The 288,358-nt window shown below is 47.5% G+C and overlaps 1 protein-coding gene across 1 annotated transcript; it reads left to right on the plus strand.

Annotated features, from left to right (window-relative positions):
• The first annotated feature begins 58,393 nt into the window (after nt 1-58,393).
• On the plus strand, nt 58,394-237,521 carry SSU72 (SSU72 homolog, RNA polymerase II CTD phosphatase). The gene is made up of 5 exons (XM_063943011.1): nt 58,394-58,713; nt 167,251-167,394; nt 226,681-226,820; nt 227,983-228,101; nt 236,939-237,521. Exons 1-5 carry the CDS (start codon nt 58,634-58,636, stop codon nt 237,038-237,040), a joined length of 585 nt encoding a protein of 194 aa, XP_063799081.1. The 5' UTR covers nt 58,394-58,633; the 3' UTR covers nt 237,041-237,521.
• The last annotated feature ends 50,837 nt before the right edge of the window (nt 237,522-288,358 follow it).

Consider the following 288,358-nt stretch of genomic DNA (forward strand, 5'->3'; position numbering starts at 1 on the left):
GCCTCTAAGTCTGACCCGTGCGCCGCAGCCGCGCTGTGCAGGGAGGAGAGCTACAGGCTAGCGCCGGGCAGCTGAGAAGGAGGAGGAGGGAGGGGGACTGGAGCCGCAGCAGCGCTATTTCATTGGTAGTAAGCGCCGCTGCAGCATCCCCCTCTCCTTCCGTATAGGCTGCCTGGCGCTGCTGTGGATGCTGGGATGCGGTTCCTCCATTACATAGCGCTGCTGCGGCTCCAGTCCCCCTCCCTCCTCCTTTTTCTCACCTGCCTGCACCGAGCGGGAGATGCCAGCGCGAGGAGCCTGTCAGCGGGGAGAAGGTAAGTATGTATCTCTCTCTCTTTCTTTCTTTCTCTCTCTCTCTCTCTCTCTCTCTGGGGGACACCGTCTGCCATAATGTGTAAAAAGGGGTCCTGGCTGCCACAATGTGTAAAAAGGGGGACTGGCTGCCGCAATGTGTAAAAAGGGGGACTGGCTGCCGCAATGTGTAAAAAGGGGGCCTGGCTGCCGCAATGTGTAAAAAGGGGGACTGGCTGCTGCAATGTGTAAAAAGGGGGCCTGGCTGCCGCAATGTGTAAAAAGGGGGCCTGGCTGCCGCAATGTGTAAAAAGGGGGCCTGGCTGCCGCAATGTGTAAAAAGGGGGCCTGGCTGCCGCAATGTGTAAAAAGGGGGCCTGGCTGCCGCAATGTGTAAAAAGGGGTCCTGGCTGCCGCAATGTGTAAAAAGGGGTCCTGGCTGCCGCAATGTGTAAAAAAAGGGGGACTGGCTGCCGCAATGTGTAAAAAGGGGGCCTGGCTGCCGCAATGTGTAAAAAGGGGGCCTGGCTGCCGCAATGTGTAAAAAGGGGGCCTGGCTGCCGCAATGTGTAAAAAGGGGGCCTGGCTGCCGCAATGTGTAAAAAGGGGGCCTGGCTGCCGCAATGTGTAAAAAGGGGGCCTGGCTTCCGCAATGTGTAAAAAGGGGGCCTGGCTTCCGTAATGTGTAAAAAGGGGGCCTGGCTGCCGCAATGTATAAAAAGGGGGCCTGGCTGCCGCAATGTGTAAAAAGGGGGCCTGGCTGCCGCAATGTGTAAAAAGGGGGCCTGGCTGCTGCAATGTGTAAAAAGGGGACTGGCTGCCGCAATGTGTAAAAAGGGGGCCTGGCTGCCGCAATGTGTAAAAAGGGGGCCTGGCTGCCGCAATGTGTAAAAAGGGGGCCTGGCTGCCGCAATGTGTAAAAAGGGGGCCTGGCTGCCGCAATGTGTAAAACAGGTGGACTGGCTCCTGCAATGTGTAAAAAGGGGGATGCTGTCTGCTGTAATGTGTAAAAAGGGGGACGCTGTCTGCTGTAATGTATAAAAGGGGCTCTACCTGGTGTAGTGGCGCTACTGTGCAGCGTAATTTGAATAATGGAGACTACTGTGCACCGTAGTATGAATTGCTATTATTTTGTGGCCACGCCCCTTCCCCATGAAGCCACGCCCCTATATATTTTTGGCGCGCCTACGGCGCGCACTGACACTATCTTGCATGGGGAGGGGAATGTAATTTCTTGCACACAGCGCTAAAATGCCTAGTTACGGCACTGCCTCCCTCTATGCCCCTCCTCCAGACCTCAGTTAGAGAAACTGTGCCCAGAGGAGACGGACAGTACGAAGAAAGGATTTTGTAAATCCAAGGGCAAAATTCATACCAGCCACACCTATCACACCGTAAAACATGGGAGATACGAACCAGTCAACAGTATGAAACAAAACCAGTATCAGTCCAAAACTGATCCAACTGAAAAATATAACCCTTATGTAAGCAACAACTATGTACAAGTCTTGCAGGATGTTGTCCGCACTGGGACGGGCGCCCAGCATCCTCTACGGACTACGAGAAAAAGATTTACCGATAGGTTTAAAATCTTATTTTCTCTTACGTCCTAGAGGATGCTGGGGACTCCGTAAGGACCATGGGGATTATACCAAAGCTCCCAAATGGGTGGGAGAGTGCGGATGACTCTGCAGCACCGAATGAACAAACATTAGGTCCTCATCAGCCAGGGTATCAAACTTGTAGAATTTTGCAAAAGTGTTTGAACCCGACCAAGTTGCTGCTCGGCAAAGTTGTAACGCCGAGACGCACTGGGCAGTCGCCCAAGAAGAGCCCACCTTCCTAGTGGAATGGGCCTTAACCGAATTCGGTAACGGCAATCCAGCCGTAGAATGAGCCTGCTGAATCGTGTTACAGATCCAGCGAGCAATAGTCTGCTTAGACGCAGGAGCGCCAACCTTGTTGGCTGCATACAGGATAAACAGAGCCTCTGTTTTCCTAACCCGAGCCGTTCTGGTTACATAAATTTTCAATGCCCTGACCACATCCAGGGACTCGGAATCCTCCACGTCCCTTGTATCCACAGGCACCACAATAGGTTGGTTCATATGAAAAGAAGAAACCACCTTAGACAAAAATTGAGGACGAGTCCGCAACTCGGCTCTATCCACATGGAAAAACAGATAAGGGCTTTTGTGAGACAAAGCAGTCAACTCCGACACTCGCCGCGCCGAAGCCAAGGCCAATAACATGACCACGTTCCAAGTGAGATACTTCAACTCAACTGTTTGAAGCGGTTCAAACCAGTGAGACTTAAGAAACCGTAACACCACGTTAAGGTCCCATGGTGCCACCGGAGGCACAAAAGGAGGCTGGATATGCAGCACCCCCTTCACAAAAGTCTGGACTTCTGGAAGAGAAGCCAATTCTTTTTGAAAGAAAATGGATATGGCCGAAATCTGAACCTTAATGGAGCCTAACTTTAGGCCCAAATTCACTCCAGTTTGCAGGAAGTGGAGAAAATGGCCCAGATGGAATTCTTCCGGAGGAGCAGTCTTGGCTTCACACCAAGACACATACTTCCTCCAGATACGGTGATAATGTTTCGATGTCACCTCCTTCCTAGCCTTAATCAGAGTAGGAATGACCTCCTCTGGAATGCCCTTCTCCGCTAGGATTCTGCGTTCAACCGCCATGCCGTCAAACGCAGTCGCGGTAAGTCCTGGAACAAACAGGGCCCTTGTTGTAACAGGTCTTCCCTGAGAGGAAGAGGCCACGGATCTTCTGTGAGCATTTCCTGCAGGGTCGGATACCAGGCCCTTCGAGGCCAATCTTGAACAATGAGAATTGCCTGAACCCCTCTTCGTCTTATGATTCTCAGTATTTTTGAGATGAGAGGAAGAGGAGGGAACACATAGACCGACTGAAACACCCACGGCGTCACCAGTGCGTCCACTGCGACCGCCTGAGGGTCCCTTGACCTGGCGCAATATCTCGGAAGTTTCTTGTTGAGACTTGAAGCCATCATGTCTATTTGAGGCAGTCCCCACTGACTTGCAATCTCTGCGAAGACTTCCTGATGAAGTCCCCACTCCCCTGGATGCAGATCGTGTCTGCTGAGGAAGTCTGCTTCCCAGTTGTCCACTCCCGGAATGAAGACTGCTGTCAGAGCGCTTACATGACTCTCAGCCCATCGAAGAATCTTTGAGGCTTCTGCCATTGCCCCCCTGCTGCTTGTGCCGCCTTGGCGGTTTACATGAGCCACTGCTGTGATGTTGTCTGACTGAATCAGAACCGGTAGACCTTGAAGTAAGGTCTGCGTCTGACGAAGGCCGTTGTATATGGCCCTTAATTCCAGAATGTTGATGTGTAGACAAGCCTCCTGGCTTGACCAGACCTTGGAAGTTTCTTCCCTGTGTGACGGCTCCCCATCCTCGGAGGCTCGCGTCCGTGGTCACCAGAACCCAGTCCTGGATGCCGAACCTGCGACCCTCTAGAAGGTGAGTACTCTGCAGCCACCACAGGAGAGACACCCTGGCCCTGGGGGACAGGCGGATCATCTGATGAATCTGTAGATGTGACCCGGACCACTTGTCCAGAAGGTCCCACTGAAAAGTCCTGGCATGGAACCTGCCGAATGGAATGGCCTCGTAAGACGCCACCATTTTTCCCAGCACTCGAGTGCAGTGATGTACCGACACCCTGTCTGGCTTCAACAGGTACCTTGACCAAGCTCTGAAGTTCCTGGGCCCTTTCTTTTGGAAGAAAAACCCTCTTTTGTTCCGTGTCCAGAATCATGCCTAAGAAAGGCAATCGGGTCGTTGGAACTAACTGTGACTTTGGTAGGTTTAGGATTCAACCGTGTTGTTGCAACACCCTCAGGGAGAGTGATACGCTGTCCATCAATCGTTCTCTCAATCTCGCTTTTATCAGGAGATCATCCAAGTATGGGATAATTGTGACACCCTGCTTGCGCAGGAGCACCATCATCTCTGCCATTAATTTGGTAAAAATCCTCGGGCCGTGGAAAGGCCAAACGGCAACGTCTGAAATTGGTAATGACAATCCTGCACCACAAATCTCAGGAACGCCTGATGAGCTTGATAAATGGGGACATGAAGGTATGCATCCTTTATGTCCAGGGACACCATATAATCTCCCCCTTCCAGACTTGCGATGACCACTCTGAGCGATTCCATCTTGAACTTGAACCTCTTCAAGTATAGGTTTAAGGATTTTAAATTCAGAATGGGTCTGACCGAACCGTCCGGTTTCGGGACCACAAACAGGGTTGAGTAATAGCCCATCCCCTGCTGAAGCTGAGGAACTTTGACCACCACTTGTTGAAGGCACAACTTTTGAATTGCTGCCAGAACTACCTCCCTTTCTGGGGAAGAAGTCGGCAGTGCCGATTTGAAAAACCGGCGAGGAGGCACCTCTTCGAATTCCAGCTTGTACCCCTGGGAAACAATGTCTATTTCCCAGGGATCCAACTGAGAGTGAACCCAGACTTGGCTGAAAAGACGAAGACGTGCCCCCACAGGAGCGGACTCTTCCCGCGGAGCCCCAGTGTCATGCGGTGGATTTAGTAGAAGCCGGGGAGAACCTTTGTTCCTGGGAACTGGCTGTAGGTGGCAGCTTTTTCCCTTTGCCCTTACCTCTGGCAAGAAAGGAAGATCCCCGAGCTCTCTTGGATTTATGCGACCGAAAGGACTGCATCTGATAATGTGGCACTTTCTTAGGCTGTGAGGAAACATAAGGTAAAAAAGTTGATTTACCTGCAGTAGCAGTGGAAACCAGGTCTGCGAGACCTTCCCCAAACAATTCCTCACCCTTGTAAGGTAAAACCTCCATATGCCGGTTTGAATCGGCATCACCCATCCACTGTCGGGTCCACAGTGCTCGCCTGGCAGAAATCGCCATAGCATTCGCTCTGGACCCCAGTATGCCTACATCCCTCTGATCCTCTCTCACATAAAGGACCGCATCCTTAATATGGCCCAGGGTCAATAAAATAAGAATTTACTTACCGATAATTCTATTTCTCATAGTCCGTAGTGGATGCTGGGGACTCCGTAAGGACCATGGGGAATAGCGGCTCCGCAGGAGACTGGGCACATCTAAAGAAAGCTTTAGGACTAACTGGTGTGCACTGGCTCCTCCCCCTATGACCCTCCTCCAAGCCTCAGTTAGGATACTGTGCCCGGACGAGCGTACACAATAAGGAAGGATTTTGAATCCCGGGTAAGACTCATACCAGCCACACCAATCACACCGTATAACTTGTGATCTGAACCAAGTTAACAGTATGATAACAGAGGAGCCTCTGAAAAGATGGCTCCCAACAATAATAACCCGATTTTTGTAACAATAACTATGTACAAGTATTGCAGACAATCCGCACTTGGGATGGGCGCCCAGCATCCACTACGGACTATGAGAAATAGAATTATCGGTAAGTAAATTCTTATTTTCTCTAACGTCCTAAGTGGATGCTGGGGACTCCGTAAGGACCATGGGGATTATACCAAAGCTCCCAAACGGGCGGGAGAGTGCGGATGACTCTGCAGCACCGAATGAGAGAACTCCAGGTCCTCCTCAGCCAGGGTATCAAATTTGTAGAATTTAGCAAACGTGTTTGCCCCTGACCAAGTAGCTGCCCGGCAAAGTTGTAAAGCCGAGACCCCTCGGGCAGCCGCCCAAGATGAGCCCACTTTCCTTGTGGAACGGGCTTTTACAGATTTTAGCTGTGGCAGGCCTGCCACAGAATGTGCAAGCTGAATTGTACTACAAATCCAACGAGCAATAGTCTGCTTAGAAGCAGGAGCACCCAGCTTGTTGGGTGCATACAGGATAAACAGCGAGTCAGATTTCCTGACTCCAGCCGTCCTGGAAATATTTTCAGGGCCCTGACAACATCCAGCAACTTGGATTCCTCCAAGTCCCTAGTAGCCGCAGGCACCACAATAGGTTGGTTCAGGTGAAAACGCTGGAACCACCTTAGGGAGAAACTGAGGACGAGTCCTCAATTCCGCCCTGTCCGAATGGAAAATCAGATAAGGGCTTTTACAGGATAAAGCCGCCAATTCTGACATGCGCCTGGCCCAGGCCAGGGCCAACAGCATGACCACTTTCCATGTGAGATATTTTAACTCCACAGGTTTAAGTGGTTCAAACCAATGTGACTTTTGGAACCCAAACTACATTGAGATCCCAAATTGCCACTGGAGGCACAAAAGGAGGCTGTATATGCAGTACCCCTTTTACAAACGTCTAAACTTCAGGGACTGAAGCTAGTTCTTTTTTGGAAGAAAATTGACAGGGCCGAAATCTGAACCTTAATGGACCCCAATTTCAGGCCCATAGACACTCCTGTTTGCAGGAAATGTAGGAATCGACCCAGTTGAATTTCCTCCGTCGGGCCTTACTGGCCTCGCACTACGCAACATATTTTCGCCAATTGCGGTGATAATGTTTTTGCGGTTACATCCTTCCTGGCTTTAGATCAGGATATGGATGACTCCATCCGGAATGCCTTTTTTCCTTCAGGATCCGGTGTTCAACCGGCATGCCGTCAAACGCAGCCGCGGTAAGTCTTGGAACAGACAGGGTCCTTGCTGGAGCAGGTCCCTTCTTAGAGGTAGAGGCCACGGATCCTCCGTGAGCATCTCTTGAAGTTCCGGTTACCAAGTCCTTCTTGGCCAATCCGGAGCCACGAATATAGTGCTTTCTCCTCTCCATCTTATCAATCTCAGTACCTTGGGTATGAGAGGCAGAGGAGGGAACACATACACTGACTGGTACACCCACGGTGTTACCAGAGCGTCTACAACTATTGCCTGAGGGTCTCTTGACCTGGCGCAATACCTGTCGAGTTTTTTAATCATGTGGACGACTTCTGGGTGAAGTCCCCACTCTCCCGGGTGGAGGTCGTGCTGAGGAAGTCTGCTTCCCAGTTGTCCACTCCCGGAATGAATACTGTTGACAGTGCTATCACATGATTTTCCGCCCAGCGAAGAATCTCTGCAGCTTCTGACATTGCCCTCCTGCTTCTTGTGCCACCCTGTCTGTTTACGTGGGTGACTGCCATGATGTTGTCCGACTGGATCAACACCGGCTGACCTTGAAGCAGAGGTCTTGCTAAGCTTAGAGCATTGTAAATGGCCCTTAGCTTCAGGATATTTATGTGAAGTGATGTATCCAGGCTTGACCCTAAGCCCTGGATATTCCTTCCCTGTGTGACTGCTCCCCAGCCTCGCAGGCTGGCATCCGTGGTCACCAGGACCCAGTCCTGAATGCCTAATCTGCGGCCCTCTAGAAGATGAGCACTCTGCAACCACCACAGGATGGATACCCTTGTCCTTGGTGACAGGGTTATCCGCTGATGCATCTGAAAATGCGACCCGGACCATTTGTCCAGTAGGTTCCACTGGAAAGTTCTTGCGTGGAATCTAACGAATGGGATTGCTTCGTAGGAAGCCACCATTTTTACCCAGAACCCTTGTGCATTGATGCACTGAGACTTGGTTCGGTTTTAGGAGGTTCCTGACTAGCTCGGATAACTCCCTGGCTTTCTCTTCCGGGAGAAACACCTTTTTTCTGGACTGTGTCCAGGAACATCCCTAGGAAACAGAAGACAAGTCGTCGGAACCAGCTGCGATTTTGGAATATTGAGAATCCAATCGTGCTGCCGCAACACTACCTGAGATAGTGCTACACCGACTTCCAACTGTTCCCTGGATCTTACCCTTATCAGGGAATCGTCCAAGTAAGGGATAACTAAAATTCCCTTCCTTCGAAGGGATATCATTTCGGCCATTACCTTGGTAAAGACCCGGGGTGCCGTGGACCATCCCTACGGCAGCGTCTGAACTGATAGTGACAGTTCTGTACCATAACCTGAGGTACCCTTGGTGAGAAGGGTAAATTTTGACATGAAGGTAAGCATCCTTGATGTCCCGAGACATCATGTAGTCCCCTTCTTCCAGGTTCGCAATCACTGCTCTGAGTGACTCAATCTTGAATTTGAACCTCTGTATGTAAGTGTTCAAAGATTTTAGATTTTAGATTTAGATTTAGAATCGGTCTCACCGAGCCGTCTGGCTTCGGTACCACAATAGTGTGGAATAATACCCCGTTCCCTGTTGCAGGAGGGGTACCTTGATTATCACCTGCTGGGAATACAGCTTGTGAATGGCTTCCAAAACTGCCTCCCTGTCAGAGGGAGACGTCGGTAAAGCCGACTTTTGGAAACGGCGAGGGGGAGACGTCTCGAATTCCAATATGTACCCTTGAGATATTACCTGAAGGATCCAGGGGTCTACTTGCGAGTGAGCCCACTGCGCACTGAAATTCATTGAGAACGGGCCCCCACCGTGCCTGAGCTTGTAAGGCCCTAGCGTCATACTGAGGGCTTGGCAGAGGCGGGAAAGGGTTTCTGTTCCTGGGAACTGGCTAATCTCTTCAGCCTTTTACCTCTCCCTCTGTCACGAGCAGAAAAGAGGAACCTTTTGTCCGCTTGCCAACAAAGGACTGCGCCTGATAATACGGCGTCTTATTTTGAGAGGCGACCTGGGGTACAAACGTGGATTTCCCAGTTGTTGCCGTGGCCACCAGGTCTAAAAGACCGACCCCAAATGTCCCTTTTCAAAGGCAATACTTCCAAATGCCGTTTGGAATCCGCATCACCTGACCATTTTACTGGTAGAATTGGACAACGCACTTATACTTGATGCCAGTCGGCAAATATTCCGCTGTGCATCATGCATATATAGAAATGCATCTTTTAAATGCTCTATAGGCAATAATATACTATCCTTATCTAGAATATCAATATTTCCAGTCAGGGAATCCGACCATGCCAACCCAGCACTGCACCTCCAGGCTGAGGCGATTGCTGGTCGCAGTATAACACCAGTATGTGTGTGAATACATTTTTGGATACCCTCCTGCTTTCTATCAGCAGGATCCTTAAGGGCGGCCATCTCATGAGAGGGTAGAGCCCTTGTTCTTACAAGCGTGTGAGCGCCTTATCCCCCCTGGGGGTGTTTCCCAACGCACCCTAACCTCTGGCGGGAAAGGGTATACACCAATACTTTTTAAGAAATTATCAATTGTTATCGGGGGGAAACCCACGCATCATCACACACCTCATTTTTATTTCTCAGATTCAGGAAAACTACAGGTAGTTTTTCCCTCACCGAACATAATACCCCTTTTTGGTGGTACTCGTATTATCAGAAATGTATAAAACATTTTCCATTGTCTCAATCATGTAACGTGTGGCCCTACTGGAAATCACGGTTGTCTCTTCACCGTCGACACAGGAGTCAGTATCCGTGTCGGCGTCTGTATCTGCCATCTGAGGTAACGGGCGCTTTAGAGCCCCTGACGGCCTATGAGACGTCTGGACAGGCACAAGCTGAGTAGCCGGCTGTCTCATGTCAACCACTGTTTTTTTATACAGAGCTGACACTGTCACGTAATTTTCAACAGTACATCCACTCAGGTGTCGACCCCCTAGGTGGTGACATCACTGTTACAGACACTCTGCTCCTTCTCCACATCATTTTTCTCCTCATACATGTCGACACAAACGTACCGACACACAGCACACACACAGGGAATGCTCTGATAGAGGACAGGACCCCACTAGCCCTTTGGGGAGACAGAGGGAGAGTATGCCAGCACACACCAGAGCGCTATATATATATACAGGGATAACCTTATATAAGTGTTTTTCCCCTTATAGCTGCTGTATGTTTTAATACTGCGCCTAATTAGTGCCCCCCTCTCTTTTTTTAACCCTTTCTGTAGTGTAGTGACTGCAGGGAAGAGCCAGGGAGCTTCCCTCCAACTGAGCTGTGAGGGAAAATGGCGCCAGTGTGCTGAGGAGATAGGCTCCGCCCCCTTTTCGGCGGCCTTATCTCCCGTTTTTCTGTATATTCTGGCAGGGGTTAAATGCATCCATATAGCCCAGGAGCTATATGTGATGTATTTTTTGCCATGTAAGGTATTTTTATCATGTTTTATTGCGTCTCAGGGCGCCCCCCCCAGCGCCCTGCACCCTCAGTGACCGGAGTATGAAGTGTGCTGAGAGCAATGGCGCACAGCTGCAGTGCTGTGCGCTACCTTATTGAAGACAGGAACGTCTTCTGCCGCCGATTTTTCCGGACCTCTTCGCTCTTCTGGCTCTGTAAGGGGGCCGGCGGCGCGGCTCCGGGACCCATCCAGGCTGGGCCTGTGATCGTCCCTCTGGAGCTAATGTCCAGTAGCCAAGAAGCCCAATCCACTCTGCACGCAGGTGAGTTCGCTTCTTCTCCCCTTAGTCCCTCGATGCAGTGAGCCTGTTGCCAGCAGGTCTCACTGAAAATAACAAACCTAAACTAAAACTTTCACTAAGAAGCTCAGGAGAGCCCCTAGTGTGCACCCTTCTCGTCGGGCACAGAAATCTAACTGAGGCTTGGAGGAGGGTCATAGGGGGAGGAGCCAGTGCACACCAGTTAGTCCTAAAGCTTTCTTTAGATGTGCCCAGTCTCCTGCGGAGCCGCTATTCCCCATGGTCCTTACGGAGTCCCCAGCATCCACTTAGGACGATAGAGAAAATAGCTTCCTTATCCATTGTATCCATATCAGTAGATAAGGTATCGGTCCACGCTATAACAGCGCTGCAAACCCAGGCCGACGCTATTGCCGGTCTGAGTAAGGTACCGGTATGGGTGTAAATTTACTTCAAGGTAGTTTCCTGCTTGCGATCCGCAGGATCCCTGAGGGCAGCGGTATCCTGAGATGGCAGCGCCACGTTTTTGGAAAGGCGCATCAATGCCTTGTGCACCCTTGGGGAGGATTCCCACCGTATCCTGTCCTTGATCGGGAAAGGATACGCCATAAGAATCCTTTTGGGAATCTGCAGTTTCTTGTCTGGAGTTTCCCAAGCACTTTCAAATAACTCATTTAATTCAAAAGAAGGTGGAAAAGTAACCTCAGGCTTCTTTTCTTTAAACAGGTGGATTTTTGGATTAGGCACCGCGGGGTCATCTATAATATGCAGCACATCCTTTATAGCAATAATCATATAATGAATACTCTTTGCCAATCTTGGCTGCAACTTCACATCATCATAATCGATACTGGATTCAGAATCTGTGTCGATATCAGTGTCAACTACCGGAGAAAGTGGTCATTTTTGAGACCCCGAAGGCCCCTGTGACATAGGGAAAGGCAGGGTATGACCCTCTGTACTGTCCCCGGCAGAGCCGGCCCTAACCAATATGATGCCCTAGGCAAGATTTTGGCTGGTGCCCCCTAGCACCACCGCTGGTTCCGCCTCTGACCTTGCACCTCTTTCCTAGCACCATCACCCCTCACCCATAGCAGTCCTTATTTTGGTGTTTGTACCCCCTATATTTTAAATAGGAACAGTTCGCACATTTGGCGCACAGCCCAAAAAGGGGTGTGTTTTTGCTGGCAAGGGGCATGGCCACACAATAGTGACCCCAATTCCAATTATGCCACACAGTACTGCAACTTTATTCACATATGATCATGCGATAGTGTCCATAATTCATATTACATCCCACAGTAGTATCACTTTACCTTATAAACGTTACTCCTCACAGTAGAGCCCCTTATTCACATTACATCACACTGAATTGCTCTTTATTCACATTATACCACACCCTACTGCTCTTTATTCACACTAGACGACACAGTAGTGCCCTTTCTATACGCGACGCCACATAGTAGAGCACCTTATACACATAATGCCACACATTAGTAATGCATTTCTACACAATTCCACACAGTAATGCCCCATACACATATGAGGCACATTATTAATGTCCTTATAAACATAATGCGCCTTACACATTATGACAACCTTTATTAATGCCCTTTTACACATAATGTCCCTTACACATATGCCACACATTATTAATGCCCTTATACACATAATGACACACACAGTCCCCCTTTACACATATGTTGCACATTATTAATGCATTTTTACATGACACACATAATGCTCCTTACACATATTCTGAACACTACTGCACAACCAACCCACTCACATGCACACAGCACTCACACTGCCACTAACACTGTGACCTCTGCCTCAGGTTGGATACAGATGTGTCCTCAAAAATCTTTCCTCAATGCTAACGTCAGGCACCTTTTTTTTATGAAAATGCATCTTATTTGCATTGCTATGTGGCTAGGATGCACAAGCAGCTTCTCCTGATTAAACTGATATGCAGCATCCCTATATACTGTGTGAGACTGTGGCTGTATCTGTATATGAAATTCTACACACAGAATATAGGCATGCCGCATATCATTTTAATCAGGAGAAGCTGCTGATGCCCCTAGGCATATCAAATGCCCTAGGCAATTGCCTAGTTTGCCTATGCCTATGGCCGGCTCTGGTCCCTGGACTCTGCTTTGTCCAAACGTTTGTGCAATAAATTCACATTTGCATTTAAAATATTCCACATTTCCATCCAGTCATGTGTCGACGTTGCCGACGGAGACACCACACTCATGCGCTCCACCTCATCCCTTGGAGAGCCTTCCGCTTCAGACATGCCGACACGCACGTACTGACACACCACACACTCAGGGAAGACTCTATCTGGAGACCGTTTCCCCACAAGGCCCTTTGGAGAGACAGAGAGAGAGTATGCCAGCACACACCCAGCCCCAATAACCCTGGACAAAAAAATTACCCAGATACAGCGCTATTTGTATATTCACTGTGCCAAATTATGTGCCCCCCCCTTCTTTAAAACCTTCTGTCACCGGTGATTAGCAGGGGAGAGTCCGGGGAGCCAGCTTCTCAGAGTGTGCTTGTGCAGAAAATGGCGCTGGTGAGTGCTGAGGGAGAAGCCCCGCCCCTCAGTGGCGGGCTTCGGTCCCGCTCTTTGAACAAACTGGCGGGGATACCAAAACACACAAATAAGTGTATATTTACTTACAGCCAGTCCTAGAGGAATACATTGCTGCCCAGGGCGCCCCCCCGCGCCCTGCACCCAACAGTGCGCGCTGTGTGTGTTCTGTGTGGGAGCAATGGCGCGCAGCGTTACCTCAGTGAAGATCTGAAGTCTTCTGCCGCCTCTGACGTCTTCTGCCTTCCTATACTCACCCGGCTTCTATCTTCCGGCTCTGCGAGGAGGACGGCGGCGCGGCTCCGGGACGAACTGCTAGGGGAGACCTGCGTTCTGACTCCCTCTGGAGCTAATGGTGTCCAGTAGCCTAAGAAGCAGAGCCTAGCATTTAAGTAGGTCTGCTTCTCTCTCCTCAGTCCCACGATGCAGGGAGCCTGTTGCCAGCAGGTCTCCCTGAAAATAAAAAACCTAACAAAATACTTTCTTTTCAGGAAGCTCAGGAGAGCTCCCTGTAGTACACCCAGTCTCCTCTGGGCACAGTATTAAACTGAGGTCTGGAGGAGGGGCATAGAGGGAGGAGCCAGTGCACACCCATACCTAAAGTTCTTTTTAGTGCCCATGTCTCCTGTGGAGCCCGTCTATTCCCCATGGTTCTTACGGAGTCCCCAGCATCCTCTAGGACGTAAGAGAAATATATATATATATATATATAATCAGTGCCTCCCCAGCCTATGACCTCACCGCACGTCACTGATACACACTGGGTGATTTTGAGCTCAAAATAGCTCACTTTTGGCATTTTGAGCTGCTTGAGCTTTAAGAGGGGCATAAATAGGACCCCAGAGACTGCATCCCTATCTCCTGATGAAGCCTTTTGAAGGCGAAACGCGTTGAGAGACCTACCTGATGACTAAATTTACTTTATACTCAATATTGAGCTAAGCCTATTCTTATTCTTTATTTTTATTTTTGTATTAATCAATAAATGTTTCTGTATATATTTTTTAAATATTGAGAGGAATTTTTGCCTAAACTAAGCCTTCAGACGCCTGGGTAAAAGATCAATATTGATATGCATGACTAAAGTATATTTGTGAGTGACCAGAACTAAAAGAGGAAGAGTTTGATATGCCTTATAGCAAGTAATTATCCGGTACATAATTTCCTGTTTTTGCGCATGACATACGTTGTGAAGAAATACTACACCATAGGCGCTTGTTCTTCCTGTTGTTGTTTTTATTTTTATATATATATATATATAATATAAAATCAGTGCCTCCCCAGCCTATGACCTCACCGCATGTCACTGGTACACACTGGGCAATTTTGAGCTCAAAATAGCTCACTTCTGGCATTTTGAGCTGCTTTGAGCTCAAACTCAGCCAGTGAGTATGGCCGGGCGATGAGCGGTGAGTGCTGATGCGTGCTCCCGCATCATCGCTGGATGCCGCCGTCTATCAGACTGTTTCAATAGCTGAGTAAAGCACTTTCCGCAGTCTCCTACTGAATGATGAATGAAAATTGAAAAACCAAAAGTCATCTACACAAAATTTCAAGTTAATTTATATTATTTACTAGGAAATACTGAAGTAGAATCAGTAACATAAAATAAATACATAAATGCTGTCAGAGGGTCTACCTGTGGTTTGTTGTGCTAGTACTCATGTAAATATGAAGTCAAAGGATGACATGTGAGCACCACATGCATGGTGGGCTAGTTTTAAATGCTGACTCCAGGGCCCAGGCCTTTTTGTAAAGATGATGCTTTCAACTCCATTATTGTAACAGTAGAAAACCCACATCAAAAGATCCCTGCAGTTCATTGATCATAGTTCCCACCAAAGCTTTTGTGTTTTAAAGCAGTAAAATAGCAGACTTCACACAGATGTCCCCACAGAGGGCAGATAATTGATGTGACTCATAGGTGTGCGCAGGGGGGGTGCCTGGTGCGCACAGGAACCCCCTAATGTCCGGCACCCCGATCTCACATGCCTGATGTAGCGATCGCCGAGCAGGCTAATTACTGTCCCCTCTGTGCTGCACCCTGTCAGGACTGCATTACTGACCGGATGCCTGGGTTAATCAAGGGTACCACTGCCACCGGCTTTCAAACTCCTGGCTCCATCTCCATGTACAAAAACAGCGTGATGTGACGTGATTACGTGATGCTGCTCGCACGCCCACCCGTCACACCCGCCACACGCCCACCTCTCTCCTTGGATGCTATGCCAACGCCAGCCACTGATGAGGATCAGCATGCAGCCAGCGTTCCTCTTAGGAAGACAAATTCAATACTGGCAGGCGGTCGGCAGCAACATTGACACGTCACTCGTTTTTCCAGCAGCAGGAGTACTAGTCTGCGACTGTCAGTGTCAGTGAGTGACTGACTTGTACTGTAAGTAAGCTGCTGCAGCTTGCAGGAGAAATAGAAGGGGGGGAGGGGCAGACCAGGCTGAGGAGGAGCAGTGTAATTGCAGTGAGTGCCATCAGAAGTGTTTGTTTGGAGCACACCACAACATCTGACAATGTATCTGCTTTATTAGGATTGGTACAAGGGTGGATATTTTATATTGCGTTGACCATCAACAGATGGTGCTAGACACGCCCCTCCGACAGTGCACCCCCTAATAAAATGTGCTGCGCACACCATTGATGTGACTATTGGTTATGTCATGTACATTCCACTAATAAAGAGAATATATGGGCAGCGTCAGCATCAGTGGCCTCCTTGCTACAAGCAGCCTGCTGTTCCCAGACACTGCACACATGATTCACATTTTATATACTGAGGGGCTACTTTGTAGAGTAGAATTGGTTGGGTCATAAACACAATAAGTTCTTAAAAGTGTGGTTGACCCAGGTTTATTCCATGTCCGTTCAACCTGGTGTGTCCACCACCCTCTCAGATTTTTATGATTTTTTTTTTAGTTAAGAGATGATGTCAAAAACACTATTTCTGCCAAATATCTCGACTGTCTGACGATTCGTTTACTATATATTGATTTTTCAATAGATTAAATTCTTTACTAATTGCGGCTTCTTTAAGCAGTTTATTTGAAGTATGATGGTGTTTATTAAGGAATCGCCGCAAAATTTGCACCCCTAAGAAAACTCTTCCTCTCAAATACAAAAATCCAAACCAAAACACTTTACCTGCCTTATATTTCGAGTTACGGCAAAAAAAACCCTAAAAAAACGTTTTTTAAAAAATACTTATAAACACTAGGTTCAATCAACATTAGATATACAACTTTTTTATGTTAGGATATGCATGAGCCAAGTTCGGGATTGACAGAGATTCACTAGGTTAATTTACCTGGAGTATAGCAACTGGCAAGGCAAGGGTTAATTGTCGACAGACTGGATGCAAGATGACTTGGCAAGGCTGGGGTTAATTGTACACTTTGGCTAGGTGATACTGGCAAGGCGTTGCAAGTGAAGACAGCAAAACTTGGATTAAATCAGATAGCAAAGCATGGGTTTATTGAAGGTTAGCTTAACAGGATACGGAAATGGTTACTGCAGACAGGCTTGACAAGGTATGATAACTGGAAGCCACAGGATTGAATATGCACTGGTAACTGAACAATGGGAATTGAATGAATGAGATGATAACTGCTGGGAGTAACCATGTGAATGTGTGTGTGAGTTGATTAAAAGCAAAGTTCTGTCAGCTTGAGCAGAGAGACTTGCTTGGTGAATAGTGACTAGACTGTAATAACACACAGAGGCAGAGATGTAGCTTGAATACTGATACAGATGTCCAGGAAATGTTGCAGGCTTGTTAATGCAGGTACGGCTGGAGTGAATATACCTTGCTGCAGTAGGTGGTCACAGACACATAGGCTGGATGTGCACAGAAACAGGACTAGGGCGGTCATTCTGACCTGATCGCACGCTAGCTATTTCTTGCAGTACTGCGATCAGGTCAAAACTTGGCAAAGCTGCGCATGTACCGCAATGCGCAGGCACGACATATGGGTACAAAGTGGATCGGTGCTGGGTGATGGATTTAACAAAGAATCCATTTGCACAGCCGATCGCAAGAAGATTGACAGGAAGAAGGCGTTTATGGGTGTCAACTGACCATTTTCAGGGAGTGGTTGGAAAAACGCAGGCGTGTCCAAGCGTTTGCAGGGCGGGTGTCTGACATCAATTGCGGGACTGGACAGGCTGAAGTGATCACAGTGGCTGAGTAAGTTCAGACCTACTCAGAAACTGCACAAAACTTTTTTGTACCGCTCAGCTGCACAATCGTTCGCACACTTGCAAAGCAAAAATACACTCCCACATAGGCGGTGACTATCTGATCACAGCGCTGCAAAAAATAGCTAGCGAGCTATCAACTCGGAATGACCCCCTAGGTGTGACTTGAACTGGCAAGGTGATTCCACAGGAACTCGCTGTAACTGGACACAAACTGAAGGTGACACAGAAGGTAAGCTGGAGGGTCTTGGCAAGGATAGGACACAGAGCTGGAATAAATGAAGAGCACATGTACAGGGCAGAATCCAACAGGACACCGGAGCAGGAATGGCAGGAACAGCACACTGAGGCAGGGGATCAGGACCATGCATGAATAACTTCAGGGCTATGGCTGGATGGTGACACGGAGCAGGAACAAACACAGGATGGCAGGTACTGGGCAGGATCTAACAGGTCACGGGTCATAGAACTGGCAATGACCGAGGACTCAGGAACAGATGTGGGGTTCAGACAGAAAGCGCAGGGTTACAGGAACAGAGAACTGCACAGTATGCAGCGACCGCGTGACAGACTCACTAGGTGCAGAAACTAGTAATATCACCGGCTCCAGGAACAGGGCAGAATCCCTAATGAAAGGGAAAGAGAAAAATTACAGGAGGAGTCAGGTAGCAAAAGCATTTCAAACAGGTGTGCTACATTCATAGCAGCCGGCTTACAGGTTGGTAGGAGAAAGTCAGAACACAGTCACAGCAGTGGCTCGTAACATTTTAAGTGCTTATCAAAGGTATGCATTATTACCACGTAAAAAAATCAGCATGGTACTCTTTCATAGTGGAGAAAACAAAGTTGATGTTCATTTACTGTATCGCAAGAAACTATGAAATTTAAAAACTTAAACATAACTTGAGTCCATAACTAAGGTGCCCATAACTTTATTGTGATTACATAAACCTTTCTTAAGCTAGCTTATCACTAAAATAAAATGACACACACACTGAAATAAAGACACGGACACGGTAGCTGGAGTTAAAGGTCAGAAGATGTTTATTGATCGCTGACCAACTCTTTAAACTATAATTGTAATTGAATTGGAATTAATTTAGATTGTAAAGTTAAATTTAGATTGGAGGATGGCAAAGGAAAAGTCGCTACCAGACACCAGCTCCAGTCACCTAAATGAAAACCACCAAACCAAGGAGGGGAGTACCCAAACCCCGCCTCCTTCCTGCATAACCCGCATTGTGCTGGCCTCACCACTCTTTTCTCTGGCAAACATTCGGTTCCCGCAGGTGAACGTCTAAATGTCCAACCGCAAGAGAAGGACACACCTGCCGTCCTTCTAAAGAGGGTGCCCCACAATGACCACTTATGCCTGTTTGACCGCTGGTTGGTAGCGACTTCCCGCCAATCTGGCTGTCAATAGCCCACCGAAGAGAAACAAACAAATCAAATTCAATCAGGGAGGGCGGGAGGGCATACAATAAATGGCAAGAGGAAGTATGAGGCACATGACCCTGCCCTATATACTATCCTGAGACCAACCCCTTAAAGCTTGACGGACAACCCTCTGATCCTATAGGAAAAAATCACCGGAAATATGATCTGCCTAGCAACTGCTTAGTCATAAAACAACCAATCACCAAAAGTTGGGCTCTTATATGGCCTCAGGCTTATGCAGCCTTCAGCTAATCTAAGGCACCCATAACTTTATTGTGATTACATAAACCTTTCTTAATCTAGCTTATCACTACAATAAAATGACACACACTAAAATAAAGACACGGACACGGTAGCTGGAGTTAAAGGTCAGACGATGTTTATTGATCGCTGGCCAACTCTTTAAACTATAATTGTAATTGAATTGGAATTAATTTAGATTGTAAAGTTAAATTTAGATTGGAGGATGGCAAAGGAAAAGTCGCTACCAGACACCAGCTCCAGTCACCTAGATGAAAATCACCAAACCAAGGAGGGGAGTACCCAAACCCCGCCTCCTTCCTGCATAACCCGCATTGTGCTGGCCTCACCACTCTTTTCTCTGGCAAACGTTCGGTTCCCGCAGGGGAACGTCTAAATGTCCAACCGCAAGAGAAGGACACACCTGCCATCCTTCTAAAGAGGGTGCCCCACAATGACCACTTATGCCTGTTTGACCGCTGGTTGGTAGCGACTTCCCGCCACCAAAGGTGTACAAAACCGCCACCGCCATCCAAACAAACAAATAAGAACAAACTAAAGAACCCTAACAAAAGGACCAAAAACATCTTCCAGGAAAACCTGCACTCCGTCCGGAGAAAGATGAACCCCATCCTCCTTGTAGAACTGCCGGTAACGCAGCACAAGTAAAGGATGCCTGACAGTACTCCCCCTATGGCCCTAACAAACAGAGACACCGCCGAATTCACCTTCTTGCGAGCTTTGTCCAGAGCTGAGAAACGCACCGCACCCCGCCAATGAAAATGTGGAACTATCTCCGACCACACAATACAGACTCCTGGCCAGCGACAACGAATCGCAACCAAATCCGCCTTAATGGACAAAATTAAATCTATGCCCTTAACTCGGCCCAAATCATTGCCACCTAAATGCAGGACGATACAACTGGGGCGACCCCAGCGGCGCTCGCGGTGAAAAAGGAGCCGCAACAAATCACCCCAAAGCATGCCCCTGACACCTATCCAATGCAACTCCCTAGATCCAAAAACATCAGCCGCCCTAAGTGCCATGGGATGCCTCGCCGCCCAAAAAATATAAGAATGGCCAACCAGCCACACATGCTCCCCAAAATCAACGACAGCTGAAAAAGAAAAACACCCTAACATCAGAAATTTGAACACAAAACATAGATAATGCAATAAACGAAGTAACCCAAGTGAAGGAGAAAACTCAAAAAACCTCCCGTGGACCTTAAGAGAACAGCCAATTGAAATTAGGCCCCCTCAGAGGAAAATGTAAAAATTCACTTCACACCCTTGATTCCTGAACGGTAAGCGTTCAAAAACCGACGAGTAAACAAGTTTTTGGGTTAGCGCAACAGGCGCACCTACATCTTATCAAAACGGACATAAGACTTATAGGAGGCAGACTTCCAACGGGCCAGCTCCCGAATAGCTGCCGGGGATGAGCCCGTAGGCGCTGCATGGGTAGCCGCCCCAATCCGAAAGGAATGGGTACCGAAGTCCGCCCCGCGCAAGCCTAACGCCTCCAAACATTTCCTAAACACTGCAGCAAATTGAAACTTCGTCAGCGGGCCAGCGTGCGCATGCACCAGCAACTGGTCGCCCCCTGAAGGCCTCAACCGGAGATACTCCTGCGTCAACCGCAGTGGGCAAACACTCGCTTCCTCCTGGGCCTCCAAGGACACCCAGCGACCCCGACCTGTTTGATCTGTCTTGGACCACACAATCCTACAGAGCAACAGGCCATCCTGCAGGCGCACATTCCCGTAAAGCATACCGGATTCACGAGATGCCTTACTGCACGCCACTAACTCGCTCACTCGGAAAGCCCCAAAGAAAGCTAGGGCAAAAGCACATCTAAATAGAGACACCTCGAACTCCGAGATCGCAATTTGAGGCAGCACACGCAGCAACTCCGTTAGAAGCTGCAATGTCATGGGTCTACGGGAGTCCGCGGGCGCCGGTCGCATCCTAGCCCATCCTTTAAGCGCTCTGGAAAGGACAAAGGACTCGGTGGGATCCGTCATCCCGCGGAGACGAGAGTGAAAAGCAATGCCCGCAAGGGCAGAAGACATGGCTGCTTTTGACCTACCCCTTTGATAATGTTCCCAAACAAAGGCCAGCAAAACGTCAGCCGGGGACTCACCTGCCACACCGTACCTACTTTGAAAGGCCGACCAATCACGCCAGGCCGCATCATACGCCCTGAGCGTGGAAGGAGCCAACGCACAACTGGCCAGAGCAGCTAAACCGACTCAACAATCTGCCAGACAAAAGGCGGGCACGGTAAACCCTCCGCCACCGCTCCCGGAACCAACGCACGGAATTTATCAAACTGAAACTGAGACAACGCATCCGCAACTCCGTTGACGATTCCGGCAACGTGACTGGCCCTGAAAGTAATATTGCGCCGCAAGCAAACTAACACCAGATGACGCAAAAGCCGCAAAGCCTGAAGAGAGGAAGAACGCTGGTTATTGATAGCGTGCACCACTCCCAAGTTGTCGCAACGGAACGAGATGTCCCGATTCGAGAACTGGCAGGCCCACAACTCAAGGGCAACTATGTTCGGGAACAACTCCAGCAGCAGGAGGTTCTTGGTGAAACCCCGTGCCACCCAAGAGGACGGCCAAGCAGCAGCGCACCGTGCCCCGGCAAAAAATGCACCAAAGCCCTGACTGCCCGAAGCATCAGTGAACAACTGGAGCCAACTGTTGGAACAACAAGGGGGAGGCCACAAAACCTCCCTGTTGAAGGATACCAGAAACGAAACCCAAATCCGCAAATCATCCCTGATCTCGCGGGAAAGGTAAACGGTGTGATGCTGCCGGACCGTCCCCGCCGTGGCTCGTTTAAGTTTGCAACAGAAAATCCGACCCATGGGGATAATCCGACACGCAAAGTTGAAAAAGCCCAGCAACGACTGTACCTGCTTAAGCCGAACCCTGCGCTTGCCTAAACAATCGTGAATTAAACCCAACAGCTTCCGCACCTTATCTTCGGGGAGGCGACAGCAACCCACCACCGTGTCTATTTCAATTCCCAAATAGCTAAGACAACTGCAGGGGCCCTCACACTTGTCCTGTGCGACGGGAACTCCCATACTTTTGAACAAGGACCTAGCCACCGACAGAATATCGCCACAGACCAAACTTCCCCCTGGGCCCATAAAGAGAAAATCGTCCAGGTAATGGGCCACCCCCGGTTGCCCGGAGGCGGCTTGGACGCACCAGTGCAAAAACGTGCTAAATCTCTCAAAATAGGCGCAGGAGACCGAACAGCCCATGGGAAGACACCGATCCACGTAAAATTCGTCCCCCAATTTGAAACCCAGGAACCGCAGGGAATCTGGGTGGAGGGGAAGGAGCCGAAAAGCCGATTCCACGTCTAACTTTGCCAACAGGCCCCCCGGACCACAGTCCCGCACCAAGCGCAGAGCATCATCAAAAGACTGATAACGCACCCTGCACACGGCCTCGGGAATGGAGTCATTAACCGAAACGCCAGGAGGATGCGACAAGTGCTGTATCAGGCAGAACTTACCCGGGGCCTTCTTGGGCACCACCCCCACGGGGGAGATGCACAAGGAGGGCATAGAGGGAAAGGCGTAGGGCCCACACATGCGCCCCAAGCCGATCTCCGCGTCCACCTTCCGCCGGACCTCATGTGGGAATTCGCGAGCCGACTTCAAATTCTGGCGCGCCACCACGTGCACCGAATCCGAAATGGGCAGGCGAAAACCATGCCGAAAACCCTCCAAAAGGAACAACGCCGCCGACCTGTCGGGGTATAAAAGAAGCCAGCGCCGCAATTCGGGAATTCGAATAGGGGAGGGGGCCTTACTTACCAACTCCTCCGGCCTTGGCTGGAGCGGAGGGCTTACCGCTCGCCGCCGAGGTGCAGTCTTTGGCCGGGTGACCGGCCCCGCACAACTTACAGGAGTGGCGAAAACGACAATTTACGCCCCTAGTGCATTTACCTTCGTTGTAGGCAAAACACTTGCCTTTCCCCGATGACCGAGAACCCGAAACCCCGGCCGCCGCGGGCTTCTTGACCGCGGCGTCCGTAGCGGGTTTGACCTGTTGTGTGACCTCCAACCACACCTCGACATCCTTAAAACCCGCGGGCAGAATGGGGTTGCCATCCTGATTACGACGGAATTTCTCGTCGTAGTCCCGCCAAGCGGGACCCTTGGATTTTAAGTACATGTCATGCACCAAAAACAGATATTTGACCAAATTGGGATACTCTGCGGGTCACGATTCGGTGTAGCAAGCCGTGAAAACCAAGAAACCCCGCAGCCACTGGTGAAAATTACGGAAAGCACTCTCGCCCATGCCCCCCGGCTTCTTAGCCGCCTCAAAAACTGCCGCATCTCATCCGTAAGGGTGACGATGTCAACGTACTTTCCCTTCCTGATTTTTTCCCGCATCTGCTTGCGAACCCCCCGCGTAACGGCTGTATTGGCACAATGAACCATCTCCATATAACGGGGGGGGGGGTCAGGGGGAACTGCCGACGCCGGCGCTGCCGCTTTCCGCGATTCCTTAGCCACACGCCGCGCAATAAGCCTAGCTAGTTTACGCGGGTGCCGCGGAGGACCTGAAGAAACGCTGCTAGAAGAGGTGGAAGAAGTGCTAGAGGAACAATGGGAAGTAATAGCGAGCTCACCCGCGCCTGAAGGACCTGGAACAGCGTTGTCTGTTGCACCCGCCTCCAGCGGCGGTGGAACATCTTCCGTCGGTGCCGCGGCCGCCGCCCTCTCCAACCTCCGGCCCCTCCGCGACGAAGAACCGTAACTTGCCAGCAGCTGAGAGGATGAAACAGAGGGGACAACAGGCACAGGAGAAAACAGCGCATCAACAGAAATGGGGGGAACAGGCGGAAGGGGGGGCAAAGCACCGTCGCTCGACGGAGGGAGGCCAGCGGGTAGCGGCGGGAGAGGACCCCCCGCGGAGGGGGACGAAACGGCGTGGGGGAAGGCGGACCCGACCCCCGTATCGCCACCCACGGCGTAGGCAGGAGGCCACACAGGAGGTGGAGGGTGCCCGGCCGACACAGGAAATGCCGATGAGACCGGTTGTAACGGCGAAGGAGCGAGGGGCGGCTGCCAAAATTGGGCCAAAGGGTTCGTCCCAGCCGGGGAGGACCCGGCATACGAGCCCGCAAAGGCAGGGGGAGGGATCGCAAACCGGGGGCCACCGGCCGACCACGTGGGTAGGACGCCCGCGGCCGAACTGGCACCATATGGGTAAAAGTGCGGTGAGGACCCAACCGGGAGGCCCGTGAAAGGCGCTCCGGAAGACGCGGGTAACGCCTGCGCAACTGGCCAGGGCAGGCCATCCAGAAAAACCCGTGAGGCGCGGAAAACGCCAGAGGAGGGCCAGGCAGGTGGAACGCAGCCGCAATGGATGACTGCGTCGCCACCAGCTGTACCGCCCCCACCGAGCCGGGGGGAGAGCCTGGAGCCCGACGCCCGGGGAGCCGACGCGCCAATATACCCAGCGGGTGACCGGGAGCCAAAAGGAAACGCCCCCGCTGCAAGAACCCCCGCCAGGGACCCCAACACCGAAACTGCACGGGGGCCCCGGCCGCGGCAATCCGCGAAAACTCCACCCCCCTCAATGTACTGGGGCCCGTCCTAACAACCCCAACCATATATGCAGGGGGAAACGCCCCCCACTGCCGCAGCAGCCCATGGAATTGATGGCGCAGGATTTCCCAGCAACCCCCCAAAATCTGTACCCCCGGCAGTGAGTGCTCCCCCCCACCCCCCGCAGCCCGCCTGCGGACGCCAGGCACCACGTGGGCGCCCGCGCCGCTGGCCGGAGCCGCCGGCGGGAGAGGAAGGGAAGACACGCCGCAGCTTGACGCGCTGGGCGAGGGAGCCGCCCAGAGCACGGAGGCCTCCTGGGATGCCAACGGCCGGAGCCCGGCCGTGACGTCCTCCGCCGTAGCACGGCCCGAGCGGCCGCCGGCCACACCACCACCGCTGGCTTGGCGCGGGCCGCAGCGGCCCGACCCCGCCGCGGTCCAACCGCTGCCTGGACCAACCGCGGGCGAGGGGTGCCCGCGGCTTCCACGAGGCGGCGGGAGGGGGGGTCGGATCGGCGGGGACGCGGCATTGTAAGGGAACCGGACCAAAGCACAGTACAGGGGAAGGATTTACAGGGATGGCTTGACAAGGGAAGCAGTATAAATTTACCACAAATAAAACAAATGGGAACAAATAAAGAGCAAAGCACAATGTATGAGAGGAAAATATACTCAGCTGTCCTGGGTCATACAATAAATGGCAAAAGGAAGTCTGAGACACATGACCCTGCCCTATATACTATCCTGAGACCAACCCCTTAAAGCTTGACGGACAACCCTATAGGTCAGAAGTTCTCAAACTCGGTCCTCGGGGGCCCACACAGTGCATGTTTTGCAGGTAACCCAGCAGGTGCACAGGTGTATTAATTACTCACTGACACATTTTAAAAGGTCCACAGGTGGAGCTAATTATTTCACTTACGATTCTGTGAGGAGACCTGCAAAACATGCACTGTGTGGGCCCCCGAGGAACGAGTTTGAGAACCTCTGCTATAGGTTGTCCTATATATAATCCTTGTATATGTATATATATATATATATATATATATATGTATATTATAGGTTGTATATATATATAATCCTACAGGAAAAAACCACCGGAAATATGATCTGCCTAGCAACTGCTTAGTCATAAAACAACCAATCACCAAAAGTTGGGCTCTTATATGGCCTCAGGCTTATGCAGCCTTCAGCTAATCTTAAATTGAGTCAACAATCACATTATCTTTCCCTTGTTTGTGTCAGATCTGTGGTTATGTCTGTCCCCGGAGGGGGCACTAGTGGGTCAGTGGTGGTGCGATGGAGAAACCGAGAAGGCTGTAAGAGATTCCTGCGCATGTGCGCAATGATGTTTATTATATGCTCATGAATATATACAGTAATTGAAGCAAATGATAACTTGGGATGGATGGTACATGGAATGCTGACAATGATGAATAAACAGTAACAGGTATTTAGCTGGTCTGGAAACCAGTGTAGTAATTAGGCAATGGAATACAGGCAATGAACTAGTCTGGAAACTACAGTGGCGCCTGATGAGCTAAACTTTTCATTTCTGAGACGGAGACAGCAGTGTCTCCGCCTCTGTAAAAGCCGCGACCGTGATTGCGACCGCGGAGCTGCTACAGCAGCAGAGAGCAGTGTAGCTCTCTGCAAGGAGCGGGTCTGGGGGGAGATGCTGTCCGCACATGCTCAGCCACAGCAGCTCCCTCTGTCCTCACACTGCCCCAGCATGTATCACTCCGCTCACCAGCAGCCACCACCAGTGGCGTAACTAGAAATTTTTCTCCCCCAAGCCAAAAAATTCTTTGGTGCCCCCCCCCCCATAATTGGCACTAGTAAAGGGACAAACATGCGCGCGCCAAAGGCGCGCAGTGCCAAAAAGGGGGTGTGGCTTTGTTTAAATGGGCGTGGCTTCGCATACAGGGCGTGGTATTGCAGGAAAGGACTACCTTATACCCCAGTTTTGCAACCTGCACGCCCAGACGTTGGCCACCACAGGAAAGGAAAATAATCCTGATTCATGCCTCTTACATTATTTGTCATTTTTCCTCCTTATAGTAATGCCCAGTATACATTATGCCACATACTGCAAAGGCCCTCAGACATTATGCCACACACAATAATGCACATGACACAATATGCACACACTGTAATGCCCCCGACACATTATGCCAGACACCGTAATGCCTGTGACACATTATGACAGGAATCGCAATGCCCGTTATACATTATGCTACACACTGCAATGCCCCTGATACATTATAGCACATACAATGTCTGTGACACAGTATGACACACACCGCAATGATCCTGAGACATTATACCACATACCACAATGCCCATGATATAGTATACAACACACCGTAATGCCTGACACATTATGACACACACTGCAATGTCCGTGATACATTATGCCACACACCGTAATGCCCATTACACATTAAGTTCTACAGTAAGGCTTCTAATTACTTTTAAATTACCTGCTCGTTGCCAGGGGTTTCATGCTCTTGGTTCCATGCACGGTGCCAGGGATTTTCATGCTCAGGGTGTCATGCTCGTTGCCAGGGGTTTCATGCACTGGGTGTCATGCTCGTTGCTAGGGGGTAGTGCTTGTTGCTAGGGCCGTGCTCCCAGTGCCACATATGCCCCCAGTGCCAGATATTCCCCCACAGTGCCAGGTACATGCCCCCAGTGCCAAATATACCCCCCCCCCCAGTGCCACATATGCCCCCCAGTGCCAGATATTCCCCCACAGTGTCAGGTATATGCTCCCAGTGCCAGATATTCCCCCACAGTGCCAGGTACATGCCCCCAGTGCCAAATATACCCCCCAGTGCCACATATTCCGGTACATGCCCCCAGTGCCAAATATACCCCCCCAGTGCCACATATGCCCCCAGTGCCAGATATTTCCCCACAGTGCCAGGTACATGCCCCCAGTGCCAGGTACATGCCCCCAGTGCCACATATGCCCCCAGTGCCAGATATTCCCCCACAGTGCCAGGTATATGCCCCCAGTGCCAGATATTCCCCCACAGTGCCACATATGCCCCCTCAGTGCCTGCTCCCCCCAGTACCAGATATTCCCCCACAGTGCCAGGTATATGCCCCCAGTGCCAGATATTCCCCCACAGTGCTACATATGCCCCCTCAGTGCCTGCTCCCCTCAGTGCCAGATATTCCCCCACAGTGCCAGGTATATGCCCCCAGTGCCAGATATTCCCCCACAGTGCCACATATGCCCCCTCAGTGCCTGCTCACCCCAGTGCCAGATATTCCCCCACAGTGCCAGGTATATGCCCCCAGTGCCAGATATTCCTCCACAGTGCCACATATGCCCCCTCAGTGCCTGCTCCCCCCCCCCCCCCGCTCCTTTGTGTTGGAGGGACACGGAGGGCACAACGTGCACCTCTCCCATGTCCCTCCTGGCTCTCCAGCGGGTCTAATAAAGGAAGTGCCGGTTCGTGAGCCAATCAGAGCTCACAAACGGCACTTCCTTTATTAGACCGGCCGGAGAGCCAGGAGGGACACGGGAGAGGCGTGCGCTGTGCCCTCCGTGTCCCTCCAACACAGCAGCGGAGGGAAGGAGACCGCAGATTGACATGCGGACGCTCGTCCGCATGTCAATCTGTGCTAAGTCAGTGGCGCCCCCGCAGCCCCTCGCCCCCAAGCCACCGCGAGGACTGCGGGGGCAGTAGTTACGCCACTGGCCACCACACACTTACAGTAAGTAAGTACTGTTTGCACAACTTGCTCACCAGGATCTGTCAAATAGAGGGTTGTATTTGCAAGTCTTTGTGTATATACATACATATATATAGTGTGTGTATATATATATATATAATATATGTATATATATATATATATATATATATATACAGTAAATGGTAGAAACGCTTTAGTGGGAGTGCCGGGCATTCCTGCATTATATATATATATATATATATATATATAGATATATATATATATATATATACATACACACACACACACACACACACACACACACACACACACACACACACACACACACAATGTAAAACCTGGCACTTCACCTTGCAAGTAATTAAGTAATTGGTCTTGGTGCCCTCATATTTAGAAATGCAGACAATCAATGGTGCGGCACTCACAGACTCTTAATAAAGAAATCACAGACACCAGCGGTATAGTGAACTTCAACTTGTTCCTGACGAAAATCCATACCGGATTGAAACGTTGAAGTTCACTATACCGCTGGTGTCTGTGATTTCTTTATTAAGAGTCTGTGAGTGCCGCACCATTGATTGTCTATATATATATATATATATATATATATATATATACATATTATATATATATATATATATATATATAGTCCTATCCATTTGATAGATAGACAGTGTCTAGTTAGACAGTCAATAGATAGACACCATATATTAGACAGACATTAGGTTGACAGGGTCAAAAGGTCGACAGGGTCAAAAGGTCGACATGGAAAAGGTCGACAGGTCAAAAGGTCGACATGGTCAAAAGGTCGTCATGAAAATGGTCGACATAAAAAAGATAGACAAGTGTTTTTTTTAAATGTAACATGTTTTTGGATTATTTCATACTTTCTCTATCCATGTCGGCATAGAGTTGGTTATAAACCTTGTGGCGAGCGCAGCGAGCCACCATGCCCGAAGCGTGGCGAGCGAAGCGAGCCCCGCGAGGGTATGCCTTTCTACAATTGGGGGTCCCAGATGACAAAACTATCCACACAAACCACAAAAATGCAAAAAACATGGTGTCTACCTTTTTCATGTCGACCATTTTCATGTCGACCTTTTGACCCTGTCGACCTTTTGACCCCGTCGACCTTTTGACCCTGTCGACCTAATGTCCATCTAACATATGGTGTCTATCTATTGACTGTCTAACTAGACACTATCTATCTTTCATACCGGAACCTATCCTGCTGCATGACATATTGATGCAAGATTTATGAGGACACATCTGTATCCAAGAAGAGGCAGAGGTCACAGTGTTAGCGGCCATGTGAGTGCTGTGTGCAGGTGGGTTGGTTGTGCAACAGTGTTTGGCATATGTGTAAGTGTCATTATGTGTATAAGGGCATAAATAATGTGCGGCATATGTGTATTGACATTATGTGTGTAAGGGCATTAATAAAGGTTGGCATAATGTGTAAGGCACATTATGTTTATAAGGACATTAATAAAGTGTGTCATGTGTAAGGGGTATTACTGTGTGGTTTTATGTGTATAAATTAATTGTGGCATTATGTGTATAAGGTGCTCTACTGTGTGGTGTAACGTATAGAAAGGGCACTACTGTGTGGTCTAATGTGAATAAGGAGCAATTTAGTGTAATGTGAATAAGGGGGGTAATTCAGACCTGACCGTAGCAGCAAATTTATTAGCAGTTGGGCAAAACCATGTGCACTGCAGGGGTGGCAGATATAGCATTTGCAGAGAGAGTTAGATCTGGGTGGGGTGTGTTCAAACTGAAATCTAAATTGCAGTGTAAAAAGAAAGCAGGAGGTATTTACTCTGCACAGAGACAAAATAACCCACCCAAATCTAACTCTATCTGCAAATGCTATATCTGCCACACCTGCAGTGCACATGGTTTTGCCCAACTGCTAACAAATTTGAGGCTACGATCAGGTCTGAATTATCCCCAAGGAGCACTATTGTGAGGAGTAACGTTTATAGGGTAAAGTGGTACTACTGTGTGATGTAACGTGAATTAGGGACATTATCGCATGATATAATGTGAATAAAGTTGCACTATTGTGTGGCATAATTTGAATTGGGGTTACTATTGTGTGGCCATGCCCCTTGCCAGCAAAAACACATACCTTTTTGGACTGTGCACCAAATGTGCGCACTGTTCCTATTTAAAATATAGGGGGTAGGAAAAACAAAATAAGGACTGGTATGGGTGAGGGGTGATAGTGCTGGGAAGGGGGTGCAGGTCAGAGGTGGAACTAGCGGTGGTGCTAGGGGGCACTAGCCAAAATCTTGCCTAGGGCATCATATTGGTTAGGGCTGGCTCTGGCCGGAAGTATAATGGCGGACCCGTGGGGGCGCCGTGATAGAGGAGAATGCCGGTGGGGAGATCCATGGGGGTAAGTTAAGGCATTTATTTGTCACCAAAACGTTAACCTCACACTACACATTTGTGTTTGGATACAAGTCTCCCAGTGCCGCCTCTTTTGTTTGAAAAAAAAAAAAAAAAAATATATATATATATATATATATATATATATACATACATACACACACACACACACACACCCTCCCCCCCCCCCTCCCCATGGAAACCCCCCTGAGTAAATCCTGCGTTTGCCCCTGAACTAGTATAGCAATCAGATGGTGATCACTCCCACAGTTGGTTTGGAAACCAGCAACGACACTCCACACAGTCAATTTGTAATGCAAAGTCCACAACCAAGCAAGGTTAAGCAGAAGACAACTTGAAACACATATGAAATAGTTTTATTAAGTGTCAGATGGCATAGCGCAATGCTGAATGCAAGTTAACCATACACAGGTGAGGATAATGAATAGCACCTGAAGAAAGTCTCTTACTGCAAAAGGTGGAGGCTGACTGTAGCAGAAGTAGGAGCTGAAGTAAATGCTGGGACCTGTAGTTCCACAGGAATACTGGAACTGGGAGATCACTTGGAGATGCCAGAAATAGGATATCGCTGGAAACAGGAAATTGAAGACTGGAGACTGGAACTGGAAACTGGAGATTGGAAACTAGAGATTGGACACTGGAACCAGGAGACGCTATGCAGCAATGCGTCACATTGTCCAAGGTGATGAGACTGAGCCGATGCTCTGGACTTATACCACCTGGTCGGCAGTCATTGGATACTTGGATCATGTGAGCAATCACAGCGCAGGATTGGGTGCTCTCTGGTCAGCTGATCGCAAGTGTCATGGCGGCGCCCATGCTGTACAGATGGCCGGTACACAGAAGGGCACCCGCAGAATGGAAGCAAATGGAAACCAACTGCGCTGATGCAAATAATCACAATAATATATTTACTCAAAAATTAATTAATATCTGAATGTTTAATAAATTTCTTCTAAAAACATTAATGGTCATATAGGTGCACATATACACTTGAAATCAAAACCTGTATAGGCCAGTCTCTGACCAGTATTAAAAAACATATACTTAAAATCAAGCCATATAAGCCAATCTCTGACTGTAGTTAGTCTCTCTTAGGGCAGTCTCTGTGCAGAAGCTTCTAATATGCAATCAATGCCGATTGTGATGGAATTAGGTCCTGCAGGACAAATAATATATGGATTTTTGTGACATCCAATTCGGAGATCAATAATTACCAAGTCCCTTGTGGTCTTTCTGCTGGGTATTCCACCTAGCGGGTGTCCGGAGTGTCCCTCCTTGCTCCAACGCAGTAATGTGGTGGTTCTCGCTTTGTTAATGTCCACAGAAAGGGTTTTGGAGTCTCCCAAGATGTATAATAAGCAGAGTCCTGCAGAGTTTTCAGCAATGCCCTGGTCAGAGATACGGCTTTCTAACGCATTTCGATGTCAATTGGCAGCTTTATCAAAGGTAATAATACAGTGGCTTTCATCCCCTTATATAGGGGCTACAATAAACACACTCAGATTAACACAGGAAACACCTGTGAAGATTTAATACAGATACATTTATCAAAACAATGTCATTATCCTAAGGTAGCAGCAGGAGAACAGACTTTTTCCATTACTAGTTTTAAAACGATATTTTTAAAACATAGAATAAGTATGAAATGTTTCATTCTTTCTATTTACCCCGGTCACCCGCAGAATGGACTTCAGGGGTTCACCACAACAGTGGGTACTGCGCTCCGCAAACAGGATGCTCATACAGCCATAGACTGGGGCCGTGACCTCCGGAGGCCTGCACACCAGCGCGCCGGTGAGACATCACTGAATGCTGATTCCTGACAGTTTGGAAGCTGTTGTAATGGTCTACAATTTTCCTTAAAGTGTCAGCAGACAGTGCCTTCCAGTCTTTCCTTGGATAGTGGGCACTTCCGTTACACAGGGGATGTGAATAAATGGAACAAAACACTGAAGGCCAGGACAACATATTTGTTGATTGGTTTTGTTTCATGAAGTGTACCAGCACATCTTGTTCCTCATTACATTCAATAATGGGGGTCATTCTGACCCGATCGCACGCTGCAGTTTATCGCAGCAGTGCGATCGGGTCAGTACTGCACATGCGCCGGCGCCGCAGTATGTTTGCACATGCCAGACGGCCGAAGGCCGTCATTGCCTAGTGATCGCCTCTGTCTGATTGACAGGCAGAGGCGGTCGCTGGGCGGGAGGGGGCTGGACAGCGGCATTAAGCTGCTGTTTTGGGGTCACGGTCCGGCCAATGCATGCGTGGCCAGACCATTGGGGGGGCGCGGCGGCTGCGTGACCTCACACACAGTCGCTGCGACCCGGCAGCGACGAGGTTCTCCCAGCCAGCCGCAGGAGCTGCGCTGGCCGGGAGTTACTCAAATGCTTTTGCATTTGTGTGTGTGTGTGTGGGGGGGGGGGAGCGGCACTGACATGCGAAGCGGACTAGCTCTGTGCTGGGCGTCCCCCCGCCTGTCTGAGTGCCTGATCGCAGCTGTGCTGAATTTAGCACAGCTACGATCAACTCGGAATGACCCCCATTATACCCACTGTACCAGGTGTTATTACACTACTGCTATATATGTTCCAGGTTGCAGAACACTTTTGCCTACATTTTTTATGACTGTGGTCATAGTGATACTAAAGAGGTTATGCAATTAGCCACATTAAATTAACACGGCTAATTGTCCCGCCGGGGGCTATCCAATTAGCCCTGTAAAACCGCGGCTATGCAGCTTGGTTTTGCAGTCTTGTATTTCATTTTGTGACCCATAGAAAAACTTTATGCCATGTATCTGTTCAACCCAGCTATACAGGTCCAAAGGTGTACTAGCATTATCACTAAAGTAGTGAACATACTACAATTTTAGTAATAGTTCTGCTAAGTGTTTCATAGCTACCGTAATGAAGGCATGCACAGTTATGGTTACATGGTCGTGTATCACTTATAACACACAGACTCACACAGTTTACAGTGTCACACAATTACTGTATCTTGCCTAAAAAACAGTTGTAGCCACACTGATCGTTGCTTCACGGCAAGTGTGCCCACAAATGCACACCCGTGCAAGCCTATGGAGCAAACGCCGGCTGTGATCAGACGTAGCACAGCACATTTGCACTATGCCGCTATGTGTATGCCGTGCACATGCATCGCTGCATAGATGAGCAAGGCTCTATCTGTATACAGCAAATGGGTGGAGTGTTGCTTGTGAAGTGTCCCAGTGGAATCCTTGAATTGCATCCTGACACACAAAGTATACATTTTCTGCAAAATCTAGTAACACATAGCTTCTTTTGCTGGTCGAATGGTTTCCTTCAACTGGCGTAGGTATTCAGCCTGCAATTTTGCTACAAATAAATGCACTACAAATAACTTCATGGAATTGTTCCACAGTACTAGTGATTGTAACCAATTTACTGTGGACCCACTGCTTATAAACAATTGTGTCCTCATCATCCATGTCGCTATCATGAAAAAGTTTTTCAACTATTTTCTGTGCTTCCAGACCTGGGCATTTATCACATCGATGAAGCATACAAGTTTTTGAGACTGAAGAACAAACAAGGATTTCAGTTAGGTCTTTGTAGTCCATCTTTAGTGGTGTTAATGTCAATTATTATCTTTAAACATAAAGCTATACACTATTACCGTGGAGCCGCTATGGCCGCTAGACCACGTGCACGTGCTACGCACTTTGTACGCTATTTGCGTACAGAGTCCCGCACGTGGTACGCACTTGGCGTACCCACGCTGCGCTGAGTGATACGGATTACACACAGCGGGCGCACACACAGTTGATAACCTTTAAACCTTGCTAATAAAACACAGTAAGAATATACTTATACTCTAAACCTTAATAACCAAGTACTGTAATGATGTAACGTTTAAAAACCTTAACAATGTGTATGCTGTTTGAGCGATTGAGACGCTAAGAAAAGCCCTTTGCGTAAACAGTGAAAATACAAGACCTGGTTTGGATTTAAAAACCACAGCAGCTCTAACACCGCCGTGGATGGTTTAGAGAAAAAGGGAAACACAATACAAGTTATACACTACAAACTAACATGGAAATGTAAACAGAATAACAGAGAATAATACATACAATAGCGAACAATCGCAAACAAGAGCGAACAGAATAAGAATATAAATGGCGAACAATTGCAAACAAGAGCGGACAAAATGAGAACATAAATGGCGAACAAAATGGCAAACAAAATGGCAAACAAAATGGCTACAGAGAATAATACATACGTGGGGATGATTCGCATGCGCGACCTGGATCCAGTCCTCAGCATTCAAGGAGAAAGCTTTCAGAGAGAGTGAGGCTGGCCAGGCAATGGTGGTCTTTATATAGCACAACATACATTCACAACACAATGGTACCTTGTAATCTCATTGTTCATTGGACACAGGAATGTGTCTCCACATTATAGCAAAGGTCATAGGTGGATTTGAACAGGTGGGCTGTGTCTTTCCCCAACTGCTCTGGTGGGAGGTATCCTCAGGATTCCCGCCGCATGTGTAATTTACAGCAAATACAGTTAATGTTCATAAATTACATTTGTACATAACTATACGCAGGAGCGAGCGATCCTTTCCTAACTAGCATCGGAATGTTACCCTTAAAATACCCTACAGCTGGATACTAGACACCACCTTTCAACCTTTGTCTGACCCTTCCTATCATGTAAAGAGGAATCCCTCTGTCCAGGAACAGTTTAAACTAAACATACTCGCTGACATTGTCTAGGGGAATATTAAATACAAAACACACTATATGGGTTAAATATGTTACGATCGAGTCGCACGCTAGACGCTCACAAACTCTACCGTAAATGTGCATACCACGCGCGTGATCGCCGGAGCGATCTTTACGCAAATTGCGGATATGTGCACGCACGGCAGAGTGTGTGCACGCGCAGCGGGCATGTGCATGAGGGGTTAGTACAAGGCATATGCATCATGATATTTTTCGACTTTGACAGTCAACCCTTTGGCAGTCAACAATAACTGCCACTATCTAAACAATTTAAGCAGAAAAATATATAATACCGTGAAATACCTATATATGATTGGGTGTAGGGAGGAGAGGAGAAGGTGGGAAATATATGTGTTAGTGGGATAGTAAAAGCATGTATGTATGAAATTCATGTCTGAGGGGTCATGTATCATCGTGCCGTACAAGCTTCGAGGTATTGCGAAGTATACATTGAATCCTTCTTATCCCGTATTAAGGGTCTGTAAGTGGGCTAACAAACTCTACCGAGCTCTTTTCGGCTTTTAGTTCCAACAAATGGGGTGCACATTAGTTGATGATACATGAAGGGGGAAAATATGTGAGTGCTAATATATGTACCTATATTACCTGTCAACTATGTGTGTCACTACCTGAAGATCGTAGAGATGAAGATAAGAAACATGCGTTATAAATGCATTCTTATGATAATGTATGTGATTGTCCTTGGATGTGTTGAAGTCTTGTTGATGTCTTGTCCGGATTGCTGTATCTTTGCTGTAAGTGGCAAGCAAAGTTTTTCAAGTGTCCATAGAAAGTTAAAGTCTCTAAAAATTCATCAAATGTCTGTGAAAAAGTTCATCAATGGTCTTGTAGAAATGTTCATCAACGGTCTGTAGGAATGTGCATCAAAATCTTCTTCCGAGTGGATGTCTTTTTACCTTGGAGAAAAACAAAGGAGAAACGGGTGAAAAAAATGGACCGTGGAATCACATCTTATCACAACATTGTCTCGATTGATGGGTCATAAATTAAACGCTTCAACCCAATTTGAAAACACATCAATACAAACCAATACATACTTTAAATTTCTACAAGGTGGCAATTGTATGAAATCAATTTGTATTACCTGAAAAGGGCCGTCCGTTGGCGGGATATGGGATGGTTCAGTTGGTATTGCCTTTCCAATATTCTTCCTCAAGCAGGTGAGGCATGTCATTGCTCTCTTACCTGCATGGGAAGAAAATCCTGGTGCGCACCAGTAGGCTCTTACCAACTTGCACATACCTTCTTTGCCTAGATGAGTCAGACCATGTGCCGCCTCAGCTAAACTTGGAAGGTATGCTCTGGGTACCACTGGCTTACCCTGTCCATCTGTCCAGAGTCCTGAGGACTCCTGGCCATATCCTTTTGACCTCCAGACTGCCTTTTCCTGTGGGGAACACACATTTTGCATTTCACTCAATTTCTGTGTGTTGACGGTATTGAATACCATCAGTTGTGTGATGTCTGTCTGTATGGGGGTGCTGGCTGCTGATTTAGCAGCTTCGTCTGCCTGGCTGTTACCAAGTGACACTGGGTCTTGGCTGTATGTGTGGGCTTTACACTTGATAACAGCCACTCTGTCAGGTTCCTGTATCGCTGCTAGAAGTCTTTTGATGTGGGTCGCATGCGCCACGGATGTGCCAGCTGTCGTCATGAAATTTCTGAGGCGCCATAGGGCCCCGAAATCATGCACTACTCCAAAGGCATACCTAGAATCCGTGTAGATATTGGCTGACTTACCCTTACCCAATTCACACGCTCTGGTTAGGGCGACCAGCTCAGCAACTTGTGCTGAGTGAGGTGGGCCCAGGGGTTCCGCTTCTATGGTACCTTTGTCATCTATGACTGCATATCCAGTACACAAGTCTCCCGAATCCGTCTGTCTGTGGCAACTACCGTCAGTGTAAAAAGTAAAATCTACACCTTCCAGTGGGTTGTCACTGATGTCAGGCCTTGCAGTGAAATTTTGGGTCAAATATTCCATACAATCATGTGTGTCAGTGTCTGTACTAAATCCTCCTTCACCATCACTCTCATCCCCCACCCTTTGTGCCTGTCCAGGCACACCTGGGAGATACGTTGCAGGATTTAGTGCGCTGCATCTCCTTATGGTGATGTTTACAGGGGCCATTAGTGCTAATTCCCACCTTGTAAACCGTGCAGATGAGACGTGTCTGGTTTGGGCAGAATTCAGTAAGGCTGACACTGCATAAGGTGTATGGATGGTCAGGTTGTGTCCTAGCACTACATCTTCTCTTTTACTCACTAGCAATGCTATCGCTGCAACACTTCGCAAGCATGTGGGGAGAGATCGTGCTACGGTGTCTAGCTGAGCGCTGTAGTAGGCTACCGGCCTGCTGGCATCACCATGTTTCTGGGTTAAAACACCTGCCGCACACCCAGCACTTTCCGTTCCGTACAGTTCAAAGGGTTTCCCATAATCTGGCATACCTAATGCTGGTGCCTGCGATAGGCACTGTTTGAGTCTCTCAAATGCCAGTTCGGACTCATCTATGTGCGAAATCCGATCTGGTTTGTTTGATGAGACCATTTCTTGTAAAGGTAAGGCCAGTATGGAAAACCCTGGGATCCAGTTGCGGCAGTACCCACACATTCCTAGGAAAGTGCGAATCTGTTGCTGGGTTTGTGGCAGAGTCATGTCGCGAATCACCTGTATTCTATCAGCGGTGAGGTGTCTCAGTCCTTGTGTCAAGCAATGTCCCAAATATTTTACCTTGGTCTGGCATAACTGCAACTTATCCTTTGAAACTGTGTGTCCCGTATTAGAAAGATGAAACAAAAGCTGTTTCGTGTCTCTCAAGGACGCTTCGAGTGAATCAGAACACAGTAGTAAGTCATCTACATACTGTATTAATACTGATCCACTCTCAGGTTGAAAGGATTGTAAACAATCATGCAAAGCCTGTGAGAAAATACTTGGGCTGTCAATGAAACCTTGTGGTGAACGAGTCCAGGTGTACTGTACTCCTCTGTATGTAAATGCAAACAAATATTGGCTATCAGGGTGCAGAGGAACCGAAAAGAAAGCGGAGCAGAGGTCAATCACAGTGAAAAATTTCGCAGTGGGAGGGATTTGCATAAGGATGACAGCTGGATTTGGCACTACAGGGAATTGGCTCTCAACTAATTTGTTGATCCCCCTTAGATCCTGCACTAGCCTGTAACCCCTCCCCCCACTCTTTTTCACAGGGAAGATGGGACTATTGGCAGTGCTGGACGTCCTAACCAGAATGCCCTGTTGTAGCAAGCGCTCTATTACTGGGTAAACTCCTAACTCTACCTCTGGCTTCAGAGGATACTGTGGGATTTTTGGAGCTATCCTACCATCTTTTACTTGAACTACTACAGGAGCTACATTTTCCATCAATCCAGTGTCTTGTCCATCCTTGGTCCAAAGTGACTCCAGTATTTGGGAGATCATTTCCTCTACCTTGGATGGACACCTGTCTGTAACAGCAGTGTGTGACATTAACCTTTGAGGGGAGTCTAACATATCCTGCACTTCCTGAGCGTGATTCTCGGGTATATCTAAGAATACACTTCCAGGAGTACAATATATGACACACCCCATCTTACACAGTAAATCTCTCCCAAGTAGATTAGTCGTAGCCGATGCAGCTAGCAAAAAGGAATGCTTGGTCTGCAAAGGCCCTATCGTAATCTCTGCTGGTTTACTCAAAGGGTAGTGTTGTACTACTCCTGTTACTCCCATGGCTGGAATTGTTTTACCAGTGGTCTTCATACCCACTGTTGAATTTAACACTGACTTGGCCGCCCCCGTATCTACAAGGAAAGGTAGTGATCTACCAGCTACATCAATTGTGACCTCGGGTTCACTTCCAAGGCTCGCAATTAATTTCACTGGCTGCAGACTACAGGTGTGGCCTGACCCCTATTGTAAGTTGTGGTCCTCCCGCAGCGTGTTGGCAGCTACAATATGTGAGGGGGGTAACAGAGAATTTTCAGAGACCTGCCAGTCTCTCCTTGGTGGGTACCTTTTTGTTTCCCCTGCATGTGGCTCATAACTCCTCTGCGGTCCCTGATCCCATTTGCGTGCGTCATACTGTGTGTCATGTTCCGGTCTAGGGGGGTCGATATACCTTATGTGGGTTTCTATAGGTGCAATTTCGTGCAAAATGTCCTTCCTTCTGACAGTTATAACATTTTACCACATACGACTTACCGTCAGGGGTCTGGGGCTTAGGCTGAGGTGGCCTTGTTGTAAGGGCCTGTATACTTACTGCCATCAGCTTATCGCCCTGTGACTCCCTGTGTCTAATGATGTTCCGATCCTGCCCGACAGCGGTCTCTCTCAAAGCAGCCACCGACATACCTCTCCAGTTAGGTTGAGTGGTTTGTACCCTAGTTCTCAACACTTCCTTTAACTCATCCATTAATACAGAAACCGCTACTTCCCTATGGTGCACATTTTCCTCAATGTCTACAACTCCAGTGTATCTAGATATTTCCTCTAATGCCCTATGAAAATAGTCAGAAGCAGTTTCACCTTCTTTTTGTCTAATGGAGAAAATTTTGTTCCACTTGACAACAGTTGGGAAATATACTCCTAACTGCAGATTGATCTGATTAACATTTTCCTGATTGTATGCATCAGTGAGAGGTTTCTCTTCATCTAACTTACAATCAGAAATTAATTTCAAAGGTTCAATAGTAGAGGGCAAACATGCCCGCACTACTGTCCGCCAATATTTGTTAGTGGGTTCGGCGGCGTTACCTAGTTCTTTAATGAACCTTCGGCATGCGGCTAGATCTTTCCTGGGATCAGGAAATTCAGACATAATTGTCCTTAATTCTGTCCGGGACCAGGGGCAATGCATCGCAATGTTCCTGACGGGAGTGACTCCCTGAGCGTCAGTCTTTCCATTTGGGACTGCGATCACCCTGACAGGATTAAGTTCAATTACATCACTCTGTGTTTCTTCTACAATGTGAGGTGTAATTGTTTCCGCATAATGTACAGTTCCGTACTTACCCGTGGACACGACCTCACCTATCCCTCCACTAGGGGCCTTCGCTACTCCTCTTACTGGTTGGGCCGTGCCCACTGTAGTCTCTTGTATGGTGGCTGCTAAAGAGAGTGCCGATATCGTTGTGGGCTCATCTTCCTGGTCGCAGTCCTGAGGGAAGTTTAAGATGGGATACAACTTGCACGGGTTAGCATTAGCATCAATACACTTATCTACTTTACTCTTATCATTAATACATTTATTAAGTGCACTTTTATCATATACCAGTATGCCATTCTCTGTAGCCATTTTCCCTCCTGTCATGTATGGTGGTGGTGGTGCTGTTGCTATCAGTTTCCTGCTAGGGTTGGAACCAGCTGCTTGAGCTAATCCCTGTTGTATCTCACCTTCCTGTTGCCATAACTGTAAATAATCATAATGTCTAATCCGTTGCTTTCCGGATTTTATCAGACATATCCTTCTCCTTAAATTTTGCACAACCTCAGGATTAAAACTGCCTACCCTAGGGAACTGTTCCCCATCGTTCACAGTCATACGTTCCCACTCATTGCACAAGACCTCTGCGTGTGATCCATATTTCTCACATTATGTACCTCGCCGACCCTTTGAGCCGACAAATATCAACGTGAACCCTTGTTGATCGTCCCCTACTTGAGCAACTGGTCCCCATTCTTTGCCGATATTGCCTTCTCAGCGAACCCTTACAAAAACCAACTTACTCAGTGGTAAGGCGACGGTGAAAGTTCTCCGAGCGCTTTCACCCACTCACGCCCCTATTGGCCTATACACCAAGCCCTGTGTCCAGTGCCGGTAGTACCCAACCACGGGATCTTTTGTAACCTCTATTTACTGAGAGCGTGTGGGAGTATGCTACCCCTCCCAGTAAATATCAGTTGTTGGAGATTTCCTGAGTGAACAGTGAAACTCCCTTAAAATAAAAAAAACCTACACAAATCACGTTTACCTGTACAATTAGCATCTATGATCCCGCAGCAATTTAAGTGGGTATCAAGGTGAACTAACTAATGTACACAGTAGCGTGCGGTCCAGTCGCACTGCGTAAAAGTAACTATTACTTATTCGCCGAACGACCAGCGGAATCAATTGTTTAGGCTGCGAAACCTCAGCCGGAGCGTATTCTCAAAACGGGCCTATATGGGTACTACGCAAACCCCCGGGGCTGCGCTCACTACCTCTGACCTTTCTCAAGTCAGGGTTTTCAGAACTTCACTAGTTACCTTAAACGGATTTCTGACTTCGCCGACCTTTTGGTCTGCTGTAATACTAATTGCTCCTTTATACCTTATACAATGTTAACGTGAGAAAGCCACTCCCACACCACCAAGTGTCCACTCACCTGATGTGGTCTCCGACGGGATCCCGAATTATGAGTTCACAAAACCTTTATTTTCACACTCACTCCTGCTCACTCATATACACTTTGATTTTTCTGTACAGAAAATTACTTTCATGCAGGTGAAAACAGGCTAATCCCAGAGGTGATGCAATAAGAGAAGGATCTTTTAAACTAAAATTTTGGAAACTGAACAAATTTGTGCTATTATCGTGTGGCTTCCGTCTCTACTAGACTAAAACAATGCTATAGTGTGATTTGTATTTAGTGGGCGTATCCGTACGCACGTTGCGTAATATACGCCACGTGTGTAGGCCTTGCGTTGCGTACGCAGTCTCGCACGCGGTCAGAGACACGTGTACACAGGCCGGATACGTCCGCAGTAACACAAATAACACGCTTCTATAAAATGTAAACGATATTTAACTATAATCGCTTACCAAGCACCGCACAGTATCTCCTGTATAAACCTTTATAACTGTGACAGGCTGCGTGTGTGCTTTACAATTACTCCCTTAAGTATTACCCTTTACTTTTAACTAAATAGCAACAAATTTCTCAGCACGTGATCAATGCTAATGGCAAACAAGAGGGTAGATATACGAAAATACACAAATGAAAATACAGGTGTGTGCGTGTGTTACGTGTGCAGTTTGCACCAAACAGAAATTTAACAGATTTAAAAGACAATAGCTTAACGTTCTTACCTTTCGGATCCGGATCCCACCAGCATCCCTACAAACCAAGCAGAGCAGACGCTTATCTAATCAGCACTACTGTATCCCCGACCACCAAACGGCTAACAGGGGATACTACCTTCCCGCTCTTTGCTGATAGATAGAAGTCTGCCTTGTCCTGCTAGGCTGCGGATATGAGGAGGACCGGACGAGCCCTCAATTGATAATGTCAATTATTATCTTTAAACATAAAGCTATACACTATTACCGTGGAGCCGCTATGGCCGCTAGACCACGTGCTACGCACTTTGTACGCTATTTACGTAGAGAGTATCGCACGTGGTACGCACTTGGCGTACCCACGCTGCGCTGAGTGTACGGATTACACACAGCGGGCGCACACACAGTTGATAACCTTTAAACCTTGCTAATAAAACACAGTAAGAATATACTTATACTCTAAACCTTAATAACCAAGTACTGTAATGATGTAACGTTTAAAAACCTTAACAATGTGTATGCTGTTTGAGCGATTGAGACGCTAAGAAAAGCCCTTTGCGTAAACAGTGAAAACACAAGACCTGGTTTGGATTTAAAAACCACAGCAGCTCTAACACCGCCGTGGATGGTTTAGAGAAAAAGGGAAACATAGATGTTCATCTCCATCTCCATCTATGACCACCAGCCTCTAGTAGTACGATGATCACTCCCTCAATACTTACATCTTAGCTGTACTATGTCTTGAGAATGTGTGGTGCTCTGTTACCTGTACTCTATGTCTGTTATTTATTTATTGTAATGCAATGTTTTGTCCCCTGTACTGTCCTTTGTACGGCGCTGCGAAACACATGTGGCGCCTTATAAATAAAATGTAATAATAATAATAATAATAATACAAGTTATACACTACAAACTAACATGGAAATCTAAACAGAATAACAGAGAATAATACATACAATAGCGAACAATCGCAAACAAGAGCGAACAGAATAGGAATATAAATGGCGAACAATTGCAAACAAGAGCGAACAAAATGAGAACATAAATGGCGAACAAAATGGCAAACAAAATGGCTACAGAGAATAATACATACGTGGGGATGATTCGCATGCGCGACCTGGATCCAGTCCTCAGCATTCAAGGAGAAAGCTTTCAGAGAGAGTGAGGCTGGCCAGGCAATGGTGGTCTTTATATAGCACAACATACATTCACAACACAATGGTACCTTGTAATCTCATTGTTCATTGGACACAGGAATGTGTCTCCACATTATAGCAAAGGTCATAGGTGGATTTGAACAGGTGGGCTGTGTCTTTCCCCAACTGCTCTGGTGGGAGGTATCCTCAGGATTCCCGCCGCATGTGTAATTTACAGCAAATACAGTTAATGTTCATAAACTACATTTGTACATAACTATACGCAGGAGCGAGCGATCCTTTCCTAACTAGCATCGGAATGTTACCCTTAAAATACCCTACAGCTGGATACTAGACACCACCTTTCAACCTTTGTCTGACCCTTCCCATCATGTAAAGAGGAATCCCTCTGTCCAGGAACAGTTTAAACTAAACATACTCACTGACATTGTCTAGGGGAATATTAAATACAAAACACACTATATGGGTTAAATATGCTACGATCGAGTCGCACGCTAGACGCTCACAAACTCTACCATAAATGCGCATACCACGCGCGTGATCGCCGGAGCGATCTTTACGCAAATTGCGGATATGTGCACGCACGGCAGAGTGTGTGCACGCGCAGCGGGCATGTGCATGAGGGGTTAGTACAAGGCATATGCATCATGATAATTTTCGACTTTGACAGTGGTAGAGCAGCAACCAATAATTTTATACGTTTTGGTGAGTTTTGCAAACACACACAGAATACATAACTCTTGCAGCAATGCTAACTAACACACCATGTAGGTCGTAAGGAACAAACCTTAGACAATACAACCTGAATGTCTGTAAAACGGTATTTGAAAGCAAGATAAAGCGCTTTCAAGTTTACTAGGAGTAGCCTTTTCTGTTTGAATCCTTTTTTCTCCTGGAACTTTTACAGAAACAAACTTTCTTTCCAGGGCACATGCAAGAATGTTCATCATCTTTCTAAAAATGCTGTACATGATGAACGATTTATACAGGAAAGGCTTTCCCTATATTTTTCAGGTTCTGCTAGTATGCCATGGGTTTCTTTAAGTTTTCTTGATTGTTTTATCATGTATTCTGTGACATTAAATAAGTTAGGAATTCAAGTTATGTTTAAGTTTTAAAATTTCATGATATCTTGTGTTAGTTATGTATGAGGTATTGTACAACAGTAATTGAACATCAACTTCATGATTTTTTTTCTCCACTATAAAACAGAGTACCATGCTAATTTTATGGATGCCAGTAATGTATACCTTTGTTAAGCACATAAAAAATTGGGATATCTAATGTTGATTGAACCTAGCATTTATAAGTCTTATTGAAAAACATGCGTTTTTACCGTAACTCAAAACGTAAAGCAGATGAAGTAATTTGGTTTATATTTTTGGATTCTGGAGGAAGAGTTACCTTAGGGTCCAAATTTCATGGTGATTCCTTAATAAAACCTGTGATACTTCAAATAAACTGGATAAAGAAGCCGCGATTAGTAAATAATTTAATAAATTGAAAAATCAACATTTAATAAACAAATTGTCAGACAGTCGAGATATTTGGCAGAAATAGTTGTTTTGACATCCTCTTTTAACTAAAAAAATCGTAAAAATCTGAGATGGATGGTGGACATTTCATTTTTTGGGGTGATTTGATGTGGAACGACCCCCCAATATATGTGCCATAGTTCATTCTGTCTCATCCTACACGTTGCTTAATTGGATTGGGATCAGATGATTATGTTTCTGGAAGCATTAAAGGACATTTCTATCCTTGTACCATGTAGCATTAACCTGTTGAAAAAATGGATTTGCAAATAATCAAACAACTGCCATGAGTGCACTGATTGGCCACCAACCTGTGCCATTTATATATTACCTTTACTTATAGCAATGGACAAACGGCTACCATGAAAACAATTCTATCACTAAAATAAACAATTGTTGACAAACGGCTGGATGGATCTACAATTTTTTTCCTGTGTGCATATTCCATTGTGGAACAGAAATTACTATGATTCATGAGATGGGGCCATTTTGCCAAAGCTCCAGTGTCCCTTAACGAACTGCAACTACACCTTTTAAAAAGGAGATTTATGGTAGATTTACCATAGTTAAATCTCTTTCTGCAAGGTACACTGGGTTTCACAGGGAAACATCGGGGTGTAGAGTTGGATCTTGACCCAGAGGCACCAACAAGCTAAAGCTTTGACTGTTCCCAGGTTGCATTGCATGGCCTCCTCTATAACCCCGCCTCCGGACACTGGAGCTCAGTTTTGTTAACCAGTCCAATGCAGTAGCAGGTAAAAGAGAAGGCAGATGTTAGTTACATAGAACCACATTCTCACAACAGGAGAAGGGACCAGCAGCTAATGCCATACAAACCCAAAAAAGCTAAATGCATCAGGGTGGGCACCCTGTGGAACCCAGTGTACCTCGCAGAAAGATTTAACCATGGTAAGTCTACCATAAATCTCCTTTACTGCAGCGGGGTACACTGTGTTCCACAGGTAAACATTAGGGATGTCCTAAAGCAGTTCCTCATGGAAGGGGATGCACCCAGCATCCAAAGGAAGCATCCTAGGAGGCAGAAGAATCAAAGGCATAGGACCTAATGAATGTGTTCACTGAGGACCACGTAGCCACCTTGCACAATTGTTCAGCGGATGAGCCATGGCGGGCCGCCCAAGAAGGTCCAACAGACCGAGTAGAATGGGCTTTGATAGCAGCAGGAGCTGGAAGACCAGCCTGTGCATAAGCTTGTGCAATCACCATTCTAATCCATCTGGCCAAGGTTTGCTTATTCGCATGCCAGCTACGTTTGTGAAAAACAAAAAGTACAAAAAGGGTATCAGACCTCTTGAGAGAGGCAGTTCTCTCCACGTAAATACGGAGAGCACATACCACATCCAAAGACCGCTCTTTGGAGGACAAACCAGAAGAGATAAAAGCCATAACCATGATCTCTTGGTTAAGGTGAAAAGATGACACCACTTTAGGCAAATAAACTGGTCGAAGATCTGCCTGGTCACAGGGAAAAATCAGAAAGGGCGGATGACAGGACAGAGCTTCTAAGTTCGACACCTGCCTAGCAGAGGCAATAGCCAGCAGAAACACAACCTTAAGCGTAGGATATTTAAGGTCCACAGAGTCAAGAGGTTCAAATGGAGACTCTTGTAGGGCATTCAAGACAACAGACAGATCCCATGGAGCCACAGGAGGAACATAAGGAGGCTGAATCCGTAAAACGCCTTGAGCGAAAGTATGAACGTCTGGAACAGACACAATCTTCCTCTGAAACCACACCGACAAGGCAAAAATATGAACCTTGAGGGAGGCCAGACGAAGGCCTAAGTCCAAGCCTTGTTGCAGAAAAGCCAAAAGTCTTGAAGTTCTGAAATTGTATACATCGTAATTCTTAGCAGCACACCAGGTAAAGTAAGAGTTCCAGACCCTGTAATAAATCCATGCAGAAGCCGGTTTGCGGGCCTTCAACATAGTTTGTATAACTGCCTCGGAGAATCCTTTGGCCTTCAGGAGTGAAGCTTCGAGAGCCACGCAGTCAAAGCCAGTCTGGCCAGTTCCGGGTAGACACAAGGGTCCTGAACGATGAGGTCTGGGTGTTGAGGAAGTAGAAGAGGCTGCTCGATCGATAGGCCCTGCAGGTCTGAGAACCAATGCCGCCTGAGCCACGCTAGAGCGACTAGAAGTAGGATTACTCCTTCTTGCTTGAACTTCCGTAGTACCCTGAGCAGGAGTGACACTGGAGGGAACACATATGGCAGCTTGAAAGTTCCATGGAATTGCCAGTGCATCCATGAATGCTGCTTGAGGAGCCCTTGTCAATGATCCGAAGACCTTGTGATTGTGTCGAGACGCCTGAGGTCTACATCTGGAAGGTCCCACTTTCCACTAGGAGTTGAAAGACTTCCGGATGAAGACTCCACTCTCCGGCGTGTATGTCCTGACAACTGAGGAAATCCACTTCCCAGTTGAGGACTCCGGGAATGAACACTGCCGATATTGGCCCTCATTCCGAGTTGTACGCTCGTTGCCGATTTTCTCTATATTGCGATTAGTCGCTTACTGCGCATGCGCATGGTTCGCAGAGCGCATGCGCTTAGTTATTTTACTCAAAAGTTAGGTATTTTACTCACGGCATTACGAGGATTTTTCTTCGTTCTGGTGATCGGAGTGTGATTGACAGGAAGTGGGTGTTTCTGGGCGGAAACTGGCTGTTTTATGGGTGTGTGTGAAAAAACGCTGCCGTTTCTGGGAAAAACGCGGGAGTGGCTGGAGAAACGGGGGAGTGCCTGGGCGAACGCTGGGTGTGTTTGTGACGTCAAACCAGGAACGAAACTGACTGAACTGATCGCAGTGGCAGAGTAAGTGTCAAGCTACTCAGAAACTGCTAAGAAATTTCTATTCGCAATTTTGCGAATCTTTCGTTCGCAATTCTGCTAAGCTAAGATACACTCCCAGAGGGCGGCGGCTTAGCGTGTGCAATGCTGCTAAAATCAGCTAGCGAGCGAACAACTCGGAATGAGGGCCATTGCTGGCAGATGGCGTTCTGCCCAACAAAGGATTTTTGACACTTACATCATTGCCATGCGGCTATGAGTGCTGCCTTGATGATTTATGTATGCCATTGTGGTGGCATTGTCTGATTGTACTTGAACAGGCCTGTTCCGTATCAGAGGCAGGGCAAGAGTCAAAGCATTGAATACTGCCCGCAATTCCAGAATGTTTATCGGGAGGAGAGATTCCTCCTTGGTCCACCGACCCTGAAGAGAGTGTTGCCCTAGCACCACGCCCCAAGCCCATAGACTGGCGTCTGTAGTCAGTAGGACCCAGTCTGGAATCCAGAAGGGGCGGCCCCTGCTCAACTGTTGGTCCTGTAGTCACCAGCATAGTGACAGACGAACATCCGAACTCAAGGAGATCATTTGAGATCTGATCAGGTGAGGCAGGCCGTCCCACTTGGAAAGGATTAACCTCTGAAGAGGGCAGGAATGAAATTGAGCATACTCTACCATGTCGAATGCTGACACCATGAGGCCTAGTACTTGCATCGCCGAGTGTATCGACACTCTTTGGTGAGAGAGGAAGTATCTGATCCTGTCCTGAAGTTTCAGGACTTTCTCTGGAGACAGAAACAATCTTTGGTTGTGTGTGTCCAACACCAGGTGCACCATGCTCCGAGCAGGGACCAGCGAGGACTTTTTCCAGTTGATGAGCCACCCGTGGGCTTGTAGGAATTGGACCGTCAGTTCCAGATGACAGAGGAGAACATCGTGGGAGTTCGCCAGGATCAGCAAGTCGTCCAGATACGGCAGGATCCTGATTCCCAGATGGCAGAGAATGGCCGTCATCACAGCCATGACCTTGGTGAAGATCCGAAGGCTAATCCAAATGGCAGAGCCCGGAATTGATAATGTAGAATGCCAATAGCAAACCGCAGATATTGTTGATGCGATATGGCAATAGGTATATGCAGGTAAGCATCCTGTATGTCCAGGGATACCATAAAATCTCCGGGTTACATGGCCAGTACAGTGTTTCCATACAGAACTTGGACACTGATGAATTTGTTCAGTGATTTGAGGTTGAGTATAGGCCGGAAGGACCCATTGGGTTTTGGGACTAGAAACAGTGTTGAATAGTATCTCCTGCCTCTCTGGGACAGAGGTACAGTACCAGCACTACCACTCCTGTGTCCAGGAGGGATGGCACAACCATGTGTAGAGTTTGCACTATCAACAGATCCAAAGGGATAACCGTCGTGCAGAACTGGCGAGGGGGACGTCTCTTGAAAGAAACTGCGTACCCGTGAGAGACAACTTCCCACACCCAGGCATCTGAAGTGGTCTTTAGCCAGGCCTGGGTGAACTGCAGAAGTCGGCCTCCCACCCTGGGATCCCCCAGGGGGAGGTCCACCCCATCATGCAGCAGACTTGTCTTGTTTGGAAGCAGGCTGACGGGCGGCCAAGGATTATTTAGGTTTGGGCTTAGTGGTTTTGGAAGCACAGGCCTGTCTCGGGTACGCCTGCACTTTTGCTTTCCCTGGAGGTCGAAAGGAACGAAAAGTGGTACTTTTAGCCTTTGGAGTAGAAGGATTAGTACCTGGGAGAAACGCAGTCTTAGCAGTCACAAAGTCAGTCACAATCTTGTTTCCCTTAAAAGGTAGCACCTCCAAGGTGTTTTTGGAGTCCAGGTCCACCTTCCAGGACCTCAACCACAGAATTCGGCGAGCCAATATAGACATAGTAGACGCCTTGGCCGCCATTACACCTGCCTCAGAGGATGCCTCCTGAATATAGTGGGAGACGGTGGTAATATGAGACAGATATTGTCTGGCCGTGTCAGAAATATCCTGAGGCAGCTCGTTCTCTAATGCCTGTACCCATGCTTCAATTCCTTTTGCAGCCCAGGAGGCTGCTGTAGTGGGTCTATGTACAGCACCGGTAAGGGAGTAAATAGACTTCAGGCATCCCTCCACACGCTTATCTGTCAGTTCGTTCAGTGAGGTGACAGTGGTCACAGGCAGAGTAGATGACACCACAAAACGGGCAACATGAGAGTCCACCGGCGGTGGATTTTCCCACTTGTTACTCAACTCCGCCAGGATAGGATAACGAGCTAGCATCTTTTTAGACAGGGAGAATTTCTTTCCTGGAGAAGACCAGGATTCCTGACATACAGTATGTCAATTAAATGGTCAGAATGTGGTAAGACTACTTTAGTAACCTTCTGACGTTTGAACTAATCAGGTTTCTTAGACGCAGTAGTGGGATCTACCTCATCATCAATTTGTAGAATCAGCTTAACAGCCTCCACTAGGTAAGGAACATCAACCTGAGTTGTAGGTTCCTCGTCAGAAGCAACTGTATCAGTGTCTGATGGATCAGTATATTCCCCTTCCTCATCAGAATTATCTGAAATATTTGTGGATTGTGAGGAGGAAGCTGCCCGCTTAGATGACCCCTTGACTCCAGAGGGACATGAGGTAGACTTTTGTCTCACCAAAGATTGATTTAATTATTGTATTTGGGTAGACAGAGTGTCCACCCAGGGCGGATTAACTACAGGGACAATATGTGGCTGCAATGGCACAGGAGGCCCCACAGGGGGTGTAAGACGTGTCACAAGCATATATACAGCATACTTGAAAAAGCTGCCCAAGGTGGCTCCTGATTGGCTACAGGAGCTGCGGGTTGACTGGGAGATGTATGGCACCCAGTACACAAACCATCAGGTACAACTTCCCCCTCAGGTAAATCCGTGGTGCAAGCACTGCATGATGCAGAAACGTCCATGGATTTCTCGCCGTGTGGCAGACATTACAGTGAATGTAGCCGTAGAGTGTAACAGTACAAGAAAGCCAGACAAATACAATACCTGCAAATAACCCCCTGATGGCGCCTAAATCTCAGCCAGGGAGTGCGGAAGAGAGAAATGCAGCTCCAGGGCTTGAACACCAGCAGTAGATGGGGCCCGGAACTGGGGGAGGGGCTACAGGTCAGCGCCTTATCCCCTATGCTGGTCCTCACCACCGGGTACTGTGGAGCCTATGTAAAACGGATTTTTTTTATATCCGACCTGTGCTCCCTGCCCTGGTGGATATAGTGGGGTCCCTGTGCAGCAGTGTCCACGCCAGTGGCGTGGTCTGTCTTCTGAGACCACGATCGGAAAGCAATTTACTGGTGGGTCCCGCCAGGGGGACCCTCTTACCTCCTCCCTGATGTGCAGCCACGCGATCCTGGAGAGCGTCAACGGTGGTGTGCCTGTGGACCAGTGCACCTCCGCTGCAAGTACCCGGGAATCGGCCGCAGGAGTAAGCAGCACTGCTGGGGAGGAGATGGAGTCGCAGCACAGCATGTCATAATGATATAGAATGTGTTGCGGTCCTTGAAGTCCTCTAAAAAGCTCTTTTCAGGACTGCCTAGCGCAGTCCCCCCCCCCCCTTCTTCCCCACTCCCCCCTGTTAAGTGACCTGCTATGGCACCAACTTACAAACTGAGCTGCAGTGTCCTGAGGCGGGGTTATAGAGAAGGCCATGCAATGCATCCTGAGAACAGTCAAAGCTTTAGCCTGTTGGTGCCTCTGGATCAAGATCCAACTCTATACCCCGATGTTTCTCTGTGGAACACAGTGTACCCCGCTGCAGAAATGTATTATTTGGGTCATAGGTTGCTGTGCTACAGCAACAATATTACTATATGTCTCTCTCAACATTAGTTATGCATCGGGAGGAATGTTGGCTTATGCTGCAGCACCTTCTTGGGATCACTCCTGAAGTGACATTCAGCTTAATGTTGTGTAAAATTGCAGTTCAATACAAAGCTTTTTGGGCCTCATTCAGACCTGATAGCAGCAGCAAATATGTTCTCTGATGAGCAAAACCATGTGCACTGCATGTACAGAGAGAGTTGCATTTGGGTGGGTTATATTGTTTCTGTGCAGGGTAAAATAGGATTTTAATTACCTACCTGTAAATTCTTTTCTCACGGTCCTCAGGGGATACTGGGAATCCATTTAGTACCATTGAGTATAGATGGGTCCACTAGGAGCCATAGGTACTATAGAAATTTGATTGTGTGTGTGCTGGGTCCTCCCTCTATGCCCCTCCTACCAGACTCAGTCAAGGAAACTGTGCCCGAAGAGACGACATACTTTGAGAGGATATAGAAAAGGAAAGTGGTGAGAATTCGAACCAGCCCAACCAGAACAAGAGGAAAGCCATGCTAACCAAACTTGCAAACAGGGACCGCAATGGCTGAACCAAACGACATTACTTAACCAAGTAACAGAGCAGGAAGAACGAAGCACTGGGCGGGCGCCCAGTATCCCCTATGGACTACGAGAAAAGGATTTACAAGTTTGATACTTTGGCCTCTGAGGACCTTCAGTTTGGTCAATCAGTTCTGCAGGAACCTCAGCACTCTCCCAACCGGTTTGAGAACTTTGGTACTTCCCCATGGTACTAAATGGATTCCCAGTATCCCCTAGGACGTAAGAAAAAATAGGATTTTAATTACCTACCGGTAAATCCTTTTCTTGTAGTCCATAGGGGAAACTGGGAATCCATTTATTACCATGGGGTAGAGAGGGGTCCACTAGGAGCCATGGGCACTATAGAAGTTTGATAGTGTGTGTGTGTGTGTGCTGGCCCCTCCCTCTATGCCCTTCCTACCAGACTCAGTCTAGGAAACTGTGCCCGAGGAGACTGACTTACTTTAAGAGAAGGATAAAGAAAAGGAAAGTGGTAAGCATTCGAACCAGCACAACCAGAGCAAGAGGAAAGCCATGCTAACCAAACTTGCAAACAGGGACAGCAACGGCTGAACCAAACAACATTACTTAACCAAGTAACAGAGCAGGAAGAATGATGCATCGGGCGGGCGCCCAGTATCCCCTACGGACTACAAGAAAAGGATTTAGTGGTAGGTAATTAAAATCCTATTTTCTGTTACGTCCTAGGAGATACTGGGAATCCATTTAGTACCATGGGGAAGTACCAAAGCTCCCAAACAGGTTGGGGGAGTGCTGAGGTTCCTGCAGAACTGATTGACCAAACTGAAGGTCCTCAGAGGTCTGCTCAGCAGAGCTGTAAAGACAAGACACCCCGGGCAGCCGCCCAAGAGAACCCACCGACCTAGTAGAGTGGGCTTGAACAGATTTCAGAATCTGCAAACCTGCCATGGAATAAGCATGCTGAATAATGAGCCTGATCCAGCGTGCAATAGACTGCTTCGAAGCAGGGCACCCAATTTTATTGGGATCATCAAGAACGAACAGCGAGTCCGATTTTCTGTGACGAGATATTCTCTTCATATAGACCTTCAAAGCTCTTACGGCATCCAAAGATTTTGAAGTAGCAGAGGCGTCCATAACAGCCAGAGCCACAATAGTTTGGTTGATGTGAAATGCGGACACCACCTTAGGAAGAAATTGATGACGAGTCCTGAGTTCAGCTCTGTCCTCATGGAAAATCAAGTAGGGGCTCTTGTAAGACAACGCCCCCAGTTCCGACACATGTCTTGTTGAAGCCAATGCCAACAGTGTGACGGTCTTCCACGTAAGGTACTTTACGTCCACTTCCTGTAACGGTTCCAACCAGTCCGATTGGAGGAACTGCAGCACCAAATTGAGATCCCAAGGTGCTGTAGGAGGCACAAAGGGAGGTTGGATGTGAAGAACACCTTTCAAGAATGTCTGGACCTCAGGGAGAGAAACCAATTGTTTCTGGAAGAAAAGAGACAAGGCCGAAATCTGAACTTTAATGGAGCCTAGGCGTAGGCCCACATCAACTCCCGACTGCAGAAAAAGCAGGAAACATCCCAGATGAAATTCCACCGCAGAATATTGTCTGCTCCCACACCAAGAGACATATTTCTTCCATGTACAATGCTAGTGTTTAGACATAACCCCCTTTCTGGCTTGGATCATAGTCAGGATGACCTTGTCAGGAATCCCTCTCCTGGCTAGAATCAGCCGTTCAACTTCCATGCTGTTAAACGTAGCCATGGTAAGTCTTGATAGATGAATGGGCTCTGTTGCAGAAGATCCTCTCGAAGAGGCAGAGGCCACAGATCTTCAATTAGCATCTCTAGAAGATCTGCATACCAGGCCCTTCGCGGCCAGTCCAGAGCAATGCTTGAACCTTTCCCCTATTTATTCTTTTTAGAATTCTTGGGATTAGAAGAATGGGGGGAAACAAATACAATAGCTGGTAGACCCACGGAGTTGTCAGGGCGTCTTCCGCTACTGCCTGTGGGTTCCTTGACCTGGAACAATACTGCTTGAGCTTCTTGTTGAGTCGAGAGGCCATCATGTCGATTTGTAGATACCCCCCACCGACGTGTTAACCACTGGAACACCTCCGGGTGGAGGCCCCCCACCCGGGGGGGGGGGTGCAGATCATGTCTGCTGAGGAAGCCCAGTTGTCTAACCCCGGAATGAAGATCGCCGACAACGCCACTGCGTGTCTTTCTGCCCAGAGGAGAATTCTTGACACCTCTGACATTGCGGCTCTGCTTTTCGTTCCGCCCTGTCAGTTTATGTATGTTACCACCTTAACGTTGTCCGGATAGACCTGAATGACCTGGTTCTGAAGAAGATATGAGGCCTGCAGAAGGGCGTTGTAGATAGCCTTTAGTTCCAGGATGTTGATTGGAAGGACGACTTCCTGACTTGACCATCTTCCCTGAAACTGCGCCCCCTGGGTGACTGCTACTCAACCTCTGAGGCTTGCGTCTGTGGTTAGCAGAATCCAATTCTGAATCACGAACCTCCGACCTCGACTAGGTGAGAAGTCTGTAGCCACTACTGACTTTTGGTGACAGACGAATCCTCTGGTGCATGTGAAGATGCGATTCAGACCATTTGTCCAACAGATCCAGCTGGAAGGGTCTCGCATGAAACCTTCCATACTGAATTGCTTCGTAAGAAGCCACCATTTTCCCCAGAAGGCGTATGCAGAGATGTACTGAGATTCAGGTCGACTTCAAGACGGCTCGAACCATCGACTGGATTATCATTGCCTTTTCCAAGGGAAGGAATACTTTCTGAGACTCTGTGTCCAGTATCATTCCCAGGAACTGAAGCCTCTGCGTTGGTTCTAGGTGAGATTTTGGCAGGTTCAGAATCCACCCATGATCCAGGAGTAGTCTGGTTGAGAGGACAATGTTCTCCAACAGCTGTTCCCTGGATGGTGCCTTTATCAGAAGATCATCCAAGTACAGAACTATGTTCACTCCCTGTCTGCGAAGTAACATCATCATCTCCGCCATCACTTTGGTGAACACCCTCTGTGCCATGGAGAGACCAACTGGCAGGGCCTGAAACTGGTAGTGGCAGTCCTGCAGTGCAATCTGTAGATAAGCCTGATGATGTGGCCAGATCAGAATGTGAAAGTACGCATCCTTGATATCCAGAGACGCTAGGAATTCCCCCTCCTCCAGACCTGAGATTACCGCACTCAACGACTCCATCTTGAATTTGAACACGCGTAAGTACGGGTTCAATGACTTTAGGATCAGAATCGGTCTTACCAAACCATCCGGTTTCGGTACTACAAACAAGCTGGAATAGTAACCCTTGTTGTGTAGATGAGGTGGAACTGGAATAATGACCTGGGTCTGTAACAGTTTTTGAATGGCGCCTTGTAAGTTTACACTCACCTCTTGTGAAACTGGTGAGCCTTATTTGAAGAAGCTGTGAGGTGGGAGATCCTGGAACTCCAGTCTGTAGCCCTGAGATATAAGGTCTATGACCCAGGGATCCTGGCACGATCCTGTCCAGATGTGACTGAAGACTTTTAGCCGGCATCCCACCATCATGTCTTCCAGGTATCGCGGTCCACCGTCATGAGGAAGGTTTTTCTGAGCCCTGTTCCTGTGAACCAGCAGTCGCTGGTTTACGTGGTTTACTTCTAGCACCTCTGGCGGCGGTAGAAGAACCTCTGCCCTTGCCCCGAAACTTGGCAGTCTGAAAGGACTGTAGATTAGGTCCTGAGTATGCCTTCCTAGCTGGCGGAGCTGCATAAGGTAGGTATGTGGACTTACCCATAGTAGCTCTGGAGATCCATTTGTCGAGTTCATCTCCAAATAAGGCTTCTCCAGTGAAAGGTAGGCCTTTCACTCTTTTCCTGGAGTCCGCATCAGACGTCTACTGACGCAGCTATAATCCTCTGCATACCGACACTGCCATAACTGTAGTGCGTGCATTAAGCAAACCTATTTCTGTTATGGCTTCCACCATAAAGTTTGCAGTGTCTTGTATATATTGCAGGAGCAGTTAGGAAGCTGATTGGCTGGTCATTTATCTGTTCTTATGGGTGGAATTCAATTGTTTGAAAAGTTGAAATATACAATGTTAAGATGGTGCACTAGAACAACCCTCCTATGCCGCCTGGGTCAAAACACTCAGGTCTCCCCAAGACCAAAAGGAACGTATTCTGGAATGTGGTGAGTATAATGCACTGGGCGCTGGAGCGTTTATAAATTAAAAACTAATTTTAATACATATAGAAATGACAATAAAACATGAGCGAGATTCTTTTGGGAGGAAAGAGCAATTGATGCTGATATGACCTCCTTTTTAGTCTCTAATACCATTGGATGTCTTTATAGTGTGGTAGTTGCGTATGATCAAATAAAAACACATAAAAACAAGAGAGGAACCAGAGTCCTTACCCGGTTTGTGGGTGTGGAGCCGCAGGTGGTAATGCAGTGTGTAGACCGGAATGTACACAATGCTTGGCTCCAAAGCTTTTGACCGGGCAGTCGCTGGTACTTGCTGGTAATCCTGAGCAGTCTGATGCCGACGCATCTCAGAACTCCACTCAGCCTTGAGGAGCGACCCACAGAGGTCCGAAACGTGTCGGAATCACCTGCGGCTCCACATCCAGTGGCATTAGAGACTAAAAAGGAGGACATAGCAACAATTGCTCTTTCTTCCCAAAGGAATCTTGCTCATATTTTATAGTCATTTCTATATGTTTGAAAAGTTGGTTGGGTGTCTGTTTTTTCCTGTCTATTAAATAGGAAAAAACAGACACCCATTGACTTTTCAAACAATTGAATACCACCTATACATCTCAGATTTTCTTTCTTGTTAAGGCTTAATACAGTTGGGCCATAATGCTCTGCTCCTGGACTTCCCTATTAATTTATGATTGCAATTACCTATGCTGACACACGTTTCTTAACCATTAGCCTGTTCAAAACAGATGACGGCAATCATAAATTAAGAGTTAAGTCCAGAAGCAGAGCATTGTGTCCCTCCTGGAGAGGGTCATGTTGGGAGGTAAGTGTAATGCAGTGGTTCCCATACTTGGTCCTCATGGACCCCCACAGGTTATGGGTTACAGCTCACCATGTGAATGCACAGGTGTAATCATTATCCACTGACACATTTTAAGAGATCCACTGGTGGATAATTTACTTTACTAGTGATTCTGTGAAGAGACTCTGACAACGAGAACTGGCGAGGGTTTTTCGGGACAGCGTTTGGGAACCTGGTATACGGAATAAAATACGCCACCCATACCCTCCAACCGTACCTTTTTGCCAGGTACAGTACCTTTTTTTATGGTCTGTAACGATTTTTGGCTCTCCAAACTTCCGTTGAAAGTATTTTTCGAATTTGTACAGATTTTCATGAGTACATTTTTGTGGGTATGCATACCTCCCAACATGACCCTCTCCAGGGGGGAATAGAATGCTCTGCTCCTGGACTTCCCACTTAATTTATGATTGCCATCACCTGCGCTGAAATGCCTTTCTTATCCATTCACCTGTTCAAAACAGGTGCCAGCAATCATAAATTAAGAGAAATGTCCGGAAGCAGAGTACTGTGTCCCTCCTAGAGAGCGTCATGTTGGGAGGTATGGGCATACTTGCCTACGCAAGTATGGGTATGGGTCACCATCATCCATCCCTGTTACAATACAGCCAGTCCGGGTTTTCTCACTGCCCTGTCCTTCCCCCTCTCTGCATTCCCTGCACATTACAACACACGCAAGCGTGATGAGTCACGCGGCGCCCGCCCATCCTTGTGCTAGTACGATACAGCCAGTCCGGCCTTTCCCGTTGGTCTTCCGCCTTAACCACTACATTCTTCGCACATTACGTAATGCGTAAGACGTGGTGAGTCGCCAACGCCATTTTCAGACAGACGTCAGCTCTTCTCCTGCGTCACTTCCCAACCAGCCTCTCCCAGACGCCATTTTAGTTCCTGTTGTCGACGAGAGAAGGCGGAAGCGCCGCCATCAGCTAGTGGAGGTTTGCGGTGTAACTTGTAAGACGTCCCCTCGACGCCTTGGGCTGTGTGGTTGAGCTCGGAGGAGCAGTAGTGTTCCCCCTATACCTGTAGACATGCCGTCCTCCCCGCTCCGAGTCGCTGTGGTGTGTTCCAGCAACCAGAACCGCAGCATGGAAGCGCACAATATCCTCAGGTAACTGCGGCCGGCCTGTCACCGGGCACCCCCAAACCCCCACCGTCCGCTTTCTGTCTCCATGTAGGCCTGTGATGCCTCCCCGTTCCATAGTGTAGGCAACCTGCGTCTCTCCAGCTGCTGTGGCATCATAAGTCCCAGCTTGCTGAGCGCCATTGTACACAGCTGTAGGGAATGTAGCGACGGCCTACTTCTGGGTGATGCCTTTCAGCATCCAGCGCAGGCCTCCATGAGGGGTGCCTGCATGCTGCTATTGCAGAATGTCCAGACATGACAACCGCAGGTACAGTGCATCAAGCCCCCTCTGTAATACAGATCTCCTTTCATGGTTACAGAGTGCTTCAGGGAAAAATAGGATCTGCACTGTGGCGTTAACAGTTGAGACACTGGCACATCCACACCTGGCTGTGTGTATACACAACCCAAAAGCTTTATATACTGGACTTAAAATATATATTCTGATATCAGAGCCTGACCAAGTTAGGTAATCACATTTGTGGCATGGTACACCTAACATATGCTGCGTTCACTAGTTATGATGTGTATTGTACCTGCAGTGACCGGAAAAATAGAATTGGGCACAGAGGTAAGTATGAAGGGTGGAGGCAGAGCTGCCGAAGTGGATCAGTTTCTATGTGAATATAATCCAGAAAATATATATTTGATACAAGTAATACAGACTTCACCAAGACTGGAAATTGTAACAAAAAGATGGAATTATATTCATCCTAAATTGCTTTCAGCTCTTATAGGCTAATGGGTCCTACACATTTAATGATTCGCCGCCGAGCTGCCCGATGGCGGATACGGACAACGGGCGAGCTGGTGGCGGGGAGATGGAGTGAAGTTTCTTCACTCCCCCCCCCCCCCCCCCCCCCCATCACACGGCTCCATAGAAGTGCAGGCAAATATGGACGAGATCGTCCATATTGGCTGCATGCACAGGCGACGGGGCACCAGCGATGAATGAGTGATGGTGCCTCCACACTCAAAGATATGAACAGTATCTCGTTCATTAATGAACGAGATCGTTCATATCTCTGAGAATTATCGCCCAGTGTGTAGGGCAGTGATTTTCAACCTTTTTTTACTCGCGGCACACCAAATAATAATTTTAAAATTGTCAAGGCACACCATCAGGTCCCCACAGAAAAAAAGCAAAACGCACATTGGCCCTCACAGTAAAAAAAAAATCCACACAGAAAAAACAATCACATTGCACCACACATAAATCAATCACATTTCTCCCCACATGAATTATTCACATTGTTCCCCCCGTAAGTCCATAAATTCTTATTCTCCCCACATAAATCCTATTGAAATCCTATTGGTCCCCACAGGAGAAATAAAATAACAAATATTATCAGCTGTCCTCCTCCCTGTCCCTCAGTGGCGGGGGTTGTTCATAGTGGATTGCTGCGAATACTGAGCAGCAGGCGGTCGGGCAGGTGTGTATGTGGGTGGGCAAGGAAAGCTGTGGATGCAGGCAGGAACTGAAAGATGTGTATGCAGGCGGGTGGGCTGGCTGGGTGGTGAGACGCGGCGGCTGTGACCTATATCACATAATTTCCAAGGCATAGGTCATGGGCAGAGCATGACTGATCCTCTAAGAAGAACCCAGGCCAACAGTTCACTCTGAAGGTGCAGGAAGCTGCTCTGGCTCCGCGGCACACCTTGCAACTGGTCGCGGCACACTAGTGTGCCACGGCACACTGGTTGAAAAAGCCTGGTGTAGGGCCTATAAAGCTTAGGATAAAGTTCAAATGACTATTATAAACTAAAGGGGCCTACACACTGGATGTTTTTGACCAATGATATTATCGATGGTCGATTTTTACTACACACTGGACAATATCGATGGTCGATTTGGACTATATGAGAGTACATACAGCTATATCATCCAAATTGACTGGCGTGTATCAACAATGATTGTTCAATGATGAATGATTGTGGGCAGGCACATCGTTGATGCATCCACACTGAAAGATATATGAACGATATCGTTCATATATTTCAAGATATTGCCCAGTGTGTAGATCTCTTAAGAGTTATAATACTAAACATTGGTGTGCCATTCTTATATTCAAAACACTACTGCAGGGGAGGCATTTGATATGCCGGCTGATGTGATCCTGGCGCTCAGCATACCGGCACTGGGATCCCGACAGCTGGTATACCAACAGTTATTGTCCCACTCGAGGTGTCCACGACACCCCTGGAGGGAGAATAAATAGTGTGAGGCGCGTCACTGCGTCTGCAGCATGGTGAGTGCAGTGAGCCCGCAAGGGGCTCTGTTGTGCTCACCCTGCTGTCTGCATGCTGTCCGTCGGGATCCCAAGCGCCGGCGTAACATAGTAGACCCCTACTGCAGAACCCTTGCTTGAAATGTCCCGTCGGCCATCGCTACTGCACAATAATCAAAGTAGCAGTGAAATTGGCTGTATGCCCCAATTATTGTATAGTGTGTACCCAGATGAACAATTTATGCTACAATCTGGATTGCTCACAATCCATTCCATCTTTTTGTCTCAAATGACCAAATTGAAGTCTGCATTCTTTTATTTGTTTATACAGGTTGAGTATCCCATATCCAAATATTCCGAAATACGGACTTTTTTGAGTGAGATAGTGAAACCTTTGTTTTTTGATGGCTCAATGTACACAAACTTTGTTTAATACAGAGTTATTAAAAATATTGTATTAAATGACCTTCAGGCTGTGTATAAGGTGTATATGTAACATAAATGCATTCTGTGCTTAGATTTAGGTCCCATCACCATGATATCTGATTATGGTATGCAGTTATTCCAAAATACGGAAAAATCCCATATCCAAATTACCTCTGGTCCCAAGCATTTTGGATAAGGGAGACTCAACCTGTATTCATTATATAGGGCAGACATGTCCAAACTGCGGCCCTCCAGCTGTTGAGAGTACATATCCCAGCATGCCCTGACACAGTTTTGCTGTCAGAATGCTAAAGCTGTGTCAGGGCATGCTGGGATGTGTAGTTTCTCAACAGCTGGAGGGCCGCAGTTTGGACACTCCTGATATAGGGTTTTGAGGTATGTGTAGTAGTTCAGTTGTCCTGTTAGGTTTGCATAGAGCGGGAGGACACTTTTCAGGTCGCAGCCTCCTGAGGTGCAAGCTGAACTGTGCAATAAGTAAGTACTTTGGACACCCAAACGGTAGTGTGGTCATCACTATCTGTTGTTCAGCCACTTTGCACGGCTAAACCCAGTGTTAATGTGCCCACACACGAAGCATGAGTGGGGGAGCAATTGAATCGCTCCAGTGGACACCATTTCTTTTGGATGCCCACAAAACTATTAAATCCTAACAACCCCCCCAATATATCCTTAAGGCTTTTTTTTTTTTTAACGTGTCCAGTATATGTTGATTACTGTGTTTATATACATCCAGTTAGATGTGTCTGAGTTTCTCCACTTAACTCCTCAGGGTTATTAGTGCAGGTGTTTTTTTTCTGTTGTTCCTATGTATTCAAGCGGGGTTTCTATCACACAACCATACTGTTGCTATTTTGTATGGTATCACTCACTAGGGTTGTACATACAGTCTGAATACTTTACATAATAGTGGCGGCTACAGAGCTGACCACACGTAGCATGGGTATGCCAGTTAACACACATTAACATACCTTTAATGTATGTAGTATATGTGCTTGTTTGCTTGACCCTGGGGATCAGCAGCGCTGTTTCACAGCTTCCGCTGTTGCAAAGGATTCGGGATGCAGCAGTAAGCTTGTTCTTTCTGTATAAGCATGCCACCAGAGTCCTGTGAAGCTAGCCAATGGGTGTCTGGGGGATGGACTTATACCGGGAGGACATAAGTGCTGCATCCCTAGTGCTGTGACTGTGAAACACAGTGCTGCTGATCAGCAGGGTCAGACATTACAGGTATGTTTATATTTGTTAACCAGCCCCTCCATGCTGTGTGGTCTGCACTGCAACCCATGGGCAGTAGCCACCACTGCATATTAGTCTGTATGAAATAATTATTAGTTCCCAAATTATCTCTTGTTTTAGAGTTTTGCTTTAACCTTTTGGTCGCAACTGGAGCAATTTTATTTACACTGAAAGTTTTACAGACTCTCTATATTTTAAAAGAAAAATAGTTTTACCATAATCTGTAAATAGACAGACGCTGTAACTGGGCTGGTTCTCAAAGCTGCTGTTGAAAGAGGTGATAGTTGGTCACCCCAATCACAAAATATGAACAAACGAGAGAAAAAACAACTGCGCTTACATAAAAATTCATAATTTTTATATTTGTTAAAACCAGCAATGGCAGTGGTGGTTCTCCCTTTATTAATCTCCACAAGTGAGTGACTGGAATCTCCTGATGTGCAAATAGCCTGTGCACCGCCCTGCAGAATTTCTCAGCAATTCCCCGGTCAGAGATATGGCTCCCTAACGCGTTTTGCTGTGACTTGGCAGCTTTATCAAAGGTCTGCCATTGCGTTGGCTAGAGAGAATACTCTGGAACCTCGCTAGGTGGAATACCCGGCCGAAACACCACCGGGGACTTGGTAACTATACATCTTCAGCCTGGGCGTTACTAAAATACATGCATAGGTATGCTCTGCAGGATTTTTTCATATACCAGCAATAGTTGCTTTTGCCTGCATTTGCACAAAGACTGCCCTGAGAGTGACTAATTGCGATTCAGAGATTGGCTTATAAAGGATGTCTTTAGTATGTTCTTCTTTCTTGCATGATCATTGCCATTAATTTCATTTCTCTGACGTCCTAGTGGATGCTGGGAACTCCGTAAGGACCATGGGGAATAGCGGCTCCGCAGGAGACTGGGCACAAAAAGAAAGCTTTAGGACTACCTGGTGTGCACTGGCTCCTCCCCCTATGACCCTCCTCCAAGCCTCAGTTAGATTTCTCTGACGTCCTAAGTGGATGCTGGGGACTCCGTCAGGACCATGGGGAATAGCGGCTCCGCAGGAGACAGGGCACAAAAGTAAAAGCTTTAGGATCAGGTGGTGTGCACTGGCTCCTCCCCTATGACCCTCCTCCAAGCCTCAGTTAGGTTTTTGTGCCCGGCCGAGAAGGGTGCAATCTAGGTGGCTCTCCTAAAGAGCTGCTTAGAGTAAAAGTTTTGTTAGGTTTTTTATTTTCAGTGAGTCCTGCTGGCAACAGGCTCACTGCAACGAGGGACTTAGGGGAGAAGAAGTGAACTCACCTGCGCGCAGGATGGATTGGCTTCTTAGGCTACTGGACACTAGCTCCAGAGGGACGATCACAGGTACAGCCTGGATGGGTCACCGGAGCCGCGCCGCCGACCCCCTTGCAGATGCTGAAGAGAGAAGAGGTCCAGAAATCGGCGGCTGAAGACTTCTCAGTCTTCATGAGGTAGCGCACAGCACTGCAGCTGTGCGCCATTGCTCTCAGCACACTTCACACCAACGGTCACTGAGGGTGCAGGGCGCCCTGGGCAGCAATGAAAGTAACTATGCTGGCTAAAAATACATCACATATAGCCCCTGGGGCTATATGGATGTATTTAACCCCTGCCAGGTGGTCAGAAAAACGGGAGAAGAAGCCCGCCGAAAAGGGGGCGGGGCCTATTCTCCTCAGCACACAGCGCCATTTTCCTACACAGCTCCGCTGCTAGGAAGGCTCCCAGGCTCTCCCCTGCACTGCACTACAGAAACAGGGTTAAAACAGAGAGGGGGGGCACTTATTTGGCGATATTATTATATATTAAGATGCTATAAGGGAAAACACTTATATAAGGTTGTCCCTGTATAATATAGCGTTTTGGTGTGTGCTGGCAAACTCTCCCTCTGTCTCCCCAAAGGGCTAGTGGGGTCCTGTCCTCTATCAGAGCATTCCCTGTGTGTGTGCTGTGTGTCGGTACGTGTGTGTCGACATGTATGAGGACGATGTTGGTGAGGAGGCGGAGCAATTGCCTGTAATGGTGATGTCACTCTCTAGGGAGTCGACACCGGAATGGATGGCTTATTTAGGGAATTACGTGATAATGTCAACACGCTGCAAGGTCGGTTGACAACATGAGACGGCCGGCAAACCAATTAGTACCTGTCCAGGCGTCTCAAACACCGTCAGGGGCTTTAAAACGCCCATTTACCTCAGTCGGTCGACACAGACACGGACACTGACTCCAGTGTCGACGGTGAAGAAACAAACGTATTTTCCATTTGGGCCACACGTTACATGCTAAGGGCAATGAAGTAGGTGTTACATATTTCTGATACTACAAGTACCACAAAAGAGGGTATTATGTGGGGTGTGAAAAAACTACCTGTAGTTTTTCCTGAATCAGATAAAGTAAATGAAGTGTGTGATGATGCGTGGGTTTCCCCCGATAGAAAATTATTGGCGTTATACCCTTTCCCGCCAGAAGTTAGGGCGCGTTGGGAAACACCCCTTAGGGTGGATAAGGCGCTCACACGCTTATCAAAAAGGCGTTACCGTCTCCAGATACGGCCGCCCTCAAGGAGCCAGCTGATAGGAGGCTGGAAAATATCCTAAAAAGTATATACACACGTACTGGTGTTATACTGCGACCAGCGATCGCCTCAGCCTGGATGTGCAGCGCTGGGATGGCTTGGTCGGATTCCCTGACTGAAAATATTGATACCCTTGACAGGGACAGTATTTTATTGACTATAGAGCATTTAAAGGATGCATTTCTATATATGCGAGATGCACAGAGGGATATTTGCACTCTGGCATCAAGAGTAAGTGCGATGTCCATATCTGCCAGAAGATGTTTATGGACACGACAGTGGTCAGGTGATGCAGATTCCAAACGGCACATGGAAGTATTGCCGTATAAAGGGGAGGAGTTATTTGGGGTCGGTCCATCGGACCTGGTGGCCACGGCAACAGCTGGAAAATCCACCTTTTTTACCCCAAGTCACATCTCAGCAGAAAAAGACACCGTCTTTTCAGCCTCAGTCCTTTCGTCCCCATAAGGGCAAGCAGGCAAAAGGCCAGTCATATCTGCCCAGGGATAGAGGAAAGGGAAGAAGACTGCAGCAGGCAGCCCATTCCCAGGAACAGAAGCCCTCCACCGCTTTTGCCAAGTCCTCAGCATGACGCTGGGGCCGTACAAGCGGACTCAGGTGCGGTGGGGGGTCGTCTCAAGAGTTTCAGCGCGCAGTGGGCTCACTCGCAAGTGGACCCCTGGATCCTACAAGTAGTATCCCAGGGGTACAGATTGGAAATTCGAGACGTCTCCCCCTCGCAGGCTCCTGATGTCTGCTTTACCAACGTCTCCCTCCGACAGGGAGGCAGTATTGGAAACAATTCACAAGCTGTATTCCCAGCAGGTGATAATCAAAGTACCCCTCCTACAACAAGGAAAGGGGTATTATTCCACACTATATTGTGGTACTGAAGCCAGACGGCTCGGTGAGACCTATTCTAAATCTGAAATATTTGAACACTTACATACAAAGGTTCAAATCAAGATGGAGTCACTCAGAGCAGTGATAGCGAACCAGGAAGAAGGGGACTATATGGTGTCCCTGGACATCAAGGATGCTTACCTCCATGTCCCAATTTGCCCTTCTCACCAAGGGTACCTCAGGTTCGTGGTACAAAACTGTCACTATCAGTTTCAGACGCTGCCGTTTGGATTGTCCACGGCACCCCGGGTCTTTACCAAGGTAATGGCCGAAATGATGATACTTCTTCAAAGAAAAGGCGTCTTAATTATCCCTTACTTGGACGATCTCCTGATAAGGGCAAAGTCCAGAGAACAGTTGGAGGTCGGAGTAGCACTATCTCAAGTAGTTCTACGACAGCACGGGTGGATTCTAAATATTCCAAAATCGCAGCTGTCTCCGACGACACGTCTGCTGTTCCTAGGGATGATTCTGGACACAGTCCAGAAAAAGGTGTTTCTCCCGGAGGAGAAAGCCAGGGAGTTATCCGAGCTAGTCAGGAACCTCCTAAAACCAGGAAAAGTGTCAGTGCATCATTGCACAAGGGTCCTGGGAAAAATGGTGGCTTCTTACGAAGCGATTCCATTCGGCAGATTTCACGCAAGAACTTTTCAGTGGGATCTGCTGGAAAAATGGTCCGGATCGCATCTTCAGATGCATCAGCGGATAACCCTGTCTCCAACAAGGGTGTCTCTTCTGTGGTGGCTGCAGAGTGCTCATCTACTAAAGGGCCACAGATTCGGCATTCAGGACTGGGTCCTGGTGACCACGGATGCCAGCCTGAAAGGCTGGGGAGCAGTCACACAAGGGAAAAATTTCCAGGGAGTGTGATCAAGTCTGGAGACTTCTCTCCACATAAATATACTGGAGCTAAGAGCAATTTACAATGCTCTAAGCTTAGCAAGACCTCTGCTTCAAGGTCAGCCGGTATTGATCCAGTGGGACAACATCACGGCAGTCGCCCACGTAAACAGACAGGGCGGCACAAGAAGCAGGAGGGCAATGGCAGAAACTGCAAGGATTCTTCGCTGGGCGGAAAATCATGTGATAGCACTGTCAGCAGTGTTCATTCCGGGAGTGGACAACTGGGAAGCAGACTTCCTCAGCATGACCTCCACCCGGGAGAGTGGGGACTTCATCGGGAAGTCTTCCACATGATTGTGAACCGTTGGGAAAGACCAAAGGTGGACATGATGGCGTCCCGCCTGAACAAAAAACTGGACAGGTATTGCGCCAGGTCAAGAGACCCTCAGGCAATAGCTGTGGATGTTCTGGTAACACCGTGGGTGTACCAGTCGGTGTATGTGTTCCCTCCTCTGCTTCTCATACCTAAGGTACTGAGAATTATAAGACGTAGAGGAGTAAGAACTATACTCGTGGCTCCGGATTGGCCAAGAAGGACTTGGTACCCGGAACTTCAAGAGATGCTCACAGAGGACTCATGGCCTCTGCCGCTAAGAAGGGACTTGCTTCAGCAAGTACCATGTCTGTTCCAAGACTTACCGCGGCTGCGTTTGACGGCATGGCGGTTGAACGCCGGATCCTAAGGGAAAAAGGCATTCCGGAAGAGGTCATTCCTACCCTGGTCAAAGCCAGGAAGGAGGTGACCGCACAACATTATCACCACATGTGGCGAAAATATGTTGCGTGGTGTGAGGCCAGGAAGGCCCCACGAAGAAATTTCAACTCTGTCGATTCCTGCATTTCCTGCAAACAGGAGTGTCTATGGGCCTCAAATTGGGGTCCATTAAGGTTCAAATTTCGGCCCTGTCGATTTTCTTCCAGAAAGAATTGGCTTCAGTTCCTGAAGTCCAGAAGTTTGTCAAGGGAGTACTGCATATACAACCCCCTTTTGTGCCTCCAGTGGCACTGTGGGATCTCAACGTAGTTCTGGGATTCCTCAAATCACATTGGTTTAAACCGCTCAAATCTGTGGATTTGAAATATCTCACATGGAAAGTGACCATGATGTTGGCCCTGGCCTCGGCCAGGCGAGTGTCAGAATTGGCGGCTTTGTCTCACAAAAGCCCATATCTGATTGTCCATTCGGACAGGGCAGAGCTGCGGACTCGTCCCCAGTTTCTCCCTAAGGTGGTGTCAGCGTTTCACCTGAACCAGCTTATTGTGGTACCTGCGGCTACTAGGGACTTGGAGGACTCCAAGTTGCTAGATGTTGTCAGGGCCCTGAAAATATAGGTTTCCAGGACGGCTGGAGTCAGGAAAACTGACTTGCTGTTATCCTGTATGCACCCAACAAACTGGGTGCTCTTGCTTCTAAGCAGACGATTGCTAGTTGGATGTGTAGTACAATTCAGATTGCACATTCTGTGGCAGGCCTGCCACAGCCAAAATATGTAAATGCCCATTCCACAAGGAAGGTGGGCTCATCTTGGGCGGCTGCCCGAAGGGTCTCGGCTTTACAACTTTGCCGAGCTGCTACTTGGTCAGGGGCACACCCTGGCTGAGGAGGACCTGGAGTTCTCTCACTCGGTGCTGCAGAGTCATCCGCACTCTCCCGCCCGTTTGGGAGCTTTGGTATAATCCCCATGGTCCTGACGGAGTCCCCAGCATCCACTTAGGACGTCAGAGAAAATAAGAATTTACTTACCGATAATTCTATTTCTCGTAGTCCGTAGTGGATGCTGGGCGCCCATCCCAAGTGCGGATTGTCTGCAATACTTGTACATAGTTATTGTTACAAAAATCGGGTTATTATTGTTGTGAGCCATCTTTTCAGAGGCTCCGCCGTTATCATGCTGTTAACTGGGTTCAGATCACAGGTTGTACAGTGTGATTGGTGTGGCTGGTATGAGTCTTACCCGGGATTCAAAATCCTTCCTTATTGTGTACGCTCGTCCGGGCACAGTATCCTAACTGAAGCTTGGAGGAGGGTCATAGGGGGAGGAGCCAGTGCACACCACCTGATCCTAAAGCTTTTACTTTTGTGCCCTGTCTCCTGCGGAGCCGCTATTCCCCATGGTCCTGACGGAGTCCCCAGCATCCACTACGGACTACGAGAAATAGAATTATCGGTAAGTAAATTCTTATTTTTTGTGCCCGACCGAGCAGGGTGCAATCTAGGGGGCTCTCCTGAGCTTCTTAGAAAAAAGTTAGTTTTAGGTTTTTTATTTTCAGTGAGACCTGCTGGCAACAGGCTCACTGCATCGAGGGACTAAGGGGAGAAGAAGCGAACCTGCCTGCTTGCAGCCAGCTTGGGCTTCTTAGGCTACTGGACACCATTAGCTCCAGAGGGATCGAACACAGGCCCAGCCTCGGAGTCCGGTCCCAGAGCCGCGCCGCCGGCCCCCTTACAGAGCCAGAAGCAAGAAGAGTCCGGAAAATCGGCGGCAGAAGACATCGGTCTTCATCGAGGTAGCGCACAGCACTGCAGCTGTGCGCCATTGCTCCTCATGCACACCTCACACTGCGGTCACTGATGGGTGCAGGGCGCTGGGGGGGGGGGGGGGGCGCCCTGAGCAGCAATATTAACACCTTGGCTGGCAAAAATACATCACATATAGCCCCCAGGGCTATATGGATGTACATTAACCCCTGCCAGATTTTACAAAAAAGCGTGAGAAAAGTCAGCCGAAAAGGGGGCGGAGCTATCTCTCTCAGCACACTGGCGACATTTTCCCTCACAGCTCCGCTGGAAGGACGTCTCCCTGACTCTCCCCTGCAGTCCTGCACTACAGAAAAGGGTAACAAAGAGAGGGGGGGCACTAATTAGGCGCAGTATTACAGATAGCAGCTATAAGGGAAAACACTCTATATAGTGATAACCCTGTGTATATATAGCGCTCTGGTGTGTGCTGGCATACTCTCCCTCTGTCTCCCCAAAGGGCTAGTGGGGTCCTGTCCTCAGAGCATTCCCGGTGTGTGTGCTGTGTGTCGGTACAGCTGTGTCGACATGTATGAAGAGGAAAATGATGTGGAGGCAGAGCAATTGCCTGTAGTGGAGATGTCACCCCCTAGGGGGTCGACACCTGAGTGGATGGGCTTATGGAAGGAATTACGTGAAAGTGTCAACTCTTTACATAAGTTTGATGACATGGGACAGCCGGCTTCTCAGTTTGTGCCTGCCCAGGCGTCTCAAAGGCCATCAGGGGCTCTAAAACGCCCGCTACCTCAGATGGCAGATACAGACGTCGACACGGATACTGACTCCAGTGTCGATGACGAGGAGACAAATGTAACTTCCAGTAGGGCCACACGTTACATGATTGAGGCAATGAAAAATGTTTTACACATTTCTGATAATACCACAGGTACCACTAAAAAGGGTATTATGTTTGGTGAGAAAAACTACCTGTAGTTTTTCCTGCATCTGAGGAATTAAATGAAGTGTGTGATGAAGCGTGGGTTTCTCCTGATAAAAAACAAATAATTCCTAGGAAGTTATTGGCAATGTACCCTTTCCCGCCAGAGGATAGGGCGCGTTGGGAAACTCCCCCTAGGGTTGATAAAGCGCTCACACGCTTGTCCAAACAGGTGGCACTACCGTCTCCGGATACGGCCGCCCTTAAGGATCCTGCTGACAGAAAGCAGGAGACTATCCTGAAGTGTATATATATACACACACACACTGGTGTTATACTGCGACCAGCAATCGCCTCAGCCTGGATGTGCAGTGCTGGGGTGGCTTGGTCAGACTCCCTGACAGACAATATTGATACCCTGGATAAGGACAGTATATTACTGACTGTAGAGCATTTAAAAGATGCATTTTTATACATGCGTGATGCACAGAGGGATATTTGCCGACTGGCATCACGAGTAAGTGCTAGGTCCATTTCCGCCAGAAGGGGGTTATGGACTCGGCAGTGGTCAGGTGATGCCGATTCTAAAAGGCATATGGAAACAGCCAGTTCCCAGGAACAGAAGTCCTCCCCCGCTTCCGCCAAGTCCTCAGCATGACGCTGGGGCTCTACAGGCGGACTCGGGTACGGTGGGGGCCTGTCTCAAGAATTTCAGCGCACAGTGGGCTCGCTCACAAGTAGATCCCTGGATCCTTCAGGTAGTATCTCAGGGGTACAAATTGGAATTCGAGAAGTCTCCCCCTCGCCGTTTCCTAAAGTCTGCCTTACCGACGACTCCTTCCAACAGGGAGGCGGTATTAGAAGCTATCCACAAGCTGTATTCCCAGCAGGTGATAATCAAGGTACCCCTCCTGCAACAAGGAAAGGGGTATTATTCCACAATGTTTGTGGTACCGAAGCCGGACGGCTCGGTGAGACGCATTTTAAATATAAAGTCAAAAGAAGTTCAAATTCAAGATGGAGTCACTCAGAGCGGTTATCTCGAGCCTGGAGGAAGGGGATTATATGGTGTCTCTGGACATCAAGGATGCTTACCTGCATGTCCCAATTTACCCTTCTCACCAAGGGTACCTCAGGTTTGTGGTACAGAACTGCCACTATCTGTTCCAAACGCTACCGTTTGGATTGTCCACGGCACCGCGGGTCTTTACCAAGGTAATGGCCAAAATGATGATACTCCTTCGAAGGAAGGGAGTTTTAATTATCTCGTACTTGGACGATCTCCTGATAAGGGCGAGATCCAGGGAACAGTTGGTAGTCGGGGTAGCACTATCTCAAGAAGTTACGACAGCACGGTTGGATTCTCAATATTCCAAAATCGCAGCTGATCCCGACGACACGTCTTCTGTTCCTAGGGATGATTCTGGACACAGTCCAGAAAAAGGTATTTCTCCCGGAGGAGAAAGCCAGGGAGTTATCCGATCTAGTCAGAAACCTCCTAAAACCAGGTCAAGTATCGGTGCATCAATGCACAAGGGTCCTGGGAAAAATGGTGGCTTCTTACGAAGCAATTCCATTCTGCAGATTCCACGCAAGAACTTTCCAGTGGGACCTGCTGGACAAATGGTCCGGATCGCATCTTCAGATGCATCAGAGGATAACCCTGTCACCAAGGACAAGGGTGTCTCTCCTGTGGTGGTTGCAGGGTGCCCATCTTTTAGAGGGCCGCAGATTCGGCATTCAGGACTGGGTCCTGGTGACCATGGATGCCAGCCTTCGAGGCTGGGGAGCAGTCACACAGGGAAGAAATTTCCAGGGAGTGTGGTCAAACCTGGAGACCTCACTTCACATAAATATCCTGGAGCTAAGGGCCATTTACAATGCCCTAAGCCAAGCGAGACCTCTGCTTCAGGACCAGCCGGTGTTGATCCAGTCGGACAACATCACGGCGGTCGCCCACGTAAACAGACAGGGCGGCACAAGAAGCAGGAGGGCAATGGCAGAAGCTGCAAGGATTCTCCGATGGGCGGAAAATCCTGTGATAGCACTGTCAGCAGTGTTTATTCCGGGAGTGGACAACTGGGAAGCAGACTTCCTCAGCAGACACGACCTCCACCCGGGAGAGTGGGGACTTCACCAGGAGGTTTTCCACATGATTGTAAGCCGTTGGGAAAAACCAAAGGTGGACATGATGGCGTCCCGCCTCAACAAAAAACTAAAAAGTTATTGCGCCAGGTCAAGGGACCCTCAGGCGATAGCTGTGGACGCCCTGGTAACGCCGTGGGTGTACCAGTCGGTTTATGTGTTCCCTCCTCTGCCGCTCATACCCAAGGTACTGAGAATTATAAGACGGAGAGGAGTAAGAACTATACTTGTGTCTCCGGATTGGCCAAGAAGGACTTGGTACCTGGAACTTCAAGAGATGCTCACAGAGGACCCGTGGCCTCTACCTCTAAGAAGGGACCTGCTCCAGCAGGGACCCTGTCTGTTCCAAGACTTACCGCGGCTGCGTTTGACGGCATGGCGGTTGAACGCCGGATCCTGAAGGAAAAAGGCATTCCAGAAGGAGTCATCCCTACTTTGAAAAAAGCCAGAAAGGATGTAACCGCAAAGCATTATCACCGCATTTGGCGAAAATATGTTGCGTGGTGCGAGGCCAGGAAGGCCCCGACGGAGGAATTTCAACTGGGTCGATTCCTGCATTTCCTGCAAACAGGAGTGTCTATGGGCATCAAATTGGGATCCATTAAGGTTCAGATTTCGGCCCTGTCGATTTTCTTCCAGAAAGAACTTGCTTCAGTTCCTGAAGTTCAGACGTTTGTCAAGGGGGTGCTGCATATACAGCCTCCTTTTGTGCCTCCAGTGGCACCTTGGGATCTCAATGTAGTTTTGGGGTTCCAAAAATCACATTGGTTTGAACCACTTAAATCTGTGGATTTAAAATATCTCACGTGGAAAGTGGTCATGCTGTTGGCCCTGGCTTCGGCCAGGCGCGTGTCGGAATTGGCGGCTTTATCCTGTAAAAGCCCTTATCTGATTTTCCATTCGGACAGGGCGGAATTGAGGACTCGTCCCCAGTTTCTCCCTAAGGTGGTGTCAACGTTTCACCTGAACCAGCCTATTGTGGTGCCTGCGGCTACTAGGGACTTGGAGGACTCCAAGTTGCTAGACGTTGTCAGGGCCCTGAAAATATATATTTCCAGGACGGCTGGAGTCAGAAAATCTGACTCGCTGTTTATCCTGTACGCACCCAACAAGCTGGGTGCTCCTGCTTCTAAGCAGACTATTGCTCGTTGGATTTGTAATACAATTCAGCTTGCGCATTCTGTGGCAGGCCTGCCACAGCCAAAATCTGTAAAAGCCCACTCCACAAGGAAGGTGGGCTCATCCTGGGCGGCTGCCCGAGGGGTCTCGGCTTTACAACTTTGCCGAGCTGCTACTTGGTTAGGGTCAAATACCTTTGTAAAATTTTACAAATTTGACACTCTGGCTGAGGAGGACCTTGAGTTCTCTCATTCGGTGCTGCAGAGTCATCCGCACTCTCCCGCCCGTTTGGGAGCTTTGGTATAATCCCCATGGTCCTTACGGAGTTCCCAGCATCCACTAGGACGTCAGAGAAAATAAGAATTTACTTACCGATAATTCTATTTCTCGTAGTCCGTAGTGGATGCTGGGCGCCCATCCCAAGTGCGGATTGTCTGCAATACTTGTACATAGTTATTGTTAACTAATCGTGTTCTTGTTGTGAGCCATCTATTCAGAGGCTCCTCTGTTATCATGCTGTTAACTGGGTTTTGTATCACAAGTTGTACGGTGTGATTGGTGTGGCTGGTATGAGTCTTACCCGGGATTCAAAAATCCTTCCTTATTGTGTACGCTCGTCCGGGCACAGTATCCTAACTGAGGCTTGGAGGAGGGTCATAGGGGGAGGAGCCAGTGCACACCAGGTAGTCCTAAAGCTTTCTTTTTGTGCCCAGTCTCCTGCGGAGCCGCTATTCCCCATGGTCCTTACGGAGTTCCCAGCATCCACTACGGACTACGAGAAATAGAATTATCGGTAAGTAAATTCTTATTTTTTATATCTATATTTGTCTGTATACTGGTTTTAACAAATATAAAATTGTGAATATTTATGTAAGCGCAGTTGTTGTTTTTTTTTTTTTTTTTGTTTGTTTGTTTTTTTTCTTCTATATTTTAAGCCTGATAAATGGCTAGAACAGGCACCCCATTTAAATTAGTATGTTCAAACTTATGTAGTGTCCTGCTGCTTGGTGACTTACACAATGCCCTTTGTGTTGAGGATCAGATTGTATTGGGACATGGGTCTTTTGGGTGTAAAATGTTGCAAACTATACTTTCTGCTGCGGGGTACACTGGGCTCCACAAGGAATGACATCGGGGGTTTAGAGTAGGATCTTGATCCGAGTCACCAACAGGCTCAAAGCTTTGACTGTTCCCAGAATGCATAGTGCTGCCTCCTCTATAACCCCGCCTCCGTGCACAGCTGCTCACTTTTGTAGTTGGTGCCATGCAGTAAGCAGGCATATAACAGGGGGGCTGCTCCTGCAGCCCTGAGAAGAATCTTTTAAAAGAAAAATGAAGACTTCAAGGGCTGCAGCAGAGGCACTGTAAGTGTTAGATGTCAGTCAGACATCTCCTGCTGCTGCTCCATCACCTCTTCCAGCGGCGCTGTACACTCCCGCGCCCTGGTTGCCGGGTACCTACAGCGGAGTCTCCGGTTTTCTTCCAGTTAGTCACACACACGACCTCTGTTCTCCTGGATCGCGTGGCCGAACTCGGGGAGGAGGTAACTGGGTCCCCCCAGCGGGACCCGCTGTAAATCGCGTGGCCGGTGGGGACACTGTGGTAGTACAGGGACCCCACTAGACCTCCAGGGCAAGGGCACAGGTCGGTTTTCTCTCATAAACCGTTTATATAAGCCCACAGTACCCGGTGGTGAAGTCCTGCAGGGGGATAAGGCTTTGACCTGTAGCCCCTCCCCCAACCCCAGGGAGCCATTTAGAGTAAATGTTCCCGCCCTGGAGCTGCATACCTCTCTCCTTCACTCCGTCAGCGTTTGGGCACCATTAGGAAAAGCTGAGCTGATCCTATGACCGTTTTGGCAAATCCTCCCCTCTAAAGCCACCTGCATGTCGGCGCTGTGCATTTTACTTAACACTTAAGTATTCTACATGTCTGCTGACAGTGTTAGTTAAGAAACAGTGCATTTAGTCAGGGTTATATAGTATAAGTACCCTGTGATATACATGCAGTCTTTACTGTGCATTGTTATATCTATTGTGTATAGCTATACATAGTACTACTCCTGTATTGCTAGTCCAGTGCAGTTTTATTGCAGGTCATAATTTCTGCATTGTACATTGTGACTGTGTGTGCATATAGCTGCAGTGTGACCTCCATTTCGTGTGTCTCACTCAGATTGCTATTCCTATATTCTATAACCTGAGGGTGCTAAGTGCGTCCGGTTTATCATTTAATATAGGTAGTTCACGGATATACTCAGTGTGTATTTTTCTCTGATTTTTAGTCACCTCTTGAATTCCCTGTTTGTGCTGATACACTGCACAGAGGGTATTGTGCTGCTGATATTGTACTGTGTTGCCTTGCATTGAGCTTTTGGATATGTCGGCTACAAAGGGCAATGGTGCTGGGGCTGATCCCACATTGAGTGGTGGTGACGCTGCAGACACATTTGAGGAAAACATAGCAGCTGAGGGTTCAGGTTCTGGGGGATCCTAACCCCCAAGTGGGACTGTAGCAACGGGGGTTCAAAATGACCCACCTTGGGCTACCTTCTCCACGCTATTAAATACGCTAGTAACTAGACTAACGTCCCCTATGGGACCTCCTGTGCTGGTACGACGGCTTATGGTCCCCACGGTTAACCCGCCATGGGCAGATTAACTGTCTGCTCAGTTACAGCGATTGAACCAGTCACTGACTACTCAGAAGTCTAACCCTCGCCTGCCTAAGACCAAGGGGTCCTCTATGCGGGCCATTACTTCCTCACAATCCACCAACGTCCCAGACTCCTCGTCTGATGAGTATGGCATTTATACTGACCCCACAGATTCTGATCCCGACGCTTCTGATGGGGAATCTGTTTCACGGGTGGAAGTTCCTGACTTGTTGGAGGTTATCAGGACCATTCTTCAAATTACTGATGACACTGAGCCTGATGCTGCCCCTAAGAAACCGGACATGTTTAAACGTCAGAAAATGGTTAAACAAGTTTTACCTCATTCTGACCATTTAGTTGACATACGTCAGGAGTCCTGGGAAAATCCAGGAAAGAAATTCACGCCTCACAAGAAGATGCTGGCTCGCTACCACCTTGCGGCGCGAAGTAAAAATTGGGCAACACTCCCGCCAGTGGAATCGCAGGTGGCGCGGCTGGTGGTATAATCAGCTCTGCTGGTAACTACTGTCACGTCTCTGAAAGAACCAACTGATAAGCGGTTGGAGGGTTGTTTAAAGGAGATTTACACCCTAACTGGTGCTGCGCATAGGCCCACCATTGCAGCGACACGGGCTGCAGAGGCTGTTGAAGCGTGGGCGCAGGAGCTGGAGGCGGAGTTGCCTTCCAACGCTTCTGATCATGCTAGACAGTGTCTGTCTTATATTGTCAGAGTTTCTCATTACATTAAGGAGGCAGCTTTTGATGCCGGTATTCTGGATGCCAAGGCTTCTACTACGTCCATTTTGGCTCGCCGGATTCCCTGGTTATGGTCCTGGTCTGTGTATCTGGACTCTAAGAAAACCCTGGAGGTACTCCCTTTTAAGGGAGACCTTTTCGGAGAAGACCTCAACAAGATAGTTGCTGACTTAGCTTCTGCTTAAACAGCATGTCTACCTAGTACTGCTCCTTCGGTGCCGAAGGCTAAGAGTACTCTATTTCGCTCCTTTCATCCTTCACGGAAAGCAAAAGGTCAGGCGTACCCGAAACATGTTCGCACTTCCAGACCCAAGCGTGCCTGGGCTGCCCGTCGGCCTGCTTCCAAAACTGACAAGCCTGCTGCATGACGGGGCGGGCCTACCTCTGGGGGATTCAAGGGTGGGGGGCTGACTTCTAGGGTATACCCAGGAATGGTTGAGTACCACTTCTGATGCCTGGGTACAGGAAGTCGTCACTTGAGGTTACGCCGTATCCTTCAAGAATCGTCCCCCTCATCGATTTTTGCCTGACGGATGTCCCTTCGGATCAGGTGAAGGCAAAAACTCTTAATTCGGTGGTACAGTCCCTCCTGGACACAGGAGTGGTAGTACAGGTGCCTTTTTGGCTCAGAGAAACAAGGGGTACTATTCACTGCTGTTCCTATTCCCGAAACCGAATGGGTCCTCCTGGCCCATTCTCAACCTCAAGTCCTTGAACAAATTTGTGAGGGTCTCCAAGTTGCATATGGAAACTCTATGCTCTATTGTTCTGGCCTTGGGATTATATGGTCTCCCTGGACATACAGGATGCTTACCTGCATATTCCCATTGCAGTGTCGCATAAGCAGTACCTGATGTTTGCGGTTGGGAACCTCCCGTTACCAATTTCGGGCGTTACTTTTTGGTTTGACCACAGCTCTGTGAGTCTTCACCAAGGTCATGATGGTAATGATGGCTGTACTCTGCCGTCAAGGGGTCAGGATCCTACCGTACCTAAACGACTTGTTGATACTGGCAAATTCCCCAGAAATTCTCCTACACCATCTGGACCTAACTGTCCAGTTTCTGCAAGCCCACGGGTAGCTCATCAACTGGAAGAAATCTTCCCTGGTCCCTGCTCAGAGCATGGTGCAACTGGGGAGTTGTTGGACACTCACAACCAGTGGTGGTTCTTGTCTCAGGAGAAAGTCCTGAAGCTTCAGGACAGGATTCGATGCTTCATATCTCATCCGCAAGTGTCGATACATTCGGCAATGTAAGTGCTAGGTCTCATGGTGTCTGCTTTCGACATGGTGAAGTACGCTCAATTCCATTCCCGCCCTCTGCAGAAGCTGATTCTTGCCAAGTAGGACGGCCTGCCTCACCGGATCAGGTCTCGAATGATCTTTTTGTCTCCGGAGGTCCGTCTGTCACTGAGCTGGTGGCTTCAGGACCAACGATTGAGCAGGGGTCGTCCCTTCTGAATCTCCAACTGGGTCCTTCTGATGACGGATGCCAGTCCGAGAGGTTGGAGCAACACTCCCTTCAGGGTCGGTGGACCAAGGAGGAGTCTCTCCTCCCGATAAACATTCTGGAATTGCGGGCGGTGTTCAACTCATTGAACTTGGCCCAGCATTTAATACAGAACAAACCTGTTCAAGTACAGTCGGACAACACCACCAAGGTACATCAATCATTAAGGCGGCACTCGAAGCCATATGGCATTGAGGGAAGTATCACGGATTCTTCAGTGGGCGGAACGCCATCTGCCAGCCATATCGGCAGTGTTCATTCCAGGGGTCCTAAACTGGGAAGCAGACTTACTCAGTCGTCAGGACGTACACGCCGGAGAGTGGAGCCTCCATCCAGAAGTGTTTCAACTCCTCGTGGACAAGTGGGGCCTTTTCAGATGTGGACCTGATGGCATCTCGACACAATCGCAAGGTTCTGGTCTTCTGAGCAAGGACAAAGGGATCCTCAAGCAGCGTTCGTGGACGCTCTGGCAATTCCATGGAACCTTCTGCTGCCATACGTGTTCCCTCCGGTGTCACTCCTGCCCAGCGTAATAAGGAAGTTCAAGCAAGGAGGAGGAATCCTACTTCTGATTGCTCCAGCGTGGTCCAGACGGCATTGGTTTTCAGACCTTCAGGGTCTCTCGATAGAGCGTCCCCTTCTACTTCCACAGCGCCCAGATCTCCTCGTTCAGGGCCCCTGTGTATATCCGGTTTTAGACCGATTGGCTTTGACGGCATGACTTTTGAAGCTTCCGTCTTAAGGGCCAAAGGATTTTCTGAGGCGGTCATTCAAACCATGTTGAAGGCCTGGAAATGGACTTCTGCTCGGATTTATCATAGGGTCTGGAATTCTTACTTTGCTTGGTGCGCATCTAACAATCATGACGCTTACAAGTTTAGTACGGCCAAACTTTTGGCCTTTCTTCAACAAGACCTGGACTTGGGCCTTCGTCTGGCCTCCATCAAGGTTCATATTTCTGCCTTGTCGGTTTGGTTCCAGAGAAACTGCAACTTTAGCTGATGTTCATACATTTTACTCAGGGTGTGTTGCGGATTTAACCTCCATACGTCCCACCTGTAGCTCCTTGGGACTTCTCGGTGGTTCTGGAGGCTTTGCAAGGGTCTCTGTTTGATTCAGCAGACCTTAAGTGACTTTCTCTTAAGGTGTTGTTTCTGCTGGCTATTGCCTCTGCCAGACGGTTGTCAGATTTTGGTCCTTTGTCCTGTAAGTCACCATATCTGATTTTTCACTGTGACTGGGCGGTTCTTAGAACACGTCCCGGGTACCTTCCTAAGTTGGTGTCTATCCACCTTAATCAGTAGATTTTGGTTCCAGCCTTTGCCTCTCCAGAATTGTCTTCCAAAGAGCGGTCTTTGGATGTGGTGCATGCTCTCCGTATCTATGTGAAGAGGACGGCTCCTATCAGGAAGTCTGATACTCTTTGTACTGTTTGGTTTTCACAAATGTGGCTGGCCTGCTCACAAGCAGACCTTGAGCAGATGGATTAGAATGGTGACTACACATGCTTATGTACAGGCTGGTCGTCCAGCTCCTGTTACTATAAAGGCCCATTCTACTCTGTCTGTTTGGACCTTCTTGGGTGGCCCTCCGTGGTGCGACCCTTGAGCAATTGTGCAAGGCGGCTACATGGTCCTCAGTGAACACGTTCATAAGGTTCTATGCCTTCGATACTTCTGCCTCCCAGGATGCTTCCTTTGGACGCTGGGTTCTTTTGCCCGCTACAGTGCGTCCCCTCCCATAAAGAACTGCTTTAGGACCTACCCAATGTCATTCCCTGTGGAGCCCAGAAAACGAGATTTATGGTAAGAACTTACTGTTAAATCTTTCTGTGAGGTACACTGGGCTCCACAGGGCGCCCACCCTGACGCACTTAGCTTCTTTTGGGTAGGTATGGCATTAGCCGCTGACACTTTCTCCTGTCTTGAGAATGTGGTGTATGTGGCTACTAACAGTTGTCGTTTCTTGCCTGCGACTGCATTGGACTGGCTAACAAAAACTGAGCTCCTGTGCTCGGAGGTGGGGTTATAGAGGAGGCGGTGCTATGCATTCTAGGAACAGTCAAAGCTTTGAGCCTGTTGGTGTCTCGGATCAAGATCCTACTTTACACCCTGATGTTATTCCCTGAAGAGCCCAGTGTACCTTGCAGAAAGACTTAACAATGGTAAGTTCTTACCATAAATCTCGTTATATTATAGAGTAAGTTTAATAGGGCATTTTGCAAATGTTTGATGTCTATGTAGTGGTTTTCTGAATGCATTTTGTTCCATTCAGTGCATTTTCCATGAGGTAAATGCAACGGGGAAGGCTGTTCTACTAATACATTCACATTTGAGTTGCGTAACTTGTCAGTGTGACGCATCTTATCGCCTTGCTACCGGACATTAACACTTTCCTTGTATAGCAAATTAGTTTAATTGTTAGGACACCTATGGTTTATTACCTATTACTGTGTACTGCACAAAACTCACTACCCTGACAAGAATGGGGTAATATCCAGGTTAAGGTCTTAATTTGCTCAAAAATGTACATGGGAAATATTGGGGCATGGACCTGAAGTACAGAGGAAGCTTTATAGATTTTCAAGATGTTCTCCACTTATATTCCATCTTAGCATTTTATGGGGTATATGCAATTGCCGGCGAATCGCGGCAATTTTTCGCCCGTTTTTTAATTCGACACAATTCGACCGTCGAATTCCGGCAAGTGGGTGCCGGAATTCAACATATTCAATAAACGGATTAGACAGTCCCGCTGTCGAAAAAACGGCCGATTTGACGGATTTTGATTAGATTTTTAAAAAAACAGGAAAAAACCCGAAAAAAAATTGCGTGGGGTCCCCCCTCCAAAGCATAACCAGCCTCGGGCTCTTCGAGCCGGTCCTGGTTCTAAAAATCCGGGGAAAAAACTGACAGGGGATCCCCCGTATTTTTAAAACCAGCACCGAGCTCTGCGCCTGGTGCAAAAAATACGGGGGACAAAAAAGAGTAGGGGTCCCCCATATTTTTTACAGCAGCATCGGGCTCCACTAGCTGGGTAGATAATGCCACAGCCGGGGGTCACTTTTATACAGCGCCCTGCGGCCGTGGCATTAAATACGCAGCTAGTCACCCCTGGCCGGGGTACCCTGGAGGAGTGGGGACCCCTTCAATCAAGGGGTCCCCCCCCCCAGCCACCCAAGGGCCAGGGGTGAAGCCCGAGGCTGTCCCCCCCCCCCCCCCCCTCCCCATCCAAGGGCTGCGGATGGGGGGCTGATAGCCTTGAGAAAATTGAAAGAATATTGTTTTTTCCAGAACTACAAGTCCCAGCAAGCCTCCCCCGCAAGCTGGTACTTGGAGAACCACAAGTACCAGCATGCGGGAGAAAAACGGCCCGCTGGTACCTGTAGTTCTACTGGAAAAAAAATACCCAAATAAAAACAGGAGACACACACCGTGAAAGTAAAACTTTATTTCACACCTGCCGACACACACATACTTACCTATGTTGACCCGCCGTCTGGCACGTCTCCAATGTCGCCGACGATCCGGTGTACCTGTGAATAAAATTATTCTCGCCTGATCCAGTGTCCAGATTATAATCCACGTACTTGGCAAAAAAAAAAAAAAACGAACACCCGGACCAGGCGGACTGAAAGGGGTCCCATGTTTACACATGGGACCCCTTTCCCCGAAGGCCGGGAACCCACGTGACTGCTGTCACAGGTCCCTTCAGCCAATCAGGAAGCGCTACTTCGTGGCACTCACCTGATTGGCTCTGCGCGTCTGAGCTCAGACGCGCATTGCACAGGCCCCTCCATTACTTTCAATGGTGGGAACTTTGCGGTCAGCGGTGAGTTCACCCGCGGTCAGCTGCTGACCGCGGGTAACCCCACCGCTGACCGCAAAGTTCCCACCATTGAAACTAATGGAGGGAGCTGTGCTATGCGCTGTCTGCCAGCTCAGACGCGCATACAGCCAATCAGGAGAGTGCCACGAAGTGGCGCTTCCTGATTGGCTGAAGGGACCTTTCTGTGACAGCAGTCACGTGGGGTCCCGGCAATCGGGGAAAGGGGTCCCATGTTTTCAGTCCGGGTTAATGCGTTTTTTTGTTTTGCCAAGTACGTGGATTACAAATCACAGGACACTTGGATCAGGTGAGTATAATTTTATTCACAGGTACCCCAGATCGTCGGATCAGGAGACGTGGCAGTCGGCGGGTCAACATAGGTAAGTATGTATGTGTCGGCATGTATGAAATAAAGTTTTACTTTCACTGTGTCTCCTGTTTTTATTTGGGTATTTTTTTCCCAGTAGAACTACAGGTACCAGCGGGCCCGTTTTTCCACCCGCATGCTGGTACTTGTGGTTCTCCAAGTACCAGCTTGCGGGGGATGCTTGCTGGGACTTGTAGTTCTTCTGGAAAAAACAATATTCTTTACATTTTCTTAAGGCTATCAGCCCCCCATCCGCAGCCCTTGGATGGGGGGGGACAGCCTTGGGCTTCACCCCTGGCCCTTGGGTGGCTGGGGGGGGGGGGGCCCTTGATTGAAGGGGTCCCCACTCCCCCAGGGTACCCCGGCCAGGGGTGACTAGTTGGATATTTAATGCCACGGCCGCAGGGCGCTGTATAAAAGTGACCCCCGTCTGTGTCATTATCTGTCCAGCTAGTGGAGCCCGATGCTGGTGTAAAAAATACGGGGGCCCCCTACTCTTTTTGTCCCCCGTATTTTTTGCACCAGCCGCAGAGCCCGGTGCTGGTTTTAAAAATACGGGGGATCCCCTGTCTGTTTCCCCCCCGGATTTTTAGAACCAGGACCGGCTCGAAGAGCCCGAGGCTGGTTATGCTTAGGAGGGGGGACCCAACGCAATTTTTTTTTCTGATTTTTACCATTCCATTTAAAAATAAATAAATAAAATATTTTTAAAAATATATAAATACTTGTGCCTCCAAAATAGACAAACCAACTACCTAATCGCTTCTAATATAAATAGATCTGCTATTACCAATAAAAAGAACACAAAAAAAACATGTTTTTAAATTTTTTTTTATTAGATTCCGCCACCAAAGTGTGGCGGATTGAAAATGACGAATTTACTGTCTAAAAGCACTGTTGTCGAATTTACAAACTTCAATTGAATATACTTTTGTCGAATTGCCGCATTTGTACCATTGCAGAAATGTCGAATTTGACAAATGTCGATTTTCAAAAAGTCGAATTTGGAAAGTCCGTTTTTTTTACGAAAAGTACTGAATTGCATTGTCGAATTTTTTTTGGGGGCGAAAATGTCCCGTTTTTCGACATTTTCGGGAATTCGACCGCAATTGCATATACCCCTATGTACCTACCACTTTATTAAATACTTCACTATAGAGCTGAATTTATTTTTAAGGAATAAACGTAAAATCTAGAATTGGGTGTAGTTCACAATATATTTAATGTAATGTGTGTTTACCCAATCCACAATATTTCTGTTTTACAGCAGACAGAGCCTTCATTCATGTCCTTCATCTGGCGTTCTCATATTGCATGTGAATGAGTCATGCAGTAAGGGAGGGATCTTGATAACAGGTTGAACTGAGAAAATTACTGTGTGATGGACAAGTAAACATCAACACAAAGGCTTCACCCAATGCTAGATTTTTCAGTTTTGGATGGAGCTGCTTTATTAGGGTAATAGTGATGGAGTGGATATATATTTGTCCTCCAAAACTGTTTCTCAAACTCTGTCCTTTGGATTTCTAATATTTCACTTTTTCCAGACCGCCTAGCTGGTGCACACAGGTTAATTTTTTTCCTAACTGACACATAAGGGGAGAATTCAGTAGTTTAATGGGCGTCCATAATTTCATATTGCACGTCAAGTTAGATGTGCAATATGCAGTTGTTTGGGCACCCATAATTTTCTCTGACGTCCTAAGTGGATGCTGGGGACTCCGTCAGGACCATGGGGAATAGCGGCTCCGCAGGAGACAGGGCACAAAAGTAAAAGCTTTAGGATCAGGTGGTGTGCACTGGCTCCTCCCCCTATGACCCTCCTCCAAGCCTCAGTTAGGTTTTTGTGCCTGGCCGAGAAGGGTGCAATCTAGGTGGCTCTCCTAAAGAGCTGCTTAGAGTAAAAGTTTTCTTAGGTTTTTTATTTTCAGTGAGTCCTGCTGGCAACAGGCTCACTGCATCGAGGGACTTAGGGGAGAAGAAGTGAACTCACCTGCGCGCAGGATGGATTGGCTTCTTAGGCTACTGGACACTAGCTCCAGAGGGACGATCACAGGTACAGCCTGGATGGGTTACCGGAGCCGTGCCGCCGACCCCCTTGCAGATGCTGAAGAGAGAAGAGGTCCAGAAATCGGCGGCTGAAGACTTCCCAGTCTTCTTAAGGTAGCGCACAGCACTGCAGCTGTGCGCCATTGCTCTCAGCACACTTCACACCAACGGTCACTGAGGGTGCAGGGCGCTTGGGGGGGCGCCCTGGGCAGCAATGAAAGTACCTATGCTGGCTAAAAATACATCACATATAGCCCCTGGGGCTATATGGATGTATTTAACCCCTGCCAGGTTGTCAGAAAAATGGGAGAAGAAGCCCGCCGAAAAGGGGGCGGGGCCTATTCTCCTCAGCACACAGCGCCATTTTCCCTCACAGAACTGCTGGTGGGAAGGCTCCCAGGCTCTCCCCTGCACTGCACTACAGAAACAGGGTTAAAACAGAGAGGGGGGGCATTTTTGTGGCGATATTATTACATATTAAGATGCTATAAGGGAAAACACTTATATAAGGTTGTCCCTGTAAAATTATAGCGTTTTGGTGTGTGCTGGCAAACTCTCCCTCTGTCTCCCCAAAGGGCTAGTGGGGTCCTGTCCTCTATTAGAGCATTCCCTGTGTGTGTGCTGTGTGTCGGTACGTGTGTGTCGACATGTATGAGGACGATGTTGGTGAGGAGGCGGAGCAATTGCCTGTAATGGTGATGTCACTCTCTAGGGAGTCGACACCGGAATGGATGGCTTATTTAGGGAATTACGTGATAATGTCAACAAGCTGCAAGGTCGGTTGACGACATGAGACGGCCGGCAAACCAATTAGTACCTGTCCAGGCGTCTCAAACACCGTCATGGGCTTTAAAACGCCCATTACCTCAGTCGGTCGACACAGACACGGACACTGACTCCAGTGTCGACGGTGAAGAAACAAACGTATTTTCCATTAGGGCCACACATGTTAAGGGCAATGAAGGAGGTGTTACATATTTCTGATACTACAAGTACCACAAAAAAGGGTATTATGTGGGGTGTGAAAAAACTGCCTGTAGTTTTTCCTGAATCAGATAAATTAAATGAAGTGTGTGATGATGCGTGGGTTTTCCCCGATAGAAAATTAAAGACGCTCACACGCTTATCAAAACAAGTGGCGTTACCGTCTCCAGATACGGCCGCCCTCAAGGAGCCAGCTAATAGGAGGCTGGAAAATATCCTAAAAAGTATATACACACATACTGGTGTTATACTGCGACCAGCGATCGCCTCAGCCTGGATGTGCAGCGCTGGGGTGGCTTGGTCGGATTCCCTGACTGAAAATATTGATACCCTTGACAGGGACAGTATTTTATTGACTATAGAGCATTTAAAGGATGCATTTCTATATATACGAGATGCACAGAGGGATATTTGCACTCTGGCATCAAGAGTAAGTGCGATGTCCATGTCTGCCAGAAGATGTTTATGGACACGACAGTGGTCAGGTGATGCAGATTCCAAACGGCACATGGAAGTATTGCCGTATAAAGGGGAGGAGTTATTTGGGGTCGGTCCATCGGACCTGGTGGCCACGGCAACAGCTGGAAAATCCACTTTTTTACCCCAAGTCACATCTCAGCAGAAAAAGACAGTCTTTTCAGCCTCAGTCCTTTCGTCCCCATAAGGGCAAGCGGGCAAAAGGCCAGTCATATCTGCCCAGGGGTAGAGGAACGGAAGAAGACTGCAGCAGGCAGCCCCTTCCTAGGAACAGAAGCCCTCCACCGCTTCTGCCAAGTCCTCAGCATGACGCTGGGGCCGTACAAGCGGACTCTGGTGCGGTGGGGGGGGTTGTCTCAAGAGTTTCAGCGCGCAGTGGGCTCACTCGCAAGTGGACCCCTGGATCCTACAAGTAGTATCCCAGGGGTACAGATTGGAAATTCGAGACGTCTCCCCCTCGCAGGTTCCTGAAATCTGCTTTACCAACGTCTCCCTCCGACAGGGAGGCATTATTGGAAACAATTCACAAGCTGTATTCCCAGCAGGTGATAATCAAAGTACCCCTCCTACAACAAGGAAAGGGGTATTATTCCACACTATTTGTGGTACTGAAGCCAGACGGCTCGGTGAGATCTATTCTAAATCTGAAATCTTTGAACACTTACATACAAAGGTTCAAATCAAGATGGAGTCACTCAGAGCAGTGATAGCGAACCAGGAAGAAGGGGACTATATGGTGTCCCTGGACATCAAGGATGCTTTCCTCCATGTCCCAAATTGCCCTTCTCACCAAGGGTACCTCAGGTTCGTGGTACAGAACTGTCACTATCAGTTTCAGACGCTGCCGTTTGGATTGTCCACGGCACCCCGGGTCTTTACCAAGGTAATGGCCGAAATGATGATTCTTCTTCAAAGAAAAGGCGTCTTAATTATCCCTTTCTTGGACGATCTCCTGATAAGGGCAAGGTCCAGAGAACAGTTGGAGGTCGGAGTAGCACTATCTCAAGTAGTTCTACGACAGCACGGGTGGATTCTAAATATTCCAAAATCGCAGCTGATTCCGACGACACGTCTGCTGTTACTAGCGATGATTCTGGACACAGTCCAGAAAAAGGTGTTTCTCCCGGAGGAGAAAGCCTGGGAGTTATCCGAGCTAGTTAGGAACCTCCTAGAACCAGGCCAAGTGTCAGTGCATCCATGCACAAGAGTCCTGGGAAAAATGGTGGCTTCTTACGAAGCGATTCCATTCGGCAGATTTCACGAAAGAATTTTTCAGTGGGATCTGCTGGACGAATGGTCCGTATCGCATCTTCAGATGCATCAGCGGATAATCCTGTCTCCAAGGACAAGGGTGTCTCTTCTGTGGTGGCTGCAGAGTGCTCATCTACTAGAGGGCAGCAGATTCGGCATTCAGGACTGGGTCCTGGTGACCACTGATGCCAGCCTGAGAGGCTGGGGAGCAGTCACACAGGGAAGAAATTTCCAAGGAGTGTGGTCAAGTCTGGAGACTTCTCTCCACATAAATATACTGGAGCTAAGGGCAATTTACAATGCTCTGAGCCTAGGAAGACCTCTGCTTCAAAGTCAACCGGTGCTGATCCAGTCGGACAACATCACGGCAGTCGCCCACGTAAACAGACAGGGCGGCACAAGAAGCAGGAGGGCAATGGCAGCAAGGATTCTTCGCTGGGCGAAAAATCATGTGATAACACTGTTAGCGGTGTTCATTCCGGGAGTGGACAACTGGGAAGCAGACTTCCTCAGCAGGCACGACCTCCACCCGGGAGAGTGGAGACTTCATCTGGAAGTCTTCCACATGATTGTGAACCGTTGGGAAAGACCAAAGGTGGACATGATGGCGTCCCGTCTGAACAAAAAACTGGACAGGTATTGCGCCAGGTCAAGAGACCCTCAGGCAATAGCTGGGACGCTCTGGTAACACCGTGGGTGTACCAGTCGGTGTATGTGTTCCCTCCTCTGCCTCTCATACCCAATGGTAATGAGAATTATAAGAAGGAGAGGAGTAAGAACTATACTCGTGGCTCCGGATTGGCCAAGAAGGACTTGGTACCCGGAACTTCAAGAGATACTAAGAAGGGACTTGCTTCAGCAAGGATCATGTCTGTTCTAAGACTTACCGCGGCTGCGTTTGACGGCATGGCGGTTGAACGCCGGATCCTAAGGGAAAAAGGCATTCCGGAAGAGGTCATCCCTACCCTGGTCAGAGCCAGGAAGGAGGTGACCACACAACATTATCACCGCATTTGGCGAAAATATGTTGCATGGTGTGAGGCCAGGAAGGCCCCCACGGAGGAATTTCAACTCTGTCGATTCCTACATTTCCTGCAAACAGGAGTGTCTATGTGCCTCAAATTGGGGTCCATTAAGGTTCAAATTTCGGCCCTGTCGATTTTCTTCCAGAAAGAATTGGCTTCAGTTCCTGAAGTCCAGAAGTTTGTCAAGGGAGTACTGCATATACAACCCCCTTTTGTGCCTCCAGTGGCACTGTGGGATCTCAACGTAGTTCTGGGATTCCTCAAATCACATTGGTTTAAACCGCTCAAATCTGTGGATTTGAAATATCTCACATGGAAAGTGACCATGCTGTTAGCCCTGGTCTCGGCCAGGCGAGTGTCAGAATTGGCGGCTTTGTCTCACAAAAGCCCATATCTGATTGTCCATTCGGACAGGGCAGAGCTGCGGACTCGTCCCCAGTTTCTCCCTAAGGTGGTGTCAGCGTTTCACCTGAACCAGCTTATTGTGGTACCTGCGGATACTAGGGACTTGGAGGACTCCAAGTTGCTAGATGTTGTCAGGGCCCTGAAAATATGTTTCCAGGACGGCTGGAGTCGGGAAAACTGACTTGCTGTTATCCTGTATGCACCCAGCAAACGGGGTGCTCTTGCTTCTAAGCAGACGATTGCTAGTTGGATGTGTAGTACAATTCAGCTTGCACATTCTGTGGCAGGCCTGCCACAGCCAAAATATGTAAATGCCCATTCCACAAGGAAGGTGGGCTCATCTTGGGCGGCTGCCCGAGGGGTCTCGGCTTTACAACTTTGCCGAGCTGCTACTTGGTCAGGGGCACACCCTGGCTGAGGAGGACCTGGAGTTCTCTCACTCGGTGCTGCAGAGTCATCCGCACTCTCCCGCCCGTTTGGGAGCTTTGGTATAATCCCCATGGTCCTGACGGAGTCCCCAGCATCCACTTAGGACGTCGGAGAAAATAAGAATTTACTTACCGATAATTCTTTCTCGTAGTCCGTAGTGGATGCTGGGCGCCCATCCCAAGTGCGGATTGTCTGCAATACTTGTACATAGTTATTGTTACAAAAATCGGGTTATTGTTGTGAGCCATCTTTTCAGAGGCTCCGCTGTTATCATGCTGTTAACTGGGTTCAGATCACAGGTTGTACAGTGTGATTGGTGTGGCTGGTATGAGTCTTACCCGGGATTCAAAATCCTTCCTTATTGTGTACGCTCGTCCGGGCACAGTATCCTAACTGAGGCTTGGAGGAGGGTCATAGGGGGAGGAGCCAGTGCACACCACCTGATCCTAAAGCTTTTACTTTTGTGCCCCGTCTCCTGCGGAGCCGCTTTTCCCCATAGTCTTGACGGAGTCCCCAGCATCCACTACGGACTACGAGAAATAGAATTATCGGTAAGTAAATTCTTATTTTTTGTGCTGACTGCACCCAGATGTACCTGGTTTATCCGACTAAAGTAATAGGCACTTTGCAAAAAGTGCTGTTTGGGTGCCCAATTGGGACACACTTTACATATTTTTCCTCACCCCCCCCCCCGAGGAATCGGCAAACTGGATAACACCCATCAGAGATTTGGTTAGGTGGTGTTGGGCAGCGATGACAATTGTCGCTCCCTTAAGGCGTTAAGGAATTATATTTGAAGGACAAGCTGTGGCTGTGAAATACAGTGCTGCTGATCCACAGGGTCAGACAGCCAGCACATATATTACATATATTACATAAATTACAGGTGATCTGCAAAACATGAACTGTTTGGGGGACTGAGCTTGAGAAACGCTGCTCTAAAAGAATCATTTAAACTGTTTACGAACATGGAGTAAATGTATGCCATAGTAATCTGCGTCTTAAATGTTCCAGTGTATATTTTACGATTTCAACTGTGTGCCACCGACACAGGAATGAGGCTATCACCAACTATCCCTGGAAAGCACCAACGGCAGGGAATGTCTCCATTTGATTGCTGCATTGTGCATGTGAAGATTCTTTCTTTCTTCCTCTAGAAACTTCATCTAGTGCATGTATTTAACACTTTTCCTGCCTCCAAAACTAATAGAAATGCTCTTGTCTTTGTTTCACAATTCCCTTTATTTCCTTCCAAAGAAGCCTGTGACACTACAATAGCTTGGGATATATCTTAGCGACAGGGATACTGAGAGTGGTGCTGTTAGGATTGTGGCCCGATCTGAATGAACCCAAATAACAAAGCTGCTAACCTGCGGCTCTCCAGCTGTTGTGGAACTACACGTCCCAGCATGCCCTGCCACAGTTTAAGCATTCCCTAATAACAAAACTGTGGCAGGGCATGCTGGAATTTGTAGTTTCACAACAGCTGGAGAGCCACAGGTTGGCCAGGCCTGTTTTAAGCAGTATCTGTTCTTCTGTGCTAGGTACAAGTATAGCAACACACACTGTAGAGGAGTCAGGGTGCTGTTAAAGGATTAAAGGCAAATTGTGTTTAACTAATTTGGGTATCTGGGTCCTCAAATTGAGCTGCGGAGTTAACTTGTCTATGGTTTAAACTGATTGCAGAGCTCACCTACTGGTGCCATGGTCTCATCCATAATTTATTAATACAGTAGTGGGAGAACTCAATTCAGCTCAGCGGGAAGTGCATCGGCTTATCTGCCATTTCTAAAAGCGCTGACACTGCATGTTCTCATTTGCACCCCATACTTTCAATGCTGGCCGTAGTTATGTGCTGTTCCAGAACAGCTCTTTGCAACAATGTCTGTAATTGATTCCACCCAAGTAGTTGGGTATGATCATGGTGGTGCACAGTAGAGTTAATAATTACTGGAAGAGAAGGCAGAGCTCACAGAGTGAACATGTAAAACTAAACTTAATTTTTTTTTTTTTTTTTTTTTTGTAGTACAGATAGGTGCCAGTTCAATTGTTAATCTCCCTGGCCACCACCTGTTGGCACCCAACAGAACAATTCAGTTGTCGCATCGTTCGGGTGCTCATGCAGCTGCGGAGACACATTTCAGCTCGCAGCCTCCTGATGTGTGAGCTGAAATGTAGTTGAGCACCCTAACCTGTACTTTTAGATGGGTGGCTAAACCTGGTATTAATGGGTGTGCATACAAGGCATGCACAGCCAACAGGGGCAACAATTAAATAGCCCCTGTGGGCACCAACAAAACAATCTACCGCATTAAGTTAGTTTCTTGAAGAGAATTTAGCAGGTTTGACTATTGGGCAAATGGGAAAGTGTTGTGTTCTTTGTACACCCGAATGGTCTGTGAGCACATTTTAGTATTAAAAAAAATATATATGTGTATATATCACACACACACACACACACACACACACACACACACACACACACACACACACTGAGCTTTGGTACAGTAGCAACTGCCTGTGCGTCTTAGTTTATTGTGCGCAGTTATTTATTTAGCGCAGGCATTGCACAGTCCTTTGCAGAGACTTGTTATTCATATCAGGGCCTGCGGCAGAGGAGCTTAGTCTATTCCCTATCATATGGACACACTGTTTTTTTTTTTTTTTTCTCTCTGACGTCCTAGTGGATGCTGGGGACTCCGTAAGGACCATGGGGAATAGACGGGCTCCGCAGGAGACTGGGCACTCTAAAAGAAAGATTAGGTACTATCTGGTGTGCACTGGCTCCTCCCTCTATGCCCCTCCTCCAGACATCAGTTACAATATGTGCCCGGCCAGAGCTGGATGCATCTAGTGGGCTCCCCTGAGCCTGCTAGTAAAGAAAGTAATGTTAGGTTTTTTATTTTCAGTGAGATCTGCTGGCAACAGACTCACTGCTACGTGGGACCAAGGGGAGAGAAGCAAACGTACCTGTTCACAGCTAGGTTGCGCTTCTTAGGCTACTGGACACCATTAGCTCCAGAGGGTTCGAATACAGGCAAAGGTCCTCAGTCGTCCGTTCCCGGAGCCGCGCCGCCGTCCCCCTCGCAGAGCCAGAAGATCAGAAGTTGGTGATGAAATCGGCGGCTGAAGACTCCTGTCTTCATTAAGGTAGCGCACAGCACCGCAGCTGTGCGCCATTGCTCCCACTGCACACCACACACTCCGGTCACTGTAGGGTGCAGGGCGCTAGGGGGGGGGGGGGGGTGCCCTGGGCAGCAATAAGAATACCTTTGGCATAAAAAAGACACATAATACAGTCTGTGGCTGTATATGTTTAAAACCCCCGCCATTTTTTAGTCAGAAACAGCGGGACAGAAGCCCGCCGCTGAGGGGGCAGGGCCTTCTTCCTCAGCACACCAGCGCCATTTCTCTTCACAGCTCCGCTGGAAGGATGCTCCCCAGGCTCTCCCCTGCAGTCTCCTGGCACTAAGAGGGTAAAAAGAGAGGGGGGGCACATAAATTTAGGCAAAAGGTGTATTGATACAGCAGCTATTGGGAAAAATTCACTTCTGGTAGTGTGTATCCCTGTGTATATAGCGCTGTGGTGGGTGCTGGCATACTCTTTCTCGGTCTCCCCATAGACCTTGTGGGGTCCTGTCCTCAGTCAGAGCATTCCCTGTGTGTGTGTCGGTACGGCTGTGTCGACATGTTGAGGGTTACGTGGAGGCGGAGCAAGTGCAGATAAATGTGGTGTCGCCCCCGTCGGAGCCGACACCTGATTGGATGGATATGTGGAAGGTCTTAAATTACAATGTAAACTCATTACATAAGAGATTTGATTATGTTGCTGCCGGGGGACAGCCGGGCTCTCAACCCGGGCCTGCCCAGGCGCCTCAGAGGCCGTCAGCGTCTCAAAAACGCCCACTATCTCAGTTGGTTGACAGATGTCGACAAGGAGTCCGACTCCAGCGTCGATGAGGATGAGGCACTATTACAGCCCAAAATGACTAAGGCCATCCGATACATGATTATTGCAATGAAAAATGTATTACACATTTCAGAGGCTGACCCTGTCCCTGACAAGAGGGTAAATATGTTTGGGGAGAAAAAGCAGCCAGTGACTTTTCCCCCCGTCACATGAATTAAATGAGTTATGTTAAGAAGCGTGGTCTTCCCCTGATAAGAAAGTGGTGATTCCCAAGAGAATACTAATGGCGTACCCTTTCCCGCCAACGGATAGGTTACGCTGGGAATCCTCCCCTAGGGTTGACAAGGCCCTGACGCGCTTATCTAAAAGAGTGGCCCTGCCGTCTCAGGATACGGCCGCCCTAAAGGAACCTGCGGATAGGAAGCAGGAAGGTATCTTGAAGTCTGTGTATACACACTCTGGTACTCTACTGAGACCGGCTATTGCTTCAGCTTGGATGTGCAGTGCTGTTGCAGCATGGACAGATACTCTGTCAGAGGGGTTGGATACCCTGGACAGGGATACCGTATTGCTAACACTTAGCCATATTAAAGATGTCGTCTTATATATGCGGGATGCCCAGAGGGACATTTGCCTGCTGGGCTCTCGAATAAATTCAATGTCCATTTCTGCCAGGAGGGTCTTATGGACTCGGCAATGGACAGGGGATTTAAAAAAAACACATGGAGGTTTTGCCTTATAAGGGTGAGGAATTGTTTGGGGACGGTCTCTCGGACCTCGTATCCACAGCGACAGCTGGAAAGTCGACTTTCTTGCCACAGGTTTCCTCACAGCCTAAGAAAGCACCGTATTACCAAATGCAGTCCTTTCGTTCTCAAAAAAGCAAGAGTCAGAGGTGCATCCTTTCTTGCCAGAGGCAGGGGTAGAGGAAAGAAGCTGCACCATGCAGCCAGTTCTCAGGAACAAAAGTCCTCCCCTGCTTCCACTAAGTCCACCGCATGACGCTGGGGCTCCACAGGCGGAGCCAGGAGCGGTGGGGGCGCGTCGCCAAAATTTCTGCAACCAGTGGGTTCGCTCACAAGTGGATCCTTGGGCTATACAAATTGTATCTCAGGGATACAAGCTGGAATTCGAAGTGACGCCCCCTCACCGTTACCTAAAATCCGCCTTGCCAGCTTCTCCCACGGGGAGGGAGATGGTCCTGACGGCTATTCACAAGCTGTACCTCCAGCAAGTGATAATAATGGTACCCCCCCCTTCAGCAGGGAAGGGGTTACTATTCCACACGGTTTGTGGTACCGAAACCGGACGGTTCGGTAAGACCCATTCTAAATTTAAAATCCTTGAACATTTACATGAAAAAGTTCAAGTTCAAAATGGAATCGTTCAGAGCGGTCATTGCCAGCCTGGAAGAGGGGGATTTTATGGTATCTCTGGACATCAAGGATGCGTACTTGCATGTCCCCTTTAATCCGCCTCACCAGGAGTACCTCAGGTTTGTGGTACAGGACTGTCATTACCAATTCCAGACGTTGCCGTTTGGTCTACACCGAGAGTCTTTACCAAGGTAATGGCGGAGATGATGGTACTTCACCGGAAGCAAGGAGTTGGTTATCCCGTACTTGGACGATCTCCTCATAAAGGCGAGGTCCAGAGAGCAGTTGGTCAGCGTAGCGCACTCTCAGGAAGTGTTGCTACGGCACGGCTGGATTCTGAATATTCCAAAGTCGCAGCTGATTCCTACGACGCGTCTGCCATTCCTGGGCATGATTCTGGACACAGAACAGAAGAATGTATTTCTCCCGGAGGAGAAGGCTCAGGAGTTAGTGACCATGGTCAGGGATCTCCTGAAACCAAAGCAGGTGTCTGTGCATCACTGCACGCAAGTCCTGGGAAAGATGGTAGCGTCATACGAAGCCATTCCTTTCGGCAGGTTCCATGCCAGGATCTTTCAGTGGGATCTGTTGGACAAGTGGTCCGGATCGCATCTTCAAATGCATCGGCTGATCGCCCTGTCCACGAGGGCCAGAGTGTCTCTTCTGTGGTGGCTGCAGAGTGCTCATCCTCTCGAGGGCCACAGGTTTGGCATACAGGACTGGGTCCTGGTGACCACGGATGCAAGCCTCCGCGGATAGGACTCGTCTGCACATAAACATACTGGAATTAAGGGCCATATACAACGCCCTGAGTCAAGCGGAGCCCCTGCTTCGAGACCAACCAGTGCTGATTCAGTCAGACAACATCACGGCAGTCGCCCATGTAAACAGACAGGGCGGAACAAGAAGCAGGGTGGCGGAGAATCACGTACAAGCACGGTCAGCAGTGTTCATTCCAGGAGTGGACAATTGGGAAGCAGACTTCCTCAGCAGGCACGAGAGTGGGGACTTCATCAAGAAGTATTCGAGCAGATTGCAAATCGGTGGGAACGGCCACAGGTGGACATGATGGCGTCCCGCCTAAACAAAAAGCTAAAAAAAATATTGCGCCAGGTCAAGTGACCCTCAGGCGATAGCTGTGGACGCACTGGTAACTCTGTGGGTCTTCCAGTCGGTATGTGTTTCCTCCTCTTCCTCTCATACACAAGGTACTGAGAATAGTAAGAAAAAGAGGAGTGAGAACGATACTCATTGTTCCGGATTGGCCAAGAAGGACTTGGTACCCAGAACTTCAAGAGATGGTCACAGAGGACCCATGGCCTCTGCCTCTCAGACAGGACCTGTTGCAGCAGGGGCCCTGTCTGTTCCAAGACTTACCGCGGCTGCGTTTGACGGCATGGCGGTTGAACGCCGGATCCTAGCGGAAAAGGGTATACCGGATGAAGTAATTCCTACGCTGATAAGAGCTAGGAAGGATGTGACAGCAAAGCATTATCACCGCATATGGTGGAAATATGTTGCTTGGTGTGAGGCCAGGAAGGCCGCTACAGAGGACTTCCAGTTGGGTCGTTTTCTGCATTTCCTACAGTCAGGTGTGACTATGGGCCTCAAATTAGGGTCCATAAAGGTTCAGATCTCGGCCCTATCCGTTTTCTTTCAAAAAGAACTGGCTTCACTGCCTGAGGTTCAGACGTTTGTAAAGGGAGTGCTGCATATTCAGCCTCCTTTTTGTGCCACCAGTGGCACCTTGGGATCTTAACGTTGTGTTGGATTTCCTGAAATCCCACTGGTTTGAGCCACTTAAGACCGTGGAGCTAAAATATCTCACGTGGAAAGTGGTCATGCTATTGGCCTTAGCTTCGGCTAGGCGTGTGTCAGAATTGGCGGCTTTGTCATGTAAAAGCCCCTATCTGATCTTCCATATGGACAGGGCAGAATTGAGGACTCGTCCCCAATTTCTCCCTAAGGTGGTATCATCGTTTTATTTGAACCAACCTATTGTGGTGCCTGCGGCTACTAGGGACTTGGAGGATTCCAAGTTGCTGGACGTAGTCCGGGCTTTGAAAATTTATGTTTCCAGAACGGCGGGAGTCAAAGGCTGACTCGCTGTTTATTCTGTATGCAGCCAACAAGGTTGGCACTCCTGCTTCGAAGCAGACTATTGCTCGCTGGATCTGTAGTACGATTCAGCTGGCTCACTCTGCGGCTGGATTGCCGCATCCAAAATCAGTAAAAGCCCATTCCACAAGGAAGGTGGGCTCTTCTTGGGCGGCTGCCCGAGGGGTCTCGGCTCTACAGCTTTGCCGAGCTGCTACTTGGTCGGGTTCAAACACATTTGCTAAGTTCTACAAGTTTGATACCCTGGCTGAGGAGGACCTTGAGTTTGCTCATTCGGTGCTGCAGAGTCGTCCGCACTCTCCCGCCCGTTTGGGAGCTTTGGTATAATCCCCATGGTCCTTACGGAGTCCCCAGCATCCACTAGGACGTCAGAGAAAATAAGAATTTACTCACCGGTAATTCTATTTCTCGTAGTCCGTAGTGGATGCTGGGCGCCCGTCCCAAGTGCGGACTTCTTCTGCAATACGTGTATATAGTTATTGCTTACTAAAGGGTTATTGTTATGAACCATCCGTTGATTGAGGCTCAGTTGTTGTTCATACTGTTCACTGGGTATGGTTATCACAAGTTATACGGTGTGATTGGTGTGGCTGGTATGAGTCTTACCCTGGATTCCAAATCCTTTCCTTGTAGTGTCAGCTCTTCCGGGCACAGTTTCCCTAACTGAGGTCTGGAGGAGGGGCATAGAGGGAGGAGCCAGTGCACACCAGATAGTACCTAATCTTTCTTTTAGAGTGCCCAGTCTCCTGCGGAGCCCGTCTATTCCCCATGGTCCTTACGGAGTCCCCAGCGTCCACTACGGACTACAAGAAATAGAATTACCGGTGAGTAAATTCTTATTTTTTTTGTTAGCAGTCACTTAACCTTGTAGCATGTGGTGTTTTTATTTTTTTGGAGGAAATTGCAGCAACCAGATTAAATCCCTTGCAAACAAAAGGAGTACATACAAACAACACAAATAGAGCCTTAGTCAGAAATTTTACTTCTGACTTCAGTGCTGCCAAGCAGTAATATTAACCAAAACGCCACCTAATGTCCACTTAACTATTTGTTTGTTAATACAGGTTGAGTATCCCATATCCAAATATTCCGAAATACGGACTTTTTTGAGTGAGATAGTGAAACCTTTGTTTTTTTAATGGCTCAATGTACACAAACTTTGTTTAATACAGTTATTAAAAATATTGTATTAAATGACCTACAGGCTGTGTATAAGGTGTATATGAAACATAAATGAATTGTGTGAATGTAGACACACTTTGTTTAATGCACAAAGTTATAAAAAATATTGGCTAAAATTACCTTCAGGCTGTGTGCATAAGGTGTATATGAAACATAAATGCATTCTGTGCTTAGATTTAGGTCCCATCAGCATGATATCCCATTATGGTATGCAATTATTCCAAAATACGGAAAAATCCCATATCCAAAATACCTCTGGTCCCAAGCATTTTGGATAAGGGATACTCAACCTGTAGAATGCAAATTTGTTGGTTGGAAGCATTAATTCTGATACTTTAAACTATTAAAGACCAGCTACACCGAACTCTGATATCTAGAACACCAGTGCTGACAGTGGACTGCATCCTCTCCTGCCTGTTGCGTAACCTATAAATTATTGCGGTCTTTCAGACTACAGGTGGTTCTTGGCAATGCTATACAAATTACCTGAATTAAAGATATGGGTCTGGAAGTTTAAAACATTTAAAAATCAAACAATTCAATTTTGTGTAGCTTTTATTTTCTTCACTATTCCTAAAGTAGGTACATAGTACACAGTATATTGTGCGATATCTAAACCATCATTGTATAAAGTGTTTTCCCAATTCATCGTTTACTACTGTTTGTTTGACTCATGCCACCGGATGTGCTGCATGTCCAATGGGAAAATTTTATGGCTGATGCAGTGAAACAATACATAATGCCATCGTACAGCAGATGTGATGTAGTCTTATCTCATTGCTTGGACGAATTTGTGTGCCCAGCCTTAATGCTTTTATTCATGCAAAGTCTTATTTGGCTGGCAAAGCAACTCTGAACATGATCAAAGTAATCACAAACATTGAAACTTTAATTTTGCTAAATATGCCAAAGACTGAAGATACAGTACTCTTGTTGGTGTGTTAAAAATGCATTTAGATATGTTTTCCTCACACTAAAGACATTCTACTTAGACACTATCTGGAACAACATAATTTCAAGTCTTAAACCGCCTATCACTGGCTCACCTGGGTGGATTTTAAGGCACGCTAAGCTTTTTCTCTAACGTCCTAGTGGATACTGGGGAATAGGATATTACCATGGGGTATAGATTGGGTCTACTGGAGCATGGCACTTTAAGAAATCAATAGTGTGTGCTGTCTCCTCCCCTCTATGCCCCTCCTAGCAGACTCCGTTTAGAAAATGTGCCCAAAGGAGCCAGGTGCATTCTGTTGCTCTCGAGTTTTCTAGAGAAATTTCTTTATTTTCAGGCATCACTGGTTGGCAACCAGTCTGCCTGCATCGTGGGATTTAAGGGGGGGACTGAACCAACTTCCTAAGCATTAATGCAGAGGTTCTCAAACTCTGTCCTCGGGGGCCCACACAGTGCATGTTTTGCAGGTCTCCTCACAGAATCGCAAGTGAAATAATTAGCTCCACCTGTGGACCTTTTAAAATGTGTCAGTGAGTAATTAATACACCTGTGCACCTGCTGGGTTACCTGCAAAACATGCACTGTGTGGGCTCCCGAGGACCGAGTTTGAGAACCTCTGAATTAATGGTTCGTAATCCCAGCTGACAGGAAACTGAGCTTCTGAGGCGCTTTTTCTCACATCCCCAGGTTGTGAGCCCACGCCTGCAGCATGCCGCCACCCCTTAACAGATGCCGAAGAGACGCGGTGTGGTAAGTGTTATACTGGGGAACCGGGTCCCGGTGCATATTGGACGACATGAAGGGACAGTGATCACCCAGCTCTGGGCCGCGGTGTCCACTGAATACCCAGACTGGCAGCATAGTGAACAGGTGTTGCGTACACTTGTTTTACGGAGTTATGGAGAAAGCCAGTATAAGTAATAATGCAGGGACCGCGCGCCATTATGGGGACGGGACTTCCTGGAGAGCGGCACCAGAGGCTAAACGGGGCCATTTCCTGCTGCTGCTGAACAGGCTGCATGCGGAGACTGCTCCTTCGCAGAACCCACTGAATCACCATTTATAACTGGTACCAGTGGCTTATAGTGAAGGTGGGAGCTCATATTCAGCGGTTCTACCGCTGTGTGGAAAATGACACGTAGAAGACACCCAGCGGGGTGGTGCTCAATCTGTGGTGTGGTGTAGTGTGCTGGTTCCAATTCTGTCTGTGTCCCTCCATTCAGGGTAATCTGGGATAAGTGTGCATATCTCACTAATGCTCAAGCATGTCTGCAAATAAGTCGGTATGTACTTTATGCAAGGCTAGGTTTACACCTTCCTCATGGGTCCCTCGTGTACCCAATGCTCAATACCTTCACAGGGTAGTAATGTGCAGGAACCTGAGTGGATGGAATCATTTAAAAATAATTTCCAGTATTTAATTCAGAGTTCGCTACGGCTAGACAAGAAAGACAGACCCTGAAACAAACTATGGACACCTTTTATGGTAGCTGCTGCTGACCGCAGGCAAGCTCTTCAGCCCCCTGTTGGTTTCTTACAAACGCGCACTTCCTCAATTTACAATCTGACTGAAGGAGAGACGGAGGTGGATGAGGATACTTCCCTGTCCCCAGGCGTTGAGGCCCTCAAATGTGCCATTAGATAGGTGCTCAATATCCCTGATAAGGAGGAAGAACATACAGAGGAATTGTTTTTAATGTATTCCCTGGCCAAGGCAGCATGGATAAATCCTGACAATGTATTACCCCCTAAACAGGTGTTAAATCAATTCCCTTTCCCTACCGAGGGTAAGAAAGTCTGGGAAACCCTGCCGACAGTGAATACTGCTGTGTCCAGGCAGTCCCATAAGATTGTTTTACCTGTACCTGGGGCTGTTTCCCTTAAAGACCCCGCTAATCGCAAAATTGAAACCACTCTTAAATCAATTTATACTGCAGCAGGTGTAGCCCAACACCCTACCATAGTATGTGGCTGGATTTCTAGAGCCATGGTAAAATGGTCTGATATTTTAAAAGGGTTGCTTACACTACCTCAAGAGATAGTTACATTACTACAACACATCCAAATTGCTGCAAACTGATGCTGCTTTCACATAGCAAACCCTGCTTTTGAAATGGTTCTTAAAACGGGTCTGAGCAGTTAAACCCCCTTCGCATCGCATGTTGTAACTGGTATATTACCGTTTTGGTACCTTTCACATTGATCCCGTTTCTCCCATAGAAAACAGTGGTTGTCATTTTAAATGGACTTTTCTGTCCCACACATTTATTTTATTAATTAATAATTTGGCTAGTCGTACGATGGAACCCAGCAGCTTCAAGCATTTTTACTATGTTTTTGTAGATTACTGCATCCTTCACTGTCCCAGTGATTTGTCTAGCAATTTCTTCGTACCCTCTCATCCTAAGCAGCTCCCTAACCACCTCATCACTCCAATTTGCCATTTTAAACTGTATTCTGTATAAAAAAAAAAAGCTTCTTCTCTCATGTGTTTCCTCCAGTTTATTTCCTGCTTCTGCCTGGTGACATCACGCATGGAGACAGCCTATCACCTTCTGTGGTTTGGAAATACCGTTTCAGAGCCTTTCACATTGCACAATGAAATGGGTCTGAACCGTGTAGGACCCTGCTTTTTAACCTTTCTAAAATACCAGTAATCTGTAACCAGTAAATTCAAAGTGGCCCTTTCACACTGCAGCTAGAACCGTTTTGGAAGGCTTTAAAAAAACTGCAATTTACCGGGTTATAGCTGCGGTGTGAAAGGGGTATGAGTGAGGCTGTTAAGGAACTTAGTAACATTAACGGCCGTACCACTGCTATGGCAGTATGAATGCGTGGAGCCCCGTGGCTGCATTGATGGTCAGCAGATGCTGATTCTAAAAATGGGTTGAAAACCTTCCTTTTACAGGTGATGCCTTGTTTGGGGAAGAACTGAACAAGTGGATATCTCAGGCAACTGCAGGTAAATCTACATGTCTACCCTGCCCACCTGCCAGGCGTCCCTATCCTGGACCCTCACTGCAGTCTTTTCAGGTGGCCAGATCCAGAGGCAAAGCCAGAGGTGCCTCCAATGCTGCTAGGGGATCTCGCGGTAAGTCCTGTAAACCAGCAGCTGCTGGACTTGCGGACCAAACCTCAGGATCCTCTTCCACGAAGCTCTCCGCGTGACTTGGCAGCAAGGCGACTTTCAGGTAGGTGCTCGCCTTCAACACTTTGCCCACCTATGGGCAGAGTACTGCTGGGATCCTTGGGTATCCCAAGGATACCGAGTAGAATTCCAGGAACTCCCTCCTCTCGGATTCTTCAGGTCAGGCTTACCAGCTTGACAGGAGGCAAGGGTTTCCTTACAGCAGGCAGTGTAAAAGCTGCTTTCTACAAGAGTTACTGTTCCAGTGCCTCCTCAGCTGCACACAAAGGGGTTTTACTCAAGTCTTTGTGGTTCCGAAGCCAGACAGCTCTGTATGACTATCTTGAACCTCAAATCCCTGAAACCGTATCTTCGGGTGTTTAAATTTAAGATGGAATCTCTAAGAGCAGTGATAGCGAATCTGGAGGAGGGGGAGTTTCTGGTGTCCCTGGATATAAAGAACGCAAACCTACATATCCCAATTTGGCCCCCTCACAAAGCATTCCTCAGGTTTGTGATTCTGGACCAGCATTTCCAGTTTCAGGCCTTACCCTTTGGTGTCTCCACAGCCCCAAGGGTATTCACAAAGGTCATGGGGTGTCCAAATAATTCCGTACCTGGACGATCTCCTAATAAAGGGTTGTGAGGGCTTTGAGGATTTACGTCAAAAGGACTGCTCGTCACAGGAAGTCTGACTCGCTTTTTGTCCTTTGATGCTACGAAAATTGGTTGTCCTGCCTCCAAGCAGTTCATTGCGCATTGGCTCAAATTGATTATCCAACAAGCCTATACTTCGGCTGCTGTGCCGCTGCAGAGTTCAGTTCAGCCTCACTCCACAATGTCGGTGGGTTCTTCCTGGGCGGCTGCCCAGGGCATCTCGGCCTTACAGTTGTGCCGTGAAGCAACTTGGTCTGGTGCGAACACGTAAGTTTTACAGGTTCGACACTTTGGCCAAAGATGACTTTCAGTTTGGTCAGGCTGTTTTGCAGGGGTCTCGGCACTCTCCCACCCATTCTGGGAGCTTTGGGACGTCCCCATGGTGATATCCTATTCCCCAGTATCCACTAGGACATAGGTTCTCAAACTCTGTCCTCAGGACCCCACACAGTGCATGTTTTGCAGGTAACCCAGCAGGTGCACAGGTGTATTAATTACTCACTGACACTTTTTAAAAGGTCCACAGGTGGAGCTAATTATTTCACTTGTGATTCTGTGAGGAGACCTTCAAAACATGTACTGTGTGGGGTCCTGAGGACCGAGTTTGGGAACCTGTGCACTAGGACATTGGAGAAAATAGGAATTACCGGTATGTATAAAATTTTCTCATAGTCTGTAGTGGATATTAGGCACCCACCTCTGCTTCGTTTTCCTGCTTTCCTGGTTGTAAGTGATCTGGTTGGGTATGCTGTTTCTTTCCCTGTTCCTTGTTTGGTTAATGTTGCTTTCCTCTGTTCTGGTTAGCTCTGCTATCTTACTTTTTGTGTGTTGGTTCGTTACCTCACCGCTTTGTGTTTTATTCTTCTCTCAAAGTATGTCCATCTCCTCGGGCACAGTTTCCTAGACTGAGTCCTACTAGGAGGGGCATAGGGGGGAGGACCAGCACACCCTATTGATATCTTAAAGTGCCAGTCTCCAGTGGACCTGATCTATACACCATGGTAAAATCCTACTCCCCAGTATCCACTACAGACTGCAAGAAAAGGAATTACCGGTAGGTATTAAATTCCTATTTAACTTTTTTTGGGGGGTGTGTCCCAGTCATAGCCTGGAAAAAAATATATAGGAAAATGCTATGTGCAATGAGTCTTTTTTTTTTTTTTTTTTTTTTTTTACCAGCTAATATTTAGCAAAGGTTAGGCCACACCACTCATGATCTTTCTCCTAAGCTGGGTACATAGACTATGTGCAAGCGACGTAATGGTTGTTCTGATTTCCCTTTGAAATCCATAATAAACGATATAGCGGATACACACTGTTATCTTTCAAATGACTGAAAACTATATCTTGCATAGTTTGGTTGTTAGAGATAGAAATCTATCTAGTTATCTGATTTGAACATAATCGTTAACGATATCTTCAGATCTGCCTACATTGCAGGCAGATCTGAATATGCGATGAACACCATCCTGGACCCCGAAAAAGGTGATAACGGAGAAATAGCAGGGCCATAGAGAAGACTTTTTAACAATGGTTGAAAAATTAGAAGTGTTTTTCACCATATTAAGTGTCGATTTACATTTTATTTTTTTGTGGGGAGCCTAATGTAATGTGTGCCCATCAGAGCAATTCAGTTGTTGCTCCGAATGGCATCCATTATATTTCAAGCATTCAAAAAAAAATTTTTTTCTTTTTTTTTTGTATTTAGCCATACACAGCGTCTAAACCAGAATAAAATAGGACATTTTTCACACTTTTTTTCCTTGCCACCTCAGGATGTTGAGAGCAGAAATGTTGATGCTGGTGGTGATTGTGTCCGAGCAGCAGAACAGTTCAATTGCTGTTGGGCGCGATCTAATGGTTGGTGCCTAAATTGCACTTATAAAGTGTTTCCAGTGTTTTGGGGTACAGAATGTCTGCATAGTTATTGGTTTTTATACAAGTGTGTAAAAAATGTGAATAAACATGTACCTCTCACCTGCAAATTCAAACCCCCTTCCATCAATATACTGTATAACACCTCCATGTACCTATCACACATTAAACCAATGGAGTTTTTTTTAGAAAAATTAATTAACTTAATGTCTTTACGGGCTAAATTATACTGTACTATGATTCTGCACTCTGTCCTGACGCATTAAAATAAAGATTTTTATCTCTTTTCACCTGCTCAGTGGGGTAGGCACAAAAATGTGAATTTCATTTAGCACGTCAATGCTAGATTGTACTTGGATTGAAAATTTTAAATTACGCAGTGTTTGCTGTGAGGAATTGCTTGCAGGACCCAACTTGCACCTAATTGGGTTGACCCCCCAAATGTCTTGTTCAATTTAATATGACTGCAGAAGCTAGGTGTGAATGAGGAACCATTCGCATCCACCCCACCCCCTATACATCACATCCGCCCACCTTATATCACATCGACCCACTTTTTCACTAGTGGCTGTTAGATGAACATGTGCCCAGTATAATGACTGTAGTGAGGGAAGAAGCTATATAGCCTAGTGGAACCTTAATGTGTTAACAGCTCATATGATGCTTGGCTATTAAATAAAGAGACTGTACTTTGAAAAAATAAACTATACTACATGAGTTAAAAGGTGGGGCAACATGGTCAATGGACTATTCCAAAACTGTTTTGCAAGTTTCATGCCCCTCACACTGATAGCAAACTATCAGTGTTCAAATAAGTTTTATTTTATTTCCTGTGCTTTGTAAAAATGCTTAGTTCAAAAGTAGAGGGGTTCAGTATGATTTACCGGTGGATGGTATGCCGACTGTCAATATCCCAGCAGCGGGGCGAGTGCAGAGAGTCCCCTTGTGGGCTCAGGGGCTCGTTGTGCTCGCTACAGGCACTATTCCCACTCTATGGGTGTCTTGGACACCCACGAGTGGGAATAGTCCTGTTGCTCTGGGATTTTAGTGTTGGTACCCTGACTGCCGGGATCCCGACAACTGTCAAATTAAACGCATCACAAGTAGAGCAACAAATGTAGCTAAATTTAACAAAATGCCCATGAGTCTTTACAGATTGCAGTAATAGAACACCCTCCATATTCTCTAGAACTAATAACACTGTGTGACTTCTTATTTCTTTTCCCTAAGTCCAATCTGTACTCTGGAACGAGTTTTGCATCATTAACTGAGGTAAAGAACACAATGATGAAGCTGTTGAGACAGCTAACTGATAATGAGCTACTGCACGACTTTGACAAAAGGAAAATGAGAATGCATTGGTGTGTGGATGCACATAGAAAAGGAATGTTCCGGCATGATTAGTCATTGGGGGCACATTGCGACTTGCAGCCCCCGAAGGTGATGAGATATGTAAAAAATTTGGCTGTGTGGATGCCCAAATGGCATTTTATGTGCCATGCCCATTTTTTGGGGCTGGTTTAGCTGCTTAACGTGATTAAACCCGGTCTGTTTGGCTGTAACATGCAGAAAAAAAACAAAACACTCCCTCCAATCTACTGACCCTTTACGCAGGAGATCAGGCACACAATTAAGTTGCCCCTTAGCACTTGGGTTAGGTGCCCAGAGCTATAGAATTACCAGCGCGGTACGCCCCAGACAGTGTGTATAACAGATTTATTTTTATTTCTCTGACGTCCTAGTGGATGCTGGGAACTCCATAAGGACCATGGGGAATAGCGGCTCCGCAGGAGACTGGGCACAAAAGTAAAAGCTTTAGGACTACCTGGTGTGCACTGGCTCCTCCCCCTATGACCCTCCTCCAAGCCTCAGTTAGATTTTTGTGCCCGGCCGAGAAGGGTGCACACTAGGGGCTCTCCTGAGCTTCTTAATGAAAAGTTTAGTTTTAGGTTTTTTTATTTTCAGTGAGACCTGCTGGCAACAGGCTCACTGCATCGAGGGACTAAGGGGAGAAGAAGTGGATTGGGCTTCTTAGGCTACTGGACACCATTAGCTCCAGAGGGACCGAACACAGGCCCAGCCTCGGAGCTCGGTCCCGGAGCCGCGCCCCCGGCCCCCTTACAGAGCCAGAAGCAAGAAACGGTCCGGAAAAATCGGCGGCAGAAGACATCAGTCTTCAACAAGGTAGCGCACAGCACTGCAGCTGTGCGCCATTGTTACTCAGGCACACTTCACACTCCGGTCACTGAGGGTGCAGGGCGCTAGGGGGGGGGGGGGGCGCCCTGAGCAGCAATGTAAAACACCTTGGCTGGCATAAATACACCACATATAACCCCCAGGGCTATATGGGTGTATTTTAACCCCTGCCAGAATTACCAAAAAAGCGGGAGAAAAGGCCGCCGAGAAGGGGGCGGAGCCTATCTCCTCAGCACACGGGCGCCATTTTCCATCACAGCTCCGCTGGAAGGACGTCTCCCTGACTCTCCCCTGCAGTCCTGCACTACAGAAAAGGGTACAAGAGAGGGGGGGCACTAATTTGGCGCAGTTTTCTATTAACAGCAGCTATAAAGGAAAAGCACACTTGATAGTGGTATTCCTGTGTATATATATATATATAGCGCTCTGGTGTGTGCTGGCATACTCTCCCTCTGTCTCCCCAAAGGGCTAGTGGGGTCCTGTCCTCTATCAGAGCATTCCCTGTGTGTGTGTCGGTACGATTGTGTCGACATGTTTGAGGAGGAAAATGAGATGGAAGCGGAGCAATTGCCTATTATACAGTTGTCACCCCCTAGGGAGTCGACACCTGAGTGGATGAGCTTGTGGAAGGAACTGCGTGACAGTGTCAGCTCCTTACGACAGACAGTTGACGACATGAGACAGCCGGCTAATCAGCTTGTGCCTGTCCAGGGGTCTCAAACGCCATCAGGGGCTTTAAAACGCCCGTTACCTCAAATGGCAGACACGGATACTGACTCCAGTGTCGATGATGAGGAGACAAACGTGACTTCCACTAGGGCCACACTTTACATGATTGAAGCAATGAAAAATGTATTGCATATATCTGATAATACAAGTACCACTAAGAAGGGTATTATGTTTGGTGAGAAAAAAATGCCTGTAGTTTTTCCTGTATCTGAGGAATTAAATGAAGTGTGTGATGAGGCGTGGGTTTCCCCCGATAAAAAACTGATAATTCCTAAAAGGTTATTGGCATCGTACCCTTTCCCGCCAGAGGATAGGGCACATTGGGAAACACCCCCTAGGGTGGATAAAGCGCTCACACGCTTGTCTAAACAGGTAGCACTACCCTCTCCTGATACGGCCGCCCTAAAGGAACCTGCCGATAGAAAGCTGGAGAATATCCTAAAATGTATATACTCTCACACGGGTGTTATACTGCGACCAGCAATAGCCTCAGCCTGGATGTGCAGTGCGGGCCTGGCGTGGTCGGATTCCCTGACTGAAAATATTGATACCCTTGATAGGGACAGTATATTATTGACTATAGAGCATTTGAAGGATGCATTTCTATATATGCGTGATGCACAGAGGGATATTTGCCGACTGGCATCAAGAGTTAGCGCGCTGTCCATTTCTGCAAGAAGAGGTTTATGGACGCGGCAGTGGTCAGGTGATGCGGATTCTAAAAGGCACATGGAAGTATTGTCTTATAAGGGGGAGGAGTTATTTGGGGTAGGTCTATCAGACCTGGTAGCCACGGCAACTGCTGAAAAATCCACATTTTTACCCCAGGTAGCTTCTCAACCTAAGAAGACGCCATATTATCAGGCGCAGTCCTTTCGGCCCCATAAGGGCAAGCGGGCAAAAGGCGCCTCATTTCTGCCCCGTGGCAGAGGGAAAAAGGCTGCAACAAACAGCCAGTTCCCAGGAACAAAAGCCATCTCCCGCCTCCGCAAAGTCCTCAGCATGACGCTGGGGCTTTACAAGCGGACTCAGGCACGGTGGGGGCCCGTCTCAAGAAGTTCAGTGTGCAGTGGGCCCACTCGCAAGTGGACCCCTGGATCCTTCAGGTGGTATCTCAGGGGTACAAATTGGAATTCGAGACGTCTCCCCCTCGCCGTTTTCTAAAGTCTGCTTTACCGACGTCTCCCTCAGACAGGGAGGCAGTATTGGAAGCCATTCACAAGCTGTATTCCCAGCAGGTGATAATCAAGGTACCCCTCCTACAACAGGGAAAGGGGTACTATTCCACACTATTTGTGGTACCGAAGCCGGACGGCTCGGTGAGACCAATTTTAAACCTGAAATCCTTGAACACTTACATACAAAGGTTCAAATTCAAGATGGAGTCACTCAGAGCAGTGATTGCAAACCTGGAAGAAGGGGACTATATGGTGTCTCTGGACAGCAAAGATGATTACCTACACGTCCCAATTTACCCTTCTCACCAAGGGTACCTCAGGTTTGTGGTACAGAACTGTCACTATCAGTTTCAGACGCTGCGGTTTGGATTGTCCACGGCACCCCGGGTCTTTACCAAGGTAATGGCCGAAATGATGATACTCCTTCGAAGGAAGGGAGTTTTAGTTATCCCTTACTTGGACGATCTCCTGATAAGGGCAAGATCCAGGGAACAGTTGGAAGTCGGGGTAGCACTATCTCAGATAGTGCTGCGCCAGCACGGTTGGATTCTCAATATTCCAAAATCGCAGCTGATCCCGACGACACGACTTCTATTCCTAGGGATGATCCTGGACACAGTCCAGAAAAAGGTGTTTCTCCCGGAGGAGAAAGCCAGGGAGTTATCCGAACTAGTCAGAAAGCTCCTAAAACCAGGCCAAGTCTCAGTGCATCAATGCACAAGGGTTCTGGGAAAAATGGTGGCTTCTTACGAAGCAATCCCATTCGGCAGATTCCACGCAAGAACCTTCCAGTGGGATCTGCTAGACAAATGGTCCGGGTCGCATCTTCAGATGCATCAGCGGATAATCTTGTCTCCAAGGACAAGAGTGTCTCTCCTGTGGTGGTTGCAGAGTGCTCATCTTCTAGTGGGCCGCAGATTCGGCATTCAGGACTGGGTCCTGGTGACCACGGATGCCAGCCTGAGAGGCTGGGGAGCAGTCACACAGGGAAGAAATTTCCAGGGCTTGTGGTCAAGCCTGGAGACATCACTTCACATAAATATCCTGGAGCTAAGAGCCATCTACAATGCTCTGAGCCTAGCAAGACCTCTGCTTCAAGGTCAGCCGGTGCTGATCCAGTCGGACAACATCACGGCAGTCGCCCACGTAAACAGACAGGGCGGCACAAGAAGCAGGAGGGCAATGACAGAAGTTGCAAGGATTCTTCGCTGGGCAGAAAATCATGTGATAGCACTGTCAGCAGTGTTCATTCCGGGAGTGGACAACTGGGAAGCAGACTTCCTCAGCAGACACGACCTCCACCCGGGGGAGTGGGGACTTCACCCAGAAGTCTTCCACATGATTGTGAACCGTTGGGAAAAACCAAAGGTGGACATGATGGCGTCCCGCCTCAACAAAAAACTAGACGGGTATTGCGCCAGGTCGAGGGACCCTCAGGCAATAGCTGTGGACGCTCTGGTAACACCATGGGTGTACCAGTCAGTGTATGTGTTCCCTCCTCTGCCTCTCATACCCAAGGTACTGAGGATCATAAGAAGGAGAGGAGTAAGGACTATACTCGTGGCTCCGGATTGGCCAAGAAGGACTTGGTACCCGGAACTTCAAGAGATGCTCACAGAGGACCCGTGGCCTCTACCTCTAAGAAAGGACCTGCTCCAGCAGGGACCCTGTCTGTTCCAAGACTTACCGCGGCTGCGTTTGACGGCATGGCGGTTGAACGCCGGATCCTGAAGGAAAAAGGCATTCCGGATGAAGTCATCCCTACCCTGATCAAAGCCAGGAAGGATGTAACCGTACAACATTATCACCGTATTTGGCGTAAATATGTTGCGTGGTGCGAGGCCAGGAAGGGCCCTACAGAGGAATTTCAACTGGGTCGTTTCCTGCATTTCCTGCAAACAGGACTGTCTATGGGCCTAAAATTAGGGTCCATTAAGGTTCAAATTTCGGCCCTGTCGATTTTCTTCCAAAAAGAACTGGCTTCAGTTCCTGAAGTACAGACGTTTGTCAAGGGGGTACTGCATATACAACCTCCTTTTGTGCCTCCAGTGGCACCTTGGGATCTCAATGTAGTTTTGGGATTCCTAAAATCACATTGGTTTGAACCACTTTCCACTGTGGACTTAAAATATCTCACATGGAAGGTGGTAATGCTGTTAGCCCTGGCTTCAGCTAGGCGTGTCTCAGAATTGGCGGCTTTATCCTATAAAAGCCCTTACCTAATTTTTCATACGGACAGGGCAGAATTGAGGACTCGTCCTCAATTTCTCCCTAAGGTGGTTTCAGCATTTCACTTGAACCAGCCTATTGTGGTGCCTGCGGCTACTAGGGACTTGGAGGACTCCAAGTTGCTGGACGTAGTCAGGGCCCTGAAAATATGTTTCCAGGACGGCTGGAGTCAGAAAATCTGACTCGTTGTTTATCCTGTATGCACCCAACAAGCTGGGTGCTCCTGCTTCTAAGCAGACTATTGCTCGTTGGATTTGTAGTACAATTCAGCTTGCACATTCTGTGGCAGGCCTGCCACAGCCAAAATCTGTAAAAGCCCATTCCACAAGGAAGGTGGGCTCATCTTGGGCGGCTGCCCGAGGGGTCTCGGCTTTATAACTTTGCCGAGCAGCTACTTGGTCAGGGGCAAACACGTTTGCTAAATTCTACAAATTTGATACCCTGGCTGAGGAGGACCTGGAGTTCTCTCATTCGGTGCTGCAGAGTCATCCGCACTCTCCCGCCCGTTTGGGAGCTTTGGTATAATCCCCATGGTCCTTACGGAGTTCCCAGCATCCACTAGGACGTCAGAGAAAATAAGAATTTACTTACCGATAATTCTATTTCTCGTAGTCCGTAGTGGATGCTGGGCGCCCATCCCAAGTGCGGATTGTCTGCAATACTTGTACATAGTTATTGTTACAAAAATTGGGTTATTATTGTTGTGAGCCATCTTTTCAGAGGCTCCTCTGTTATCATGCTGTTAACTGGGTTCAGATCACAGGTTGTACGGTGTGATTGGTGTGGCTGGTATGAGTCTTACCCGGGATTCAATATCCTTCCTTATTGTGTACGCTCGTCCGGGCACAGTATCCTAACTGAGGCTTGGAGGAGGGTCATAGGGGGAGGAGCCAGTGCACACCAGGTAGTCCTAAAGCTTTTACTTTTGTGCCCAGTCTCCTGCGGAGCCGCTATTCCCCATGGTCCTTACGGAGTTCCCAGCATCCACTACGGACTACGAGAAATAGAATTATCGGTAAGTAAATTCTTATTTTTTTTTCCCCCCATGAGGCTGCGAGTAAAAGTCCATGTTAAGTGCACTGTCTAGGTTTATCAAGCGGGGTAGCTGAGAGCAAAGTTGCTCCCACAGCTATTTGAATCGGCCCTTATGCATTACTGAATATAAACAAAATTATAAGTTATTTACTAATTCTGTATATCATACTTTTTTTTTTTTTTTTACTTCTTTGCAGTATGTCCTGTTTCCTGTTAGGAGGGAGGTGGTTCCTTCCTAGCAAGCCTAAGAACTAGTCTGCTTAAAGAATGTACTAATAAACTTACACATTTGCAGGGACAGACCTAGTGATGCCTTAGCAGCTTCCTAAAGGACTTCAACAGTTTAACCTCCCAAGAGTTTATCCTTTTATAAGGCACTAGTGTAATATATTCATTGTTATGCAGAAAATGTACCGTATATACTCGAGTATAAGCCGACTTTTTCAGAAAATTTTTCTATGCTGAAAAAGCCCCCCTCGGCTTATACTCGAGTTAACGGCTGCAGCAGACGCCGTGGGCTGTGTGGGCGTCCGCTGCAGCCGGCTCCAGGGACAGACACTAGAGGTCATTATTGACCTCTAGTGTCTGTGCGGCGTTGCTATGGGAGAGACGTCACGATGTCTCTCCTATAGAGATGATCGGGTGCCGGGAAGCGGGCGGCCAGACGGAGCGGAGCAGCGCAGCAGCAGAAGAAGCGGTCGGGAAGCAGGAGCGGGGCACTGGTAAGTATTGTGTTTTGTGTGTTTGTAAGCGGCGACGGGGGCACAGCAACGGGGCAAAGAAAGCGGGGGCACAACTACTGGGGGCAAAGAAAGGGGGGTCATAACTACTGGGGGCAAATAAAGAGGGGGCACAACTACTGGGGGCAAAGCAACGGGGGCATGTTTTTATCTGGCACTGGGGGGGGATATCTGTCACTGGGGGTATATGTGGCACTGGGGGCACAACCCTAGCAACAAGCATTACCCCCTGGCAACAAGCAAAACACCTACCGCATGAAACCCCTGGCAACGAGCATGACACCCTGAGCATGAAAACCCCTGGCACCGTGCATTTCCCACCCTAGGCTTATACTCGAGTCAGTAATTTTTCCCAGTTTTTTGTGGTAAAATTAGGTGCCTCGGCTTATATTCGGGTCGACTTATACTCGAGTATATACGGTAAGTTACTTTAGAATACTATAGGGCTAGGCACATTAACAGATGGTTGATACAAAATGGAAATACCAGTGTAACTATTAATAATGTACAATATTAAGCGTGTATGTAAAATAAAAAAATAAATAAAAATATATATTTTTTTTTTAGTGCTTTTCTCCTAAAGGGGGGAATTCAATTGCTTTGTGTGCCTGATCTCCCATCTAAACTGATGTGAGATCGTGGGGTGCAATTTAATAGTCTCCTCCTCCCCCCTTGCCCACACACACACACGCCCATTGATTTCTGGTTTAGCAGTGCAAAGCAGCTAAACCAAACAAGACTAATGGGTGTGATGTGAAATATGGTCCAGTTTGAGCACTTAACCTGACATCTGGGCGTGACCAGTGTGGAAAACTATTGAATAGTGACCCATTTCGATGGGAGATTGGTCACGCGGAACAGCTTAATTCCTACCCCCACAAAAATGGGTGATTAGAAGTGTTGTGGGTAGCAATAAAATGGGCGCCTGATGGAGCAATTCAGTTGTTTTTGATGCCCATTAATTATTGTTGTGCCCCAAAACAGTGTTTAGCATTGTAAATCACTTGTTAGTGTTCCCAAACTATGCACTTTTCACAAATTTCTGCTGTCCACCTCAGGGGCTGCAAGTAGAAATATGGGAGTATGCGGCTTGCACTCCTGATCAGAGCAACAATTGAATTGCTCTGTCAGGCTACCATTAATTAGCACAGCCTTAAATACAATTGAATCACTACTGAAGTGTTACATTTTGCATTTAAAAAGAAAAAATACAAACTAGAGAATCGTAAAATATTTATAGGTTACCGAAAAGATAATGGATTATTTTGGTTATATTCTTTTAATGAAATGCTTAAGTAAACAGGTAAGTCTCTTGAGTCTGTTTGGCGGTTTCTAGACTGGAAATCTCAAACTGCGAGGAAGAGTTCTTGGATAAGGGCCACAAAGCCAAAAGTTTGACACCCAAATTAATAATCTTACAGGATAATGAGCTACAATATGCAACGTTTAGAAAATGACATTAATGTGACTGCAAAGGCCATGGGTAACATCTGTGTCATGATCATTTCTAGGTTGCTCTTGATTCTGTTTTACTGATTGTACTGATGACAAATATGAATACAATAAGATTAAACAGATTCTTTTAAGTGTAATGGCAAATACATGAATAGTTATATGAACTTGAAGTACAAATAGAGAATGAGTTGTATGTGAACAATAAAAGATGTCAAATTAGACCGACATGAGACAAAAGGTAGAGAAGAGGTGGAACAACAGAAACGGAATGGACATGTGGTGGTTGGGAGTTCTGGGTTTGTTAGCAAATCAAAAAAGTAAGCAATTGTGTAAAACCACGATGCACTACAGGTGGTGGGGCAGGTTTTAGTTTTGAGTGTTTGTGCAGGGCAAATACTGGCTGCTTTATTTCTGCACTGCAATTTAGACTTTAGTTTGAAGACACCCCACCCAAATTTAACCCTCTTCAGATGTTTTATTAACCGTTTCTTACATAGAGCAGCAAATTCAGTTGTGCTTTACAATCGGGAACAATGATAAAACAAACCTTGGTAATAACAAACAGTCATAGAGGTAGGGAGACCCTGCACACAAGCTTACAATTTATAGGATCTGCCTCTCCTGCAGTGCAGCATGGTTTTGCCCAGTTGCTTACTTTTTTGACTTACTACCAAACCTGAATAAAGCCCATGGTTAATGGAGGGAATGGACATGGTGTAGGAGTGCTGGAAGGTGATTAGGGTAGGCAAGTACGACTAAGTGTTGGAGTGTTTTAGGGACTGCAGGTAAATTGAATATGGTAGGTTGAGCTGAGGAGTTACACAGGTGGGAAACAGAATTGGAGAAGTCTTTGGTTTCGCCACCCTCTTTCATTTCAATGACAGGTAATCAAGCAGTGGTATTCTGTGTCGGCTTTTTACTGGGGAAAGCATTAACCCCTTAGTGACGAGGTTTGATTTTAAACACGCTGGAGGGAGGGGTTTGAATTGAAGCGGGGGAAGGTGTAGGGTGGGTGAGTGATGGGACAGAACAAGGTAATATCACACATATTCTACACTATAGAAATAACTGGTAACAATAATGTTTTATAGAGGGTATGGGAGTTGCAGGAAAGCGCCTGGAAAAAGATTGCGACAATCAAGATGAGAAATGATGAATAAGTGGACCAGGGTTTTTAAGGTGGAGGCATGAATGTCAGGGGAACTTCATGTAAGAAGTGAAGCTGAGGGCAGAACCAAAGATGCAGGAAAAAGTTTATTGACTTGGTTACGGATATTGATGTCAGCAGGAGGAATGTGTGTTCAGGTTTGGATATGTTTTAGTGTCAAGGAAGCATTGAGATACCCAGGTGGAAACTGCAATGAGGCACATGGGTAGGTGGCGGCAGTAATGACCAAAGACTGCAGTGTGGAGCAGGCCAGCACATATAGATGTCAAGTTGTAAGTTCAGAAGTGTCTTTCTGTCATGCCATAGTGTTCAGTAGCTGCATGCACCCGCTACTAGCAATACACAACAAGCGGGTGGAGCGCACGTGGGTATCAGAATTGTGAACGATGTGCTCCCGTTGCCCGTTACTTCAGGAGGGTGAGGTGACGTTTCTAGCTCGAGCGCAATGGAGAAAACTAAGGATGTGCTACGTGTTGCGGTAACTCCATGCTATGTAGAATCTAGATGCATGGATAGATACGTGGACATAGACCATTTGTTCTGGCTTCCTTACCTCGGGGTCAGTATCAGTTGCTGCAGTATGCATGAGACACAAGCACACAGTGCTCAGCCTATCTATCTTCAATAAGTCCGCCCCCAGAGTCCTGTGAAACTATCCAATGAGAGTCTGGGGTGGACTTATTGAAAATAGTCCGAATACTGTGTGAATTTGTCCCGTTGCTGCTACGGAGGCTGCTGATCCCCGGGTAAGGAAGCAAGCACATGTTTTACAACTTGACTTGTATGTTTATATGTGCTGGCTGACTCCTCCCTGCACTCTTTGGTTGGCACTGCAGCCCTAGCTAGTAGGAGGTGAACTAGGAAGGGGCAGTCTTGCGAAGAGCAAGGGAGGGTGGGTGGCGATAAAAAAAAAAGTTGGTGTCCGTGGTAGAGTATAAAACGGTGAGAAGTGGCCCTTGACTTGGCTCGGTTGTCATTTTGAAGGCAGTTTCAGTGGATAAAGATGGAAAAGAAGGTAGTGGGATGTGAGAAGGTGGGTCAATCTGAATTAAAAGCTCATGAATTTTTCTAAACAGAAAGGGTAGTACAGAAATGGGACAATAGATGTCTAGGGAAAAGACCAGGAGAGATGAGGCATATTTGAAAGTGGAGGGATTTTAATGTGTCCGCAACAGTTGGAGGGGTAGAGGAAAGCTTTTGAGGGGTCAAGCTTTGCTGGCAGGTTATGTAGTTCTAAGCTCTGTTAAGTGTAAATGAACAGAAGGTGGTTGGATGTGTAATGGTGAGATTTTTTGGTGGATAGTTTGTAGAGAAGTAGAACAGTAATTTTAGTGGTGGCAGTAAGTGAGGAGTGAATTGACAGTTGTGAGGTGATTATGGTGGTTAGGATGTAGACTAGATTTGAGTTATGTTTGGTTAAAAGGGGCAGGGTAGTAGAAAAGGTTGAATATATAAATTAGGAGCAACATTTTCTCCATTGGTTCTCTGCTGAGTTGGTGTCTTTTTGGAGATGGGTATCCCAGTCCCAGATGTCGTTGTACCAATAATCATGAATGTTGGGAGCAGATCTGATAACAGCTCATTGAATCATGAGTAGTAGGTGACCTAGACTTCAGTGCATGCAGTACGGCCAGTGTTGGGGACATATATGGTATCCTCAGGGGTTGACCAGTGGATCCTCTGTTGTGCCATTCTATGAAAATGAGTAAAAATGTCCCATATGTGACATTGTAAAGAATCTGTAGGTTTGTATCTTTTGAGTTTTCAACATAGACTGAGAAGTGAAATTCTAGCTCTTTATTTTAGAAAAACAAAATTGACTCTTAAGTTGGGTACACACTAGCCAATGTACCCGGCGATACTGGTTTCTGCGGGGTTTCCGGCATCTGCAAGTGCATACACTTGTCGATGAAGGGGGAGGAGCGGGAGCTTTAGCATGGCTCTTGTTAATGAGGTTCTCCCTTGTCTGAACTGTTCAGACAACAGAGGGGGTTGTTAACGATGCGCGGGAAGTCTACTTTACAAAACGTTGGCGTACTTGGCTTGTCCCATATCTGACAACTAAATTTTACATCCATCGTTTTAATATAACTAAAACTTGTATGCATGTCATGTAGGTGTAGTGGAATGGATCTATTGTTGATTCTAAGGTGGTAGGGACCAAGGTGGGTCAGGAACTGAGTGCAGTGCGTTTAAACCTAATTGGCACGTGCAACCCTGTCATGCTAGGGAGGGGTCAGAGCGCTCCCAAAACAGAGTGGCGACCTGGAAAATGTTGGGGGGGGGGGGGGGTGGCTTTAGGTCAGTAAATGCATGACCGTGTTTGTTTGGTCCCGAAAAGACACTTTCATGCACTCCTACTGTAAGGTAACACATGGATTATTCATCCTGGAAGATGCTTATCCAGTGTGGATAGAAATGCTGCTGCAATGGGCAGGTGATCAACCGAACCATGCCATCAAAACATTAAAGAACCATAATGTGTAACTTTTGGAAGCAACAGCAGTGGTAAAGCTGGGTATGTACTGGAGATATTTGCCAGATATGTCATTTCTGGCTGGGTCATACAGCGTGTAAAGGGCAGTCTGCCTGCTTCTGCGGTTGCATGCAATATTGTCTGGTTGTGTTGCGCTGCTGACCAGACTATATTGCATGCAGAGTCCTGCAAGGTAATGAAGGATGGCACGAGATATGTTGGCCAATCTGCCACCATATTGTCCTGGTACACATTGCTCCAGTGTGTACCTGGCTTTATAGCCGCACGTGGAGAACATGGAGTACGAACTTAATATAGAGTTAATGGTTCGAATCCCCACTGACAGGACACTAAGCTCCTGAGGTGCTGTTTCTAACACTCCCAGAGTGTGTCTCACACTGGCAGCATGCCGCTACCCCTAACAGATGTCGAAGACAGGTGCGGTTAACGTTACACCGGGGTCCTGGTTAGCGGGTCCTCGGTGACCATGGCAGCATAAAGGCACAGCGGTCACGGGCCACAAGCTGCGGTGCCTGCCGTGGACCCACACTGGCTGAAAAAACGGGTTTGTTCTCTTCTCTCTCTTTTTTTTTTTTTTTTCTTTCCCCCCTTCTGAAATCGGCTTTTTACACACAGTACAAGCCAGTATAATAGATGGGGACCGTGCGCCATGAAAGGGGCAGGGCTTCCCGGAGAGCGGGACCAGTGGCCAGAAGGCGCCAATTACTGCTGCATGCTGATGCTGCTGCTCCACAACGGCCACTGAACCACCACTGTGCTGGTACCACAGAGTCTAAGTGGAAGGGGGGAGTATAAAATATGTATATATTACACAGCGGTTTAACCGCTGTCCACTTGGCAAACAAATCTATATATAATATACCCAACGGAGCTTTGCTTGGACTGGTATTGTGTGCTCTGGTCTGAATCCTCTGTGTCACTCCATACAGGGCTGTTTGGGGTTTGTGTCTGTGCACTAACTTTGTTAACACCGTTAATAAGAATACAGAGTAATCTGCTGTGGGAATGTCTGGGAAAAATCTGTGTCCCTCATGTAACACTTATACCCCTTTCAGACTGCCAATGCTGGATCCCACCCGGGAATTGGAAAGGGGTCCTTCCTGGGTGGGATCCGGTATTGGCCGCTGCTGCAGGCATCCCCAATCCGGCAATATGCCGGGTGGGTTGCCATAGTAGCGGGGGGGGGGGGGGGGGGGGGGCGCCTCCCTGCTGTAGTAAACTGGTCCCGGGACGCATTGACACGGGAGCCCGTTTACGCAGCCACTGACCCGGTATTCAGCTCGGGTATAGCACTGCTTCATTCCCGGGTTGAGGCGACCCGCGATTTCGGCTATGCCCCTTTCACACCGGTCGATACCGGGTTATTTGTGCAGTGTGAAAGGGGTATAAGTTTACACCTTTCTCACAGGGATCTTTACTGTGTACCCAGTGTTCTCCGTGTTCGCAGGCAGGTGCTATGCAGGAACCTGAGTGGTTAGAATCAATTAAAACAGTGATTGCTAATATTAATACTGAGTTAGCTACGGGTAAGCATGAAAGACAGACCTTTAAAACAGTCTATGCATGATTTCCTAGTTAAGGCTGCAGACCGCAGTCAGGCTACTCGGACCCTTCTGGTGGTCTCTTATAAAAGTACGCTTCCACAGGAACTCCAGTCTGACTGAGACTGATTTACTGTAGTTGAATGAGGATAGTTTCCTGTCCCCTGGAGTTGAGGCCCTAATTTATGCCATTAGGGAGGTCCTCAACATACAAGATAAGGTGGCAGAACCAAAAGAGGAATTGTATTTTAATGTAAAGGCAAAAATCCTGTTTCAAAGGAGCTAAACTCCCTGACTAAGGAGGCGTGGTTAAACCCTGACAAGAAATTACTTACTTAACCCAAAACGGTTTATTGAATTCTTTTCCCTTTCCTGCAGAGGACAGAAAAGTTCGGGAAAATTCCCAGTCAGCGGATACTTTAGTGTCTAGGCTGTCACGTAAAATTGTACTGCCTGTACCTGGGTCTCTCTCTCTCTCTCTCTCTCTCTCTCTCTCTCTCTCTCTCTCTCTCTCTCTCTCTCTCTCTCTCTCTCCTCTCTCTCTCTCTCTCTCTCTCTCTCTCTCTCTCTCTCTCGGACCTAGCCGACCGTAAGATCGAGACCACTCAAATCAATTTACTGCAGTGGGTATAGCTCAACGGCCCACTATTGCTTGTGGCTGGATTTCTAGGGCCATGGTAGAATGGTCTGAAAATATAGCGAGTGGGTTGGACTCCCTGCCACAGGAGATGATCATTGCCCTACTGCATCATATACAGAATTCGGCTAACTTTATGAGCGAAGCCGTTAAGGAATTATGCTTCATCAATGGCTGTACTACAGCTATGGCGGTCTTGGTGCGCAGGGCTCTGTGGCTACGACAATGGTCAGCGGATGCTGATTCCAAAAAAGGTGTAGAAAACCTTCTTTTTACAGGGGATGCCCTGTTTGGAGAGGAGCTGAGCAAGTGGATCTCCCAGGCAATGGCGGGTAAGTCTACCTATCTGCCGTCTGCTGCACCTCCTGCTAGACGTCCCTACCTTGTGCCGTCTTTGCAGTCCTTCGTGTACGGCAAGATTCAGAGGCAGAGCCAGAGGTGCCCCAAATGCTGCCAGAGGATCTCCTGATAAGTCCTGCAAGCCAGCGGCCGCTGTTTCTCTGGATCAGTCCTTCGGGTCCTCATCCACGAAGCCCTCCGCGTGACGGTTGGGCCCTAGCAGAAAGGCGACTTCCAGGTAGGTGCTCGACTTCAGCACTTTGCCCAGGTATGGTCACTTTCCTGCTGGGAGCCTCGGGTGAGGGACCTCATATCCCAAGGATACTGGTTTGAGTTTCAAGCACTACCTACTCTCAGATTCTTCAAGTCAGGCTTGCCAGCTTTACCCGTAGCAAGGGTTACCTTGCAAGACGCCATTCAAAAACGACTACAAACGGGTTGTCCCAGTACTGGCTCCATCACACAAACAGAGGTTTTACTCCAGTCTGTCTGTTCTCTAACCTGACTGTTCGGTTCGACCCATCTTGAATCTCAAATCTCAAGGCATACCTACGTGTGTTCAAATTGAAGATTGAATCAGTGCGTGTGGTGGTTCACAGTTTGGAGGAGGGGGAATTCTTATCCCTGGATGTCAAGTATGCTTTCCTGGTTATTCCCATATGGCCTCCCCATCAGCCTTACCTTTTGGTTTGCTCACCATGACAACCACTTCCAGTTTCAGGCATTACCTTTCGGTCTCTCCACAGCACCGAGGGTATTCATGAAAGTCATGGCAGAGATTATGCTCCAATTGCGCAGAATGAGAGTCAACATCGTCCCCTACTTGGACGATCTCCTGATAAAGGCGATGTCCAGGAAACGTCGTCTGCACAGCATTGACCTGACGACTCCCCTGCTTACGGATCATGGCTGAATCCTAAATTTCTTTAAATCTCACCTGGAACCATCGCAAAGACTTCAGTTCCTGGGAATGATACTGGACATAGTGTCTCAGAAGGTGTTCCCTCCATTAGACAAGGTATTGACTATCCAAGCTATGGTTCGCTCGGGGCTCAGGCCCCGCAAGATTTCGATTCATCTTTGCATTCGCCTACTGGGCAAAATGGTGGGCTCATACGAGGCCATCCAGTACGGTAGGTTTCATGCCCGTCCGTTCCAGCTGGATCTGTTGGACAAATGGTCTGGGTCTCGCATACATATGCACCAGATGGTAACTGTCACCAAAAGCACGGATTTCCCTGTTATGGTGGCTGCAGGTCCCTCACCTTGTGGAGGGTCGGAGTTTCGGTACCCAGTCATGGTTACTACTGACAACGAAGTGGGGAAGTGACCAAGGGAAGTGGTCGAGTCGAGAATCTGCACTCCCGATAAATATATTGGAGCTCAGAGCAGTTTACAATGCTCTCCTGGAGGTCTCTTCTCCGAAATCAAGCAATCCAGGTGCAGTCCGACAATGCCACGGCAGTGGCGTCCATAAATCGACAAGGAGCAGTCATTTGCTCGGCTCAGGTTGACCATTCAACAAGCCTATTCAGCAGCATTGCTGCTACAGAGTTCTATCCAGGCCCACTCCCCAAGGTCGGTGGGTTCTTCCTGGGCGGCTTCCCAGGGTGTTTCAGCTCTACATTTGTGACGTGCAGCTTACCTGGTCAGGGTCGAACAGGTTTAAGTTCTATAGGTTCGACACCTTGGCCAGTGATGACCTGCGGTTTTGCAGGGGTCTCGGCACTCTCCCACCCGTTCTGGGAGCTTTGGGACTTCCCCCACAGTATTAAAAGTACATTCCCCAGTATCCACTAGGACGTTGGAGGAAATAGGAATTTAATACCTACCGGTAATTTATTTTCTCGTAGTCCGTAGTGGATACTGGGCGCCCGCCTCAGTGCTTCGAATTCCTACTTACAGGGTTGTAAGTGTTCTTGGTTGGGTCTGCTGTTGCTGTCACTGTTCCATGTAGGGTTAGCATTGCTATCCTCTGTTCTGGTTAGCTGTGATATCGGTTACTGTTGTGTGTTGGTTCGTTACCTCACCTCTGTTATGTGTTATCCTTCTCTCATAAGTATGTCCGTCTCCTCATGCACAGTTTCTTAAACAGTCTGCTAGGAGGGGCATAGAGGGGAGGAGCCAGCACACACCAATTTCGTAAAGTGCCGGCTCCAATGGACCCGATCTATACCCCACGGTACTAAAGTACATTCCCCAGTATCCACTGCGACTACGAGAAAAGTAATTACCGGTAGGTATTAAATTCCTATTTTAACCCTGTTCACGCAAAATGCTGTTAAGATATTTCATAGTGCACCGAACTGGACATTGGGTTTTAAAAATCCTGTCTCAACAGGATTGTTAGATTCCCAAGCAAGTGACACAATGCAGTTGATGTTTGGTCACAGATGCACATAGTGCAGACAGGGTTTAGCTGCGTAAAATGGCTAAACCCATCTAAAGTTCGGACGCCCGAAGTACTGACTTAGCTCACATTTCTTCTCACACCTCAGGAGGCTGCTAGAAGAAATGTAAGCCCCTTGGCTACTAGGCATCTAAATGGAGCAACAATTAAATTGCACAGTTTTGCACACCCTAGTGGTAGCTGTAAATTTCTTATATAGCACAGCATATTCTGTTGCGCTTTACAGTTAGAACGGTAATAGAACAAAACTGGGTAAAAACAGACAGACAGAGAGGTAGGAAGGCCCTGCTCGCAAGCTTGCAATCTATAGAGTGTTTGGAATACCATAATGGATGTGCTGTGCTGTGGTGAGCCCATGTGTTATATTCACACTGTAGCTTTAATGAGGTTGCCAGAATTGTACTTGTCCCAAAACAATGGTTTCAAAATTTAGTAACTTACGAGTTTCTCTCTTGTGACAGGAAATCCTAATGGTGTCTACAAGGGGGTTACTTGGCAATCTGTCTTATTTTGTATTATGTAAGCAGTATTTTGTCCTATGCAAGCATTGATTTAACTTTCCCACTGCTATTGTAGTTCGAATTTGCATTGAATCTATTGATGAGGGCAAAAGGGAAGACCTATTAAAGGTCTCCCCTGCAATTATTACATGTGGAAACTTGTAGAAATTTATTTTTAAATGTAGCAAGTGCTAATAGAAGGCCTATATTAAGCACTAACGACCTATGATGCTTTTAATCTGGGGGATTAGAATTAAAGTGCCTATTTTAATGTGTCCAGTAGTTTAGTTGTGAATGAACCTCTTGTATTTCATAATTTTTATTTTACAGTTTCTTATATAGCGCACTATATTTCGTTGCACTTTACAATTGGAAATGATAAGACAAACTGAGTAATAACAGACTTAGAGGTAGGAAGGCCCTGCTCGTAAGTTTACAATCTATAGGGAATAAGGAAGGATATGTATGGATAGGCACTATCTATAGCCTAGCGGTCCCACCAGATAGCAGAGACAGTCCTGAAGGGATGTAATGGATCATGTGGGTGTTTTAGGAATTTTAGGAAAAGACAAGTTGGGAGTCTTAAGCAAAAATGATAATGACATAGCGGACACACTAAATGAGTTTTTTTCAACCGTATTCACTAGAGAGGACCCAATTCAGGGACTGACGCACAATCTCAATAATGAGAATATGACACTGATAGGTAATTATTTAAGCGAGGAAGTAGTCTGTGACCGATTAAAACATTTAAAGATTAATAAATCACCAGGGCCCGATGGTATTCATCCAAGGGTTCTAATGGAGCTTCACTCTGAACTGGCAAAACCGCTATCTTTGATCTTTAAGGATTCAGTTATATCAGGTATGGTTCCCAAAGACTGGCGTATAGCGGAAGTAGTGCCTATATTCAAAAAGGGAAGTAAAGCTGAACCAGGTAATTATAGACCAGTTAGTCTTACATCTATAGTGGGGAAAGTATTGGAAGGTATTCTAAGAGATAGTATTCAGAAGTTTCTTGAAACCAATAAGGTCATTAAAAGGAATCAACATGGGTTTATGAAGGACAGATCCTGTCAAACCAACTTACTTGGCTTTTATGAAGCAGTAAGCGCAAACCTAGATCAGGGTAAAGACGTGGATGTAATCTTTAGACTTTGCCAAAGCGTTCGATACTGTACCACACATGAGACTTATCTACAAGCTGCAAGAATCAGGGCTAGGAAGCACAATATGCACTTGGGTCAAAAACTGGTTAGATAATAGGGAGCAGCGCGTTGTGGTTAATGGATCTTTTTCAACTTGGACTGAAGTGCTAAGTGGTGTGCCGCAAGGCTCAGTATTAGGACCGCTATTGTTCAATATTTTCCTTAACGACCTAACAGAAGGTCTAGAGAGCATGGTGTCAATTTTTGCAGATGATACCAAATTGTGTAAGGCTATAAATACAGAGGAGGATGCCGAGTCTTCAGAACGACTTAGTTAAATTAGAAGCATGGGCAGCCAAATGGAGAATGCGCTTCAACACAGACAAGTGTAAGGTAATGCACTGGGGTAACAAGAACAAAAATTACACCTACCTACTAAATGGGGTAAAATTAGGGGATTCTGTACTGGAAAAGGACTTAGGTGTCCTCATAGATAGCAAGCTAAGCAGTAGTACCCAAAGTAGGACTGCAGCAAAGAAGGCTAATAAGATATTAGCATGCATAAAACGGGGTATTGATGCTAGGGACGAGAGTATTATACTCCCGTTATATAAATCACTAGTGAGGCCACACCTTGAATACTGTGTACAATTCTGGGCACTGTACTACAAAAAGGATATCTTGGAGCTTGAAAAGGTACAGAGGAGGGCGACCAAACTAATTAAGGGCATGGAGACGATGGAATACAAGGAAAGGCTTGAAAGACTAGGCATGTTTACATTGGAAAAGCGGAGACTAAGAGGGGATATGATCAACATCTACAAATATATAAGGGGACAATACACAGAGCTTGCGCTGGACCTGTTTTTGGTTAGATAAACACAGAGGACTCGTGGACACTCGCTCAGGTTAGAGGAGAGGAGATTCCGCACAATACGGCGTTAAGGCTTTTTCCACGGTAAGGACAATACGTGTTTGGAATTCCCTGCCCGAGGGAGTTGTAATGGCGGAATCTGTCAACACCTTTAAGAATGGGTTAGATAAATTCCTAATGGATAAGGATATCCAGGGGTATGGTGCATAGTCATGCATTATAGTTACTATAAATAGGGATAAAATGCAACGGCTGACCGCAGCATCAGTCAGAAATTTTAGTCAAATCATCATGCATAGGAGACCACAAATAGGTTGAACTCGATGGACAATTGTCTTTTTTCAACCTCAGATACTATGTTACTATGTATGTATAGGCTTACCTGAAGAGGTGAGTGTTCAGGGAACCTTGAAAGTTTGGAGGCTAGAGGAGAAACTTAAGTATGGGAGAGCATTCCATAGGGTGGGTGCTGCCCGAAGAAAGTCTTGCGAATGGGAGCGAGTAATCCATGCAGATGAGACACAGATCTTGTGGAGAGCGGAGAGGTCGAGTTGGGAGATAATTTGAGAGCAAAGACTTATATGTTGGTGTAGTTTGGTTAATAGCTTTATATGTGAGTAGAAGTGTTTTTTTAAATTGAATACGGTAGAATATAGGCAACCAATGGAGGGACTGAAATAGTGGATCAGCAGATGATTAAGTTTTGCTAGGAATATTAGCCTTCTGAATGGTTTGTAGTGGTGTCTTTTCTTGGGAAGACCAGTAAGGAGATTATTGCAATCAATGCAGGAGATGAGAACATGGATTAGTTTTTGCAGTGTCTTGTGTAAAATACGGTTGTATTCTGGATATGGTTTTTAGATGCATGTAACATGATTTACAGACAGATTGAATATGTGGAACAATGGACAGTCCAGAGTCAAGAATGACACTTAGGCAGCAGGCTTGTGGGGTAGGGTCGATTTGTTGAGTTGTCAACAGTTATGGAGATATCAGGTTGGTAATTACTCTTAGCTGGTGGGATATATAATTAATTCTGTTTTGTAAATTTTGAGGTGGTGAGATGACATCCAAGATGAAATGGCAGACAGGCATTCAGTGACACGGACCAATACAGATGGTGACAAATCTGGTCAGGATAGGTAGATTTGAGTATCATCAGCATGCAGATGATACTGGAATCCAAAGGAGCTGATTAGTTTACCTAGAGAGGAGGTATAGATTGAGAAAAGCAGAGGACCTAAGATTGAGCCTTGTGGTACTCCAACTGATAGAGGTAGCGAAGAGGAGGTGGAATCAGAAGTGAACACTGAAAGAGCGATTAGATAGGAAGGATGAGAACCAAGAAAGTGCTGTTTCCTGAAGACCTAGGGATTGTAGTGTTTGTATGAGAAGAGTGGTCAACAGTGTCAAAAGCAGCAGAAAGATCTAGAAGAATAACAAGTGAGTAAAGGGCGTTTTGATTTAGCAGTGACCAGATCATTCACTATTTTTGTCATTGCTGTCTCTGGAGTGTTGGGCACGAAAGCCTGACTGAAGTTAGTCCAATAAGTTGTGGTAGTTAGTGTGTGAGGCAAGTGTAGGAGAGTCTCTCAAGCAGCTTAGAGGGGCATGGGAGCTGAGAGATGGGACGGTAGTTAGAGAGTTTGGGTTATAATTTTTGTTTCTCATACGTCCTAGAGAATACTGGGGTCCACTTCATGACCATGGGGTATAGACGGTTCCGCATGAGCCATGGGCACGACTTTTCAATGGGTGTGAACTGGCTCCTCCCTCTATGCCCCTCCTCCAGACCTCAGTTTTAGAAATGTGCCCAGGCAGACTGGATGCACTCTGAGGACCTCTACTGAGTTTCTCTGAAAAGACTTAATGTTAGGTTTTTTATTTTCAGGGAGAGCTGCTGGCAACAGTCTCCCTGCTTCGTGGGACTGAGGGGGGCATAAGTAGGAACCAACTTCCTGAAGAGTTTCATGGCTCTTCTTCTGGCTGACAGGACACCATTAGCTCCTGAAGGGAACTGAACGCTAGCCGTGTCTAGATGCTCACTCCCACAGCACGCCATCACCCCCCTCACAGAGCCAGAAGACAGGTGAGTGTAAGAAGACAGATCTTCAATCAAGTAATGTGACTGCTGAGGTACCGTGTGGCTGGCGGGAGCGCAGCGCGCCATGGCTGTCCACACATACACAGGCACTGCAGGGCGCTGGGGGGGGGGGGGGGCCCGGGCCCTGGGCAACAAATAACTTTGTAAACTGGATAAAAGGGGGCATAAGATGCCAAGGCACAGCCCTACCCCCGCCTGTGTAAATATGTGAAAAATCTGAGGAGAAACGTGCCATTGCGGGGGCGGAGCTTCCTCCTCAGGCAGCCAGCGCCATTTTCTCTCATTCACAGACTGCAGAGAAGAAGCTGGTCCTCCTCCACTTCTGGAAAAGTATCGGTGAAAAAAGGGGGGGCCTGGGTGCTAATCATATTGTGCATAATATAATAGCGCTTAAAGGTTTCTGTGTACGGAGTACGTGACACTTGGATTTTCTCTGTGTACGGGGATTTTTTCTTTGGCACTGGGTTGTGAACTGGCTGCTCCTAAACTGTGTCCCTCTGACAGATTTTACTGTGGGTCTGTCCCCTATAAGTCCCAGTGTGTCTGAGTGTGTGTTGTACATGTGTGTGACATGTCTGAGGCAGGGAGTTCCTCCCCGGAGGAAGGCATTTTAGGGACACAGAGTTGTAATGTGGTGGCGCTGCCGGCACACCAAGAGCCTGCATGGGTGAAAGAAATATGTGAAAGTATGCATCATATCAATAGGAGATTAGATCAGGCTGAATCTCATGCTGAATGCTGGAGAAAATCTGTGGAAGATGTGACTTTTCAGGATTCTGTTCTTTCATCTGCAGGCGACCCCTCTGGGTCACATAAAAGACCATTTGCAAATGTTGTGAATACTGATACCGACACTGATTCTTGTGTCGACGATATTGACGCCAGGGAAATGGATCATAAATTGGCTAAAAATATACAATATATGATTGTGGCTATAAGAAGTTCTGGAAATCACGGAAGCCACTCCTGTACCTCAGGAGAAGGCTTATTTCTATAAAGAAAAGAAATCCAAGCTCACTTTTCCCCCTTCTCATGAGCTTAATACTGTTTGAGGGGATGTGGGTTAATTACCGAAAAGAAATTTTGTATTACCAAGAGAATTCAGATAGCTAATCCTTTCCCGGTAGAGGACAGGAAAAAATGGGAGTCACCCCCTGTGTTAGACAGTGCACTGTCCAGGTTGACAAGGTAATTTTCCCTGCACCTGGCACTGCTTCACTAAAGGAGCCGGCAGACCGAAAGATGGAAACTACATTGAAATCCATTTGTTACCAATGGTACGCCGCTCAGGCCCACAATTGCTTGCGCGTGGTTGAGTCGCGCTATTGAAAAATGGTCAGAAAGCTTGTCATCTTAAATTGATACGATTGACAAAGATGAGATACTCCTTAAGTTAGGTAATATCAAAGATGCTGCTGCATACATGCTAGAAGCGATGAAAGATATTGGACTCTTGAGTTCACAAACCGCTACCATGGCAGTATCGGCTCGGCGGGCGTTGTGGATTCGCCAGTGGAACGCAAATGCAGATTCCAAAAGAAATATGGAGGCTCTCCCGTATAAAGGTGAGGCCTTATTTGGCGATGGACTAGATGCTTTAGTCTCGGCGGCTACCGCAGATAAGTCGAAATTTTTGCCCTCTGTGCCTGCACCGGCAAAAAAGACATATCACTCTCACATGCAGTCCTTTCGGCCCAATAAATACAAAAAAGCGAGAATTTCCCCTTCTTTACAGGTAGGGGAAGAGGAAAGGGAAAGAAGTCCACAGTGGCTTCAGGTTCCCAGGAGCAGAAGTCTACCCCTACTTCTGCCAAATCTTAAGCATGACGCTGGGGCTCCCTTGCGGGAGGCCGCTTGGGTGGGGGCACGTCTCAAACTGTTCAGCCAAGGTTGGATTCTGTCTGGCCTGGATCCCTGGGTGTTGAAAATAGTGTCCCAGGGATACAAGCTGGAGTTTCAAGACGTCCCCCCATGCCGATTTTTCAAATCGACCTTGCCAGCTTCTCTTCCAGAAAGAGAAGCAGTAACAGTGGCAATCCAAAAATTGTCGGAATCGGGTCATAGTCCTGGTACTTTTTGTCACAACAAGGGGAGGGGTTTTATTCAAGCGTTTTTGTAGTTCCGAAGCTGGACGGCTCAGTCACACTGATCCTAAACCTAAAAAATCTGAATCTCTACTTGAAACAGTTCAAGATGGAATCACTCCGGCCAGTGATTTCCAGTCTGGAGGAGGGGTACAACATGGTGTCGGTAGACATAAAGGATGCTTACCTGCATGTTCCCATTTATCCTCCTCACCATTCTTATCTGAGATTCGCGGTTTAGGATTGCCATTACCAATTCCAGATGTTGCCTTTCGGTCTCTCCACGGCACCGAGGGTAATTCACCAAGGTGATGGCGGAAATGTTGGTTCTCCTGCGTCAAAAAGGAGTCAACATACTTCCTTATCTGGATGATCTCCTGATAAAGGCAAGATCCAGGGAGCAGTTATTACAAAACATCACACTCACCCTGTCCATACTCCAACAACACGGTTGGATCATAAATTATCCAAAGTTACAGTTTGATCCGACGACAAGATTGTCTTTCCTCGGGATGATCCTGGACACAAATTCAGAGTTTTTCTTCCGGTGGAAAAGGCTCTGGAAATCCAGAAAATGGTAAAACAGATATTGAAGCCAACAAGTGTCGATCCATCAGTGCATTCGGTTGTTGGGGAAAATGGTTGCGGCCTACGAGGCCATACAGTTTGGCAGGTTCCATGCCAGAGGTTTCCAGTGGGACCTGTTGGACAAGTGGTCGGGTTCACACCTACACATGCACCGAAAGATAATCCTGTCGTCAAAAGCCAGGATTTCACTCCTGTGGTGGTTACACAGCTCTCACCTACTAGAGGGACGCAGATTCAGGATTGGCTCCTGGTGACCACGGATGCAAGTCTCCGAGGCAGGGTAGCAGTCACTCAGGGAGAAAGCTTCCAAGGAAAATGGTCAAGTCAGGAAGCCTGCCTTCACATAAACGTGCTGGAATTGAGAGCCATTTACAACGGCCTTCAACAAGCGGTACATCTTCAAGATCATCCCGTGCAGATCCAGTTGGACAATGTAACGGCAGTCGCGTACATAAACAGGCAGGGCGGAACGAAAAGCAGAGCGGCAATGGCAGAGGTGACAAAGATCCTCCTGTGGGCAGAAAAACATGTAAAGGCTCTGTCGGCAATTTTCATTCCGGGAGTAGACAACTGGGAATCAGACTTCCTCAGCAGACACGATCTCCATCCAGAAGAGTGGGGCCTCCACCAAGAAGTCTTCGCGGAGGTGACAAGTCTTTGGGGAGTTCCTGAAGTAGACATGATGGCATCTCGTCTAAACAAGAAGCTTCAGAGCTATTGTTCCAGGTCAAGGGACCCTCAAGTGATTGCAGTGGATGCTCTGGTGACACCGTGGGTGTTTCAGTCTGTGTATGTGTTCCCTCCACTTCCTCTCATTCCAAAAGTTCTAAAGATCATACGAAGAACAAAGATCCGGGCGATCCTCATTGTTCCAGACTGGCCAAGGAGGGCTTGGTATCCAGATCTTCAGGATTTACTCATCGGAGATCCCTGGCCTCTTCCTCTGCACGAGGACCTGTTACAACAGGGGCCGTGCGTGTATCAGGACTTACCGCGGCTACGTTTGATGGCGTGGCAGTTGAACGCAAAATCCTAGCCCGTAAGGGTATTCCCAGTGAAGTCATTCCCACACTTATTCAGGCCAGAAAAGGGGTAACGTCTATACATTCCCACCGTATTTGGAGAAAATATGTTTCTTGGTGTGAATCCAAGAAGGCTCCTACGGAAGAGTTTCAGCTAGGACGGTTTCTCCATTTTCTACAAGCAGGTGTGGATGCGGGCCTAAAATTGAGTTCAATTAAGTTTCAGATTTCAGCCTTATCGGTTTTCCATCAGAAACAATTGGCCTCCCTTCCAGAAGTTCAGACTTTCGTGAAAGGCGTGTTGCACATCCAACCTCCATTTGTGCCTCCAGTGGCACCATGGGACCTTAATGATGTGGTGCAGTTCGGTCAATCACATTGGTTTGAACCTTTGCGGAAGGTGGAGTTTTAATTCCTCACTTGGAAAGTGGTGATCCTGTTGGCCTTGGCATCTGCAAGGCGGGTGTCTGAGTTAGCGGCCTTGTCTCACAAGAGCTCTTATTTGATTTTCCATTAAGATAGAGCTGAATTGAGGACATGTCAGCAATTTTTACCGAAGGTGGTTTCCTCTGTTTCCACATAAACTAACCTATCGTGGTACCTGTGGCTACGGACGCCTTCGCTGAGTCGAAATCTCTGGATGTGGTCAGAGCTTTGAAGATTTATGTCGCCAGAACGGCTCAGATTAGGAAAACAGAGGCTCTTTGTCCTGTATGCTCCCAACAAGGTCGAGTGTCCTGCTTCCAAGCAGACCATTGCGCGCTGGATCTGTAACACTATTCAGCAGGCCCATTCCACGGCTGGATTACCATTACCGGAATCTGTGAAAGCCCATTCCACTAGGAAAGTGGACTCATCCTGGGCGGCTGCCCGGGGGGGGGGGGGTCGGGGGTCGGGTCTCGGCATTGCAACTTTGCAGAGCAGCTACTTGGTCGGGGTCAAACACTTTTTTGCAAAGTTCTACAAGTTTGACACCTTGGCCGATGATGACCTTAAGTTTGGTCAATCGGTGCTGCAGTCGTCCGCACTCTCCCGCCCGTTCTAGAGCTTTGGTATAACCCCATGGTTCTTAAGGTGACCCCAGCATCCTCTAGGACGTATGAGAAAATAGGATTTTAATACCTACCGGTAAATCCTTTTCTCTTAGTCCGTAGAGGATGCTGGGCACACGTCCTGGCGTGTACTTTACCTGCAGTTAATAGTTATGGTTACACATATGTTGTGTTACGTTTTATTGTCAGCCTGTTGCTGCAATTGTTCAGGCCGTTGGCTTGTGTTCTGTTGAATGCCATGTTGTGCGGCATGGTTGAGGTGTGAGCTGGTATGAATCTCACCTTAGTTTAACAATAAATCCTTTTCCTCAATGTCAGTCTCCCTGGGCACAGTTCCTATAACTGGAGTCTGGAGGAGGGGCGTAGGGGGAGGAGCCAGTTCGCACCCTTTCAAAGTCTTAAAGTGCCCATGTCTCCTGCGGATACAGTCTATACCCCATGGTTCTTATGGTGACCCCAGCATCCTCTACGGACTAAGAGAAAAGGATTTACCGGCAGGTATTAAAATCCTATTTTAATAGCTATTATTTACATAATGTAATGATGGGAACATTTTTTGAGGTGATTAAAAAAATAGTTTTATGGTTTAAACAAACATTTTTAAAGTGTATGGAGAAGGGGAGGTGGTGGGGGTATGGAGAGGAGCAGTGGCAGGGAGGAAGCAGGATATAAAGCAGGTGCAATTGTCAGAGTGGGGTCGATGCAGCAAAATGAGTGGGTTGGGCCAGACAAAGTGGATGAGATATAGATGTGTGTGTATGTATGTGTGTTTGTATATATATATGTGTGTGTGTGTATGTGTGTATATATATATATATATATATATATATATATATATATATGTATATATGTATGTATGTATGTATGTATGTATGTATGTATGTATGTATATATATATATATATATATATATATATATATATATATATATATATATATAATTTATTTATTACAGGTTGAGTATCCCATATCCACATATTCCGAAATACGGAATATTCCGAAATACGGACTTTTTTGAGTGAGACTGAGATAGTGAAATCTTTGTTTTCTGTGGCTCAATGTACTCAAATTTTGTTTAATACACAAAGTTATTAAAAATATTGTATTAAATAAACTTCAGGCTGTGTGTATAAGGTGTATATGAAACATAAATGAATTATGTGAATGTACACACACTTTGTTTAATACACAAAGTTATCAAAAATATTGGCTAAAATTCCCTTCAGGCTGTGTGTATAAGGTGTATATGAAACATAAATGCATTCTGTGCTTAGAATTAGGTCCCATCACCATATCATCTCATTATAGTATGCAATTATTCCAAAAACGGAAAAATCCGATATCCAAAATACCTCTGGTCCCAAGCGTTTTGGATAAGGGATACTCAACCTGTGTGTGTGTGTGTGTGTGTGTGTATATATGTGTATATGTGTGTGTGTATATGTATATATATATATATATATATATATATATTTCTCTGACGTCCTAAGTGGATGCTGGGGACTCCGTCAGGACCATGGGGATTAGCGGCTCCGCAGGAGACAGGGCACAAAAATAAAAGCTTTAGGATCAGATGGTGTGCACTGGCTCCTCCCCCTATGACCCTCCTCCAAGCCTCAGTTAGATTTTTGTGCCCGGCCGAGAAGGGTGCAATCTAGGTGGCTCTCCTAAAGAGCTGCTTAGAGTAAAAGTTTGTTAGGTTTTTTATTTTCAGTGAGTCCTGTTGGCAACAGGCTCACTGCTACGAAGGACTTAGGGGAGAGAAGTGAACTCACCTGCGTGCAGGATGGATTGGCTTCTTAGGCTACTGGACACCATTAGCTCCAGAGGGAGTCGGAACACAGGTCTCACCCTGGGGTTCGTCCCAGAGCCGCGCCGCCGACCCCCCTTGCAGATGCCGAAAAGTGAAGGTCCAGAAACGGCGGCAGAAGACTCTTCAGTCTTCATAAGGTAGCGCACAGCACTGCAGCTGTGCGCCATTGTTGTCAGCACACTTCATAGCAGCGGTCACTGAGGGTGCAGGGCGCTGGGGGGGGCGCCCTGGGCAGCAATGATAGTACCTTATTCTGGCTAAAAATACATCACATATAGCCCCTGGGGGCTATATGGATGTATTTAACCCCTGCCAGGTCTCAGAAAAACGGGAGAAGAAGCCCGCCGAAAAGGGGGCGGGGCCTATTCTCAGCACACAGCGCCATTTTCCCTCACAAATGCTGGTGGGAAGGCTCCCAGGCTCTCCCCTGCACTGCACTACAGAAACAGGGTTAAAACAGAGAGGGGGGGCACTTATTTGGCGATATGTATATATATATTAAAATGCTATAAGGGAAAAACACTTATATAAAGGTTGTCCCTGTATAATTATAGCGTTTTTGGTGTGTGCTGGCAAACTCTCCCTGTGTCTCCCCAAAGGGCTAGTGGGGTCCTGTCCTCTATCAGAGCATTCCCTGTGTGTGTGCTGTGTGTCGGTACGTGTGTGTCGACATGTATGAGGACGATGTTGTTGAGGAGGCGGAGCAATTGCCTGAAATGGTGATGTCACTCTCTAGGGAGTCGACACCGGAATGGATGGCTTATTTAAGGAATTACGTGATAATGTCAACACGCTGCAAGGTCGGTTGACGACATGAGACGGCCGGCAAACAAATTAGTACCTGTCCAGGCGTCTCAAACACAGTCAGGGGCTGTAAAACGCTCATTTACCTCAGTCGGTCGACACAGACACGGACACTGACTCCAGTGTCGACGGTGAAGAAACAAACGTATTTTCCTTTAGGGCCACACGTTACATGTTAAGGGCAATGAAGGAGGTGTTACATATTTCTGATACTACAAGTACCACAAGAAGGGTATTATGTGGGGTGTGAAAAAACTACCTGTAGTTTTTCCTGAATCAGATAAATTAAATGAAGTGTGTGATGATGCGTGGGTTTCCCCCGATAGAAAATTATTGGCGGTATACCCTTTCCCGCCAGAAGTTAGGGCGCGTTGGGAAACACCCTTTAGGGTGGATAAGGCGCTCACACGCTTATCAAAACAAGTGGCGGTACCGTCTCCAGATAGGGCCGCCCTCAAGGAGCCAGCTGAGAGGCTGGAAAATATCCTAAAAAGGTATATACACACATACTGGTGTTATACTGCGACCAGCGATCGCCTCAGCCTGGATGTGCAGCGCTGGGGTGGCTTGGTCGGATTCCCTGACTGAAAATATTGATACCCTTGACAGGGACAGTATTTTATTGACTATAGAGCATTTAAAGGATGCATTTCTATATATGCGAGATGCACAGAGGGATATTTGCACTCTGGCATCAAGAGTAAGTGCGATGTCCATATCTGCCAGAAGATGTTTATGGACACGACAGTGGTCAGGTGATGCAGATTCCAAACGGCACATGGAAGTATTGCCGTATAAAGGGGAGGAGTTATTTGGGGTCGGTCCATCGGACCTGGTGGCCTCGGCAACAGCTGGAAAATCCACCTTTTTTACCCCAAATCACATCGCAGCAGAAAAAGACACCGTCTTTTCAGCCTCAGTCCTTTCGTCCCCATAAGGGCAAGCGGGCAAAAGGCCAGTCATATCTGCCCAGGGATAGAGGAAAGGGAAGAAGACTGCAGCAGGCAGCCCATTCCCAGGAACAGAAGCCCTCCACAGCTTCTGCCAAGTCCTCAGCATGACGCTGGGGCCGTACAAGCAGACTCAAGTGCGGTGGGGGGTCGTCTCAAGAGTTTCAGCGCGTAGTGGGCTCACTCGCAAGTGGACCCCTGGATCCTACAAGTAGTATCCCAGGGGTACAGACTGGAGATTCGAGACGTCTCCCCCTCGCAGGCTCCTGATGTCTGCTTTACCAACGTCTTCCTCCGACAGGGAGGCAGTATTGGAAACAATTCACAAGCTGTATTCCCAGCAGGTGATAATCAAAGTACCCCTCCTACAACAAGGAAAGGGGTATTATTCCACACTATATTGTGGTACTGAAGCCAGACGGCTCGGTGAGACCTATTCTAAATGGGAAATCTTTGAACACTTACATACAAAGGTTCAAATCAAGATGGAGTCACTCAGAGCAGTGATAGCGAACCAGGAAGAAGGGGACTATATGGTGTCCCTGGACATCAAGGATGCTTACCTCCATGTCCAAAATTGCCCTTCTCACCAAGGGTACCTCAGGTTCGTGGTACAAAACTGTCACTATCAGTTTCAGACGCTGCCGTTTGGATTGTCCACGGCACCCCGGGTCTTTACCAAAGTAATGGCCGAAAGGATGATTCTTCTTCAAAGAAAAGGCGTCTTAATTATCCCTTACTTGGACGATCTCCTGATAAGGGCAAGGTCCAGAGAACAGTTGGAAGTCGGAGTAGCACTCTCAAGTAGTTCTACGACAGCACGGGTGGATTCTAAATATCCAAAATCGCAGCCGTTTCCGACGACACGTCTGCTGTTCCTAGGGATGGTTCTGGACACAGTCCAGAAAAAGGTGTTTCTCCCGGAGGAGAAAGCCAGGGAGTTATCCGAGCTAGTCAGGAACCTCCTAAAACCAGGAAAAGTGTCAGTGCATCATTGCACAAGAGTCCTGGGAAAAATGGTGGCTTTTCAGTGGGATCTGCTGGACAAATGGTCCGGATCGCATTTTCAGATGCATCAGCGGATAACCCTATCTCCAAGGACAAGGGTGTCTCTCCTGTGGTGGTTACAGAGTGCTCATCTTCTAGAGGGCCGCAGATTCGGCATTCAGGATTGGATGCTGGTGACCACGGAGGCCAGCCTGAGAGGCTGGGGAGCAGTCACACAGGGAAAAAATTTCCAGGGAGTGTGATCAAGTCTGGAGATTTTTCTCCACATAAATATACTGGAGCTAAGGGCAATTTACAATGCTCTAAGCTTAGCAAGACCTCTGCTTCAAGGTCAGCCTGTATTGATCCAGTGGGACAACATCACGGCAGTCGCCCACGTAAACAGACAGGGCGGCACAAGAAGCAGGAGGGCAATGGCAGAAACTGCAAGGATTTTTCGCTGGGCGGAAAATCATGTGATAGCACTGTCAGCAGTGTTCATTCAGGGAGTGGACAACTGGGAAGCAGACTTCCTCAGCAGGCACAACCTCCACCCGGGAGAGTGGGGACTTCATCGGGAAGTCTTCCACATGATTGTGAACCGTTGGAAAAGACCAAAGGTGGACATGATGGCGTCCCGCCTTAACAAAAAACTGGACAAGTATTGCGCCAGGTCAAAAGACCCTCAGGCAATAGCTGTGGACGTTCTGGTAACACCGTGGGTGTACCAGTCGGTGTATGTCTTCCCTCCTCTGCTTCTCATACCTAAGGTACTGAGAATTATAAGACGTAGAGGAGTAAGAACTATACTCGTGGCTCCGGATTGGCCAAGAAGGACTTGGTACCCGGAACTTCAAGAGATGCTCACAGAGGACTCATGGCCTCTGCCGCTAAGAAGGGACTTGCTTCAGCAAGTACCATGTCTGTTCCAAGACTTACCGCGGCTGCGTTTGACGGCATGGCGGTTGAACGCCGGATCCTAAGGGAAAAAGGCATTCCGGAAGAGGTCATTCCTACCCTGGTCAAAGCCAGGAAGGAGGTGACCGCACAACATTATCACCACATGTGGCGAAAATATGTTGCGTGGTGTGAGGCCTGGAAGGCCCCATGAAGAAATTTCAACTGGGTCGTTTCCTGCATTTCCTGCAAACAGGAGTGTCTATGGGCCTCAAATTGGGGTCCATTAAGGTTCAAATTTCGGCCCTGTCGATTTTCTTCCAGAAAGAATTGGCTTCAGTTCCTGAAGTCCAGAAGTTTGTCAAGGGAGTACTGCATATACAACCCCCTTTTGTGCCTCCAGTGGCACTGTGGGATCTCAACGTAGTTCTGGGATTCCTAAAATCACATTGGTTTAAACCGCTCAAATCTGTGGATTTGAAATATCTCACAGGGAAAGTGACCATGCTGTTGGCCCTGGCCTCGGCCAGGCGAGTGTCAGAATTGGCGGCGTTTGTCTCCAAAAAGCCCATATCTGATTGTCCATTCGGACAGGGCAGAGCTGCGGACTCATCCCCAGTTTCTCCCTAAGGTGGTGTCAGTGTTTCACCCGAACCAGCTTATTGTGGTACCTGCGGCTACTAGGGACTTGGAGGACTCCAAGTTGCTAGATGTTGTCAGGGCCCTGAAAATATAGTTTCCAGGACGGCTGGAGTCAGGAAAACGGACTTGCTGTTATCCTGTATGCACCCAACAAACTGGGTGCTCTTGCTTCTAAGCAGACGATTGCTAGTTGGATGTGTAGTACAATTCAGCTTGCACATTCTGTGGCAGGCCTGCCACAGCCAAAATATGTAAATGCCCATTCCACAAGGAAGGTGGGCTCATCTTGGGCGGCTGCCCGAGGGGTCTCGGCTTTACAACTTTGCCGAGCTGATACTTGGTCAGGGGCACACCCTGACTGAGGAGGACCTGGAGTTCTCTCATTCGGTGCTGCAGAGTCATCCGCACTCTCCCGCCCGTTTGGGAGCTTTGGTATAATCCCCATGGTCCTGACGGAGTCCCCAGCATCCACTTAGGACGTCAGAGAAAAATAAGAATTTACTTACCGATAATTCTATTTCTCGTAGTCCGTAGTGGATGCTGGGCGCCCATCCCAAGTGCGGATTGTCTGCAATACTTGTACATAGTTATTGTTACAAAAATCGGGTTATTATTGTTGTGAGCCATCTTTTCAGATGCTCCGCTGTTATCATGCTGTTAACTGGGTTCAGATCACAGGTTGTACAGTGTGATTGGTGTGGCTGGTATGAGTCTTACCCGGGATTCAAAATCCTTCCTTATTGTGTACGCTCGTCCGGGCACAGTATTCTAACTGAGGCTTGGAGGAGGGTCATAGGGGGAGGAGCCAGTGCACACCATCTGATCCTAAAGCTTTTATTTTTGTGCCCTGTCTCCTGCGGAGCCGCTAATCCCCATGGTCCTGACGGAGTCCCCAGCATCCACTACGGACTACGAGAAATAGAATTATCGGTAAGTAAATTCTTATTATGTGTGTATATATGTATGTATGTGTGTGTGTGTGTGTATGTATGTATGTATGTATGTATGTATGTATGTGTATATATATATATATATATATATATATATATGTATATATGTATATATATGTATATATATATATATATATATATATATGTGTATATGTATATATTTCTCTGACGTCCTAGTGGATGCTGGGAACTCCGTAAGGACCATGGGGAATAGCGGCTCCGCAGGAGACTGGGCACAAAAGTAAAGCTTTAGGACTACCTGGTGTGCACTGGCTCCTCCCCCTATGACCCTCCTCCAAGCCTCAGTTAGATTTTTGTGCCCGACCGAGAAGGGTGCACACTAGGGGCTCTCCTGAGCTCTTAGTGAAAAGTTTAGTTTTAGGTTTTTTATTTTCAGTGAGACCTGCTGGCAACAGGCTCACTGCATCGAGGGACTAAGGGGAGAAGAAGCGAACTCACCTGCGTGCAGAGTGGATTGGGCTTCTTAGGCTACTGGACACCATTAGCTCCAGAGGGACCGAACACAGGCCCAGCCTCGGAGTCCGGTCCCAGAGCCGCGCCGCCGGCCCCCTTACAGAGCCAGAAGCAAGAAGAGGTCCGGAAAATCGGCGGCAGAAGACATCCTGTCTTCACCAAGGTAGCGCACAGCACTGCAGCTGTGCGCCATTGCTCCTCAGCACACTTCACACTCCGGTCACTGAGGGTGCAGGGCGCTAGGGGGGGGGGTGCCCTGAGCAGCAATAGAAACACCTTGGCTGGCGAAAATACATCACATATAGCCCCCAGGGCTATATGGATGAATTTTAACCCCTGCCAGATTCCACATAAAAGCGGGAGAAAAGGCGGAGCCTATCTCCTCAGCATACAGGCGCCATTTTCCCTCACAGCTCCGCTGGAAGGACGTCTCCCTGACTTTCCCCTGCAGTCCTGCACTACGGAAACAGGGTAAAAAAGAGAGGGGGGCACTAATTGGCGTAATAATTACAAATAGCTATAAGGGGGAAAAACACTTATTTAAGGTTATCCCTGTGTATATATATAGCGCTCTGGTGTGTGCTGGCATACTCTCCCTCTGTCTCCCCAAAGGGCTAGTGTGGTCCTGTCCTCTGTCAGAGCATTCCCTGTGTGTGTGCTGTGTGTCGGTACGTTGTGTCGACATGTATGAGGAGGAAAATGATGTGGAGGGGGGCAATTGCCTATAATAGAGATGTCACCCCCTAGGGAGTTGACACCTGAGTGGATGATCTTATGGAAGGAATTACGTGACAGTGTCAGCTCTTTGCAAAAGACAGTTGACGATATAAGACAGCCGGCTACTCAGCTTGTGCCTGTCCAGGCGTCTCAAAAGCCATCAGGGGCTGTAAAACGCCCGTTACCTCAGATGGTAGATACAGACGTCGACACGGATACTGACTCCAGTGTCGACGGGGAAGAGACAAACGTGACTTCCAGTAGGGCCACACGTTACATGATTGAGGCAATGAAAAATGTTTTACATATTTCTGATAATACTAATACCACTAAAAAGGGTATTATGTTCGGTGAGAAAAAACTACCTGTAGTTTCTCTAACGTCCTAGTGGATGCTGGGGACTCCGTCAGGACCATGGGGATAGCGGCTCCGCAGGAGACTGGGCACAAAGTAAAAGCTTTAGGACTAGCTGGTGTGCACTGGCTCCTCCCCCTATGACCCTCCTCCAAGCCTCAGTTAAGATTTTGTGCCCGAACGAGAAGGGTGCAATCTAGGTGGCTCTCCTGAGCTGCTTAGAGTAAAAGTTTTAAATAGGTTTTTTATTTTCAGTGAGACCTGCTGGCAACAGGCTCACTGCATCGAGGGACTAAGGGGAGAGAAACGAACTCACCTGCGTGCAGAGTGGATTGGGTTTCTTAGGCTACTGGACATTAGCTCCAGAGGGACGATCACAGGCCCAGCCATGGATGGGTCCCGGCGCCGCGCCGCCGGCCCCCTTACAGATGCTGAAGCAAGAAGAGGTCCATAAATCGGCGGCAGAAGACTTTCCTGTCTTCATAAGGTAGCGCACAGCACTGCAACTGTGCGCCATTGCTCTCAGCACACTTCACACTCCGGTCACTGAGGGTGCAGGACGCTGGGGGGGGGCGTCCTGGGAAGCCATGAATTTACCTTAGTTGGCAAAAAATACATCACATATAGCTCCTGGGCTATATGGATGTATTTAACCCCTGCCAGTTTTCCAGAAAAAAGCGGGAGAAGAGCCCGCCGTGAAGGGGGCGGGGCCTATCTCCTCAGCACACAGCACCATTTTTCCCACACAACTCCGCTGGTAGGAAGGCTCCCAGAATCTCCCCTGCATCCTGCAACTACAGAAACAGGGTAAAAAAGAGAGGGGGGCACTTATTTCGCAAAATAACAGATATAAGCAGCTATAAGGGATAGACACTTATTGTAAGGTTGTCCCTATACATATATAGCGCTCTGGTGTGTGCTGGCAAACTCTCCCTCTGTCTCCCCAAGGGGCTAAGTGGGTCCTGTCCTCTATCAGAGCATTCCCTGTGTGTGTGCTGGGTGTCGGTACGTGTGTGTCGACATGTATGAGGAGGAAAATGATGTGGAGGCGGAGCAGAGTGTATATAACAGTGATGTCACCCCCTAGGGGGTCGACACCTGAGTGGATGTACTGTTGAAAATTACGTGACAGTGTCAGCTCTATATAAAAAAACAGTGGTTGACATGAGACAGCCGGCTACTCAGCTTGTGCCTGTCCAGACGTCTCATAGGCCATCAGGCAGATGGCAGATACAGACGCCGACACGGATACTGACTCCTGTGTCGACGGTGAAGAGACAACCGTGATTTCCAGTAGGGCCACACGTTACATGATTGAGACAATGGAAAATGTTTTATACATTTCTGATAATACGAGTACCACCAAAAAAGGGGTATTATGTTCGGTGAGGGAAAAACTACCTGTAGTTTTCCTGAATCTGAGAAATAAAATGTGTGATGATGCGTGGGTTTCCCCCCGATAACAATTAATAATTTCTTAAAAAGTATTGGCTGCATACCCTTTCCCGCCAGAGGTTAGGATGCATTGGGAAACACCCCCTAGGGGGGATAAGGCGCTCACACGCTTGTAAGAACAAGGGCTCTACCCTCTCATGAGATGGCCGCCCTTAAGGATCCTGCTGATAGAAAGCAGGAGGGTATCCAAAAAAAGGTATTTTACACACATACTGGTGTTATACTGCGACCAGCTATCTCCTCAGCCTGGAGGTGCAGTGCTGGGTTGGCATGGTCGGATTCCCTGACTGGAAATATTGATATCCTAGATAAGGATAGTATATTATTGCCTATAGAGCATTTAAAAGATGCATTTCTATATATGCATGATGCACAGCGGAATAATTGCCGACTGGCATCAAGTATAAGTGCGTTGTCCAATTCTACCAGTAAAATGGTCAGGTGATGCGGATTCCAAACGTCATTTGGAAGTATTGCCTTTGAAAGGGGACATTTGGGGTCGGTCTTTTAGACCTGGTGGCCACGGCAACAGCTGGGAAATCCACGTTTGTACCCCAGGTCGCCTCTCAAAATAAGACGCCGTATTATCAGGCGCAGTCCTTTGTTGGCAAGCGGACAAAAGGTTCCTCTTTTCTGCTCGTGACAGAGGGAGAGGAAAAAGGCTGCAGAGATCAGCCAGTTCCCAGGAACAGAAACCCTTTCCAGCCTCTGCCAAGCCCTCAGTATGACGCTAGGGCTTTACAAGCTCAGGCACGGTGGGGGCCCGTTCTCAATGAATTTCAGTGCGCAGTGGGCTCACTCGCAAGTAGACCCCTGGATCCTTCAGGTAATATCTCAAGGGTACATATTGGAATTCGAGACGTCTCCCCCTCGCCGTTTCCAAAAGTCGACTTGACCGACGTCTCCCTCTGACAGGGAGGCAGTTTTGGAAGCCATTCACAAGCTGTATTCCCAGCAGGTGATAATCAAGGTACCCCTCCTGCAACAGGGAACGGGGTATTATTCCACACTATTGTGGTACCGAAGCCAGACGGCTCGGTGAGACCGATTCTAAAATCTAAAATCTTTGAACACTTACATACAGAGGTTCAAATTCAAGATTGAGTCACTCAGAGCAGTGATTGCGAACCTGGAAGAAGGGGACTACATGATGTCTCGGGACATCAAGGATGCTTACCTTCATGTCAAAATTTACCCTTCTCACCAAGGGTACCTCAGGTTTATGGTACAGAACTGTCACTATCAGTTCAGACGCTGCCGTAGGGATGGTCCACGGCACCCCGGGTCTTTACCAAGGTAATGGCCGAAATGATGATATTCCTTCGAAGGAAGGGAATTTTAGTTATCCCTTACTTGGACGATTCCCTGATAAGGGTAAGATCCAGGGAACAGTTGGAGGTCGGTGTAGCACTATCTCAGATAGTGTTGCGGCAGCACGATTGGATTCTCAATATTCCAAAATCGCAGCTGGTTCCGTCGACGTGTCTTCTGTTCCTAGGGATGATCCTAGACACAGTCCAGAAAAAGGTGTTTCTCCCGGAGGAGAAAGCCAGGGAGTTATCCGAGCTAGTCAGGAACCTCCTCAAACCGAGCCAAGTCTGTGCATCAATGCACAAGGGTTCTGGGTAAAATGGGGGCTTCCTACGAAGCAATCCCATTCGGCAGATTCCACGCAAGAACTTTCCAGTGGGACCTGCTGGACAAATGGTCCGGGTCGCATCTTCAGATGCATCAGCGGATAACCCTGTCACCAAGGACAAGGGTGTCCCTCCTGTGGTGGTTGCAGAGTGCTCATCTTCTAGAGGGCCGCAGATTCGGCATTCAGGACTGGGTCCTGGTAACCACGGATGCCAGCTGGGGAGCAGTCACACAGGGAAGGAATATCCAGGACTTATGGTCAAGCCTGGAGACATCACTTCACATAAATATCCTGAAGCTAAGGGACATTTACAATGCTCTAAGCTTAGCAAGACCTCTGCTTCAAGGACAGCCGGTGTTGATCCAGTCGGACAACATCACGGCAGTCACCCACGTAAACAGACAGGGTGGCACAAGAAGCAGAAGGGCAATGACAGAAGCTGCAAGGGTTTTTCGCTGGGCGGAAAATCATGGGATAGCACTGTCAGCAGTATTCATTCTGGGAGTGGACAACTGGGAAGCAGACTTCCTCAGCACGACCTCCACCCGGGGAGAGTGGGGACTTCACCCAGAAGTCTTCCACATGATTATAAACCGTTGGGAAAAACTCGACAGGTATTGTGCCAGGTCCAGGGACCCTCAGGCAATAGCTGTAGACGCTCTGGTAACACCGTGGGTGTACCAGTCAGGGTATGTGTTCCCTCCTCTGCCTCTCATACCCAGGGTACTGAGATTGATAAGATGGTGAGGAGTAAGCACTATATTCGTGGCTCCGGATTGGCCAAGAAGGACTTGGTAACCGGAACTTCAAGAGATGCTCACGGAGGATCCGTGGCCTCTACCTCTAAGAAGGGACCTGCTCCAGCAAGGACCCTGTCTGTTCCAAGACTTACCGCTGCTGCGTTTGACGGCATGGCGGTTGAACGCCGGATCCTGAAGGAAAAAGGGCATTCCGGATGAAGTCATCCCTATCCTGATCAAAGCCAGGAAGGATGTAACCGCAAAAACATTTTCACCGCAATTGGCGAAAATATGTTGCGTGGTGCGAGGCCAGTAAGGCCCGACGGTGGAAATTCGACTGGGTCGATTACTACATTTCCTGCAAACAGGAGTGTCTATGGGCCTGAAATTGGGGTCCATTAAGGTTCAAATTTCGGCCCTGTCAATTTTCTTCCAAAAAGAGCTAGCTTCAGTCCCTGAAGTTCAGACGTTTGTAAAAGGGGTACTGCATATACAGCCTCCTTTTGTGCCTCCAGTGGCACTTGGGATCTCAATGTAGTTTTTTTTTTTTGGGATTCCAAAAGTCACATTGGTTTGAACCACTTAAATCTGTGGAGTTAAAATATCTCACATGGAAAGTGGTCATGCTGTTGGCCCTGGCCTGGGCCAGGCGCGTGTCAGAATTGGCGGCTTTATCCTGTAAAAGCCCTTATATGATTTTCCATTCGGACAGGGCGGAATTGAGGACTCGTCCTCAATTTCTCCCTAAGGTGTTTTCAGCATTTCACTTAAACCAACCTATTGTGGTGCCTGCGGCTACTAGGGACATGGAGGATTCCAAGTTGCTGGACGTAGTCAGGGCCCTGAAAATATGTTTCCAGGACGGCTGGAGTCAGAAAATCTGACTCGCTGTTTATCCTGTATGCACCCAACAAGCTGGGTGCTCCTGCTTCTAAGCAGACGATTGCTCGTTGGATTTGTAGTACAATTCAGCTTGCACATTCTGTGGCAGGCCTGCCACAGCCAAAATCTGTAAAAGCCCATTCCACACGGAAAGTGGGCTCATCTTGGGCGGCTGCCCGAGGGGTCTCGGCTTTACAACTTTGCCGAGCAGCTACTTGGTCAGGGGCAAACACGTTTGCTAAATTCTACAAATTTGATACCCTGGCTGAGGAGGACCTGGAGTTCTCTCATTCGGTGCTGCAGAGTCATCCGCACTCTCCCGCCCGTTTGGGAGCTTTGGTATAATCCCCATGGTCCTGACGGAGTCCCCAGCATCCACTAGGACGTTAGAGAAAATAAGAATTTACTTACCGATAATTCTATTTCTCATAGTCCGTAGTGGATGCTGGGCGCCCATCCCAAGTGCGGATTGTCTGCATTACTTGTACATAGTTATTGTTACAAAAATCGGGTTATTGTTGTTGTGAGCCATCTTTTCAGAGGCTCCTTCTGTTATCATGCTGTTAACTGGGTTCAGATCACAAGTTGTACGGTGTGATTGGTGTGGCTGGTAAGGAGTCTTACCCGGGATTCAAAATCCTTCCTTATTGTGTACGCTCGTCCGGGCACAGTATCCTAACTGAGGCTTGGAGGAGGGTCATAGGGGGAGAGCCAGTGCACACCAGCTAGTCCTAAAGCTTTTACTTTGTGCCCAGTCTCCTGCGGAGCCGCTATCCCCATGGTCCTGACGGAGTCCCCAGCATCCACTACGGACTATGAGAAATAGAATTATCGGTAAGTAAATTCTTATTTTCTCTATCGTCCTAAGTGGATGCTGGGGTTCCTGAAAGGACCATGGGGAATAGCGGCTCCGCAGGAGACAGGGCACAAAAAAGTAAAGCTTTTACCAGATCAGGTGGTGTGCACTGGCTCCTCCCCCCATGACCCTCCTCCAGACTCCAGTTAGATTTTTGTGCCCGGCCGAGAAGGGTGCAATCTAGGTGGCTCTCCTAAAGAGCTGCTTAGAGAAAGTTTAGCTAGGTTTTTTATGTTACAGTGATTCCTGCTGGCAACAGGATCACTGCAGCGAGGGACTGAGGGGAGAAGGAGTCAACTCACCTGCGTGCAGGATGGATTGGCTTCTTGGCTACTGGACATCAAGCTCCAGAGGGACGATCACAGGTACAGCCTGGATGGTCACCGGAGCCGCGCCGCCGGCCCCCTTGCAGATGCTGAAGACAGAAGAGGTCCAGAATCGGCGGCTGAAGACTCCTGCAGTCTTCTAAAGGTAGCGCACAGCACTGCAGCTGTGCGCCATTTTCCTCTCAGCACACTTCACACAACAGTCACTGAGGGTGCAGAGCGCTGGGGGGGGCGCTCTGAGAGGCAAATAAAAACCTTATTAGAGGCAAAAAATACCTCACATATAGCCCACAGAGGCTATATGGAGATATTTAACCCCTGCCTAACTTCAAAAATAGCGGGAGACGAGCCCGCCGAAAAAGGGGCGGGGCCTATCTCCTCAGCACACAGCGCCATTTTCTCTCACAGAAAAGCTGGAGAGAAGGCTCCCAGGCTCTCCCCTGCACTGCACTACAGAAACAGGGTTAAAACAGAGAGGGGGGGCACTGATTTTGGCGATATTGTATATATATAAAAGATGCTATAAGGGAGAAACACTTATATAAGGTTGTCCCTATATAATTATAGCGTTTTTGGTGTGTGCTGGCAGACTCTCCCTCTGTCTCCCCAAAGGGCTAGTGGGTCCTGTCCTCTGTCAGAGCATTCCCGGTGTGTGTGCTGTGTGTCGGTACGTGTGTGTCGACATGTATGAGGACGATGTTGGTGAGGAGGCGGAGAAATTGCCTGTAATGGTGATGTCACTCTCTAGGGAGTCGACACCGGAATGGATGGCTTATTTAGAGAATTACGTGAGAATGTCAACACGCTGCAAGGTCGGTTGACGACATGAGACGGCCGACAATCTATTAGGACCGGTCCAGGCGTCTCAGAAACACCGTCAGGGGTTTTAAAAACGCCCATTTACCTCAGTCGGTCGACACAGACACGGACACTGAATACAGTGTCGACGGTGAATAAACAAACGTATTTCTCATTAGGGCCACACGTTAAGGGCAATGAAGGAGGTGTTACGTGTTTCTGATACTACAAGTACCACAAGAAAGGGTATTATGTGGGAGTGAAAAAACTACCTGTAGTTTTTCCTGAATCAGATAAAATAAAATGAAGTGTGTGATGATGCGTAGGGTTACCCCGATAGCAAATATTGGCGTTATACCCTTTCCCGCCAGAAATTAGGGTACGTTGGGAAACACCCCTTAGGGTGATAAGGCGCTCACACGCTTATCAAGTGGCGTTACCGTCTCCAGATACGGCCGCCCTCAAGGAGCCAGCTGATAGGAAGCTGGAAAAATATCCTAAAAAGTATATACACACATACGGTGGTTATACTGCGACCAGCGATCGCCATCAGCCTGGAGATGCAGTGCTGGGTTGGCTTGGTCGGATTCCCTGACTGAAAATATTTTATTCATGTAGAGCATTTAATAGGATGCATTCTATATATATGTATGTGAGATGCACAGAGGGATATTTGCTCTCTGGCATCAAGATAAGTGCGTTGTCCATATCTCCCAGAAGATGTCAGGGACACGACAGTGGTCAGGTGATACAGATCCCATACGGCAGATGGAAGTATTGCTGTATAAAGGGAAGGAGTTATTTGGGGGTCGGTCCATCGGACCTGGGGACCACAGCAACAGCTGGGAAATCCAACCTTTTTTACCCCAAGTTACATCTCAGCTAAAAAAGACACCGTCTTTTCAGCCTCAATCTTTCCTTTCCCATGAGGGCATGCAGGCAAAAGGCCAGTCATATCTGCCCAGACATAGAGGTAAGGGAAGTAGACTGCAGCAGGCAGCCCTTTCCCAGGAAAAGAAGCCCTCCACCGCGTCTGCCAAGTCCTCAGCATGACGCTGGGGCCGTGCAAGCGGACTCAAGGTGGGGGGGTAGTCTCAAGAGTCTCAGGGCGCAGTGGGATCACTCGCAAGTTGACCCCTAGATCGTACGAGTATTATCCCAGGGGTAAAGATTGGAGAGTCGAGACATCTTCTCCTCGCAGGTTCCTGAAGTCTGCTTTACCAACGGCTCCCTCCGACAGGGAGGCAGCATTGGAAACAATTCACAAGCTGTATATCCAGCAGGTGATAATCAAAGTACCCCTCCTACGACAAGGAAAAGGGTATTATTTTTCCACACTATATTGTGGTACTGAAGCCAGACGGCTTGGTGACACATAGTCTAAATCTAAAATGTTTTGAACACTTACATAAAAGGTTCAAATCGAGATAAAGTCACTCAGAGCAGTGATAGCGAACCGGAAAAAAGGGGACTATATGGTGTCCCTGGACATCAAGGATTACCTCCATGTCCAAATTTTGTCCTTCTCATCAAGGGTACCTCTGGTTCGTGGTACAGAACTGTCAATATCAGTTTCAGACGATGCCGTTTGAATTATCCACGGCACCCCGGGCCTTTTTGCCAAGGTAATGGCCGAAAAGATGTTTCTTCAAAGAAAAAAGGCATCTAAATTATCCCTTACTTGCACGACCTAAAAAGGGCAAGTTCCAGAGAACAGTTGGAGGTCGGAAGAGCACTATCTAAAGTAGTTCTTCGACGGCACGACTGGATTCTAAATATTCCAAGAATCGCAGCTGTTTTCCGACGATACGTCTGCTGTTCCTAGGGATGATTCTGGACACGGTTCAGAAAAAGGTTTTTCTTCCCGAGGAAAAAGCCAAGGAGTTATCCGACCTGTCAGGAACCTCCTAAAACCAGGAAAGGTGTCTGTATATCAATGCACAAGAGTCCTGGGAAAAATGGTGGCTTTTTACGAAGCAATTCCATTCGGCAGATTCCATACAAGAATTTTCCAAAGGGATCTGTTGGACAAATGGTCAGGGTCGCATCCTCAGATGCACCTGCGAATAACCCTGTCGCCAAGGACAAGGGTATATTTTCTGTGGTGGTTGCAAAAGGCTCATCTATTGGAGGGCCGCAGATTCGGCATACAGGATTTGATCCTGGTGACCACGGACGCCAGCCTGAGAGGTTGGGGAGCAGTCACACAAGGAAGAAACTTCCAGGGGGTATGGACGAACCTGGAAAAGTCTCTTCACATAAACATTCTGGTACTAAGAGCAATCTAAAATGCTCTAAGCCAGGCGGAACCACTCCTGCAAGGAAAACCGGTGTTGATTCAGTCGGACAACATCACGGCGGTCGCCCATGTAAACAGACAGGGCGGCACAAGAAGCAGGAGTGCAATGGCAGAAGCTGCCAAGATTCTTCGCTGGGCGGAGAATCACGTAATAGCACTGTCAGCAGTGTTCTTCCCGGGCGTGGACAACTGGGAAGCAGACTTCCTCAGCAGACACGATATTCACCCGGGAGAGGGGGGTCTTCATCCAGAAGTCTTCCACATGCTAATAAACTGTTGGGAAAGACCAATGGTAGACATGATGGCGTCTCGCCTCAACAAGAAACTGGACAAGTATTGCGCCAGGTCAAGAGATCCACAGGCAATAGCTGTGGACGCACTGGTAACACCTTGGGTGTACAAATCAGTATATGTGTTTCCTCCTCTGCCTCTCATACCAACGGTATTGAAGATTATACGGTGAAGAGGAGTAAGAACAATACTAGTGGCTCCGGATTGGCCAAGAAGGACTTGGTACCCGGAACTTCAAGAGTTGGTCACGGACGACCCGTGCCCTCTACTTCTGAGAAGGGACCTGCTACAACAGGGTCCCTGTCTCTTTCAAGACTTAGCGCGGCTGCGTTTGACGGCATGGCGGTTGAACGCCAGATCCTAAAAGGGAAAGGCATTCCAGAAGAAGTCATTCCTACCTTGATTAAGGCAAGGAAGGAAGTCACCGCGAAACATTATCACCGCATTTGGCGAAAATATGTCGCGTGGTGCGAGGATCGGAGTGTTCCGACGGAGGAATTTCAACTGGGTCGTTTCCTACATTTCCTACAATCAGGATTGTCTATGGGTCTCAAATTGAGATCTATTAAGGTTCAAATTTCGGCCCTGTCAATATTCTTCCAAAAAGAATTGGCCTCAGTTCCTGAGGTACAGACTTTTGTTAAAGGAGTACTGCATATACAGCCTCCTGTGGTGCCTCCGGTGGCACCGTGGGATCTAAATGTAGTTTTAGATTTCCTCAAATCCCATTGGTTTGAACCATTGAATAAGGTGGATTTTAAATATCTCACATGGAAAGTGACTATGTTACTGGCCCTGGCTTCCGCCAGGAAAGTATCTGAATTGGCGGCTTTATCTTATAAAAGCCCTTATCTAATCTTCCATTCGGATAGGGCAGAACTGAGGACTCGTCCGCATTTTCTCCCTAAGGTGGTATCAGCGTTTCACCTGAACCAACCTATTGTGGTGCCTGCGGCCACTGGCGACTTGGAGGACTCCAAGTTGTTGGACGTTGTCAGAGCCTTAAAAATATACATTCAAGGACGGCTGAAGTCAGAAAATCTGACCCGCTGTTGATACTATATGCACCCAACAAGTTGGGTGCCCCTGCTTCTAAGCAGACGATTGCTCGTTGGATTTGTAACACAATTCAACTTGCTCATTCTGTGGCAGGCCTGCCACAGCCTAAATCTGTTAAGGCCCATTCCACAAGGAAGGTGGGCTCATCTTGGGCGGCTGCCCGAGGGGTCTCGGCATTACAATTCTGCCGAGCAGCTACGTGGTCGGGGGAAAACACGTTTGTAAAATTCTACAAATTTGATACCCTGGCAAAAGAGGACTTGGAATTCTCTCATTCGGTGCTGCAGAGTCATCCGCACTCTCCCGCCCGTTTGGGAGCTTTGGTATAATCCCCATGGTCCTTTCAGGAACCCCAGCATCCACTTAGGACGATAGAGAAAATAAGAATTTACTTACCGATAATTCTATTTCTCGGAGTCCGTAGTGGATGCTGGGCGCCCATCCCAAGTGCGGATTATCTGCAATACTGTACATAGTTATTGTTAACAAATTCGGGTTATATTGTTAAGGAGCCATCTTTAAGAGGCTCTTTCTGTTATCATACTGTTAACTGGGTTTAGATCACAAGTTGTACGGTGTGATTGGTGTGGCTGGTATGAGTCTTACCCGGGATTCAAATTGCCTCCCTTATTGTGTACGCTCGTCCGGGCACAGTACCTAACTGGAGTCTGGAGGAGGGTCATGGGGGGAGGAGCCAGTGCACACCACCTGATCTGGTAAAAGCTTTACTTTTTTGTGCCCTGTCTCCTGCGGAGCCGCTATTCCCCATGGTCCTTTCAGGAACCCCAGCATCCACTACGGACTCCGAGAAATAGAATTATCGGTAAGTAAATTCTTATTTTTTCCTGAATCTGAGGAATTAAATGAGGTGTGTGTGATGAAGCGTGGGTTTCCCCCGATAAACTGATAATTCCTAAAAAATTATTGGCATTATATCCTTTCCCGCCAGAGATTCGGGCGCGTTGGGAAACACCCCCTAGGGTGGATAAAGCACTCGCACGCTTATCAAAACAGGTGGCTCTACCCTCTCCTGAGACGGCCGCCCTTAAGGATCCTGCTGATAGAAAGCAGGAAGGTATCCTAAAATGTATTTACACACATACTGGTGTTATACTGCGACCAGCAATCGCCTCAGCCTGGATGTGCAGTGCTGGTTTGGCTTGGTCGGATTCCCTGACTGAAAATATTGATACCCTAGACAGGGACAGTATATTACTGACTATAGAGCATTTAAAAGATGCATTTCTATATATGCGTGATGCACAGCGGGATATTTGCCGACTGGCATCAAGAGTAAGTGCGCTGTCCATTTCTGCCAGAAGAGGGTTATGGACGCGACAGTGGTCAGGTGATGCGGATTCCAAACGGCATATGGAAGTATTGCCTTATAAAGGGGAGGAGTTATTTGGGGTAGGTCTGTCAGATCTGGTGGCCACGGCAACAGCTGGGAAATCCACATTTTTACCCCAGGTCGCCTCTCAACATAAGAAGACGCCGTATTATCAGGCGCAGTCCTTTCGTCCCCATAAGGGCAAGCGAGCGAAAGGCTCCTCATTTCTGCCCCGGGGCAGAGGAAGGGGAAAAAGGCTGCTACAGACAGCCAATCCCCAAGAACAGAAGCCCTCTCCCGCTTCTGCCAAGTCCTCAGCATGACGCTGGGGCTTTACAAGCGGACTTAGGCACGGTGGGGGCACGTCTCAAGAATTTTAGCGCGCAGTGGGCTCACTCGCAGGTAGACCCCTGGGTCCTTCAGGTGGTATCTCAGGGGTACAAATTGGAATTCGAGACACCTCCCCCTCGCCGGTTCCTAAAGTCTGCTTTACCGACGTCTCCCTCCGACAGGGAGGCGGTATTGGAGGCCATTCACAAGCTGTATTCTCAGCAGGTGATAATCAAGGTACCCCTCCTGCAACAGGGCAAGGGGTATTATTCAACGCTATTGTGGTACGGAAGCCGGATGGCTCGGTGAGACCTATTTTAAATCTGAAATCTTTGAACACTTACATACAAAGGTTCAAGTTCAAGATGGAGTCACTCAGAGCAGTGATCGCGAACCTGGAAGAAGGGGACTATATGGTGTCTCTGGACATCAAGGATGCTTACCTCCATGTCCCAATTTACCCTTCTCACCAAGGGTACCTCAGGTTTGTGGTACAGAACTGTCACTATCCGTTTCAGACGCTGCCGTTTGGATTGTCCACGGCACCCCGGGTCTTTACCAAGGTAATGGCCGAAATGATGATACTTCTTCGAAGAGAAGGCGTCTTAATTATCCCTTACTTGGACGATCTCCTGATAAGGGCAAGATCCAAGGAACGGTTAGTAGTCGGAGTAGCACTATCTCAAGTAGTGTTACGACAGCACGGGTGGATTCTAAATATCCCAAAATCACAGCTGATTCCGACGACACGTCTGCTGTTTCTAGGGATGATTCTGGACACAGTCCAGAAAAAGGTGTTTCTTCCGGAAGAAAAAGCCAGGGAGTTATCCGAGTTAGTCAGAAACCTCCTGAAACCAGACCGGGTCTCAGTGCATCAATGCACAAGGGTCCTGGGAAAAATGGTGGCTTCCTACGAAGCGATTCCATTCGGCAGATTCCACGCAAGAACATTTCAGTGGGATCTGCTTGACAAATGGTCCGGATCGCATCTTCACATGCATCAGCGGATAACCCTGTCCCCAAGGACAAGAGTGTCTCTCCTGTGGTGGTTGCAGAGTGCTCATCTTCTAGAGGGCCGCAGATTCGGCATTCAGGACTGGATCCTGGTGACCACGGATGCCAGCCTGAGAGGCTGGGGAGCAGTCACACAGGGAAGAAATTTCCAGGGCTTGTGGTCAAGCCTGGAAACGTCACTTCACATAAATATCCTGGAACTAAGGGCCATTTACAATGCTCTAAGCCAAGCAAGACCTCTGCTTCAGGGTCAGCCGGTGTTGATCCAGTCGGACAACATCACGGCAGTCGCCCACGTAAACAGACAGGGCGGCACGAGAAGCAGGAGGGCAATGGCAGAAGCTGCAAGGATTCTTCGCTGGGCGGAAAATCATGTGATAGCACTGTCAGCAGTGTTCATTCCGGGAGTGGACAACTGGGAAGCAGACTTCCTCAGCAGACACGACCTCCACCCGGGAGAGTGGGGACTTCATCCAGAAGTCTTCCACATGATTGTAAACCGTTGGGAAAAACCAAAGGTGGACATGATGGCGTCCCGTCTCAACAAAAAACTGGACAGGTATTGCGCCAGGTCAAGAGACCCTCGGGCAATAGCGGTGGACGCTCTGGTAACACCGTGGGTGTACCAGTCAGTGTATGTGTTCCCTCCTCTGCCTCTCATAACCAAGGTACTGAGAATTATAAGACGGAGAGGAGTAAGAAATATACTCGTGGCTCCGGATTGGCCAAGAGGGACTTGGTACCCGGAACTTCAAGAGATGCTCACAGAGGACCCGTGGCCTCTGCCTCTAAGAGGGGACCTGCTCCAGCAGGGACCCTGTCTGTTCCAAGACTTACCGCGGCTGCGTTTGACGGCATGGCGGTTGAACGCCGGATCCTGAAGGAAAAAGGCATTCCGGATGAAGTTATCCCTACCCTGATCCAGGCCAGGAAGGAAGTAACTGCACAACATTATCATCGTATTTGGCGTAAATATGTTGCGTGGTGCGAGGCCAGGAAGGCCCCTACAGAGGAATTTCAACTGGGTCGTTTCCTGCATTTCCTGCAAACAGGACTGTCTATGGGCCTAAAATTAGGGTCCATTAAGGTTCAAATTTCGGCCCTGTCGATTTTCTTCCAAAAAGAGCTGGCTTCAGTTCCTGAAGTTCAGACGTTTGTCAAAGGGGTACTGCATATACAGCCTCCTTTTATGCCTCCGGTGGCACCTTGGGATCTCAATGTGGTTTTGGGGTTCCTAAAGTCACATTGGTTCGAACCCCTTATCACTGTGGATTTAAAATATCTCACATGGAAAGTGGTAATGCTGTTGGCCCTGGCTTCAGCCAGGCGCGTGTCAGAATTGGCGGCTTTGTCCTATAAAAGCCCTTACCTAATATTTCATACGGATAGGGCAGAATTGAGGACTCGTCCTCAATTTCTCCCTAAGGTGGTTTCAGCGTTTCACCTGAACCAGCCTATTGTGGTACCTGCGGCTACTGGGGACTTGGAGGACTCCAAGTTGCTGGACGTAATCAGGGCCCTGAAAATATATGTTTCCAGGACGGCTGGAGTCAGAAAATCTGACTCGCTGTTTATCCTGTATGCACCCAACAAGCTGGGTGCTCCTGCTTCTAAGCAGACTATTGCTCGTTGGATTTGTAGTACAATTCAGCTTGCACATTCTGTGGCAGGCCTGCCACAGCCAAAATCTGTAAAAGCCCATTCCACAAGGAAGGTGGGCTCATCTTGGGCGGCTGCCCGAGGGGTCTCGGCTTTACAACTTTGCCGAGCAGCTACTTGGTCAGGGGCAAACACGTTTGCTAAATTCTACAAATTTGATACCCTGGCTGAGGAGGACCTGGAGTTCTCTCATTCGGTGCTGCAGAGTCATCCGCACTCTCCCGCCCGTTTGGGAGCTTTGGTATAATCCCCATGGTCCTTACGGAGTTCCCAGCATCCACTAGGACGTCAGAGAAAATAAGAATTTACTTACCGATAATTCTATTTCTCGTAGTCCGTAGTGGATGCTGGGCGCCCATCCCAAGTGCGGATTGTCTGCAATACTTGTACATAGTTATTGTTACAAAAATCGGGTTATTGTTGTTGTGAGCTATCTTTTCAGAGGCTCCTCTGTTATCATGCTGTTAACTGGGTTCAGATCACAGGTTGTACGGTGTGATTGGTGTGGCTTGTATGAGTCTTACCCGGGATTCAAGATCCTTCCTTATTGTGTACGCTCGTCCGGGCACAGTATCCTAACTGAGGCTTGGAGGAGGGTCATAGGGGGAGGAGCCAGTGCACACCAGGTAGTCCTAAAGCTTTACTTTTGTGCCCAGTCTCCTGCGGAGCCGCTATTCCCCATGGTCCTTACGGAGTTCCCAGCATCCACTACGGACTACGAGAAATAGAATTATCGGTAAGTAAATTCTTTATATATATATATATATATATATATATATATATATATATATATATATATATATATATATATAGTGTTATATTATATTATGATATGTGTGTGTGGCCCCTAGCATGACCCTAATACATGCAGTAACTGGGGAAGTGATCTCCATTGGCTAGGTTGTGCTCCCAATGGTGCTTTGCCTCAGAGGGATGTGCTGATGCAGCGCAGCCTGCTCTGGGATGAGGTGCTGGGGCTATGCTCCTGCTGACAGAAAATGGAGGAGGTGCTCCGCGTGTGCAGTGCATCAGGTGCTAGTCACTCTACTGCCGGCTGACACTGACAGCAGCCAGGAGGGACGCGGTGGAGGTGATCTGATGTCACAAACGGGGCTGCTGGTAATCGAGACAGAGAGAAAAGGTAGCAGAGCTGTGGCTGCTAGTTCTTATTATATAGGCGGTAGGGGAGTGCCGCTGGGCTGCCTGTTATCTCTTGGTCACAGTGATCGGGACACTCTGGAGCTGCGCTACCGCGTTGTTTCTCAGTGTTAACTTTAGTCACTGCGGCGGGTGGTGCCGGGCTGCCTGATCACTGTGGACAGCAGTGCATGGGACACTCTGGGGGTTGCACTGTGAAAGATTCTCATCCGACAGCCATACAGTAGGCAGTCTTTGGATGCTGTGAGGGCTTTGAAGGTATATGTAAAAGGACAGCTCGTCACAGGAAATCCGACTCACTGTTTGTCCTATATGATCCCAATAAAATTGGGTGTCCTGCTTCAAAGCAGACAATTGCACGCTGGATCAGGCTCCCTATCCAGCATGCTTATTTCACTGCAGCATTGCCGGGTCCAAATTCTGTACAGGCCCACTCTTCTAGGTAGGTGGGTTCTTCCTGGGCGGCTTTACAGCTCTGCCGAGCAGCTACTCTGTAAGGTTCGAACACGTTTGCTAAATTGTACAAGTTTGATAATTTGACATCTGAGGATCTTCAATTCTGCAGGAACCTCAGCACTCTCCCACCCGGTTAGGGAGCTTTAGTACTTCCCCATGGTACTAAATGGAACCCCAGTATCCTCTAGGACGTAAGAGAAAATAGGATTTTAATGACCTACCGGAAAATAATTTTCTCAGTCCGTATACTGGGCGCCCGCTTGGTGCTTTATTCCTACACTGTTACTTGATTAATTTAATGTACAGAAATGGGTTCTCTGCGCACTGAGGTGTTAATCTGAGGCGGGGTGTGCTGCTGGTAATGAGGGGTGTCCCACCCCCCCTTAAATGGTAAGTATACGGATGTGGATAAATCCACAGGGAACCAGCGCTCAAACCCTATTTGTAGTGGTGAATGATACGGTTATAAAGTGAAACTAAAATCAATAATGAAAAAGCAGGTAATATACTTAAGGTTGTTTATTCTAAGATGCCAAGATACTTTCTTTCCCAAAAGGTATAAATTCGGCTTAAAAGTCAATCGGTGATTGGGGCACGCTCCTGGTTTGAGCTTAAATTCTGAAGTGCAAGGTTCAATTGAAAGAACAAATGCTGTAATCTTTGTAAAGTCGAAAAAAAGAAAGAAAAATGCCACAAAAAAATAATAATGATAATATGTACTAAAGTCCAAACGGTTTACAAGTCTATACAGACTGCAGCATCCCGCTAATCTGTGCTCTGGAGTGAAGGATTCTCTTGTGAAGTGATGGACAGTTGACATCGGTAGTGTATGCTTTGGTTAGAGTGGAGAATAAGGACCCTGGACTGGTGCTATTCCTCCTGCAGCACGTCCCACAGTAGAGCGCCCGAATCGGGCCCGCTCTGCGGGGCCGCTGACCTGGGGTGTGTGCCTGTCACGGAGGCGAAGTGGACCCGGTCGGAGCTCTCCGAGCGGCTGGCCGCGCCGCCTCTCCTCCTCCTACAGGGACTTGCCTTCTCCCTTCCCCTCCGCCTTCCACTCTACGCTGTCTCGGGCTTCTTACGTCGCCTGGCAACCGGTTGCTTCCGGAACTCCGGATCACGTGACCGGATGGTTTGCGAAAAGGATTAGCAGTACTGTCCTTCTTTGCAGTGAACATTCGTCCTCAGTCCAATGTAGTATAGATGGGTAGCTCCAACGCGTTTGGACCTGTTGGTTCAGCCGTTGCTGTTCCTGTTTCAAGTTTGGTTAGTCTAGCTTTCCTTTTGTGTGTGTGTGTGTGTGTGTTGGTTCGGAATCTCGCCACTGTCCTGATCTATCCTTCTCTCAAAGTAAGTCGTCGTCTCCTCGGGCACAGTTTCTTAAACGGAGTCTGGTAGCAGGAGCATAGTGTGGGTTGGCTCCTCTCAAATTCTTTAAGTGCCCACGACTCCTAGTTGACCCGTCTATACCCCATGGTACTAAATGGATCTCCAGTATCCTATACGGACTACGAGAAAAGGATTTACGGGTAGGTAAGTAAAATCCTATTTTTATTTTTTTATTTTTATTTTTTTGCACTGCCAGAGGCTGCAAGGGAAAAAAGTCACTGCTACAGCTAATGGCCACCTGATCAAAGCAACAGTTGAATTGTTCTAATAGACGCCGATTACTATAGACTGCCAGTGGGGACGCATGGCACAATTGAATTCCCCCTTTGAATTGTGTGTACTGAATTGGTAGTACTGCTTTCACCTGTGCCTTGAAAGACCCAATCTGGTGTTGAAATTGGTTGGCGGGAGATGAAAGCAGACCTTTGAAGTAGAGAGAATGGACAGGTCTCCTATGGAGAGCTGAACGGGGAGAGCAGTTCTACGAACTCCCTGTAGCAGTGGTAGCGGCACGACTTTTGGAGTATCCGTTATACGGAAAGGGGAGTATCAGCTTAATGCCTACACTGCGTGACGAGAGTGAGAGTCCCGTCAAACCAATACAGTGGAGTGCGGCACAGCGATCATAGAACAGACAGAGGTGAGAGATCCACCCGTTCAAAACATTGGAGTGTCACCAAGCAGCAGGGGTGAGAGCCCTGCAAAGCACACCCTGATATTTGGATAAAGACAAAAGCGGGTAGCAAAACGGCTGAGTAATCTGTCTCCAGTGTTTTGAAAGGCAACACATCACCCATCTGAAAACCAGTGGTGTAGTGCAGGGTAATCCCAGGATTTCTATCTTCCCTGCCATTAATGAGATCCTCAAACTGAAAGGGAATCCAGAGTTTGCCGGGCAAACAATTCTCACTTACAGTATAGGCAGCCTATCTAAGGAGCAGCATCCTACTTAAATTATATTGGGCGCCCCCTCTTTCACTCCTGGCTGAGCACTGATTTTTTTTTTTTTACATCCCAAAGGACATTATGAGAAAGTTGCATAGCCCAAATCGTGTCATAAAAGTGCTGCTCTTTGCCCTTAACGTTAAACTTCTGACCCAGCTACACTTCAAACAGCTTACAACAGTGTGCGTTTCTTTCTGCTAATGTGTATTGTGTAGGTCCTCCGGTAAGTGACATTCACTAAAACACAGGCTCCTTTTCTTTGATACCATGATACATTGTAACGTGATCTATCGCGTGCTGCTTTAATCTCTTCCCTGCCAACCATACAGTAAACAGCTGTTGTGTTGTATTAAAATAAGTGATCTCCAAGGTAGCTTGTATTGTATTTTAATAAAGTCTGTAAATACTGCAATACACAATAAGAAATATGAATTCCTGTAATAGAATACAGTGGGATTTTTGAAATAACAAGCGACTGCACATGCCCATCATTTTTAGGTTTCTGTCTGCAGAAAGTGACTTGGCTACTGTGTGTATGTATGTATATATGTATGTGTGTATGTATGTAATATATATATATATATATTTATTTATTTTTCCACACACGCACTTATAGAATCCATGCCACGCCGCATTGAGGCAATAATTCATGCAAAAAGGGCCCTGTCCAAGTACTGAGTACATATGCATGATACTTTTCAGAGGGACGACATTTCTGTATTTAATATTTTTTTTTTTTTATGTAATCAAATTTTCTGGATTTTGGGATGTTCTTAAACTGTAAACCACAATCATCATCATAACAAAGGCTTGAGATATCTCATCTTGCATGTATAATGAGTCTATATAATATATTAGTTTCACCTTTTAAGTTGAATTACTGAAATAAATGAACTTTTTCATGATATTCTAATTTTCTCAGTTTAACCTGTATTGCCCTATTCCTGTGTATGCAGTACGTGCTCACTGGTATCGTAGCATGGTGACCGCCCTGGATGCAGGGACTGAAGGGTTCTCCCCTCAAAATCCCTGCTAGTGTAAAGTGATGCTGGACAGATGACCTTATGTGTTCCAGCGAGGCGCTGCACTCTTTAAGTTCTGAGATAAAAGTAGCTTCTCCAGTGTGTAGCAGCGTATTGCCTTCTTCGTAGGAATCACCATTACAACCTTTGGCCCTGCCTTAGATTTGTGCTTCCTGGCACAGAGGGTGTACCACTGTTTATACCTGGTCTGGGGCAGCCATATGTCTGCATGGTTTGGAGAAAGTGTGGGTATGCACTATAAAAGATATATTGTGTATTTGGAACAATATATCATACGCATAATATAGTGTGGACTCCTGATACGTCATTCCCAGGCATTGTAAATTGAATTGTCACATTAAGTGTGCTGCATATCCAATTCCACGGTCACAGTTGAGTAGAGGCACCAACCCTAGGCCATCCCACGAGGCTTGAATACCAGCTGTGACACTTAAAGTTTTTGGTTGTCATCAGTGGCCATAGGATCCAGAAGCCGAGCAGGGTGAGTTCCTGGGACTACTTGTCAGTTAGTGAACTGAACAACTCATTCTCTGTCAGGGAGTCGCTGCAGGTTGCTCATTCAGTGTCACTGGTGCTGGCTTCTGACACAGTGCAACTGCATTGGGGGGAAAGTGATCCTCATTTTGAAGGTAACTCCTGAGGACCCCACTATGGTTGATTGGATTATCTCTGAGCCAGACCTATTAGGAAGGGTCTTTGGACATAATCTCAACACAGCATCTTTGGCTCACAACTGCTTGGTAGTTCATCTTAGCCCACAAGCTGTCCTGTAACTGTAAGAATGGAGGGAAGAGCTCTTGCCATGAGTTTCCTAGTACCCATGGAAGATCTCATAATTCTAATTCTCTTTTTCATGTTATTAGCCAAGTACAGGGTAACAAAAGTTCATGGATGTATAGTCATTGGTGTGCAGGCTTGCACACTTAAAATATGTTCACACCATAATAAGATACTGGTCTATGGATGCCTGTTTAAGATTTTCAGACAAAAACGGCTGAATCAGCTTATTTCTAGGAGTCTGTAGAAAGCACGGCACTCTCCAGGCAGGAGTTTAATGGTGCAATTAAAATGTAATCTTGCTGCTGGGTCCTCTCAGTGATTTTCAGTTTGCGCACTCCACCAGCCCTATCCTTTTAGCTTTCCCTTTGCAGTCCTCTGCTTCTCCTTGCTGCTGTCCAAGGAGCAGTCTGCACATGCCTCACTATGGGAGTTGAATATATTTGTGTTTTTTTTTTTTTGTTTTTTTTTACAGATGTAAATACTGAAGGCAGCCATAGCTGTATAAGTTATAAGGAGGATAATGACAGGCTATAACACATTTTTCAGTGACATGGTGATTATGGGCAATGGAGTCTCCAGAAATATGGGGGTCTTTTGTCATCAGGGCACTGGTAGGGTCTGTGGATAAACTTACATTTGGCTTCAGTTATCATAATTGAGGCGCCTTTGCCAGGTGTTAATAGGCATATTAGTAACAAATGGGTAAATGTACGAAGTGGCGATATCAGGAAGAAGTGGTATCTGTGCACGTTATGTGCACAAACTGCGGGTTGGGATTGGAATGCCGGTGGTCGGGATCCCGGAGGTCAGAATACAAACCCTGGGATGCCAGCAGTGGGGTGAGCGTTGGAAAACCCCTTGCAGGCTCGGTGGCTCGCTGTGCTTGCCACATATTGTTTTCCCACTCCGTGCTGCATGTATGTACTCGCTTGAGTAGCAAGATCTTGCACATGCACACTGGAGCAGGCCAGGAAGAGATTTAGGGCATCAGCCGTAGGCTGATGCACTTTGGGGCACAGGCAGGGATCACCGGAGGGGGGAGGTCTTACTCTCCCGCTTCAGCATCCAAGCTGTTCATACATCTCACCGTTCCTACTTCGCCTCAGTGGAGAGAAGAAGAGAATCTCATTGTATGTCTTCCTCCACAGAAAACTACTTATCAAAAGGCTGAAACTGTAAGTCTTACAGTCTGGCCTCAGCTGCATTATGTTACCTCCTGTGAATGATTGCAGTAGGTTGGTTTTAAATTAAAATGTCACATTAATATGTTATTAGCTCACAGATGTTGTTTTTCAGATAGCCGATTATTACAAGTGTATCCCTTTTATTTATCTATGGTCTATATTATCTTTTTTTTTATTTTTGTATTTCATATTTTATAAAAAAAAATTTTTAATCACAAGACAAATACAATCCTCTGCCCCCCCCCTCCCTGTATGTGTAGCCCAAACACTAGTCTACTTACAACCCCCCTCCCTTCTGACCCTAATCTAAAACAACAAAAATAGAAAAAGTAAAAAAAAATTAAGGAGCAAAATTTTTTTAATAGCCTATAGACATTGGGTGCTCTCCAGACATTGCTCCACCAAAGGGTTTCTCAGTAGAATTGCTTCTAAGTGGTGTAGATTTGTTCAGTTATATAGTACAATCGCAGCACATTTTATTAACGAATGGTTCAACAAGTCGTTTACCAAGTCGTTTCCTTACCATAGTTACATCTTACCAACAAGTTACAAAACAACTTTCCTTCAAAAAAGGAATAAATTAAACTTATATTAACAAACATGCACATCCTTACAATGTCGGTGTACAGTGTTAAAGTGCTTTCAGTACACACATTTTCAAAAAATTACTAGCTTTTAGTAGTTATTGTAGGTATTGTAGTGTTAACAAAACAGAATATTAAACTATAACTTTATATACATTTTAAATTCTTATGTTAACATATTAAATGTGCTCTACACTTTAAATATTGATATACCTTATTGTGCATTCAATTCCTATTCTCCTTTTTTCTTTGTGTTCACTTTAAACATTTTTGTGAATAGTATAATAGTTCAATTGTACTGTCATTTCAAACCTTTTTTATTAAATACTAAATTTCAATACATTTGTCCACTATTTCCATTAAATGTGAAGTTTATACTATTTCAATTCTTAACGCGTTAACAATACGACATGTACATTATAGCAACAAAAAAAAAGGAACCACGGAAGAAGAATCAATGGCACACTACTGTACAATGTCTTGATTGTATCTTGAGCAGATACAGTTACAGCTTAGCCCTTTATCACAGAAATAAACCTCGCCCATCTGCATACATCCCGGCCTGTAATGATCAAGCCATTGAGCAGCTTCATGAGGGGGAGGGGGTTGCGGGATCTGTAGCACCATCTACAATAACTCAACTTAGCTGAAAACAACATGGAATAAACAATGTTGAACTTGCAGCTGCTTCTTAATAGACAGAAATTGTGCCGTCTATTTGTGAACATTGCTAGCATAATTAGGATGTAATTAAATACTACCACATCTGCAGTCCTTACTGCAAGCCAAGTGGAGAACTGTCCCGGTCACCATAACGAAGAGGTGTCCAGTTGGGTGGCAGAGACCTAGTAGAGGTTTGACGTGCCCTCTCCACTGCAAAATGTAAAGAGCCTTGCCCAAAGGTATCAACTAGCTACTTTTTTCAAGAAACTCCTTGGGATTAGTACCCTCCTCTCTTTTTGGTAGCCCCACAATGCTAATGTTATTACGGAAGAGTTTCCTCTTCATATCTGACCATTTAAGGGTTCTAATAGGGACTTTCAAGGGTGAGAAATTCTCTTCTAATGCAGAGATTTGCATCTCCACCTCTCAAATCCTTTCTTGAACTTTTTGGAGATCTTGATGAATAGTAGGTCAAACTGTACCTCTCGTGATCAGCTAATCTTTTCTCACATGTAGTAATTGCATCGAAAACTTGTAGTGTAATGTTTGCTTTTAGTATAGAGGATTTATTAGCCAGTGGACAGCCTTTAGTGGGAGTAACAGAACCCTCATCTTGTGGATGTCTAGCATATATATTTCAATTTAGCTTTGGTTCAAGCATGCTGTGTTTTCCCTATTTTAAATAGTAACTTAATTTTATAGAGCGCTCTTTTTTCCAGTAGCACTCAAGGCATTTAACAGAATTCCCATAATACAGTACAGAAGCAATGAAGAACAGAAAAGCTTTCATAAAATACAGAGCATGGAGATATTAAAGGGAGAATTAGGGAAATGCTTGTACTCTAGAGTACTTTTGTACTCCTATAGATAAAAATATCTAGGGCGGTATTCAATTCTTTTCACTCATTTCCACTACCGTTCTGTTTCTGCTGACAGACGTGGTATCCTCATTTCAGCTCTCTACCCATGGGTAGCGAGATACTCATCCCTTTATGCAGCCAAATCTGATTACTATGGGCGTGATATGTGCAATAACTGGGATCAATTTAGAAAGGAGATTGGACGTGATATCATTTAAATACCACCCCTAGAGTACACAACTTCACAGATAAATGTCAGCAATGGTATTTCACACCAGTTACGTGTGCAAAATATCATTTGCAAGAGATATGGCTAAGTTTGATTTTTGTCAATGCAGTATATAGCTTACTTTATTTAGAAAAACAATCAAACACATAACTGGCCCGTCCCTACATCTACCGAGCATTGTAGTGTGCGGGACTAGTTCTGTCTGCAAACACAATCCAACTACAAGATATCCAGGCAAACTGGGCAGCTAATATCCAGGTGGTATAGCTGTAAAGTCTTATAGCCAATACAGCAACTGACCAGTATATCTGACTTAAAAATATATATAATTTGAAGGAAAGTCCAGTAAACCCCCCTATTGCGGGCTACAAATGCACAGCACTAAAGCCACACGCAGGGCTAATTAGGGTGCATAATGGGCATAGCTGCAAAATCTCTTGATCTGGCACAGATAATATCAAGGTATAGAATCTTAGAGTCAATGAGTGTAAAGTACACAGTATACAATTATTGGGACGGTTTGCTAATAATTGATTGGCTCGCTTTATCATATAGTGTGTACGGACAATTGTTTTGGTGTTTTGCAGATAATTGTGGAAAACTTTGCCCACACACACGAGCAATAAATTTTGAGATTTGTTGTCCCAAACCAAAAATCTTGCCCACAGTTTCTCAGTTTTGAGCAGTGTGTGTGCGCATTCTCAATAATCTGCCCATATTTCCTATGTTTCTCTGTCACTGTCATCCACCTTGTTGGTGGACATATGCACATGCAGTGTGATGTGGCAGAAAATTGGTAAGTGAAAAAAACAAAAAACTTAAGTGTAGCTCAGAAATTTGTGCCTACAATTTCTAGAGTAGTCGTCCAATTTCCGGACCAACTCAAAAATATATGACCGTGTGAACCTAGCGTTACTGGCTTTGCCGTATATCCACGTTACAGTCCAGCAAACACAATTTTCCAACCAATGGAGGGTGCCCAGCACAACCAATTTGAATAAATTGCTGGTATATATCAAAACTTAATGTACTGCATGGACAAAGTCAATAGAATAAAGCCATTCTTACCCCGGATCAAATGGCAGCTCTAACTTTAACAGACACTAGCCAGCTAAACGATGGCATCAAACCAGGCTCTGGTCTTACAGATTTTCATAGACCGCCGGCTCCACATGCCCAATGTAGCTGCTGCGTTGTCTTAGCGTCCAGCAGACAGCTAGCACTGTGAATATATATCCGCAATTTGCAGGAAAGTTCAGCCGGGTTTTGTATTTTAATGTCCAAAATTAATGCCTTTAACTTAATGTCCTAATTTAATATCATGGGCATTGTACTGGTAAGGTAATCTAGAAATGTTATCCTATAAGTGCTGGATGGTAACTTTCATATGCAGATGTGATTTCCAATGGTTTCTTTATACAGTCGCTGAGGCAAAGAATGCCAGGGGCAATGTGTATGAGTTTTTAATTTGAACTTATTTTGCTCATTTACTCTGTGTTATGGAGAACTCTTTATACAGCAAGTCATACACATTTGATCATATTCCTTATCTTTATAGGGGAAGAACAGACAAAAAAAAAACCCAATTGATTCAACCTAAAAAAAAAACCATTAATAGTTTTATTTAGGATAATTTGTAGGTTTACTGAATGCAGTACATCTTTTCATACATAATCAACAGAACAAATCGTGCATAGCAGCTACAAAGACAACACAGGTCATACATAACAGCAGTACAATGTTCACTACAGTTTTTAGTGGACATGCGGAGGTAGTAGAAAAGCATAATCTTGATAGCCTTAGTCTTTTCTCATGTGGCACAAGAGCTGCCGGTATAGATGTAACAGGGCAAGACATCCCAAAGGTGCCCCCAAACTACGTTACCGCTTGTATGTTTTTTTTGTTTTTTTTTGGAACGCATATCTATTGGTACATATATCTCTCATGACGTTTATCATTACCTAGAGCCCTCCATTTATGTAGACAAAGTCATCCTGGCTTAAGGCAGGTTCTTGGAATTATAGCTTTTGTCAGAGTTGTAGAATAGAATACTTAGGGGAGAATTCAATTACCTGTAATCCCTTTTTTTGCTGTAAAATTCAGTAAATACCCGATTTACAGTATAACATTTTTCAGGGTATTTCAGTTACCCCGGTTTTATTTATTTTTTATTTTTTCTGTGGCCGTTAACATGCAGTTAAAAAGAAATGGTAGTTATCTGGTATTTTGTTCCTGACTATTGGGATAATTAAATTACCCCCAGGGGATTAATTGGCTACTGTAATTTACCATGCCTTATTGAATCCCCCCCCTTCCCCCCCAAATATATGCAATAAGATTATATACACATACGAGTCATTTGAGGGTCCAAGTGCTGAACCATAGGTTGTCTTGATACAATCCCAAACAAAATGTAATTTCTGACCTGTATTTTCCTAATTAATAGCATATAAAGTTGCTTCAATGTAAAAATGTGCAATCATACATTGTAATGTCCATTTCTGAAAAAAATAAATAGTTTTTTTAAATTTTTTTATTTTTTTTGTCTTTCAGTAAAAGATCCTTCAATGTCCGATCCTTTGGAACAGGAACACATGTTAAACTTCCCGGTCCTGCGCCAGACAAGCCAAATGTTTACGATTTCAAAACCACATATGAACAGATGTACAATGATCTCCTTAAGAAAGACAAAGAACTGTATCCCCGGGAATGCATTTTATTTAAACCAAAAAGGTTTCAACTCTAAAAGGTGTAAATCATTATGTTGCATCTGCAGCTCATCAAATGTGATAGTAGGCAGGTATATAACTTCGGTATTGTGGTATCAGAGGCCAATTAACATTCTTAATGCATGTGTTTATCTTATATTTAACAGCTGTAGAAATTTGCCTTCATGTTCTAGGTTCAGCGCTAGGCATCAAGAAGGTCATACTGTAGTGGTAACAGTATGGACAAAGAAATTGTTAGCCTCTAGGTTTATTCTTTAGTATGAATAACTGGTAAGGAGTCTTATAGCTGCAAGCTTGTGGATTGTACATGAGGACATCTGTGTGTATGACTTACTGATGGGTAAGTATGACTTAACAGTAAAACTTCTCCGCTTTTATTTTGCAAGTAAAAAATTAACTGTACATTACAAACTTTATATGCACAATGAAAGTGACCAGCTTATTTTATAATTTCACATATGACCAAGCATGTGTTCCATTAGTTTCTAGATCTACAGTACAGTGCAAAAGTTTTAGGCAGGTGTTGAAAAAATGCTGCAAAGTAAGAATGCTTTAAAAAATAGTGTTAATAGTTTTTCTCTAACGTCATAGAGGATGCTGGGGACTCCGTAAGGACCATGGGGGAGAGACGGGCTCCGCAGGAGACATGGGCACTTTAAGAAAGAATTTAGTTCCTGGTGTGCACTGGCTCCTCCCTCTCTGCCCCTCCTCCAGACCTCAGTTTGATTCTGTGCCCAGAGGAACTGGGTGCTTTTCAGTGAGCTCTCCTGAGTTTGCTGATAGAAAGTTTTTTGTTAGGTTTTTTATTTTCAGGGAGCTCTGCTGGCAACAGACTCCCTGCATCGTGGGACTGAGGGGAGAGAAGCAGCCCTACTCTCTGAAGCTAGGTCCTGCTTCTTAGGCTACTGGACACCATTGGCTCCAGAGGGATCGGTATGCAGGATCTCACCCTCGCCGTCCGTGCCAGAGCCGCGCCGCCGTCCCCCTCGCAGAGCCGGAAGACTGAAGCCGGGTGAGTATGAGAAGCAAGAAGACTTCACAGGCGGCAGAAGACAACGTGATCTTCACTGGAGGTAACACACAGCACTGCAGGGGGGGGGGGGGGGGGGGGGCTGGTGCCCTGGGCAGCATTTGGGACCTCATTCTGGCAATTAAACACATATATACAGCTGGGCACTGTATATATGTAGAAGCCCCCGCCAAAGAAATAAAATTTAAGCGGGACAGAAGGCAGTCGCTGAGGGGGCGGGGCTTCTCCCTCAGCACTCACCAGCGCCATTTTTTCTCCACAGCACGCAGAGGAAGCTCCCCAGGCTCTCCCCTGCTGATACACGGTAGAAGAGGGTTGAATAGAGATGGGGGGGGGGGGGGGGTACATAATTGGGCGCAAAAAAATTATATTAACAGCAGCTACTGGGTTAAGATTAAGTTACTATGTTATTCATGGGTTATATAGCGCTGGGGTGTGTGCTGGCATACTCTGTCTCTCCAGGGGGGAAACTGTCTTCAGAAAGGACATTCCCTGTGTGTGTGGTGTGTCGGTACGCTTGTGTCGACATGTCTGATGTGGAAGGCTATGTGGGAGAGGAGCCGGGAGCAAATGAATGTGGTCTCTGCCGACGGCGCCGACACCTGATTGGATGGATATGTGGAAGGTTTTAAATGATGATGTTAATTCTTTGCATAAAAGATTAGACAAGGCTGATGCATTGGGACAGTCAGGGTCTCAACCCGTGCCTGATCCTATGTCGCAGGGACCGTCAGGGTCTCATAAGCGCCCACTATCCCAAATTGTTGAGACAGATACTGACATGGATTCTGACTCCAGTGTCGATTACGATGATGCAAAGTTACAGCCAAAGTTGGCTAAATCACTCCGATATATGATTATAGCAATTAAGGAGGTTTTGCACATCACAGAGGAAACCCCTGTCCCTGACACAAGGGTTTATATGTATAAGGGAAAGAAACCTGAGGTAACTTTTCCCCCCTCACACGAACTGAATGAGTTATGTGAAAAAGCTTGGGAATCTCCAGATAAACTGCAGATTTCCAAATGGATTCTTATGGCGTATCCTTTCCTGCCAACGTACAGGTTACGATGGGAATCCTCCCCTAGGGTGGACAAAGCTTTAACTCGCTTATCCAAAAAGGTAGCCCTGCCGTCCCAGGATACGGCTACCCTCAAGGATGCTGCTGATCGCAAACAGGAGGGTACCCTGAAGTCCATTTATACACATTCAGGTACCTTGCTCAGACCGGCAATCGCGTCGGCCTGGGTCTGTAGTGCAGTAGCGACATGGACTGATACCTTATCAGAGGAGTTTGATACCCTAGATAGGGATACTGTTTTATTGACCCTGGGGCATATTAAAGACGCTGTCCTTTACATGAAAGATGCTCAAAGAGACATAGGTCTGCTGGGTTCTAGAATAAACGCTATGTCGATTTCTGCCAGAAGGGTCCTGTGGACTCTGCAATGGACAGGTGATGCCGACTCAAAACGGCATATGGAGGTTTTACCTTACAGGGGTGAGGAATTGTTCGGTGAAGGTCTATCGGACCTGGTCTCCACAGCTACGGCTGGAAAGTCACATTTTTTGCCTTATGTTCCCTCACAGCCTAAGAGAGCACCGCATTATCAAATGCAGTCCTTTCGTTCACAAAGAAACAAAGTCCGAGGTGCGTCCTTTCTTGCCAGAGGGAGGGGCAGAGGAAAGAAGCTGCACAACACAGCTAGTTCCCAGGAACAGAAGTTCTCCCCGGCCTCTACAAAATCCACCGCATGACGCTGGGGCTCCACTGGTGGAGTCGGGGCCAGTGGGGGCGCGTCTTTGGGGTTTCAGCCACATCTGGGTTCACTCTCAGGTGGATCCCTGGGCGATAGAAATTGTTTCTCAGGGTTACAAGCTGGAATTCGAAGAGGTGCCTCCTCGCCGGTTTTTCAAATCGGCCCTACCATCTTCCCCCCTAGAGAGGGAGATAGTGTTAAATGCAATACAAAAATTGTATCTTCAGCAGGTGGTGGTCGAGGTTCCCCTCCTTCAACAGGGAAGGGGGTATTATTCGACCATGTTTGTGGTTCCGAAACCGGACGGTTCGGTCAGACCCATATTGAATTTAAAATCTCTGAACCTGTACTTGAAGAGGTTTAAGTTCAAGATGGAATCGCTAAGAGCGGTCATCGTCAGCCTGGAAGGGGGGGATTTTATGGTGTCACTGGACATAAAGGATGCGTACCTTCATGTCCCCATTTATCCACCTCATCAGGCGTACCTAAGATTTGCGGTACAGGACTGTCATTACCAATTTCAGACGTTGCCGTTTGGTCTCTCAACGGCTCTAAGGAATTTCACCAAGGTAATGGCGGAAATGATGGTGCTCCTGCGCAAGCAGGGTGTCACAATTATCCCGTACTTGGACGATCTCATAAAAGCGAGATCAAGAGAGCAGTTGCTGAACAGCGTATCTCTTTCACTGAAAGTGTTACAACAACACGGCTGGATTCTCAATATCCCAAAGTCGCAGTTGGTTCCTACGACTCGTCTGCCCTTCTTGGGCATGATTCTGGACACGACCCAGAAAAGGGTTTATCTTCCGATAGAAAAAGCCCAGGAACTTATGACTCTGGTCAGGAACCTTTTGAAAACAAGACAGGTGTCCGTGCATCATTGCACTCGAGTCCTGGGAAAGATGGTGGCCTCATACGAGGCCATTCCCTTTGGCAGGTTCCATGCGAGGACTTTCCAATGGGATCTGTTGGACAAGTGGTCCGGATCACATCTACAGATGCATCGGTTGATCACCCTGTCCCCCAGGGCCAGGGTATCACTCCTGTGGTGGCTGCAGAGTGCTCACCTTCTCGAGGGCCGCAGATTCGGCATTCAGGATTGGATCCTGGTGACCACGGACGCAAGTCTCCGCGGTTGGGGAGCAGTCACACAGGGAAGAAAATTTCCAGGGTCTTTGGTCAAGTCAAGATACTTGTCTGCACATCAACATCCTGGAACTAAGGGCCATATACAACGCCCTACGTCAAGCGGAGGCCTTACTTCGCGATCAACCAGTTCTGATCCAGTCAGACAACATCACCGCAGTGGCTCATGTAAACCGCCAAGGCGGCACAAGGAGCAGAGCGGCAATGGCGGAAGCCACCAGGATTCTTCGCTGGGCGGAGAATCATGTAAGTGCACTGTCAGCAGTGTTCATTCCGGGAGTGGACAACTGGGAAGCAGACTTCCTCAGCAGACACGACCTACACCCGGGAGAGTGGGGACTTCATCCAGAAGTCTTCGCACAGATTGTGAGTCTGTGCGAACTGCCACAGATAGACATGATGGTGTCCCGCCTCAACAAAAAGCTGCAGAGGTATTGCGCCAGGTCAAGAGACCCTCAGGCAGTAGTGGTAGACGCCCTCGTGACACTGTGGGTGTTCCGGTCCGTCTATGTATTTCCTCCTCTTCCTCTCATACCTAAGGTGTTGAGAATAGTAAGAAGAAAAGGAGTGAGAACAATCCTCGTTCCAGATTGGCCACGACGGACCTGGTATCCAGATCTGCAGGAAATGCTCATGGAAGATCCGTGGCCTCTTCCTCTTAGGCAGGACCTGTTGCAACAGGGTCCCTGTCTGTTCCAAGACTTACCGCGGCTGCGTTTGACGGCATGGCGGTTGAACGCCGGATCCTAGCGGAAAAAGGTATTCCGGTGGAGGTTATCCCTACGCTGATAAAGGCTAGGAAGGAAGTAACAGCAAAACATTATCACCGTGTATGGCGAAGATATGTTTCTTGGTGTGAGGCCAGGAATGCTCCTACGGAAGAATTCCATCTGGGCAGTTTCCTTCACTTCCTACAAACTGGAGTGGATTTGGGCCTTAAATTAGGCTCCATTAAGGTCCAGATTTCGGCCCTATCCATTTTTTTTTTCAAAAAGAATTGGCTTCTCTCCCAGAAGTTCAGACTTTTGTTAAGGGAGTGCTGCATATTCAGCCTCCGTTTGTGCCTCCGGTGGCGCCTTGGGACCTTAATGTGGTCTTGGGCTTCCTAAAGTCACACTGGTTTGAACCACTGAAAACGGTGGAGTTGAAATATCTCACTTGGAAGGTGGTCATGTTATTAGCCCTGGCTTTGGCTAAGCGAGTATCGGAATTAGCGGCTTTATCACATAAAAGCCCCTATCTGGTTTTCCATATGGATAGAGCGGAATTGCGGACACGTCCTCAGTTCCTGCCAAAAGTGGTTTCATCCTTTCATATGAACCAACCTATTGTGGTACCTGTGGCTACACGGGACTTAGAGGATTCAGAGTCCCTTGATGTGGTCAGGGCTTTGAAAATTTATGTAGCCAGGACGGCTAGAGTCCGAAAAACAGAAGCACTGTTTGTTCTGTATGCAGCCAACAAGCTTGGCCCTGCTTCAAAGCAGACTCTTGCTCGCTGGATCTGTAACACGATTCAGCAGGCGCATTCTACGGCAGGATTGCCGTTGCCTAAATCGATCAAGGCCCATTCCACTCGGAAAGTGGGCTCTTCTTGGGCGGCTGCCCGAGGGGTCTCGGCACTACAGCTGTGTCGAGCTGCTATTTGGACGGGTACAAACACCTTTGCAAAATTCTATAAGTTTGATACCCTGGCTGAGGAGGACCTCATGTTTGCTCAATCGGTGCTGCAGAGTCATCCGCACTTTCCCGCCCGTTTGGGAGCTTTGGTATAACCCCCCATGGTCCTTATGAAGTCCCCAGCATCCTCTAGGACGTTAGAGAAAATAAGATTTTACTTACCGGTAAATCTATTTCTCGTAGTCCGTAGAGGATGCTGGGCGCCCGTCCCAAGTGCGGACTTCTTCTGCAATACTTGTATATAGTTATTGCTTCAATAAGGGTTACGTTGTTGTTGCATCGGGCGTGAACTGATGCTATGTTATTGTCATACTGTTTACTGGATTGTTATCATAAGTTATATGGTGTGATTGGTGTGGCTGGTATGAATCTTGCCCTTGGATTAACAAAAATCCTTTCCTCGTACTGTCCATCTCCTCTGGGCACAGTTCTCTAACAGGTCTGGAGGAGGGGCAGAGAGGGAGGAGCCAGTGCACACCAGGAACTAAATTCTTTCTTAAAGTGCCCATGTCTCCTGCGGAGCCCGTCTCTCCCCCATGATCCTTACGGACTCCCCAGCATCCTCTACGGACTACGAGAAATAGATTTACCGGTAAGTAAAATCTTATTATTTTGATCAGTTAACAAAATGCAAAGTGAATGAACAGAAGAGAAATCTAAATCAAATCCATATTTATGACCACCCTTATCCTTCAAAACCGCATCAATTCTTCTTGGTACACTTGTACAGTTTTTGAAGGTACTCTATAGGGAGGTTGTTCCAAACACATTTGAGAACTAACCACAGATCTGTGGGGGTCATTCCGAGTTGTTAGTTCGCAAGTGAATTTTAGCAGATTTGCTCATGCTAAGCCGCCGCCTACTGGGAGTGAATCTTAGCATCTTAAAATTGCGAACGATGTATTCGCAATGTTGCGATTACACACCTCGTAGCCGTTTCTGAGTAGCTTCAGACTTACTCGGCATCTGCGATCAGTTCACTGCTTGTCGTTCCTGGTTTGACGTCACAAACACACCCAGCGTTCGCCCAGACACTCCCCCGTTTCTCCGGCCACTCCTGCGTTTTTTCCGGAAACGGTAGCGTTTTTTCCCACACGCCCATAAAACGGCCTGTTTCCGCCCAGTAACACCCATTTCCTGTCAATCACATTACGATCGCCAGAACGATGAAAATGCCGTGAGTAAAATTCCTAAGTGCATAGCAAATTTACTTGGCGCAGTCGCAGTGCGGACATTGCGCATGCGCATTGAGCGGAAAATCGCTGCGATGCGAAGATTTTTACCGAGCGAACTCGGAATGACCCCCTGTGTATGTAGACTTGCTCAAATCCTTCTGTCTCTACATGTAATCCTAGATAGTCTCGATAATGATGACATCAGGGCTCTGTGGGGCCATATCATCACTTCCAGGACTCTTTGTACTTTTTTACGCTGAAGGTAGTTCTTAATAAAGCTAGGCATACACTATACAATTATCTGTCAGATAATCTGTTGGAACGAAAACCTGGTAATGGATAAGAGCAACTGACAATCGACCATTTGCTCCCAAACACTGGAAAATGGACAAAACCTGTCGTTTATACAAACTAGTTAAATCACGGACAGGTTTTATCCATTTTCCAGTGTTTGGGAGCAAATGGTCGATTGTCAGTTGCTCTCATCCATTACCAGGTTTTCATTCCAACCACAGATTATCTGCCAGATAATTGTATAGTGTATGCCCAGCTTTACATTGGCTCTATATTTGGGGTCATTGTCCTGTTGCAGAATAAATTTGGAGCAAATCAGAGGCTTCCCTGATGGTATTGCATGATGGATATATGTATTTCTCAGCATTAAGGACACCATTAATCCTGTCAAAATCCCAAAGTCCATTGGGCGAAATGCATCACCAAATGTGACGGGCACCTCCGCCATGCTTTGCACTCATTGTACCGCTCTCCAGCCCTTTGGCAAGCAAACTGTCTTCTATTACAGCCCAGTATTTAAAATGTTAATTCCTCTGTCCAGCGCACCTGTTGCCATCATCTGCACCCCAGATCCTATGTTTTCGCACATAGTTGAGTTGCTTAGCCTTGATTCCACGTTGAAGGTATGGCTGCAATTCTTCCATTACGACCACTTATGGCCAGGCTTCTCCAAACAGTGGACGGGTGTACCTGGGTCCCACTGGTTTCTGCCAGTCCCGAGCTGATTGTACTGCTGGACGTCTTCTGATTTCTAAGGGAAGAAAGCATGATGTGTTTCATCTGATGCAATATTTTTCCTTGGCAGACCACTGCATTTATGGTTCTCGGCGTTGCCTGTTTCTTCGTGCTTCAATGCTGCGAAATACAGGCAGGTAATTATCCATCATGAAATACCATCAGGGAGGCTTCTGATTTACTCCAAATTTATTCTGCGGCAGGACAATGACCCCAAATATAGAGCTAATGTCGTTAAGAACTATCTTTAGCGTTGAAAAAGAACAAATAGTCCTGGAAGTGATGATATGGCCCCCACAGAGACCCTGATAATCAACATTATCGAGACTATCTGGTATTACGTGATGAAATCCAGGGATTTCAGCAAGCCTACATCCACAGAAGATCTGTGGTAGTTCTCCAAGATGTTTGTAACAACCTCCCTGCGGAGTTTCTTCAAAAACTGTGCAAGTGTACCTAGAATTGAAAAGTGGGTTCTTTGAGGGTTATGGTGCATCAAATTAGGGTTCAGCGTACTACTATACACATTGGGGTTATCCCAAAAATCCCAGAGGAAAAGGCTATAGAGATTAAATAGAGGTGGTATAGTGAGCCTGACGCTCCCTTTTGGCTAGGGACAAAGTGATAAATAATAAAATGTATGAGAAAAGAACTTTCCTTAGGATTTGGAAGACAGGAGAAGAATCCATTCTGTCCTTTTGAGGTTGGCTTTGTTTTCAGCGACAGGTTCTCAATGGCGTTGAGTGCATATACCTAGAATTGATGCTGTTTTGAAAGCAAAGTATGTTCACACAGTGATTTTATTTAGATTTGTTAATTCACTTTGCATTTTGTTAATTGGCAAACTATTAACTCCTCTGTTTCTCTTACGTCCTAGATGATACTGGGGATCCATTTAGTACCATGGGTATAGACGGGTCCACTAGGAGCCATGGACACTTTAAGAATTTGATAGTGTGGGCTGACTCCTCCCTCTATCGGGGGGGGAGGAACGTGGGGACGGCCCAACCTCTTGAAGGGTTAATGGTCCAGTTCCCCGCTGACAGGACAATAGCTCCTGAGGGAACTATTCGCAAGCCTCACCATGGCGGGGGATGCGGTCAACATCCCGCTGGACGGGATCCCGGCGGTCGAAATACCGACGCCGGAATCCCGACCGCCACAATCCCGACATATTCTCCCTCCGTGGGTGTCCATGACACCCATAGAGGGAGAATATAATAGTGTGCCGAGTGTAGCGAGGTACGGTGCCCGCAAGGGGCTGCGTTCCGCTCGCCACCCCTGTCGGGATTGTGTGGTCGGGATTCCGGCGTCGGGATTTCGACCGCCGGGATCCCGTCCAGCGGGATTACGTACTGATCCCCATGGCGGGCGTACATTCCTGCAGCACGCCACCACCCCTAAGAAAGCCAGAAGAGTGGTGAGTATTAAGCCGGCGACCCGGTTAGCGGGTCGCCGGTCTTTTATAGCGACATGAGGGTACGGAGACGCACTGCTTCTAACCGGGGCGGACTCCGTCTCTAAACTCAGTACACAGTGCAGGCGCACAGCTTCTGAGGGGGCGACTGAGTCTCAGTACACAGTACCCACACTGGCAAACACAGACTTAAAACGATTAGGACTCCATTTTAAGCACTAAATTACCTCAGCCAGTATAAAAAAAGCGGGAAGACCGTATGCCATTGAAGGGGTGGGGCTTCACTATGAGCGGATCCAGTAGCTCACCAGCACCATTTTCCCTCTGCAGTGGACACAGACGCTAACTGACAGGGACGGCAGCTCCTCCGGAGTTACTCCAGATACCTCAGTGGTACCAGGGGGTCATAGCAGGGGGGGAGCGATTATTAGTGTACCAAGTCCCCAATCTGGGCGCTTAGTCTGCGACCCGTCTAAAGTTGGCATTAGCGATAAGGGCGCGGTGTGCTGGCTCTATAATACCTCTGTGTTGCCCTGGAAGGGCTCTTTGTAGGTTAATTGTGCTCTTAACCTTTTCCTGTGTGTGCTGTCACATTTACAATATGTCAGCCAAAGAGTGTTTCACGTCCGTCAGAGTGTTCCTCTTCCCCAGCGGGCTCACTACTGTGTACTCAATGTAGTGCACCTTCCCAGGCCAGCGGGGCTGAACCAGCATGGCTGGATTATATTAAAGGAATGATCTCCCATATTTCTACTAAACTGTCCCACAGTGAGAAAGAGACGCAATACTTAAGACAATCTGTGATTGAGTTTATGAACAGAGACTCAGTCCCCAAAACAGCGTCTCGGACCCCTGCCATTTGTCCGCAAAAACGTACTCTGTCCCATATGCTGCAGTCTGACTCCGATAATCAAGGGTCAGGCATGGTGGAGGGGGTGGGGGGTGGGATGCTGCTCTGTCACTTGGAATAGAGGCTCTTATAGAAGCTATCAGAGATGTCCTGCAAATTCCTGATAAGGTGACAGAGCGGTGTGAGGAATCTTTTTTTAATGTAAAAAAGAAGTCCTCAGTCACGTTTCCTGTATCAAAGGAACTGAATACCCTGTGTAAAGAACAGTGGGTTAATCCTGATAGGAAATTTCAGATCCCTAAAAGGTTACTCTCATCCTTTCCTTTTCCTCCTGAGGATAGGAAAAAATGGGAAAATCCACCGATAGTGGATGTATCTGTATCTAGGGGTCACGGAAAATAGTGTTACCTGTGCCTGGTGCCGCCTCCTTGAAAGACACGGCTAATCGTAAAATTGAGACCACACTCAAATCCTTGTATACGACTGCTGGGGTGGCCCAGAGACCCACTATAGCATGTGCGTGGATTACTAAAGCCATTGCTAAATGGTAAGGTAAGCTAATTGAGGGGTTGGATTCCTTATCTAGGGGGGAGATTGTTTTACTCCTGCAACATATATAGGACTCTGCTAACTTTATGGTGGAAGATGTAAAAGAAGCAGGTTTGCTTAATACACGCACCATGGCTATCGCAGTGTCGGCATGTAGGGGCTTATGGCTACGCCATTGGACTGCGCACTCCAGGAAAGGCATGGAATGCCTACCCTTCACAGGAGAGGCTTTATTTTGGAGATGAACTAGACAAATGGATCTCCAAAGCTACTGTGTGCGTAAGTCCACATATCTTACTTCTACAGCTCCCCCAGCTAGGAAGGCCTACCCAGGACCTAATCTACAGTCCTTTCGGACTGCCAATTTTAAGAGCAAAACCGGTAAACCACGCAAACCAGTAGCTGTCTGTTCTCAGGAACAGAGCTCTAGCTCAGCTTCCTCCAAAGCCTTCAGCATGATGGTGGACCGCGATGCCTGGAAGACTGGCAGGTGGGAGCCCGACTAAAGTTTTTCAGTCACATCTGTAGAACATTATTGCAGGATCCCTGGGTCATAGAGCTTATTTCCCAGGGTTACAGACTGGAGTTTCAGGAGCTCCCATCTCACAGATTCTTCAAATCAAGCTTACCAGTTTCACAAGAGGCAAGTATAACCTTACAGGATGCCATTCAAAAACTGGTACACTCAGGTCATTGTTCCTGTTCCACCTCATCTTCAAAACAAGGGATATTATTCCAACTTGTTTGTAGTACCGAAATCGGACGGTTCTGTAATGCCAATTTTAAATCTAAAATTGTTGAACCCGTACTTACGAGTGTTCAAATTCAAGATGGAGTCTGAGTGGTGATCTCAGGTCTGGAGGAGAGGGAATTCCTAGGGTCTCTGGATATCAAGGATGCGTACCTTCACATTCCGATCTGGCCACCTTACCAGGCTTATCTATGGTTTGCACTGCAGGACGGTCACTACCAATTCCAGGCCCTGCCATTCGGTCTCTCCACGGGTTTGAGGGTGTTCACCAAGGTGATGGCAGAGATGATTCTCCTTCGCAAGCAGGGAATGAGCATAATACCTGGACAATCTTCTGATTAAAGGCACCGTCCATGGAAAGGTTGTTGGACAGCATTGGTCTCACAACCAAACTACTCCTGGATCACGGGTGGATTCTAAATCTTCCGCAATCTCACTTCGAGCTAACTTGGAGGCTCCCATTTCTGGGAATGATACTGGACACACAGTCGCGGAAAGTTTTTCTTCCTTTGGAAAAGGCATTGGTAATCCAGTCGCTGGTTCGGGATGTCCTGAAGCAAACCTGGATATCTGTGCATCTATGCATTCACCTTCTGGGGAAAATGGTGGCCTCTTACGAGACTCTTCAGTACGGCTGGTTTCACGCAAGACCCTTCCAGCTCGATCTGTTGGATAAATGGTCCGGACCACATCTTCACATGCACCAGAGGATCAGTCTGTCGCCAAAGGCCAGGATCTCCCTTCTGTGGTGGCTGCAAACTTCTCACCTAATCGAGGGCTGACTGTTTGGGATTCAGAATTGGATTCTGCTAACCACAGATGCAAGCCTCAGTGGTTGGGGAGCAGTCACCCAGGGGGTGCAGTTTCAAGGAAGATGGTCAAGACGTCAGGAAGTCTTCCTTCCAATCAATATTCTGAAACTCAGGGCTATATAAAACGCCCTTCTGCAGGCCTCATTTCTTCAAGATCGGTCCATTCAGGTTCAGTAGGACAATGTGACGTTCATAAACCAACGGGGCCGAATGAAAAGCAGAGCAGCAGTGCCAGAGGTGTCAAGAATTTTTCTCTGGGCGGAAGAACACGCCATGGTATTGTCAACGGTCTTCATTCCGGGAGTAGACAACTGGGAAGCAGACTTCCTCAGCAGACACGACCTGCACCCGGGGGAGTGGGGCTTTCACCCGGAATTGTTCAGGTGTTTGACACGTCGGTGGGGATATCCACGAGTCGACATGATGGCCTCTCGTCTTAACAAGAAGCTCAAGCTTTATTATTCCAGGTTGAGGGACCCACAGGCAGTGGCGGTGGACACCCTGACGACTCCATGGGTCTATCAGATGGTGTATGTGTTCCCTCCATATCCGATGATCCCAAGAATTCTGAAAAGAATAAAAAGTTCAAGCAATTCCTATTGCTTTGGACTGGCCAAGAAGGACCTGGTACGTGGACCTTCTGGAGTTGCTCCTGGAAGATTCGTGGCCTCTACCTCTTCGAGGATCCTCGAGGACCCGTTCGTCTATCAAGACTTAACACTGCTACTTTTGACAGCATGGAAGTTGAATGGCTGATTCTAGCCAGGAGAGGCATCCCTGACAAGGTCATCCCAACTATGATCCAAGCCAGGAAGGGGGGAAACGTCTAAGCATTACCACCGTATTTGGAAGAAATACGTCTCTTGGTGTGAGAGCAGAAAATATTCTGCGGTAGCATTTAATCTGGGACGTTTCCTACTTTTTCTGTAGTCTGGTGTGGATGTGGGCCTACTCCATAAAAGTCCAGATTTCGTCCTTGTCCATTTTCTTTTAGAAACAATTGGCTTCTCTACCTGAAGTCCAGACGTTCTTGAAAGGGGTTCTGCACATCCAACCTCCCTTTGTGCCTCCCACGGCACCTTGGGGTTTCCAATTTGGGGCTGCAGTTCCTCCAATTGGACTGGTTTGAACCGTTACAGGAGGTAGACGTAAAATCTTACGTTGAAGACCGTCACACTGTTTGCCTTGGCTTCAGCTAGACGTGTGTTGGAGCTGGGGGCGTTGTCTAGCGAGCCCCTATTTAATTTTCCATGAGGACAGAGCTGAACTCAGGACTCATCAGCAATTTCTTCCTGAGCTGGTATCTACGTTTCACATCAACCAACCCATTGTGGTTCCGGTTGTTACCGACACCGCTCTTCAAAGTCTTTAAATGTTGTTAGGACTTTGAAGGTGTATGTGAAGAGAACAGCTCGTCACAAGAAATCTGACTCGCTATTTGTTCTTTACAATCCCAATAAGGTTGGATGTCCTGCTTCAAAGCAGTCCATTGCGCGCTGGATCAGGCTTACTATCCAGCATGCTTATTCCACTGCAGGATTGCCGGTTCCTAAATCTGTACAGGCCCACTCGACTAGGTCGGTGGGTTCTTCCTCGGCTGCTGCCCGGGGTGTCTCTGCCTTTTAAAGCTCTGCCGAGCAGCTACTTGGTCAGGTTTGAACACGTTTGCAAAGTTCTACAAGTACGATACTTTGGCATCTGCGGACCTTCAGTTTGGTCAATCCGTTCTGCAGGAACTTCAGCACTCTCCCTCCCGATTTTGGGAGCTTTGGTACTTCCCCATGGTACTAAATGGATCCCCAGTATTCTCTAGGACGTAACCGAAAATAGGATTTTAATTACTTACCGGTAAACCCTTTTCTCGTAGTCCGTAGAGGATACTGGGCGCCCGCCCGCCCAGTGCTTCGTTCTTCCTGCACTGTTACTTGGTTAAGTATTCTGGTTTGTTCAGCTGTTGTTGTTCCTGTTTCAAGTTTGGTTAGCATCACTTTCCTTTTGTTAGTGTGTGCTGGTTCGGAATCTCACCACTATCCTTTTATTCTTATCTCAAAGTAAGTTGTCTCCTCGGGCACCGTTTCCTAGACTGTCTGGTAGGAGGGGCATAGAGGGAGGAGCCAGCCCACACTATCAAATTCTTAAAGTGCCCATGGCTCTTAGTGGACCCGTCTATACCCCATGGTAATAATTGGATCCCCAGTATCCTCTACGAGCAAAGGATTTACCGGCAGCTAATAAAAATCCTATTTTTTAGTACATTCTTACTTTGCAGCATTTTTACCACACACCTCTGCCTAAAACCTTTGCACGGCACTGTATGCAAGCTGTTTAGTGCTAAAACAACTTTAGGCATGATAATATAGTCATGTTTTTAAGAATTCTATACTTGATGCATCAGTTATCTTCAAATATCCAGTTAAGCTCATGCAAGGATACGGCTTGTGCTTACCTTATCATTGTCAGTTATTAAATACTGGAGGTGTAAAGATGAAACGCAGATTGAAATAAACATCTTTATACAGTTTGAGGCTATTTCATTAGAAAGCATCATTTGTAATACACAAACGCCCCCTGCATGTGCATTTGGTATGCATTGCCTGTATAGCAGGGGTGGGGAACCTTTTTTCTATTTTCCATTTGGATATTTATAAAATCCTTCGGGGGCCATACAAAAATTCTCAACTTAAAAAATTACCCTGCCCCCAGCAGGTCAGCCCCATAGAGGTACTGTGTGTGTGCGCGCGCTGGAGGCGCGTGCGCCAAAAAATGGGTGTGGCCAGTTAAAATGGGACGTGATACACATATGCCCCCAATAGTGCAGTGCCAGGTATACAGATGCCCCCCACAGTGCCAGGTATACAGATGCCCCCCACAGTGCCAGGTATACAGATGCCCCCCACAGTGCCAGGTATAGAGATGCCCCCCACAGTGCCAGGTATAGAGATGCCCCCCACAGTGCCAGGTATAGAGATGCCCCCCACAGTGCCAGGTATAGAGATGCCCCCCACAGTGCCAGGTATAGAGATGCTCCCCCCCCCCCCCCCCCCACAGTGCCAGGTATACAGATGCCGCCCCCCCCCCCCCCCCCCCACAGTGCCAGGTATACAGATGCCCCCCCCCCCCCCCCCCCACAGTGCCAGGTATACAGATGCCCCCACAGTGCCGCCGCCCCCCCCCCCCTTCCGTGCTACTTACCGCTCCTTTCGGCGGGACACGGAGGAGAGCGCGGCTATGTTGGGCGGCGGCGTGTAGGACTTGAAACCAGCCGCCGGTTCGAGAACCAATCAGAGCTCGCGGACCGGCAGCCCCGGCTCCTGATTGGCTGCCGGTCCGCGAGCTCTGATTAACTCACAAACCGGCGGCTGGTTTCAAGTTCTACACGCCGCCGCGCTCTCCTCCCTGTCCTGACACTGACAGCTGAGACACGCTGCCGCCGGACTGAGCGGCGGCGTGTCTCACTGGGAGAAGCGGGTGGGCCGGAGCAAACGGCTTTGCGGGCCTTATACGGCCCGCGGGCCGGAGTTTCCCCACCCCTGCTGTATAGTCTTGCCACTGTAAGCAGGTACACTTTGCAGACTGCTCTAGCAAGTGAAGGAGTTTTAGTTCCAGTGCTGCTCTAATCTATGATCAGTGGTCTGAGTTCATATTACAAAATCCAGAGCCTGATACCAAAAAAGAAAACATGGGACTTGGTCTACACTGTGTGATAATTGGGGAATACAAAGTAGTGTAATATGCTCACCACTTAAGTGAATCCTTCACAGTGTGTTCAGGAAAAGTCAGAAAAAGGAGAACATAGTGTGTATTAGTTTCGTATCCATTTTAGGTTCCTGGGATGATCTCGTCCTTTAACGGTGGGTTATGTTCATTGAACATTCATTTTTATTTCCAATGTCAGTCATTTTTCATTAAATTGAGATAAATAGCAGTCATAAAAAGTAGCAAATCTTTACAAGAAAATTACTTGTGCTCTGTGTCATTTAGGGTAATGCTGGACATACACCTTGAGATTAATGTGAGACCAGTCTGACATGTTGACAACATCCAATATTGTTGCTATACATTGCCAGATTATGTCAACTATATTGGATGCAATCACCATGTTCTCAAATTTAATATCTGAATACCCGTTACCTGGTATGCTGTACGATTTTGCATTTCTGATCAATAATTACTTGGTCGTGCTAATACTGTTCAGTCATCAGCCCAATCAACGGTTTATTGACTGATTGGGCCAATAATTGAACTGTGGATGCACAGCATATGCAGTTCATCAAAAGATATTAATTAGGCACTCAAAAATATAAGTCCTTTCTATTTCTAAAATAGTCAATTTACAAAATGGTAAATATTGATTAACAGATTAAGGTAGAACTATAGGTAACCAAATTTAGACAAGTAAAAGGCAGAAAAACAAATGGTATCACACACAGTTAATGGAAAGGTAGGTAACGTGAATATGAACTACAATTCTTGGTTCCTAAACTGGGTGCTGTTGCACCCTGGGGTGCCTTGGGGCCATCTGCAGAGGTACCTTGGGTTGGTGGTCCAGGACAAATTCAAATTATGGTCCGTGCAATAGGTGTAATCGGTTTTTGTGGCTTCCAAACAAATCCTATCCCGCACCACATAACTGAACCTAAGAATGATGCAGAAACACATTTTTTTTTTTTCCCCCCTTGAATAAAATTTTTTGCCCTGCCCACTGTACTACAACATTTCATTGGACAAGGTCCGCTTCCTCAGGTAGGTATTAACATAATGGGGCCGATTTAAATTGTTTTCTGGGCTCTCAAACTTATTGGGGCGCCCACCGGGGCTATTCCCCCGTGGGCGTACTCATTAATACAGTGTTTAGCCTCGCATAGCGGCTAAATTCTTTAAAGTACAGTTTTGTGCACTCAAACTCCCGTTTGAGTGCCCAAATCATGGCGTTTACGCACATTTCAACTCTCACCTCAGAATGCTACGAGCTGAAATGTCTCCCTGGCTGCATGCATGCATGCCCGAACGGAGCAACAATTGAATTGCACTGTGGGGTGACATTTAGTGGCGGCCGGGGAGACCAATTTAATTGGCCCCGATGAGCTGTGAGGAATTTGGGTTGGGTTTGTGTGACCGGGGGTTGGGAGACCAGCGGTCACGATATCTACGGCGGGATCCCGGCTTTTAGATGGCAGGCGGCGAGCGCAACGGAGCCCCTTTGCGGGCTCTGTGGTTTGCTCGACACAGGTTCTGTTCCTGCTCTACGGGTGTTGTGGTGCATGCTGACCATCTGGCTATTCACCGTTCGGGATCCCAGCATCTATGTAGTGACTGCCAGTCACGTAACCGCATACCAGGGATTTATGTAGTAGAAGTCTTGAGTTCAAGATAAGTTAGGTTAATGACCGTGATTTTAAAAGAAATATATAAAACCATAGTCAAGAGTGGATAACAGTGCATGCTGTGTCTTATGGCTCTTGCTACCTCAGGAAGAAGCACAGTTTCAATGCTACAGCTATTTGAGCTGGGTCATCTCACCGGATTTGGATACATGGAGAGTGGGGACTCCCTGCAGCACTCTGGCCGCCTGGGCTCGTGGACTGATGCATGCTGTTTCCCTTTTAGAGAGGACAGATGGGTGGGGGGGTTCTGGATGGTGGCAGCTGTTTTTCTGTATTTTCTGGCAGCAGCTCCACTTCAAGGCAAATAAGGGGAGAACACTGGCTACAGGCTGCCTGGATAGTAGACTAGGATTGGTGTTTTCCCTATTAATGGAAGTTCTCTGGGTCGGGGGAGATTGGAGCCTGGAGAGGGCGGGGCTTACAGTGCTGCTTTCCCCCTCCTGCAGCCATACAGTTGAGACTGCTCAACGTGATGCCTAGGATAGGATTTCACAGAAGGCGCACTCCTCTCCCCTGCAGCTACTCTGTTGCTATAAGCACAGAAGCAGTGTAACTATACAAGTGAAGTCCCAGTTGCTATTGTAACTTTGTTGCTTAACACATTACAAATACAGCACAGCAGTGAGTGTCACAGGAACATAGTTTATCGTCCTAGTGGATGCTGGGGTTCCTGAAAGGACCATGGGGAATAGCGGCTCCGCAGGAGACAGGGCACAAAAAGTAAAGCTTTAGGATCAGGTGGTGTGCACTGGCTCCTCCCCCTATGACCCTCCTCCAAGCCTCAGTTAGATTTTTGTGCCCGGCCGAGAAGGGTGCAATCTAGGTGGCTCTCCTAAAGAGCTGCTTAGAAAAGTTTAGCTTAGGTTTTTTATTTTACAGTGAGTCCTGCTGGCAACAGGATCACTGCAACGAGGGACTTAGGGGAGAAGAAGTGAACTCACCTGCGTGCAGGATGGATTGGCTTCTTTGGCTACTGGACATTAGCTCCAGAGGGACGATCACAGGTACAGCCTGGATGGTCACCGGAGCCTCGCCGCCGGCCCCCTTGCAGATGCTGAAAAGAGAAGAAGGTCCAGAATCGGCGGCAGAAGACTCCTCAGTCTTCTTAAGGTAGCGCACAGCACTGCAGCTGTGCGCCATTGCTCTCAGCACACTTCACACGGCAGTCACTGAGGGTGCAGGGCGCTGGGAGGGGGGCGCCCTGGGAGGCAATGTAAACCTATTTTTTGGCAAAAAATACCTCACATATAGCCTCCGGGGGCTATATGGAGATATTTAACCCCTGCCAGAATCCGTTGAAGAGCGGGAGACGAGCCCGCCGAAAAAGGGGCGGGGCCTATCTCCTCGGCACACAGCGCCATTTTCCCTCACAGAAAGGCTGGAGGGAAGGCTCCCAGGCTCTCCCCTGCACTGCACTACAGAAACAGGGTTAAAACAGAGAGGGGGGGCACTAATTTGGCGTTAGAAATATATAAAAAGATGCTATAAGGGAAAACACTTATATAAGGTTGTCCCTATATAATTATAGCGTTTTTTGGTGTGTGCTGGCAAACTCTCCCTCTGTCTCTCCAAAGGGCTAGTGGGTCCTGTCCTCTATCAGAGCATTCCCTGTGTGTGTGCTGTGTGTCGGTACGTGTGTGTCGACATGTATGAGGACGATGTTGGTGAGGAGGCGGAGCAATTGCCTGTAATGGTGATGTCACTCTCTAGGGAGTCGACACCGGAATGGATGGCTTATTTAGGGAATTACGTGATAATGTCAACACGCTGCAAGGTCGGTTGACGACATGAGACGGCCGACAAACAATTAGTACCGGTCCAGACGTCTCAAAAACACCGTCAGGAGGGGTTTTAAAACGCCCGTTTACCTTAGTCGGTCGACACAGACACGGACACTGAATCCAGTGTCGACGGTGAATAAACAAACGTATTCCTTATTAGGGCCACACGTTAAGGGCAATGAAGGAGGTGTTACATATTTCTGATACTACAAGTACCACAAAAGAGGGTATTATGTGGGATGTGAAAAAACTACCTGTAGTTTTTCCTGAATCCGATAAATTAAATGAAGTGTGTGATGATGCGTGGGTTCCCCCCGATAGAAAATTATTGGCGGTATACCCTTTCCCGCCAGAAGTTAGGGCGCGTTGGGAAACACCCCTTAGGGTGGATAAGGCGCTCACACGCTTATCAAAACAAGTGGCGGTACCGTCTATAGATAGGGCCGTCCTCAAGGAGCCAGCTGACAGGAGGCTGGAAAATATCATATAAAAGTATATACACACATACTGGTGTTATACTGCGACCAGCGATCGCCTCAGCCTGGATGTGCAGAGCTGGGGTGGCTTGGTCGGATTCCCTGACTAAAAATATTGATACCCTTGACAGGGACAGTATTTTATTGACTATAGAGCATTTAAAGGATGCATTTCTATATATGCGAGATGCACAGAGGGATATTTGCACTCTGGCATCAAGAGTAAGTGCGATGTCCATATCTGCCAGAAGATGTTTATGGACACGACAGTGGTCAGGTGATGCAGATTCCAAACGGCACAAAGGTGTATTGCCGTATAAAGGAAGAGGAGTTATTTGGGGTCGGTCCATCGGACCTGGTGGCCACGGCAACTGCTGGAAAATCCACAGTTTTTACCCTAAGTCACATCTCTGCAGAAAAAGACACCGTCTTTTCAGCCTCAGTCCTTTCGTCCCTATAAGAGTCATATTTGCCCAGGGATAGAGGAAAGGGAAGAAGACTGCAGCAGGCAGCCCATTCCCAGGAACAGAAGCCTTCCACCGCTTCTGCCAAGCTCTCAGCATGACGCTGGGACCGTACAGGACCCCTGGATCCTACAAGTAGTATCCCAGGGGTACAGATTGGAATGTCGAAACGTTTCCCCCTCGCAGGCTCCTGAAGTCTGCTTTACCAAGGTATCCCTCCGACAAGGAGGCAGTATGGGAAAAAATTCACAAGCTGTATTCCCAGCAGGTGATAATCAAATTACCCCTCCTACAACAAGGAAAGGGGTATTATTCCACACTATATTGTGGTACTGAAGCCAGAAGGCTAGGTGAGACCTATTCTAAATCTAAAAAAATTTGAACACTTACAAAGGTTCAAATCAAGATGGAGTCACTCAGAGCAGTGATAACGAACCAGGAAGAAGGGGACTATATAGTGTCCCGGGACATCAGGGATGCTTACCTCCATGTCCCAAATTTGCCCTTCTCACTAAGGGTACCTCAGGTTCGTGGTATAGAACTGTCACTGTCAGTTTCAGACGCTGCCGTTTGGATTGTCCACGGCACCCCGGGTCTTTACCAAGGTAATGGCCGAAATGATGATTCTTCTTCGAAGAAAAGGCGTCTTAATTACCCCTTACTTGGACGATCTCCTGATAAGGGCAAAGTCCAGGGAACAGTTGGAGGTCGGAGTAGCACTATCTCGGATACTGCTACAACAGCACGGATGGATTCTAAATATTCCAAAATCGCAGCTGATCCTGACGACACGTCTGCTGTGCCTAGGGATGATTCTGGACACAGTCCAGAAAAAGGTGTTTCTCCCGGAAGAGAAAGCCAGGGAGTTATCCGAGCTAGTCAAGAACCTCCTAAAACCAGGAAAAGTGTCAGTGCATCATTGCACAAGGGTCCTGGTAAAAATGGTGGCTTCCTACGAAGCAATTCCATTCGGCAGATTTCACGCAAGAACTTTTCAGTGGGATCTGCTGGACAAATGGTCCGGATCGCATCTTCAGATGCATCAGCGGATAACCCTATATCCAAGGACAAGGGTGTCTCTCCTGTGGTGGTTACAGAGTGCTCATCTTCTAGAGGGCCGCAGATTCGGCATTCAGGATTGGATGCTGGTGACCACGGAGGCCAGCCCGAGAGGCTGGGGAGCAGTCACACAAGGAAAAAATTTCCAGGGAGTGTGATCAAGTCTGGAGACTTTTCTCCACATAAATATACTGGAGCTAAGGGTAAATTTATAATGCTCTAAGCTTAGCAAGACCTCTGCTTCAAGGTCAGCCGGTATTGATCCAGTGGGAAAAACATCACGGCAGTCGCCCACGTAAACAGACAGGGCGGCACAAGAAGCAGGAGGGCAATGGAAAAAACTGCAAGGACTTTTCGCTGGGCGAAAAATCATGTGATAGCACTGTCAGCAGTGTTTCATTCCGGGAGTGGAAACTGGGAAGCAGACTTCCTCAGCAGGCACGACCTCCACCCGGGAGAGTGGAAACTTCATCGGGAAGTTTTTCCACATGATTGTGAACCGTTGGGAAATACCAAAGGTGGACATGATGGCGTCCCGTCTGAACAAAAAACGGGACAGGTATTGCGCCAGGTCAAGAGACCCTCAGGCAATAGCTGTGGACGTTCTGGTAACACCGTGGGTGTACCAGTCGGTGTATGTGTTCCCTCCTCTGCTTCTCATACCTAAGGTACTGAGAATTATAAGACGTAGAGGAGTAAGAACTATACTCATGGCTCCGGATTGGCCAAGAAGGACTTGGTACCCGGAACTTCAAGAGATGCTCACAGAGGACTTATGGCCTCTGCCGCTAAGAAGGGACTTGCTTCAGCAAGTACCATGTCTGTTCCAAGACTTACCGCAGCTGCGTTTGACGGCATGGCGGTGGAACGCCGGATCCTAAGGGAAAAAGGCATTCCGGAAGAGGTCATTCCTACCCTGGTCAAAGCCAGGAAGGAGGTGACCGCACAACATTATCACCACATGTGGCGAAAATATGTTGCGTGGTGTGAGGCCAGGAAGGCCCCACGAAGAAATTTCAACTCGGTCGATTCCTGCATTTCCTGCAAACAGGAGTGTCTATGGGCCTCAAATTGGGGCCCATTAAGGTTCAAATTTCGGCCCTGTCGATTTTCTTCCAGAAAGAATTGGCTTCAGTTCCTGAAGTCCAGAAGTTTGTCAAGGGAGTATTGCATATACAACCCCCTTTTGTGCCTCCAGTGGCACTGTGGGATCTCAACGTAGTTCTGGGATTCCTCAAATCACATTGGTTTAAAACCAGTCAAATCTGTGGATTTGAAGCATCTCACATGAAAAGTGACCATGCTCTTGGCTCTGGCCTGGGCCAGGCGAGTGTCAAATTGGTGGGTTTTTTTCTCAAAAAAGCCCATATCTATTTGTCCATTCGGACAGGGCAGAGCTGCGGACTCGTCCCCAGTTCTCTCCCTAAGGTGGTGTCAGTGTTTCACCTGAACCAGCTTATTGTGGTGCCTTGCGCCTACTAGGGACTTGGAGGACTCCAAGTTGCTGGATGTTGTCAGGGCCCTGAAAGTATAGGTTCCAGGACGGCTGGAGTCAGGAAAACTGACTTGCTGTTATCCTGTATGCACCCAACAAACTGGGTGCTCTTGCTTCTAAGCAGACTATTGCTAGTTGGATGTGTAATACAATTCAGCTTGCACATTCTGTGGCAGGCCTGCCACAGCCAAAATATGTAAATGCCCATTCCACAAGGAAGGTGGGCTCATCTTGGGCGGCTGCCCGAGGGGTCTCGGCTTTACAACTTTGCCGAGCGGCTATTTAGTCAGGGGCAAACACGTTTGTAAAATCCTACAAATTTGATACCCTGGCTAAGGAGGACCTGGAGTTCTCTCATTCGGTGCTGCAGAGTCATCCGCACTCTCCCGCCCGTTTGGGAGCTTTGGTATAATCCCCATGGTCCTTTCAGGAACCCCAGCATCCACTAGGACGATAGAGAAAATAAGAATTTACTTACCGATAATTCTATTTCTCGGAGTCCGTAGTGGATGCTGGGCGCCCATCCCAAGTGCGGATTATCTGCATTACTTGTACATAGTTACAAAAATCGGGTTATTATTGTTGTGAGCCATCTTTTCAGAGGCTCCGCTGTTATCATACTGTTAACTGGGTTCAGATCACAGGTTGTACAGTGTGATTGGTGTGGCTGGTATGAGTCTTACCCGGGATTCAAAATCCTTCCTTATTGTGTACGCTCGTCCGGGCACAGTATCCTAACTGAGGCTTGGAGGAGGGTCATAGGGGGAGGAGCCAGTGCACACCACCTGATCCTAAAGCTTTACTTTTTGTGCCCGGTCTCCTGCGGAGCCGCTATTCCCCATGGTCCTTTCAGGAACCCCAGCATCCACTACGGACTCCGAGAAATAGAATTATCGGTAAGTAAATTCTTATTTACTTAGTCCGTGTCCGCCCTGACAATGCATGTAAATATTGCTGTGTCACTCTCACCTATTTGTATCTACTTGCGCTATATATTGCCCTCTCACTCACCTACTAAAGGTGTGTTCATCAGTGTTTATTGCTGTCAGTCACCTACACGTATCTATGTAAGCTATGGTATATAGTAACATAGAGGGACATTTACTAAGCAGTGATAAGAGCGGAGAGGTTGTGGTTCATCAAATCAACAGTATCTAGGTCGACAATGTTTAGGTCGACCACTATAGGTCGACAGTCACTAGGTCGACATGGATGGAAGGTCGACGGTTTCTAGGTCGACATGTGCTAGGTCTACAGGTCTAAAGGTCGACATGAGAATTTTTTTTTTTGCTGTTTTCTTTGTAGAGTGACCGGGATCCCAAATTAGTGCACCGCGTCCCCTCGCATGGCTCGCTTCGCTCGCCATGCTTAGGGCATGGTGCCTTTGCTCCGCTGCCGCTTCGCCCGGCACAGATTACCGTTCCAATCGTAGTCCACGTGGATCGTTAAGTATGAAAAAATGCAAAAAAAAATGTGAAAAACTCATGTCGACCTTTAGACCTGTCGACCTAGCACATGTCGACCTAGAAACCCTGTCGACCTTCCATCCACGTCGACCTAGTGACTGTCGACCTATAGTGGTCGACCTAAACATTGTCGACCTAGATACTGTCGATCTTCAGACCGGATCCCGAGCGGAGAAGTGAGCCAGTGGAGAAGTTGCTCCATCAACCAATCAGCAGCTCTATATCATTTTATAGTATGCAAATTATAGATGTTACTTCAGTGCTGATTGGTTGCCATGTGCAAATTCTGCACTGACTCACTTCTCTGCTCTTATCACTGCTTTAGTAAATGTCCCTCATAGGGGTAAATTTACTAAAATTCGTATTTTTCCGAATGAGGTTAAAGTTCAAACACGAATGACATCGAAAGTGTAAAATTGCAACTTTGTGAATTTATTACGACTAATTTACTAAGCTGTCGTATTCTGCATTTTCGTATTTTCCGATGTCGATGTCATTCGTATTTTTTGGCAGTGTTTTACGGGAGTGAATTGTAAAACACTGCCGACATTAACACAATGAATCTCGGCCGGATCTGTGAGATCCGTGCTGGGCTTCATTGTGCACCTTTCGTAAAAAAAATAACATTGTTAAAAATCCCCCAAAAAAATGCGTGGGGTCCCCCCCTCCTAAACTAAACCAGCCTTGGGCTCTTTGAGCCGGTCCTGGTTGAAAAAATATGGGGGGGAAAATGACAGGGGTTCCCCCATATTTAATCAACCAGCACCGGGCTCTGGTCCTGGTTCCAAAAATACGGGGGACAAAAAGCGTAGGGGTCCCCCGTATTTTTGAAACCAGCACCGGGCTCCTCTAGCCAGGTACATAATGCCACAGCCGGGGACACTTTTATATTGGTCCCTGCGGCCCTGGCATTACATACCCAACTAGTCACCCCTGGCCGGGGTACCCTGGAGGAGTGGGAACCCCTTAAATCAAGGGGTCCCCCCCCCTCCAGCCACCCAAGGGCCAGGGGTGAAGCCCGAGGCTGTCCCCCCCCCCCCCCCCCCCCCCCCCGTCCATCCAAGGGCGGCGGATGGGGGGCTGATAGCCTTTTTGTAAAAATGTGAATATTGTTTTTAGTAGCAGTACTACAAGTCCCAGGAAGCCTCCCCCGCAAGCTGGTACTTGGAGAACCACACGTACCAGCATGCGGTGGAAATCCGGGCCCGCTGGTACCTGTAGTACTACTACTAAAAAAAATACCCCAATAAAAACAGGAGACACACACCTCAAAAGTATAAGTTTAATACATACATGCACACCTCCAAACATACATACTTACCTATGTTCACACGAGGGTCGGTCCTCTTCTCCATGTAGAATCCATGGGGTACCTGTGGGAAAAATTATACTCGCATAATCCGGTGTAGATCGGTCCGCTTCTGTTCTTTGTATAATCCACGTACTTTGCAAAATAAAAAAAACGGACACCCGACCACGCACTGAAAGGGGACCCATGTTTTCACATGGGACCCCTTTCCCCGACTGTCAGGAACCCCCCCTGACTTCTGTCTAAGAGGGTTCCTTCAGCCAATCAGGGAGCGCCACGTCGTGGCACCCTCCTGATTGGCTGTGTGCTCCTGTAGTGTCTGTCAGGCAGCACACGGCAGTGATACATTGTAGCGCCTATGCGCTCCATTGTAACCAATGGTGGGAACTTTGCGGACAGCGGTGAGGTTACTTTCGGAATTCCAAACCCGTATTGTCCTTACTGTGAAAAACCCCTTTCGCAGCATTGAGTGGAATCTCCTCTAACCTAAGCGAGTGTCTACGTGTCCACTGAGCTGATCTTATCAAAAACAGGTCCCGCGCAAGCTCTGTGTATTGTCCCCTTTTATATATTTGTAGATGTTGATCATGTCCCCTCTTAGTCTCCTCTTTTCCAGTGTAAACATTAATAATTAATAAAAACACAGCGCTTATCACACCACCAAAAAACCTATAACCATTAACCACTACAATAATTATCAATTTCCTGCAGCTCCTAATGGTGGTACTGTTCCACCGACAATACAAAGAAATACAATAAATAAAAAAGAGCGCTGAAACAGAGATATACTGTTAAATTATTCATATATATTTAATTTCATAACATTCCACATAAACAATTAAAAATATTTAATACCATGCAATTAATTAATTAAGGCCCCTGCCCCTATCTCTATATCACCATCTCTCCTGATTTTATAATGTTGCAGTCCATAGTACCGCTTGTAGACAATTTATTAAGTTCTCAATTGAGTATAGTTGTCCCTTTAAACAGATAATAAGTCTCTGTGGTACCACTTATTTCATCCAAAACGGGGGAGACCGCTGTGATTATATGTGTGTCCACAGCGGTATGCTACGACCCCTAGTTGTACAGCCGTTATAAGAATTGCCGGGTGCTCACGGATCTTAGGCTTCCGTTAATAGAGGACAGGGAGCGGACCTCCTTAGCCAGGTGCCGCTTCAGCTGTATCCCCGATAAGACGGCTTGTTAGCCCGCCGTGCAGTCAGGACAATTACTGCTTCTGCTCCTATTGAACGGGGAACGGACCTCCTCAGCCAAATGCCGCTTCAGCAATACCTCCGGTCAGACGGCTCGTCAGCTTCGTCTGACGAAACCGCTTGCCCTGTTGGCGGAGAAATGCGTAAGGAGGGCACCTTTTGTATCCAGTTACCCGTAGCCTCTACCATCTTTCCAGCGACTGTACGGCGGGCTGACGAGCAGTCTGACCGGAGGTATTGCTGAAGCGGCATTTGGCTAAGGAGGTCTGCTCTCCGTTCAACAGGAGCAGAAGCAGGGATTGTCCTGACTGCACGGCGGGCTAACAAGCTGTCTTCTCGGGGATACAGCTGAAGCGGCACCTGGCTAAGGAGGTCCGCTCCCCGTCCTCTTATGGAAGCCTAAGATCCGTGAGTACCCGGCAATTCTTATCACGCTGTACGACTAGGGGTCGTAGCATACCGCTGTGGACACACATAATCACAGTGGTCTCCCCCGTTTTGGATGAAATAAGTGGTACCACAGAGACTTTTATTATCTGTTTAAAGGGACAACTATACTCAATTGAGAACTTAATAAATTGGCTACAAGCGGTACTATGGACTGCAACATTATAAAATCAGGAGAGATGATGATATAGAGATAGGGGCAGGGGCCTTAATTGCATGGTATTAAATATTTTTAATTGATTTTTAGGTGGAATGTTATGAAATTAAACATATATATTAATAATTTAACAGTATATCTCTGTTCCAGCGCTCTTTTTTTTTATTTATTAATTGTATTTCCAGTGTAAACATGCCTAGCCTTGCAAGCCTTTCCTCATATTCCAGCGTCTCCATTCCTTTAATTAGTTTGGTCCGTTAGTATTAGTATCCGTTATATAGATCTACACCAAAAAGATCTACAATCAGTAGATCGACCATGAATTGTCGACATGTATTAGGTTGACAGGGTCAAAAGATCAACAGGTTCAAAAGGTTGGCATGAGCTTGGTATTTTATTTAAAAAAAAAAAAAAAAAAAAAAAGTTTATAAAACACATTCACCATCCAAGTGGACTATGAATGACGAGCGAAGCAAGCAAGCCATGAGAGGGTACGCGGTACACTAATTGTGCTTTTTTTTTTTTTTGTTGCAAGAAAGTGACATCCTCAAAAAAAGTGGAAAAAATATTGTCAACCTTTTTGTGTTGACCATTTTTAGGTCGACCTTTTGACCCTGTTGACCTTTGCTGTCTACCTATTCCATGTTGACCTTTTAACCTGGTCTACCTAATACATGTCAACCATTGGTAGTCGACCTATTGACTGTAGACCTTTTTTAGTGTAGCGCTAATGATTCACACCCACACTAACTATATATATATATATATATAACTATATATATATATATATATATATATATATATATATATATATATATATATATATATATATATAATTTTAGCGTGCTGGTTCTGTGCCAGCCAATGTACTATGTGTGTTTATCTGCCACATGTACATATCTATTACAGGTATGATCCTCTGCTAGTGCTTAACCTGTAGTCATGTAGTTGCAAGGGCAGTACAGAGGGTGTAAGGGTTAACATTACTGCCTCACTGCATGGAAGTTGCGGGTTCGGTTCCCAACATGGCCCTGGCTATGTAGAGTTCCATATTTGTGAGGATGTAATCTGATTACCTTACTGGGGGTACTCTAGGTACAATGTACAGGTGTTCACATGCTTCAGAGCTGTCTGTCACATTAGTATATAACACCTAACAGTTCCTCTGCCTGATATTCAATTGCCTACTGTGACATAGTATCAAGCATATCCTCAGTGTTCAGGTTGATCATTTTTTGACTCATGTTAAGCAGGGTTTTTGTTATGGTGTGGTTAACCTCATGACTGCTGCGCATCACTCCCTAAACATCGGTCCATTCAGTTAGTGCAGGAAAGTAGTTGCTTTTTCTTTATTCTGGTCTTTCTATTTTCATCATGGCGACCTAGATGGTGTCGGTTCTCCTGTTCTCTGTTCCTTGTACATTTTGCTTACAAAGGATTGTGTCTCCTAGTGGAACTTGCTTGTATGTCCTAGTGGTCGCTGCATTTGCAAGTTGGCTCAACCCTTTCCTGTTTTGGGTTCAGCGTCATTTAGAGATCCGCTAGCTAATCCTAGGACAGTTATCTCAAATCTATTGTGGTAGGTTATCTGATCTTTTCTATCCTTAGGGGGTTTTCAACTATAGAAACTTAAAAGGTCCATGACTGGATAATGTTCCCTCCGGAGGCCTACGCATTTTTCTAACTGACCGCCCTATCGTTGGGGGCCAATGTTAAAGACGCCTACCACTGTCTCTTCCTCTATTTTTCTAGCCAATTAGAGTCACACTGTTGCTCAGACAGTGACTGTTGCATGAAGTTGTCTTCAGACACTAGGGTTATGTTCATTTGAAAATGGTTCCATCCTCTATTCCGGAAGTCAGCACTACTACTCTCGGCTGGCGTTATTGCACAGTTCCACAGCTGACCCAGAAACTAGGGTACTATTACCTCTTGTTCCTCGCCTGAAGCCGGCCAGTTTGTTCTGGATGATCTTAACTATTCGCGCCATGATCAACATTTGGGAATTCATTTAGACTGGAATCTCTCATTAGTGATCCACAGTGTGAAGGCCACCAACGTTTGGAATCGCTGAACAGCACAAACCTTGTCTTCGTAATCCATTTTTAGCAGGTCATCTCCGATATAAAAGCCCTACCATTAGGTAAATCAGGTCAGTCAGGGCGAACTTGTTGTGCAATGAATTTATCTCAATCATACCTTCTTTAGTCGGTCTGATCGTGTACAAAAAATAAACTGCCCAGTTAGATAACACTTCTCAATCACAGCTCAACTGATATGTTGTCCATGCTTTCATCTTTTTTGCGTAGTCTGATACCTTACTCCAGTGAGTTTACTTAAGACCAAAGCACAGATCCTATAGACTGGTTACGACTGTTCTGTCAGGGCCACGTCCGTCGTCCTTGTGGTGTATGACGACATTCAGCACGATGTTCCCCACAGTCAAAACCATTCAGTATGCATGTTTTTTCGCTGAAGTTCTAGTGGGTAATTCTTTTTCAATTGGGAGGGTTGCTTTGCAGCGCTCTTGGCTCGATTTTTTTATCCTCTCTGATGGCATTAATCAGTTTCCATTGGTGGCTAGTTTACATTTGTATATTCCAGATCTGATCATTGGTCACTCCAAACTGGTCATTGTGACAATGGACGCGAGTCTCCTAGACTTAGGTGCTGTGAAATTTTTTTCGGCTTCAGGAGCTTTTGGACACTTGTCGCTGACTGCATTGCACAACAATGTGCTCAAGCTCCATCCCAGTTTCTGACTAAGGAGCCCGGTTTGCATTTCGTTGGACTTCCAACAGTTAATCCAGCAGTGCAACGCCATGTTGGTTCACACATAAAGGGTATTCCAGCCCATCACTTTGTCAGGAGAAAATAATTTTCATAATGTAGGAGGAGTAGTAGTCGACCTTCAGTTGGCTTTACCGGCTTCATTATTGTATCAAGAGAAGTGGTTTACAGACCTGTTTTGTAACGGTAAAGATGTTGGCCCTGTCACTTTACTTTACTTTAATCGGCATTTAACTTTCTTCCAAAAGTCCAAACCTTTTTTACAGGGTGTAGTGGTTATTCAATCAGTTTCATCTGCCGATGGCACCGTGGAATTTTCATCTGGTCCTATCAGCTCTCACGCATCACTCTTTCTACTGTTACATTTAGCAGATATTCAAATCATTACTTAGAAGCTGGTTTTCATTATGACTGTTGGCTCAACTCTGCTTGTTTACGAGTTAGTTTTGTCTTTCAAACATCTTTTCTCGTCTTCCAGGATGAGAAAGTGGTTCCTGTGTTCCAGCTGAAACTTATTTCTGCCTTCTAGATAAACCAGGAATGGTCTCCAGTTTCTCCTCCATTGTCTATATCCCAAAACCAGAATATTGTAGCTATTTGTAGCGGAACTCTGCTGATTTTCTTGTTCAAGACTTCTGTCCACTGCACAGACTATCTGCTGTTCCTTTTTTATAATGCACATTGCGTGTTTCTCTGCTCCGTTATCACTTAAGCCAATTCTAGTGTTGCCGAAAGACACCACACTGAAGGTCCGCTTATTTCATTAGGGTGGTGGCTATATACTAGGTAGCACAACCAGATACTTCGGCTACTTCCTGGCTCTCTTCCACACCTTTCAAGTTTTAGCTTCTGGTGGCACCCACTTTGTGCGTACAGTTAATCAGTCAGGCAGTGTGTCCCCCCCCCTCTGGGGGCAGCTGTTGAATGTCTCATGGTCCAGTGTTCCTCACCCTTGCTGAAAAAAGACTATTTTGGTTTGCTTACCATTGAATCCTTTTCTCTGAAGCAGACTAGGACACACGCTCAGTCATCAAGGTTTGGTTCTTAACTATCTTATTTATTTATTTTATTCCCCCCCCTCCCCCCCTTACTGGTTTGTTTGATTTAACAGTTTAATGTAGGTGCCAGCTACAGCCCCAACCTGCAATTCCCATGTTCCAGTGTTCCCCAGCCTTTTCAGAGAAAAGGATTCAACTGTATGTGACCAAAAGTCCCCTTTTTTGCAGCAGGGTACATTGGTTTCCACAGGAAAACATCAGAGTGTAGAGTGGATCTTGATCCAGAGGTACCAACAGGCTAAAGCTTAAGGCTGTCCCAGGATGCATTGGGGCCCCCCCTCCAGCAGGCACTGAGAGCTCAGTTTTGAGTTGGTGCCTGCAGCAGGAGGTCACCTAACAGGAGGGCTGCACTGGGCAGCCCTGAAAAAAAAGCTTTCTAAGAATTCTTCTCTGGGCTATCGGCGCTGTATGTCAGGGTGACACTTCAGTGCTGCAGCGGCGTCGCATACTCCTGCGGCTCAGTTCCCGGGTACTTGTGGCAGAGACGCTTAGGCACACGGTCACAGACGCTCTGCTGGTTCGCGTGGCTGCTACAGGGAGGAGAGGTAAGAGGGTTCGCCAGACGGGACCCGACCTAAGGAGACGGGTTGCGACAATGGTGTGGACACTGTCTCCGAGCAGGGATTCCGTTAGACCACTGGGGGGGTCTGAGTACAGGTCGGGTGTGTACTAACACCCCGTTTAATAAGACTCTCAGTACCCGGGGTGGAAGTCCAGCATAGGGGAGGTGGTGCTTGACCTGTAGCCCCTCCACCAGCCCAGGGCACCATCTCTGAATAGATTTTCCTGCTCTGGAGCTGCCTCACACACTCCCTCACTCCCTGACTGAGACGCTGGGCTTCATCTTCTGAGCATAGCTGCAGCTGGTCTCCGGGACTGCAGGGCAAGGTCTCCCTTGTATAGCCGCCTGAATACAGCGATGTGACTACAAACACTTGAGTATTCTACATGTCTTTATACAGAGTGTTAGTTAAAAGAAAGTGTACCTGTTCTAGAATATATTGTACGAGTATTCTAATATATACCTCTGGTCTAGGACCGTGCTTTCTTGATAGAGAGAGAGATAGAGATAGAGATAGATATATAGAGATATAGATATATATATATCTATATATATATATATATATAAGAGAGAGAGAGATACATATAGGTTCAAGCGACCAATGGTGTCTATGTGCTGATATATAGCTCTAATAAGCAGATTCAAATAATTTTTCAAGAAAAAAATCTTTTATACAATAAAGGGGAATTTATTTCAGACAGAGTTGTCACTTTGTAAAAATAAGTAAAAGGCAGAATATACATAAACTTAATTAAAAAACGTAGTAAAAAAAAATATTTTAAATACAATATTTGAGATAAATAAATGGAGGTTCTTAGCTTAGTAAGCAGGAGGTCATAGAGGGAAATCCCAACGCGTTTTTTCCTTTAGACTTCTTCAAGGGGTAATGGTACAGTGGGACAGGGCTCCTGTTTATACCTCCTATGATCAGGAAATTAGTTCTGACATCGCATCCTGTTTGGGAGGTGTGTTCAGAAATGACCTACAAAAACAAACTATATATAACTTAGGATTACAGATAGTATCAAATGCTGCTGTTAAATTTAAAAAAACGAGTGTTTTTAGACTTTGAAAACTGTTCTTTTCATGTAATGTATGGCGTTTCCGCCTCAGTTCCGGTGTCCATAGTATCTATTACACGTGCAGATATAAATATTGTTCTAATCCAGTGCAGCCTTATTGTTGTAGTAATTTCTGCATTGCCTGTGTCTGTATCTGCGGTGTGGTTTCACTTTCCCCGATATATCACTATATTCTGTACCCTGAGGGACTAGGTGCGTCTGGGTCATATATATAATACGACACAGTATTTATCCATATACATATATTATACTGTGTACTCAGTCCCATGATACCGGATTTTTCGCAGGTATTGTACTTTGTCTGGCTTTATCGTACTAAGTCGCTTTGTTATTGCATTCATATCAATGTCTAACAGAGAGGGCAGTAAATCAGTGGAAGCTCCTGCATCATGCAGAGCATGCTCCAAGGATTTGCCATCTACCCAGGAGCCACCCTGGGCTGAATTCCCAAACCTACTGGGTACTCTGGTAGAACACCTTATGCCCCCTATGGGACCACCTGTGCTATTACAGCATGTCCCTATGGTTAATCTGCCTTGGGCGGAAAATGTATCTAACCAGCTGCAACAATTAAATCAGTCTTTGGTTAGACATAAATCCACTCCAGGTCACACTCGTGTCTCTGGGTCATCTAAGCGAGCTACTTCCTCCTCACAGTCCACATACCTCTCTGTTTCATCTGAATAGGAGGGGGAGCATATGGTCCTGTCAGACACTGAATCTGGTGTTACTGATGAGGATTCTGCCTTGCCGATTGATATCCCTGCCTTAGTGGTTGCTATTAAACAAATCCTACAAATCGTAGATGATGAGGATTCCACTACTGTGGGGTATATTCAATAAGAGTCTGAGCAGACAACCCCTATTCAATAGTGGCCAAATCCGACTGTCTGATTTGGCCGGTGTCCGTGCGTGAGAACACAGGGAGCTGCTGGATGCGCACATCACGACCGCCCAGTGCCGCGCTGCAGGGAGAATGGTGAAAGGATGGGGGACGGCCGTCAAGGTGCCTCTCATCCCCACTCCCTGTAGCCCACCGCACCACGCCCCGTCTCTTCACCTCAGACTTTTTAAAAGTCTGATTGAGATTGTCGGAAAGGGGGCCAAAACCTGTCAGATTTGGCCCCGTTTCTGACAAGCACGTGGATCGGTGGCTATTCCGCCATTCCACGTGTTTTCCGACAAGTCAGGGAAAAAACTGCACTTTTTGAATAGGTCAGAACCCCTTCTAACCGAAATCTGTTGGAGATTGCCATCTTTCCGACAAGACAGCAGCTTCCAACAGCTATTGAATACACCCCTGTGGCAAAGAAAACTAATATGTTTAAACGGCAGAAAGTGGTTAAAACTCTTACCCCATTCTGACCATTTAGTGGATATCAGAAGGGAACCCTGGTCTACTCCAGGGAAGAAATTCCCTCTGCATAAACGTGCCTTGGCTTGCTATCCTCTCCCTGAAGTGTTATGTAGCAAGTGGGAAAATTCACAGCAGGTGGATTCTCACATCACCCGACTCGTGGTGTCATCAACTCTGCCTGTCACCACTGTTGCCTCAGTGAAGGAACCAACAGATAAGCATGTGGAAGGATGCCTGAAATCTATTTTCCTTACACGAGCTGTGCATAGACCAACTATTGCTGACTCCTGGGCTGCAAAAGCTATTGAAGTGTGGGTTCAGGCATTAGAGGAAGAGCTGCCTGAGGATATATCTGACAGTGCCAGACAATACGTATCTCACATTACCCCCACTGCCTTTTACATTCAGGAGGCGTCTTTTGAGGAAGGTGTGCTGGCGGCCAAGGCGCCGACTACGTCTGTCCTGGCTCACTGTAGTCTGTGGTTGAGGTCATGGAAGGTGGACCTAGACTCCAAAAAGTCTTTTGGAGGTAGTCCCCTTCAGTAGGGACATTTTTGTTTGGTGAAGACCTGAATAAAATTGTCTGAGTTAGCAGCTGCTAAGACTGCTTTTCTCCCAAATACTAATCCACAGAAGGCAAAAGGTACCACTTTTTGGCCTCAAGGTAAAGCAAAAGGTCAGGCATACCCGAGACAATCTCGTGCTACCAGAAAGCCCAAGGCTATACAATCCTGGGCAGCCCGTCAGACTTCTAGACAAGACAAGCCTGCTGCATGACGGGGCGGGCCTCCCCCTGGGGGACCCCAGGGTAGGAGGCCAACTTCTGCAGTTCACCCAGGGTGCTGGGAGTTGTCTCTCATGGGTACACTGTATTTCTTTCTTGAGACGTCGTCCTCCCTAGTTTTGCACCACAGTTCTACCTTCGGATCCGTTAAAGGCGCAAGCTTTGCAAAAGCTTGTCAGTTCTCTCCTGAGTACAGGAGTGGTTGTGCCAGTAAGTCAGTCCCAGAGAGGCAGACTCTTTATTCGACCTTGTTTCTAGTCTTGAAACCAAATGGGTCATTCCGGCCTATACTCAACCTCCAAATCCCTGAACAAGTTTGTGAGAGTGGGCAGGTTTCGTATGGAAACACTGCGCTCAATTGTACCGGCTATGGAACCCGTAGACTATATGGTATCCCTGGATATACAGGATGCATACCTGCATATACCTATTGCCATGCCACATCCGCAGTTTTTGAGGTTTGCTATTGGCAACCTACATTTTCAATTCCAGGCTCTACCATTTGGATTGGCTACTGCTTCTCAGATCTTCACCAAGGTCATGGCCGTGATGACGGCACATCTGTCGCCAGGGGATCAAAATCCTGCCGTATCTGGATGGCCTGCTGATTCTGGCAATTCCCACGATGTCATCGGTCATCTGCAACTGATGGTAAACTTCCTGCAAGCCCACGGGTGGCTTATCAAATGGAAGCAGTCCTCGCTGGTCCCAGCTCAAAGCATGGTGCATCTGGGTACACTTCTGAACACACACAGAACGGCAGTTTCTGTCTCCAGAAAAGGTCCTGTAGCTTCAGTACAGGAAAAGATGCTTCCTTTGTCGTCCCAGAGTGTCGATACACTCGACGATGTAAGTACTTGGCCTGATGGTGTCTGCATGGTAGAGTACGCTCAATTTCATTCCCGCCCACTACAGAGGTTAATCCTTTCCAAATGGGTTGGCCTACCTCATCGGATCAGATCTCAGATGATCATGTTGAATCGGGAGGTTCGTCTGTCGCTGACCTGGTGGCTCAGGATCAGCGATTAAGCGTGGGCCGTCCCTTCTAGATCCCCGACTGGGTCCTGCTGACAACAGACGTTTCAGGGTCGTTGGACCAAGGGGGAATCACTTCTCCCAATAAACTTCTGGAGTTGAGGGTGGTGTTCAAGGCATTATCTCTCGCCCTGCCTCTAGTACAGAACAGGCCTGTTCAAGTACAATCAGACAACGCCACCACAGTGGCATACATAAACCATCAAGGCAGCACTCGAAGCTGCGTGGCAATGATGGAAGTGTCCAAAATCCTTTGGGTGGAACGCCATCTGCCAGCCATATCAACAGTGTTCATTCCTGGCGTCCTAAACTGGGAAGCGGACTTCCTCGATCGCCTGGACGTGCACGCCGGAGAGTGGAGTCTTCACCCGGAAGTCTTTCAACTCTTAGTAGACAGATGGGGCCTATCGGACGTAGACCTAATGGCATCTCAACACAATCACATAGTTATGGTCTTCGGATCAAGGACCAGGGATCCTCAAGCAGCGTTCGTGGACGCATTGGTGGTTCCATGGAACTTTTGCCTGCCCAACGTGTCCCCTCCCAGTGTCACTCCTGCCCAGGCTACTATGGAAGTTCAAACAAGGAGGAGGAATACTTCTTCTAGGCGCTCCAGCGTGTCTTAGAAAGCATTGGTTCTCAGACCTGCAGGGTCTGTCGACAGAGAACCCCCTTCTACTTCCTCAGTGCCTGGACCTCCTCGTGCAGGGCCCTTGTCTCTACCCAGACCTGTCCAGACTGGCTTTGACGGGCGTGGCTCTTGAAGCATCACTCATGAGGGCCAAAGGTTTCTCTGAGGCTGTTATCCAGACTATGTTGAAAGCCCGCAAACCGGCCTCTGCTCGGATTTAATACAGGGTTTGGAATTCTTACTTTACATGGTGTGCTGATAAGAATTGTGATGTCTCTACATTCAAAACTTCCAGAATTCTGGCTTTTCTGCAACGAGGCCTTAACTTAGGTCTCCGTCTGGCCTCCCTCAAGGTTCACACATCTGCCTTGTCGGTATGGTTTTAGAGAAAAATTACGTCTATACCTGACGTTCATACTTTCACTCAGGGCGTACTTAGGATTCAGCCTCCATATGTCCCTCCTGTGTCTCCATGGCATTGGACTGTTGTACTGAAAACCCCTGCAAGAGTCTCCATTTGAACCTCTTGAGTCAGCGGACCTTAAATGGCTCACAGCCAAGGTCCTGTTCTTGCTGGCTATTGCCTCGGCAAGACAGGTGTCTGACTTAGGGTGGACGACAGGACAAGGCGCCTATTTGATTGTTCACCGTGACCGAGCAGTTCTACGAACTCGACCGGGTTATTTGCCTAAGGTGGTGTCATCTTTTTACCTTTTAACTAAGAGGTTGTGGTTCCGGCCTTTATCTCTTCAGACTTGTCTTCCAAAGAGCGTTCTTTGGATGTGGTAAGGGCTCTCCGTATTCCCTTTTTGTACTGTTTGGTTTCCAAATGTCCCTGGCCTGTGATTAAACAAACCTTGTCCAGATGGATTAGAATGGTGATTGCACAAGCTTATGTGCAGGCTGGACTTCCAGCTCCTGCTGCTATTAAAGCCCATTCTACTCTGTCTGCTAAACAATTGTGCAAGGCGGCTATGTGGTTCTCGGTGAACACGTTTTAGATTTTATGCCTTTGACACTTACACCTCCTAGGATGCTTCCTTTGGACTCCGGGTTCTTATACCCGCTAAGGCGCATCCCCTCCCTGGAGGAACTGCTTTAGGACATCCCCGATGTTTTCCTGTGGAAACTAATGTATCCTGCTGCAGAAAAGGAGTTTTATGGTAGACTTACTGCGAGGTACACTGGTTCCACAGGGCACCCACCCTGACGCACCTTGCTTCTTTGGGTCTGTATGGCATTAGCAGCTGGTAACTGCTCCTGTCGTGAGAATGTGGTTCTATGTGACTAATGTCTACCTTTTCTCTCTTGCCTGCTCCTGCATTGGACTGGTCAACAAAACTGAGGTCTCTGTGCCTGGAAGTGGGGTTTATAGGGTAGGCCCCAATGTATACTGGAACAGTCTAAAGCTTTAGCCTGTTGGTGCCTCTGGATCAAGATCCACTCTATACCCCTATGTTTTCCTGTGGAACCAATGTACCTCGCAGAATGTGTTTACCATGGTAAGCACACCATAACACTTCCTTCTTTTTTTTTCTTTTCTTCTTTTTTTCCTTAAGCAATGTAAATAACATGCACATTTAAAGAAAAATGTTTGCCAAGGCTGAGATGCAAAGTCCATTTTGCACTAAATAGACATGTCTGTAGAGACATGAGCAAAGGTGTATGAGGACACATCTTTAGTTCTAACTGAACTATTTATATCAAGGTTCCTATTTTTGTAAATTGACTGGTTTTATATTTTCAACACGTGTCTGGTTAATATCTTTTGATGGATTGCGTGTCCTAAATGAGTAACAAGTAACTTTCTGGTAAAAATGTACCAATTTTCATAACTGCTAATGATCTCTATTTAAAGAAAACAAAGTACATCAGAGTAACAAAAAATGTCCAATGCGCATAACCAACCTTTTTTAAAGGGCGTCTACTATCAACAAAGGAAACTATAATGGATGTCAAACTGTAGTACAGTGTAAACTGTTCTTTTTCTGACTCTGAATACTGCGAAAAAGGATCCTTTCACACAAGACACACCACCACAGATTGGTGCAGCACAGCGATCGCCTGGTAACAGTGTGAGATTACCCACACCTGATTGCATTTAACAACTGGTGAGTATATGACACTATTTTGTGTCATCCAGGTATTACACACCGTATACACTATGTGCCACTATTTCTAATTTATTTATATATTTTTTTTGCCATCACATTCTGAATATGAACTCAGATCGCTGATAGAAGTAGTGCTGGCACTATGCCTCCCTCTTCACTTAAGTGGAAACTACTTTGGTCAGTTCAAGGTTTCCTAGATACACGCACTGAACTTCTGCCTGACCCTCCTCTTATCTGGTGCCACAATATTTCAGTATACTAGAGGAGAAATAGAGCATAGTACAGGTCTAACAAGCAAAGTACAGAACATTATGGTTGTACAAGCTGAGTATTCCTTATCCAAAATATATATATATCTATATAATACATCTATATATACACATAATATATATGTCATAATCTCAGTAGGGAACCTAAAAATGTAGAATTTTGGATAAGGGATACTAAACCTGTATAACTGCAGGAATATCAAGAGGGGCCTATTGCGAGGACCCATAAGTTAACAAGGGTGGAGTCGATCAAACAGGACTAGGACCCATCTAAAAGCTTTCTTGAAGTGGCTAAGCGGAGACGGATGGGGTGGTTAAGAAAATACAGCTTCCTTACTAAAGGTACATTTGTAAAACACAGCTGATTTTGTGGGCTGTGCCAGTGTTCCATTTGAAATGTATGCTACATTTTAAATATTTTGGCTCATCTCAGAAAATGGCTGCAACTGTATCCAGTTACATTTATTTCTTCATCCACTGGGGAACACTGGTGGTATACTGGGGCATAGATGGCGGTGTATGGAGATTGGCACGTCAAGTCATAGATTACCCGAAACGAATTCTCCCCCCGCCCATCCAAAGAAAAAAAAAAAAGCCACCCCTGGCCACAGTTTAATGTAAGTGTCCATTGTAGCCAGTTGTTTGCTAAGATGCTGAGCAGCCTATTACCTTTTTATTTATTTATTTTTCTTTACTATTCCCTTGGGCAGACAGTTTCAAGCCTTAAGTTGCAATTGCGCCTCCAGCCTCATGGATATAGTGGTTTGCAGAGGCCATTTCACACCAGCTGTTTGCACTGTAGCAGCAATTTGAAAGTTGGAGGGGCAGGGTTTAGTATCTGCCTCCATATTAGGTTGCCCATGCTTTGGGACTGTGCTGGGAGTAATAAAAGGGAGGCTCCTATTATTTCAGCCTGCTTGTTAGCCCAAAGGGGATGGACCTGGTCCAGCCTCAACCCACAGAGTGCGTGTCTGTACATGGATTGTCTGTCATTTTCCACATTCGAAGACAGCAGCAGCATTTATATGTGGGGAAGCCCAACATGCATAACAGCTCTCCCCTGTGTCAGGGCACCGCTCCTCATCTGTACTTGGTGGGGTCTGTGACTTATAAGATATAGCAGTGTTCATCTATTCAGCGATGCATGCATACACATCACGCAAGCAAATTGCTGTGCCCTGATCCAGATAGTCGGCTGCAATTAGACAATCCACGAGAAACTAATCGCGGATGTAACGATTTGTACGCTGTATGAGGAGGGCTACATTTGTACTTCTGGGGAGTGTGAATACAATGTCTGTATCTTAATAACACTTATTAGTTAGAAGACGTTTAGCTTCTGCTAATTTCTGTGTTGTATAATTTTTTAGAACTCTGCTACATCCATTTCTGCTGCGGGGTACACTGGGCTCCACAGGGCATAACATCGGGGTGTAGAGTAGGATCTTGATCCGAGGCACCAACAGGCTCAAAGCTTTGACCTTCTTCCGTAGGTGCATAGCGCCGCCTCCTCTATAACCCCGCCTCCGTGCACAGGAGCTCAGTTTTGTAGTTTGTGCCATGCGGTAAGCAGGCATACAAGCTGAGAAGAGCTTTTCTAAGTGAAAAATGAAGACTTCAAGGGCTGCAGCAGTGACTCTGAGTATTTAGATGTCAGTCTGACATCTCCTGCTGCAGCTCCATCACCTCCCCCAGCTGTGCTGTATACTCCCGCGCCCTGGTTGCCGGGTACTTACAGCGGAGGCTCCGGTTTGCTCCTCGTTAGTCACGCACTCGCCGAAGTTCTCCTGGATCGCGTGGCCGCACTCATGGAGGAGGTAAGTGGGTCCCGCTAAAATCGCGATCCAGCGCAGCCGGTGGGGACACTGTGGTCGGGCAGGGAGTCCACTAAACCACCATAGCAAGGGCACAGGTCTGTTTTTTTTACCTCACAAAAAAACTTTTATTAACAGCCCATAGTACCAGTGGTGAAGTCCAGCAGGGGGATAAGGTTTGGACCTGTAGCCCCTGCTCCAGGGCGCCATCTATAGTAATGTTCCCTCCCTGGAGCTGCATATCTCTCCCTCACTCCCAGTCAGTGTTTGGGTGCCATTACACAGAGCAGCATTGTTCCTGGGACTGTTTGGGCAAATCCTCCTTTGTAAAGTCGCCTGCATGTCGGCGCTGTGCATTTTACAAGACACTTAAGTATTCTACATGTCTGTTGACAGTGTTAGTTAAGAAACGGTGCATTTGGTCAGGGTTATATAGTACAAGTACCCTGTGATATACATCCAGTCTTTACTGTGCATTGATATATCTACTAAATATATAGCCATACTGAGTATTACTTTGTATTGCCAGTCCAGTGCAGTTTTATTGCATGTCATAATTTCTGCATTGTACATTGTGACTATGGGGGTCATTCCGAGTTGATCGTTGCTGTGCTAAATTTAGCACAGCTACGATCTTCCTTGACATGCGTGGGGACGCCCAGCACAGGGCCAGCCCGACCTCCATGTCAGTCCGCCCCCCTCGCAGAAGTGCAAAGGCATCGCACGTCGGCGATGCCATTGCACTTCAAGAGTAGCTCCCGGCCAGCGCAGCTTTAGCGTGCTGGCCGGGAGCTACTCATCGCTCCCCAGCCCGCAGCAGCTGTGTGTAACGTCACGCTGCCGCTGCAGCCTGCCCCCCATTCGGTCTGGCCACGCCTGCGTTGGCCTGACCAAACCCACAAAATGGCGGCCAAACGCCGCCGTTCCACCCCCTCCCGTCCAATGATCGCCTCTGCCTGTCAATCAGGCAGAGGCGATCGCATCCCTGCTACGGCCATCTGGCATACGACTGCGCACTACGGCGCATGCACAGCAGGGACCCGTTCGCTCTGCTGTGTTAATACGCAGCGAGCGAACGGGTCAGAATGACCCCATATATGTGTGTGCATGTAGCTGCTGTGGGACCTCCATTTCGTGTCTCTCGGATTGCTGTCCCTATATTCTGTAACCTGAGGGGGCTAGGTGCGTCAGGTTTATCATTTTAATATAGGTAGTTCACAGGATATAACAAACAAAAAATGGATCATGCGCTCCTGAATTGGGATAATGGTAAATCTTTAGATATTGTCTCTCATAAAGTCTTGTAGTGGTAACCGTTGGAGCTCTTCCCTTTGTCCACAGAATAACCTCAGGAAAACGACAAGAGACAAAAAACACTCCTCATAGTGTATATCAGATAATCTTGGTATAAAGGTGTGCGAGACACAAAACGGGGTTTACTTTGTACCCTTTCTAGGCCTCCACTAGGCCAAATTTCACGTATAGGACACACAACTCTTCACATGGCTCCTTCAGAATTCACACCTGGTGACCTTCACACACTGTGGTATAACCAATCCAAATCTCCCTCAAAGAGATGTAAACATGCTCCACATAGTGTAATAAGTAAAACAGAAATGGTTTTAATAGATATATTAAAAATACATTAAAAATAAAACATGGTACCGTGTAAAGCCTTGTTGGTCCCAAGGCATAAGCAAACACATGGACAGAACAGATGGTATAACCCGGGTAGGACTGCCCTCCTGATTGCTCTGCAAGGATACCTCACCGGCTCATTTAAGGTGCACAAAACCACCAATGCGTTTCAACTCCAAAGAGTCTTCCTCTTGAAACGTCAGGAGTCCTGGGAAAATCCAGGAAAGAAATTCACGCCTCACAAGAAGATGCTGGCTCGCTATCCCCTCACTGTGGAGTTAAGTAAAAATTGTGAAACATCCCGCCAGTGGATTCGCAGGTTGCGCGGCTGGTGGTATCCTCAGATCTGCCAGTAACTACTGTCACGTCTCTGAAAGAATCGACGGATAAGCTTGTGGAGGGTTGTTTATAGGCGATTTACACCCTAGCGGGTGCTGCGCATCGGCCCACCATTGCAACGACTTGGGCTGCAGAGGCTATTGAAGCGTGGGCTCAGGAGTTGGAAGCTGAGATGTCTTCCAACGCTTCTGATCACGCTAGACAATGTCTATCGTATATTGTCACAGCTTCTCATTACATTAAGGAGGTGGCTTCTGATGCCAGTATTCTGGCGGCCAAGGCTTCTACTACGTCCATACTGGCTCGCCGGATTCTGTGGTAGCGGTCCTGGTCCGTGAATCGGCACTCTTAAGAAAACCCTGGAGGTACTCCCTTTTAAGGGAGACATCCTTTTCGGAGAAGACCTCAACAAGATAGTGGCCGACTTAGCTTCTGCTAAAACAGCTTGTCTACCTAGTACTGCTCTTTCAGTACCGAAGGCTAAGAGTACTTCTTTTCGCTCCTTTCATCCAGGGAAAGCAAAGGGTCAAGCGTACCTGAAACAGGCTTCCATTTCCAAAACCAATAAGCCCAAACCCAAATGGGCCTGGGCTGCCAGTCGGCATGCTTCCAAGACTGACGAGCCTGCTCTGGGGGATCCCATGGTGGGGGGCCGACTTCTCGAGGTTACGCCGTATTCTTCAAAAATCGCCCCCCTCATCGATTTTGCCTGACAGACGTCCCTTCGGTTCAGGTGAAGGCAAAAACTCTTCATTCGGTGGTACAGTCCCTCCTGGACACAGGAGTGGTAGTACAGGTGCCTCTGGCTCAGAGAGGCAAGGGGTATTATTCACCGCTGTTCCTAGTCCAGAAACAGAATGAGTACTCTCGGCCCATTCTCAGCCTCAAGTCCTTGAACAAATATTTGTGAGGGTCTCCAAGTTTCGTATGGAAACTCTTCGCTCTATTGTTCTGGCCTTGGAACCTGGGGATTATATGGTCTCCCTGGACATACAAGATGCTTACCTGCATGTTCTCATTGCATTGTCACATCAGCAGTACCTGAGGTTTGCTGTTGGCAACCTCCATTACCAATTTCGGGCGTTACCTTTTGGTTTGACCACGGCTCCGCGAGTCTTCACCAAGGTTATGGCGGTAATGACTGCTGTACTCTGTCGTCAAGGGGTCAGGATCCTGCCGTATCTGGACGACTTATTGATCCTGGCAAATTCCCCAGAAATTCTCCTACGCCGTCTAGATCTGACTGTCCAGTTTCTGCAAGCCCACGGGTGGCTCATCAACTGGAAGAAATCTTCCCTGGTGCACCTGGGAGCGTTGTTGGACACTCACAACCAGCGGTTGTTCTTGTCTCTGGAGAAGGTTCTAAAGCTTCAGGACATGATTCGAGGCTTCCTATCTCGTCCGCAAGTGTCGATACATTCGGCGATGCAAGTGCTAGATCTCATGGTGTCTACTTTCGACATGGTGGAGTACGCTCAATTCCATTCACGCCCTCTGCAGAAACTGATTCTTGCCAAATGGGACGGCCTGCCTCACCAGATCAGGTCTTACATGATCTTGTCTCCGGAGGTCCGTCTGTCACTGAGCTGGTGGCTGCAGGACGGACGGTTGAACAGGGGTCGTCCATTCTGGATCTCCAACTGGGTCCTTCTGACGATGGATGCCAGTCTGAGAGTCTGGGGCGCAATGTTGGAGCAACACTCCCTTCAGAATCGGTGGACCAAGTAGGAGTCTCTCCTTCCAGTCAACATTCTGGAACTGCGGGCGGTGTTCAATGCTCTGAACCTAGCCCAGCATTTAATTCAGAACAGACCTGTTCAGGTACAGTCTGACAACGCCACCAGGGTGGCGTACATAAATCATCAAGGCGGCACTCGAAGCCGCATGGCAATGAGGGAAGTATGAAGTATTCTTCAAGGGGCAGAACGCCATCTGCCAGCCGTATTGGCAGTGTTCATTCTGGGAGTTCTCAACTGGGAAGCGGACTTTCTCAGTCGTCAGGACGTACACTCCGGAGAGTGGAGCCTCCGTCCAGAAGTATTTCAACTCCTCGTGGACAAGTTTTGCCTTCCAGATGTGGATCTGATGGTGTCTCGACACAATCACAAGGTTCCAGTCTTCAGAGCAAGAACAAGGGAACGCACTGGGAAACCCAAGGAAATTTTGGCTGCCATATGTGTTCCCTCCAGTGTCTTTACTGCCCAGAGTGATAAGGAAGTGCAAACAAGAAGGTGGCATACTACTTCTAATTGCTCCCACGTGACCCAGACGGCATTGGTTCTCAGACCTACAGGGCCTCTAGATAGAGCGTCCCTTTCTACTTCCACAATGGCCAGATCTCCTCGCTCAGGGGCCTTGTGTCTACCAGGATTTGGCCCGACTGGCTTTGATGGTGTGGCTCTTGAAGTTTCCGTACTGAGGGCCAAAAGTTTTTCTGAGGCGGTCATTCAAACTATGTTGAAGGCCCGTAAGCCGGCTTCTGCTCGGATTTACCATAGGGTCTGTAATTTTCACTTTGCTTGGTGCGCAAATACCAATCTTGACGCTTACAACTTTAGTACGGGCAAACTTTTAGCCTTCCTATGTCAAGGCCTGGACCTAGGACTTCGCCTGGTCTCCCTCAAGGTTCATATTTCTGCCTTTGTCTGTATGGTTTCAGAGAAAAATTGCAACTCTGCCCGATGTTCATACCTTCACTCAGGGTGTGTGGCGCATTCAGCCTTCTTATGTCCAACCTGTAGGCCTTTGGGATTTGTTCGTGGTTTTGGAGGCCTTGCAAGAGTCTCCTTTTTTCCCTCTTGCATCTGCGGATCTTAAGTGGCTTTCCCTTAAGGTCTTGTTTCTGCTAGTGATTGCTTCTGCTAGATGTGTTTCAGACTTGGGTGCCTTATCCTGTAGGTCCCCCTATCTGATTTTTTTTTTTCCACAGTGATCGGGCAGTTCTTAGAACCCGCCCTGGTTATCTACCTAAGGTGGTGTCTTCCTTCCACCTTAACCAGGAGATTGTGGTTCCTGCCTTTAATTCCCCTGAGTGGTCTTCCAAAGAGCGGTCTTTGGAAGTGGCACGGGCTCTCCGTATCTATGTGAAGAGAACTGCTTCCATTCGGAAATCTGACACTCTGTCTTCGTACTGTTTGGTTTTCACAAACGTGGCTGGCCTGCTAACCAGCAGAACTTGGCCAGATGGATTACAATGGTGATTGCTAGAATGGGTACAATGTTTACTTCTGATATTAATTGTTGTATTTTCTGAATCTCAATAAAATATATATTGAAAAATAGAATGGTGATTGCTTAGGTTCAGGCTGGTTTTCCAGCTCCTGCTACCATTAAGGCCCATTCTACTCGATCCATTGGACCTTCTTCGGCGGCCCGCCGTGGTGCGACCCTTGAACAATTGTGCAAGGCGGCTACGTGGTCCTTAGTGAACATGTTCATAAGGTTCTATTCCTTCGATACTTCCGCCTCCCAGGATGCTTCCTTTGGACGCTGGGTTCTTGTGCCCGCTACAGTGCTTCCCCTCCCATAAGGAACTGCTTTAGGACATCCCCAATGTTATTCCCTGTGGAGACCAGTGTACCCCGCAGCAGAAAACGAGACTTATGGTAAGAACTTACCTTTTGTTAATTATTTCAACGAGGTACACTGAGCTCCACAGGGTGCCCACCCTGACGCACTTAGCTTCTTTGGGTTGGTATGGCATTATCCGCTGACACCCTCTCCTGTCGTGAGTGTGTGGTGTATGTGGCTACTAACGATTATCGTCTTTTACCTACTACTGCATGGGACTGGTTAACAAAAAACTGAGCTGCTGTGCACGGAGGCGGGGTTATAGAGGAGACGGCGCTATGCATCTTGGGAAGAAGGTCAAAGCTTTGAGCCTGTTGGTGCCTCGGATCAAGATCCTTCTCTACACCCCGATGTTATGCCCTGTGGAGCCCAGTGTACCTCACAGAAAGAGATTTAACAAAGGTAAGTTCTTACCATAAATCTCGTTTTTTCAGTGTCTGAAATATATGTTAATATAACTACTACAGGTGCTCAGGTATCCTCATTGTGTATGTCATTCTCTGCACTAGTTTTCTGTCTAATTTCACAATCTTGCTTTGTGTGGGTTTTTGTTTGTTGTGCAATTGTCTCTATCCCATCATGTGTCTGGGATGGGGCAATGCTGTGGCAGTACCCTCTGATTGTGCTACATGTAAAAGAAAATGTTCTCTTGCATGCTCAGACTGGCGGGTGTTATGCCACTCCTCTGTGAATGAAGTTCACCCTGCAGAAGTACCTGCAAGTGCACCTTCCGTCTGTGCACACTCCCTACCCTAGCAAAAGCTATGTTGGATTTGTCGCAGAAATTTCCAACTTCTAGGTAGTTGCTACCAACTCCTCTTGGTTTGTCAAGCAGTCCTGTGGCATGATCTATACCTTCAGGAGACCTGTTTTCTCAAGTGTCCTTTCACAGTCAAGCAGCGCATTTGCCTACACATTCATTTGAGCCACCCTGGTCTCAGGGCTTAGCCTGTTTGGTCCAAAGGTTGGTCCAGGTTTCTTTCTCTCTAGAGAGAATACTGGATTCTTCCTCCAGATGCCCTGAGTACTCCTCAAGACAGGCTGCTCCTAAGAAGTGGCACTTCCTGCTATTATAGAGTACTGGGAAGAATCTAATTCTGGGAAGGAAGCACTGGAAAAGTCAGATTTGGAACTTTGGTGCTAGAGGACTACACGACAAAAAATACACAAGGCGCCGAGGCCTTGATTTAAGGCAGTACGTCAGGTGTTAAATATTTCTGTCACAGACTCCTGAGTCGCTAGCATTTGTCCTTAAGCGGAAACAAAAGCAGGCAGTAAGCTTTTCCTTCCTCTCCGCAGCTGGAGCAGTTACTGTCTGCATCATGGACTCATCCAGACCGAGAGTTCCAGCTTATCGTCTCATTTTCTTTATACCTGATACCACCTGGGGACAGAGAAAGTGGGAATCCTTTTTTCCCCTTCTTGATGGATCCTTCAGTCTCCAGGTTGTCCAAAAGGACTTCTATTCTAGTTCCTGGATCTACTTCTCTATGGGACGGGTCAGATCGTAAATTGGGCTTAAATCTATAGCTGCAGGAATGTCTCTGGTTCGAGAGACCCATTTTTGCATCCGCGTGGGTAAACAAGGCAGTTTGAAAATGGGCAGACTAATTGGCGGATGGCCTTCGCTCATGTACTACCTGTGCTGATCTCACTCCCCTGGTGGAACACATCAATGAGTTGGCCACTTATTTGGGAGAAGCTGTGTCAGATACAGGATATGTTTGCTCTAAGATTTCCTCTACTGCGTTTGCTGCTTGACTTGCCTTTCGAAGCAGACACTGAATCAAATTTCTGGTGAGGTGCTATTTGGTCTGGAACTAGACAATATAATAGATTTAGCCATAGCAGGAAACCATTCCTTAGTACTGTCCTTATCGGTCCCCAAAACCTCTTATTTGTGTCCTTCCTTTCAGTCCTTTGAGCCTCCTATGTCACAGTTTTGAGGAACCAAACGGTAGTCTTCCTCCTCTAGAGGCTAGAAATCAAAGAGTCGCGAGTCCTAGACCTTTCATCGACCAGAGGTCAAGCCGGCAGAAAAACACATGACTGGTTGTCCTCCCACATAGGGGAATCCTATGGTTGGATGCACATCTACTTCAATGTCTGTACATCTTGTTCAAGACATGTTCTGATACTTGTGTTCACTATATCCTCCAAGAAAGGTACAAAAGAGAATTTCTAGGCTTGCCTCCTTATTTATTCTTTACTTCTGGTCTCCTGGCCTCTTATCAAAGACGGATGGCCTTGCAACAGGCAGTCATCAAACTCCTTTTCTCAGAAGTGGTGTTTCTAGTACCCAAGGAATCAAGAGTGCAAGGTTTTATTCCAATCTCTTTGTAGTTCCGAAACCAGACTGTTCGGTATGACCATCTATCTCAACTCAATGAACCTGTGATCTGTGTTTCAAGAGATTCTAAATGGAGTTTGTGTTTAGTAACAGAGAGCATGAAGGCAGGGTATTATCTGGTGTGTCTGATCATTCGGGATGTGAGAAACTCATCAAGCATTCCTTCAGTTTACAATAAAGGACAGTCACTTGAAGTTCAGAACCCTTCCCTTTGGCCTCTCCTCCACTCAATAAGTCTTTACCAAAGTGATGGCGGCTAACCTAAGATCACTGGGAATAACAATTGTCCCTTATCTTGACTATCTCCTTATAAAGATTCCAGTTAGTGGACATTATCAACTCTCATGCATGTTCATCTGACACACCACACAGTCATATCCCATGGCTGGATTGTGAATTTCCAAAAGTCCATTGCAGAGACTGGCTTACCTGGGCATGTTATTTGATATGTCCTTACAGAGGATATTCCTTCCTTCCTTACAGACATAATTCTGGCTATCCAGTCCGTGGTGAAGCAGAGTCTCTAAACGAGGTCGGTAACAATCCACGTGTGTGTGTGTGTGTGTGTGTGTGTGTGTGTGTGTGTGTGTTTCCTGGGGAAGTTGGTTGCCTCCTTCGAGGTGGTGGTTCAGTTTGGTAGGTTCAATTTGTGGGTTTTTCAGTTGGACTTGCTCTCCAAATGGAACAGCTCACACTTCATTTCCACCAGTGGTTCTCCTCCAGCTATATCCGTGCTGGTTTCCCTTTCATAGTATGGGATTGGAGGTTAGTGATTATGGTCTCCAGCCTCAGGCTGGGGTGCGGTAGTTCACTAAAACTCAATTTTCTGAGAATTTGGTCCTGACAGGAGTCTGTTACAAATAAATGTCCTAGAACGTAGAGCAATCGTAAATTCCTTGATCACGGCTCATCCACTCCTATGAAGATATTAACCAGGAAAAGTTACAATACCACAGCAGTGTCGTACATCACTTGTCTCATGGGGGTCCCTTGGGGATGGAGACGTTCCGTATTCTCGGGGGGGGGGGGGAGGGTGAGAAAAGCACATGCCAGCCATATTGACCATTTTCATTTCCAGGGTTGACAACTGGGTGGCAGATTACCTTAGTTTCCAGGACCTTCACCCAGGCTAGTGCTTTCTTCACTCGGATTTTTTTTTCAATCTCTGGTACCAAGGTGGGGGTTGCCAGACGCCTATCAAATGGCGTTTCGGCTCAACCGTAAAGTCTTATTGCTCCAGAACAATAGATCCGGGAGCTCTGGCTACAGACACTGTCAATCCAGTGGATGTTTCACTTGATTTACATCTTCCCGCCGTACCCCTTTCTTCCTCATATTTTGAAATTCATCCAGAATGAGCAACTGATCCTTGTTGCTCCAGATTGGCCACCTTGGCCATGGTATTTGGATCTTTGACTATGGGATGAACTGTGGCATCTTCCTCTTCACCCAGGCCATATTCAACCAGGGCCCTTTGTTCACACCAACTGACCTTCACTTTGATTTATGGCATGGCTGTTGAAGCAGCTATCCTAAAGGCAAAGAGTATTATGGTGGTGGTCAATCCAACTATGCATAAGGCTTTGAAAAGTCTCTGCTGCATATGGTGAGTTTATGTGGCTTGGTGGGAGAAAATGAGTTTCACTTTTCATCTCTTCCATCTTCTCCTGTTTCTCAATGCAGGTCTGAATACTGGTCTGTGCCTGGGATCCTTGTTGGTGAAGGTTTCTGCTTTGTATTTTTCCAGCACTGTTTGGCTTTAATATACCCCTAAGTGTTGTGCAGGGATCCCCCCCCCCCCAAAAAAAAAACCCCGTTTCACAGGTCAAACCTCAACATTGCCGTACCCCGGGGCCTTGTCATGCAAGCTGAAGGAACATTTTTCTGTCAAACGGGCTAGGCAGACTACATTCCTTCCTGCTGAACTCTTCAGCAAAGTCAGGTTGACATTCACAAAACAGTGCTTTATATTTCACAACATCTGGGAGCTGTTTTTATAATCTGTTCGAGGATCAGGAAACTGCCTCTCTGTGGTTGTTTTTAATGGATTTCAGTTTCTGTATTGAAATCTGTATTTTAGTCTAGCAATGGAATTGCTTGCCCATATTACCTTAATAGTAAAGGAATTGGCTAATGACCTTTGCGTATATGCCAGGGAGTGAGGCTATGGCTGCCATGCTGCATCTTGTACAGAGTGTACCTGGTTGCCATAAATGGCATGTTATGCTATTGATACCAGATTTGTTTTATTTTATTTATCTTGTGCATCTAACCCATTTAATACTTTATTTTACTGAAATTAGCCTTTTAATTAATTAGTGAATTCCAAAATACAATTTATGGGCCTGTAGCAACCCCTTTGTTCCTGGGTTCACTTACTTAACTAGCCAGCCTGATTGTTACATCCTGCCAAATTAGGGGGAATTCAATTAGCTGTGGTGGATTACTGCAGGCTAATTGATCCCCAGGGTTATCCAATCAACCCCGAAGCCACCAGTCATCATGGATTTTTTTTTCCCACCTGCCTCAGGGTTAACGGGTACCGTGACTGCGTTAATGCACAAATCCATTATTATTTAATGGATTCTGTGCATTAACATTCTTTAATGGACCTCCCTGTTTTCACCTATGGTAGTTTTACCATAGCTAACTGAATTCCCCAAAAGCGATTTTTGTATATGGGGATGGGTGCTTGTCACACTTTTTAATTTGTTCATTTTGACAGTTAACCAATTTATTCATTGAAAGTCTTGTGAAGTTCTGCTAGGGAATGGCTAAAATCAGAATTGTGAAAAGATATAATTGGTTAGATAGTCTTTGCAATGAGTCTGCACTGTGGTGGATAAACTCCATCCAAGTGAAAGGCACTTATAATTGAATTTCCAGTTGTCTAAAAAAAAAAAAAAAGTACTCTGCTCTGGGAAAGCTGGTTCATGTGCTTTATTTTTTTTTTACTTTTTATCTAGCAACTGTGATGATTAATGCACATTAAGTGGGGTTTGTATTTTATAAAATAAACACTCTAATGTTCCAATACTAAAGAGTCTATAGAGGAACTCCTAACAGTATCCCCCAGCTGATGAGACTGCTTTTCCCTGGTAGTAAAATTAAATGTTTCTAAACCTGAGTGTGTGAGCTGACCTATTTGAAGAGGAGGTATTTGATATTCCAGCAGTCTGGATCCCGGCGCTCACCATACCGACGCTGGAATCCTGACAGCCGGCATACCAACAACTATTCTCCCTCTTGCGGTATCCACGACACCCCTGGAGGTAGAATAACCGTGCACGCAAGGGGCTCTTTTGCGCTCACTCCGCTGCCCTATTTTAATAATGAGGGGAAAAGCATTAGTATAACTTTAATCTGCTTTTCCCTTATTTGTATTCGCCAATAAATTATATTCTTTGGTGCGCAATTTGTAATACAGGCAGCCGTCACATATTATAGGAAACTCCACATCCCTAGAAAACCACAATGCATAAAGAAATATATTTGCAAACAGGCTCCTATTACAAACATTACATATGTACAGAATTGTAAACAAAAGACTGGATACGATTGCAATGATCCTAGATATTAATTTCTCACCCTCCAAGAGGTTTGCGGTGGGCAATTTCTTAATAAAGCAACAGGGTCCCGGTATAGCAACACGGCACCACTGCACAGGCTTATTCCTTGGAAGAGAGGAAGGAGTTTTCAGCGGCAAATCTCCACATGCACAACGTCCATGTCTCCCAACGACGCGTTTCGGAGAAATTCTCCTTTTTCAAGCTTTTTGTATTAGGTTATATTAAAGGTAGCATTTAAATATGTACGTTTTTGATCAGTCTTTCCCCCAAGCAACCAAACGGTGTGCATTCCCAGCTGCACCTAAAGCTGGGTACACACTAGACGACATTTGCCGATTAATGACCTATCGTGATAAAATATTAGTTTTATCGTCCAGTGTGTACCCACTAGATCGTTAGGGATGTGCGCTTCTGCAGATCGCTAGCGACATTCTCCATCATCTGTACATGCAGCTTAATCTGGGATGTCGCTAGAGCTGCCATACTACCAACATCTGTGTGTATGAACTTGCCAATACCAGGTCCCATCACTAGTGAGCTTGCAGGTACACACATTGTTTAGTGTGTACCCGGCATTAAACACACACTGCATCATTTCATGAAAAAGTGCCCCTAATCACTTAACTGACTTTTTTTTTTTTTTCTTTATGAAAGGGCTCTAAAAAATTATATTCTGTCTTCAACTTTAATTAAAAAAATAAATAATTTTTTAAAATAAATTCAAATGTTTTATTGAAAAAAAAACAAAAGTATTTCTAGGGCAGTGGTTCTAAACTCTCGTCCTCAAGTACCCCCAACTGGTCATATTTTTCAGGATTTCTATATGTGAAAACAGGTGAGATAATGAAAATAGTTTAACTCTCCTGTGTATGATTAAAGAAATCCAGAAAACATGACTTGGGGGTACTTGAGGACTGGAATTGAGAACCATTGGCCTAGGGGGTGTCTCACAGTACCCTGTGTCCATGGGTTAGGAACGGGATGCTGACGGTCGGGTTCCCGGCGGTCAGAAGACGGATGCCTGAATCCCGACCATCAGAATGCCGGAGGGGGGGCGAGTGCAACGAAGCCCCTTGCAGGCTCGGTGGCTTGCTGCGCTCTCCACAATTTCTATTCCCACTCCATGGGTGTCATGGACACCCAGGAGTGGGAATAACTGTGGCGGCTCTGCCAGCATTCTGACTGTCTGTGTTCTGACAGCCGGGATCCTGACTACATCCCGTGTCCATAGGCCCCAAATGTGCCCCATCCGCACGGGATTTTTGGGCACGATTTCAGCAGTGACTGTGGTCGTAGATAACTACAGCACTGCTTGGGGAGCCAGAAGAAATCTGTACTGCACATGTGCAGAACGGATTTCCTTTCTAAAGCCAGGGAATATAACGTGCCAGAAAGCCTCGTGGGCTGCAAACTCGTCAACCCAGCTGGCTGCGGCCGCATCCCATATGACTACGCCAGTTAAGTTCTTAATAGTTGTACTATTACAAAATGCAAAAACTAATACAGCAAAATTTATTATGAGTTTGGTTAATATTTAAGATCACAAAAAGGTTAGCTAAATTAGACTTTTTGCATGGATTATGAAAAACGTAACTTAGGAAATTTGTCGCTGCTGGTGTCCGACTTGTAATGACTTGACGAATTATTTACCCACACAGGTGCAGAATGACATTTTGCACCATATGTGAGCAACGGGGCAGTGATGTAGAGGTAACGATGTTTCACATCACCATATGCCCTACACCAGTGGTTCTCAAACTCGGTCCTCAGGACCCCACACAGTGCATGTTTTGCAGGTAACCCAGCAAGTGCACAGGTGTATTAATTACTCACTGACACATTTTAAAAGGTCCGCAGGTGGAGCTAATTATTTCACTTGGGATTCTGTGAGGAGACCTGGAAAACATGCACTGTGTGGGGTCCTGAGGACCGAGTTTGAGAACCTGTGCCCTACACGATCTGACGTACGACAACACAATATATCGATCATCAGTATAACAACGCCGTTTCACTTGTGGCATCATCCCATTTGATGTGCAGCACATCAGATGGGACGATGCAACCACCCAAGTCATGAGTGACTACAGCCGGGTCTAGTCTGTATAGCCATAGGTCTACCCTTCAGCCCGATGTTCCTTGTTCTTGCATATAGGCTGCATATGTGTACGCAATTAGGAATGAGTTGCGGTAGCCCAGTGGGCATCTCTTTTCATTTATGGGCTGCAGCTTCATTTGCTGATATCTGCAGTTGTGTTGCAGAGAAAATAGCACTTGCAGCTGCGTTAGCATACAGTACTTCTCTGAATCATGCTCTTTAAATTGTAGACCGGGTAAAATATATTGTACAGGCTGGTGAATTATGCTGCCATATTTCTGTGTACAGTAAGTCTCCGTTCTAGACACTGGCTTTAAGCAATTACAAAAAATAAAAAATTAAAAAATATGCGCATTAAAAGCAATGCATGCTTCTGGGATCCTTTTTTTTTTTTTTTTTTTTTTTTTTTTCACTTACAATTTGATCAATGCACTGTTGTGTGGTTTTTGTTTGTGTGTTCTCGTTTAATACAGAATAGATATGACACACTTTGAGATGGGATCCGGTCTTTCAGTGGACGGCCAAATCCAACTGTTGGATTTGGCCGTACACAGGGTCCTGCGCTGCTGCTGCTGGCTGCGGTTGCACTGACAGCAGCGGCGGCCAGGTGTGCAGATGTCTGCGCCCGGCAGGGCTATTGTCGGGCGGGAGCAGGACTGAGGCGGGGGGAGCAGAGATTGGTGGCCAGTGGGAGGATCTGGTTGCGGGGGGACATGGCTGCAGCGGCGGGGCCAGGCACCTCTCTCCCTGGAGTGCCGCCGCAGACATGTCCCCCCGCAGCCAGCTCCGGCCGCCAATCTCAGCTCCCCCAGCCGCCCGCAGCACCGATCGTCTTCTCACCTTAATCCGACTTGTTTTCAAGTCAGATTGAGTTTGTTGGAAAGGGGGCCAAAACCTGTCTGATTTGGCCCCATTTCCGACAGAAGCACGCGGATCGGCGGCTGTTCCGCCGATCCACGTGTTTTCCGACAAGTCGGGAATTCTCGAATTGTCGGATAAAATCAGCCCCTATTGAATAGGTCGGAACCCCTTCCGACCTATTTCTGTCGGAAGCTGCCGTCTTTCCGACAAGATGGCAGCTTCCGACAGTTATTGAATACACCCCTAGGTCAAGTTGTAGGTCGACATGGGTTTTTCACTTTTTTATTTCTGTTTTGAACGTTTTCATACTTTACGATCCACGTGGACTAAAATTGGGAACGGTAACCTGTGCCGAGTGCAGCGGTAGCGGAGCGAGGCACCTTGCCCGAAGCATGGCGAGTGATGTGAGAGGACACTGTGCACTAATTGGGGTTCCCGGTCACTGTACGGAGAAAACGACACCAAAAAAACTAAAAAACAACACTCATGTCGACCTTTTCTCATGTTGACCTAGTACATGTTGACTTAGAGTCCCTGTCGACCAATAGTGGTCGACCTAGACACTGTCGACCCAAGTCTAATCTACCTAACATACCTCACCCCTTTGAGATACCATATTGTGGCAGAATAGAGAGCATGTCACCGTTGTAAAGTATTTTACAAAGGTGAATAATTTTAAAGTTAAATAATTTAAAGGTGCATTGAAACTACTGTAGGCTTTACACCTGCTCTGCGGAAGAACCTCTTATCTGCTTTTTTTAAAGAACACTGAGGGACTATTGATCCATAGGTCAATGAACCTCACTTGTTTACATTACAGCAGCTGCTAGGTACTGCCATTAAAACAAGTGTGAGTAGGTGAAGCATGTTGACCATAAGTCTCAATGGGGCAGATGTATTAACCTGGAGAAGGGATAATGCAGTGATAAGTGCAAGGTGATAACGCACCAGCCAATCATTATGGACTTGAAAAATTACCGTTAGGAGCTGACTGGCTGGTGCATTATCACCTTGCACTTATCACTGCTTTATCACTTCTCCAGGGATCTTAATACATCTGCCCCATTGATCCTTATTTTGAGCCATACAAATTATGCAAGTTAACCATGCATAATCTATACATAACCGTTTTAAGGGGAAATAAATACTGGGCAGGTATTTCACATATCTTCTATCATTAAATGTATGCTCAGTTACACATACAAACTCTAATGCATTTCATACCTTACAACATGTTCCCTTCCATTCAGTACATAAAGCTGCTGCTGCTGCTCCTTGTTTTTTTATTTTTAATTCCACACTTGCAGCTATAATCAGACCAAAAGGAAGAAGAATGGAAGCTCACCCACTGTTTACTGGGTGGCACAGGTCTTTTAGGAAACATATAGATCAGAGTTTCCCAAACATGGTCCTCAAGGCACCCCAGCAGTCCAGGTTGTAAGGATATCTGTGGCTGAGCACAAATGGTTAAATCCAAATGACTGAAGTATTAATTCACCTGTGCTCAAGCATACCTCCCAACATGACCCTCTCCAGGAGGGACAGAATGCTCTGCTCCTGGACTTCCCTCTTAATGTATAATTGCCATCACCTGTGGTGAAACATCATTCTTATCCATTAACCTGTTCAACACAGGTGCCAGCAATCGTACATTAAGAGAGAAGTCCAGTAGCAGAGCATTTTCTCCCTCATTAAAACCTTGTCTTGAGGACAGAGTTTGGGAACCCCTTGTACAGAGTTAAGATCAGTGAATCAGATGAAATATTGGTTTATTATTGAAGGTATGACAGCAGTTTAATTTTACCTATTTAAAGTACTGTATGTGTTTTGGAGTACTAATGGCTCATCCAGAAAACATTGCTGGGAAATGATGCAGAGGTGTATGCAATGTCCATTGTGTACGCAGTGAGGGGATTTATTTCTGACACTGCATGTGCCACCGTGGTGTTGTGACTTAGCAGTGACGATTTATTGTAATCGGAGGACTGTTTATGGGAGGTAATGGGGACATGCAGACTCAAATGCCCTGTGTGGAGTTTGTATGTTCTCCCCATGCTTGCATGGGTTTTCTCTGTGTACTTCTGTTTCCTACCACACGCCAAAAATATACTGGTAGGTTAATTGGCTCCTGACAACAACAAAAAATTAACCCAAGTGAGAGAGTGTACATGGGCAGACTAGATGGGCCACTACACTGGCTCCAGCATCTTACGGTTAGCGGCCATGCTGCACAACTATAGAGTTACGTGTTTTTCCCACGTGCTCTTGATGGTTGCTTCTTTGTATGCAAATGGCAGATCAGAGATGCCACCAGTGGGCATCTGAATACTAATCTCAGTGGCGCTGACATTTGCATATTGGCGCACAATCGCTGCATCTGAATTTGCGACTGCGGGCAATTGGTGCACATCTCTGAATCAGGCCCCATATGCAGCCAGCAGTGATATGTGTTTTGGAAGTTACCGCAATAAAATGGCACAGTCAGTGTCCTGTACATTACTACTGTATATGGATGAAGCATTTCTGGCATAACACTGATTAAGCAAACTCTATACCGAGCTATGCTCCCAACTTTCTTAAACAAATAAGACATATTTATTGATTGTGTTCCCTTGTAATGCAATGAGCAGAACATTTCACCTGGACAGGTCCTCGCATGTATTGCTCTGAATATGTATATTCAACTAATGATACCACCCAAATACCTTTTATTTATGTATTTATATATTTATTTTATTTTTTTAATATATAATATAATACAATACCCAACCCATATGCTGCTCACAGTTGTGTAAGTTTATGTATATACCCTTTACTTGCATCATACATTAGCATCAAATCAATAGCTCATAAGTTATGCAACTATTTAGATCATAGAAGAGAATGCAAATATGGACTAGGCCTAAAACTGCTTTATAAATTCTTGCAAATTAACATGCTATAAGCGCTTTTCCTATTGATTAAGAACAGCAATTTGCTAGATTGGCTGTTCCCAGCTGATAATAGTTAATGCACTCTAATGAAAAAAGCCTATTCATACATTTTGATTTTTGTTTTTAGCTTTGGTCAAGCCTTTGAATACGCAATCAGCCCTTTGTACAAATATAGCTTCTTTATCCCTTTGTCCCTATGTTGTCCTTTGTTCAGAATGTCATCTCAGATAGGCTTGTATCTACTGTATCCTAAACTTGTTTTAGTTCATCCACTGTGCTGGTCTATACCACTTGTGTTCAATGTACATAATTCTATGTTTGTAAAGTACATTTTCCCCTCTTCTCTCCAAACTAGTAACCTCCCAGGTACAGTGTCCTTTTTCCTGCTTCTCTCCTTGACCTTAATAAAGCCCCTAATATATTTCAATATTATATATTGCAAATACTATTAAAGAGCACTGGCCGAATACAGATACTACTTGCAGTACTCCACTTTAACCTTTGCCTTCTCAAAATGCAGTCAACTATTCATTATCTGTTTCAATCTGTATGTATGCTGTCCATTTAACCACCTTCTGAATTAAACCATGGCTCCCAACATTTAGACTATTTTGGGTGTAAAAAACAAACGAAAACCCTACTGGCTACCGCAGTGTAGACGACGCGTCTTCCAATGTCTGTTGATTGGGATTCAGGACAGCCCAGGTATTACAATGTAGTACGTTTCTCAATGTGTGACCATGTCAATGACCTTACTATACTGTAGATACAGTAAGCTACAGTAGAATTAAGATATCTGCCTGATAAACAGAATTAAGTACAATGCACAGTTTTTATAGCATTTTCTTTTCTTCATTTAGCGTGTCCTATAACAGAGGTTTGTATTGAAAGTGTTTGCACTGTATTTGTTGTTCCTGTAAAAGTTCCTTAATTAGAGCAAATTCAGATATACACAGAACGGTATTTTACACATGTTGGACAGAAATAAGCGTATCAAACCACGGCCAGAGAGGTTTCAGAACTGCAAAGACTATTTTGACTTAGTGATTACCTGTGAGGAGAGAGTCTACGATCAGGTAGTTGAAGGTAAGAATGTTTTGTACTGAACAAAGAAAACCAAACGTACATAGCCTTTAAAATAAGATTTTACTTACCGATAAATCTATTTCTCGTAGTCCGTAGTGGATGCTGGGGACTCCGTCAGGACCATGGGGAATAGCGGCTCCGCAGGAGACAGGGCACACCTGTCTCCTGCGGAGCCGTTGTTCCCATGGTCCTGACGGAGTCCCCAGCATCCACTAGGACGTCAGAGAAAATAAGATTTTACTTACCGATAAATCTATTTCTCGTAGTCCGTAGTGGATGCTGGGGACTCCGTCAGGACCATGGGAACAGCGGCTCCGCAGGAGACAGGTGTGCCCTGTCTCCTGCGGAGCCGCTATTCCCCATGGTCCTGACGGAGTCCCCAGCATCCACTAGGACGTCAGAGAAAGTGTGGTTTTATACTGGTGCTTGATGCTGCTTATTGCAAGTGGACAATGACATTTTTGACACATTACAAAGAATTCACAGATTTATTCACAACATTTTTTGCCAATCGGTTGATAATAAAACAGATTTTTGACAACAGTTGTGTATTAACTGGGTGGGGTAGAGACAAACTCACATATGGATTGTTGATATTTACTTTGCAATGGCAGTGCAGTGCGCACAGTGGATGGCTCAACAGAGACTCTGGAAAGATGGAACATGCTCCACTTCTGCATTGCTCCATAGATATTCACGCTCTCTGAGTTGCTGTTTCTCCTACACCTGTCAAAGTCGGGGAAAGGTGAATTTAAATGTTTATATTTAAAAAAAAAAAAAAAAAAACTAGTAATCAGCCATGCTGGGAATAGTGCAGTAAACGCACCTGTTTATTAAACTGTCCACAGTTTGTTTGGTGAGAAGCTGTAATTACCGTATATATCCTATCAATGGTGGCGCTCACAGTTCATGGCTACAATAAAGTATTGGGAAACCCCCACAGAACGGCTACATGGAGGTGGGCGATCTTATGATAGTTACCAGAAGGTGGACAGCGAGTATGACATGTAACAGGTCTATAAATCCCAGAATTCTACTTCTGTTACATAGTGACCGTTATCCGTTTGTAGCCGAACCACATGGAAAATCTGACTGCAACCAATATTGCTTGATGATCATGAAGTATGTTCTAGCTCATTAATCCTATCCTGTTCTGTTACAGATTTGAATTCTAGAGAACAAGAAACCTGTCAGCCTGTGCATGTGATAAATGTCGATATTCAGGATAATCATGAAGAGGCCACACTAGGAGCATTCTTAATTTGTGAACTTTGCCAATGTGTAAGTTTCAGCGTAATATCTTTTTATACGGTGTATCAACAAACCAATCTTACATAGGCAAACCATTAACAGTTTTTTCAAATAGGAAATGTCAGCAATTGGGGCATATGCTGGATTACAATTCTTTATGCAGACTGTAACATCAGTTATTATCATGGTTGCTTTGTATATATTGCTATAGCTTCTTATATGTAAAAGTGGAGCACACTGCTCAAATTCACAAATATACTGTATGCAAAAAAAGAAAAAAACATAAGTGGAAATGTTAGAATAAAATAGAAATGAGCTTAAACAGAAAGCTACTGTTCAGTAGTCACCCAAATGGGAACAGAGCAGTGTTTTAAAACATTAAGGGGGGTATTCAATTGTTTGAAAAGTCAGTTGGGTGTCTAATCTATTAGAAAAAAAAAATAGACACCCAACCGACTTTCTGCTGCTGGGTACACTGGGCTCCACAAGGAAAGACAGGGGGTGTAGAGTATGATCTTGATCCGAGGCACCAACAGGCTCAAAAGCTTTGACTGTTCCCAGAATCCTCTAACCCTTCCTCCCTGCGCAGGAGCTCAGTTTTGTAGTTGGCGCTGCAGATAGCAGGCACATAACAGAGGGGCTGCTCTGGACAGCCCTAAGAAGAGTTTTTTTGAAGAAAAGTGAAGACTTCAAGGGCTGTGGCAGTGTGTACATGTCTAGTGACATTCACTGCTGCAGCTCCATCTCTCCCCAGCGGCGCTGTACACTCCTGAGCCCTGGTTGCCGGGTAACTACAGCAGGAGGCTCCGGTTTTCGCGGGACCCGTGCTTTATCGCGATCCTGCGTGGCCGGTGGACACTGTGGCAGTACAGGTGATCCGACTAGATCACCAGGGCATGGGTGCAGGTCAGGTTTTCCCTTAAAACCTTTTTATGTGTAGCCCGCAGTACCTGGTAGTTTTGCCAGCAGAGGGGATAAGGCTTAGACCTGGAGCCCCTCCCCCAGCCCCAGGGCGCCATTTCCAGCATATGTTCCCGCCCTGGAGCGGCATATCTGTCTCTCCCTCACTCCCTGTCAGTGTCTGGGCGACCTTTCTCTCAGCTACACTGTTCCTGGGACTGCTTGGGCAAATCCTTCTGTGTAAAGCCGCCTGGTTGTCAGCGCTGTGACTTTACATGACACTTAAGTATTCTACATGTAAATTAGACAGTGTTAGTTAAGAGAGTGCATTTAGTCAGGGTTCTCTGGTACAAGTACCCTGTGATATAACACTGCACAGTAAAATCTGGATGTATATCTATTGACTACATAGCTATATAATAAGCTAGTCCAGTGCAGTATTATTGTTCGTAATAACCTCTGCATTGTTTAACTGTGACTATATGTGTGTGCATTAGCTTGCTGAGTGGTGTCCATTTCGTGTCTCTCACTCAACTTGCTATCCCTATATTCTATAACCTGAGGGGGCTTGGTGCGTCAGGTTTTATAATTATATAGGATTTTCACAAGATATACTCTAATACATATTTTTCTCTGTGATTTTAGTCACCATATCTCTCCTGTATCTCTGCTTGTGCTGACTACACTGCGCAGGGGTTTGGGTAAGAGGTATTGTGCTGCTGCCAATTGTACTGTTACCTGATACTGCAAGTTATATCATGTCTGCTTCTGAAGGTAACGGTTCTGGGGCTGAACACACTGCCGGTGTTGCTGAAGCCACAGACCCCTATGAGGAGACTATAGCAGCTGTGGGCTCTGGTTCTGGGGGCTCCTTGCCCCCCAGTGAGACTGTGGCAACGGGGGTACATAATGACCCACCGTGGGCTACTTTCTCCACGCTTCTACATACGCTAGTTACTAAACTAACACCCCCTATGGGACTTCCTATGCCGATGCAACCGTATGTGGTCCCCGCAGCTAACCCGCCTTGGGCGGACAATTTATCTGCTCAATTGAAGAAGTTGAACCAGTCCTTGACTACTAAAAAGTCTGACCCTTGCTCGCCTAAGACCAAGGGGTCCTCTAAGCGAGCTCTTATCTCCTCACAATCCAGTGCTGTCACTGACACCTCGTCTGAAGATGGCGATTACACTGACCCCACAGATTCTGACACAGATACTGCTAATGGGGAGGGTAGTTCACATGTGGATGTTCCTGATCTTTTAGAGGCTATTAAGTTAATTTTACAGATTACGGATGATCCCGAGCAATCCGCCCCTCCTAAGAAACCAGATAGGTTCAAGCATCAGAAGGTGGTTAAACAAGTTTTACCTCACTCTGACCACCTAGTGGATATACGTCAGGAACCCTGGGGAAACTCGGGTACGAAGTTGGTGCCTCAAAAGAAGATGCTGGCTCGCTATCCCCTCGCGCCTGAGCGGTCTAAAAATTGGGAAACGTGTCCTCCAGTAGACTCACATGTGGCTAGGATGGTGGTTTCCTCAGCTCTACCTGTCACTACCGTCACGTCTCTAAAAGAGCCTACGGATAAACGTGTGGAGGGTTGTCTAAAAGCGGTGCTGCACAAAGGCCCACTATTGCAGCAACATGGGCTGCAGAGGCTATTGAAGCATGGGCCTTGGAGTTAGAAGCTGAAATCTCTTCTGACCATGCTAGACAATGCTTGTCATATATTGTCACAGCTTCTCACTATATTAAAGAGGCGGCTTCTGATGTCTGTATCCTAGCAGCCAAGGCCTCTACTACATCAGTCCTGGCTCGCCGGATATTGTGGCTGAGATCCTGGTCTGTGGATCTGGACTCTAGAAAAACCCTGGAGGTACTCCCTTTCAAGGGAGATATTCTGTTTGGGGAGGACTTAAATAAGATAGTGGCTGATTTGGCTACTGCCAAAACTGCCTGTCTGCCAAGTACCGCTCCTTCTGTGTCGAAGGCTAAAGGCACTTCCTTTTGCCCCTTTCGTCCTTCAGGTAAAGCAAAAGGTCAGGCGTACAACAAGCAGGCCCGCACTTCCAAACCTGGTAAGCCGAAGCCCAAAAGAGCCTGGGCTGCCCGTCAGCCAGTTCCAAGACCAATAAGCCTGCCGCATGACGGGGCGGGCCTCCGCCTGGGGGATCCCAGGGTGGGGGGCCGGCTTCTAGGATATACCCAGGAATGGTTGAAGACCACTTCAGATGCCTGGGTACGGGAAGTCGCCACTCGAGGTTACGCCATAGCCTTCAAAAACCGACCCCCTCATTGATTTTGCCGGACCGTTGGACCAGACAAAGGCAAACACTCTACATTCGGTGGTACAGACCCTCCTGGATACAGGAGTCGTAGTACAGGTGCCTCTTGCTCAGAGGGGCCGGGGGTACTATTCTCCGCTGTTTCTGGTCCCGAAACCGAATGGGTCCTCCCGGCCTATTCTCAACCTCAAGGCATTGAACAGGTTTGTGAAAACTTCCAAGTTCCGTATGGAAACCCTTCGCTCTATAGTTCTGGCCATGGAACCTGGGGACTACATGGTCTCCCTGGACATACAGGATGCTTACCTGCATATTTTTATAGCAGTGTCACATCGGCAATACCTGAGGTTTGCGATTGGCAACCTCTATTACCAGTTTCGGGCGTTACATTTTGGTTTAGCTGCGGCTCCGCGAGTCTTCACCAAGGTTATGGCAGTGATGACGGTGGTACTCCGCCGTCAAGGGGTCAGGATACTGCCGTATTTGGACTACTTGTAAATCCTGGCAAATTCCCCAGAACTTCTCCTACGTTATCTGGATATGACTGTCCGGTTTCTACAAGCCCACGGGTGGCTCATCAACTGGAAGAAATCCTCCCTGGTCCCTGCTCAGAGCATGGTGCACCTGGGAGCGCTATTTGACACTCACAACCAGCGGTTGTTCTTGTCTCAGGAGAAAGTCCTGAAGCTTCAGGACAGGATTCGTTGCTTCCTTTATCGTCCGCAAGTGTCTATACAGTAGGCAATGCAGGTGCTGGGCCTCATGGTGTCAGCATTCGACATGGTGGAGTATGCTCAATTCCATTCTCGCCCCCTCCAGAGGCTGATTCTAGCCAAGTGGGATGGACTGCCTCACCGGAACAGGTCTCACATGATCTCATTGACTCCGGAGGTCCGTCTGTCACTGCACTGGTGGCTCCAGGACCAACGATTGTGCAGGGGCCGTCCCTTCTGGATATCCGACTGGGTTCTGTTGACGACAGATGCCAGTCTAAGAGGTTGGGGCGCGTGCTGGAGCAACACTCCCTTCAGGGTCGGTGGACCAAGGAGGAATCTCTCCTCTCGATCAACATTCTAGAATTGCGGGCGGTCTTCAATGCGTTGAACCTGGCCCAGCATTTTAATTCAGAACCGTCCTGTTCAAGTACAGTCGGACAACGCCACCACAGTGGCTTACATTAATCATCAAGGCGGCACTCGAAGCCGTTTGGCAATGAAGGAAGTCTCACGGATTCTACATTGGGCAGAACGCCATCTACCGGCCATATCGGCAATATTCATTCCGGGAGTCCTGAATTGGGAAGCGGACTTTCTCCGTCATCAGGACGTACACGCCGGAGAGTGGGGCCTCCATCCAGAAGTGTTTCAACTCCTTGTGGAAAAGTGGGGCCTTCCAGACGTAGATCTGATGGCGTCTCGACACAATCACAAGGTTCCGATCTTCGGAGCAAGGACAAGGGATCCTCAAGCAGCATTCGTGGATGCGCTGGCGGTGCCGTGGAGGTTTAGGCTGCCGTACGTGTTCCCTCCGGTGTCACTCCTGCCCAGGGTAATTCGGAAGTTCAAGCAAGAAAGAGAAATTCTGCTTCTCATAGCTCCAGCGTGGCCCAGACGGCACTGGTTCTCAGACCTGCAGGGCCTATCGTCAGAGCGTCCAATTCTACTTCCACAACGCCCAGACCTCCTCGTTCAGGGCCCCTGTGTCTACCAGGACCTAGCCTGGCTGTCTTTGACGCGTGGCTCTTGAAGCTTCCGTCTTGAGGGCTAAAGGGTTTTCTGAGGCGGTCATTCAAACTATGTTGCGGGCCCGGAAACCGGCTTCTGCTCGGATTTACTATAGGGTCTGGCATTCTTGCTTTGTTTGGTGCGCATCTAACAGTTATGACGCTTCCAAGTTTAGTATAGCCAAGCTGTTGGCCTTTCTTCAGCAGGGCCTAGACTTAGGCCTGCGTCTGGCCTCCTTCAAGGTTCAAGTATCTGCCTTGTCGGTGTGGTTTCAGAGAAAGATTGCGACCTTACCTGATGTGCATACCTTTTCTCAGGGTGTTGCGTATCCAACCTCCCTATGTCCCGCCTGTGGCTCCTTGGGACTTGTCGGTGGTTTTAGAGGTGTTACAAGAGTCTCCGTTTGAACCTCTTGGTTCAGCTGATCTTAAGTGGCTTTCTCTTAAGGTGGGTTTCTGCTGGCTGTTGCTTCAGCTAGAAGAGTGTCGGATTTGGGTGCCTTGTCTTGTAGTTCCCCATATCTGATATTTCACCGTGACCGGGCGGTTCTTAGGACTCGTCCCGGATATTTACCTAAGGTGATTTCTTCGTTCCACCTTAACCAGGAGATTATGGTTCCGGCACTTGTTTCTCCTGATCCGTCTCCCAAAGAGCGGTCTTTGGATGTGGTACGGGCTCTCCGTATCTATGTGAAGAGAACTGCTTCTGTTAGGAAATCTGATTCTCTCTTTGTGCTGTTTGGATTTCACAAATGGGGCTGGCCTGCTCACAAGCAAACTTTGGCCAGATGGATTAGAATGGTGATTGCACATGCTTATGCACAGGCTGAACCTCCAGCTCCTGCTGTTATTAAAGCCCATTCTACTCTGTCTGTTGGACCTTCTTAGGCGGTCCGCCGTGGCGCGTCCATAGAACATTTTGTTCAAGGTGGCTACGTGGTTCTCAGTGAACACGTTCATTGGGTTCTAGGCCTTTGATACTTCCGCCTCCCAGGATACTTCCTTTGGACACCGGGTTCTCATACCCGCTAAGGCGCGTCCCCTCACTTGAGGAACTGCTGTGGGACATCCCCGATTGTATTCCATGTGGAACACAGTGTACCCCGCTGCAGATAAGGAGATTTATGGTAGACTTACCATGGTTAAATCTTTCTGCAAGGTAAACTGGGTTCCACAGGGCGCCCACCCTGACGCACTTAGCTTCTTTGGGTTGGAATGGCATTAGCCGCTAGTCCCTTCTCCTCTCGTGAGAACGTGGTTCTATGTGACGAACATCTGCCTTCTCTTTTACCTGCTTCTGCATTGGACTGGTTAACAAAACTGAGCTCATAGTGCCTGGAGACGGGGTTATAGAGGAGGACCCACAATGCATTCTGTGACAGTCTAAAGCTTTAGCCTGTTGGTGCCTGTGGCTCAAGATCCATCTCTACACCCCAATGTATTCCCCGTGGATCCCAGTGTACCTCACAGAAAGAGGTTTAACCATTGTAAGGGTGTGTACACACTGAGATCCTTGCTATTTCACTTGCATTTCCCTTGAACTCCCTGGAGCCCAGATAGTCAAAATCTGTGCTAACTTTTCTTGAGATATGGGCTATGTGTGCTTACGATTTTGGCTTATGTGAGATGAACTAGATAGTACACCAATCTAGCAAGGATAGACTGTGCAGGCAAGTCAATCTTTTCATGCGATGGCGACCTGGCGGGACCGCGCATCAGGATCGCAAGGTGACTTTCACCTTGCGATCTGCACTATATGGTCAAAATCGAAAGAAAATATCTCACCGTGTGTACACACCCTAAGTCTACCATAAATCTCATTTTATCAAACATAATCTGTAATATTATCTCCGTCTCACTCGGATCATTTGTGATGCGACACACCCTTAAGAATTGCGAGAACGGGAGACCTCTAATAGTCCCCTGGGCATGAAACTGTCACTTCTAAGAATTGTATTTCTATCTGTTGGTTTACTGAACAGAGGTGTATAACTGCTGCTCCCTGATGTTAGTTTTTAACATCTAAGTAATTGACTTAGTTTATCCATACTGTATGTTAGTTTAATAGGGCTGGCGGAAGCATTCTGTGTCTCAATTAATGAAATCAATAAAGATTGATCCTCACTCCAAAACACCAACAAGTCATCGATATAGCGATAATACAAAAATATATTGACGATCACTTTTGTCAAAAAACAATTCATTTTCCACTTGCCACATATATGTATTGGCAAGTGGAAAATGAATTGTTTTTTGACAAGAGTGATAATGAGTGATTAATTTAACTGTGAGTGATAAATTGCACCAGCCAATCAGCTCCTAACTTCCATGTCACAGGCTGTGTTTAAAAAATGACAGGAGGTGATTGGATGGTGGAATTTTTCACTCACAGTGAAATCTATCACTCATTGATAAATAAGGGCAACTGTATGAATCTATAAAACTCACCTCTTCAGGCTAGCTTATCACATACCAGAACCGCTCACTCAACTTTCATAAGCTTTCTTATCCAGCTACATCCCTTCTGTACAGTCCACACATATCCTCACATATTTTCTCTTCACTTTCCCATCCTCCTGACCCCAGCCAACATCATTGTGCGACCATATTATACAGCCCACCAAGAACTTTTCAATCTGCTGGACTATTATGGAATAGGTAGCATCTATCCTTGTGTATCAATGCCTTTTTCCCTATAGATTGTAAGCTTGCGAGCAGGTCCTTCCTACCTCCCTGAATGACTGTTATTACCCAGTTTTGTTTTATAATGGTTTCCAATTGTAAAGCGCATCGAAATATGCTGTGCTAAATAAGAAACTGTTAATAAATAAATAAATCTGTAGCTGTATATAGGTTATGTACTTAATGCTCTGCAGTCACCGTGAACATTTTTAACCAGCTGTTGTGGAACTACAAGTTCTAGCATGCCCTGCCAGATGAGAACAGCTGCAACCTGTAGTTCCTGAGTAGCTGAAGTGCTGAGGGTTGTCTCGCCCATGTCTAGAGAATCTATTCAAACTGACCACTTTCAGACATATACTGTATGACCAAGGAATTTCCCAGCTCAGTCCCAGATCTTTTAAATATGCAGAAACCTTGGGTTTTGCTATAGACCCTCATATACAGACACTGAAAGAGTGGTGACATATCTAAATCTGTTTATGTAATATAATTATATTAATATGGGCCCCCGTAAACCTTAAGCTGGCCCTGCCTGTTTATCAAGCCACACACACACACATGCCAATCATTTTATTATAGATTCCCCCCGCCCCAGCCAATCTGAGCTGTTTGACCAGACCCAGATCTAAAATCCTGGGTTCAGCGCTTTCATACTACAGAAAACCCGGGTCCACCCTCCGCAGACAGGGGAATAACCCAGTTGCAGGGTCGCGGACCCAGGACTCCTAACATGGGTTGGTAGCTTTCACACTATCACTGCTGTACATGCGGGCCTTTTAGGCTGTGTCAGGTAATTAACAGGTTTTTTCATGAAGGCTGAAAGGGGTAGGAGTAGCCCTTGGAAGAATTTAATGGCCACCTTGTGGCTTGAACTGGTAATGCATATGCATGTTTTGAGTGTTTTTTATTTCATCTTTCTGAACTGCAAGGGAACCTTGTTAGATTATCCTAGATTACTAATGAGACTGTTTTAAGGAATGCAATACTCCGTTGGTGCTGTTCAGTAAACATGAACCAATTTCCGTCTTATGTCATTATCTGTGTGAATAAGCGACTGGCTCCATCCAAGAAGGAAAACAATAAAACTACTGCCCCCTGTGTGTATTGCTCTAGGTTGTATTTGCTAACGATGATCATGCTGTATATACAACCCTAGCCTATACTAGATTATACCTTGTAACCAAGTCCTCCATTTCTATACTGTATTATAAATAAGATGTGCCAGGATAATGCATGCACACTTCTGACTATGTATGTCTGTTTTTTGACCTCAGATACAACACACGGAAGATATGGAGAATGAGATAGATGAACTGTTACAAGAGTTTGAGGACAAAAGTGGGCGGACCTTTCTCCACACAATCTGCTTCTATTGATGATACAAAACGCATTCATGCCTTATTCAATATGACTATTCTATAATTCTGCATTTCCAAGACCACCTTCAATTTTGTTTATTTTTATTTTTTTCTCCTCCCCATGTTTTCTTCTGCCAAGTGTTTTCCTTCAGGTATTTTGTCCAAAACGACTGGGATGTACAAACCTTTGTGTATATATGGAAAAGAAAATAGACTATGAAAGAGCTATAAAAAAATAAATCAGGATTGCCTACATTTGTGCTGGATTAGTGTTCTTTTTAATCTTTCAATTTTATTTTATTTTTTGTAAATATTTCCAAACAGGAAGTTTCTGTTGTGGTTCTAGTTGCTTTTTAATCCTTTTCTGTCATAGCGGAAAGCAGCACATTGATGGATCCACTGTCAGTGCAGGGGTTACATGGCTGTGATGGCAGATCTACCAATATGAATAATAATATCTGTAAAATAATAGGTAATAAATTGGAAATGTACTCATGAAGCCGTGTGGGTTTGTGTATTTATTTAAATTGCTTTTGTGATAAAGGAATCCTTTTGTGTTTAATGCTCTCCTATTCTTGCAAATCAGAAAAGCCCTATTCAAAAAAATATACCGACGTTCGCTGAATCTTGACATTTTTGTGAAAGCTTGCCCTAAAGCTCAAGTCAGTGACCTGTTTCAATAAACTGTCATGTTGGAAGCAATGTATTAAATAGTGGACCTTTTGTTTTACCTTGTTTTTATATTTATAGGCATAGCAATCTTTTTTTTTTTTTTTTTTTTTTTATCATGTATCTGTCTGATCTTGGCAAATGGCTCTTTGGCCCCTACATTCTGTGATTTGTGTCCAGTTACTGCTAAAGCCATAGTTTCCAAGACAAACTGCCTCTTGAATGCTAATGGTTATCAACATAATGCCTGTAGATTCCTTTAAAGGGGGTAAGAACAGTAAATATTTACTGATGTGTATGTATCCATTATAACTTTGTCTTAATGAAAATGCCCTTGTCATCTGACGCTGACCAGATTGCAGCAGGTTTACATATTCCAGTGCTTAGCTTCAAGGTTGGTTCTATATCGGAGGGGCTGAAGGGACCTTGTGACGTATTGAGGGGAGGAGCTACGTCACCAGGGGGAGGAGCTACGGGCGAACAGGGTACCCGAAAAGTACCCTCGCGGGCTCGCTTCGCTCGCCACGCTTCGTGCACGGTGGCTCGCTTCGCTCACCACCTAATTACTAAAGGTAATAGTTGGTGGCGTGGATAGTAGAGGAACTATCCCGCTGGCCTAGCTCCTCCCCCTTGTGTCGTAACTCCTCCCCCTTACGGAAAAGGTCCCTTAGCCCACTTGATTCTAGCATCTACCTTAGCTTCAATAGTATTATAGACTTGTAGGCCGGTAAAAAGGGTTGGTTCACTTTAGCCTTAGTGGTTTTAATGAAAGCAACTAAAGATGTTTGTTATGACCTTAATTTAGACTTGATTTCCCTCTTGGAATTTCTGCATTACATCAACCTGCTTTCGGGAACATATGGTAGTTGAACATGTAACACTCTGTTCGTTATTCATGAGGTTCAAACTTTCTTGCACGGTCAACTTTTTCTAAAGAAAAAAAAACTATACAGAAACTTAGGGCCGACACCGGTACATAAGAGCACTGAGGTCAACATTCCTGGGGGGAAAAAAGACACAAAAGGCTTATTTTTATTGCAACTTACTGTAGTATGGATAACCATTAACCTTCAGGATGCTGACTTCAATGAAGATATTGGTACAAAAATGTATGATATATATCACAGAAGCTATGCACTCACTATATTAACTAACAATTATAAACAGTAGAGTTTTTGGGGTCTATTTACTAAGCCGTGGACGGAGAAAACGTCCCAGCCAATCGGCTCCTGTCATTTTTCAAACACAGCCTGTAACATGGCAGGAGCTGATTGGCTGGGACTTTATCTCTGTCCGCTTTATCTCCGTCCAAGGCTTAGTAAATAGACCCCTTAGTTCATGTATTGATCAATGCATTTAAGCCTGCAGCCCCCGACAAGGGTCCCCACTTTACAGCAGCTCCTCCTATTGCTCAAAATAATTACCATTAAAAATAGCTATCATATTAGTGTTGATCTTTAGGTATGCCACCTTGTCTAAAGCTCATAGCAAATTTTGCTTTTAAAGGTGAGACTGTTGCCAACACACCTGTTGAAAAACACCTGTGAAAACAGCTGACACAAGCTATTATTTATTACCAGTTAGTTATATACTAACCGCAGTGCTTTACGGAGAATATTTTTGGTCATTCACATCAGTCCCTGCCCCAGTGGAGCTTACAACCTATATTTCCTATCACATATACACACATTCATGGTAGGGTTAATTTTTGTTGGGAGCCAATTAACCTTCCAGTATATTTTTGGATTGTGGGAGGAAACCAGAGTACCCGGAGGAAAACCACGCAAGTATGTGGAGAATATACAAACTCCACACAGGTAGGGCCATGGTGGGAATCGAACCTATGACCTCAGTGCTGTGAGGCGGTATTGCTGACCATTACACCATCTGTACTGCTACATACAATAAATAAGTTAACTTTAGTTGTATATTAAGTCTAATTTACAGTATACAATAATGCTTACAGTTTGGCAAACATGTCAAAGCATAATCAATAAAACAATAGTTACAAAAATAATTATTCAAAGCAATATTTGATGACCAAGGGCTCCTAATCAACAAGTAAGGTTCTGGAGAGCAACCTAATTGTTTCTGTTCTTTCTCTAACGTCCTAGAGGATGCTGGGGACTCCAAAAGGACCATGGAGTATAGACGGGATCCGCAGGAGCTTGGGCACACTGAAAAGACTTAAGACTGGGTGTGAACTGGCTCCTCCCTCTATGCCCCTCCTCCAGACCTCAGTTAGACTTTGTGCCCAGGACTGACTGGACACTCACAGGGGAGCTCTACTGAGTTTCTCTGGAAAAGACTTTTGTTAGGTTTTTTATTTTCAGGGAGACCTGCTGGCTACAGGCTCCCTGCATCGTGGGAGTGAGGGGAGAAGCAGACCTATTTCTTCTTAGTTTAAGGGCTCTGCTTCTCAGGCTACTAGACACCATTAGCTCCAGAGGGTTCGATCACTTGGTTCGCCTAGCTGCTTGTTCCCGGAGCCACGCCGTCACCCCCTCACAGAAGCCAGAAGAAAGAAGTCGGGTGAGTATGAGAAGATCAGAAGACTTCAGGACGGCAGAAGACTTCGGTGAGCAGGTACAGCGCAGCGGTGACGCTGCGCTCCATGCTCCCACACACATCACTGACGGCACTCACAGGGTGCAGGGCGCTGGGGGGGGTGCCCTGGGCAGCAGGTCACTGGGGTCCGGGTAGGCGGCAGAAGCACTGTCGGTGCCTCGGCACCGTTCCTCGGCCCCCGCCTGTATTTTCAAATTGGGCTTGCTGAAGCCCGCCGGGAAGGGCGGAGCTTAGCGCGCGGCTCACGGCGCCATCTCTCCACGCGGCTGAAAGGAGACGCTGGGCCGGACCTCCATCACTCCCCGCAAGTAACGGGGAGATTTCTCAGGGGGGGGGTACAGTGTGGTGCATTATTTAGTTGCTAAACAGCGCTGGTCATATATATATATATATATATATATATATATATATATATATATATATATATATGCGCTGGGGTGAGAGCTGGCATACTCCCTCTGGGTCTCTCTCTGGTGCTTCACTGTAGGCCTGTCCCCTAGCTGAGACATTCTGAGTGTGTATCGCTGTGTCGATCGAACGTGTCGACATGTCTGAGGCTGAATGTGATTCACCGGAGGAGGTTGTGGGGGGTGAAGTTGTGGGTCTGGATTTGGGTCTGTCGGCGCAGCCGACACCTGATTTACTCACGTTGTTAACTACAATCAATACGAATGTAGCTTCGTTATCAAAGAGGTTAGATAAGTCTGAGTCACAGACGCAGGTGTGGAAGAAGTCCATAGAGGAGGCTTTATCTCAGGTACAGACCCCATTGGGATCGCAGAAGCGGCCGTTTACTCAAGTGGCAGATACTGATACCGACTCTGACTCTGAGGTCGATTTTTTTGCATCCGCGTTTAGTGAAGAGTATTCAGTACATGATTGTGGCTATAAAGGATGTTTTACACATTTCTGATGAACCTGCGGTGCAGGAAACAAGGATTTGTTTGTTTAAAGGGAAAAAACCTGAAGTGAAATGTCTCTAACGTCCTAGAGGATGCTGGGGACTCCGTAAGGACCATGGGGAATAGACGGGCTCCGCAGGAGATAGGGCACTTTAAGAAAGCTTTGGATTCTGGGTGTGCACTGGCTCCTCCCTCTATGCCCCTCCTCCAGACCTCAGTTTTACACTGCCCAGAGCGAGATGGGTGCACTGCAGGGAGCTCCCCGGAGTTCTCTGCCTAGAAAGCATTTTTGTTTGGATTTTTTCTACATTTTTACAGGGAGCACTGCTGGTAACAGGCTCCCTGCATCGAGGGACTGAGAAAAGAGGGGCAGACCTTCTTAATTGATAGGCTCTGATTCCTCGGCTACTGGACTCCATTAGCTCCAGAGCGGGTGAACACAGGTTCTTACTGGGCGTCCACCCCCAGAGCCGCGCCGCCGTTCTCCTCACAGAGCCAGAAGAAACGAAGTCAGAAGACGTCTCAGGCGGCAGAAGCCTTCAGAGCTTCACTGAGGTAACGCACAGCACTGCAGCTGTGCGTCATTGCTCCCATACACCTCACATACTCCGGTCACTGTAAGGGCGCAGGGGGGGCGCCCTGGGCAGCAATATAACACCTCTCTTATGGCAAAAGACAATGTACATGTACAGGTGGGCACTGTACATGTATATAAAAGAGCCCCCGCCATTGTTTTATAACTTTGAGCGGGACTGAAGCCTGCCGCCGAGGGGGCGGGGCTTCTCCCTCAGCACTCACCAGCGCCATTTTCTCTCCACAGCACCGCTGAGAGGAAGCTCCCCGGACTCTCACCTGCTTACACACGGTGAAGGGGTGTTTAAAAGAGAGGGGGGGGGGGGGGCACATAATTGGCGGATAACATATTATACAGCGCGGCTGGGGAAAAACATTTTGTGTTGGTCTCCAGGGTCATTGCGCTGGGGTGTGTGCTGGCATACTCTCTCTGTCTCTGTCTCTCCAAAGGGCCTTAAAAGGGGATACTGTCTTCAGAAAAGAGTTTCCCTGTGTGTGTGAAGTGTGTCGGTACGCGTGTGTCGACATGTTTGACAAGGAAGGCTCGCTTAATGTGGAGGGAGAGTGCTTGAATGTCATATCGCCGTCGGCAGCGCCGACACAGGAATGGATGGATATGCTGAATGTCTTAAATGCAAATGTCAATCTATTGCATAAAAGGTTAGACAAGGCTGAAGCTAGGGATCAGTCAGGTAGCCAGACTATGCCTGTCCCTGTGGTGCCAGGACCTTCGGGGCCTCAGAAGCACACCATATCCCAGATCGATGACACAGATACCGACACGGATACTGACTCGTGTCGACTATGAAGATGCAAAATTACAGTCGAAGGTGGCAAAAGGTATTCGGTACATGATTATTGCCATTAAAGAGGTTTTGCATATTACTGCGGAACCCCCTGTCCCTGACACGAGGGTACACGTTAAAAAGGGAAAAAGCCTGAGGTCACCTTTCCGTCCTCATTTGAGCTGAGCGAATTGTGCGAAAAGGCTTGGGAATCTCCAGATAGGAGACCACAAGTTCCCAAAAGGATTCTTATGGCGTATCCTTTTCCACAAACTGATAGGATACGATGGGAATCTTCGCCTAAAGTAGACAAGGCGCTGACACGCTTATCCAAAAAGGTGGCACTGCCTTCGCAGGATACGGCTTCCCTCAAGGATCCTGCTGATCGCAGGCAGGAAATTACCATAAAGCACATTTACACTCATTCCGGTACTATTGTTAGACCGGCTATGGCGTCGGCCTGGGTTTGTAGTGCTGTCGTGGCATGGGCAGATTCCTTATCTACGGAGCTTGACACCTAAGATAGGGATGCCATTTTAATGACCATAGAGCATATCAGGGATGCTGCCTTGTATATGAGAGATGCTCAAGGAGACATTTGTTTACTAAGCTCCAGAATAAACGCTATGTCTATTTCTGCTAGGCGGCTCTTGTGGACCCGACAGTGGACGGGAGACGCCGATTCAAAGCGGCATATGGAGTCCTTGCCTTACAAGGGGGAGGAGTTGTTTGGAGACGGCCTCTCTGACCTTGTCTCTACTGCTACGGCTGGTAAGTTAAATTTCTTACCTTATGTCCCCCCGCAGCATACAAAAAAGGCACCTCATTATCAAATGCAGTCCTTTCGTTCCAATAAGAGAAAGAAGGTACGGGGATCGTCCTTTGTTGCCAGAGGAAAAGGCAAGGGAAAAAGGCTGCACACAGCTAATTCCCAGGAGCAGAAGTCCTCCCCTGCATCTGCAAAGTCCACCGCATGACGCTGGGGCTTCCCAGGGGGAGGCAGATCTAGTGGGGGCTCGTCTTCGGTTTTTCAGCCACGTCTGGGTTTGCTCGCAGGTGGATCCCTGGGCATTAGAGATTGTTTCTCAGGGATACAGGCTGGAATTCGAAGACTTGCCTCCTCGCCGGTTTTTCAAATCTGCTCTGCCGGCTTCCCCGTCAGAGAGGGAGCTAGTGTTGGCAGCACTCCAAAAATTGTATATTCAACAGGTGATTGTCACAGTTCCTCATCTCCAGCAAGGAGAGGGATATTACTCAACCCTGTTTGTGGTCCCGAAGACTGTTCGGTCCGACCCATTTTAAATCTAAAATCCCTGAACCTGTACTTGAAGAGGTTCAAGTTCAAAATGGAATCACTCAGGGCGGTCATCGCCAGCCTGGAGGGGGGGGGATTGGATGGTGTCCCTGGACATAAAAGATGCTTACCTTCATGTTCCAATATTCCCCCCTCACCAGGCGTTCCTGAGATTTGCAGTGCAGGACTGTCACTACCAATTTCAGACGTTGCCGTTTGGGCTTTCCACGGCCCCGAGAAATTTCACCAAGGTAATGGCAGAAATGATGGTGCTCCTGCGCAGGCAGGGTGTCACAATTATCCCATACTTGGACGATCTCCTCATAAAGGCGAGATCTTGGGAGAAGTTGCGGGACAGCGTGTCTCTGTCCATGAAGACGTTGCAGTTACACGGCTGGATTCTCAATATACCGAAGTCCCAGCTAGTCCCTACAACGCGTCTGACCTTTTTGGGCCTGATTCTGGACACAGACCAGAAAAAGGTTTTTCTTCCGATCGAAAAGGTTCAGGAGCTCATAGCCCTGGTCAGGAACCTATTAAAGCCAAAAAAGGTTTCAGTGCATCATTGCACACGGGTTCTGGGGAAGATGGTAGCTTCATACGAGGCCATCCCCTTCGGCAGGTTCCATGCGAGGACTTTTCAACGGGACCTCTTGGACAAGTGGTCAGGGTCCCATTTACAAATGCATCAAAGGATCACCCTGTCTCCCAGGACCAGGGTATCTCTCCTGTGGTGGCTGCACAGTGCTCACCTACTAGAGGGTCGCAGATTCGGCATTCAGGACTGGGTCCTGGTGACCACGGACGCAAGCCTCCGAGGCTGGGGAGCAGTCACACTGGTAAGAAATTTCCAAGGTCTCTGGTCAAATCTAGAGACTTGTCTCCACATCAACGTCCTGGAGTTGAGGGACATATACAACGCCCTGCGTCAAGCGGAGGAATTGCTTCGGGAAAAACCGGTTCTGATTCAGACAATGTCACGGCAGTGGCTCATGTAAACCGCCAAGGCGGCACAAAGAGCAGAGTGGCCATGGCAGAGGCGACCAGGATTCTACGCTGGGCGGAAGGCCATGTAAGCGAACTATCAGCAGTGTTCATCCCGGGGGTGGACAACTGGGAGGCGGATTTCCTCAGCAGGCACGACCTGCATCCGGGAGAGTGGGGACTTCATCAAGAAGTCTTCGCACAGATCACGGGTCGGTGGGGGCTGCCTCAAATAGACATGATGGCGTCCCGTCTCAACAAAAAGCTAAAGCGATATTGCGCCAGGTCAAGGGACCCTCAGGCGGTAGCGGTAGACGCTCTGGTGACACCTTGGGTGTTCAGATCGGTCTATGTATTTCCTCCTCTTCCTCTCATACCCAAGGTGTTGAGAATAATAAGAATAAGCAGGGTCAGAACAATCCTCATTGTTCCAGAATGGCCACGGAGGACTTGGTATCCGGAGCTGCAAGAGTTGCTCACAGAAGATCCGTGGCCTCTTCCTCTAAGGCAGGACCTGCTGCAGCAGGGGCCCTGTCTGTTCCAAGACTTACCGCAGCTGCGTTTGACGGCATGGCGGTTGAACGCCGGATCCTAGCGGAAAAAGGGATTCCGAAGGAGGACATTCCTACCCTGATCAAGGCTAGGAAAGACGTGACGTCGAAACATTATCACCGTATATGGCGAAAATATGTTTCTTGGTGTGAGGCCAGAGCTGCTTCTACGGAGGAGTTCCAGTTGGGCCGTCTGCTTCACTTCCTTCAAATGGGAGTGAATTTGGGCCTAAAATTAGGGTCCATAAAGGTTCAAATTTTGGCCTTATCCATTTTCTTTCAAAGAGAATTGGCATCTCTTCCTGAAGTACAGACTTTTGTGAAGGGCGTGCTGCATATTCAGCCTCCCTTTGTACCTCCGGTGGCGCCTTGGGACCTTAACGTGGTATTAAGTTTCCTCAAGTTACCTTGGTTTGAACCACTCAAAACAGTGGAGTTGAAATACCTCACTTGGAAAGTGGTCATGTAGTTGGCCTTAGCTTCTGCAAGGCGGGTTTCGGAATTGGCGGCTTTATCATATAAAAGCCCATACCTGATTTTTCACGTGGATAGGGCAGAGTTGAGGACTCGTCCTCAATTTCTGCCCAAGGTGGTCTCATCTTTTCATATGAACCAACCTATTGTCGTGCCTGTGGCTACACGGGACTTGGAGGATTCCGAGTCCCTGGATGTGGTCAGGGCTTTGAAGATTTATGTGACCAGAACAGCTAGGATCAGGAAGACCGAAGCTCTGTTTGTTCTGTATGCGGCCAACAAGGTTGGCGCTCCTGCTTCAAAGCAGACTATTGCTCGCTGGATCTGTAACACGATTCAGCAGGCGCATTCTTCGGCAGGATTGCCATTGCCTAAATCGGTTAAGGCCCATTCCACTAGGAAGGTGGGCTCTTCTTGGGCGGCTGCCTGAGGGGTCTCGGCACTACAACTGTGCCGAGCTGCTACTTGGTCAGGGTCAAACACCTTTGCAAAGTTCTATAAGTTTGATACCCTGGCTGAGGAGGACCTCCTGTTTGCTCAATCGGTGCTGCAGAGTCATCCGCACTCTCCCGCCCGTTTGGGAGCTTTGGTATAATCCCCATGGTCCTTACGGAGTCCCCAGCATCCTCTAGGACGTTAGAGAAAATAAGATTTTACTTACCAATAAATCTATTTCTCGTAGTCCGTAGAGGATGCTGGGCGCCCGTCCCAAGTGCGGACTTCTTCTGCAAGACTTGTATATAGTTATTGCTTACATAAGGGTTATGTTATAGTTGATCGGGTTTGAACCGAGGCTATGTTATTGTTCATACTGTTAACTGGGTAGTTTATCACAAGTTATACGGTGTGATTGGTGTGGCTGGTATGAATCTTGCCCTTTAGATTTACAAAAATCCTTTCCTCGTACTGTTCATCTCCTCTGGGCACAGTTTCTCTAACTGAGGTCTGGAGGAGGGACATAGAGGGAGGAGCCAGTGCACACCCAGAATCCAAAGCTTTCTTAAAGTGCCCTATCTCCTGCGGAGCCGTCTATTCCCCATGGTCCTTACGGAGTCCCCAGCATCGTCTACGGACAACGAGAAATAGATTTACCGTTAAGTAAAATCTTATTTTCCCCCCTCTCATGAAATGAATACTCTTTGTGAAAAGGCTTGGGAGTCGCTGGATAAGAGGTGGCAGATTCCCAAGAGGATTTACATGGCGTATCCTTTCCCCTCTGATGATAGGGAAAAATGGGAGTCGTCTCCAAATGTTAACAAAGCTCTATCTCGTTTGTCTAAGAAGGTGGCGCTTCCGTCTCCGGACACAGCAGCTCTCAAGGATCCGGCGGATCGCAAGCTGGAGAGGTCTCTGAAGTCCATTTTCGCTAATACAGGTGCATTGCTCAGACCTGCAGTGGCGTCAGTGTGGGTGAGTAGTGCTATTGCTAAATGGGCTGAGAATTTAGCTACTGACATGGATACCCTTGATAAAGATAATGGCCCTCATTCCGAGTCGTTCGCTCGGTATTTTTCATCGCATCGCAGTGAAATTCCGCTTAGTGCGCATGCGCAATATTCGCACTGCGACTGCGCCAAGTATCTTTGCTATGAAGAAAGTATTTTTACTCAGGGCTTTTTCATCGCTCCGGCGATCGTAATGTGATTGACAGGAAATGGGTGTTACTGGGCGGAAACACGGCGTTTTATGGGCGTGTGGCTGAAAACGCTACCGTTTCCGGAAAAAACGCAGGAGTGGCCGGAGAAACGGGGGAGTGGTTGGGCGAACGCTGGGTGTGTTTGTGACGTCAAACCAGGAACGAAAAGCACTGAACTGATCGCACAGGCAGAGTAAGTCTGAAGCTACTCTAAACTGCTAAGTAGTTTGTGATCGCAATATTGCGAATACATCGGTCGCAATTTTAAGATGCTAAGATACACTCCCAGTAGGCGGCGGCTTAGCGTGTGTAACTCTGCTAAATTCGCCTTGCGACCGATCAACTCGGAATGAGGGCCAATGTTCTTCTGACTCTTGGTTATATCAAGGACGCTGCAGATTACCTGAAGGATGCGGCGAGGGATGTTTGTCTCTTGGGATCAAGAGCCAATGCCATGTCAATTTCGGCAAGGAGGGCGTTGTGGATCCATCAATGGAATGCTGATGCAGACTCCAAGAGAGCTATGGAAGCTTTACCCTTCAAAGGTAATGTCTTGTTTGGGGACGGCTTGGCGGACCTGGTCTCTACCGCGACGGCGGGTAAGTCCTCTTTTCTTCCCTATGTTCCCACACAGCACAAAAAGGCACCACATCAGCAGATGCAGTCCTTTCGGCCTAATAAATACAGGCGTGGAAAGGGTTCGTCCTTCCTAGCTTCAAAGGGTAAAGGAAGGGGTAGGAAGTCGCCTGCCGTGTCAGGCGCCCAGGACCAAAAGTCCTCCCCTGCCTCTACCAAGTCCACTGCATGACGTTGGGGCTTCCCTGGGGGAGTCCGGACCGGTGGGGGGCCGTCTCCGAGTCTTCAGTCAGGTCTGGGTTCATTCAGGCCTCGATCCTTGGGTCCTAGAGATTGTATCTCAGGAAGCTGGAGTTTCGGGAGGTGCCCCCTCACCGGTTCTTCATTTCCCCCTTACCAGCGTCTCTTCCGGATAGGGAGCTGGTGTTGGCAGCGTTACAAAAATTGTGTCAACAGAAGGTCATTGTTCCAGTTCCACCGTCACAACGGAGGGAGGGGTTCTACTCGAGCCTATTTGTGGTCCCGAAACCGGACGGTTCGGTCAGACCGATTCTGAATATAAAATCCCTCAATCCATACTTAAAAGTTTTCAAGTTCAAGATGGAATCTCTTCGAGCTGTGATTTCCAGCCTAGAAGGAAGGGATTGTATGGCGTCAGTCGACATAAAGGATGCCTACTTACACGTCCTGATATTTTCTTCGCATCAGGCCTTCCTCAGGTTTGCGATAAAGGACTCTCATTACCAATTTCAAACGTTGCCGTTTGGCCTTTCCATGGCCCAGCGAGTGTTCACCAAGGTCATGGCAGAAATTATGGTTCTCCTTCGCAAGCAGGGGGTTTCAATTATCCCGTACTTGGACGATCTCCTGATAAAGGCGAGGTCCAAGGAAAGGTTGCTAAGGAGTGTGGACTTGGTGCTTCGACAGCACGGTTGGCTGCTAAACTTACCAAAATCTCAGTTGATTCCGACCACCCGGCTGTCTTTTCTGGGCATGATTCTCAACACAGAGTTACAGAGAGTTTTTCTTCCACAAGAAAAGGCTCTAGAACTGCAGTTGTTGGTCAGGGAACTTCTGAAGCCGAAGACTGTGTCCATCCATCAATGTACGCGCATTCTGGGGAAGATGGTGGTGCCGTACGAAGCCATTCCGTTCGGCAGGTTTCATGCCCGGGTGTTTCAGTGGGACTTGCTGAGCAAATGGTCCGGGTCTCACCTGCACATACACCGGAAGATAAGTCTATCTCTCAGAGCCAGAATTTCCCTCCTGTGGTGGCTACAGGGGTCTCACCTCCTAGAGGGACACCGGTTCGGTATCCTGGATTGGGTGATTCTGACGACAGATGCGAGTCTCCGGGGCTGGGGTGCAGTCACCCAAGGCAAGAACTTCCAGGGGAGATGGTCGTTTCAGGAAGCGGGTCTCCACATAAATGTTCTCGAGTTAAAAGCCATTTACAACGGCCTGCTACAGGCAAGAAGCCTTCTTCAGGGTTGACCTGTGCTGGTACAGTCAGACAACATCACAGCGGTGGCACATATCAACCGTCAAGGCGGCACAAGGAGCAGAGCGGCAATGGCGGAGGCCACAAGAATCCTTCGCTGGGCGGAACAACAACTGAGCGCCCTGTCAGCAGTCTTCCTTCCGGGAGTAGACAACTGGGAAGCAGACTTCCTCAGCAGACACGATCTCCATCCGGGAGAGTGGGCTCTTCATCAAGAGGTGTTTGCAGAAGTGACAAAGCGTTGGGGACTCCCTCTGATAGACATGATGGCGTCTCGTCTCAACAAGAAGCTTCCGAGGTATTGTTCCAGGTCAAGGGACCCCCAAGCCAGTGCGGTGGATGCCCTGGTGTCTCCGTGGGTGTTCAAGTCGGTGTATGTGTTCCCTCCACTTCCTCTCATTCCAAAGGTACTGGGGATCATTCGGCGAGCAAGGGTTCAGAGGATTCTCGTAGTTCCAGATTGGCCAAGAAGGGCCTGGTATCCGGATCTTCAGGAATTACTATTGGAAGATCCTTGGCCGCTTCCTCTAAGAGAGGACCTGTTGTTGCAGGGTCCATGCGTGTTTCCAGACTTACCGCGGCTGCGTTTGACGGCATGGAAGTTGAGTGCCAGATCTTAGCTTATCAATGTATTCCAGGAGAGGTCATACCTACTCTCCTCAGGGCTAGGAAGGAGGTTACGGCGAAGCATTATCACCGTATTTGGAAGAAGTATGTTTCCTGGTGTGAGTTTAAAAAGGTTCCTGCGGAAGAATTTAATTTGGGGCGTTTTCTCCCCTTTTTGCAGGCTATTGTGTATGCAGGCCTGAAGTTGGGCTCCATCAAGGTGCAGATTTCGGCATTGTCTATTTTCTTTCAAAGAGAACTGGCTGCCCTCCCAGAGGTTCAGACGGTCGTGAAAGGAGTTTTGCATATCGATCCTCCGTTTGTGCCTCCTGTGGCCCCATGGGATCTGGACGTGGTCCTACAGTTTCTCATGTCTTCCTGGTTTGAGCCTTTGCGTAAGGTTGAGTTGAAGTTTCTCACCTGGAAGGTAGTCATGTTGTTGGCACTGGCTTCTGCCAGGCGGGTGTCTGAGTTGGCAGCCTTATCTCATAAAAGTCCGTACTTGGTCTTTCATTCGGATAGGGCAGAATTGAGGACTCGTCAATAATTTTTTACCAAAGGTGGTCTCCTCGTTTCACATTAATCAACCTATTGTGGTACCGGTGGCAAGGGATGCTGGGACAGTTCCAAGGTCTCTGGATGTAGTGAGGGCGTTGAAGATCTAAGTCGCCCGTACGGCGGTTGCCAGGAAAACTGAGGCACTGTTTGTCCTGTACGCTTCCAACAAGATTGGTCATCCTGCTTCAAAACAGACTATTGCACGCTGGATTTGTAGTACGATTCAGCAGGCTCATTCTTCGGCCGGATTACCGGTGCCGAAGTCGGTTAAAGCCCATTCTACCAGGAAGGTGGGCTCGTCTTGGGCGGCTGCCCGGGGCGTCTTGGCTTTGCAGCTCTGTCGAGCGGCTACTTGGTCGGGTTCAAACACTTTTGCCAAGTTCTATAAGTTTGATACCCTGGCTCATGAGGACCTTGAGTTTGCTCAGTCGGTGCTGCAGAGTCGTCCGCACTCTCCCGCCCAGTCTGGAGCTTTGGAATAAACCCCATGGTCCTTTTGGAGTCCCCAGCATCCTCTAGGACGTAAGAGAAAATAGGATTCTGGTACTTACCGGTAAATCCTTTACTCCTAGTCCGTAGAGGATGCTGGGCGCCCATCCCAGTGCGGACTGTTTCTTGCGGTGTTCTCTTGTCGGTTCACTTAGTTTATACACGGGTTGTGTATTTCTGGTTTCAGCTTGTTGCTGTTTTTTCATACTGCTATCTGGTTTACTGTTACTCCGGTTGGGGTGTAGAGTAGGATCTTGATCCGAGGCACCAACAGGCTCAAAGCTTTGACTGTTCCCAAGATGCACAGCGCTGCCTCCTCTATAACCCCGACTCCGTGCACAGGAGCTCAGTTTCGTTAACTAGCCCAATGCAGTAGCAGGTACCAGAGACGACAATCGCTCGTAGCCAATTACACCTGTCAAAGTCAGAAAAAATATCTCTATGCACACTACCATATTTGCACCTCACACAGGTCCGTGCTGCGCATGCGTACGCTCTCCCGTACGTGCGCATACTCACAGTCGCGGGCACCCGCAGGCGCACGGTATGCATATTTACGGTAGAGTTTATGTGATCGTAGCGTGCGACTCAATCATTACATATTTTCACTATATAATGTATTTTGTAGATCATGGTCCCTTTGATAGATTCTGAAAGTTTAGTTAACATAGCATGTTCCTGAACAGAGAGATCCCTCTTTGTATTGTACGAAGGGTCTAACAGGGGTCATACAGTGGTGTTTGGTACCCATCGGAAGAGTATTTAAATAGCAATATTCCGGTGTTGGTTTGGAGCGGATTAATCGCTCGTGCGAATAGTTATGGACATAAGAAGTTTATGTCCATTTACTATTATTTGTTCTTATTTAGTCATGCGGCGGGAAACCCAGTATCCCACCCACCTGAACAGTTGGAAGCAGTCACAGCCCACCTGTATGAATCAACCTATGACCTTTTGTTATAATGCGAAGCCGAATTCCTGTGTCCAATGAACAATGAGATTGTAGGGACCATTGAATTGTATTGTGTGTGGGGCATAAATAGGCAGGCCGACCATATCCAGTTCACTCTCTTCAACGGTTCTCATTGCTGATAATCGGGAGCTGGATATCGAGGCGCATGCGATCGTTTCCCCTTGTGCGTAAGTGTTTCTCCGCAACTATATTGATCTTCTTGTTATTGTGGGCCAATTTCTCTCTCTCTCTCTCTTCTCCTCTTTCTCTCTTATTTTCTCTTAAATAGTAATTGTATTGTATTTCCTGTGTAGTTATCTGGTTAGGTAGTCTATGTTATATTGTAGTGTATGATTTGTATTTGTATTAATTCTTTTGCAAGTATATCATTCATAATATATATATTAGGCGTTGGACCCTGAGCACGGTATCTGTGTATTTCTTATAGTGTTAAGTATTCTCAGAGCGTCGGTGACGCTAGAACAGCTTTAAAGGTAATAAGGTTATACTGTGTTGCATTTACACTCTATCATTACACTAAGGTTTTTCTGCACAATACACTGTTTATGGTTTAGATACAAAGGTTTAACATTGTGAGCGTCAGCGCCGCTGGTGATCTCCTCGTGGTCCCGAGCGTCCGCTACGCTATAGCGAATCATTACGTTAGTCACCAGCCAATAGCGTGCCTGCCTGTGATCTCTTGGCCGTGAGCGAACGTGACGCTTGAGCGTCTCGACTACGGCTAAGCGATTGTTACGCAATGTGCGTACCCTTACGGTACTTCATACGTAGATAGCGTTCAGTGTTCTTAGACCTCATAAAGGGTATTATATAAGATAAATATTTAGCTTTATCAATTGCGGGCTCGTCCTGTCCTTCACATATCTGCACTAGGTAATTTCAGCAGACATTATCCAGCAGCAAAGGGCGGGAGATCATATTCCTCGTAGTGCTGTTTGGATAAGCGTCTGCTTCTCTTAGTAAAGGGTGCTGAAGGAATCCGGGAACCGGAGGTAAGAACAACACGCTAGTCTCTTTTAAAACTGTTTATTTTTCTGTCTTGCGTACACACGCACGCACACATATATATCTGCATTTCTTTTTTTCATTTGTGTATTTTCGTATATCACTCTCCTGTTTGCCAGTTTTATAGTTGATAAACGTGCTAAGAGAGATTTGCCGCTATTTCATAGTTTAAGAGTAAAAAGGTAATATAGTTAAAGTATAGACAAACACACAGCTGTGCCTGAGAGACAAGGCGAAGTCAGTGTGGTGCGCGGTAGATGATAAAGGATCATCTACATTGATAAACGTATAAATTGTGTTACGGTGGATCTTTGCTTTGCGTACACGTGTCTCTAACAAAGGACTGAGACTTGCGTACGCAACCCAAGGGCCGACGCACGCAGCGTATATTACGCAACGGAGCGTACGGGTACGCCCACGTAACTCAAATCACAAGTGTTAATTTTTTTTCAACGCGATAAATAGCGCAACGCGGTAAATAACGCAAGGCGATAAATCGCGCAAATCTATTTTAACATTCGAAATTTACATTAACAGATCCTTCTCCTAATTTGTAACACATCTGGTCTAAAGAGAAATTTCTGCGCAGAAATAGAAATAGAAACAAAAGTGTATATGTGGTGAGTGAGTGTTTGCTTTTACAATTTTTGAGGTTGAACCACAAGAAAAGTCGAGTTCTCGTGAGGTACATGCGTGTAAGTGACGTACATGGTGGCTAGGGAGGCATCCCTGGTTAAAACATACAATTTGAGCATTAGAGTGTAGCAGACCAGGAGGTCATACTGTAACAGACCAGGAGGTCATAGCAGACCAGCAGGTTCAGGTACAGCAGACAAGGAAGTCCGCTATACAGTCCACAGGCACAACACCAAGAAAGGGTTGGTGCAACACCCATATAGGCCATACAAGCTCTGGCTGAAGGAATTCGCAGCCGTAATTTTCGATTCCACTGGTCGCTCCGTACATAAGATTAGTTGCTTATGTGCTGAACGATTGTACCGCACGTAATTGTGTACATTAGTAAACCTGACCGGTACTACTTGTGTACGAAGGTCATAAACGCTATTTGTACATTCTAACGTGATTTGTGTAATTTTTTTTATTTTAAGGGAGGTTCGCTGCTCACTCAGGAACTATCCAACAACCAATAGTTACTGGAAAGAGTAAGTGTTCTTCGGATCACCCTCGCAGGTTCCAGTAAATAGAGGTTCAGGTCGCAGGGGCCCTGGGTCGAGTACGCCAGCACTATATCAGTGTGATCAGGTCGTATTGGTCGGCGTGGGCGAGTGAGTGGGGTACTCGGTAAACCGCCACCGTCAGCCTATTTTGAACATTTTGGTTTGCGTAAGGGTTGGCTGAATAAAGCAACACCTTCGAACTATGGGGGCCACTTGTTCAGGTAGGGGGCGATCAACCTCGGTTCGGGTTGATTCAGTGAACCGACCAGTCGGGTCGGCAAGGTACGTAATGTGTGAGAAATACGGAAGTCACACAGAAGCTTTATGTGATGAATGGGAGAGAATGACGGTACATGACGGGGAGAAATTCCCAAGAGTAGGTAGCTTCAGCACAGAAGTGTTAACGAATTTAAGGAGAAGGATATGTCTCATTAAATCAGCAAAGAGACGAATCAAGCATTATGATTATTTAAAGTTGTGGCAACAGGAGGGTGACATACAGAGAGGATTGGCTCAGGCGGCGGGATCTGGCTCGATCAGAAAACTGATAGCCACGGCCCCACCGCCACCATACATATCAGGAGAGAAATTGGTTGCGGAGAATGACGCATTAAGGTGTAACAAACAAACACTTAGCAATTGTGTAAATGTTAAAGATAATTAACCAATGCAAGTATTAACCCGTGCAAGTTGTACCCTGTTTTGAACTTTCCTCAGGAGTGTGATCAAGAGGACGAATCGGCAACAATTTCAGCGCTCTCTCTAGCAGCCACCATAGCAGAGACCACAGTAGGCACAGCTCCACCCCCGAGATTAGTAACAAAGGCCCCTAGCGGAGGGATAGGTGAGGTCGTATCAACGGGTAAGTACGGCACCATACACTATGCTGAAACTATTTCACCACAGCCTGTAGAATCTACACAGAATGAGGTTGTTAGAGTTAATCCTGTTAAGGTAATAGTAGTTCCAAATGGGAAAACAGACACTTCAGGAGTCACTCCTGTTAGGAACATTGCCATGTACAGCCCATTTTCCCGAATGGAATTAAGGACCATAGTGTCTGAATTCCCTGACCCTAGAAAAGACTTAGTTGCCAGCCAAAAATACATCAGAGACCTAGGTAACACGGTAGAGCCCAACAATAAAGACTGGCAGATATTGCTGAGAGCATGTTTACCCTCCAATGTCGACGCAGCTCAATTTTTAGCTGACTGTGGATTAGATCAGGATGTACCTCTTACAGAAGTGTACAACAAAGACAATGTAAAAAGAATAAGTTTACAGTTAAAGGAGTATTTCCCAGCCGTAGTTAAATGGAACAAAATATTCTCCATTAAACAGAAGGAGTCAGAAACAGCTGCAGAGTATTTTCACAGAGCATTATCAGAAATGGCAAAATACACAGGCATAGAGGACATTAAAACAAACATAAACCATCGAGAAGTAGCAGTATCGGTACTGATGGATGGTTTAAAAGAGTCATTGAAGACTAGGGTACAGACCACACAACCATGTTGGCGAGGTCTGTCTGTGGCTACTTTGAGAGAGGCTGCTATTGATCACGATAGGAACATCACCAGACACAGGGAACAACAAGGTGATAAGTTAATGGCAGTAAGTATACAGGCCCTGACCACAAGGCAGCCTTTGTTTATATCACCAAACCCTGTGGGTAAGTCAAATGTGGTTACTTGTTATTCTTGTCATAAACAGGGACACATGGCACGAGATTGTAGAGTGAAGAATTCACGAAACTCATACCAACCCCCTAGACAACGACACGACACACGACATTGGGATCAGGGTCCGCAGAAACGGAGTTATGAGCCACATGCAGGGGAAACAAAAAGATATCCCCCGAACAGAGACTGGCAAGCCTCTGGTAGCTCCCAATTAACTCCATCACAAGTAGTTGCTGCCAGCGGGATTCAGGGAGGTCACCATACCCAATAGGGGTGTGGCCATACCTGTAATCTGCAGCCAGTAAAATTGATTGCAAGCCTTGGAAGTGAACCAGAAATTGCAATCAATGTAGCTGGTAAATCATTAAACTTTCTTGAAGACACAGGGGCGGCCAAATCAGTGATAAATTCGACAGTGGGCATGAGAACCACTGGTAAGACAATTCCAGCCATAGGGGTAACGGGAGTAGTCCAGCACTACCCTGTTAGCAAACCAGCCGAGATTAAAATAGGGCCTTTACATACCAAGCATTCCTTTTTGCTGGCTGCATCGGCACCGACTAATCTCCTGGGAAGAGACTTACTGTGTAAAATGGGGTGCGTTATTTATTGTACTCCTGAAGGTGTATTCTTGGACATACCTGAGAATCACGCTCAGGAAGTGCGAGACATGTTAGACTCCCCGTCAAAATTAATGTCACATACCATTATGACAAATAGGACTCCCTCCCAAGTAGAAGAAATGACATCTCAGATACCAGAGTCACTTTGGACTAAAGATGGACAGGACACTGGATTAATGGCAAACGTAGCTCCGGTAGTTGTACAAGTAAAAGATGGTAGGATAGCTCCAAAAATCCCACAGTACCCTCTGAAGCCAGAGGTGGAGTTAGGAGTGTATCCCGTAATAGAGCGCTTGCTACAGCAGGGCATTCTGGTAAGAACGTCCAGCACTGCCAATAGTCCCATCTTCCCTGTTAAAAAGAGTGGGGGGAGGGGTTACCGGCTAGTGCAGGATCTAAGGGGATTAACAAAATAGTTGAGAGTCAGTTCCCCGTAGTGCCAAATCCAGCTGTCATCCTAATGCAAATCCCTCCCACTGCGAAATTTTTCACTGTTATTGACCTCTGCTCCGCTTTCTTTTCGGTACCTCTGCACCCTGACAGTCAATATTTGTTTGCATTTACATACAGAGGAGTCCAATACACATGGACTCGATTACCACAAGGATTCATAGATAGCCCAAGTATATTTTCTCAGGCTTTGCATGATTGTTTACAGTCTTTCCAACCAGTGAGTGGATCAGTATTAATACAGTACGTGGATGATCTACTACTGTGTTCTGATTCATTGGAAGCATCCCTGAAGGATACGAAACAGCTCCTGTTTCATCTTTCAGACACAGGACACAAGGTTTCCAAAGACAAGTTACAATTATGCCAAACTAAGGTAAAATATTTGGGACACTGTCTAACACAAGGACTGAGACACCTGACCGCTGATAGAATTCAAGCAATTAGAGACATGACTCTGCCACAAACCCAGCAACAGATCAGAACATTTTTAGGAATGTGTGGGTATTGCCGTAACTGGATCCCAGGGTTTTCCATTCTAGCGTTACCCTTGCAGGAGATGGTCTCCTCAAACAAACCTGATCGGATTTCGCATACAGACGAGTCTGAGACAGCATTTGAGAGACTTAAACAGTGCCTAACGCAGGCACCAGCATTGGGTATGCCAGACTATGGGAAACCCTTTGAACTATACGGAACAGAAAGTGCTGGTTGCGCGGCAGGCGTACTAACCCAAAAGCACGGTGATGCCAGCAGGCCGGTAGCATATTACAGCGCTCAGCTAGATATGGTAGCACGATCCCTCCCCACATGCTTGCGAAGCGTTGCCGCGATAGCATTGCTAGTAACGAAAAGCGAAGACGTCGTGCTAGGTCACAACCTCACAATTCATACACCACACGCAGTGTCAGCCTTGTTAAATTCTGCCCAAACTAGACACGTCTCATCAGCGCGGTTTACAAGATGGGAATTGGCACTAATGGCCCCCGTAAACATCACCATAAGGAGATGCAGTGCATTAAATCCTGCAACATATCTCCCAGGTGTGCCTGGACAGGCACAAAGGGTGGAGGATGAGAGTGGTGGGGAAGGAGAATTTAATACAAAGGAAAACGCACATGATTGTATGGAATATTTGACCCAAAATTTTACCGCAAGGCCTGACATCAGTGACAACCCACTGGAAGATGTAGAACTTACGTTCTACACGGACGGTAGTTGTCATAGACAGTCAGACTCGGGAGACTTGTGTACTGGATACGCAGTCGTAGATGACCAAGGCACCATAGAAGCGGAACCGCTAGGCCCACCTCACTCAGCCCAGGTTGCTGAACTGGTCGCCCTAACCAGAGCATGTGAATTGGCTAAGGGCAAATCAGCCAATATCTACACCGATTCTAGATACGCATTCGGGGTAGTCCATGATTTCGGAGCCCTATGGCGCCTCAGAAATTTCATGACGGCAGCTGGTACACCGGTAGCGCATGCAGCTCATATAAAAAGGCTTCTAACAGCAATACAGGAACCCGACAGAGTGGCTGTTATCAAATGTAAAGCACACACATATAGCCAAGACCCAGTATCACTTGGTAACAGCCGAGCAGACGAAGCTGCTAAATTAGCAGCTGGTACCCCCAGACAGACAGACACCACACAACTGATGGTATTTAATACCATCAACACACAGAAGTTGTGTGAGATGCAAAATTTGTGTTCCACACAGGAAAAGGCAGTCTGGAAGGCAAAAGGATATGGTCAGGAGTCCTCAGGACTCTGGACGGATGGACACGGTAAACCAGTGGCCCCCAGAGCATACCTTCCATGTTTAGCTGAGGCAGCTCACGGGCTGACTCATCTGGGCAAGGAAGGGATGTGCAAGTTGGTAAGAGCATATTGGTGTGCCCCAGGATTTTCATCTCATGCGAGTAAAAGGGCAATGTCATGCCTTACCTGTCTGAGAAAGAACATCGGAAAGGCAATACCTACAGAACCATCTCATATCCCACCTGCCGGCGGCCCTTTCCAGGTAATACAGATTGACTTTATTCAATTACCCCCTTGTCGAAATTTGAAATATGTACTTGTTTGTATAGATGTTTTTTCAAATTGGGTCGAAGCATTTCCAGCGGCCACAAATACCGCTATGTTTACTGCTAAGAAAATTGTGCAGGAATTTGTATGTAGATATGGTATCCCTAGAATTATCGAAAGTGATAGGGGTACCCATTTTACAGGTGATGTCTTTCAAGGAATGTGTAAATTGATGGGAATTGATAGCAAGCTGCACACTCCATACCGTCCACAGGCGAGTGCGAAAGTGGAAAGAGTGAACAGCACTATTAAAAATAAACTGAGTAAAGTGATGGCAGAGACAGGATTGACATGGCCAGAAGCTTTACCCATTGTACTGTACAGCATCAGAACCACTCCCAGGTCCCCTCTTAATCTATCTCCCTTTGAAATCTTGTTTGGTCGACAACCGCATGTTATGATTAACCCTCAGGATGATTTTGAAGTGTAACAATGAAGTGACTGTAAAATACTTGATTAACATGAGTAAACAGTTAAGGAATCAAAATGATAATCTGAAGTTAGTGATTCCTGATTTACCAGATAGTAATTGTCATGACATTGAACCTGGGGATTATGTAATGATACGGAATTTTCTACGCTCAGGTTGCCTTATTGACAGATGGGAAGGACCATACCAGGTCTTATTGACTAGCACTACAGCATTGAAGGTTGCTGAGAGAGAGACTTGGGTTCATTCGTCCCACTGTAAAAAGGTTGCTGATCCAGAGAGGCCCCGTGATAAGGAACAGACGGTAGAGGTTGTATCACTGGAGTGTCTGTTCCAGGAGGACTGAGGCGGCACCTGAGCATTAAAAATCACAAGACTAAAAGCAGTTGTCGATCCCCTGTTCCCTTTTATTGTTTTTCTCCAACTTCCCATCCCCTCTCCCTCAAATTATTTTTTTTCCCCCTTCTCATTCTTCTCCGTTTCCTCCTACAAGATGGACTTGCCCCAAGAGACTGTGATCCGGATTTTCCTGTTGACCATGATGTTGACCAGAGCAGTCTGTTCCGGCGAGAGTACCATGGAGGTCGAGAGAGGTTCTGGAATGGGTCCTGATGACAGAGATGGAGGCATAGTTTTCCAAGAACAACATAATCAACAAGCAAAGGCGAGTATCAGAAAACGATCGGATAGCATTGACCATAGAAGGAATTGTGAAGGATTGTTAGCTGAAGAAAACTGTATCTGTCGGCTCTGTAACAATGTCATTGAGGATGGGTGCATAAAGAAATGCCAATCCAGTTTTAATATCCATATGGACCGGCATCCATTGAGTGACTATCACTCCTTAGTGGGTAGTGTGTTAAATAAAACAGATTGTTGGGTATGCTCTCAAGTACCTCAAGGTCATAGCAAATCAGGGCTAGTACCATTTCCTTTAACGTTAGGGGAGGTACTTGAGTTAAGTGGTGGGAGACCGGTGGACAGGAGGTTTAATATCTCCAGCCCTCCTAGTTTGAAGCTCCACCAATACCATGTGGATAGGTCCCTATTATGTTTTAACATCTCCAATCCCCGAAAGCCGGGAAATTGGGAAGTGTCATGGAGTAATCAAACCATGACCTTTTCGCATAGAGCAGATAGAATGCCTACAGATACAGAGCTTATACGCCACATAGCCAGTAGAGGAAAATCTTTCCGGTATAGGTATACCTTAGGAAATAGGATTAAGAGAGTTGGAGAGGTATCATCAGGATACTGTGCACATATCGTACAACCTGATACGTGTACTAAGCAGATGGAAGAATTAGGGTTAGGAGATTTCACATGGAAGGTGTGTAATATGGTTATGTCCTACTCCGTCCCATATGTTCTCCCCGATGATGCATATTTCATATGCGGGAGAAAGGCGTATAAGTGGCTTGCCCCAAACTCTGAAGGATTGTGTTATATTGGAAAAGTACTGCCTGAAGTAATGACTGTATCACATGACAAAATGAAAGACATACACCGTGTTGCCCAAACTCCTTATACTCACACCCATTACGAGCACGTAGTTAAACGGCACCTGATAGAAAGAACAGAGCATCCGGCCTCTGACATGATCCATGAATCCACCGGGATTCAGTTTCTAATCGCGTTAGACATCACTCGCACCGCTAGAGGAGTGTTGAATTATAAATACATATCTGCGCTCGCCAATTTGTTAGATAATATCACTGAAATGTATGATGACACGTTTAGGTATACTGGAAGAGAACTTCAGGCTTATAAAACAGAACTGGTACAGCATAGAATGGTTCTTAATTACCTCACAGCAGTGACAGGCGGATATTGTGTCACACTGGCAACACAATACGGCGTGAAATGTTGCACATATATTACGAATAGCACCGAGGACCCGGTCGAGGTCATAGACCAAAAGATGGACGATATTCTCCAACTGAAGTGGGAATTTCGCAGGAGACACAATCTCACTCTTGCTGCTGTAGGTAATGAGCTGACTGGTTGGGTGTCATGGTTGAACCCGCGAAATTGGTTCTCTGGTTTAGGAGACTGGGCTCAAGGAGTCATAATGGATGTTGGGAAGTTTCTCCTATGTATCTTAGGTGTTATCATAACGATTGGTTTGATATTTAGATGCGGTCAGGCTTTAATGAGGTGCAATCGTCGTACTAGGGTAATGAGTTTTAGGAGTGAGGAAACTGTAATTCCAATGGACTTGATTTATGACCCAAATGTAGAAACAATGATGTGATGAAAATGCGATTTCTACGGTCCGTTTCTTTCACCTGTTTTTCCGTTTCCTCCAAGGTAAAAAGACCCACTTGGACGAGGAATTTGATGAGCCGATATACAGACAACAGATGGATTAAAGAAGAAGTTTTGACAACCTGATACACAGATTTTTGATGAACTATGCCATGGATCCCCAGTTTCCCTAGAAATTTTAAAATTACGCTAGCCCAACACTTTTGTAAATCTATGGACATTGACAGCTTTTGCTCGCACCTTATGGGCAAAAGCACAAAGAAGACTGCATTCAACAGACACCAAACAAGACCTCAATCGACGAATGTACATTTACCTGACATAGAATACCACCGCATTTACCGTAATTATGTCTTTTCTTCATTTCTACAACCCTCAGGTAATGACACACATAGTCGATAGGGAATACAGGCACAGATATCAGCAATCACATATCTCCCCCATTCATGTATCATCAACTAAAATGTGCTCCCCCATTTTGTTACAACCAAAGCCGAAAAGAGCTCGGTAAAGTTTGACAGCCCATCCACAGACCCGTACCACGGGATAAGAAGGAATTCAAATGTATACCTCGCAATACCTCGAAGCTTGATTTAAAACACGTACGGCACGATGATACATGACCCCCAAGCACGGATTCATACACACATGCTTCTGCTATCTCACTAGGTCATACCCTTTTCCTACCTTCTCCTCTCCTCCCCTACCCAACCATGTAAATGTATTAACCCCTGACATATATTTTTTTCTCCTTTTGAAATGTTTTAGAAGGTGGCAGTTATTGTTGACTGCCAAAGGGTGGACTGTCAAAGTCAGAAAAAATATCTCTATGCACACTACCATATTTGCACCTCACACAGGTCCGTGCTGCGCATGCGTACGCTCTTTCGTACGTGCGCATACTCACAGTCGCGGGCACCCGCAGGCGCACGGTATGCGTATTTACGGTAGAGTTTATGTGATCGTAGCGTGCGACTCAATCATTACATATTTTCACTATATAATGTATTTTGTAGATCATGGTCCCTTTGATAGATTCTGAAAGTTTAGTTAACATAGCATGTTCCTGAACAGAGAGATCCCTCTTTGTATTATACGAAGGGTCTAACAGGGGTCATACAGTGGTGTTTGGTACCCATCGGAAGAGTATTTAAATAGCAATATTCCGGTGTTGGTTTGGAGCGGATTAATCGCTCGTGCGAATAGTTATGGACATAAGAAGTTTATGTCCATTTACTATTATTTGTTCTTATTTAGTCATGCGGCGGGAAACCCAGTATCCCACCCACCTGAACAGTTGGAAGCAGTCACAGCCCACCTGTATGAATCAACCTATGACCTTTTGTTATAATGCGAAGCCGAATTCCTGTGTCCAATGAACAATGAGATTGTAGGGACCATTGAATTGTATTGTGTGTGGGGCATAAATAGGCAGGCCGACCATATCCAGTTCACTCTCTTCAACGGTTCTCATTGCTGATAATCGGGAGCTGGATATCGAGGCGCATGCGATCGTTTCCCCTTGTGCGTAAGTGTTTCTCCGCAACTATATTGATCTTCTTGTTATTGTGGGCCAATTTCTCTCTCTCTCTCTCTTCTCCTCTTTCTCTCTTATTTTCTCTTAAATAGTAATTGTATTGTATTTCCTGTGTAGTTATCTGGTTAGGTAGTCTATGTTATATTGTAGTGTATGATTTGTATTTGTATTAATTCTTTTGCAAGTATATCATTCATAATATATATATATTAGGCGTTGGACCCTGAGCACGGTATCTGTGTATTTCTTATAGTGTTAAGTATTCTCAGAGCGTCGGTGACGCTAGAACAGCTTTAAAGGTAATAAGGTTATACTGTGTTGCATTTACACTCTATCATTACACTAAGGTTTTTCTGCACAATACACTGTTTATGGTTTAGATACAAAGGTTTAACATTGTGAGCGTCAGCGCCGCTGGTGATCTCCTCGTGGTCCCGAGCGTCCGCTACGCTATAGCGAATCATTACGTTAGTCAGCAGCCAATAGCGTGCCTGCCTGTGATCTCTTGGCCGTGAGCGAACGTGACGCTTGAGCGTCTCGACTACGGCTAAGCGATTGTTACGCAACGTGCGTACCCTTACGGTACTTCATACGTAGATAGCGTACAGTGTTCTTAGACCTCATAAAGGGTATTATATAAGATAAATATTTAGCTTTATCACACCACACACTCACTACAGGAGAGGGTATCAGAGGCTAATGCCATACCAACCAAAAGAAGCTAAGTGCGTCAGGGTGGGCGCCTTGTGGAGCCCAGTGTACCTCGCAGAAAAATTTAACAAAGGTAAGTTCTTACCATAAATCTCGTTTTTTGCAGTGGGGTACACTGGGCTCCACAAGGTTTAACATTGCGGATGTCCTAAAGCAGTTCCTTATGGGAGGGGATGCACTGTAGCGGGCACAAGAACCCGGCGTCCAAAGGAAGCATCGTGGGAGGCGGAAGTATCGAAGGCATAGAACCTTATGAACGTGTTCACTGAGGACCACGTAGCCGCCTTGCACAATTGTTCAAGGGTTGCACCACGGTGGGCCGCCCAAGAAGGTCCAACAGACCGAGTAGCATGGGCTTTGATGGTAGCAGGAGCTGGAAGACCAGCCTGTACATAAGCATGTGCAATCACCATTCTAATCCATCTGGCCAAGGTCTGCTTGTTAGCAGGCCAGCCACGTTTGTGAAAACCAAACAAGACAAAGAGAGAATCAGATTTCCGAATGGAGGAGGTTCTCCTCACATAGATACGGAGAGCCCGTACCACATCCGAAGACCGTTCTTTGGAAGACACCTCAGGAGAATTAAAGGCCGAAACCACAATCTCCTGATTAAGGTGGAAGGAAGACACCACCTTAGGTAAATAACCCGGACACGTTCTAAGAACCGCCCAGTCACGGTGAAAAATCAGATAGGGTGACTGACAGGATAAGGCACCCAAGTCCGAGACCCTTCTAGCTGAAGCGATAGCCAGCAAAAACAAAACCTTAAGGGAAAGCCACTTACGGTCAGCAGACGCAAGAGGTTCAAACGGAGACTCTTACGAGGCCTCCAGAACCACAGACAAGGGGCCACAGGTGGCACATAAGGAGGCTGAATCCGCAACAAGCCCTGAGTAAATGTTTGAAGGGCAGCAATCTTTCTCTGAAATCAAACCGACAAGGTAGAAATGTGAACCTTGAGGGAGGCTAGACGAAGGCCTAAGTCCAGGCCCTGTTGTAGGAAGGCCAACAGTTTGGCCGTACTAAACTTGAAAACGTCATGATTGTGAGACGCGCACCAAGTAAAGTAAGCATTCCAGACCCTATGGTAAATCCGAGCAGAAGCCAGCTTACGGGCCTTCAACGTAGTTTGAACGACCGCCTCAGAAAAACCCTTAGCCCTCAAGATGGAAGCTTCAAGAGCCACGCCGTCAAAGCCAGACGAGCCAAGTCCTGGTAGACACAAGGACCCTGAACGAGGAGGTCCGGTCGTTGTGGAAGTAGAAGGGACGATCTAGCGAGAGGCCCTGTAGATCGGAGGACCAGTGCCATCTGGTCCACGCTGGAGCGATCAGAAGTAGGTTTCCTCCTTGCTTGAACTTCCGTATTACTCTGGGCAGGAGTGACATCGGAGGGAACACATACGGTAGCTGAAAGTTCCATGGAATAGCCAGAGCGTCCACGAACGCTGCTTGAGGATCCCTTGTCCTTGCTCTGAAGACCGGAACCTTGTGATTGTGTCGAGACGCCATCAGGTCCACATCTGGAAGGCCCGACATGTCCACGAGAAGTTGAAATACCTCTGGATGGAGGCTCCACGCTCCGGCGTGTACGTCCTGACGACTGAGAAAGTCCGCTCCCCAGTTTAGGACCCCCGGAATGAACACTGCAGATATGGCCAGAAGATGGCGTTCTGCCCATTGAAGAATCCGTGATACTTCCCTCATTGCCATGCGGCTCTGAGTGCTGCCTTGATGGTTGATGTATGCCACCGTGGTGGCGTTGTCTGATTGTACGTGAACAGGTCTGTTCTGTATCAAATGCTGGGCCAGGTTTAGTGCATTGAACACTGCCCGCAGTTCCAGAATGTTTATCGGGAGTAGAGACTCCTCCTCGGTCCACCGACCCTGAAGGGAGCGCCCCAACCTCTCAGACTGGAATCCGTCGTCAGCACGACCCAGTTGGATATCCAAAAGGGACAGCCCCTGCTGAATCGATGGTCCTGAAGCCACCAGCTCAGTGACAGGCGGACCTCTGGAGACAAGGAGATCATGTGAGATCTGATCCGGTGAAGCAGGCCGTCCCACTTGGTCAGAATTAACTTCTGCAGGGGGCGAAAATGGAATTGAGCATACTCCACCATGTCGAAAGCCGACACCATGAGACCTAGCACTTGCATTGCCGAATGTATCGACACTTGCGGACGAGATAGGAAGCAGGTTTGGAAGTACGAGCTTGCTTTGGGTATGCCTGACCTTTTGCTTTACCTGGAGGACGAAAGGGCCGAGGAAAAGTACTTTTAGCCTTCTGCTTGGAAGGAGCCGTACCAGGTAGGCAAGCTGTTTTAGCAGTAGCCAGATCAGCCATAATCTTATTGAGGTCTTCTCCAAAGAGAATGTCTCCCTTGAAAGGAAGCATCTCCAGGGTTTTCTTAGAATCCATATCCACCGACCAGGATCTCAATCAAAGGATACGTCGAGCCAAGATGGACGTAGTGGCAGCCTTGGCCGCCAGCACCCCGGCATTGGAAGCCACCTCTTTAAGGTACAGAGAAGCCGTGGCAATATATGAGAGACATAGTCGAGCATGCTCAGAAGCGTTGGAAGGCAGCTCCAGCTCCTGAGCCCACGCCTCAACAGCTTCAGCAGCCCGTGTTGCTGCAATGGTTGGCCTATGCACAGCCCCCGTTAGGGTGTAAATCGCTTTCAAATAACCGTCCACACGTCTATCCGCCGGTTCCTTCAGAGAGGTGACGGTAGTTACTGGCAGAGCTGAGGAAACTACCATGCGTGCCACATGAGAATCTACGGCGGAGGAGTTTCCCAATTTTTACATATATTCGCAGAGAGAGGATAGCGAGCCAACAGTCTCTTATGCGGTGTGAATTTTGTTCCCGGATTTTCCCATGATTCCTGACGTATGTCAGCCAGGTGTTGAGAATGAGGTAAAACTTGTTTAACCACCTTCTTACGTTTAAATCTGTCCGGATTTGTAGAGACAGCCGCAGGCTCAGGTTCATCAGAGACCTGAAGAATGAGCCTGATAGCCTCAATCAAATCATGGACATCCACCAGTGACTTTCCTTCCCCCATCAGAGTCAGTGTCTGTGGGGTCAGTATATGATCCATCCTCCTCAGAGGATGTGTCCGGGACAGCGGTGGATTGTGAGGATGTAGCGGCCCGTTTAGAAGACGCCTTAGTCTTAGGTGGGCGAGAGTGAGACTTATTTTTAGTCAGCGATCGGCTCAAGTGCTGTCACTGTGTTGAGATTTGATCTGCCAACAGCAGATTGACTGTAGGGACCATAAACTGCTGCACTGGCATAGGAGGTCCCACAGGGGGTGTAAGTTTAGTTACCAGCGTATTTAACAACGTGGAGAAGGTAGCCCAAGGTGGGTCATTAGTTAACCCCTGGTGCTACAGAGCCACTGGGGGGTAAGGAACCCCCTGAACCTGAACTCTCTGCTGCCATGTTTTCCACAAAAGTGACTGCAGCATCACCACCACGCAATGTGGGAAAAGCCCCAGTTCCGTTGCCTGACATAATAATAAGCACAATATCAGGCAACCCAGTACAATCTTAGCAGCGATATACGTAGCAAGAACTCCCAGTACAGTGTGACTTTCCTGTCAGCACAAACCGGGAATCCAAGATCATATATATATATATATATATATATATATATATATATAGACTATAAATCACAAAGAAAAATACACAGCAAGTATATCTTGCGAAATACCTATAGTATTCAGAAATCTGACACACTTAGCCCCCTCAGGTTCCAGAATATAGGAGTAGCAAGCTGAGTGAAATACACGAGATGGCAGCCACGCAGCAGCTACATGCACACACACATATATAGTCACAAGTGTACCATGCAGAAGTTATACTAAACCATAAAACTGCACTGGACTAGCAATACAAAGTAATACTCTGTATAGCTATATATGTAAATAGTAGATATAACAAAGCACAGTAGATACTGGATGTATATCACAGTGTGTTTGTACCACACAACACTGAATGTATGCACTCTTTCTTAACTAACACTGTCCCTTGACAGGTAGAATACTTAAGTGTCCTGTAAAATGCACAGTGCTGGCGAGCAGGCGGCTTTACAGAGGAGGATTGCCCCAGCAGTCCCAGGGACAGCGCAGCTCCGTGTGATGGCGGCTGACAGGGAGTGAGGGAGAGATATGCAGCTCCAGGGCGGGAACATTTACCCAAATGGCACCCTGGGGCTGGGGGAGGGGCAACAGGTTAGGCCTTATCCCCCTGCTGGCTTCCCCACCTGGCACTGCGGGCTGTATAAAAAATGATTTTTTTATAGGAGTAAAAACCCAACCTGTGTCCAGTGCGCGCGTGGCCCGCCTCCCACGGTCACGCCGGATCGCGATAATAGCAGGCCAAAGAGACCCCTTACCTCCCCTTGTACCTGCGGCCACGCGATCCCGGAGGGCAGCGGCGAGTGTGTGTGACTGACCAAGAAGGACACCGGAGCCTCCGCTGTAATTACCCGGCAACCAGGGCGCGGGAGTATACAGCGCCGCTGGGGGAGTGATGGAGCTGCAGCAGAGGATGTCTATCTGACATTCATTAAAGCTGCAGCCCTTGAAGTCTTCAGATTTCTTCTGAAATTAAGCTTATAATATGGGCTGCAGGAGCAGCCCCCCTGTTAATTGCCTGCTTACTGCATGGCACGAACTTACAAACTGAGCTCCTGTGCACGGAGGCGGGGTTATAGAGGAGGCGGCGCTGTGCATCTTGAGAACAGTCAAAACTTTGAGCCTGTTGGTGCCTCGGCTCAAGATCCTACTCTACACCCCAATGTTAATCCTTGTGGAACCCAGTGTACCCCGCAGCAGAAATGTAGCTTATTTCATCAAAAACTTCTGCTAAAGTATTACATTTACGGATAAAACCCAATTAGACAAAACACAGAAAAATACCAAGTAGAAAGTGCTTAAGTGTGGTTTACCACGGTGCTTGGCTGTTGTATATGCATTTCTAATAATATGAACTTTAAAGGAAATAATACACCAGTCTTTTTCAACCAGTGTGCCGTTGCAAGATGTGCCGCGGAACCAGAGCAGCTTCCTGCACCTTCAGAGTGAACTGATGGCCCGGGATCTTCTTAAAGGATCAGTCGTGTTCCGGCAATGACCTATGCCTTGAAAACGATGTGATATCATTAGAGATGAGCGGGTTCGGTTCCTCGGAATCCGAACCCCCCCCCGAACTTCACCCATTTTACACGGGTCCGAGGCATACTCGGATTCTCCCGTATGGCTCGGTTAACCCGAGCGGCCCGAACGTCATCATCCCGCTGTCGGATTCTCACGAGATTCGGATTCTATATAAGGAGCCGCGCGTCGCCGCCATTTTTCACTCGTGCATTGGAAATGATAGTGAGAGGACGTGGCTGGCGTCCTCTCACTTTGTTTCAGGGGGCTGCATATCTTTATTCTGGGGACCAGCAGTATTATAGGAGGAGTACAGTGCAGAGTTTTGCTGACCAGTGACCACCAGTATTATACGTTCTCTGCCTGAAAAACGCTCCATATCTGTGCTCAGTGTGCTGCATATATCTGTGCTCACACTGCTTTATTGTGGGGACTGGGGACCAGCAGTATTATATAGGAGGAGTACAGTGCAGAGTTTTGCTGACCAGTGACCACCAGTATTATACGTTCTCTGCCTGAAAAATGCTCCATATCTGTGCTGCATTGTAGTATATAGTAGGAGTACAGTGCATAATTTTGCTGACCACCAGTATATAATATATAGGAGTACGGTACAGAAGGCCACTGCTCTACCTACCTCTGTGTCGTCAAGTATACTATCCATCCATACCTGTGGTGCATTTCAGTTTTGCACAGTTTGCTGACCACCAGTATATAATATATAGCAGTACGGTACAGTAGGCCACTGCTCTACCTACCTCTGTGTCGTCAAGTATACTATCCATCCATACCTGTGGTGCATTTAAGTTTTGCACAGTTTACTGACCACCAGTATATAATATATAGCAGTACGGTACAGTAGGCCACTGCTCTACCTACCTCTGTGTCGTCAAGTATACTATCCATCCATACCTGTGGTGCATTTAAATTTTGCACAGTTTGCTGACCACCAGTGACCACCAGTATTATACGTTCTCTGCCTGAAAAATGCTCCATATCTGTGCTGCATTGTAGTATATAGTAGGAGTACAGTTCATAATTTTGCTTACCTACCTCTGTGTCGTCAAGTATACTGTGTGCGCAGTATATATAGTAGTAGGCCATTGCTATTGATACTGGCATATAATTCCACACATTAAAAAATGGAGAACAAAAATGTGTAGGGTAAAATAGGGAAAGATCAAGATCCACTTCCACCTCGTGCTGAAGCTGCTGCCACTAGTCATGGCCGAGACGATGAAATGCCATCAACGTCGTCTGCCAAGGCCGATGCCCAATGTCATAGTAGAGAGCATGTAAAATCCAAAACACAAAAGTTCAGTAAAATGACCCAAAAATCAAAATTAAAAGCGTCTGGACGGGAAGAGGTGGCGCCTTCCACCATTTGCACGCCCCCTGCAAGTGCTGGAAGGAGCACCCGCAGTCCAGTTCCTTTGTTTAAGTTTGGCACCCGGGGAGACACTTGTTGTCCGTGGGACGAATATGGCCATTGACATGCCTGGTCAAATTACAAAAAAAAATCACCTCTTCGTTGTGGAATTATTTTAACACAAATGCGGACAACAGGTGTCAAGCCGTGTGTTGCCTTTGTCAAGCTGTAACAAGTAGGGGTAAGGACGTTAACCACCTCGGAACATCCTCCCTTATACGTCACCTGCAGCGCATTCATCATAAGTCAGTGACAAGTTCAAAAACTTTGGATGACAGCGGAAGCAGTCCACTGACCACTAAATCCCTTCCTCTTGTAACCAAGCTCCTGCAAACCACACCACCAACTCCCTCAGTGTCAATTTCCTCCTTACACAGGAAAGCCAATAGTCCTGCAGGCCATGTCACTGTCAAGTCTGACGAGTCCTCTCCTGCCTGGGATTCCTCCGATGCATCCTTGAGTGTAACGCCTACTGCTGCTGGCGCTGCTGTTGTTGCTGCTGGGAGTCGATCGTCATCCCAGAGGGGAAGTCGGAAGACCACTTGTACTACTTCCAGTAAGCAATTGACTGTCCAACAGTCCTTTGCGAGGAAGATGAAATATCACAGCAGTCATCCTGCTGCAAAGCGGATAACTCAGGCCTTGGCACCCTGGGTGGTGAGAAACGTGTTTCTGTTATCCACCGTTAATTCACAGGCAACTACAGACTTGATTGAGGTACTGTGTCCCCGGTACCAAATACCATCTAGGTTCCATTTCTCTAGGCAGGCGATACCGAAAATGTACACAAACCTCAGAAAAAGAGTCACCAGTGTCCTAAAAAATGCAGTTGTACCCAAAGTCCACTTAAAAACGGACATGTGGACAAGTGGAGCAGGGCAGACTCAGGACTATATGACTGTGACAGCCCACTGGGTAGATGTATTGCCTCCCGAAGCAAGAACAGCAGCGACGGCACCAGTAGCAGCATCTCGCAAACGCCAACTCGTTCCTAGGCAGGCTACGCTTTGTATCACCGCTTTCCAGAAGAGGCACACAGCTGACAACCTCTTACGGAAACTGAGGAACATCATCGCAGAATGGCTTACCCCAAATGGACTCTCCTGGGGATTTGTGACATCAGACAACGCCAGCAATATTGTGCGTGCATTACATCTGTGCAAATTCCAGCACGTCCCATGTTTTGCACATACATTGAATTTGGTGGTGCAGAATTATTTAAAAAACGACAAGGGCGTGCAAGAGATGCTGTCGGTGGCCCGAAGAATTGTGGGCCACTTTCGGCATTCAGCCACCGCGTGCCGAAGACTGGAGCACCAGCAAACAGTCCTGAACCTGCCCTGCCATCATCTGAAGCAAGAGGTGGTAACGAGGTGGAATTCAACCCTCTATATGCTTCAGAGGATGGAGGAGCAGCAAAAGGCCTTTCAAGCCTATACATCTGCCTACGATATAGGCAAAGGAGGGGGAATGCACCTGACTCAAGCGCAGTGGAGAATGATTTCAACGTTGTGCAAGGTTCTGCAACCCTTTGAACTTGCCACACGTGAAGTCAGTTCAGACACTGCCAGCCTGAGTCAGGTCATTCCCCTCATCAGGCTTTTGCAGAAGAAGCTGGAGACATTGAAGGAGGAGCTAAAACAGAGCGATTCCGCTAGGCATGTGGGACTTGTGGATGGAGCCCTTAATTCGCTTAACCAGGATTCACGGGTGGTCAATCTGTTGAAATCAGAGCACTACATTTTGGCCACCGTGCTCGATCCTAGATTTAAAACCTACGTTGGATCTCTCTTTCCAGCAGACACAAGTCTGCAGAGGTTCAAAGACCTGCTGGTGAGAAAATTGTCAAGTCGAGCGGAACGTGACCCGTCAACAGCTCCTCCTTCACGTTCTCCCACAACTGGGGGAGCGAGGAAAAGGCTAAGAATTCTGAGCCCACCCGCTGGCGGTGATGCAGGGCAGTCTGAAGCGAGTGCTGACATCTGGTCCGGACTGAAGGACCTGCCAACGATTACTGACATGTCATCTACTGTCACTGCATATGATTCTCTCACCATTAAAAGAATGGTGGAGGATTATATTAGTGACTGCATCCAAGTAGGCACGTCAGACAGTCCGTACATATACTGGCAGGAAAAAGAGGCAATTTGGAGGCCCTTGCAGAAACTGGCATTATTTTACCTAAGTTGCCCACCCTCCAGTGTGTACTCCGAAAGAGTGTTTAGTGCAGCCGCTCACCTTGTCAGCAATCGGCGTACGAGGTTACTTCCAGAAAATGTGGAGAAGATGATGTTCATCAAAATGAATTATAATCAATTCCTCCGTGGAGACATTCACCAGCAATTGCCTCCAGAAAGTACACAGGGACCTGAGATGGTGGATTCCAGTGGGGACGAATTAATAATCTGTGAGGAGGGGGATGTACACAGTGAAAGGGGTGAGGAATCGGACGATGAGGAGGAGGTGGACATCTTGCCTCTGTAGAGCCAGTTTGTGCAAGGAGAGATTGAGTGCTTCTTTTTTGGTGAGGGCCCAAACCAACCAGTCATTTCAGTTACAGTTGTGTGGCAGACCCTGTCGCTGAAATGATGGGTTTGTTAAAGTGTGCATGTCCTGTTTATACAACATAAGGGTGGGTGGGAGGGCCCAAGGACAATTCCATCTTGCACCTCTTTTTTCTTTCATTTTTCTTTGCATCATGTGCTGTTTGGGGACTATTTTTTTGAAGTGCCATCCTGCCTGACACTGCAGTGCCACTCCTAGATGGGCCAGGTGTTTGTGTCGGCCACTTATGTCGCTTAGCTTAGCCATCCAGCGACCTTGGTGCACCTCTTTTTTTCTTTGCATCATGTGCTGTTTGGGGACTATTTTTTTGAAGTGCCATCCTGTCTGACACTGCAGTGCCACTCCTAGATGGGCCAGGTGTTTGTGTCGGCTACTTGTGTCGCTTAGCTTAGTCATCCAGCGACCTCGGTGCAAATTTTAGGACTAAAAATAATATTGTGAGGTGTGAGGTGTTCGGAATAGACTGAAAATTAGTGGAAATTATGGTTATTGAGGTTAATAATACTATGGGATCAAAATGACCCCCAAATTATATGATTTAAGCTGTTTTTGAGGGTTTTTTTGTAAAAAAACACCCGAATCCAAAACATACCCGAATCCGACAAAAAATTTTCAGGGAGGGTTTGCCAAAACGCGTCCGAATCCAAAACACGGCTGCGGAACCGAATCCAAAACCAAAACACAAAACCTGAAAAATGTCCGGTGCACATCACTAGATATCATAGGTCACAGCCGCCGCGTCTCACCACCCAGTCAGCCCACCCGCATGCACATCTTCCAGTTCCCGCCTGCATACACAGCTATCCTTGCCCACCCACATCCACACCTGCCCGACCGCCCGCTGCTCAGTATTCACAGAACTCCACTATTAACAACCCCCGCCACTGAGGGACAGGGAGGAGGACAGGTGGTACTAATATTTGTTATTTTATTTCTCCTGTGGGGGACAATAGGATTTCAATAGGATTTATGTGGGGAGAATAAGAACAATGTGAATAATTCATGTGTGGAGCAATAGGATTTATGTGGGGAGCAATGTGATTGGTTTTTCGGTGTAGGCCAATGTATGTATGGATTTATTTATTTTTTACTGTGAGGGCCAATGTTTGTGTTTTATTTTTTTCGGGTGGGGAACTGGTGTGCCTTGGCAATTTTAAAATATTGTTCGGTGTGCCGCAAGGAAAAAAAAAGGTTGAAAATCACTGTAATACACCAATCAGCCATAACATTACAACCACTGCTGGTTTGAATGCAGTATAAAATTACAGTACAGCATGCAATAAAAATGTGGCTATTGCCAGGAATGCACAGGTAACTATAATCACATCTAACCAACAATTATTTTTACCAATATATTGCACAGAGGCTTGAATGAAACCATTGAATGCAATAATATTTAGTGCCAATACTATTGTGTATATATAGGTGTGGGATCTACCTGTCCCCAGTGATTTATTTTTATTTTTTTACTGGTCTGGTGTAATAGATATCAATTTCAGGTGCTCTCCGTCTGGACAAAGGCATATTGTGTGCCCCACACATTCTCATACCCACCCGTACTATGATCTTATCAAAATAACGTTTAACAAAAATTGTTTTGTTTTGTTTTTTCACAACTGCGCCTGCGTGCAGAGAAAAATGTCAGAAATAAATTGTTTAAATGAAAAAATCAAAATAACGTTAACCCAATTTTCCTTCTGCCAATGATTATCTGCAATTGTTCCCCCCCCCCCTGTTTTTTTTCGCTTCCACCTCACCATGTGCTTTTCCTGTAATGCTTACCTCTACTGATTACACACCCTGCGTTGCGCCTTACATACAGGGTACACCATACTGCTACACAAGTGTCAGTTTTCCCATATATGCACTGGGCCCATGTATGGCTCACCTCCCACAGTGTAACCTTCAAAGGCTGCCCCATATAGTACACTTGTGGATGGGATGAAAAATACATGGGCCTGGTGTTTTTTTTTTGGAACCCTACTCTGAACTTTAGGACTCTGAAATCACCCCCATTTTGTGTCATCTCTTCTAGGGGTGCACTATTCCACTCTGGGTCATCCTACGCTGTGCGCCCAAGATGGCTGCCGCACCTGGTACCTTGTGAGGGTGGAATACACAACCCTTGGAAGTCATTACCCAAAATGCCTACACCAATCTTGCATTATGCTCTCTGTGTGCTCAAGGTTTTCTTTTATGTCTGTGTTGCTTATGTATTGCTGTATTACTGAGATCCGCTGTATTATGTGCATTGTTTTGATCAGGGGCGTTTCTACAGAGGAGGGGGCCCGTGTGCACCTCCGGGTGGGCCCCCTCCTCTGCACGGCGCTGTAGACTCTGGCATTGTGCCGGAGTCTACTGCGCATGCGCAAGTCTCCGGAAACATGCGCGGCAGCCATTTTTGCTGCGATTTCCGGCGCGATCACAGCTCCCGGCGCTGGACTCTGGAAAGGTATGCATTAAAATGGGTGCAATGGGTACGGTGTGGGCCCCCCCTGGACCCAGGGGCCCGTGTGCACCGCACCCATTGCACCCATTATAGAAACGCCAATGGTTTTGATGTCTGTAAAGCGCTTTGAGTCCTGTTAGAGAGAGAGCGCTATATAAATAAAATTATTATTATTATTATTATTATTATTATTATTATTATTATTATTATATATAAGGGGGTTCTCCCTTTCTTTCCTCTTATTATGAATTTTGATCAATATATTTGTCTCTGGAAGTATATTTGCTTCCTTTCAGATATGGTCCTACTTATTAGGACCATACTTATGGAGGGTGTGCAATTTAGAGCCATTTCCCCAACTATGTATATGTGTAGAAATACACACCTGAGGTTTGAGAATGCCCCTATCTAGATTGGCACCGCTCCCCCCACCACCCTCTTTGTTTTTAAGTAGGGAACCAGCATAGACTGCACAGTGACACAGGCATAATTCTAAGTCCTATTTATTTGTATATAGCATCAGAAAATTTGGGGTTGGCATTTGGACGTGGGACCCCCCAGGCTGTTCTGGCTGGACTGTCTCAGGGCATCACCATTTAAATACACAGTCAATTTTATATCATGTTTGTCTATTATTCATGTATGCACATTTTTTTTACATACTCTTCACCTTTGAACACTTAGTTGCGACCTTCACACACACATACCTTATATTGCTTCACTATCACTACCTTTTCTGTAGCGGGGTACACTGGTATCCCACAGGGAATAACATCGGGGTGTAGAGTAGGATCTTGATCCGAAGCACCAACAGGCTAAAAGCTTTGACTGTTCCCAAGATGCTCAGCGCCGCCTCCTCTATAACCCCACCTCCGTGCGCAGGAGCTCGGTTTGTAAGTTGGTGCCTGCAGTGCAGGCAGCTAACAGGCAGGGCTGCTCCAGCAGCCCTAAGAAGAGCTATTTTAAAGAAAATAGAAGACTTCAAGGGATGCAGCAGAGGCACTCTAGTGCTAGATATCATTCTGATATCTCCCAGGACACACACACTAACCGAAGTTCTCCGGGATCGCATGGCCACACTCAGGGAGGAGGTAAGAGGGTCCCCCAGGCGGGACCCGCAGGAAATAGCGATCCACCGTGGCCATTAGGAGGCGGGCTGCGCGTGCTGGTGTTGACACTGTGGCAGTACAGGGACCCCACTAGACCACCAGGGCAAGGGCACAGGTCGGATTAGGCTAGAATCCATTTTATTAAGGCCCGCAGCACCCAGTGGTGAAGTCCAGCAAGGGGATAAGGCTCTGGCCTGTATCCCCTCCCCCAGCCCCTGGGCGCCATTTAGAGTAAATGTTCCCGCCCTGGAGCTGCATCTCTCTGTCTCCCTCACTCCCTGTCAGCGTTTGGGCGCCATTACACTCAGCTGCGCTGATTCTGCGACTACTGGGTGATGCCTTCTCTGTAAAGCCGCCTGCATCATCAGCGCTGGGCATTTACAGGACATTTAAGTATTCTACATGTCGTTTAGACAGTTAGTTAAGAACAAGTGCATACTTCAGGGTTATTTAGTAATAGTACCCTGTGATGTTCATCCCGTTTTTACTTTGCATTGACACATTATTATTTGTCATAATTCCTGCATTGTACATGTGAGAGAGAGTGTGTGTGTGTGTGTGTGTGTGTGTGTGTGTGTGTGTGTGTGTGTGTGTGTGTGTGTGTGTGTGTGTGTGTGTGTGTGTGTGTGTGCGCGCACTTGTTTATATATCCTAATGGGGACAAGGGCCAGGCAGCACACCAACACTGGCGGGACCTCCGACATGGTGGGGACCTAAAATGAGGTCCCCACGAGTCTGACCGTGGGAGGTGATAGGGGAGTCATGTCTCAACTACCCAGCATACAATTCTCGCAAGTCCCCGAGAATCACGTTTACCAGACTGGAATGGGTGTCGGTGTGTATGCAATGCAGAGTGTGTTTAAAGCAAACAGTTCCCCAGCAGTGCTGGGGAGCATTCCCCGAATAATCTCCGGTGCTGCGGTGCCACCGGGGGGGGCAGGGTGGCCTGCTTGCTCCGTGCCGGCGGGGGACTTGGAACGGGCGCCCTCGCTCTCCAGCCAAGTCCCGGCCGGGGGACTTGGCCGGAGGCACCCCGTCCGCCCGGCGCGTCAGCGCCTCCGAGCGTGGCGGAGCGCGGATGGGGGGGTCCTTCCCTGGTCCGCCCGGGGGCCGACGTGGACTCCCTGGCCGGGCTTAATAGTCGGGGGCGGTTCCACCGGGAGGGGAGGAGGGGCCGGAAGGCAACCTCCCTCCCCGGGGCTTAAGCCTCGGGCCGTCCGGACGGGGGGAGCGAGTCCGGGCCTCGCCTCCTCCTCCTCGTCCCGCCCGGCCCCGGCCGGGTCAACCCCCGGTCCGTCCGGCGGCTCCACGGCCTGGGCTTCCCGTCCAGCGGAGGACACCCCTCCTCTCGCCTGATCTTCACCCGGCGAGAGCCCGGGCTTCGGAAGCCGGCGGGTGCCCGGGCCGCGGAAGCCGGCGGGTGCCCGGGCCGCGGAAGCTGGCGGGTGCCCGGGCCGCGGAAGCTGGCGGGTGCCCGGGCTGCGGAAGCCGGCGAGAGCCCGGGCTGCGGAAGCCGGCGAGAGCCCGGGCTGTTCTTTTCTTCCATCCATCCATTTAATTTTCTATCTGTATGTATGGAGCCCGGGCTGCGGATGCCGGCGAGAGCCCGGGCTGGTTCTTCTCTTCCATCAATCCGTCCGTTATTTCATTTTCTGCCTGTATGTACGGAGCCCGGGCCGCGGAAGCCGGAGGGAACCCGGGCCGCGGAAGCCGGAGGGTGCCCGGGCCGCGGAAGCCGGCGGGTGCCCGGGCTGCGGAAGCCGGCGAGAGCCCGGGCTGGTTCTTCTCTTCCATCCATCCATTATTTCATTTTCTATCTGTATGTACGGAGCCTGGGCCGCGGAAGCCGGAGGGAGCCCGGGCCGCGGAAGCCGGCGGGTGCCCGGGCTGCGGAAGCCGGCGAGAGCCCGGGCTGGTTCTTCTCTTCCATCCGTCCGTTATTTCATTTTCTGCCTGTATGTACGGAGAACGGGCCGCGGAAGCCGGAGGGAGCCCGGGCCGCGGAAGACGGCGGGTGCCCGGGCCGCGGAAGCCGGCGAGAGCCCGGGCTGGTTCTTTTCTTCCATCCATCCATTATTTCATTTTCTATCTGTATGTATGGAGCCCGGGCTGCGGAAGCCGGCGAGAGCCCGGGCTGTTCTTCTCTTCCATCCATCCGTCCGTCCGTCCGTCCGTCCGTGCATCCATCCATCCATCCATCCATCCATTCATGCATCCATCCGTTCATTCTCCCTGGCTTTTTTTTTTTTTTATTTGATAGAATTGTTTTTGTGGTATTCTTTTACCCCCTTTTTCCCCCCCTATATTTTTTATTTTATTTATTTCCCCCCACCAGGGGGCGCCGACGAGGGGAGACGCCTCCCCGCCGCCGCCGGCCCGGACACATTGCAAATTCACAACGGTGGATTATTTTATTTTTATTTTTTACGTGGCCAGCAGGGGGCGCCTCGCACGCGGACTGGCGGCCACCCTCGGCCGCTCGTGAACTTTGCATTTAAATCGGTGGGGTGTTTTTGTCTTTTGCCTGTTTTTTTTTTTCTCTCTCAATCGTGTATTCTCTCGGCTGGCCAGCGGGGGGCGCCGCGGCGGGGACACGGGGGAGGGCTCATGTGGGCGGACCGGGTACCTTTCATCTGTTTGGGGCAAGTGCTTTTTTGAATTTTTTTTTCTTTTAGTCTCGTTCCGTTCTTTCCTTCAACCGGCCAGCGGGGGGCACCGCGTGCGCGGACCGGCGGCCACCCCTGTCCGCTCGGGGACTTTGCATTCAAATGGGTGGGGTGTTTTTGATTTTTTGCCTTTTTTTTCACTTCCCCCCTCTCAATCGTGTATTCCCTCGGCTGGCCAGCGGGTGGCGCCGCGGCGGGGACACGGGGGGGGGGAGGGTTCATCCGGGCGGACCGGGTACCTTTCATTTGTTTGGGGCGAGTGCTTTTTTTGACATTTTTTTTCTTTTAGTCTCGTTCCGTTCTTTCCTTCAACCGGCCAGCGGGGGGCGCCGCGCGCGCGGACCGGCGGCCCTGGGCCCTCCGTCCCGCTTACTTTCGCCCGACGGGAATTGTTCCTTGTTTTTTTTATCCGAGAGGACACACGGAATCTGCACCCCAGCAGTGGCGTCAGGCGGCCACCGGGGGCGCCGCTGCGGGGATCCGGGGGGGCGCCCGAGCGCCGCCTGCCCGTTCGCTGGGCCAAGGGGGCCGGGGCGGGTCGCGCGCCGCGCGCCGCCGTTCCCCCCCGAGCGGCGTGGTCCGAGCCATCTCTGGCGCCCCCGCCGCCCGCCGCCTCCCCCCGCACGCGTCGGGCCTCCCCCCGGGCCCCCGCGGGACGTGGGACGCGACCGCCGAGCGTCGGCCTCCCGCATGGAAGTGTCGCGGATGAGTGCGGACCGGGGCGTCCGTGGCTGGCCGGCGCTTGCAGGGGTTCGGGGAGGAGAGTGGGAAGCCTGGGTCGAGCGCGCCCTCGGCCGCTCGTGTTGCTACCCGCCGGAACACACCTCCGCCGGATCAGTAGGTACCAACGAGGCGAGCGAGAGAGCCGGGACTCTGTCCGGGGCCGATAAGCCTGGTTCCATGAAGCTTTTGCGAAAGGACCCGTGACAGAAGATGCGCGGAGCTCAGAGATCGGCATGGACAGGGCCTTCTTGCATCCGATTTTGCCCAGGCAGGGCTCCAGGAACCGGGTTCCAAAAAGCAAAATCGTTTGGAGCTCAGGTGAAAGGGCTCGTCACAGGATAGCCGTGGAGCTCGTATAACAGCATGGGCAGGACCTATGAGGCCTATAAAGGGTCCGCGACGGGCGTCCGTTGGAGCCCGACGTACGGCCCGGGCACGTCTCCTTCTCCCCCGGAGGCAGCGCCCCCCAGCGGGCCAAATCGGGTACTGCAATTTGTGGAAGTCTGGCCGATGAGTGCGGACCGGTGTTCCTCAGGCTGGGAGGCACTTCCAAGGCCTCGGGGAAAAATTGCAGAGCGCACCGCGAAAGTGTCGCGCGCGCCTCCTGTCCCACTACGTCCGAGAGAACTCCTCAGCGAGATCTACAGGTGGTGGATGGATTACGGTATGGAAACAGTGAACCGAATGAAAATTACTCTTTTCTTTCTTCAACCCGATCGATGTGGCACCCCGCGCCCCGGCGGGGAGGGACGATCGCTCGGCCGGAACCCAGGGGTCTCGGCCGGCTCCAGGCGAACCCGACCCTCCCTCTGCCCACGGCGCACCCGGAACCCCTCCGCCCGGAGAGGGCGTCCGGTCCCCAGGCGTCCGCCCGAGCGCTCCGGTTTCCGGAGCCGGGCGGGCCCCGCACCCGTACCCCGTGCGGCACGGTCTGCTCCGTCCGCCGGCACCCGCAGGCGTCCGACGCCGCCAGGGGTGCCGGGGAAGCGTCCCCCTCGCCCAGCGAAGGGCGCTCGCCCCCGGACCCCGGCGGAGCACACGATTTCCCAGGAACCGAACGAGCGTCGCATCGAGATCCGAGGACGCGGCCAGCCCCGACGGCCGCTCCTCGCAGCCCCAGGAGAGGGCCCTGCGCGCCGCCCCCGCTCCGGCGAGGCGGCCGCACAGAAGGGTTCGCCCGCCGGGCCTCCCCCGCCGCGGACGGGAGGGCCGGACGGGGTGGTGGTCGGAGCCAAAGAGAGAGAGAGAGAGAGCACGGGAGAAGGAGCCGAGTCTGGCGGCAGGGCGAGAGAGAAGCGCAAACTCGGAGCGAGGCCGGCAGGAGACCGTCCAGGAGACGCAGGGAGAGCGGGAGGCGCTTTTCGGAGGGAGCCGGCGGAAGCCGAGGCATCCCGGAAGGGCGACGGAGCCCCGCGAGATGGAACCTCTTTACACCCTTTCACCCCCCCGGGACAAGATGAAACCTGTCAGGCGTAGATCGGGATGAGGTGGGGCTGGGGGCAGTTGCTGCCGTCCCAGCGAAAAAAAAACACCCCCCAGGACGGCTTGCACCGGTTTCCTAGCGAACAGGTTGTTGGGTGAGGCGAAAACAGGCGAAATCGAGCGTGGTGACGTCGCCCTCCCCGGGGTGTCCGCCCGACGGTGCGGGGCGGCCTGGCCCCGCCGTCCACTCTGACTCCGAGCTTCCCAATCGGCCCGACCGGGGACGGCCGTCCTCCTCCTCCCGTCGCCCTTTTCCGAGGGCCCGCTCGGCTCGAGACCCGCCCCGGTCCGGCGGACCCGCCGCTTTCGAGACGGCGCGCGCCGCGGTCCCCGACGTTCGGGCGCGCGCCGGCCGATACCGAGAGCTACCTGGTTGATCCTGCCAGTAGCATATGCTTGTCTCAAAGATTAAGCCATGCACGTGTAAGTACACACGCCCGTTACAGTGAAACTGCGAATGGCTCATTAAATCAGTTATGGTTCCTTTGATCGCTCGACCTCGTTACTTGGATAACTGTGGTAATTCTAGAGCTAATACATGCCGACGAGCGCTGACCCCCAGGGATGCGTGCATTTATCAGTCCAAGACCAATCCGGGGGTTCCCGGTGGGTCGGCCCCGGCCTCCCGCCGCCCCCGGCCTCTCTGGCGACTCTAGATAACCACGGGCCGATCGCACGTCCCCGTGACGGCGACGACGCATTCGGATGTCTGCCCTATCAACTTTCGATGGTACTTTCTGCGCCTACCATGGTAACGGGGAATCAGGGTTCGATTCCGGAGAGGGAGCCTGAGAAACGGCTACCACATCCAAGGAAGGCAGCAGGCGCGCAAATTACCCACTCCCGACTCGGGGAGGTAGTGACGAAAAATAACAATACAGGACTCTTTCGAGGCCCTGTAATTGGAATGAGTACACTTTAAATCCTTTAACGAGGACCCATTGGAGGGCAAGTCTGGTGCCAGCAGCCGCGGTGAGGTGTGAAAGGAGCTCTTCAAATCAGCGTGGAAAAGCCTGTTTGGTGCTTTCTTTGGGGTGCCACCCCAGTGGAAATGGACTCCCCAGGGGGAGAGGAGTTGGAGGAGCCCCTGGATATGTCATTAAATCCAGGGAAAAGTGTGGAAAAGCAGGATAAAGTCTGCAACAAGCCTGTGCCTGATGCTGCTGCAGTGTGTCCCAAAATGGCAGCCGTGGATTTAACATATATGAAACTGTGTTTGGAGGAGTCTATCTCCGTGGGCCAAGGGACTATCGGGCTGAAAATTCACACGATTGAAGTTCCAACACATATAAACAAGTCTGCCAAGCTTCATGCAATTCTGCCTAGTGGAAGGCAGTTAATTCCCCCGTGCAAGTTGCCCCCCCCCCCCCCTGGCGGCGTCTGTGCAGCAGAAGGAGGATTTGCAGCCAGAGACCAATGCTGGTTCCCAGCCCCCCCCCCCCCCCCCCCCACGGCCGTGGGTGACGTGAGTACCATGTTTGGGGCTGTGGGGGGACAGGACTGTGAGGGGCAAGCTGTTCATGTGCCTATTTCATCTACACCCGCGGGTCCCGCTTCTAAATTGGCGGCAGCAGGTGTGTCTGGTGGGGGTCTGGAGTGTGTTACTGGGGACTTGGTCGATAGTGCTGCCCCTGACATAGTGGACCCTTTGTTAAGGATGGTGGCTGCAGGTGCTCTGCCAGGTGCTACTGGCATCTCTGTTCTAGCCCCCTCTGTGGCTACAGGTGTTCTGCCATCTGTGGCTGAAGGTGGTGGGGGTCCTGGCGAGTTGGATCCGAATGCTGAAAGTACAGTGATGGATGTCTCTATGTCCCCAGTTGTTCAGATGGTGGATGTTGCTGGAGCTGATATATGTAGTGCTGCCTGCATTGAAGAATTATCTGCTGAGTCTATGTGTGTGGAGCTTGCTGCATATGGGGACATTCTGCAAGAGAAGACGGGGGGGATCTGCAGTCCTCTGGATCTGACGGGGTGCCAAGCAGGGTCCCTGGCGTGGCTGAGTTTGCGGTGCAGGATTTAGCGCTGCAGTGTCAAGAGGAGCCTGACATGCTAGTGGAAGTTTCTGTGCCTGCTGTGGGCGGTGATGTCAGCCCGTCGGGTGAGACCTCGGAGTGTGGTCCTACACCGCTAATGCAGTCAGGGATGGCCATGTCGCAGGTGCCTGATGCGTCGCAAGGTGTGGCGGACCCATCGAGCGCAGAGGCTTCGGTAGCCGAGCTCGAGGCAGAGATTGCAAGACTTACGAGGGTAGTTGCAGCGAAGAGAAAGAAGCGTAATACTTCCTACAGTAGGGACAGGCCTGCCATTACCAAAGACTTGGAGGAGATTGAGGAGAAGTTGCGGAGTAAGGAATGTCTCCTTGAGTCTGTGGTGGCTGCTATTAAAGCAAGGTCAACGGAGGTGGCCCTGAGTGTGGACTTGCCGCCTAACATGGTGGCTCAGGACATTGAGGTGGTGGAGGTGGTGGAGGGGGAGCACCCCTTCTACGCTCAGATTCGGGTGTTGGAGGAAGAGTTACCTGAGAAAGAACTATCGTTTGAGACTGTTGCTTTAAGGCCTTGCAGCGTTGTGATGACCCCTCTGGAGTTAGAGAGGGTCTCTGATATGCCTGCGGCTGGTGTCATTTCTGCTGTTAAAGGAAAGGAGGTGCCGCCGTCGAAGCCATCTGCTCTGGGTACTGAGGATGTTCCCCCAGCAGCTGATGGAATTTTGTCCAATGGTGTACCTAAGAATGTATGCAGTGTGGTCAGTGATAGGTTGGCCCAAGGTCTGCCAGCTCTGAATAAGGAGGTGCTGGGTGTTCAGGAGATGGCTGTAGTGGACTCAATATATGGGAGTCTGGAGATTCCACTTAGGGCCAGACCAGCTCTGGCGCTGTTGGCGGAGCAACAGAAGAAAGTGGTTGCGCAGGGGCAAGCCTTAGTAGGTCGGGCTGTTGGTGGTGGTGGTGTTCTTGCTTCCTCTAGTGGTGATGGTGGTGGTAAACCGATGCAAGGTGGTGGTGGTAAATCGGTGCAAGGTGCGGTGGTGGCTCCGGTGGTGGTCTCAGGAACAGATAACTCCTATGCCAAGGTGGTGACGGATGTGCCTGGTGGCGGGTCTAGGATTGCACCGGTCTCTAGTGGTGGTGGGCAGCCTGTGAAGCGCCGCAATGCAGTGCAGCTCAAGTGGATGGGTGAAGGTACCCCCCCGTCTCGTACTGACTTTCTAATAGAATTTTTCAAGATGGGCTTTAAGGCGGATGATCTTTTCGCTTGCATTCATCCGGTGAGAACACCGGATTTTGATCTCAGTTTTATGACCTATAATGGTCTACAGATGTTCTGGTCCTACTGGCCAGTCTATAAAAATTTGACTTATTGGTGCAAGTTCAAGGCATTTGCAATTACGCGTCAGGACACAGTAAAGGTAACAATTTTGGTCAGAAATGAGTCAATAAGTGTGGTTGATCTAACTTTTTGGTTGTTGCGATATGTTGACTCCTTGCAGACCCCCCTGGTCAAGGCCCCTGGGTCGTTGGAGGTGTGGGGCAGTGCTTGGGAGGCCAAGGTTCGGTTGAGGCATGCGGTCCATGTCCCGTCGGCCGCCTACATTGGCAGGGACCGGATTCAGTGTTTTTACCCGAGTCAGCCTCGCATGTGTCACAGATGTGGTGATTTTCGCCACATTAGCAAGGACTGCCCCGCGCAAAAATGCTCCAAGTGCAACGGTGTCGGGCATTTGGCGAGGGACTGCGAGGGCATTATTTGCAATTTGTGTGGTGTGGAGGGTCACCCGTTCAGCCGTTGCCCCTCGGCTTTCCATAATACAGCCCAGGATGAGGAGCTGGTGGAGGTGACCAAGAGAGCGGAAGTGGAGGTTGGTCGGGTTGGTGTCCGTCCCCCCCTTCCTGTGGTGGTGCCAATGGAGGTAGCTGAGGTCGCAAAGGTTAGCAGTGTGGATTCAGTGCAGACTCCCAATGGCAGTGTTGAAATGGAACCTCTGGGCCAGGGTGTTCCAAAGGTGCAGGTGGTGGTGGAGGAGCCTTTCCAGTTGGTGGTGAAGGGGAAAGGTGGTGCTAAAAAGCACAAGGGGTCGGAGGGTCTCATCCTATCGAACAGGTTCAATGCTTGGACCTCTGAGGATGAGGCGGATGGTGAGATAGTGAGAACAGAGAATGGTGACCTGGTCCTGCAGCAAAGAGTTATGCGGAGGCGCAGGGTCAAAGTGAGAGGGTCATCCCCTTACCGTGATGATATGGTGCAGGGTGGTAAGGGCAAGGGGAAAGGGAAGGGGAAGGGGAAGAAGGACGTAGATGGCCCAGGTACTTCACGTGAGGATTTCCTGGTGGGTGGCAGGAGGGCTCAGTCAGCAAACCTAACAGTGGAGAGCATGGCTCCAACTTTAGGGCAAAGCTCTTTGGGGGTAGTGGTCCCTTCCCCTGTGCCTGTCGTGCGGAGCAGGATCCCGGAGGCTCCGGTGGCTCAGAGTATGGTCTCTCCTGCATTGGTGGTTGGGGGTGCATCCTCTGAGGTTGCTTTTTCTGACCCCTTGGTTTTGCCTGCACCTGATCCTCCTGATCCGCAACCCCTTCAGGTGCTTAAGGTTGCCTCTGGTCAAACAGGGGTGTCAGATGTTAGTGTGGTGCCCTGTTCGCTTGGCTCCTTTCTTCCGGGAAGTGCCTCCTCTGAGGAAGAGGTGGTCGTAGTGGAGGGGGAGTGCCTGCCGACGGGAATCCATGCTAAGAGATGGGGTTCCTCAGATGAGGATTCCGAAAGACAGGTAAAGAAGAAGTAAGTTGGGTCCTACTTGCAATAACCCTGAAGGATGGCTCCCCAGCCTATACAGTTTGCTACCATTAATGTAGCTTCTATCTTGTCCGAACGTGCTCGTTATATGGCCTATGATTTTTTCGGCACGGTTGAGGCTGATCTTTTGTTTTTGCAGGAGACAAGAATAGGCGGGCTGGCGGACCTCCACAAGGCAAAGAGTGAGTGGAGGCACGGCCCGTCCTACTGGTCTCTTGCGGCCGAGCCGTACGGTGGGTTGGCGGTGCTTTTTACTGGCATGGTAACCATCAAGCGGGTTATTGAGCTCCAAGATTTTGGATGTTAACTTGAAGGGACATGACCTAAGGCTGATAAATGTCTATGGTCCGCAATCTAAATGGGATAGGAAATGTCTCTTCAGGGAGATAAAACCATATCTTTTTACGGCCCAGCAAGTGGTTTTTGGCGGTGACTTCAACACTGTCATTAGGCCTAAGGACAGGGGAGGCTCAAAAACTACTCTGGGCTATGATTCCCTTTTTCTAGCAAGTATGGTTAGTCAGGCAGGTTTGGTGGATGTACACGTTCGTCATTCACCAGATCTCACGGGTTTCACCTACTTTAGAGGTAGATGTAAGAGTAGGATAGATAGGTTTTTTGTTAAGGAAAGCTCGAAAACTTCGGCACCTGTGCTGAAGGCAGTAGAGTTCTCCGATCACGTTTTCCTGTCTACATCTTTGAACGCTTCGGAAACTCCTCAAAAGGGGCGGGGCCTGTGGCGCCTGAACTCTGAGCTCCTGCTGGAGGATGAGGTCAGACAGTCCTTCAGGGACTTCTTTGAAGCCCAGGAGTCTTTATTGGAGGCTGGTTGGAGTAGGTCTGAGTGGTGGGAGGTATGTAAGAAAAGGACTCGCAGCTTCTTTCGTAGCCTCGTAGCCAAACGGAACTTGGTACGTCAGAATACCTATCAGGCTTTGAGAAAGAGATTAGATTTCCTGATCTCTGAGCAGGGAGATGGTGGGGAGATCTCTCGGGTGAAAGCCCAGATGAAGGAGTATCAGTATGACCGGTATGCTTCTTTGGTTCTGGAGAGGGATTACGGAAAATACCACTCGCCGGATCCCTTTCAGAGCTGTAGGAACTCGGTCAGTGCAAAGGAGGTGAGGGGGTTGCGCGATGCTCGGGGTGTCCTTCAGAAAGAGCGGGAGGGCATTCTGGGTGTGGTGCGCTCCTTCTACTCTGACCTTTTGTCTGGGGGGTCGCTTGACAGAGAGAGGATGGATCGATTTCTGAGAGGGACTCCGGGGCTTGAGAGTCACGGCAGTGCGCTTGATGGTTTGGGGAGTGACATAACGGTGGATGAGGTGAGAGTGGCCATTGGTTCTTTGGCAGTTAAAAAATCCCCAGGTCCGGATGGGTTAACCTCCGAGTTTTTTAAAGCTTTTAGCGATTTTTTGGCCCCCCGTCTCACGGAGGTCTTTAATGAGTGCCTGGGCGAGGGCTTGCTCCCTCCCTCCATGAAGTCATCCGCCCTTATCTTGCTCTCTAAAGGTAAAGATCCAACCTGCATTGAGAATTGGCGCCCCATCGCTCTTCTGAATGTGGATAGGAAGATTCTGGCAAAGGTCATCTTCAATAGGCTGATGGAAGTTTCCGGGCTGTTGCTTTCCTCTTCTCAGCACTGTACTGTCAAAGGCCGGAGCACCTTTAGTGCTGTCCTTGGCATCCGGGAGGCCGTTGAGAGGTGTCGTGCTGACAAGTGGGGAAAGTATCTTCTGGCCTTGGATCAATCGAAGGCCTTTGATAGGGTTAATCACGATTACCTGTGGGCCCTGCTGGAATGGTATGGCCTCCCAGTGAGGGTGGTTGATTGGCTGCGTGCTAT

This window comes from Pseudophryne corroboree, chromosome 10 (assembly GCF_028390025.1).
Source record: "Pseudophryne corroboree isolate aPseCor3 chromosome 10, aPseCor3.hap2, whole genome shotgun sequence".
NCBI lineage: Eukaryota > Metazoa > Chordata > Amphibia > Anura > Myobatrachidae > Pseudophryne > Pseudophryne corroboree.

Bases quoted from the DNA above. Each gene is read 5' to 3' on its own strand.
- SSU72 (XM_063943011.1), top strand. From the start codon at position 58,634: ATGCCGTCCTCCCCGCTCCGAGTCGCTGTGGTGTGTTCCAGCAACCAG. The intron at 58,714-167,250 runs GTAACTGCGGCC...TTTGTCTTTCAG, and splicing joins GAAGCGCACAATATCCTCAG to TAAAAGATCCTTCAATGTCC. The intron at 228,102-236,938 runs GTAAGTTTCAGC...TTTTGACCTCAG, and splicing joins TTTGTGAACTTTGCCAATGT to ATACAACACACGGAAGATAT.